This window comes from Takifugu rubripes, chromosome 22 (genome assembly GCF_901000725.2).
Source record: "Takifugu rubripes chromosome 22, fTakRub1.2, whole genome shotgun sequence".
In the NCBI taxonomy this organism is placed as follows: Eukaryota; Metazoa; Chordata; class Actinopteri; order Tetraodontiformes; family Tetraodontidae; genus Takifugu; species Takifugu rubripes.
This window is the reverse complement of record NC_042306.1, coordinates 15,610,366-15,895,941: the sequence shown is the minus strand read 5'-3', so window position 1 is coordinate 15,895,941 and position 285,576 is coordinate 15,610,366. Positions and strand designations below refer to the sequence as shown.

The following is a 285,576-nucleotide window of genomic DNA, read 5'->3' as shown; positions in this document are numbered from 1 at the left end:
CCAGCGGCTCCTGGTGATGCGTTCAGGGCCACTAACGTTTGCTGCTGGCCTCCGTCACGTGATCCATCTGACACTATGCAACTTTGTACATTTGATCTGATACACTGGTGCTAATAATTATTTCAAATGTTCTATTTTTGTGAGAATGTTTTTTATTGAGACGTAGTGAGAAATTTATGTGTGTAAATATCTGAAAATGATTCAGGACCGGCTGAAGAAACACGCAGACAGCCACGTTACGTTCTGTCAGAACCAATCAACTGAAACCTCCAGTTAAATATCTATTTGTGTATCGCTATGGTAACGTCTGTGGTATATTATCATGTGCTTGCTCGGAAACGGCTCGCAGCAAAGCCAACACTACACTTTTGTTGATTTCTCGCACATTGATTAACTTTTTCTTTTTGTTTTAATCAATCGGAATGTTTTAAGTCACATGTTGCTGCATTAGTAACTATTTTAGTGTTTTGTGCCTTTAATTATTCAGTTTGGTTGTAATCGCTGTCCGTGGTATATCTCACTCGTTGGTACTGAAACGGGCTCGTTTGAAAATCAGAGCAACCATCTGGGTGGTCGTCATGTGACCTGTGACCTCAGGAGCTCTGACCTTTCATCACACCAACAGTATTTGAAGTTGTGCTGGGAACACGCCATCCTCACGCTGGCGGTCCCGACCCGATGCCTTGTTGACCCTGAAGTGCCTGTACAGCCAAACGTAACATTTGAATAATAAAACTTTACTCCAGAAGTGGACGTGTGACGTTTCAGTGATGCCAGGCCCGACCCAGACCCGCCGCCCCAGACCCGCCGCCCCAGAGCCGCCGACCCAGAGCCGCCGACCCAGAGCCGCCGGCCCAGACCCAGGCTCGGGGGCTCGGCTTTGTTGGAGAGCGTTTGGATCCAGATGAGCTCGTTTAATCAGAACCAGAGTCGTTTCATTCTCTGCACAGATTAGAGAAACAAAGGCTGGTGCGAACCCTTTATTGGGAGTTTTTTTGGAACTTTTCATCATGAATTATGAACACCACCTTTGAAACTTTAAAAAAGACACAAAATAATAATCAGACCTTATTCGAGTTATGGAGATCGGTCCCTAACCCGGTCTCTAAGAAACACTGAAACATTTGGATTCAGTGGAACTGACAGAAGACCAGTTTGAACTGTTTCATAATATAAATCCCCCCCGTGGTCCCTCCTCCAGACTCGGGTCCTCGACCAGAGGCCGGGAACTCTGAGGGTTCAGCCCAGATCTGAGCGGTTCCGAGGACTCTTCTGGACAGAGATCTGATGATTACTTCATAATCTGTCTCCTACCTTGTAGACAGGAAGTGCAACCAACTGTTGTGCAATTTAGACAAGCCTGTAAAGGCAAAATAACATGTTTATTCCAGAGTAATAGACCTTTCACACACATTAAGGTTCGAGCCTTAATTTGTCACATTTTAGAATATGTGGGACATTTCTAGTCCAGCTTTTCTTTCTGCTGTCACATTCAAAACATATGTGACTGAAAGGGAGTTCTCATCTCCAGAGGCCCTGAGATAAAAACGTTTTATTGCACTAGAAGCTAAAAATACTTTATATTTCTCCAACCAGACGCGTGCCCTAACCCCGCGGGTGCGCGCCTGACCCACGGGGCTCGCTCCCGGCTCAGCAGGAAGGCAGCGTGCACGTTGGCAGCCGGTCAAACTGTGACCACGCCGGGAGTCCGGTCACTTCCAGACCCCCGCAGACCCCCGCAGACCCCCGCACCGCCCCGCAGCACCGGGACGCAGGAGACGGAGTTTCTGCGGAAGTTTGGCCGGCGGGCAAACACCAGAGAGCGGAACCATGCGGGAGGGAGAGCCGGGCTGCCGGACCGACGCCGGCTGCTCAGCTAACTGCTAAATTAGCCAAGTGAAAGGCGGCCAAGTGCCCCAGCAGGCGGATTAAAACCGAACTTTCACCACTTCGGTGACCGGGACAACCGACGCCGACACCCTCCAGAGAACTTCCCCTCGACACAACACGTTCCACCTGAACCGAACATGGACTCTGACTCGGTGTCTGGCGACGTGGACTCAGTTCACGGCGGACGGAACCTCCTGGGTCCCCTGGTGGAGCAGCTCTTGGTGGACGCCGTGACCCAGCAGCAGGGCTGGCTCCGAGTTTACGGTAAGACCAGGCAGGTGGGCCGCATAGACCCCCGAGCATGACTCGGTGCTCCCAGAGTCCTGGTCCCGGTCCTGGTCCAGGTCCTGGTCCAGGTCCCGGTCCAGGTCCCGGTCCTGGTCCAGGTTAATGGCGAGGTCGTGGCGGCCCCACGTCCTCTTCCTGGACAGTTTGATGTCTCCGTCAGTTGCGTTGGTGACTTTATTCCCCCCCCCAAACTTTAGAACTTCAGAACTTCTGATGAGTTGGTGCAGGGTCGCTTTTTGGTCAACATTGTTTGGAAAGGGTTAAAAACCCGAACTTAATCATGAACGGGTTGTTTTAGCGCGACTGAAAAGGTCCAAATGAAGCGTTTAGACGATACGTTCAGAATTTTATAGAATTGCGGAACTGTCCCGTGTTACGAGATGGGCGGGGAGTTCATGACGTAGCTCTGACGTCATAGGCCAGCAACAAGAGTGACCCACGTGGCTCCGTTTGACGAGAGGTGGGTAGAGTACCGAAAAGTACTCATCCCAAAAAATTACTCCGGAAAGTCTGTGAACGAGCGACTCGCGCTGAGTGACTGACGCTAATGTCTGTGGCGCAGTTGTAGATCCCTTCCTGTCCGGTGGATCACAGACCAGCGATCCGCTGAGAGGAAAAACACGGGGGGCGGAGATATGCTACAAGTACGATCTAACCCATCCATAACATCTAACCCATCCATAACTACCCAAGTGTGTCTTTAACGTCTAAACCATCCATAACTACCCAAGTGTGTCTTTAACGTTTAAACCATCCATAACTACCCAAGTGTGTCTTTAACGTTTAAACCATCCATAACTACCCAAGTGTGTCTTTAACGTCTAAACCATCCATAACTACCCAAGTGTGTCTTTAACGTCTAAACCATCCATAACTACCCAAGTGTGTCTTTAACGTTTAAACCATCCATAACTACCCAAGTGTGTCTTTAACGTCTAAACCATCCATAACTACCCAAGTGTGTCTTTAACGTTTAACCCATCCATAACTACCCAAGTGTGTCTTTAACGTTTAACCCATCCATAACTACCCAAGTGTGTCTTTAACGTTTAAACCCATCCATAACTACCCAAGTGTGTCTTTAACGTTTAAACCATCCATAACTACCCAAGTGTGTCTTTAACGTTTAAACCATCCATAACTACCCAAGTGTGTCTTTAACGTTTAAACCATCCATAACTACCCAAGTGTGTCTTTAACGTCTAAACCATCCATAACTACCCAAGTGTGTCTTTAACGTCTAAACCATCCATAACTACCCAAGTGTGACTTATGCATCAGCTCAGGTCCAAATCATTCAGCCACAATAATTGTTTAATGTTTATCTTTCTTATTTCTATATTATTCTATATTTATGTAAATATGCTTATAATTTATTCTCGTTTTTCTCTCTATGCCTACGTTTTAATCTTATTTGTATTATATTTATTCTATTTCTATACTTTGTAAATACACCTGCTGCTCTTTGTGTCTATACACTATAGTTATTATATAGTTATTCCTCCATGTCTAGGCTGCTATTACAATTCAATTTGAATAAGCTATTAAGTTCAGGTCAGAGGTCAGCAGGCCCGTGCCCAGCTATGAAGTGAGTGATACCTGATGAACATAGAGGGGACGGGGGGGGCAGTAACCTGTCAGGTGATCATGTTTTGGTACCCAGCCGTTTCACCTGTAGTAGCAGAACCAGATGTGTTAGCAACGGAGCAGCTGCAGCGTTCTCCTGAACTGGCTCAAAATTAGAAGTTAGTAGGTTGATTATTGTTGTCATGGGCTGGTGCTGAGGTCATCGGCTGGTGGTGAGGTCATCAGCTGGTGGTGAGGTCATCGGCTGGTGGTGAGGTCATCGGCTGGTGCTGAGGTCATCGGCTGGTGGTGAGGTCATTCTCTGGTGGTGAGGTCATCAGCTGGTGCTGAGGTCATCGGCTGGTGGTGAGGTCATTCTCTGGTGGTGAGGTCATCAGCTGGTGCTGAGGTCATCGGCTGGTGCTGAGGTCATCGGCTGGTGGTGAGGTCATCGGCTGGTGGTGAGGTCATTCTCTGGTGGTGAGGTCATCAGCTGGTGGTGAGGTCATTCGCTGGTGGTGAGGTCATTCTCTGGTGCTGAGGTCATCAGCTGGTGCTGAGGTCATCGGCTGGTGCTGAGGTCATCGGCTGGTGGTGAGGTCATTCTCTGGTGGTGAGGTCATCGGCTGGTGCTGAGGTCATCGGCTGGTGGTGAGGTCATTCTCTGGTGGTGAGGTCATCAGCTGGTGCTGAGGTCATCGGCTGGTGCTGAGGTCATCGGCTGGTGCTGAGGTCATCGGCTGGTGGTGAGGTCATTCTCTGGTGGTGAGGTCATCAGCTGGTGGTGAGGTCATTCGCTGGTGGTGAGGTCATTCTCTGGTGCTGAGGTCATCAGCTGGTGCTGAGGTCATCGGCTGGTGCTGAGGTCATCGGCTGGTGGTGAGGTCATTCTCTGGTGGTGAGGTCATCGGCTGGTGGTGAGGTCATCGGCTGGGGGTGAGGTCATTCTCTGGTGGTGAGGTCATTCTCTGGTGGTGAGGTCATCGGCTGGTGGTGAGGTCATTCTCTGGTGGTGAGGTCATTCTCTGGTGGTGAGGTCATCGGCTGGTGGTGAGGTCATCAGCTGGTGGTGAGGTCATTCTCTGGTGGTGAGGTCATCAGCTGGTGGTGAGGTCATTCTCTGGTGGTGAGGTCATCGGCTGGTGGTGAGGTCATCGGCTCTTATGGGCCACCCGGTCTGCCGTTGTGCCGATGGTGCCTTCAGGACCACCGCACCATGAGAAATCAAGGAGACGAGAAGGTTCAGAGTATGAACATAAACGGTCACAACCGGTCACTTCCTGGTGATAAGTCCTGCTGAGCAGGTGGCGCTCCACGTGGCTGCGGCCGTCACCAGTGTGCGGTTGGTACGTGCACACTAGTCCCGTCAACGGTTGCATTAGCGCTAGCTGTTGCAGCAGCTATGTTGTCATGTCTGTCTTCGCCCTGACGTCTTCCATCCTTCTGATGAGTATGAAACTTTCTCCTGTAAATATTTCCTCTTCTCTCAGATCCTTGACCTTTGACCTTCGTCATGATTACCTGATACTGTTTATAGCATTATATATACAGTTTTATCAACCTTGAGTTAGTTTCCAGTTCATATGCCCTTTTAGGGCGTCCCCTTTGAAAGGGGGTGTCTTGTTGGAGCAGGGCTGGTGGGTGGGACAGCGGACGCTGATCACAGGAGGAAATGGAAAGTTCCTCTGAGGGCCGGCTGTTGTCAGCGTGATGGTGTGTGGTGAGGCAGGATTTCCCCTCTGGAACAAAGCAAGTGTGGAGCTTCTGTGGACTAAAATAGCCTGCAGGCTGCTGGAGACCTCTGCTTGGAGAAATTGAGGCCCAGGCTGTCGTGCTAAAGACAGGCGCTACTGAAGACCAAGCTAATGTGCAGCGACGCTCGCTCTCTTTCTACTAGCATCGCCCTGTCTCCTGCTAACGAATGTTGCGCTCTCATTAGCGTTTCCCTCACGACCAGTTGCACAGACAGGTGCACTTAAGTTACAGATGGGAGAGTACTCAGAGTACTGCGGTGTTTCCCCCAGGATCACTGGGCCGACCCCTGACCCCTGACCCCTGACCCCAGAATGGTGTGCCCCTCCCTCTCTTGGCTATTTATAGCTGGTGTCACTCAGACTGGGTGGCGTCTAAATATCAGTTATTCTAATGACTGATTGCTTTAGTCTTTCTTTTATTTATTTATTTCTATTTACAATGATTCTCTCCGTTAGTGTAACGATTGATAAGATGAATTAAGATAATTGATAAATAAGTTGTTTGCTGTAGAAAACTCTAAAAAATAGAAAATTGAACATGAAATGCCTCCATCATCTTCATCAACCCACATTCTCCTCCTCATCACAGTTACACCTGTCAGGAGTCAGGTGGGGCTACACCTGCCATACACCTGTCAGGGGTAAGGTGGGGCTACACCTGCCATACACCTGTCAGGGGTAAGGTGGGGCTACACCTGCCATACACCTGTCAGGGGTAAGGTGGGGCTACACCTGCCATACTCCTGTCAGGGGTAAGGTGGGGCTACACCTGCCATACACCTGTCAGGGGTAAGGTGGGGCTACACCTGCCATACACCTGTCAGGGGTAAGGTGGGGCTACACCTGCCATACTCCTGTCAGGGGTAAGGTGGGGCTACACCTGCCATACTCCTGTCAGGAGTAAGGTGGGGCTACACCTGCCATACTCCTGTCAGGGGTAAGGTGGGGCTACACCTGCCATACACCTGTCAGGAGTAAGGTGGGGCTACACCTGCCATACTCCTGTCAGGGGTAAGGTGGGCTACACCTGCCATACACCTGTCAGGGGTAAGGTGGGGCTACACCTGCCATACTTCTGTCAGGGGTAAGGTGGGGCTACACCTGTCAGGAGTAAGGTGGGGCTACACCTGCCATACTCCTGTCAGGGGTAAGGTGGGGCTACACCTGCCATACACCTGTCAGGAGTAAGGTGGGGCTACACCTGCCATACTCCTGTCAGGGGTAAGGTGGGGCTACACCTGCCATACACCTGTCAGGGGTAAGGTGGGGCTACACCTGCCATACACCTGTCAGGAGTAAGGTGGGGCTACACCTGTCAGGGGTAAGGTGGGGCTACACCTGCCATACTCCTGTCAGGGGTAAGGTGGGGCTACACCTGCCATATTCCTGTCAGGGGTAAGGTGGGGCTACACCTGCCATACTCCTGTCAGGGGTAAGGTGGGGCTACACCTGCCATACTCCTGTCAGGGGTAAGGTGGGGCTACACCTGCCATACACCTGTCAGGTGGAGGAGGTGATCACAGAGCCAGTTGACCCGTGAATGTCCACTTCACCCCGATCTGGTCCTCATGGTGCAGCCCAGCCCAGTTCGTGGTGCAACAGACGCCATTCAGGTGTCACGGGGGTTGTTTTCACCTGGATGAGCGTGGCTCAGGTAAGCTCTAACAAGGCTCCTGTGTGTGTTTCAGATGTCCACGGTCCTCCAGCTTATCACTTCTCCTGTGGTCAAAGGTCATACAGCAACTCTGGAAGCTGGGAGAGGAAGTTCTGCATCCTGACTGACAGTCAGCTGATCCTGGTCAGCAAGGACGAAGAGGTCATTTCATCTCTGACCTCATCAGTGATCAGAAGTAGCTTTAGTCAAAGATGCACACCTCTAATTTTCAGAATAACAACATAAATTTTAAAGGTGTAGATTATCAGTCATCCTTATTTTTACACTTTATGTGTAATTATTCACGTAACAACATTTACATTTCTGACCTTTATCGTTCAGCGTTTCTGATACATTCATGAACAGAAATCCTGAAGAGTGTGTGCTACGCGCTCGCTTGCTAACGGAGAAGAGAAAGCCAGGATGTCACATATTACAGTCACTCTACAAAGGGAAGAGGAGGCCGAATGCTTCTAACGCCCTTCTGCCCCCCCCCCCCCCCCCCCCAGGTTGGCAGTGAGGCTCTGGACAGTCCCTCTAAGGCTCGAAGTCTCCGCAGGACCGTCAGCGTCCCATCTGATGGCCAGTTCCCAGAGTTGCCAGCAGAGAGCGCTGCAGTGCTTGGTAAGCTGCTGGAGAAGGGCATCTACTTCCTGGTCTGGACCGCCCCCTGCTGGGGCCCCACCTCACTGTGGCGGAGCACCTAAACACCTAAACCCCCACAGCAGACCACACCTGGGAGGTTCAGGCTGTTCACTCAGATATGGGCCATCCCATCCTTTTCTGTTCCAGCTGAGATTCTGGTCCTTCTGGGCCCTGGGTAGGGAGCAGGAAGGAAGGAGGGAAGGAAGGAAGGAGGGAAGGAAAGGTGGAGGGAGGGAAAGGTGGGAAGGAGGGAGGGAGGGAAGGAAGAATGGAGGGAAGGGTGGGGAAGGGTGAGGGAGGAACAAAGACCCCCTCTAACCTTCCTAACCCAGCTGGGGGGCGGCCCCTCTCCTGGCCGAGCCCATGCAGGCGAGGACCTTCTCTGGGTCATGTGACTTCCTGTAGCACCTCTGGAAGCTGAAGATCAAAGACTTCTGTGGTATCGTAGTGGTCCAAAGTTGGTCAGCGGAAACAGTTTATGTCCTGCTGAGTTTCGTCACAGCGCTGTTGCTAATGCTAAGCTAATGCTAACGTCATCTGTCCACAGCTTTCTGATGCATCTTGAAGAATAACTGGAATCATAAACATCGTGTTTTTACCTGAATACGATAAAAGAGGAGCAAGGTGCCAGAAAGGAAAGTGTTTTATTTTATGAAAGCAGGATGCCTCATCAGTAATGGTCAGGAGCACTGAGCAGGTAGGGTCACCTAGGGGCTCTGGCCCCTGCTCCTCCCCCTACTGGTCCTTCTCACTGAGCAGGTAGGGTCACCGAGGGGCTCTGGCCCCTGCTCCTCCCCCTACTGGTCCTTCTCACTGAGCAGGTAGGGTCACCTAGGGGCTCTGGCCCCTGCTCCTCCCCCTGCTGGTCCTTCTCACTGAGCAGGTAGGGTCACCTAGGGGCTCTGGCCCCTGCTCCTCCCCCTGCTGGTCCTTCTCACTGAGCAGGTAGGGTCACCTAGGGGCTCTGGCCCCTGCTCCTCCCCCTGCTGGTCCTTCTCACTGAGCAGGTAGGGTCACCTAGGGGCTCTGGCCCCTGCTCCTCCCCCTGCTGGTCCTTCTCACTGAGCAGGTAGGGTCACCTAGGGGCTCTGGCCCCTGCTCCTCCCCCTGCTGGTCTTCTCACTGAGCAGGTAGGGTCACCGAGGGGCTCTGGCCCTGCTCCTCCCCCTACTGGTCCTTCTCACTGAGCAGGTAGGGTCACCGAGGGGCTCTGGCCCCTGCTCCTCCCCCTGCTGGTCCTTCTCACTGAGCAGGTAGGGTCACCTAGGGGCTCTGGCCCCTGCTCCTCCCCCTGCTGGTCCTTCTCACTGAGCAGGTAGGGTCACCTAGGGGCTCTGGCCCCTGCTCCTCCCCCTGCTGGTCCTACTCACTGAGCAGGTAGGGTCACCGAGGGGCTCTGGCCCCTGCTCCTCCCCCTGCTGGTCCTTCTCACTGAGCAGGTAGGGTCACCTAGGGGCTCTGGCCCCTGCTCCTCCCCCTGCTGGTCCTTCTCACTGAGCAGGTAGGGTCACCTAGGGGCTCTGGCCCCTGCTCCTCCCCCTGCTGGTCCTTCTCACTGAGCAGGTAGGGTCACCGAGGGGCTCTGGCCCCTGCTCCTCCCCCTGCTGGTCCTTCTCACTGAGCAGGTAGGGTCACCGAGGGGCTCTGGCCCCTGCTCCTCCCCCTGCTGGTCCTTCTCACTGAGCAGGTAGGGTCACCGAGGGGCTCTGGCCCCTGCTCCTCCCCCTGCTGGTCCTTCTCACTGAGCAGGTAGGGTCACCTAGGGGCTCTGGCCCCTGCTCCTCCCCCTGCTGGTCCTTCTCACTGAGCAGGTAGGGTCACCGAGGGGCTCTGGCCCCTGCTCCTCCCCCTGCTGGTCCTTCTCACCACCCCTGGACCCTGATTCTTTGTTTTACTGACCTGATCACCTCTGCAGACATAAGAGATCTTAGATGGTCCTTCTAAATGCTTCTAAAGCTGCTCATCGACAATGTGCAACCACAAGAGGATGAGCCCTGAATCAGGCTCTGGTGGTCCTGGTGGTACTGGTGGTCCTGGTGGTACTGGTGGTCCTGGGACAGCAGACCAACTGATGCCCCTCTTCTGCTTCTCTCTAGATGTGTCTTCAGGCCGATCGCCCAGGAGGCGGAGCCTTTCTAGTGCGCTCGCTTCTGAGAAAAGTGGGATTGTGGGAAATACCAATTTGTCTCCTTTTAAAGTTTCGGTGAGTAACTCGACATCTACCTGCTCCTGTGCCAGTTGGGGGCTATCGGGGCAAATCACCGGCACTCGTGGCCACGGGCCCGCTCTGCCTGATGCCAGCGTTGCTTCACATCCATTGGCGACGTGAAGCTAGCTAAAGCTAGCGCACCGTAAAAACGGGACGTTTGTGTCACATGAGACAGGAAATAAGAGTCTAACCTGCTAGGTGTTTGGCCGGCATAGACGACCGCTGGACCTCGGTATCGCCGAACCTGGCTCACTTCCTGTGGGCGGAGCTCCCTGGGTCCACCTCTGATCGGGTTCTGCCTCCATCTTTCAGGGTTTCTTCAGCAAACGATTCAAAGGTTCCATCAAAAGAAAAAAGAATCAAATCAAACTGGACAGAAACACCAGCGTCAGACTGATGGGACCTGGGACGGAAAGGTGCCTGTCTGTCTGCCTGCCTGTCTGTCTGCCTGCCTGTCTGTCTGCCTGTCTCCCTGTCTGCCTGTCTCCCTGCCTGTCTCCCTGCCTGTCTCCCTGCCTGCCTGTCTCCCTGCCTGTCTCCCTGCCTGTCTCCCTGCCTGTCTCCCTGCCTGCCTGTCTCCCTGCCTGTCTCCCTGCCTGTCTCCCTGCCTGTCTCCCTGCCTGCCTGTCTCCCTGCCTGTCTCCCTGCCTGTCTCCCTCCCTGCCTGTCTCCCTGCCTGTCTCCCTCCCTGCCTGTCTCCCTGCCTGCCTGTCTCCCTGCCTGTCTCCCTGCCTGTCTGCCTGTCTCCCTGCCTGCCTGTCTCCCTGCCTGTCTCCCTGCCTGTCTGCCTGTCTCCCTGCCTGCCTGTCTCCCCTGCCTGTCTCCCTGCCTGCCTGTCTCCCTGCCTGCCTGTCTCCCTGCCTGTCTCCCTGCCTGTCTCCCTGCCTGCCTGCCTGTCTCCCTGCCTGCCTGTCTCCCTGCCTGTCTGCCTGTCTCCCTGCCTGCCTGTCTCCCTGCCTGTCTCCCTGTCTGCCTGTCTCCCTGTCTGCCTGTCTCCCTGCCTGCCTGCCTGTCTCCCTGCCTGTCTCCCTGTCTCCCTGCCTGTCTCCCTGCCTGCCTGTCTCCCTGCCTGTCTCCCTGCCTGTCTGCCTGCCTGTCTGCCTGCCTGTCTGCCTGTCTCCCTGCCTGTCTCCCTGCCTGCCTGTCTCCCTGCCTGCCTGTCTCCCTGCCTGTCTGCCTGCCTGTCTGCCTGTCTCCCTGCCTGTCTCCCTGCCTGCCTGCCTGCCTGTCTCCCTGCCTGTCTCCCTGCCTGCCTGCCTGTCTCCCTGCCTGTCTCCCTGCCTGCCTGCCTGTCTCCCTGCCTGCCTGCCTGTCTCCCTGCCTGTCTCCCTGCCTGCCTGCCTGTCTCCCTGCCTGCCTGCCTGTCTCCCTGCCTGTCTCCCTGCCTGCCTGCCTGTCTGACTGCCTGTCTGTCTGCTCCGTGCTCCACGTCACACCTGGATTTTCCCTCTCAGGTGTGCAGAGCCCCCCCAGCTGAAGGAGACGAGCTCCCGTGAGTCTCTGAGTCCTGGCAGCACCGTGGAGGCTGTGGACCTGCACCTGGAGGAGGAGGTCTCCACCAAGTCGCTGCACAGCAGCATCCTGGGGCGGGACTTTTGCTTCCAGGTGCGTTGATCTGCTGTCACGTGATCATGTGACCTCACAGTCGTGGTTATGGTCCGGTTATCACAATGTACTGTCACCTGTCTGTGGGTCACCTGACTGTGGGTCACCTGTCTCCATGTCACCTGTCTGTGGGTCACCTGTCTCCATGTCACCTGTCTCCATGTCACCTGTCTCCATGTCACCTGACTGTGGGTCACCTGACTGTGGGTCACCTGTCTCCATGTCACCTGTCTGTGGGTCACCTGACTGTGGGTCACCTGTCTCCATGTCACCTGTCTGTGGGTCACCTGACTGTGGGTCACCTGTCTCCATGTCACCTGTCTGTGGGTCACCTGACTGTGGGTCACCTGTCTGTGGGTCACCTGTCTCCATGTCACCTGTCTGTGGGTCACCCGACTGTGGGTCACCTGTCTCCATGTCACCTGACTGTGGGTCACCTGACTGTGGGTCACCTGTCTCCATGTCACCTGTCTGTGGGTCACCTGACTGTGGGTCACCTGTCTCCATGTCACCTGTCTGTGGGTCACCTGACTGTGGGTCACCTGTCTCCATGTCACCTGTCAGATGACCTATTCTGGTGGAACCAAGTGTTTCAGCTGCTCCTCAGCCTCAGAAAGAGACAAGTGGATGGAGAACCTGAGGAGAACCCTTCAGCCCAACAAGGTAGAAGGATGGTGGACTCTTGTGTGCTGTCCAGTGGTCACATGACCACTGTTCCCTGACCACTGTTCCCTGACGGTCTTTTCCCATTTGACCAGGAAAACTGTCGGCGGGCAGAGAACCTGCTGAGACTGTGGGTCATCGAAGCCAAAGATCTGCCTCCAAAGAAGAGCTACTTCTGTGAGCTGTGTCTGGATGACGTTCTGTACGCCAGGACCACCAGCAAGATGCGTCACGACAGCCTGTTTTGGGGGGAGTTCTTTGAGTTCTGCAGCCTGCCCCCCACACAGAACATCACTGTGCACATCTACCGCGACGTGGACCGGAAGAAGAAGGACAAGAGCAACTACGTGGGCCTGGTCAACATCACGGTGGCAGATGTGAGGGGCCGGCACTTCGTGGAGAGGTGGTACCCTGTCAGCACCCCCACCGTCAGCAAGACTAAAGGGGGGGGGCCGTCCATCCGCATCAAGTCCCGCTTCCAGACCGTCTCCATCCTTCCCATGGAGCGGTACAAGGAGTTCGCCGAGTTCACCACCACCAACTACAGCGTGCTGTGCTCGGTGCTGGAGCCTGTCATCAGCGTGAGGAACAAGGAGGAGGTGGCCCGTGCGCTGGTTCACATCCTGCACAGCACCGGCAGAGCAAAGGTCAGACACCAGCACGCGACCCTGACCCTGACCCTGACCCTAACCCTGACCCTGACCCTGACCCTAACCCTGACCCTGACCCTGACCCTGACCCTAACCCTGACCCTGACCCTGACCCTGACCCTGACCCTAACCCTGACCCTAACCCTAACCCTGACCCTAACCCTGACCCTGACCCTGACCCTGACCCTGACCCTAACCCTAACCCTGACCCTGACCCTGACCCGGCGCCCTCGGGCCGGGACGGCTGCTGCCACAACCCGAAAGTCTTGAGCGTCACCTGTTGACCTGTCCTGTCAGGACTTCCTCACAGACCTGGTGATGTCAGAGGTGGACCGCTGTGCTGACCACGACGTCCTGATCTTTCGGGAGAACACGCTAGCTACCAAAGCTATTGAGGAGTACCTGAAGCTGGTGGGACAGAAGTACCTGCAGGACGCTCTGGGTGAGCACCTGGACACCAGCGTCTGTCAGGCTAACGTATTGAGTCCATGCTGTGCCCCAACCCCCCCACCCTAACCCTAACCCCCCCATCCTAACCCTAACCCCAACCCCCCCCACCCTAACCCCCCCATCCTAACCCTAACCCTAACCCCCCCATCCTAACCCTAACCCCAACCCCCCCCACCCTAACCCCCCCATCCTAACCCTAACCCTAACCCCCCCATCCTAACCCTAACCCCCCCATCCTAACCCCCCCCCCACCCTAACCCCCCCATCCTAACCCTAACCCCAACCCCCCCCACCCTAACCCTAACCCCAACCCCCCCCACCCTAACCCCCCCATCCTAACCCTAACCCCAACCCACCCTAACCCTAACCCTAACCCCCCCACCCTAACCCTAACCCCCCCATCCTAACCCCCCCCACCCTAACCCTAACCCCCCCATCCTAACCCATCCTAACCCTAACCCCAACCCCCCCCACCCTAACCCTAACCCCAACCCCCCCCACCCTAACCCCCCCATCCTAACCCCAACCCCCCCCATCCTAACCCTAACCCCAACCCCCCCCACCCTAACCCTAACCCTCCCAGCCCAACCGAGTCTCTTTGACCAGTCGTGTTGCTGGTTTCAGAACCCCTAACCCCAACCCCCCCCACCCTAACCCCCCCATCCTAACCCTAACCCTAACCCTAACCCCCCCCACCCTAACCCTAACCCTAACCCCAACCCCCCCCACCCTAACCCTAACCCCAACCCCCCCCACCCTAACCCTAATGTGGCCATATTCCGGCTTCCTTTCATATCGGCGCCGCTCAGCAGGGTGGTCCAAAAGGATCCCGATGAAACATTCACAACGCTCGTGATCCACGTTGTCTTGTGTCCCCAGGTGAGTTCATCAAAGCTCTTTACGAGTCTGAGGAGAACTGCGAGGTGGACCCCAGCCGCTGTTCAGCCGCCAAGCTTCCGGAACATCAGAGTAACCTGAAGATGTGCTGTGAGCTGGCGTTCTGCAAGATCATCAACTCCTACTGGTACCACAGAACTCCTGACGGGCTCGGTGCACCGTGCCGGTGGCGCCACCTGCTGGGTGATGCCGGTGACAAGTGTCGTCAGTTAATTTATTCCATTAAATCAAATCTCAGCTCGTGCCTTCATGTGGATCTGGTCCCGACAGAACCGAACACTGAAGGTCCGACACTCACACACCTTGTTGCTTCCTGTCTGTCAGCGTCTTTCCTCGGGAGCTGAAGGAGGTGTTTGCGTCGTGGAAGCAGCAGTGTTCGCTTGGCGGACACCCGCAGGACATCGGCAGGCGCCTGATCAGCTCCTCCCTCTTCCTGCGCTTCCTGTGTCCTGCCATCATGTCTCCGTCACTCTTCCGCCTGATGCAGGAGTATCCGGACGATCGGACCTCGCGCACGCTTACCCTCATCGCCAAGGTCATCCAGAACCTGGCCAACTTCACCAGGTGAGGGACGTGTTGGTGCTGCAGCTGCTGCCGCTCAGTCTGGTTTCCATCCCACCTCTGAATGTCCCTCTTTCCAGGTTTGGCACTAAAGAGGAGTACATGACATTTATGAATGACTTCCTGGAGCACGAGTGGGCCGGGATGCTGCGTTTCCTCACGGAGATCTCGGATCCAGACGCGCTCTCCTCCAGCCCGGGCTTTGAGGGTTACGTGGACCTCGGCCATGAGCTGTCGGTCCTGCACCATCTTTTGTGGGAGGTGGTCTCACAACTCGATAAGGTAACGGCTCGATCAGGCCCTCCGGCTATGTGTGCGTTTTCTGATGCTTTAAATCACACGAAATGATTAAAGACGTTAAAGACGCCGTTTAGTGAGGTGGCCAGCAGGGGGCGTTACACCGCGGCAGGAGGAGCGCGTTTGCTCCATTTAACTTGATGCTGAGGTTTCCCTCAGCTAGGGCTGTTCCCTCCGTGGATGCCTCCCCCCCTCCGCTGCTGCCTCTTATTCATACTGTCTGAGCCCCGCGCCATCACGTGCACAGACACAACGTGCACATGCGAAGCACAACGCCTTCGTTCGTACTGTTGTTTATACGTGATCACACCAGCAGAAAAACATGGAAACACTCTGGATGACCTTGTTCTTTACCTGGCCAAACCCAAACCCACTGATTGGCAGGGTTCATAGGTCACGACTGCTTAGGAAACGTGCCGTGCGCATGTGTGAAGAGCTGAACTGTGCTCGCGTGAGCGTGCCCTCATGACCCAGAATGAATGTGTGTGTTGGCATGTGTGTGTCACATCACACACCACACCTTCTGCCCTCAGCTCCACCCCCAGTTTCTCATGTTTTCAGTTTCATTTCCATTTTCCTCATGAGTTTTCTCCTTTCTCCCATTCCTTCCTGGATGCCTGTACCCTTTGCACCATCATCGCCCCCCACCCCCAAACACGCACACACACACACACACACACACGCACACACACACACACACACACACACACACACACACACACACACACAACCGCAGGGTGAAAATTCCTTCCTGCAGGCCACTTTGGCAAAACTGGGACCTCTTCCAAGGATACTGGGAGAAATATCTCGTTGTCTGGCCACACCCACAGCCACAGCCATCCAGCAGCAGGACAATAGCTCCGCCCACAGCATCAGTACCAGCCTATCGTCGGGTTTACAGCGAATCTTCGAGGATCCCGTTGACAGGTGAGCAGCCGGGGAGGGTGCAGGGAGGGTCACTATGGGCAAGGCCAGCTTGATTATAACGGCACTATCATAATAATAAAAGCATGCGCGTCATCCCATCCAGTCAGGTGCCCCGTGGGCAGTCTCCAGTCAGCCACGTGGTGGAGCGCCCCAGTCAGAGGCAAATCCCCCAACTGACTCAGCCGCCCCCCCTTCACAACCTGCTGACAAATCCAGCGGGCCCCCGCCTGCCTCATGGACGCAGCATCTCTCTGCTGGACCTGCAGGATCCCGACAACCATGGCCCCGTGGGGCCACCTCTCCAGGGGGCCACAGCCTGTCTCGGTGGGGTGGGCCCCCCCCCACTCATCCCTGAGCCAGTCTTGCACTCGGATCAAGTTCCCCCCAGAGACAATCAGCCACAGAGCGCGCCGCAGGTGAGGCGGCTGCGTGCAGCGGTCGGCCAGCAACACCCCCTGCAGCCGCTGTCCTTCCAAAACCCAGTGTACCACCTCAGTACCCCCCCCCACTGCACAGCCACCAGTACCCCCCCCCACTGCACAGCCACCAGTACCCCCCCCCACTGCACAGCCACACGCTCCAGCTCTGAGAACCTGAGCTCGGAGAGCTCACAGGCCAGCCACAGCACCTCTGAGGAACTCAGTATCCAGGTGGGGGCCACAGACGGTGCGGCACCATGCAGTATCCAGGTGGGGGCCACAGACGGTGCGGCACCATGCAGTATCCAGGTGGGGGCCACAGACGGTGCGGCACCATGCAGGAGCCCACATGGTCTGGGTGGCAGATGGAGCAACCAGAAGGTGGATTGTTCCAGCCCCGCACGGTGCACACTGGGAGGGGGTAAACTACCCGCTGCCACAGCCGTCGCAATCCTCTGTCAGAACTCAGCAGCGGGTACCGCCCACGTCATCAAGGTGGAACAGCAGAGCAGGGCAGGGGGCGGGGCCACAGCGCCCCAGTCCCTCGCTCAGAGTGCTTTGCCCCACAACGGTGACGGCAGCGTCAACGTGGAGGTCATGACCTCTGGCCCCACAGCCCAGCAACCCCTGACCTACGCTGTGGAGAACACATCTCTGCCCCCGATGAACCCTTCACAACTGCCACAGCAGGTACAGCCGGAGCCTCGTCGCCTCCTGGGCAGGCCACAGGCCACATGACACAGGTGTAATGTCACATGTCTGCTCAGGTGGGCTCTCCTGTGGAGGTGGGGGATGTCGTGATGTCCCCAGTGGAGAGGACGGCAGCCTGGGTGCTCAACAACAGCCAGTATAAGGGAGAGGAGAGAGTGGACAGGAGCAGAGGAGATGGGCGGAGCCCTGAGAAGGTGCACGCACACACGCACGCACACACACACTCTCACACTCTCACACACACGCACACACTCACACACACACTCTCACACACACGCACACGCACGCACGCACGCACACACACTCTCACACACACACTCACACACACACGCACACCATTTGTGTACACACACCTTCATTTGACAGCTGCTTGATGATGATCTCCTGCTTCTGCCAGTACGAGTCAGAGATCGTCCGCCTGAAGGAGCGTCTGCACTCCTCTGGGCGGCGTCTACAGGAGTACGAACGCCGTCTCCTGGCTCAGGAGCAACACATGCAGAAGCTCCTGCAGGAGTACGAACGGCGTCTGGAGGACAGCGAGGAGCGTCTGAGGAGGCAACAGGAGGAGAAGGACGGCCAAATGAAGAGCATCATCTGCAGGTATCCAGACTCTGGCCCCAGAGAACGGGGATGAAGGAAAACACACTGACGTGCACGTGTGGCTGTGTTTGTACGTGCACGCAGGCTGATGGCGGTGGAGGAGGAGCTTAAGCGAGATCATGCAGAGATGCAGCTGGTGATTGAAGCCAAAGAGAAGATCATTGATGCTCAGGTGAAGGTGGCTGACTGGAGAACAAGCATGCTGCCAGATGATGGAACCGGGTCAGAAAATTCACCAGGGTTTAGAAAACGGCAGTAAAAAGGCTTCACGGGCCACAGACGTTTCACACCTGGGGGCGGAGCTTTGTGCACCCCCCCTTCTGCTCTCATTGGCTGCAGCTCTGACATCGTTAGCACCCAGCTGAATATTAATTACGCGTCCAGTTTTTGACTATCAGGCCATCGGCGTGTTTGAGGTCTTAACGATCTGGTGGTCGTTCGTGAGAAGTGGTGCAGCTTTTGTGCTAATGAGACCGAGCGCCGGCCGGTCGCTGCTAATGAGACCGAGCGCCGGCCGGTCGCTGCTAATGAGACCGAGCGCCGGCCGGTCGCTGCTAATGAGACCGAGCGCCGGCCGGTCGCTGCTAATCGGACCGAGCGCCGGCCGGTCGCTGCTAATGAGACCGAGCGCCGGCCGGTCGCTGCTAATGAGACCGAGCGCCGGCCGGTCGCTGCTAATCGGACCGAGCGCCGGCCGGTCGCTGCTAATGGGACCGAGCGCCGGCCGGTCGCTGCTAATCGGACCGAGCGCCGGCCGGTCGCTGCTAATCGGACCGAGCGCCGGCCGGTCGCTGCTAATGAGACCGAGCGCCGGCCGGTCGCTGCTAATGAGACCGAGCGCCGGCCGGTCGCTGCTAATGAGACCGAGCGCCGGCCGGTCGCTGCTAATCGGACCGAGCGCCGGCCGGTCGCTGCGCCCCTCCCACGTGTGACCCTGTAATTCATGCTCCATGCTAAATCACTAGCCTGACGTAGCCGTCCTCCTCACACTCGTACTCACTTCCTGTCTGTCCAATCAGGAGCGACGGATCGGCTCCCTGGATGCAGCAAACTCGAGGCTGATGGCGGCGCTGACGCAGGTGAAGGAGCGCTACAGTTCGCCGCACCTGCGCAACGGCCTGTCAACGTGCCCCCCCCCCCAAACTGTCCATCACTGAGACGGGAGAGTTTAAAAACAGCAGCTGCTGATTGGCTGAACCCGACCCGCCAGACAACAAGTGGGACTTTTGAAATGATTGTAAACACTGAAGTGTGAGCGCACGTGTGAGCGCACGTGTGAGCGCACGTGTGAGCGCACGTGTGCGGCTGTAGCATTAAAAGCACCAGAGAAAGGACGTGTTTTTTATTTTTAATTAATGTCTTTGGTTTCTATTTATTCATCACTCACTTGTTGAGCAACTGAAAAACTGGAGTCGTTCACCTGTCTGTCGTTCACCTGTCTGTCGTTCACCTGTCTGTCGTTCACCTGTCTGCCGTTCACCTGTCTGCCGTTCACCTGTCTGCTTCATCTGTCCGTCTGTCGTTCACCTGTCTGTCGTTCACCTGTGTGCTTCATCTGTCCGTCTGTCGTTCACCTGTCTGCCGTTCACCTGTCTGCCGTTCACCTGTCTGTCGTTCACCTGTCTGCCGTTCACCTGTCTGCTTCATCTGTCCGTCTGTCGTTCACCTGTCTGTCGTTCACCTGTCTGCTTCATCTGTCCGTCTGTCGTTCACCTGTCTGTCGTTCACCTGTCTGCTTCATCTGTCCGTCTGTCGTTCACCTGTCTGTCGTTCACCTGTCTGCTTCATCTGTCCGTCTGTCGTTCACCTGTGCTTCATCTGTCCGTCTGTTCTTCACCTGTCTGTTCACCTGTCTGTCGTTCACCTGTCTTCCAGTAAAGCTGCCTGATTTTCAGCTCCTTCCTGTTCATCAATAAAACTCATTTCAAAATTGCTCTGCTTTTGCTTCTAAACAGTCAAAATATTTATAATATGACCAGTAGGACCTGAACTGGTGGGGACCAGAGTTCATATGTCCTCTGGTCCCCGGTGGGACCAGGACATATGTCCTCTGGTCCCCGGTGGGACCAGTTCATATGTCCTCTGGTCCCCGGTAGGACCAGGACATATGTCCTCTGGTCCCCGGTAGGACCAGGACATATGTCCTCTGGTCCCCGGTGGGACCAGTTCATATGTCCTCTGGTCCCCGGTGGGACCAGTTCATATGTCCTCTGGTCCCCGGTAGGACCAGGACATATGTCCTCTGGTCCCCGGTAGGACCAGGAAATATGTCCTCTGGTCCCCGGTGGGACCAGTTCATATGTCCTCTGGTCCCCGGTAGGACCAGGACATATGTCCTCTGGTCCCCGGTGGGACCAGTTCATATGTCCTCTGGTCCCCGGTAGGACCAGGACATATGTCCTCTGGTCCCCGGTGGGACCAGTTCATATGTCCTCTGGTCCCCGGTAGGACCAGGACATATGTCCTCTGGTCCCCGGTAGGACCAGGACATATGTCCTCTGGTCCCCAGTAGGACCCAGCAACACCCAGACCGTGGTGAAACCAAACACAGCTTGCAGGATTATTATGGTCTGTTGTTTAAGGAGGAGGGAGGGACCTTAGCTAACAGCAGGAGGACAAAACGAGGACTGAAGATGAAAGGGAGACGTTCCAAGAACATTGGTGGATTCGGATCACCGCTGAAGAGATCCAGAACATCTTTAGAACATCCAGAACATCTTTACGGTGTCCGAAATGACTCGTGTTCTTATTCCGGGATTCAAAACCAGTCCTTCATTAAACCGGATGTCGGGCTTCGATACTCTGGACAAGCTCGGAAACTTTGGGTCAGTGTGCTACAATCACAATGTGTGACCAGATCCAGACGATCCAGCATCGGCTGTGATTTGCGCCGTTCCGGTACTCGAGTTTCAGGCGGAGAAGAAGAACGTCTTCCTGTAGCCTTCCTCTTCTCTTCCGGTCGTCGTCGTCTTCCTCGGGTCCAACAGGAACAATATGGCGGCGGAAGTAGCGTTATCTTCGGGACCAGTCGTTGATTGAGAGACTGGTGATTCAACAGTATGAACCTCTGTGCACAATATCTCCGGTAGGTTAGACTGGTTATAGGGTGGTAGTTCTGCCGGCGGCTCCGAGTTTTCCAGAATCAACCTTTTAACTAAGCAGACGGGTTGTTTTGTTTAGTTGCTAACGCTAAAGCTAATTGTTTCGGTGACCACCCTTCGGTGAAACGTTGTCGTTAGCTAGCTGCGGACCGCTAACATCAACGTTTGCTGTCTGGCGCTGCTGTCAACTGTCAGCACGGACCCGTTTTAAACTGGACACGTGTTCTTCTGTGCGTATATCACAGATGGATTAACAGTGTGTCAGTGATGTGGACGCATTTCCATATCCTGTCATTAGCCTTAGCTTATGTTAGCGTCTATATGCGTTTGTAGGCGCATAGATTATTCCGTGTTTTTTAGTGAGTATATTAATTTATTTTTGAGGCCGGTATATTTTATATTATATTTTGTCTTAATTTATTTGAGGAGGTTTTAACACTTCGAGGTTTAATTTTGTGTTAAATGATCTTCGCATGTGGTGAATTAAAAACGCGGGTGTTTTATTTGGAGCTCGTTTTATCCTACAGTGGATGATCTGGGGACTTTAGTGTATCTGTGTCAGGATTCAGAAGAGGAAATACTGCATGTTGCGGAATAGAAAGCGATGCTGAGGATTTCCATGCTCAGTGTGATGCACCTGTGTCTCACCTCTTTGTTTCCTCTGAGCAGGCAGGCCGAGGCCCTGAAGGTTGATATGACAGGTAGGTGAGATCCACACAGCTCCTGTCCAGCAGAACCACAAACACACATCACTGCACAGAAGGAGCAGCAGCACTTTAGTTGCCGTTAGACTTTAGTCTACATCCGTCTGGTTTAATGCGACCAGCAGGAACTGCAACCAGATGATCTCCAAACACCGCAGAGTAGCGATAGCCTTGCTATCATCATCAGCAAGAACAGTTGTGGACAATAACGAACCTTCGTGTCACCAGAAAAGAAGGATTTCATGAGAGAAGTGAAGACATTTGGTCCACGCGTTGAGACCAACCTCAGGTCCCTCTGATAATTCTCCAGGCTCTCGTGCTTCAGCAGGCTGGTGACCAGCTGAACGCCTGTTCTTTTCATATGGAAGTTATGGAAGCAGCTCACTTGGTTTCTTGTGTTATGAGAATTAAAGTAAAAACACGTCAAGTTCTTAGTCCACTCGTGAAGTTTGAGGTTTTTTATTAGCAGGTGGTCTGAAGGTGGCATCGACCACCTGCCTCGCGTCCTTTCTTGGATTACTTTGAAATAATCCGATTTATTCTTGATCCCTCACAAAACGCCGTGTCCACACAGTCGATGCAACATTACATTTAAAAATGAGCAGTGGCAGCTATTAGATGAGTTTGTCTTTGAAGCTGAAACAGACACGTGTGTGTGTGTCTCCGTGTGTGTGTGTGTGTGTGTGTGTGTCTCTGTGTGTGTGTGTCTCTGTGTGTGTGTGTCTCCGTGTGTGTGTGTCTCCGTGTGTCAGACTCTCAGCTGGGAACAGCAGAGGTGTGGACGTCCCGTCAGGCCCTCCAGGACCTGTACCAGAAGATGCTGGTGACGGACCTGGAGTACGCTCTGGACAAGAAGGTGGAGCAAGACCTGTAAGCTGCAGCCCCTCGCTGACGGACGACCCGCACCTGTTGGCTTTGGCCCATCGCCGTGACAATGGGTTCTGTGTCCCTGCAGTTGGAACCATGCTTTCAAGAATCAGATCACCATGTTGCAGAGTCAGGCAAAGAACCGAGCCAACCCCAACCGCGGCGAGGTCCAGGCCAACTTGTCACTCTTCCTGGAGGCTGCCAGCGGGTTCTACACCCAGGTGAGACCCAGAGCCATGATGGTGACGTTCCCAGAGATGGTGACGTTCCCAGAGATGGTGACGTTCCCAGAGTTCACTTCACCGTCTGATTGTGCGGTGGCTCCACCAGACGGCAGCATAGCTTTTAGCATGAGCAGCGACGCTAATGGCAGCAGAACTCCACGTACAGGTGTGAGCTCAACATCTACCTGTGTGTGCAGCTGCTGCAGGAGCTGTGCACCGTCTTCAACGTGGACCTGCCCTGTCGCGTGAAGTCCTCACAGCTCGGCATCCTCAGCAATCAGCAGAGTGGGGGGGGCGGCGCCATCATCACTCCCCAGCCCAGCTCCTGCTCCTACATCTGCCAGCACTGCCTCGTCCACCTGGGAGACATCGGTGAGGGATCGCTGCTCGCCGTCCTCTGGACGCAGGTCAAAGTCCAGCTCACCTTTTCTTGCCTCTCAGCTCGTTACAGAAACCAGACGAGTCAGGCGGAGTCGTACTACCGCCACGCCGCTCAGCTCGTCCCCTCCAACGGTGAGTGGCCAAGAAACCAAACTGTTACTTGGTGTGAACGCACACCACACGTGGAACGTTGAAGCAACAAAGATCACGAACATGTGAAACATTGATCTGGATTTAGTTGGGGTCCGGGGAGAATGTGGGGCTGTACAGGTGGACGAGGTCTAAGCTCCTCCCACTTTCCCCCCTCCCTCACCAGCCAGCACTTGTGTCTCCTGTAGGTCAGCCGTACAACCAGCTGGCCATCCTGGCCTCCTCCAAAGGAGACCACCTGACCACCATCTTCTACTACTGCCGGAGCATCGCCGTCAAGTTCCCGTTCCCGGCCGCCTCCACCAACCTGCAGAAGGCTCTGTCCAAAGCTCTGGAGAGGTGGGGCCGCTGGGGGGGGGGGGGGGGGGGGGGCGCTGGGAGGGGGGGGGGCGCTGGGTGGGGGCCGCTGGGAGGGGGTGGGGGCCGCTGGGGGGGGGGGCGCTGGAGGGAGTGGTGGGGGCCGCTGGGTGGGGGCCGCTGGGTGGGGGGGGCGCTGGGAGGGAGTGGTGGGGGCCGCTGGGGGGGGGGCCAGTGGGTGGGTCGGGTGGGGGCTCTCGCTGCTTTTCCTCATCCTTTTCTCTGTTTCTGCAGCCGCGATGAGGTCCGGTCCAAGTGGAGCATCTCAGACTTCATCAGAGCTTTCATCAAGTTCCACGGTCACGTTTACCTGAGCAGGAGTCTGGAGAGGCTGGACAGTCTGAGGGAGAAGCTAGAGGAGCAGTTCCAGGCAGGTCCACGGGGGGCATGTGTGAGGGGGGGGGGCATGTGTGAGGGGGGGGGCATGTGTGAGGGGGGGGGCATGTGTGAGGGGGGGGCATGTGTGAGGGGGGGGCATGTGTGGGGGGGGGCATGTGTGTGGGGGGGGGGGGGGCATGTGTGAGGGGGGGCATGTGTGGGGGGGGGGCATGTGTGAGGGGGGGGCATGTGTGAGGGGGGGGGCATGTGTGGGGGGGGGGCATGTGTGTGGGGGGGCATGTGTGAGGGGGGGGCATGTGTGAGGGGGGGCATCAGGGCTTATATTCTCGTCTCCTGTGCAGAGGCTGATCCTGCAGAAAGCCTTCAGCACTCAGCAGCTGCTCCACATCACTGTCATCAATCTGTTTGAGCTTCATCACCTCCGGGACCTGACGGCAGACGGCACCCAACAGAACCAGGACCAGGACCAGAAGCAGAACCAGAGCAGCGAGCAGGAGATCAGCTGGTTCCAGCTGCTCGGCCTCTTCAGTGAGGAAACGCCCTGATCACATTGTCACCTCCTCTTTTCTCCCACGTTTGATCTGCTTGACTGGAACTTGTGTTTGGGTGGAACTGGGCCAATGTGCTGAACTCTCCTCTCCTCAGTGTCCTTCCTGGGGGTGATGTGCAGTTGTGAGCTGCTCAACAAGAAGCGTGGGGGGGGGCTCACGGGGGTGTGCCCCCTGCCCGCCATCAAAGTGTCTCTGGATTGGCTGAAGCTGAGGCCCAGTGTGTTCCAGGAAGCGGCCCTGGACACCAGACAGCAGTAAGTGGTGTGAAGCTGTGTGCTGGTCTCTCCTGATCCAGGTCTAATGACTCCCTGTTCCTCAGCGTGTGGCCCTGGCTGGTCTCCATCCTCAACAGCTTCCAGCCCACGGGGGAAAAGATCACCTGTTCTGCAGGTATGACCCCCCCTACAGCTCCTGCATGGGTGTGTTGTGCATGCAGAGTCAGGACGGTTCAGACAAGGAGGTGGGGAGCCGGGGGCATCTTCACAAAGACAGTAAACATTTCTCCCCCCCCCCCCCGTAGTGTCGCCCCTACCGGAGGAGTTTGAGCTGCAGGGTTTCTTGGCTCTTCGACCCGCTCTGAGGTACGACTCATGATTTACACAAGTGAAGATGTCCGGTCTGAAGGGGGCTTCTTTTTCAGGTCTCTAGACTTTACTAAAGGTCATCAGGGCATCCTGGTGGACCAGGGAGACCTCCGGGTAAATATCCGACACCACCGCCTCGTCAGCCTGGGCAAGTGGGTTGCTGACAACCAGCCAGGGTGAGAGTGCTGGATTCAGCAGAGAAGCTTGGAAAGGCTGCAGCGTTAGCAATAGCAGACTGTGTGTGTGCAGGCTGATCCAGTACAGGGAGAACGAGGAAGGTCTCCTCTTCATCACCCACATCCCGGAGACGGCCATCGAGGAGCCCAAAGAGAAGGAGGCGCCGGTGCTGCAGGAGTCATCAAATAGTGAGCAGACGTCCAGCGAAGGTGGGAACGTCGGGCTGAAGTCGGTGCTGTCTGTGGGCAAAGGCCAGGGTCCGGCCCCTGACGGCGGCGAGCGCCCGGTGGTCACCTTCAAAGAGAACATCAGGCCACGGGAGCAGAGCCGCGACCCCACGCGCAGCCAACCCCTGAAGGACGGCAGCAAGGAGCGGCGGGACTTCAGCCGGGGCGCCGCCGCCGGGAAGTCTGAGCTGAAGAGGGACGGGAAGAGGAAGGGCGAGCTGAAGAAAGCTGCTCCGGACAGGAGCGGCGAGTCAGGGAAACAGGTGACGCACCTTCAGCCCTCCACACTCACCTGTGTCCACGCTGCTCCACACTCACCTGTGTCCGCGCTGCTCCACACTCACCTGTGTCCGCGCTGCTCCACACTCACCTGTGTCCGCGCTGCTCCACACTCACCTGTGTCCGCGCTGCTCCACACTCACCTGTGTCCGCGCTGCTCCACACTCACCTGTGTCCGCGCTGCTCCACACTCACCTGTGTCCGCGCTGCTCCACACTCACCTGTGTCCGCGCTGCTCCACACTCACCTGTGTCTGCTGTTGCTCAGGTGAAGGCTCAGACGGAGCTGAGGAAGACTCCGGTGTCGGAGGTGAAGAAGACTCCTGGCACCCAGACTCAGACCACCTGCTCTTCCCAGTTCATCCCCATCCACCACCCTGGAGCCTTCCCTCCCCTACCCAGCCGACCAGGTACACACTCAGACCCTGTCCTGACCTCAGGCCCCCCCACTCTAACCTGGACCTGCACAGGGTTAGGGTTAGGGTCAGGGTCAGGGTCAGGGTCAGGGTCAGGGTCAAGGTCAGGGTCAGGGTCAGGGTCAGGGTTAGGGTTAGAGGGTCAGGGTTAGGGTCAGAGTTAGGGTTAGGGTCAGGGTCAGGGTTAGGGTCAGGGTCAGGGTTAGGGTCAGGGTCAGGGTTAGGGTCAGGGTCAGGGTCAGGGTTAGGGTCAGGGTTAGGGTCAGGGTCAGGGTTAGGGTCAGGGTCAGGGTTAGGGTCAGGGTCAGGGTTAGGGTTAGGGTCAGGGTTAGGGTCAGGGTCAGGGTTAGGGTTAGGGTCAGGGTCAGGGTTAGGGTCAGGGTCAGGGTCAGGGTTAGGGTCAGGGTCAGGGTTAGGGTTAGGGTCAGGGTTAGGGTCAGGGTTAGGGTCAGGGTCAGGGTCAGGGTCAGAGTTAGGGTCAGGGTCAGGGTTAGGGTCAGGGTCAGGGTCAGGGTTAGGGTCAGGGTCAGGGTTAGGGTTAGGGTCAGGGTCAGGGTCAGGGTTAGGGTCAGGGTCAGGGTTAGGGTTACCACCCCTCCAGACGTGCTCACACCGCTCCTGAACTGTTCCTCTGCAGGTTTCCCGCCCTCGGCCTACGTGATGCCAGCTCCAGTTGCATTTCCAGGCCTCCAGGTGAACCCAGGCTTCACCTTCTCCACTGGGGTGTCTGTGTCTGGACCTTTCCTTCAGCCAGGCATCCACACCCAGGCCGGATCCCAGGCCAGCAAGCAGACCCACATTCCCTACAGTCAGCAGAGACCTTCTGGGCCCAGTCCTGCCCCGGTGCTCAGTCAGGGCTCGTGTGGAGGAACCATGAACCAAGGCCAGCCTTCACAGGCCCAGCCGCCATCCCAGCAGAACCTGCAACAATCGGTCCAGCTACAGGTGCACGGGCTGAACCAGCAGCAGTCGCCCACCAAACTGGTGCAGCAGGCCCCCATAGGGAAGAGCCCCCCCCACCACCCGGGCCTGCAGCAGGTCAGTAAACCGGAACTGGAATTGCTCCCGTTTGCAGTAGAAATATGAAGCTAGAGATTAAAATCCAAATCCAAACGTGCTCCCTGGTTGAAGGGGGCAGGAAGGTTTGAGGTGTCAGGTTCCCCATCAGAGGGGAGGCGGCTGGTGCAGTGCATCATGGGATTTGTAGTCTGAGCGCTGTGAGGAGCAGCTGTGTGGGACCACGGTACCAGCAGTCTGACCTCTGAGAGTGATCCGTGTCATCAACAGTTTGTGCAGGTTCAGGACCAGCCCGCTCAGATGTGGAACCAGGCTCAGGCTGCCCTGTCAAAGGCCCCCCCCCCTTCAGATGTCCCTGAAGCAGACGCAGCATCCACAGCAGACCTACTTCATGGCGCCCCAGGATCCTCTGAAGTTGTACGAGCCCCCGATGGGGTCACCTGGCCAGACGCCGCTCTCCAACATTGACAAGAAGACCAAGTTCCCCAACGTGACCATGCAAGACTTCTACTGGGAGCCCTCGTACCAGATGGGTGACGGCCACTCGGTTCTGTCCGAGAGGATGAAGAGCCCCGTGGCGGTCTGCCCTGAGCCCTCTCCAGGGCCCCGAGGACCCTTTGAGGTGAGCTGGGCCCAAGGTCCAGGTGGTGAGGCTGTCCTGCTCGTTCTGTCGGTCTGCTGCTCCTGCACTGATAACGTTCCAGACCTGATGTTCTGCATGGATGGCATGAAGCAAACGGTGGTTGTCATGGTAACGGTGTCAACGGTGTAGGGAAGGTGTGCTTCTGATGGAGTCAGGTGACCTTCGTGCTTTAGTCCAGTCAGCTTCAGCTTCACTGTTACAATCTGATCATATTGATCCATCTATCAGATATGATCATGGTGAGGAGATGAATCCTCATGATCAATATCTGGAACAGACCTGAGCTGCCCCTCGCAGCTGCCCCTCGCAGCTGCCCCTCGCAGCTGCCCCTCGCAGCTGCCCCTTGACCTGTGTATTGATGGGTTATTGAGTAGGTGTTGATGTGGTATTGAATAGGTATTAACTGGGTATTGGTGGGGTATTTAATAGGTATTGGTGGGGTATTTAATAGGTATTGGTGGGTATTTAATAGGTATTAACTGGGTATTGGTGGGTATTTAATAGGTATTGGTGGGGTATTTAATAGGTATTAACTGGGTATTGGTGGGTATTTAATAGGTATTGGTGGGGTATTTAATAGGTGTTGACGGGGTATTGAATAGGTATTAACTGGGTATTGGTGGGGTATTTAATAGGTATTGGTGGGGTATTTAATAGGTATTGGTGGGGTATTTAATAGGTATTAACTGGGTATTGGTGGGGTATTTAATAGGTGTTGATGGGGGTATTGGTGGGGTATTTAATAGGTGTTGACGGGGTATTGGTGGGGTATTTAATAGGTGTTGACGGGGTATTGGTGGGGTATTTAATAGTTGTTGACGGGGTATTGGTGGGGTATTTAATAGGTGTTGACTGGGTATTGGTGGGGTATTTAATAGGTATTGGTGGGGTATTTAATAGGTGTTGACGGGTATTGGTGGGGTATTTAATAGGTATTGGTGGGGTATTTAATAGGTGTTGACGGGGTATTGGTGGGGTATTTAATAGGTGTTGACGGGGTATTGGTGGGGTATTTAATAGGTGTTGATGGGGTATTTGGTGGGGTATTTAATAGGTGTTGACGGGGTATTGTGGGGTATTTAATAGGTGTTGACGGGGTATTGGTGGGGTATTTAATAGGTGTTGACGGGGTATTGGTGGGGTATTTAATAGTGTTGACGGGGTATTGGTGGGGTATTTAATAGTTGTTGACTGGGTAGTGGTGGGGTATTTAATAGTTGTTGACGGGGTATTGGTGGGGTATTTAATAGGTGTTGACGGGGTATTGGTGGGGTATTTAATAGTGTTTGACTGGGGGTATTGGTGGGGTATTTATAGGTATTGTGGGGGTATTTAATAGGTGTTGACGGGGTATTGTGGGGTATTTAATAGGTATTGGTGGGGTATTTAATAGGTGTTGACGGGGTATTGGTGGGGTATTTAATAGGTGTTGACGGGGTATTGGTGGGGTATTTAATAGGTGTTGACGGGGTATTGGTGGGGTATTTAATAGGTGTTGGTGGGTATTGGTGGGGTATTTAATAGGTATTGGTGGGGTATTTAATAGGTGTTGACGGGGTATTGGTGGGGTATTTAATAGGTATTGGTGGGGTATTTAATAGGTGTTGACGGGTATTGGGTGGGGTATTTAATAGGTATTGGTGGGGTATTTAATAGGTGTTGACGGGGTATTGGTGGGGTATTTAATAGGTATTGGTGGGGTATTTAATAGGTGTTGATGGGGTATTGGTGGGGTATTTAATAGGTGTTGACGGGGTATTGGTGGGGTATTTAATAGGTATTGGTGGGGTATTTAATAGGTGTTGACGGGGTATTGGTGGGGTATTTAATAGGTGTTGACGGGGTATTGGTGGGGTATTTAATAGGTGTTGACGGGGTATTGGTGGGGTATTTAATAGGTGTTGACGGGGTATTGGTGGGGTATTTAATAGTTGTTGACTGGGTATTGGTGGGGTATTTAATAGGTGTTGACGGGGTATTGGTGGGGTATTTAATAGGTGTTGACGGGGTATTGGTGGGGTATTTAATAGGTGTTGACTGGGGTATTGGTGGGGTATTTAATAGGTATTGGTGGGGTATTTAATAGGTGTTGACGGGGTATTGGTGGGGTATTTAATAGGTGTTGACGGGGTATTGGTGGGGTATTTAATAGGTATTGGTGGGGTATTTAATAGGTGTTGACGGGGTATTGGTGGGGTATTTAATAGGTGTTGACGGGGTATTGGTGGGGTATTTAATAGGTATTGGTGGGGTATTTAATAGGTATTGGTGGGGTATTTAATAGGTGTTGACGGGGTATTGGTGGGGTATTTAATAGGTGTTGACGGGTATTGGTGGGGTATTTAATAGGTGTTGACTGGGTATTGGTGGGTATTTAATAGGTGTTGACTGGGGTATTGGTGGGGTATTTAATAGGTATTGGTGGGGTATTTAATAGGTGTTGACGGGGTATTGGTGGGGTATTTAATAGGTGTTGACGGGGTATTGGTGGGGTATTTAATAGGTGTTGACGGGGTATTGGTGGGTATTTAATAGGTGTTGGTGGGGTATTGGTGGGGTATTTAATAGGTATTGGTGGGGTATTTAATAGGTGTTGACGGGGTATTGGTGGGGTATTTAATAGGTATTGGTGGGGTATTTAATAGGTGTTGACGGGTATTGGTGGGGTATTTAATAGGTATTGGTGGGGTATTTAATAGGTGTTGACGGGGTATTGGTGGGGTATTTAATAGGTGTTGACGGGGTATTGGTGGGTATTTAATAGTTGTTGACTGGGTATTGGTGGGGTATTTAATAGGTGTTGACGGGGTATTGGTGGGGTATTTAATAGGTGTTGACGGGGTATTGGTGGGGTATTTAATAGGTGTTGACTGGGGTATTGGTGGGGTATTTAATAGGTATTGGTGGGGTATTTAATAGGTATTGGTGGGGTATTTAATAGGTGTTGACGGGGTATTGGTGGGGTATTTAATAGGTGTTGACGGGGTATTGGTGGGGTATTTAATAGGTGTTGACGGGGTATTGGTGGGGTATTTAATAGGTGTTGACGGGGTATTGGTGGGGTATTTAATAGGTATTGGTGGGGTATTTAATAGGTATTGGTGGGGTATTTAATAGGTATTGGTGGGGTATTTAATAGGTGTTGACGGGGTATTGGTGGGGTATTTAATAGGTGTTGACGGGGTATTGGTGGGGTATTTAATAGGTGTTGACGGGGTATTGGTGGGGTATTTAATAGGTATTGGTGGGGTATTTAATAGGTGTTGACGGGGTATTGGTGGGTATTTAATAGGTGTTGACGGGTATTGGTGGGTATTTAATAGGTGTTGACGGGGTATTGGTGGGGTATTTAATAGGTGTTGACTGGGGTGTTGGTGGGGTATTTAATAGGGATTGGTGGGGTATTTAATAGGTGTTGACGGGGTATTGGTGGGGTATTAATAGGTGTTGACGGGGTATTGGTGGGGTATTTAATAGGTATTGGTGGGGTATTTAATAGGTGTTGACGGGTATTGGTGGGGTATTTAATAGGTGTTGACGGGGTATTGGTGGGGTATTTAATAGGTGTTGGTGGGGTATTTAATAGGTGTTGACAGGGTATTGGTGGGGTATTTAATAGGTGTTGGTGGGGTATTTAATAGGTGTTGACGGGGTATTGGTGGGGTATTTAATAGGTGTTGACGGGGTATTGGTGGGGTATTTAATAGGTGTTGACGGGGTATTGGTGGGGTATTTAATAGGTGTTGACTGGGGTATTGGTGGGGTATTTAATAGGTGTTGACGGGGTATTGGTGGGGTATTTAATAGGTGTTGACTGGGGTATTGGTGGGGTATTTAATAGGTATTGGTGGGGTATTTAATAGGTGTTGACTGGGGTATTGGTGGGGTATTTAATAGGTATTGGTGGGGTATTTAATAGGTGTTGACTGGGCCTTGTCCCTGTCATGGGTTGCTAGGCAACAGACGCTGATGTCCAGACTTTTCTTTGACCCAGGGGGGGGGTTAGGGTTGGGGGGGGGCGGGGGCGGGGGCGGGGGCTGGTTCAGTGTTCTGGCTCGATCTGTCACCTGTCTGCTGTAGCTCCGCCTCTACCTGTCTCACAGCTTCCCTTTTTCTGTTTTTCCTCTTCCCTCCTCCTTTGTCCTCCTCCTCCTCCCGCTCCTCCTGCTCTTCCTCCTCCTCCTGCTCCTCCTCCTCCCACTCCTCCTCCTCCTGCTCCTCCCGCTCCTCCTCCTGCTCTTCCTCCTCCTCCTGCTCCTCCTCCTCCCGCTCTTCCTCCCGCTCTTCCTCCTTCTCCTGCTCCTCCTCCTCCCACTCCTCCTCCTCCTGCTCCTCCCGCTCCTCCTCCTGCTCTTCCTCCTCCTCCCGCTCCTCTTCCTCCTCCTCCCACTCCTGCCACTCCTCTTCCTCCTCCTTCCGCTCCTCCCGCTCTTCCTCCTACTCCTACTCCTCCTCCTGCTCCTCCCACTCCTGCTCCTCCCGCTCCTCCTCCTCCTCCTGCTCTTCCTCCTGCTCCTCCCACTCCTGCTCCTCCCACTCCTGCTCCTCCTCCTCCCACTCCTCCCGCTCTTCCTCCTGCTCCTCCTCCCACTCCTCCTCCTGCTCCTCCCACTCCTGCTCCTCCTCCTGCTCCTCCTACTCCTCCTCCCGCTCCTCCTCCCGCTCTTCCTCCTGCTCCTCCTCCTGCTCCTCCTGTTCCTCCAACTCCTCCCTCTCCTCCTCCTCCTCCCGCTCTTCCTCCTGCTCCTCCCACTCCTCCTCCCGCTCCTCCCACTCCTGCTTCTCCTGCTCCTCCCACTCCTGCTTCTCCTGCTCCTCCCACTCCTCCCGCTCTTCCTCCTGCTCCTCCTCCCACTCCTCCTCCTGCTTCTCCCGCTCCTCCTCCCGCTCTTCCTTCCGCTCTTCCTCCTGCTCCTCCCGCTCTTCCTCCCGCTCCTACTCTTCCTCCTGCTCCTCCTCCTGCTCCTCCTGCTCCTCCTCCTGCTCCTCCTCCTGCTCTTCCTCCTACTCTTCCTCCTGCTCCTCCTCCTGCTCCTCCTCCTCCTCCCGCTCTTCCTCCTGCTCCTCCCGCTCTTCCTCCTGCTCCTCCCGCTCCTCCTACTCCTCCTCCCGCTCTTCCTCCTGCTCCTCCCGCTCCTCCTACTCCTCCTCCCGCTCCTCCTCCTGCTCCTCCCTCTCCTCCTCCCGCTCCTCCTCCTCCTGCTCCTCCTCCCGCTCCTCCTCCTGCTCCTCCTCCTGTCAGCAGGACACCAAGAGCTCACCTCTCCTGCCTCCAGACCTGTTAAAGACTCTGGCAGACTTTGAGGAGGAGGAGGAGCTGGGGGAGGAGCTAACCTTCTCTAAGCCTCCTGATCTCTTCCAGGTGTCGGCCGGCCCCCTTAGCTCCGCCCCTGGACCCAGCATGTTTGTATGTACCCCGACGCCGTCACATGTTCCTCAGCGCTCAGGACTCTGATCCGGCCCAACCATCAGATTAGAGGTCGTGGCAGAACACGAAGGGTTGCAGGTTCTAGGCCCATGTAGAACAGCTGCATTTGTCTTCAGACGGCAGCTTGCAAACAATACTCATCCCAGAATTCCTGAAGTCCAGCTTTGCTGTCGGTACCAGTCACGTGTCACCTGTCGTTCATCTCTGCAGCTTCCCGCTCAGAACCGCCTGGACAGCAGCGCTGAGGCCGCCGCCCAGTCCTCCCTCCTGCCCCTTTCTGGGTTCCCAGTGCAGGTCAGGACTCGTGCATGTGTCTGTGTCAGGGTCACGCTGGCCCACAGAGACCTCTGGCCTGAACCGGGCCTGAACCGGGCCTGAACCGGGCCTGAAAGGAGCCAGAGCTCTCTGGGTCCCACTATGGTGTCGCAGCTCTTCACCAGCAGGTGGCAGCGCAGCCTGCTGGTGAAGAGCTGCCATGAAAGACTGAAATATTAGGATTGTTTTATGATTATCTAATTATTATTGAGAAGAAACCCAGAGGAGGCTGGGGGGTTTGACCCCCCCCCAGGGCTGGTGGGTTTGACCCCCCCCCAGGGCTGGGGGGTTTGACCCCCCCCCCCCCCCGGCCCTGGTGGGTTTGACCTTGAGCTGCTCCCTGACCAGCTGCTCTCATGTGTCCAGGAGTTCAGCCAGAGCAGCATCTTCCGCCAGGCTTACGGGAAGAACCAGAGCGCCACTTCCAAGCCCAGCACTCCCATGATGCACCAGGAGCCGTCCCTCTACTCCCTGTTTCCATGGTCACCCTCCCTTCCTGCCAGCTCAGGTAGGTCTCAGCTGGAAGCGTTCTCACTGCCACAGCTGCTTCTAAGCTCCCTTCTGATTGGCAGATCACTCCACCCCAGCGAGCCAATCGCCTCACTCATCCAACCCCAGTAGCCTCCCGTCCTCACCCCCCACACACAACCACGGAGCTCCGCCCTTCTCCAGTTTTGGACCCATCGGAACACCGGACAGCCGGGACCGCAGGCTCGTGGACCGCTGGAAGCCCGATAAGAGCGGTGAGGGGGGTGTAGGATGGGGGGAGCATCTCTAAGAGTTCCGAGGTGGGGTTCTGTCACAGGATCTGCCCCCTGGACCTCATTGCTCTCTCTGTGTGGTGTCCCAGGGTCCGTAAGCACTTTGGGTCTGGACTACCTGCCGACCTCTGCACCCTCAGACAGCAGTTGGCATCAGATGGGTCCCAGCAGCAGCTCGTGGGCCAATCAGGAGTCTCCCATGGAGGAGTCGTCGGTGTTGCTGGACAGCCTGAAGGTGGGTTGGCCCGGCCCAGACGGTCCGTGGTCCGGTTCTGACTCTGTTCACATGTGCCACTCTGGTTGCTCCCTGCAGTCCATCTGGTCCAGCTCCATGATGCAGCCCGGCCCGTCGGCGCTGGAGCAGCTCCTCCTCCAGCAGAAGCAGAAGCAGCAGCGAGGTCACGGCGCCATGAACCCGCCTCACTGAACGGGTCCAACCAGCGTTAGAGTCAGCACCCGATTTTAATGAGCAGCTCCAACTAACCTGGAAATGAGACCGCGAGGAGAGGTGGGGGCTGGGCGGCGACGACCCCCAGGAAGGCTCAAACACCCCCCCTGTGCCCGTGGAGGAGCAGTGGAGCCCCTTCTGGACCACCTTCTGGACCACCTTCTGGACCCCCGCGTGGGATCGGCACCCTGCAGAACCACACTGGCTGGATTAGGAGGCAGAAACCCGTCCTCTTCTTCTTGGGAAGCAAACGAGCGTGGAACCACTGGAAGGATGACGTTCCTGTGGTCAGCTGACCTGGCGGAGTCACTTTTTAATCACTGATTTCATGACTGGGGGAGGAGCTGCGGGTGGGCGTCGCCACGGCGACGTTGACTGAGCTCTTGCTCGTCCTTTGTGAAGCATCAGGAAGAACGGTGGTGGACGGTCACGGCGCGGCAGCGGTGGGCGGAGCCAAGCCTCGCCTGGTGTAATGTTTCCTCTTTAGTTCTCCTGCATCTTTGGCGCTTGCTGCCGTTTCATGTCTGGGGTGATTATGGGATGTTCCGGCGTCGCTACCTGGGACGAATGCTTCACCTCTCGTTTCACCACTGATCAATAATCACTGAGCTCTGAGCTGGCAGCCCTTCTCCACCGTCCCCACGGCAACCTGGACCTGCTGCACACGCAGGACTCGGACCGCTCCGGGGAGTGGGACGCTCCTGGGCCGTGGCTCCGCCTCCTCCTGCCAGCAGGGGGCGATCACCACGCTCCAGTTTGAGAGTTGAGCTTGTTTTACCTGTTTTAGTTTCCCCATTTTATTGCAGCAGACTTTAAAGGAAGAGCTGGTTTAGTGTTGCTATCATGACTAAAGTGTGTGAGGCTCAAGTGTGTGAGGCTCAAGTGTGTGAGGCTCAAGTGTGTGAGGCTCAAGTGTGTGAGGCTCAGCCTGGAGCGTCTGTGCAGACCTCTGCTACACCTGTAGAACCCATCACACCCGTTGTTCAATAAAGTTGTTCCTCCATCTCGTCTCCATGTGCTCAGCCCGGAATATCTGGAATACCCGGAATATCTGGAAGAATCTCCTGTCAAACACACCTGTGAATCAGCCGTTGGTGACAGTGACAGGCCTGGAGAGTGTGTGTGTGTGTGTGTGTGCGCCTGTGTGTCTGTGTATGTCTGTGTGCGCCTGTGTGTCTGTGTATGTCTGTGTGAGCCTGTGTGTCTGTGTATGTCTGTGTGCGCCTGTGTGTCTGTGTATGTCTGTGTGAGCCTGTGTGTCTGTGTATGTCTGTGTGAGCCTGTGTGTCTGTGTGTGTGCCCGTGTGTGCCTGTGTGTGTCTGTGTGCACCTGTGTCTGTGTGTGTGTGTGTGTGTGCCTGTGTATGCGTGTATATGTCTGTGTGAGTCTGTGTGTGTGTGTGTATGTCTGTGTGTGCCTGTGTATGCGTGTATATGTCTGTGTGAGTCTGTGTGTGTGCCTGTGTGTGTCTGTGTGTGCCTGTGTGTGTCTGTGTGTGCACCTGTGTATGTGTGTGTGTGTGCCTGTGTACGGCTGTGTATGTCTGTGTGTGCATCTGTGTATGTCTGTGTGTGTGTGCCTGTGTGTGTCTGTGTGTGCCTGTGTATGTCTGTGTGTGCCCGTGTATGTCTGTGTGTGTCTTTCTGTCTCTGTGCGTGTGCCTGTGTGTGTCTGTCTCTGTGTGTGCCTGTGTATGTCTGTGTGTGCCTGTGTATGTCTGTTTGTGTCTGTGTGTGCCCGTGTACGTCTGTGTGTGTGCCTGTGTGAGCCTGTGTGTGTCTGTGTATGTCTGTGTGTGTGCGCCTGTGTATGTCTGTGTGTGCCTGTGTATGTCTGTGTGCACCTGTGTGTGTGTGTGTGCCTGTGTACGGCTGTGTGTGCATCTGTGTATGTCTCTGTGTGTGTGCCCGTGTATGTCTGTGTGTGCCCGTTTGTGTCTGTGTGTGCCTGTGTGAGCCTGTGTGCGTCTGTGTGTGTGTGTCTCTGTCTGTCTCTGTCTGTGTGTGCCTGTGTACGGTTGTGTATGTCTGTGTGTGCCTGTGTGTGTGCCTGTGTATGTCTGCTAACGTGAGCCTTGAACGGCCTTGAATGGTGCTAACGTGATCCTTGAATGGTGCTAACGTGATCCTTGAACGGCCTTGAATGGTGCTAACGTGAGCCTTGAACGGCCTTGAATGGTGCTAACGTGATCCTTGAACGGCCTTGAATGGTGCTAACGTGATCCTTGAACGGCCTTGAATGGTGCTAACGTGAGCCTTGAACGGCCTTGAATGGTGCTAACGTGATCCTTGAACGGTGCTGGGGCTGCGGTGATGGGCGAGTCACGTGACCCAGCTGGGAGAACCCTCGCCATCAGATAAGACTCGTGGGGGTTTGGGGGATCAACCTCAGACCACCTTCAGCTGCTGCTCAGTTTCTGCTCCACAGAAACTGAGCAGCAGTTTTTGTTCTGTAGTTTCTCACCGTGTTTACGTCCACGGTGACAAAGTTCAGGCTCAAACCTCGACAAGATCCTTCCAGCCTCGTGTGTAGTGTTGCCACGGCGACCACCCTTTTCTTGGCCCATCAGAACTTCGTGTCCCAGGCCTGACGCTGCGTCCCGCTCCAGCTCCGGTCCAGCTCCGCTCCAGCTCCGGTCCCGCTCCAGTCCCGCTCCGCTCCGCTCCAGCTCCGGTCCCGCTCCGCTCCAGCTCCAGTCCCGCTCCAGCTCCGGTCCCGCTCCAGCTCCGCTCCAGCTCCAGTCCCGCTCCGCTCCGCTCCAGCTCCGCTCCAGCTCTGGTCCCGCTCCGGTCCCGCTCCGCTCCAGCTCCAGTCCCGCTCCAGCTCCGGTCCCGCTCCAGCTCCGCTCCAGCTCCAGTCCCGCTCCGCTCCAGCTCCAGTCCCGCTCTGCTCCGCTCCAGCTCTGGTCCCGCTCCAGCTCCAGTCCCGCTCCGGTCCCGGTCCCGCTCCGCACCAGCTCTGGTCCAGTTGGTGTTTTCAGATGCTCCTGATCCGATTTTAAGACCAGTTGAAAAGTTGCTTCTAGAAGAAACGACGGCTCACCTGAGATGCTCACCTGAGATGCTCACCTGAGATGGCCCACCTGAGATGGCCCACCTGAGATGCTCACCTGAGATGCTCACCTGAGATGGCCCACCTGAGATGGCCCACCTGAGATGCTCACCTGAGATGCTCACCTGAGATGGCCCACCTGAGATGCTCACCTGAGATGCCCACCTGAGATGGCCCACCTGAGATGGCCCACCTGAGATGGCCCACCTGAGATGGCTCACCTGAGATGCCCACCTGAGATGGCCCACCTGAGATGGCCCACCTGAGATGCTCACCTGAGATGCCCACCTGAGATGGCCCACCTGAGATGGCCCACCTGAGATGGCCCACCTGAGATGGCTCACCTGAGATGCTCACCTGAGATGGCTCACCTGAGATGGCTCACCTGAGATGGCCCACCTGAGATGCTCACCTGAGATGGCCCACCTGAGATGGCCCACCTGAGATGGCCCACCTGAGATGCTCACCTGAGATGGCCCACCTGAGATGGCCCACCTGAGATGGCCCACCTGAGATGGCTCACCTGAGATGGCCCACCTGAGATGGCCCACCTGAGATGGCCCACCTGAGATGGCTCACCTGAGATGGCCCACCTGAGATGGCCCACCTGAGATGGCCCACCTGAGATGCTCACCTGAGATGGCTCACCTGAGATGCTCACCTGAGGGTCCCCTGTTTGGTGCCCTGCAAACTCCTGCCAAGATTTGGGCTTTTAAGGGCTTTGATCTCCAGCCTTTGATCAGCTGATGAACAGTTTGGTTTTTGTCGAGCTGCCATTTCTTCTTCTTGCATTTTGAAGCACAACCTCAGCGTCGGTGAGACGGGCTCAGGTGTAGCAGAGGTTCAGTCCTGTCGCCCCTCGGGTAGTCCTGAGGGCTAAGCTAGTCTTAGCATCTGGCAACACATACAGCTGTAACCATGACGACAGCATACTCTTGGTATGTGTCTTCGGACCTGATGCTAGGACCTGATGCTAGGAGCTGATGCTAGGAGCTGATGCTAGGACCTGATGCTAGGACCTGATGCTAGGAGCTGATGCTAGGACCTGATGCTAGGAGCTGATGCTAGGACCTGATGCTAGGAGCTGATGCTAGGAGCTGATGCACCCCCCCTGAGCGCTGACAGGAACTGCGTTTGTGGTTTGAGAAGAATGTTCAAGTTGTGTTTTAACGTTTGTCACCATGAAACCAGTGGAACTTCCTGTAGCTGCTCGCAGGTTTTTGTCGCATCATTTTTCACCGTGTGGGGGTGGTTGGATACCACAGTGAGTGATGAAGCCTCGCAGCTGAACACAAACCTCCCGGTCCTGAACACAGGCGGCCAACGGCCCCGTCTACAGGTGACCCACTCTAACACGGTTTTCCAGCTTCAGGTTTCCACCGAGCGGCTCCTCAAACGTCTCTTTCATCTTTTTATTTGTGAAAATCAAAGATCCAGCGTGACCGGGATCCAGCGTAGACCGGGATCCAGCGTGACCGGGATCCAGCGTAGACCGGGATCCAGCGTGACCGGGATCCAGCGTAGACCAGGATCCAGCGTGACCGGGATCCAGCGTAGACCGGGATCCAGCGTGACCGGGATCCAGCGTGACCGGGATCTGGATCTTCTCAAGGGAACGTGTTTTTGTATGAGGCTGAAACACTGTGAGAGTTAGTATTTGGAGACGGCATCGAGGTCAACGTCCAGCTAAAAGGTACCAAAACTCCCACCTTTATTGTTATTATTGCTGTTATTATTATGGTTATTACGGTCGTTAGTCGTAGTTTAGTCGGCAGCTTTATTGTTATTATTGCTGTTATTATCGTTATTACGGTCGTTAGTCGTAGTTTAGTCGGCAGCTTTATTGTTATTATTGCTGTTATTATTATCGTTATTACGGTCGTTAGTCGTAGTTTAGTCGGCAGCTTTATTGTTGTTATTGCTGTTATTATTATCGTTATTACGGTCGTTAGTCGTAGTTTAGTCGGCAGCTTTATTGTAATTATTGCTGTTATTATCGTTAGTCGTAGTTTAGTCGGCAGCTTTATTGTAATTATTGCTGTTATTATCGTTATTACGGTCGTTAGTCGTAGTTTAGTCGGCAGCTTTATTGTAATTATTGCTGTTATTATCGTTAGTCGTAGTTTAGTCGGCAGCTTTATTGTAATTATTGCTGTTATTATCGTTAGTCGTAGTTTAGTCGGCAGCTTTATTGTTATTATTGCTGTTATTATTATCGTTATTACGGTCGTTAGTCGTAGTTTAGTCGGCAGCTTTATTGTAATTATTGCTGTTATTATTATCGTTATTACGGTCGTTAGTCGTAGTTTAGTCGGCAGCTTTATTGTTATTATTGCTGTTATTATTATGTTATTACGGTTGTTAGTCGTAGTTTAGTCGGCAGCTCTATTGTTATTATTGCTGTTATTATTATGGTTATTACGGTTGTTAGTCGTAGTTTAGTCGGCAGCTCTATTGTTATTATTGCTGTTATTATTATGGTTATTACGGTCGTTAGTCGTAGTTTAGTCGGCAGCTTTGGTAGTAATGTGCATTAAATTCAGTAAACTAAACTCTCATTCAAGATTTATTATTATTGCTATTTTCTTAATAGTAATATTTTATTCATAGAATAACAAATATATATCCATATATATGTATGTGTGTTTTATATGTGTGCAAATATGTGTGTGTGTGCGTGCATATATACATATATATATATATGTGTGTGTGTGCGCATATATACATATGTGTGTGTGTGTGTGTGTGTGCATATATACATATATATATGTGTGTGTGCATATATACATATATGTGTGTGTGTGTGCATCTATACATATATATGTGTGTGTGTGCATATATACATATATATGTGTGTGTGTGTGTGTGCATATATACATATATGTGTGTGTGTGTGTGTGTGCATCTATACATATATGTGTGTGTGTGTGCATATATACATATATATATGTGTGTGTGCATATACACATATATGTGTGTGTGTGTGTGCATATATACATATATGTGTGTGTGTGTGTGTGCATATATACATATATATATGTGTGTGTGCATATACACATATATGTGTGTGTGTGTGTGCATATATACACATATATGTGTGTGTGTGTGTGCATATACTGTATACACATACAGTATATGTGTGTGTGTGTGTGTGTGTGCATATATACACATATATACTCTATGTATATATGTGTATATATGCACACACACACACACACATATATGGTCTGTAGACAACTGAACTTCTTGCCGGTGGTCTGAAGTCTCTGTTTCTAGTTATTGTTGTTATTGTTGTTTTTTATTATTACTAAAAATTAGTTTCTGATTCTCATCAACAATCAGAGCTAAAAACCAAAAGTCATTTTAGAGAAAATAATTTGTAAAAGTGTGAAAATCATTTTTCGCCAGAATTATTGTTGCTCATGAGCCGTCCAACCTCCAACCAAAGGCGTGTCCTGGTTCCTCCTCAGATCCGACAGTCCTGAGTCCGACCCTCTTCATCCTGACGCCGCTCTTGTCTGAGGCGCCGCCGGCCGACGTCTGTCTGGCCGCAGACTTCCGTCCAAAAGAGGGTGAGATGGTCGTGAATGGACGCGTGCAGAAAACCAGCAACGCGGTTCTGTCCCTCGGACACAAGAGCTTCTTCTTCGCTGGATTCAACAGAACCATCGAAAGCTGCCGGCTGCACAACTCCTCCGTCCCCGTGGACCGAGGTACCGGTGCCCTCTTCCCTCTTCTGAACACCTGGTTGTCCTCAAATCCACCCTTCATCTTCCTCAACTATCTCTCCTCCACCAAGCAGAGCAGGACACGGACCAGGACACGGACCAGGACACAGGCCAGGACACGGACCAGGACACGGACCAGGACACAGACCAGGACACGGTCCAGGACACGGACCAGGACACGGACCAGGAGTGGACACGCAGCAGGGAGAACCTGCTCCTGCTGCGGATGGACATGTTGAGGGTGGTCCTCACCAAGACGGTGAGCCTCAGCACCATCGTCACCATCAGGGCGCTGCTGCTCTGAGACAGGAAGAACTTCTTCTTCTTCCTTCTCCTCAAACATCAATAAAAGAAACATTTTCAATAAAAGCCTCTTAACCTGGTGTTCAGGGTGATTATTATTCGTATTTCGGTCGTGGTTCTGGCGTTCGCTCCGCAGACGTTAGCTTGCGCAGGTTTGGGGGCGTGGCCAAGCAGACATGAACTTCCTGTTTCCTGCAGTGTGAAGGATAAAAAGAATCTTCTTCAAAGATTCCATTCAGTCAGGCTCATGCACCACATCTGCCCTCAGCTGGAGATGATAAACCAAAACCAACTGATCTGGTTTCCATGGCAACATGCCCTTAGGAACAAAGGTGAGAGTAGCTACAGCAACTTTTAATTTCCTGTTCTCTCCTCTGTCGTTCTTCTTTTTCCTTCCATCCTTCATCCATCCATCAGGTGGGTCTGGACTCACCCCTTCACCTCCAGCCAGGGTTTTGGACCCACCACCCTGTTGCTGTGAGGGGAGATGTTGGGGTGTCAGGCGCCCCCTGACGGACACAGCTTGAATTACACCCACCTGCCTCTGCGAGTGCCCGTAAGACCAGTTGGTGATACTGGGAATAAAAACCAGTGGAAGAGCTGGAGTCCTGACTGGTGCTTCCTGATCACCTGGATGGATCCTCTCATCAGTGATCAACTGATTCAGGCCCAGAATGTTCTGCTGCTGGGATCATTATTAGGAGACATGTTTCTATGTCAAATATTAAGATTTTAGTATTTTATTACAAAGGAAAAGTCTCGTTATTGTTGTTATTACAAGATCAGTAACAGCTGTAATTACATGCTGTCGTCCTCAGAGTCCAGCTGTTTGTTTTCAATCAGCTGTCAATCACAGTGTGACCATGGCAACGGGCAGAATCCTGTTTGGACCCGGAACCAGAACCATCAGCCAAACTGGTGAGAAATCCCATTAAATCAGTTCAACCACAGGGATGTAAAGATCTGATTGGCTGAGTGACTGTGTGACTGAGTGACTGTGTGACTGAGTGAGTGGCTGAGTGACTGTGTGACTGAGTGAGTGGCTGAGTGACTGTGTGACTGACTGTGTGACTGAGTGAGTGAGTGACTGTGTGACTGAGTGAGTGACTGTGTGACTGAGTGACTGCGTGAGTGACTGTGTGACTGAGTGAGTGGCTGAGTGACTGTGTGACTGAGTGAGTGGCTGAGTGACTGTGTGACTGACTGTGTGACTGAGTGAGTGAGTGACTGTGTGACTGAGTGAGTGACTGTGTGACTGAGTGACTGTGTGACTGAGTGAGTGGCTGAGTGACTGTGTGACTGAGTGAGTGACTGTGTGACTGAGTGAGTGACTGTGTGACTGACTGTGTGACTGAGTGAGTGAGTGACTGTGTGACTGAGTGAGTGACTGTGTGACTGAGTGACTGCGTGAGTGACTGTGTGACTGAGTGAGTGGCTGAGTGACTGTGTGACTGAGTGAGTGACTGTGTGACTGAGTGACTGTGTGACTGACTGTGTGACTGACTGTGTGACTGAGTGAGTGACTGTGTGACTGAGTGACTGCGTGAGTGACTGTGTGACTGAGTGAGTGACTGTGTGACTGAGTGAGTGGCTGAGTGACTGTGACTGAGTGAGTGACTGCGTGAGTGACTGTGTGACTGAGTGAGTGACTGTGTGACTGACTGTGACTGTGTGAGTGACTGTGTGAGTGACTATGTGACTGAGTGAGTGACTGTGTGACTAACTGTGACTGAGTGAGTGACTGAGTGAGTGACTGTGTGACTGACTGTGACTGAGTGAGTGACTGTGTGACTGACTGTGACTGAGTGAGTGACTGTGTGACTGAGTGAGTGACTGAGTGAGTGACTGCGTGAGTGACTGTGTGACTGAGTGAGTGACTGTGTGAGTGAGTGACTGTGTGACTGAGTGAGTGACTGTGTGACTGACTGTGTGACTGACTGAGTGACTGACTGAGTGACTGGCTGAGTGAGTGAGTGACTGAGTGAGTGACTGTGTGACTGAGTGAGTGACTGAGTGACTGTGTGACTGACTGTGTGACTGAGTTAGTGACTGTGTGACTGAGTGACTGACTGAGTAACTGACTGAGTGAGTGACTGTTTTAATTTGCGTGTTAATCTCTGCTTTATTATTAATTACTGTTTAACACATTATTGATTGATTATTGATCAGTATTTGTGCTTGTTTTTAATTGTTTGACATGAGTCGTTGGTTGTGGTCTGATGACCACTGGGAACACTGGGATTAGACAGTTTTTTCATGAGAAAACCAACCAAAACGCAACCTGTGTAAATTTAATCAACATGTTTGCACACGCGTGACTCCAGCAGCAGCAGGCGTTTATGTGGTTTTTGTCAGGCTGCTTCGCATCGTGTGAATAGTGGAACAGGAACTAAACTGGTGTTTGGACGTGGAACCAGATTAACCAGTGAAACCAGTAAGTTGTGACTCCAGGGTCAGTCACATTTTAAATATTTGACCCGTGGAACATTTTGTTTCCTTCTGCTAACATTTTTGAAAACAGGCCGATTAAAAACAGGTTCATATAATTTACCTCTGACGTTTCGGTATTTTGCTGTCAGAACTTTCTGCTCGTTCTGAGATCAAAGCTGCTGTAGCGGGTTTTTGCTCACGTTGAATTCACTGTGTGACTTCTGGAAATTATAAATTTGTGTTTGGAGGTGGAACCAGAGTCCAAATCCAGAGCAGTAAGTACAAAAATCAGATCTGACAACCTTCTGCTTTTAAAATCCAAACTATCGATGAAGAAAATGAAAAATCAACTTATTATTGTTGCTCCGAGAAAAAAGAGACTAAAACATAAAAGACGTATATTCTAAACAGCTAAATATTCCAGCATTTCTGCAAAGACTAAATCAGTTTTTACGTTAAACTGGGATTTTTCTGCAGACCTTGTGATTGTATTAATCATGATGGTTATTTCAGATAACTGGAAGACAAAAGTAAATTTGTCTTCAAAGTAAATTAGAAAACTTATTTTATAACTTTGTAAGTGTATGTCTTAAAAGTCTTAGGTGACTGATAAGACAGTATAACATATAAAAACCAAAGTTATACTCCATAAAAAGCCAGTTCACATCTTTCCACCTGTAATTGTTTGACAGTTCTTGTTCAGAGCTGAACAATTGTGTGATTCATCTGGAATCAATACAATCCTGTTTGGAAATGGAATCAGACTTTCCGTTAACAACAGTGAGTTTTCCCTCATATAATCGGTTTCTGTCACACTGTCGTTAACGAGCTTTGGCAGAAACAAAGTGTCCTGTTCTCTGTCCTCACAAATGGATGGAGGGACAGATGGTTGAGTGTTGGTTAATGAAGAGCAGCAGTGAAATGAGCAGCAGACTTGTTCAGTTTGTGTCAAAGGAAGAATGAATGTGTGTCTGGCTCAGGAGGGTGGAAGTTCTTGTTTGGGAAGGGGGTCAAAGTGATGGTCCGAGACAGTAAGTCCACTTATTGTTCAGAAGATTATGATTACAATGATTATTATTTGGATTTCAATGAGGCCGTGACTCCACACGCTCCTCTGCATGAATATTTGTAGTCATAAAGATGGAGACATGGTGTGTTTTCATATTTGTTCTGGTTCAGACTTCAGCACAGGAACTGATTTTGTACTCAAGTGGTTTGTTGTGTGTCTTCATACGGAGGAGATAAACTCAGTTTTGCTTCTGGGACTAAAGTGTTGGTGGAACCAAGTAAGTCTGTAATATTCTGAGAGGTTTTAAAGTGCGTTAACGGTGATTCACATGCCAACGAACATCAGACAGAAACGATTTTACATCTGAGCTTCATCAAAAATCATGACTAAATGTAAAAACAAGTGAAGTAACTTCAGATACATGAAGTAACGTAACATTCTCAACAAAATGGCAGATGATGGGAAAAGACAAATGTATTAATGTGACAGTATAATTTATACAAAACCTGACTTTATTAATGTAAAAGTTACAAAACCTGACTTTATCAATGTAAAACACATTTTTACTAATGTTAAACATGACTTTATTAATGCACAGTATCACTATTAAGGTGAAACAAAACTTAAACAATGGAATTTAAAACATGACTTTATTCATGAAAAAGATGACTTTAATAATGTAAAACAGAACTTTAATAATGTTAGACCTGACTTTGTTTATGCAAAATATCACATTAACTATGGAAAAGGCAATTTTAACAAAGTAAAACAATGCAATTAATGTAAAACCGGACATTAGAAATGTAAAATATGACTGTGAACATGGAATATGACTTTATTGATGGAAAATATGAATTAACAAATGGTAAAACTTGACTTTATAAATGTAAAAGAGAACTTTAACTTTTATGTTAGACATTGAACTATGGATAAGTAGAACAATGCAAAGTAGAACAATGCAATTAATGTAAAACATGACTTTAGTAATGTAAAATATGACTGCGAATGTGAAATATGACTTTTTTGATGGAAAATATGATTTAACAAATATAAAAACTGATTATTAGTGTAAAGCATAACTTAATTTATGCAAAATATGACTTCTTCGCTGAAAAACATAAACAGAAAAAACTGTTCAACTGAAGGAATGTTTGATAGAAAAACCTTTAATAGTTCAAACATTGTTTCATTAATGTGAAGATGCGGTTATCAATCAATAATTTCAGATCAGTTTTTGTTTTCAACCATAAATGTGGGGAGTTTTTCTACTCTCTTCTCAAACTGTGTGACTCAATCTGGGTTGCAGAAGCTCCAATTTGGATCAGGAACCAAACTGGTTATCAGTGATGGTCAGTAAAACAGACTTTTTAAAATCAATTTAACTAACTGACTGACTGAGTGACTGTTTTAATTTGCGTGTTAATCTCTGCTTTATTATTAATTACTGTTTAACACATTATTGATTGATTATTGATCAGTATTTGTGCTTGTTTTGAATTGTTTGACATGAGTCGTTGGTTGTGGTCTGATGACCACTGGGAACACTGGGATTAGACAGTTTTTTCATGACAAAACCAACCAAAACGCAACCTGTGTAAATTTAATCAACATGTTTGCACACGCGTGACTCCAGCAGCAGCAGGCGTTTATGTGGTTTTTGTCAGGCTCCGTCACGTCGTGTGAATAGTGGAGGAACTAAACTGGTGTTTGGACGTGGAACCAGATTAACCAGTGAAACCAGTAAGTTGAGAAGCCCGATTCCTCTCATTTTAAATCTTCTTTATTTGATCTCTTCAAAGAAAAATCATATCAGTTCAGATGATGTTATGATCTGAACCCAATCAGCAATAATCCAACCAGTGAAACCAGTGGCGATTTCAACCTTTTCCAGATATTTGATCCAACCAGTTCACCAATGATCAAAGAAAACTGGTCTCAAGGTGAATAAAGCAGAAAGATGAAAGCGAAAAGAAAGCGGATCGCTCAGAAGCCGATAATCCGATGTCCTGATCGATACGGTGATCAAAGTTCCTCTCTGACAGGAAAAGGCAGTTTGTTCGGCTCTTTTGGGATGTGCGAACGGTTTAAGTCGTCTTTGGCAGCGGCACCAGGATCACCTGTGATCCCAGTATGTGATCCAGATCTGCTTCATTGATCCAGATGATGTGAGAGAAACCGTTTTTATCGGGTTTCTGGCCGTGTGAACAGCCAGCGCTGGATGATGCAACATTTCTCTGGAATGGTGATTGTTATTGATGAATTGATCCGTGATTCATGTGATGTTTTCAATCAGAACCTTCTAGATCAACACAACTTTACAGTGTTTGAGATTAGGCTGCAGCTCAGGGCTCCCAGGAAGGTCCAGTCCCAGACCCTGGTGGAACAAAGACCACCAGAAACAATTGGTGTGCCTCAAACACGCGTGACTCCAGCAGCAGCAGGCGTTTATGTGGTTTTCATCATGCTGCTTCGCATCGTGTGAATAGTGGAGGAACTTATAAGCTGGTGTTTGGACGTGGAACCAGATTAACCAGTGAAACCAGTAAGTTGTGACTCCAGGGTCAGTCACATTTTAAATAATTGACCCGGGGAACATTTTGTTTCCTTCTGCTAAAATTTTTGAAAACAGGCCGATTAAAAACAGGTTCATATAATTTACCTCTGACGTTTCGGTATTTTGCTGTCAGAACTTTCTGCTCGTTCTGAGATCAAAGCTGCTGTAGCGGGTTTTTGCTCACGTTGAATTCACTGTGTGACTTCTGGAAATTATAAATTTGTGTTTGGAGGTGGAACCAGAGTCCAAATCCAGAGCAGTAAGTACAAAAATCAGATCTGACAACCTTCTGCTTTTAAAATCCAAACTATCGATGAAGAAAATGAAAAATCAACTTATTATTGTTGCTGCGAGAAAAAAGAGACTAAAACATAAAAGACGTATATTCTAAACAGCTAAATATTCCAGCATTTCTGCAAAGACTAAATCAGTTTTTACGTTAAACTGGGATTTTTCTGCAGACCTTGTGATTGTATTAATCATGATGGTTATTTCAGATAACTGGAAGACAAAAGTAAATTTGTCTTCAAAGTAAATTAGAAAACTTATTTTATAACTTTGTAAGTGTATGTCTTAAAAGTCTTAGGTGACTGATAAGACAGTATAACATATAAAAACCAAAGTTATACTCCATAAAAAGCCAGTTCACATCTTTCCACCTGTAATTGTTTGACAGTTCTTGTTCAGAGCTGAACAATTGTGTGATTCATCTGGAATCAATACAATCCTGTTTGGAAATGGAATCAGACTTTCCGTTAACAACAGTGAGTTTTCCCTCATATAATCGGTTTCTGTCACACTGTCGTTAACGAGCTTTGGCAGAAACAAAGTGTCCTGTTCTCTGTCCTCACAAATGGATGGAGGGACAGATGGACAGATGGTTGAGTGTTGGTTAATGAAGAGCAGCAGTGAAATGAGCAGCAGACTTGTTCAGTTTGTGTCAAAGGAAGAATGAATGTGTGTCTGGCTCAGGAGGGTGGAAGTTCTTGTTTGGGAAGGGGGTCAAAGTGATGGTCCGAGACAGTAAGTCCACTTATTGTTCAGAAGATTATGATTACAATGATTATTATTTGGATTTCAATGAGGCCGTGACTCCACACGCTCCTCTGCATGAATATTTGTAGTCATAAAGATGGAGACATGGTGTGTTTTCATATTTGTTCTGGTTCAGACTTCAGCACAGGAACTGATTTTGTACTCAAGTGGTTTGTTGTGTGTCTTCATACGGAGCTAAACTCAGTTTTGCTTCTGGGACTAAAGTGTTGGTGGAATCAAGTAAGTCTGTAATATTCTGAGAGGTTTTAAAGTGCGTTAACGGTGATTCACATGCCAACGAACATCAGACAGAAACGATTTTACATCTGAGCTTCATCAAAAATCATGACTAAATGTAAAAACAAGTAAAGTAACTTCAGATACATGAAGTAACGTAACATTCTCAACAAAATGGCAGATGATGGGAAAAGACAAATTTATTAATGTGACAGTATAATTTATACAAAACCTGACTTTATTAATGTAAAACACATTTTTACTAATGTTAAACGTGACTTTATTACTGCACAGTATCACTATTAAGGTGAAACAAAACTTAAACAATGGAATTCAAAACAGACTTTAATTATGAAAAAGACGAAAAAGACTTTAATAAAGTAAAATAATGCAATTAATGTAAAACATGACTTTAGTCATGGAAAATATGACTGTGAACCTGAAATATGACTTTTTGATGAAAATATGATTTAACAAATGTAAAACTTGATTTTATTAATGTAAAGAGTGACTTAATTTGTGCAAAATAGGTCTTATTCACTGAAAAACAGAAAAAACTGTTCAACTGAAGGAATGTTTGCTAGACAAACCTTTAATAGTTCAAACATTGTTTCATTAATGTGAAGATGCTGTTGTCAATCAATAATTTCAGGTCAGTTTTTGTTTTCAACCATAAATGTGGGGAGTTTTTCTACTCTCTTCTCAAACTGTGTGACTCAATCTGGGTTGCAGAAGCTCCAATTTGGACCAGGAACCAAACTGGTTATCAGTGATGGTCAGTAAAACAGACTTTTTAAAATCAATTTAACTAACTGACTGACTGAGTGACTGTTTTAATTTGCGTGTTAATCTCTGCTTTATTATTAATTACTGTTTAACACATTATTGATTGATTATTGATCAGTATTTGTGCATGTTTTGAATTGTTTGACATGAGTCGTTGGTTGTGGTCTGATGACCACTGGGAACACTGGGATTAGACAGTTTTTTCATGAGAAAACCAACCAAAACGCAACCTGTGTAAATTTAATCAACATGTTTGCACACGCGTGACTCCAGCAGCAGCAGGCGTTTATGTGGTTTTCGTCAGGCTGCTTCGCATCGTGTGAATAGTGGAGGAGGAAATAAACTGGTGTTTGGACCTGGAAACAGATTAACCATTGAAACCAGTAAGTTGTGACTCCAGGGTCAGTCACATTTTAAATATTTGACCCGGGGAACATTTTGTTTCCTTCTGCTAAAATTTTTGAAAACAGGCCGATTAAAAACAGGTTCATATAATTTACCTCTGACGTTTCGGTATTTTGCTGTCAGAACTTTCTGCTCGTTCTGAGATCAAAGCTGCTGTAGCGGGTTTTTGCTCACGTTGAATTCACTGTGTGACTTCTGGAAATTATAAACTTGTGTTTGGAGGTGGAACCAGAGTCCAAATCCAGAGCAGTAAGTACAAAAATCAGATCTGACAACCTTCTGCTTTTAAAATCCAAACTATCGATGAAGAAAATGAAAAATCAACTTATTATTGTTGCTGCGAGAAAAAAGAGACTAAAACATAAAAGACGTATATTCTAAACAGCTAAATATTCCAGCATTTCTGCAAAGACTAAATCAGTTTTTACGTTAAACTGGGATTTTTCTGCAGACCTTGTGATTGTATTAATCATGATGGTTATTTCAGATACTCAAAGACAAATTTATTAATGTAAACAGTATAATTGATACAAAACCTGACTTTATTAATGTAAAAGTTACAAAACCTGACTTTATTAATGTAAAACACATTTTTACTAATGTTAAACATGACTTTATTAATGCACAGTATCACTATTAAGGTGAAACAAAACTTAAACAATGGAATTCAAAACATGACTTTATTCATGAAAAGATGACTTTAATAATGTAAAACAGAACTTTAATAATGTTAGACCTGACTTTGTTTATGCAAAATATCACATTAACTATGGAAAAGGCAATTTTAACAAAGTAAAACAATGCAATTAATGTAAAACCGGACATTAGAAATGTAAAATATGACTGTGAACATGGAATATGACTTTATTGATGGAAAATATGAATTAACAAATGGTGAAACTTGACTTTATAAATGTAAAAGAGAACTTTAACTTTTATGTTAGACATTGAACTATGGATAAGTAGAACAATGCAAAGTAGAACAATGCAATTAATGTAAAACATGACTTTAGTAATGTAAAATATGACTGCGAATGTGAAATATGACTTTTTTGATGGAAAATATGATTTAACAAATATAAAAACTGATTATTAGTGTAAAGCATAACTTAATTTATGCAAAATATGACTTCTTCGCTGAAAAACATAAACAGAAAAAACTGTTCAACTGAAGGAATGTTTGATAGAAAAAACCTTTAATAGTTCAAACATTGTTTCATTAATGTGAAGATGCTGTTGTCAATCAGTAATTTCAGATCAGTTTTTGTTTTCAACCATAAATGTGGGGAGTTTTTCTACTCTCTTCTCAAACTGTGTGACTCAATCTGGAACCCAGAAGCTCCAATTTGGATCAGGAACCAAACTGGTTATCGGTGATGGTCAGTAAAACAGACTTTTTAAAATCAATTCAACTGACTGACTGACTGAGTGACTGTTTTAATTTGCGTGTTAATCTCTGCTTTATTATTAATTACTGTTTAACACATTATTGATTGATTATTGATCAGTATTTGTGCATGTTTTGAATTGTTTGGCATGAGTCGTTGGTTGTGGTCTGATGACCACTGGGAACACTGGGAACACTGGGATTAGACAGTTTTTTCATGAGAAAACCAACCAAAACGCAACCTGTGTAAATTTAATCAACATGTTTGCACACGCGTGACTCCAGCAGCAGCAGGCGTTTATGTGGTTTTTGTCAGGCTCCGTCACGTCGTGTGAATACTGGAGCAACTAAACTGGTGTTTGGAAGTGGAACCAGATTAACCAGTGAAACCAGTAAGTTGAGAAGCCCGATTCCTCTCATTTTAAATCTTCTTTATTTGATCTCTTCAAAGAAAAATCATATCAGTTCAGATGATGTTATGATCTGAACCCAATCAGCAATAATCCAACCAGTGAAACCAGTGGCGATTTCAACCTTTTCCAGATATTTGATCCAACCAGTTCACCAATGATCAAAGAAAACTGGTCTCAAGGTGAATAAAGCAGAAAGATGAAAGCGGATCGCTCAGAAGCCGATAATCCGATGTCCTGATCGATACGGTGATCAAAGTTCCTCTCTGACAGGAAAAGGCAGTTTTGTTCGGCTCTTTTGGGATGTGCGAACGGTTTAAGTCGTCTTTGGCAGCGGCACCAGGATCACCTGTGATCCCAGTATGTGATCCAGATCTGCTTCATTGATCCAGATGATGTGAGAGAAACCGTTTTTATCGGGTTTCTGGCCGTGTGAACAGCCAGCGCTGGATGATGCAACATTTCTCTGGAATGGTGATTGTTATTGATGAATTGATCCGTGATTCATGTGATGTTTTCAATCAGAACCTTCTAGATCAACACAACTTTACAGTGTTTGAGATTAGGCTGCAGCTCAGGGCTCCCAGGAAGGTCCAGTCCCAGACCCTGGTGGAACAAAGACCACCAGAAACAACTGGTGTGCCTCAAACACGCGTGACTCCAGCAGCAGCAGGCGTTTATGTGGTTTTCGTCATGCTGCTTCGCATTGTGTGAATAGTGGAGGAATTTATAAGCTGGTGTTTGGACGTGGAACCAGATTAACCAGTGAAACCAGTAAGTTGTGACTCCAGGGTCAGTCACATTTTAAATATTTGACCCGTGGAACATTTTGTTTCCTTCTGCTAACATTTTTGAAAACAGGCCGATTAAAAACAGGTTCATATAATTTACCTCTGACGTTTCGGTATTTTGCTGTCAGAACTTTCTGCTCGTTCTGAGATCAAAGCTGCTGTAGCGGGTTTTTGCTCACGTTGAATTCACTGTGTGACTTCTGGAAATGATAAACTTGTGTTTGGAGATGGAACCAGAGTCCAAATCCAGAGCAGTAAGTACAAAAATCAGATCTGACAAACTTCTGCTTTTAAAATCCAAACTATCGATGAAGAAAATGAAAAATCAACTTATTATTGTTGCGCCGAGAAAAAAGAGACTAAAACATAAAAGACGTATATTCTAAACAGCTAAATATTCCAGCATTTCTGAAAAGACTAAATCAGTTTTTACGTTAAACTGGGATTTTTCTTCAGACCTTGTGATTGTATTAATCATGATGGTTATTTCAGATACTCAAAGACAAATTTATTAATGTAAACAGTATAATTGATACAAAACCTGACTTTATTAATGTAAAAGTTACAAAACCTGACTTTATTAATGTAAAACACATTTTTACTAATGTTAAACATGACTTTATTAATGCACAGTATCACTATTAAGGTGAAACAAAACTTAAACAATGGAATTCAAAACATGACTTTATTCATGAAAAAGATGACTTTAATAATGTAAAACAGATCTTTAATAATGTTAGACCTGACTTTGTTTATGCAAAATATCACATTAACTATGGAAAAGGCAATTTTAACAAAGTAAAACAATGCAATTAATGTAAAACCGAACATTAGAAATGTAAAATATGACTGTGAACATGGAATATGACTTTATTGATGGAAAATATGAATTAACAAATGGTGAAACTTGACTTTATAAATGTAAAAGAGAACTTTAACTTTTATGTTAGACATTGAACTATGGATAAGTAGAACAATGCAAAGTAGAACAATGCAATTAATGTAAAACATGACTTTAGTAATGTAAAATATGACTGCGAATGTGAAATATGACTTTTTGATGGAAAATATGATTTAACAAATATAAAAACTGATTATTAGTGTAAAGCATAACTTAATTTATGCAAAATAGGACTTCGCTGAAAAACATAAACAGAAAAAACTGTTCAACTGAAGGAATGTTTGATAGAAAAACCTTTAATAGTTCAAACATTGTTTCATTAATGTGAAGATGCTGTTGTCAATCAATAATTTCAGATCAGTTTTTGTTTTCAACCATAAATGTGGGGAGTTTTTCTACTCTCTTCTCAAACTGTGTGACTCAATCTGGGTTGCAGAAGCTCCAATTTGGACCAGGAACCAAACTGGTTATCAGTGATGGTCAGTAAAACAGACTTTTTAAAATCAATTCAACTGACTGACTGACTGAGTGACTGTTTTAATTTGCGTGTTAATCTCTGCTTTATTATTAATTACTGTTTAACACATTATTGATTGATTATTGATCAGTATTTGTGCATGTTTTTAATTGTTTGACATGAGTCGTTGGTTGTGGTCTGATGACCACTGGGAACACTGGGATTAGACAGTTTTTTCATGACAAAACCAACCAAAACGCAACCTGTGTAAATTTAATCAACATGTTTGCACACGCGTGACTCCAGCAGCAGCAGGCGTTTATGTGGTTTTTGTCAGGCTCCGTCACGTCGTGTGAATAGTGGAGGAACTAAACTGGTGTTTGGACGTGGAACCAGATTAACCAGTGAAACCAGTAAGTTGAGAAGCCCGATTCCTCTCATTTTAAATCTTCTTTATTTGATCTCTTCAAAGAAAAATCATATCAGTTCAGATGATGTTATGATCTGAACCCAATCAGCAATAATCCAACCAGTGAAACCAGTGGCGATTTCAACCTTTTCCAGATATTTGATCCAACCAGTTCACCAATGATCAAAGAAAACTGGTCTCAAGGTGAATAAAGCAGAAAGATGAAAGCGGATCGCTCAGAAGCCGATAATCCGATGTCCTGATCGATACGGTGATCAAAGTTCCTCTCTGACAGGAAAAGGCAGTTTTGTTCGGCTCTTTTGGGATGTGCGAACGGTTTAAGTCGTCTTTGGCAGCGGCACCAGGATCACCTGTGATCCCAGTATGTGATCCAGATCTGCTTCATTGATCCAGATGATGTGAGAGAAACCGTTTTTATCGGGTTTCTGGCCGTGTGAACAGCTAGCGCTGGATGATGCAACATTTCTCTGGAATGGTGATTGTTATTGATGAATTGATCCGTGATTCATGTGATGTTTTCAATCAGAACCTTCTAGATCAACACAACTTTACAGTGTTTGAGATTAGGCTGCAGCTCAGGGCTCCCAGGAAGGTCCAGTCCCAGACCCTGGTGGAACAAAGACCACCAGAAACAACTGGTGTGCCTCAAACACGCGTGACTCCAGCAGCAGCAGGCGTTTATGTGGTTTTCGTCATGCTGCTTCGCATTGTGTGAATACTAAAGCAAGAGATAAGCTGGTGTTTGGACCTGGAACCAGATTAACCAGTGAATCCAGTAAGTTGTGACTCCAGGGTCAGTCACATTTGAAATATTTGACCCGTGGAACATTTTGTTTCCTTCTGCTAACATTTTTGAAAACAGGCCGATTAAAAACAGGTTCATATAATTTACCTCTGACGTTTCGGTATTTTGCTGTCAGAACTTTCTGCTCGTTCTGAGATCAAAGCTGCTGTAGCGGGTTTTTGCTCACGTTGAATTCACTGTGTGACTTCTGGAAATGATAAATTTGTGTTTGGAGGTGGAACCAGAGTCCAAATCCAGAGCAGTAAGTACAAAAATCAGATCTGACAATCTTCTGCTTTTAAAATCCAAACTATCGATGAAGAAAATGAAAAATCAACTTATTATTGTTGCTCTGAGAAAAAAGAGACTAAAACATAAAAGACGTATATTCTAAACAGCTAAATATTCCAGCATTTCTGCAAAGACTAAATCAGTTTTTACGTTAAACTGGGATTTTTCTGCAGACCTTGTGATTGTATTAATCATGATGGTTATTTCAGATAACTGGAAGACAAAAGTAAAGTTGTCTTCAAAGTAAATTAGAAAACTTATTTTATAACTTTGTAAGTGTATGTCTTAAAAGTCTTAGGTGACTGATAAGACAGTATAACATATAAAAACCAAAGTTATACTCCATAAAAAGCCAGTTCACATCTTTCCACCTGTAATTGTTTGACAGTTCTTGTTCAGAGCTGAACAATTGTGTGATTCATCTGGAATCAATACAATCCTGTTTGGAAATGGAATCAGACTTTCCGTTAACAACAGTGAGTTTTCCCTCATATAATCGGTTTCTGTCACACTGTCGTTAACGAGCTTTGGCAGAAACAAAGTGTCCTGTTCTCTGTCCTCACAAATGGATCGAGGGACAGATGGACAGATGGTTGAGTGTTGGTTAATGAAGAGCAGCAGTGAAATGAGCAGCAGACTTGTTCAGTTTGTGTCAAAGGAAGAATGAATGTGTGTCTGGCTCAGGAGGGTGGAAGTTCTTGTTTGGGAAGGGGGTCAAAGTGATGGTCCGAGACAGTAAGTCCACTTATTGTTCAGAAGATTATGATTACAATGATTATTATTTGGATTTCAATGAGGCCGTGACTCCACACGCTCCTCTGCATGAATATTTGTAGTCATAAAGATGGAGACATGGTGTGTTTTCATATTTGTTCTGGTTCAGACTTCAGCACAGGAACTGATTTTGTACTCAAGTGGTTTGTTGTGTGTCTTCATACGGAGGAGATAAACTCAGTTTTGCTTCTGGGACTAAAGTGTTGGTGGAATCAAGTAAGTCTGTAATATTCTGAGAGGTTTTAAAGTGCATTAACGGTGATTCACATGCCAACGAACATCAGACAGAAACGATTTTACATCTGAGCTTCATCAAAAATCATGACTAAATGTAAAACCAAGTGAAGTAACTTCAGATACATGAAGTAACGTAACATTCTCACCAAAATGGCAGATGATGGGAAAAGACAAATTTATTAATGTGACAGTATAATTTATACAAAACCTGACTTTATTAATGTAAAAGTTACAAAACCTGACTTTATCAATGTAAAACACATTTTTACTAATGTTAAACATGACTTTATTAATGTAAAACACATTTTTACTAATGTTAAACGTGACTTTATTAATGCACAGTATCACTATTAAGGTGAAACAAAACTTAAACAATGGAATTCAAAACAGACTTTAATTATGAAAAAGGCGAAAAAGACTTTAATAAAGTAAAATAATGCAATTAATGTAAAACATGACTTTAGTCATGGAAAATATGACTGTGAACCTGAAATATGACTTTTTGATGAAAATATGATTTAACAAATGTAAAACTTGATTTTATTAATGTAAAGAGTGACTTAATTTGTGCAAAATAGGTCTTATTCACTGAAAAACAGAAAAAACTGTTCAACTGAAGGAATGTTTGCTAGAAAAACCTTTAATAGTTCAAACATTGTTTCATTAATGTGAAGATGCTGTTGTCAACCAATAATTTCAGATCAGTTTTTGTTTTCAACCATAAATGTGGGGAGTTTTTCTACTCTCTTCTCAAACTGTGTGACTCAATCTGGAACCCAGAAACTCCAATTTGGACCAGGAACCAAACTGGTTATCAGTGATGGTCAGTAAAACAGACTTTTTTAAATCAATTTAACTAACTGACTGACTGTTTTAATTTGCGTGTTAATCTCTGCTTTATTATTAATTACTGTTTAACACATTATTGATTGATTATTGATCAGTATTTGTGCTTGTTTTGAATTGTTTGACATGAGTCGTTGGTTGTGGTCTGATGACCACTGGGAACACTGGGATTAGACAGTTTTTTCATGACAAAACCAACCATGTTTGGCACATGCGTGACTCCAGCAGCAGCAGGCGTTTATGTGGTTTTTGTCAGGCTCCGTCACGTCATGTGAACACTGGAACAGGATATAAACTGGTGTTTGGACGTGGAACCAGATTAACCAGTGAAACCAGTAAGTTGTGACTCCAGGGTCAGTCACATTTTAAATATTTGACCCGGGGAACATTTTGTTTCCTTCTGCTAAAATTTTAGAAAACAGGCCGATTAAAAACAGGTTCATATAATTTACCTCTGACGTTTCGGTATTTTGCTGTCAGAACTTTCTGCTCGTTCTGAGATCAAAGCTGCTGTAGCGGGTTTTTGCTCACGTTGAATTCACTGTGTGACTTCTGGAAATATTAAACTTGTGTTTGGAGATGGAACCAGAGTCCAAATCCAGAGCAGTAAGTACAAAAATCAGATCTGACAACCTTCTGCTTTTAAAATCCAAACTATTGATGAAGAAAATGAAAAATCAACTTATTATTGTTGCTCCAAGAAAAAAGAGACTAAAACATAAAAGACGTATATTCTAAACAGCTAAATATTCCAGCATTTCTGCAAAGACTAAATCAGTTTTTACGTTAAACTGGGATTTTTCTTCAGACCTTGTGATTGTATTAATCATGATGGTTATTTCAGATAACTGGAAGACAAAAGTAAAGTTGTCTTCAAAGTAAATTAGAAAACTTATTTTATAACTTTGTAAGTGTATGTCTTAAAAGTCTTAGGTGACTGATAAGACAGTATAACATATAAAAACCAAAGTTATACTCCATAAAAAGCCAGTTCACATCTTTCCACCTGTAATTGTTTGACAGTTCTTGTTCAGAGCTGAACAATTGTGTGATTCATCTGGAATCAATACAATCCTGTTTGGAAATGGAATCAGACTTTCCGTTAACAACAGTGAGTTTTCCCTCATATAATCGGTTTCTGTCACACTGTCGTTAACGAGCTTTGGCAGAAACAAAGTGTCCTGTTCTCTGTCCTCACAAATGGATGGAGGGACAGATGGACAGATGGTTGAGTGTTGGTTAATGAAGAGCAGCAGTGAAATGAGCAGCAGACTTGTTCAGTTTGTGTCAAAGGAAGAATGAATGTGTGTCTGGCTCAGGAGTTTGGAAGTTCTTGTTTGGGAAGGGGGTCAAAGTGATGGTCCGAGACAGTAAGTCCACTTATTGTTCAGAAGATTATGATTACAATGATTATTATTTGGATTTCAATGAGGCCGTGACTCCACACGCTCCTCTGCATGAATATTTGTAGTCATAAAGATGGAGACATGGTGTGTTTTCATATTTGTTCTGGTTCAGACTTCAGCACAGGAACTGATTTTGTACTCAAGTGGTTTGTTGTGTGTCTTCATACGGAGGAGCTAAACTCAGTTTTGCTTCTGGGACTAAAGTGTTGGTGGAATCAAGTAAGTCTGTAATATTCTGAGAGGTTTTAAAGTGCGTTAACGGTGATTCACATGCCAACGAACATCAGACAGAAACGATTTTACATCTGAGCTTCATCAAAAATCATGACTAAATGTAAAAACAAGTGAAGTAACTTCAGATACATGAAGTAACGTAACATTCTCAACAAAATGGCAGATGATGGGAAAAGACAAATTTATTAATGTGACAGTATAATTTATACAAAACCTGACTTTATTAATGTAAAATACATTTTTACTAATGTTAAACATGACTTTATTAATGCACAGTATCACTATTAAGGTGAAACAAAACTTAAACAATGGAATTCAAAAGACTTTAATTATGAAAAAGAAGAAAAAGACTTTAACAATGTAAAATAAAGCAATTAATATAAAACATGACTTTATAAATGTAAAACAGGGCTTTATCTTTAATAATGTTAGACATGGCACGATAAAAACTATGGAAAAGGCAATTTTAACAAAGTAGAACAATGCAATTAATGTAAAACATGACTTTAGTCATGGAAAATATGACTGTGAACCTGAAATATGACTTTGATGAAAATATGATTTAACAAATGTAAAACTTGATTTTATTAATGTAAAGAGTGACTTAATTTGTGCAAAATAGGTCTTATTCACTGAAAAACAAAAACAGAAAAAACTGTTTACCTGAAGGAATATTTAATAGAAAAACCTTTCATACCGGTAGTTCAAACATTATTTCATTAATGTGAAGATGCGGTTATCAATCAATAATTTCAGGTCAGTTTTTGTTTTCAACCATAAATGTGGGGAGTTTTTCTACTCTCTTCTCAAACTGTGTGACTCAATCTGGAACCCAGAAGCTCCAATTTGGATCAGGAACCAAACTGGTTATCAGTGATGGTCAGTAAAACAGACTTTTTTTAATCAATTCAAATATTAACAATTGATCAGAGAAAAAAAACCAAAAAGATGTATGAGTTAATGTTTGGACGTCAAGGTTTTATCACCATATGAAAAACTATTGATGAATATCCAGTTTATTGTGAAAGTAAAATACTTGATTTTTGATTCAAGAAACTGAAAAAAAGAAGCAAAAATATTTCTTTACATATGAAAAAGTAAGAAGGTTCATGAGTTCACGTTCTGACGTGTGTCAGTGTGTGAATGTTGGAACCAGACAAATAACGTTTGGACAAGGAACACGACTGAAAATACATGACCGTGAGTGTTTTTCTGAACATTTGGAGTTAAGAATACACAAGATGACTTTAATAATGCAAACAATGTAAATGATGTAAAACATGAATTTATGAATGTAAAACACAACTTTAGTAATTTTAAAGCTTACTGTTGATGCAAAAACTGACATTTATTATGGAAAAGATACCTTTAGCAATGTAGAACAAAATAACTAATGTAAAACATGACATGAATTTGTTAATGGACAGTAACTCTATTAAGGTGAAAGTAAACGTAAGCAATGTAATTAAAAACATGACTTTATTCATGAAAAAGATGACTTTAATAATGTAAAACATGACTATAAACGTAAAACAGAACTTTAATAATGGTAGACCTGACTTTGTTTATACAATATATTACATTAACTATGGAAAAGGCAATTTTAACAAAGTAAAACAGTGCAATTAATGTAAAACCTGACATTAGAAATGTAAAATATGACTGTGAACATGAAATATGACTTTATTGATGGAAAATATGAATTAACAAATATAAAAACTGATTATTAGTGGAAAGCGTAACTTAATTTATGCAAAATAGGACTTCTTCGCTGAAAAACATAAACAGAAAAAAATTTTCATCTGAAGGAATGTTTGATAGAAAAACCTTTAATAGTTAAAACATTATTTCATTAATGTGAAGATGCTGTTGTCAATCAATAATTTCAGATCAGTTTTTGTTTTCAACCATAAATGTGGGGAGTTTTTCTACTCTCTTCTCAAACTGTGTGACTCGATCTGGGTTGCAGAAGCTCCAATTTGGATCAGGAACCAAACTGGTTATCAGTGATGGTCAGTAAAACAGACTTTTTTTAATCAATTCAAATATTAACCATTGATCAGAGAAAAAAACAAAAAGATTTAGATGAGTTGGACGGTCAAGGTTTTATCACCATATGAAAAACTATTGATGAATATCCAGTTTATTGTGAAAGTAAAATACTTGATTTTTGATTCAAGAAACTGAAAAAAAGAAGCAAAAATATTTCTTTACATATGAAAAAGTAAGAAGGTTCATGAGTTCACGTTCTGACGTGTGTCAGTGTGTGAATGTTGGAATCGGACAATTAACGTTTGGACAAGGAACACGACTGAAAATACATGACCGTGAGTGTTTTTCTGAACATTTGGAGTTAAGAATACACAAGATGACTTTAATAATGCAAACAATGTAAATGATGTAAAACATGAATTTATAAATGTAAAACACAACTTTGGTCATTTTAAAGCGTACTATTAATACAAAAACTGACATTAATTATGGAAAAGACACCTTTAACAAAGTAAAATGAACTAATGTAAGACATAACTTAAATTCACAAAATATTACTATCAATTTAAAATTTGACTGTAAATGTAAAATATGACTTTATTGATGTAAAATAGAACTTTATTAGTGTAAAGAGTGACTTAATTTTTGCAAAATAGGTCTTATTCACTGAAAAACAGAAAAAACTGTTCATCTGAAGGAATGTTTGATAGAAAAACCTTTAATAGTTAAAACATTATCTCATTAATGTAAAGATGCTGTTGTCAATCAATAATTTCAGATCAGTTTTTGTTTTCAACCATAAATGTGGGGAGTTTTTCTACTCTCTTCTCAAACTGTGTGACTCAATCTGGAATCCAGAAGCTCCAATTTGGATCAGGAACCAAACTGGTTATCGGTGATGGTCAGTAAAACAGACTTTTTAATCAATTCAAACATTCACAATTGATCAAGGGAAAAAAAACAAAACAAGAAGATTTCTTAGTTAATTATGTTTGGACTCCAAAGGGTTAATAAAATGTAAGTTTTTACATTTGAAAAACTTTAGAGATCAACTTCCATTTTGATGTAAAAGTAAAGTATTTGGAATTTAAAACATAGAAAGGGTAAAATACTTCAAGTGTGTGAATGTCAGAACCGGATGATTCATGTTTAGACAGGTGTGAGCATTTCTCTCACATTTGGATTTATTATTGCAAAACATAAATTTAATAATATAAAACACGGCACTTGATGCAAAACATGGCTTGGTTGATGTAAAAAAATGACTATATTTAAATTTATATTTTCCGAACATTACATTGTTAATGTAAAAAAAAACTAGTCATGTAAAAAATAAATAAATCTATAAAATGGGACAATTTATGTAAAACATTAATTTTGTATAGCAAAGTTTCATTATAAATATAAAACATTAATTCAGTCATGAAAAATATGACTTTACTCATGCAACATACCTAATAATGGAAAACAATTTCAAACATGACTTAAATAATACAAAATATGACTTTTTAATGTAAAACAGTTGCATTTATGCAAAATACTTAATTCATGCAAAATTTGAGTTATATAAAGCAATAATGGTTTTAAAATGTGACTTATTTACTGCAAATAGCGACTTTTTAATATAAAACATAATTAATTTAATGTACAATATTGCTTGGTTCTTTGAACTGATTGTTCCCAGTACTGGTTCTGGGTTCTGTCGTCCAGCTGATGGTTTTCATATGTTCTGTTGTGTTTTTGTGGTTTCCAGGGGACCAGTACCAACCGTCCTTTTACAAGCTGAAACATGGAAACACCAGCGCATGTCTGGCCACAGGTTTCAGCAGATTCCACCAACTTCAGAACAACGCATTGTTCAGCCAATCTGAAGCAGTCCTGATCTCTCAGGACTCGCTCTTTAACCAGGTGGCCTTCATGGACCAGGACGCGGATGGGGAAACCAGCTGTCCTGAAGGTGCGCACAAATAATTTGTAGCTGCAAAGTCAATCTCTTGAATTCTGTCGATAACAATAGTCGCCGTGTGTTTCAGATGAGAATGAAGGAGCTGTTCGCTGCGACGATGCTCTGCAGCCCGGTTCGTAGAACTCTGACTGCTCTAAGTGTGCGGATCCCCGTCTTCAGGACAGTCAATCTTTTCAATGTTGTTGTCCACAGACCCGCTGGTGAACTTGGTGTCTCTGATGGTCACAGGACTTCGTGTGCTCCTCCTGAAGACAATGATCTTCAATATCCTGATGACTCTTCGTCTGCGTATCAGTCAGTGTGAGTAGAAGATCAGCAGATAACCCGAACCCAACGTGTCATCAATGTTCTCGGTGTCTCATCAGCTGAAAATGGTCTCCTTTATCTTGTAGAACATCAGCCGAACCTCAGAGCTGGGTCTGACGGTCACACGTGATGTGTATAATTCCTTCTCTTACTGCTGATGTAAATATTTCAGTTGTGATGGTAAAATTTGAGCTTTATTCAGTAAAAATGTGATGAAATAAAACCAGTTACACATCTCATATCTCCACGCTCGTTCTTTTAACATCACCATTATCAGAATTCTGACCTGAAGGAACTTATGAAATGATGCATTTTTCCACATTATGTTGAGAAATCTTGACTTCTCAACATAATGACATCAAATGATTATCTCTCTCCCATCTTTCTTGTTGTTCTTTTGAATCTAGACCAGGACCTGGACAAGGACCAGCAGCATCTGATCTTTTTGTAATAAAATTAAAACAAAAACTATGACATCAGGTTAGGATGTTTTGGAAACATTATGTCAAGTTTAAAAGTTATTAATCATGTAAAACTGGGTTTAAAATGGAGAAAGACTTGCATCATGTGACCAGAGGAGGAGACATCAGATCCAGTCTTAATGTGGATCTTCAGATACTTGTCTGCTGACTTTGACCAAAATTCATGTCATAATGCTGAACGCTGCCTTGCCAAGCTAGCCTAGCCAAACATAGCCCAACCAGCATGTGTCACACAGAAGCAGCTGTCATCAGAAAAGAGACAAAAGGATATGCAGAGCTGACCAAAGAGGAAGTAAAGAAACCCACTAATTAAAAGATGTGACACCATGAAGGAAGTAAAACAGGTGGCAGGTTACTACATTAATGCTGTGGTTGTTGCTAACTGCTAGCTGGCCTCTGTTTTTGTTTATGTGTATTGCAGTTGAGTGATAATGGAATAAAAATGTTTCTTCTGTGGCTGGTCAAAAATTGAAAATATAACAATAGAAAAGGGTTTCAAGAGCCAGCAAGGCAGGGAAAAGTGCCCTGTTGAGCTCAGCAAGGGCCTCGCATTGACCAGTAGAGCAGGCAAGGTCAGCATCAGCCCCTGGGCTTAATGGTCACCAGTACACGTACTTTAAAAACACTCCTGAAGTCCTCAGATACCTGTGGAAGCTGATGTAGATGGCATAGCAGAGAGGTTCCATACCTAAGACAGGACCCTAAACCAAAGGGGTGTGACTAGAGTTTAAACCTGCCAAATGAAGCATTTAATGAAGCAGATTCCAGCAGTTCTAAAGCGGATCACTACGAAGCTGTGGTGTTTCCAGCTGGGGTTGTTGCCTCGAATAATGCGGCCAATAACCATGTACGAGGTTTCGCTGTCTCATGCCTGGAAAGGTCAGTGACCTCGTGTGAGGAAATGGCTCGGCTACCAAAAATGCTTGAGCAGCATTGATGATGGAGCGCTTTCGCTGCCACTCTCAAGCTTGGTGGAAGAATTCAAAAGTGCCACTGAGGCTGGTCGTGACCCTCACAGATTCACAGCCCCCATGGTGTGAAGAGTTGCTCCTGGTCTTAACACCGGGATAAAATGGACTCCACTGGCAGCTGTGACAGGTTAAATGTACCCTCCGCCCGCCAGCCATGTCCACCACCACAGAGGAGCAAGCTCAACATCAAAGCTACTTTGGGAAATTGGATTTAAGGGGAAAAACAGGAGAACAATAAAACACCTGACTGAGACCGATGAAAGGAGCAGTTGTGGCCTGTGGCTGGAACGGAAGGAAGCTAGTTGGCTTCCAAGTTGTCCGCTAATCACAAAACAGACACCCAGTCTTGATCAAGCTGTCATGGGCCTGCCTCAGCTGAGGGTGCCTTGTGATAAGTGGCCAAAACGGCTTATGATACATCTTTACCCAGTAGATGTCACCAAGGAACCCTCCCCCATTCTTCCTAAGGAACCTTTGTTAATGAGACAAATCATCTGTCTGTGCAGCAAACGATCTGGCTGATTGATCACATCAATGCAGCTAAATGTTTCGTTTATATGGGCAGTTTGTAGTTGGTGGGACCAAATCACGATATGATATGAAAGAGAAAAAAAAAGCTAAATGGAAAAACAGCCGATCCTTCTATCTGGCTTGTTTTAAGTTCTACTAAACTTTATTTGAACCCTGGACGAGCGATTCAAGTTTCAAACTGAATATAAGAATCAAATAAAGAACGAAATAAAAGGGAGCCCCAAAATAGAGTATGACAATTTATGCCTTGGTGACACTAGAACAGCTAATCGCTAGTGTTAGCCACCATGGACGGCCAGCGTTTCCCTCAGTGCTCAGTGTTTCCTGTCCGTCACCCTGTCCATGTCAGTAACGTCTTGAAGAGTGCTAGGTAGCGGAGGCGTCTTTAGCCAAGGTTTTCCCTTCGGATTGTTGGCGGCAGCAGATGTGTGTTGTTGCTCCCACAGGTCAGCAGAGGAAGTGTGTGTGCACCAAACACTGGTGTACGGGGACCCTGACCCCTGGTGTACGGGGACCCTGAACACTGGTGTACGGGGACCCTGAACACTGGTGTACGGGGACCCTGAGCGCTGGTGTACGGGGACCCTGACCCCTGGTGTACGGGGACCCTGACCCCTGGTGTACGGGGACCCTGAACGCTGGTGTACGGGGACGCTGAACGCTGGTGTACGGGGACGCTGACCCCTGGTGTACGGGGACCCTGACCCCTGGTGTACGGGGGGACCCTGAACACTGGTGTACGGGGACCCTGACCCCTGGTGTACGGGGACGCTGACCCCTGGTGTACGGGGACCCTGACCCCTGGTGTACGGGGACCCTGAACACTGGTGTACGGGGACCCTGAACACTGGTGTACGGGGACCCTGACCCCTGGTGTACGGGGACCCTGACCCCTGGTGTACGGGGACGCTGAACGCTGGTGTACGGGGACCCTGACCCCTGGTGTACGGGGACCCTGAGCGCTGGTGTACGGGGACCCTGACCCCTGGTGTACGGGGACCCTGACCCCTGGTGTACGGGGACCCTGAACGCTGGTGTACGGGGACCCTGAACGCTGGTGTACGGGGACGCTGAACGCTGGTGTACGGGGACGCTGACCCCTGGTGTACGGGGACCCTGACCCCTGGTGTACGGGGGGACCCTGAACACTGGTGTACGGGGACCCTGACCCCTGGTGTACGGGGACCCTGAACGCTGGTGTACGGGGACCCTGACCCCTGGTGTACGGGGACCCTGAACGCTGGTGTACGGGGATGCTGAACGCTGGTGTACGGGGACCCTGACCACTGGTGTACGGGGACCCTGACCCCTGGTGTACGGGGACCCTGAACGCTGGTGTACGGGGACGCTGACCCCTGGTGTACGGGGACCCTGAACGCTGGTGTACGGGGACCCTGACCCCTGGTGTACGGGGGGACCCTGAACACTGGTGTACGGGGACGCTGACCCCTGGTGTACGGGGACCCTGAACACTGGTGTACGGGGACGCTGACCCCTGGTGTACGGGGACCCTGACCCCTGGTGTACGGGGACCCTGACCACTGGTGTACGGGGACCCTGAACACTGGTGTACGAGGACCCTGACCCCTGGTGTACGGGGACGCTGACCCCTGGTGTACGGGGACGCTGACCCCTGGTGTACGGGGACCCTGACCACTGGTGTACGGGGACCCTGAACACTGGTGTACGAGGACCCTGAACACTGGTGTACGGGGACCCTGACCGCTGGTGTACGGGGACCCTGAACGCTGGTGTACGGGGACCCTGAACGCTGGTGTACGGGGACGCTGAACGCTGGTGTACGGGGACCCTGACCCCTGGTGTACGGGGACCCTGACCCCTGGTGTACGGGGGGACCCTGAACACTGGTGTACGGGGACCCTGACCCCTGGTGTACGGGGACCCTGAACGCCGGTGTACGGGGACCCTGAACGCCGGTGTACGGGGACCCTGACCGCCGGTGTACGGGGACCCTGACCCCTGGTGTACGGGGACCCTGAACGCTGGTGTACGGGGACGCTGAACGCTGGTGTACGGGGACCCTGACCCCTGGTGTACGGGGACCCTGACCCCTGGTGTACGGGGGGACCCTGAACACTGGTGTACGGGGACCCTGACCCCTGGTGTACGGGGACGCTGACCCCTGGTGTACGGGGACCCTGAACACTGGTGTACGGGGACGCTGACCCCTGGTGTACGGGGACCCTGACCACTGGTGTACGGGGACCCTGAACACTGGTGTACGGGGACCCTGACCGCTGGTGTACGGGGACCCTGAACGCTGGTGTACGGGGACCCTGAACGCTGGTGTACGGGGACCCTGAACGCTGGTGTACGGGGACGCTGAACGCTGGTGTACGGGGACCCTGACCCCTGGTGTACGGGGACCCTGACCCCTGGTGTACGGGGGGACCCTGAACACTGGTGTACGGGGACCCTGACCCCTGGTGTACGGGGACCCTGAACGCTGGTGTACGGGGACCCTGAACGCTGGTGTACGGGGACGCTGACCCCTGGTGTACGGGGACCCTGAACGCTGGTGTACGGGGACCCTGAACGCTGGTGTACGGGGGGACCCTGAACACTGGTGTACGGGGACCCTGACCCCTGGTGTACGGGGGGACCCTGAACACTGGTGTACGGGGACCCTGACCCCTGGTGTACGGGGACCCTGAACGCTGGTGTACGGGGACCCTGACCCCTGGTGTACGGGGACCCTGAACGCTGGTGTACGGGGACCCTGACCCCTGGTGTACGGGGACGCTGAACGCTGGTGTACGGGGACCCTGAACGCTGGTGTACGGGGACCCTGACCCCTGGTGTACGGGGACCCTGAACGCTGGTGTACGGGGACTCTGACCGCTGGTGTACGGGGACCCTGAACGCTGGTGTACGGGGACCCTGAACGCTGGTGTACGGGGACGCTGAACGCTGGTGTACGGGGACGCTGAACGCTGGTGTACGGGGACCCTGACCCCTGGTGTACGGGGGGACCCTGAACACTGGTGTACGGGGACCCTGACCCCTGGTGTACGGGGGGACCCTGAACACTGGTGTACGGGGACCCTGACCCCTGGTGTACGGGGACCCTGAACGCTGGTGTACGGGGACCCTGACCCCTGGTGTACGGGGACCCTGACCCCTGGTGTACGGGGACCCTGACCGCTGGTGTACGGGGACCCTGAACGCTGGTGTACGGGGACCCTGACCCCTGGTGTACGGGGACCCTGACCGCTGGTGTACGGGGACCCTGAACGCTGGTGTACGGGGACCCTGAACGCTGGTGTACGGGGACGGGGGACCCTGAGAAAACTGTAGAACGACCAGATTTCACAACTCCATTTCTTCTAAAAGGTCACATGACCGTGCGGATGTAACCACTTTCACTCATGCACCTGAAGGGTCAGAAGTGGGTCAGAAGTGGGTCAGAAGCGTCCAGAACTAAGCTGGCATTGAACCCTAACAATGAATTTGATTGCAAGTGCTGTGAAATCTGGCTTTATCTTGTTCTGAATCGTGGGTCTCTGGAGGCGTTTGTTGCTCTCACCTGATTGGCTGCTGCTACTGGAAAAATCTTCTGTCTCGCCGTTTCCACAGGAAGTGGTCACTCGATGATGACGTCACAAGCGAAGGTTGGTGTGGTTTCTGCCTCAATGCCTGCTGGGACAGGATGTGTGTGTGTGTGTGTGTGTGTGTGTGTGTGAGTGTGAGTGTGTGTGTGTGTGTATGTGTGTGTGTGTGTGTGTGTGAGAGAGAGAAAATGGAGGTCAGGAGAAGATCGTCAGGTGTGTAAAATAGATCAGAGGTCTGAACGTAGCTCGGATGTGGGTGACGACAGGTGGACCAGCAGGCACCTGCTCAGCTCCCAGAACCTCAGGATCCTGGTTCCTGGTCCAACACAAGGCTCCAGAATCCTTATCGAGTCGAAGACAGTTTGGAAAACTGTAAAGATGTTTCTCCAACAAAAATGTGAAGGTTTGGTTGATAACCTCAGATTGTTTCAACTTTAGGTTTAAAAGGGGAAAACTGTGACCTTGTGTGACCTTCTGAGCAGCTTCACTGCTGATGGAAAATGTCGGTCTGCTTGTTTGTGCAGCTTCAGTATTGACAGGAAGTCAGACGGTTGCAAAGAAAGCTTTGAGGTTAGAAGTCGACAAACATCCTTTTAAAACCACAGAAACTTTCCAACCAGCACGTAAAAAACGAGCGAAGGTTCGATGCTTGTGACATTTACTGCAGAAGATCAGAGACACAAAAGTTGCTGTCAAATGTAAAGTTTAATCAGAAGCTAACTGGGCTCAAACGCTAACGCTAACACTAACGCTAACACTAACGCTAACGCTAACGCTCAACAACCCAGGAAAAATGAAGCAAATGAAAAGATTTCTTTGGTACAAATGAGAAGATCACACGAGACATTCACCAGCTCATCACATGAATGAATGAATAGATGGATGGATGAATGACTGGATGGAAGGAGGGAGGGAGGGAGGGATGAATGATTGGATGGATGGATGGATGGATGAATGACTGGATGGAAGGAGGGAGGGAGGGAGGGATGAATGATTGGATGGATGGATGGATGGATGAATGACTGGATGGAAGGAGGGAGGGATGAATGAATGATTGGATGGAAGGAGGGAGGGAGGGATGAATGAATGAATGAATGATTGGATGGATGGATGAATAAATGACTGGATGGAAGGAGGGAGGGATGAATGAATGAATGATTGGATGGATGGATGGAAGAATGAATGACTGGATGGAAGGCGGGAGGGATGGATGGATGAATAAATGACTGGATGGATGGATGGATGGATGAATGAATGACTGGATGGAAGGAGGAAAGGAGGGAGGGATGGATGGATGAATAAATGACTGGATGGAAGGAGGGAGGGAGGGAGGGATGAATGGATGAATAAATGACTGGATGGAAGGAGGGAGGGATGGATGGATGAATAAATGACTGGATGGAAGGAGGGAGGGAGGGATGGATGGATAAATGAATGAATGAATGACTGGATGGATGGATGGATGGATGAATGACTGGATGGATGGATGGATGAATGAATGAATGACTGGATGACTGGATGGATGGATGGATGAATGAATGAATGAATGACTGGATGGATGGATGGATGGATGAATGACTGGATGGATGGATGGATGAATGACTGGATGGATGGTGGGTGAATATGAGACCAGTAACAAAATAAAAACCTCTAGAAATCCAAAAATATAGATTGAAATAATTAAACTAATGAAACCTGAAACCCTGACAAATACTATACAGACATTATCCACTCCCAGCTCCTCCCCCTGACCCCTGACCCTTGACCCCAGAACAGGACAAAAAGACAAGGTCCTCACTTTTATTGCAAAATACATATTTAAATTCTATTTTTCTGATGATTAACATTTTAATTAAATGACAAATTCATTTTAGATTTAAAATTCTCTGATTATTACTTTACAAGTAAAGTAATTTTACACACGAAGAGAGTCGTGTCACCTGGAGGCAGCGCAATCGCTGGATCACTGTTACAACAGCGCCACCACGTGGCCATCATGAACTTTACAAAAGACTATTTTTAAAAACATTTGGCATGTTATTTTAATTAGGTGCAATATTAAAATTGTATATCTATGACAATACAGCTGATAGTATTGTCATAGACCCTAACCCTAACATAGTTTATGTTTGGAGGTGTGTCTGCAGGTCTGCTCCCGCTTCCCCATCGGAAACTGCTGCAAGACAAATAAATAATTGTTGATTCCATTTACGATGTTTGTGCAGGTATGTGTCGCCCTCTAGTGTAAAAGAGTCTCTCATCAGTTCTCAAGATGAAGAAAACTTTGTCATCACGTCTCCTGACAGGAAGAGACGCTGTGTGTCGCCCTCTAGCGGCCGCTGCTCGGTGTGGCCTTACTGTGGAGGTTTTAGTGCGCACTTCTGCTGCTTCCTGTCACTGTGGGCCTCAGAGCACAGTAGTACACTGCAGAGTCTGACAGCTGAAGCTCCTGGATCTTCAGAGGAGCTGATTTCATGGTGGAGTTCAGTGTGGAGGAAAATCTCTCCTTAAACTCATCTTCTGTTTTCCCCTTATCACCTTTGACCCTGCTCAGGATGAACTGGGGTCTGCTGGTCCCATCCTGTTTGTACCAGAACAAATATGGGGATGGGTCGGAGGTCTGAAAAGTACAGTCCAGTGTAACAGTGTCTCCTTCAGCAGCAACAACATCTTCTGGTGGCTGCATCACTTTGTCTTCTCCTCTACACTCTGATGAAGAAGAACATGCAGGAATCACTCAAGATGATCCACTGAGTGGCTCAAAGAGTTTCCACATCTGACACACACAGTTCTGGCCTCTAATGTGAGGCAGTGGCAGCGTGTGGTTGTCTGGTACCTACCAAAGCAAAGAGCAGCCAGAAGAATCCACAGCCAAGGTTCCATCTCTGCAAGAAGCTCCAAAGCAGCAGGAGAAACTGTCTGATGTTCAACATTCGGTGGTGGCCTTGTTCTCTTCTGGCAGCTCTTTCTGCTCTCAGCATGGTTAGACACAGAGGAGCACACCTCCTCCTGGGTCATGTGGCCCTCTAGTGTGACGAAGGCTTCCAGGAGCTGGGTGCTGTGTTGTTGTAGACAGGTTGTGGGTTTCCTGTCACTCTGGGCCTCACAGCACAGTCGTACACAGCAGAATCTGGAACTGCAGCAGAGGACACCTGCAGATCCACTCGGTCTCTGGACTCGTTGGAGGAGAACTTTGGCCGTGATCTTAGAGCCTCTGACCATGTGATAAGGTTACTTCCTGAGATATACAGGAGGAACTCTGGTGCTTCTCCTGGATATTGGAGATACCAGAAGAAATGATCAGGGCCAGATGCTTGATTGGAGTATTTGTAGGACAGAGTCAAGATTCAAGATTCAAGATTCAAGATTCAAGATTCAAGATGTACTTTTTTCATCCCCGTAGGGAAATTGAATTGTAGCAGCCTAACATGGATGAATATAACTGTAGTCTCGGTTTTGTATTTACAAAGTATAGAAATAGAATAAATAAAATACAAATAAGATTAGAATGTTATAGCATTATGAGCATATATACAGCATATATTATTAGCATATATATAATATAATATATACATATTATAGGCATATATATAAATATCGAATAAAATAGAATTAAAATGACAACATAAACCATAAACAGTTATTGTTATTGGCTGGGTTAGGATGAGTTATACAGTCTGATGGTGGACGGCAGGAAGGACTTCCTGTAGCGTTCCTTAGAGCAGCGAGGCTGCAGGAGTCTGCTGCTGAAGCTGCTCCTCAGTTTGTCCCCTGTGTTATGGAGGGGGGGGGGACTGTCCATGATTGTCCACAGTTTCAACACCATCCTGTCCCTCACCACCTCGTCCAAGTTATCAAGTCTACAGCCAACAACAGACCTGCCTTTTTAATGAGTTTGTGGAGTCTGTTAGCATCCTTAGCTTAGCCTGCTCCCCAGCACACTACAGCACAGAAGATGGTGCTAGCCATGATAGACTGGTAGAACATGTGGAGCATCCTGCTGCAGACACTGAAGGACCTGAGTCTCCTGAGGAAGTAGAGGCTGCTCATGGCCTTCTTGTAGACAGCATCGGTGTTTGTGGACCTCAGAGCGGCGTCTTCGAAACTGACCACTTCTGCCTGGACTGCAGTCAGTTGTTCTCCACTGACACCTACAGGAAGAGTTTGATCCGTTACCATGGTGCCAAGAGGAACGAGCAGAGCGACAGTTGCTGCTGACTAATCATCCATACCTGTTAGAACGCTGAGCAACATCAGACAGAGAGCAGCGTAGAGCAGAGGCAGCATGGTGAACTAAAGGAACCTGTCTGCTCTGTGCTGGATCCAGCTCTGCTCAATGTTGCCCTTCTTCTCTCCTCTCCAGCTCAGTTACAAGTGAGCTCCTCCCTCAGTCTCTCCAGCTCCTCTCTCATCTGCCTTTTCCCTGTTGCTGCAGGTCAGCACACTGGCAGCAGCTTCTTGTAGCAGCTGGACTCTCTAAGTTTTGGGAGTTTTTCCATCTCAACAGGAGAGATTTTAGATGTCTGTGATGAGATGATTCATGTCAAAGAATGGTGAAAATGTGAGGACCGAGATTTCAGCCCTGTGGTGCCCCAGAAGAACTCACAACCTGAGGAAACAACACATGAATTCTTTTCTTATTGCCAGAAAAAAAGCTGAAGAAGTGAGGACAGGCTCATCTTCATCATGAAGTCTTCACGTTGGTGCCTCCGTGGAAGCTAATGGAGCTACAGGAAATGACTGGTTCTCTGGTGTCTCATTCATGCATCAATAGTTCTACCACCAACCTTGTTTTGTCTTAACATCATTGCTCTTTCTTCTCTGATTTTAGTTGTTCATCTTTGTCAATATTGGGGATTGTTTTCACTCCTCTTCTTCACCACAATTGGAGACAATATCATTTCTTTACTGCATTAACTTGGTTTTTATACTTTGCGTGAAAAAGCCATAAAATATTTATAATGAAATAGAAACAACATAGTTCCTCTTCCTGTCTTGGAGGCCTCTTCATCTGTGCTCCAAGTTTGATTTCTCTCATCAGTTCTCAAGATGAAGAAAACTTTGTCATCACATCTCCTGACAGGAAGAGACGCTGTGTGTCGCCCTCTAGCGGCCGCTGCTCAGTGTGGCCTTACTGTGGAGGTTTTAGTGCGCACTTCTGCTGCTTCCTGTCACTGTGGGCCTCAGAGCACAGTAGTACACTGCAGAGTCTGACAGCTGAAGCTCCTGGATCTTCAGAGGAACTGATTTCATGGTGGAGTTCAGTGTGGAGGAAAATCTCTCCTTAAACTCATCTTCTGTTTTCCCCTTACCGAAGGTGACCCTGCTCAGGATGAACTGGGGTCTGCTGGTCCCCTCCTGTTTGTACCAGAACAAGTTCGGGGATGTGTCGGTGGTCTGAAAAGTACAGTCCAGTGTAACAGTGTCTCCTTCAGCAGCAACAACATCTTCTGGTGGCTGCATCACTTTGTCTTCTCCTCTACACTCTGATGAAGAAGAACATGCAGGAATCACTCAAGATGATCCACTGAGTGGCTCAAAGAGTTTCCACATCTGACGCACACAGTTCTGGCCTCTAATGTGAGGCAGTGGCAGCGTGTGGTTGTCTGGTACCTACCAAAGCAAAGAGCAGCCAGAAGAATCCACAGCCAAGGTTCCATCTCTGCAAGAAGCTCCAAAGCAGCAGGAGAAACTGTCTGATGTTCAACATTCGGTGGTGGCCTTGTTCTCTTCCTGCAGCTCTTTCTGCTCTCAGCATGGTTAGACACAGAGGAGCACACCTCCTCTTGGGTCATGTGGCCCTCTACTATAAAAGAGTCTCTCATCAGGTCTCAAGATGAAGAAAACTTTGTCATCACATCTCCTGACAGGAAGAGACGCTGTGTGTCGCCCTCTAGCGGCCGCTGCTCAGTGTGGCCTTACTGTGGAGGTTTTAGTGCGCACTTCTGCTGCTTCCTGTCACTGTGGGCCTCAGAGCACAGTAGTACACTGCAGAGTCTGACAGCTGAAGCTCCTGGATCTTCAGAGGAGCTGATTTCATGGTGGAGTTCAGTGTGGAGGAAAATCTCTCCTTAAACTCATCTTCTGTTTTCCCCTGACCAAAGGTGAACTTGCTCAGGATGAACTGGGGTCTGCTGGTCCCATCCTGTTTGTACCAGAACAAGTTTGGGGATGGGTCGGTGGTCTGAAAAGTACAGTCCAGTGTAACAGTGTCTCCTTCAGCAGCAACAACATCTTCTGGTGGCTGCATCACTTTGTCTTCTCCTCTACACTCTGATGAAGAAGAACATGCAGGAATCACTCAAGATGATCCACTGAGTGGCTCAAAGAGTTTCCACATCTGACACACACAGTTCTGGCCTCTAATGTGAGGCAGTGGCAGCGTGTGGTTGTCTGGTACCTACCAAAGCAAAGAGCAGCCAGAAGAATCCACAGCCAAGGTTCCATCTCTGCAAGAAGCTCCAAAGCAGCAGGAGAAACTGTCTGATGTTCAACATTCGGTGGTGGCCTTGTTCTCTTCTGGCAGCTCTTTCTGCTCTCACCATGGTTAGACACAGAGGAGCACACCTCCTCCTGGGTCATGTGGCCCTCTAGTGTAAAAGAGTCTATCATCAGTTCTCAAGATGAAGAAAACTTTGTCATCACATCTCCTGACAGGAAGAGACGCTGTGTGTCGCCCTCTAGCGGCCGCTGCTCAGTGTGGCCTTACTGTGGAGGTTTTAGTGCGCACTTCTGCTGCTTCCTGTCACTGTGGGCCTCAGAGCACAGTAGTACACTGCAGAGTCTGACAGCTGAAGCTCCTGGATCTTCAGAGGAGCTGATTTCATGGTGGGGTTCAGTGTGGAGGAAAATCTCTCCTCAAACTCATCTTCTGTTTTCCCCTTACCGATGGTGAACCTGCTCAGGATGAATTGGGGTCTGCTGGTCCCATCCTGTTTGTACCAGAAGATGTTGACGTCTGTGACTGTGCTGGTGTAGTGACAGTCCAGTGTGACTGTTTGGTCTTCTGCTGCCATCTCCTCTGCTTTTGGTTGCAGCACAGTGTCTTTTTGGGTTCTGCACTCTGGAAAACAGACAGCATGAAGGTGCTCTCAGGGAATCGTACTCACATCCCTCTGGTGGGACAGACAGAGTTGTGTTCATACCAGCCCACAGAGTTGCCATCCACAGTGAGACGAACAGAGGAGTCATGTTGAGGAACGGTGAACTCCAGCCACAATGAAGAGCTCTGTGATGTCTCCGTGTAGTCTTCTTCAGACCTCAGGCGGGTTTGAGAAGGAGGAGCCTGACCAGAGGAACTGAGCTCCATCACAAGCTTCTACTGACAGCTTCACATCCTCCAACTCACTCATTATTTCTACTGTCTCTAGATGGAGACCTCGACTGTAAAAACAAGGACTACCTGAGAGTTACCAGCACAGGAGCATCAAAACGTCACAACGAAACACAGATGAAATCCCTTTCCTGATCTGATTCAGAAGGTCTGTTTGCATCTCACAGCTCTGGTGCCTGTGAGGAAGCAGCTGGTGGCGCTCTTCAGAACAGAGGAGCTCAGCAGGAAGAAGCACAGCTGTAGAACCAGAGCACTGAGGACTACAAGTGGAGCAAGGGGGAGTAGATGGAAGAATCCTGTCCCACAGATCATCAACAGGAGGCCTGGAGGCCCCAACGGCAGCAACAGTGACCAGTGTGGTGTGTTTTGAAGACGCGTGGCTGCCCTCGGACTGCCTGCACCACAGTGTTTCCTTGCCAAGCTTCAGGACAGAGATGTTCTGAGGGTGAGAAGGCAGGAGGGCCTCGGCCAACATGTGAATGAAGGAAGCTTCATTTGTGGACACGGCACATCTGCTGCACGCCTGAGCTTCAGCCTTTAGCCTTGCTCATGTGCTGCCATTGAACCAGAATCACAACCAGAACCAACTTCATTGCCAGGTAAGTTTGCACACACAAGAACTCTGTCTTGGGCTTTTGGTGCTTTGCATGGATTAAGAAATAAAATAATTCTAAGAACAAACCTGAGATAAATATGACCAGAGGACTGTTTCTGGAGTGCACGTGTGCAGCCTTAACGTGCAACAATCAGAAGAGTGGCTGTTGAGTCACTCCCAGTTATTCACTGACTGTAGGTACCATCGTCCAGAGGCTCCTAACCAACGCCTGTTTACACATGTGAGTAGAACATGAAGCACCAGATGAGGGATCCCTCTCCCTGGGGGTTAGGGAAACCGTGGTCTACAGGTCCTGGAGGCCTACGGATCCTGGAGGAGTACAGATCCTGGAGGAGTACAGGTCCTGGAGGAGTACAGGTCCTGGAGGAGTACATATCCTGGAGGCCTAAGGGTCCTGGAGGAGTACAGGTCCTGGAGGAGTACAAGTCCTGGAGGTCTACATATCCTGGAGGCCTAAGGGTCCTGGAGGAGTACAGGTCCTGGAGTTCTACAGGTCCTGGAGGTCAAAGAGTCCTGCAGGTGTACAGGTTCAATAACTAAAAGGAATGAGCAGAAGCTGATTTATTATTTTTTCTTTACGTTTTTAAAAAAAAGTGAATTTAAAGGACTCCTCTGTGAACCATCACCTTATCATGGTGGAGGAGTTTGCGTACCCTAATGAGCCTGGGAGCTATGCTGTCCGGGGCAGTTTGCCCCTGGTAGGGTCTCCCAAGGTAGATTGGTCCTAGGTGAAGGGTCAGACAAAAAATGGTTCATAAGACCCATCATGGTACATCCAAAAGGGAAGCAGCGTACCCGGCCCGGAGGGTTACCGGGGCCCCATCCTGGAGCCAGGCCTGGGGCTGGGGCTCGATGGCGAGCGCCTGGTGGCCGGGCCTACGTCCATGGGGCCTGGCTGGGCCCAGCCCGAACCAGCTACGTGGATACTCCTGTCTCCAGTGGACCCACCAACCCGCAGGATGAGCATGAAGGGTCCGGTGCAGTGTGGACTGGGCGGCAGACCAAGGCGGAGGCCTTGGCAGTCTTATCCTCGGTGATGGAAATTGGCTTTTGGAACATGGAACGTCACCCCTCTGGCGTGGAAAGAGCTGGAGCTTGTGACGGAGGTTGAGCGCTACCGACTAGATATGGACGGTCTCACCTCCACACATAGCGTCGGCTCAGGAACCCAAGTCCTTGAGGGGGGTTGGACACTTTTCTACGCTGGAGTTGCTCAGGGTGAGAGACAGAGAGCGTGGGTGGACTTTTTCCTTGCCCCCAGACTCTCTAGTTCGACGTTGGGGTTCTCGCGATCGAGCGAAACGGTTGCTTCCCTGCGCCTTCGGGTCGGGGAACGGGTTCTGACAGTTGTTTGTGCGTATGCGCCAAACAATAGTTCAGAGTACCCGCCCTTTTTGGAGGATCTAGGACGGACGCTGGGCGCTTAACCGATCTGTCATGGTGAAGAAGGAGCTGAGCCGGAAGGCAAAGCTCTTGATTTACCGGTCGATCTACGTCCCAGTCCTCACCTATGGCCGTCAACGCTGGGTTATGACTGAAAGAACGAGATTGCGGATACAAGCGGCTGAAATGAGTTTCCTCCCCAGGGTGGCCGGGCTCAGCCTAAGAGATAGGGTGAGAAGCTCGGACATCCGGGAGGAGCTCGGAGTAGAACCGCTGCTTCTCCACATTGAGAGGAGTCAGTTGGGGTCAGCTCGGGCATCTGGCTAGGATGCCTTCCAGACGCCTCCCTTTAGAGGTGCTTCAGACATGTCCCACTGAGAGGCGGCCTCGTGGCCGGCCCAGGACTAAGTGGAGAGATTACATCTCTCACCTGGCTTCGGAGCGGTTGGGGGTTCCCCCGGAGGAGCTGATGGAAGTGGCCGGGGAGAGGGCTGTCTGGGCACCCTCCTGAAGCTGCTGCCCCCACGATCCGGATCCGGATAAGCCGGAGAAAGCGAAACGAAACCAAATTTAATGGAATCAATAATACAGAATGATACAATTATTGTTTTGTGTTTTTTGAAATGAATCTAATAATTCGGATCTTTCAATCAAATCTGAGTCATCATCGTTCTCTTTACATTTTTCAAGTTTTATTCAACATTACCAGAGAAAGAGACACTTCCAACTCATCACTAAATCGTCCCATAATTTGACACCCAAAAGTCAGACACATCCATGTTCAACATTTGTTCCTCCATTACACGTCTTAAAAAGAAATCATTTTTATTCATCGTTTCTGTTCGGTGCTTTCTAGTTGTGGCTTCCAACTCATTTTACGATCAATAACCTTTCCTAGAAACTAGAAACTTTCTGTCTTAAACTTGCTCAATTTCAACTTCATTCAAGTTCAGCTTAACGTGACAATTTTCCAAACACCACCAAAGCCCAGAAACGTTATTTTTATTTAGCGATAACTTATTGAGATCAAACCATGTTTTGAACGCCATCACGTCTCTTTGCCCTGGATTCAATCCCTGTTTCACATCACACCCAGAACAACTTGGCTTTGAATCATCTGCAAACACAACAACCAACTGCCAACCCACCAACACCCTCCCAACCTAATTTATGGCACTTGTTCTTACAGATGCAGATCTTCTGTCAGTGCCAAGGAACCTCTGACCTCTGGATGACCTCTGTTCCACCTGTGCTCCATAAGGAATCACTGTTATGCTGTTGGACTACTCTCTGCTTGATGATCTCCCATGAGCCACCAGAGACCAGCAGGTCTCTGTCTCTGCAGGAACCCGGGCAGATGCGGTGAGGAAATGTTGGAAGACAAGTCGAGTTCGGTGGGCGGAAGATCTAGTCGCTGCTTTCTGCGGATGACGTAGTTCTTCTGGCGCCATCGAACAGGGACCTCCAACAAATGCTGGGACGGTTCACGACCGAGTGTGAAGCGGCAGGGATGCGGATCAGCACCTCCAAGTCAGAGTCCTTGTTCCTCGCTCGGAAAAAGGTAGAGTGCCTTCTCCAGGTTGGGGAGGAGGTCCTGCCCCAGGTGGAGGAGTTCAAGTATCTCGGGATCTTGTTCACGAGTGAGGGTAGGATGGAACGGGAGATCGACAGGCGGATCGGAGCGGCGTCAGCAGTGATGCGGGCGCTTAACCAATCCATCGTGGTGAAGAAGGAGCTGAGCCGGAAGGCAAAGCTCTCGATTTCCCGGTCGATCTACGTCCCAGTCCTCACCTATGGCCATCAACGCTGGGTGATGACCGAAAGAACGAGATCGCGGATACAAGCGGCTGAAATGAGTTTCCTCCCCAGGGAGGCCGGGCTCAGCCTTAGAGACAGGGTGAGAAGCTTGGACATCCGGGAGGGGCTCGGAGTAGAACCGCTGCTCCTCCACATCGAGAAGAGTCAGTTGGGGTGGCTCAGGCATCTGGCTAGGATGCCTTCCAGACGCCTCCCTTTAGAGGTGTTCCGGACATGTCCCACTGGGAGGCGGCCTCGTGGCCAGCCCAGGACTAAGTGGAGAGATTACATCTCTCACCTGGCTTCGGAGCGGCTGGGGGTTCCCCCAGAAGAGCTGATGGAAGTGGCCGGGGAGAGGGCTGTCTGGGCACCCTCCTGAAGCTGCTGCCCCCGCGATCCGGATCCGGATAAGTGGCAGAAAACGAAATGAAAACACAAACTGCCCTGGAGAGTTTCACACTCTCAAGATTCACCCAAACCACCATTTTCCTTGTAGATCCAAAATCCATCTGAAAACACACAGCTGAAAGTTGACAAATGTGAAGCAGCTTTATAACGGCATAAAAGACTGAAATATTTTTGGATCAAACTGAAAGAATTTCATTTATGGTCCTTTTAGTGCTTTCAGATGTCTAAAATGTGAGCGGAACCTGCGTGAGGGTTCAGGTCCCACCAAACCAGCGTGGTGGTGGTAGATTGTGGGTCTGAAGCACGGTTCAGGTGGCTGCTCGCTGATGTGGAATTGTTGGCTGATCATGTGATCAGCACCTGTAACCAGTGTCTGATAAGGAACAGTGAACTTGTCTGTGATCGGTCAGATAGCTCTTGTCAGGTTTTTGTACAGCGTCTTCGTCTCTTTGTGTCTCCGTGGCCCTCAGAGCGCAGTAGTACACAGCCGAGTCTGCCAGCGTCACATCTGTAATGGTCAGTTCACTTTCTTGTTGCCCTGTGTTGCATCTGTATCTCTGATCAGGGATGTATTGGCCTGTGTTGCTTCTTGCTCCTTTCCAGAGAATAAACTGGGGTGCCTCATAGTCAGACTGGTGTTTGTACCAGACCAGATAAACATCAGAATGTGAAGTCTCATAGTTACATCTGAGCGTTACATCTTCTCCTTCTCTGCTGCTGATTCCATTTTTCATCCCTGGAACAGGGGAAATTTTCTGCCCCCATGTTGTTTCTGGAAAACACAGAAGACATGATGTCCGTCTGACGGTATGTTGGAAGAGCCACCGATATACGGAGCAATCTGGACAAAACACCTACCAAAGCAAAGAGCAGCCAGAAGAATCCACAGCCAAGGTTCCATCTCTGCAAGAAGCTCCAAAGCAGCAGGAGAAACTGTCTGATGTTCAACATTCGGTGGTGGCCTTGTTCTCTTCTGGCAGCTCTTTCTGCTCTCACCATGGTTAGACACAGAGGAGCACACCTCCTCCTGGGTCATGTGGCCCTCTGGTGTGACGAAGGCTTCCAGGAGCTGGGTGCTGTGTTGTTGTAGACAGGTTGTGGGTTTCCTGTCACTCTGGGCCTCACAGCACAGTCGTACACAGCAGAATCTGGAACTGCAGCAGAGGACACCTGCAGATCCACTCGGTCTCTGGACTCGTTGGAGGAGAACTTTGGCCGTGATCTTAGAGTTGCTGCAGGTCAGCACACTGGCAGCAGCTTGTTGTAGCAGCTGGACTCTCTAAGTTTTGGGAGTTTTTTCATCTCAACAGGAGAGATTTTAGATGTCTGTGATGAGATGATTCATGTCAAAGAATGGTGAAAATGTGAGGACCGAGATTTCAGCCCTGTGGTGCCCCAGAAGAACTCACAACCTGAGGAAACAACACATGAATTCTTTTCTTATTGCCAGAAAAAAAGCTGAGACAAGCTGAAGAAGTGAGGACAGGCTCATCTTCATCATGAAGTCTTCACGTTGGTGCCTCCGTGGAAGCTAATGGAGCTACAGGAAATGACTGGTTCTCTGGTGTCTCATTCATGCATCAATAGTTCTACCACCAACCTTGTTTTGTCTTAACATCATTGCTGTTTCTTCTCTGATTTTAGTTGTTCATCTTTGTCAATATTGGGGATTGTTTTCACTCCTCTTCTTCACCAGAATTGGAGACAATATAATTTCTTTACTGCATTAACTTGGTTTTTATTATTTGCGTGAAAAAAGCCATAAAATATTTATAATGAAAGACAAACAACATAGTTCCTCTTCCTGTCTTGGAGGCCTCTTCATCTGTGCTCCAGGTTTGATTTCTCTCATGATTTTTAAAGATGAAGAAAACTTTGTCCTCAGATCTCCTGACAGGAAGAGACGCTGTGTGTCGCCCTCTAGCGGCCGCTGCTCGGTGTGGCCTTACTGTGGAGGTTTTAGTGCGCACTTCTGCTGCTTCCTGTCACTGTGGGCCTCAGAGCACAGTAGTACACTGCAGAGTCTGACAGCTGAAGCTCCTGGATCTTCAGAGGAGCTGATTTCATGGTGGAGTTCAGTGTGGAGGAAAATCTCTCCTTAAACTCATCTTCTGTTTTCCCCTTACCGAAGGTGAACTTGCTCAGGATGAACTGGGGTCTGCTGGTCCCATCCTGTTTGTACCAGAACAAATACGGGTTTGTGTAGGAGGTCTGAAAAGTGCAGTCCAGTGTAACAGTGTCTCCTTCAGCAGCAACAACATCTTCTGGTGGCTGCATCACTTTGTCTTCTCCTCGACACTCTGATGAAGAAGAACATGCAGGAATCACTCAAGATGATCCACTGAGTGGCTCAAAGAGTTTCCACATCTGACACACACAGTTCTGGCCTCTAATGTGAGGCAGTGGCAGCGTGTGGTTGTCTGGTACCTACCAAAGCAAAGAGCAGCCAGAAGAATCCACAGCCAAGGTTCCATCTCTGCAAGAAGCTCCAAAGCAGCAGGAGAAACTGTCTGATGTTCAACATTCGGTGGTGGCCTTGTTCTCTTCTGGCAGCTCTTTCTGCTCTCAGCATGGTTAGACACAGAGGAGCACACCTCCTCCTGGGTCATGTGGCCCTCTAGTGTGACGAAGGCTTCCAGGAGCTGGGTGCTGTGTTGTTGTAGACAGGTTGTGGGTTTCCTGTCACTCTGGGCCTCACAGCACAGTCGTACACAGCAGAATCTGGAACTGCAGCAGAGGACACCTGCAGATCCACTCGGTCTCTGGACTCTTTGGTGGAGAACTTTGGCCGTGATCTTAGAGCCTCTGACCATGTGATAAGGTTACTTCCTGAGATATACAGGAGGAACTCTGGTGCTTCTCCTGGATATTGGTGATACCAGAAGAAATGATCAGGGCCAGATGCTTGATTGGAGTATTTGTAGGACAGAGTCAAGATTCAAGATTCAAGATTCAAGATTCAAGATGTACTTTTTTCATCCCCGTAGGGAAATTGAATTGTAGCAGCCTAACATGGATGAATATAACTGTAGTCTCGGTTTTGTATTTGCAAAGTATAGAAATAGAATAAATAAAATACAAATAAGATTAGAATATTATAGTATTATGAGCATATATTCAGCATACATTATTAGCATATATATAATATAATATATACATATTATAGGCATATATATAAGTATCAAATAAAATAGAATTAAAATGACAACATAAACCATAAACAGTTATTGTTATTGGCTGGGTTAGGATGAGTTATACAGTCTGATGGTGGACGGCAGGAAGGACTTCCTGTAGCGTTCCTTAGAGCAGCGAGGCTGCAGGAGTCTGCTGCTGAAGCTGCTCCTCAGTTTGTCCACTGTGTTATGGAGGGGGGGGGACTGTCCATGATTGTCCACAGTTTCAACACCATCCTGTCCCTCACCACCTCGTCCACGTTTGCAAGTCTACAGCCAACAACAGACCAGCCTTTTTAATGAGTTTGTGGAGTCTGTTAGCATCCTTAGCTTAGCCTGCTCCCCAGCACACTACAGCACAGAAGATGGTGCTAGCCATGATAGGCTGGTAGAACATGTGGAGCATCCTGCTGCAGACACTGAAGGACCTGAGTCTCCTGAGGAAGTAGAGGCTGCTCATGGCCTTCTGGTAGACAGCATCGGTGTTTGTGGACCTCAGAGCGGCGTCTTCGAAACTGACCACTTCTGTCTGGACTGCAGTCAGTTGTTCTCCACTGACACCTACAGGAAGAGTTTGATCCGTTACCATGGTGCCAAGAGGAACGAGCAGAGCGACAGTTGCTGCTGACTAATCATCCATACCTGTTAGAACGCTGAGCAACATCAGACAGAGAGCAGCGTAGAGCAGAGGCAGCATGGTGAACTAAAGGAACCTGTCTGCTGAAGAGAATTGTCTTTATTTTATTAACATGTGTTGTACCATATGTTTCTGTTTTCTGTTATAAGCACTTTAGAAGTTAGGAATAGTAGAATGTTTAATCAGTGGAATAAAGATAAGCAGTCAGTTGACCCTTCCTTGACATGAATGTTGTTTAGACAGTTGGAGCCAGGAGGAGACAGTCAGAAGGAAAGTGGTAGACCCCCATTGTAAAACGTGACAGAATAGTTTACTGGTGTGGATAAGTTCCTCGGCAGGAATGACCTCTGACCTAGCTATCTGGGAAGAAAATGGAGAAGGACTGCACCAACTAGTTAGGTGGTCAGACTTCATGCCCTGACAATTGACTCTGTTGTTTGTAGGGTTATGAACTGCCCCAGGGTTCTGTAATATTTGTATCTTGAATTCATTCTATTGTAAATACATTTTGAAATTGGCATTTGTTTACTTGAAGTCTTCATTTAAAGAACACGCGGATTGGCAGTGACACACGAGAGGTATTGCAATCCAACAATTTGGTGACCCCGACGTGATGAAGACAGAAAAGACATCTGAAGCAAAGAATTCAACAACGGTCACTTCGGAGGACAACTGACGACAAAGGGATCCCTAATAAAAGGTAAGCAGACACCTGTTTAATCAAAAGTTCTGCACATTGGCAATTTCCAAATTTGTCGTCACTGTCAATTGAAGTGTCCTAGTTATAAATTCCAGATACAAATATAGAAAATAGAAACGACTGCAGGAATTATGGTTAGAGTCCGGAAAATAACGGTTAGAGTCCGTTAGTAAATACGGTTAGAGTCCGGAAAATAAACGGTTAGAGTCCGGAAAATAGACGGTCAGAGGCCGGAAGTACTATAGGATTTTAATAACTGGTGATTTTAATCTACACCTCAACAACGCCTCGGACCCAGTGTCCAGAGAATTTTTAAACCTCCTTCACAGTCTGGATTTTAAACAACATGTCACACAGCCGACCCACAACAGAGGGCGTACCCTGGACCTGGTCATAACCTATGGCCTGTCCGTGGGTGGGTCCTCTGTTGTGGATCTGGCTGTGTCTGACCACTTTTGCGTGTTTTTTAACATCACCAGTTTTAACCAGCGGGGGGCCCCTGTGGGAACGGTGGGGAGACGCTACCTGACTCCTGAAGTGGCTGCAAATTTTATCCAGATTTTACAGAGCACTCCTGCAGAAATTTTACCAGCACCGTGTGATTTTATTGTTGACACTTTTAACAATAAATTAAAGTCAACGCTGGACTCTGTGGCTCCACTTGTCACAAAAACTGTACGAACAAAACGTGCACCACCGTGGAGAAATGAAGAAACTAGAATACTGAAAAGAACCTGCAGGAGTGCTGAGAGGAGGTGGAGGAAATCCAAACTGACCATCCATAAAGAAATATTTTATCAACACCTCAAAACCTACAATAACACAATCAAGCAGGCAAGAACCTCTCATTTCAAAAAACTAATCTCCAACAATAAAAACAACCCCAAATTTCTATTCCACACCATTGAGCTTTTAACCACTGGTAATTTTAACAGGTGTCCCACAACAACGACTGACACCCTCTGCGAGGCCTTTGCAGACCACTTCAGGAGTAAAATCGATAATATTAGATCCAGTCTTTTATCACAGCAAATTTTAATCAACAACACTCCTGGATCATTGCTTCCACCTGAGGAGACACTGGAGAGTTTTGTCCTGGTTGATGCGAGGACACTTGGTCGAGTTTTCTCCCAAGTTAGGCCCACAACCTGCCTTTTAGACCCAATTCCCACACCGTTTTTCAAAACATTTTATGGATTCTTTGAGGAACATCTCTTATATATGGTGAATTGCTCTCTTCAGACGGGTGTCTTCCCCACCTCCTTTAAAACAGCGGTGGTGAAGCCCCTTCTGAAGAAGAGCAATCTAGACCCCAGCGTTTTAAATAACTATCGGCCAGTATCCAACCTACCATTTTTAAGTAAAATCTTAGAAAAACTTGTTTTTAACCAAGTAAATGATTTTTTAAACTCAAAGGACATTTTAGAGAGGCATCAGTCTGGTTTTAGGATGAACCACAGTACAGAGACAGCCCTTTTAAAGATTTTAAATGACATCAGGTGTAACCTAGACAACAAAAAGCTCACGGTGTTGGTTCTACTGGATCTGACCGCCGCTTTTGATACAGTAGACCACCATATTTTATTGAATAGACTGAAGAACCTGGTCGGCCTCTCTGGTACTGTTCTTAACTGGTTCACCTCCTACCTTAGTGATCGAAGCTTCTTTGTAAGTATGGATACATGTTCCTCGAGAATCCATGAGACAAAGTGTGGGGTTCCCCAAGGGTCAATTTTAGGTCCAACCCTTTTTAATCTTTACATGCTTACTCTTGGGGACGTCATCAGGAGCCACGGCATCAGCTTCCACAGCTATGCTGACGATACGCAACTGTACATCGCCGTGGCTCCTGGTGACACAGGGCCAGTCGATGCCCTTTTTAACTGTATTCTAGATATCCAGTCATGGATGGCAGAAAACTTCCTACAGCTCAACCAGGACAAAACAGAAGTCTTAGTTATTGGTCCTGAAGGTCAGAGAGAGAAACCTTTTCCAAAATTGAAGGATTTTAAACCATCTCAATCTGTAAAAAATCTGGGTGTGATCCTTGACTCTGAGCTTAGTTTTATTCCACACATCAAAAACATAACAAAGGTGGGTTTTTACCACCTGAAAAATATAGCCAGAGTCCGCCCGTTTCTCTCTCAGGCCAGCACGGAGGTGCTGATGCACGCTTTTATCTCTTGTCGTTTAGATTATTGTAATGCCCTGCTCTCTGGTCTTCCAAAAAAGAGCATCTCTAACCTACAATTATTACAAAACTCAGCTGCACGGGTGCTGACGAGGACCAGAGGGCGGGAGCACATCACACCGGTTTTAGAATCGCTGCATTGGCTACCCGTGCGTTTCAGGATCGATTTTAAGGTTCTTTTACTAGTTTTTAAATGTCTTAATGGTCTTGGCCCGACTTATTTATCTGACCTGCTTTTATTCTATCATCCCTCGCGGACTCTGAGGTCTTCCGGCACCGGCCTTTTAACCATCCCACATGTAAGCACTAAAACGCACGGGGAAGCGGCCTTCAGTTATTATGGTCCCCGACTGTGGAACAGCCTGCCGGAGAACCTCAGGGCCGCAGAGACTGTTGAGATTTTTAAAAAGAGGCTCAAGACACACCTTTTTAATCAGGCCTTTAATTGATTTTCTGATTATTTTAAATTTATTTTATGTCTTATCCTTATTTTACTTGACACTTTTACTGTTTTACTCCCTCAGTTTTTAGTCTTTACACCTTTCATCTCATTTACTGTTTTAGTCTGTTTTAGTCTTAGTACTGTTTTACTCCCTCAGTTCTTATTCCCAGTTTTTAGTCTTTACACCTTTTATCCCATTTACTGTTTCAGTCCTTCCGTTTTTAGCTCCAGTGTCTCCTCATGGTGTTTCCTCATGGGGGCCTGCCAGGCTGGGAGATGTTTCCGGTCTACCGCTGGAGGTGCTGTCCCATTGTCGACCCTGGACTGGGTGGTTAGGGGGCTCTGTGCTTTGGTGTGGAGCCTCCGGTCTGTCCGGGTCGGGGTGGTCTTTGTGGCGGTACCACCTGTGGTCACGGACCGTGACCTCCCTCGGCCTGGTGGGCCTCCAAAGGTGGCGTCTCCTTCGCCTCAGGTCTCGGTGCCCAGCCATGTCTCAGCTTGCCTCAGCTTGTTTATGTGTGTGGGTGTGTGTGTAAGTGTGTTGTATGCATGTGTGTGTCTCTGTCCTTTTCTTAATTCTGTTGTTCTCTTTGCTGTTTTTATCCTTTGTGAGGCACTTTGTGCTACCTAGCGTATGAAAAGTGCCATATAAATAAAGATTGATTTGATTTGATTTGATTTGTTGAAAAAACAGGGAATAGACGGTTAGAGTAAACCGGAACTAGTACTAGACTCCGAGTCCCAACCCAAATCTTTTTGATATACAGTGCTGTGCATACAGCAATACAGCACTGTATATGAAAAAGATTTGGGTTGGGACTCGGAGCGCAGTTGACGGGACGGACACTCCCGACGCCCGAGATTTGTGTTTTTGTGTGGGTTGGAAAAGTGCCAGAGTGAACGTGAATTAAAAGGCTCTTTGTCCTTGGGAATTAACCCCTAGAGTGAAACCGGACCAACGAAGTTTGGTCTAGAAGCTTGTTTCACTGAGGCATTGAGTTGACCGTTGGAGTCATTCACATTCAATCTCACTTGGGAGCATAGTTAAAGATGAAACTAGAATGTGGTAAATCGTGTTGGGATCAGGGAGAATGTTCTCCCTATCCTCGGTCTGTGGAAGAACAGTGGAAGTGGACTCTTGATCAGGTGGTGAGTGGCATGAAAGAAGAGGACAGGGAAAGAGAATTGGATGCAATAAAAAAGTTGTGGAAGAAAGCTCCAGAGGTGAAGGTTAATTTAGCTGAAGCATTGTGTAAGTGGGAGTTAGAAATTCATACTATATTACAGGATCATCTTGATTATCCAAAATTAGGTTTTATAGCAGGAAAATCATGGAAAAAACAGGGTAAGGAGTTAGAAGATAAGCGTAGAAGGATACATGTTGTGGCTGTGGCAGGTGCAGCGGTGCACTATTGCAGATCTGGGGGAGTCACACGAGTGCCCAATGTAGAGAAGCTTTCATTAGAAGATCCAAACCAGACACTGACACTTAACACCACTCTTTACCCAGCATTACCTACTACCACTTCCCCACCCCCATATCAATTGCCAGTTTTGACTACTAATAGTGGTCAGTTAGATGTGGACAGAAATGAACAAATACAGGAGTTACGTGAGACAGTGGGTGAACTTTGGAGACAGGTTACCAGGATCAAACAGGGACAGGAAGAGGTTGAGGATAGCTTGGGAAAATTTGAATTTAGACAGGAATGCCAGGTGGTTCGCCCTAAAATATCCCAACAAACTTCATTTAAAAAACAGGACAGTCAAAAATCTGCATTAAACGTCTTCAAAACACTTTGCAATCAAACAAAACCAGTGAAAAGAGCTGATCTCTCAGGAGGATTTGCCAGGGCTGAATGCAGGGAGGAGAAGGCAAGACTGATTTATGGCAGTGATAAAGAGGAGAGCGAGAGTAAGACAGACACCCTCAAACTTCCAGCTACATTTATTGGGGAATTGGAACTTCAAGAGCCTGTTGAATCTCAGACAGAATTATATGAAGAAGATCCAGGTTCAAGTATGGAAAATTATGAATCAGAATCAAGGGAAGAGAGTGAGTGTGAGTATAGAGGTGAACCGTTGACAGGGGCCATAAACAATGAGGAGGTTGGTCAAACAGGAATACACACAAGGAGTAAGGGGCCCGCTTCAGGAAGACCGCAGCTACAGGCCCCTCTGATACAGAAAAGAGGAGGACAGGAACCAGTATATGTTCCGTTTGCTATCACAGACATTAATTGTTTGGTGGATAAGATGCCCCCCACCCGCAGACGGAGGCGGCAAGTGGATGTCCAGCCTGTTTAGTTTAACACAGAGCATGCAGCTGGCGATGGGAGACTTTAGAGGAATTTTAGGGAGACAAGTGTCTCTTTGGGATTTGGATAAGGTCGAGGTAGCAGCAGATATTAAAGACAGACCTAATGCTGCACGTTTTGGCCCTTGTGCAACCAGGGTTGCTGAAGCTATGAGACAGATATTTCCAGTATCTCCAGGAGCAATGCAGAACTTAAGATTTAAGTGGGAGGAAAGTGAGTCAGCACATGGGTTCCTTGCGAGGTGTAAAGAGGAATGGATGTGTGCCACAGGGTGCCATCCTGGCTCAGATAATTTACACACCACTTTTTTCCGTCAGGCCATAATTTTAGGACTTCCACAGTCAGTGAAAGAAGCCATGGAAGGAAATCCTGACCTTCCAGGGAGTACGGCGGATGTCTGGGAGAGACATCTCTCTCACCACATCAACACATTTAAAGTTAAACAACAGGGAAAGAAAGAGGAGGTGATGACAGCGCAGGAACAGCTCCTGAAAATGCAGTTAGATGAGGCACGGAAAAAGCTTAATGATAAACGAAAGGAAGAGAAACAGATGGTTCAGCAGTTTCCTCAGCAGGTGCAGCCAGATCTTTTAGGTCCGCAGCAAGATTTTGCTCTGATAAACCCGTATTGGGTCAGTCCAAGGGGAGGCATGTGTGGGAGACATGGCGGGCAGGGATACGGCTTGATAGGCGGGTACTTAGGCCGAGATCAGTGTCACGCCTGAAAAGGGTACGATCATTGGCGAAGGGACGGTCCATATCACAACTACCCGGAGGTACCAGGCAGTGTTCCACCATCTCATGGAATTTATCACCGGAGCCGATCTCATCTGACACCGTCGAGCTTGTGGGGTTCTCAGGGAGACCGGAGAGACTGCCGTTTTCTGGGCCATTAGTGACTCATTTTGCCGGACAGACTGTGTTGCACCCTTTTTTGATTTCACCACATTGCCATATCAACCTGTTGGGACGAGATCTCCTTGTGAGGACAGGAGCAGCTATTCTGTGTGGAGACAAAGGTCTTTTGGTGCAATTTCCTAATGGACTGAAACTGAACTGCTGTATTTCACACCAAGGTGTGAAGGGACAGATGCTGATGAGTCCGACATCCTCTCCAGAACAGGGGGGGGTGGGCAGATATTTATTGGGGAGAACTTGAGCCTGAGACCTCACCTGGTGTCGGTGTTGTGGCATTGTTTCAGAGCTGGAGGCCCTGGTTGTCGATGCTGGGTCCCTTTGCCCCGCCAGTTGATCCCTATCATGTCACCCTATTTTACGACCGTGAGAACAATGAGGTGTATCAGGATGCGTTTAGAGAAAAGTTATAGGGAAATTTCTGGATGATTACATCACCGTGTTTGTGTGTTGGGCCTGAAGGTGTGGCTGCGCAGGTCGACTTTGCTGAACAGAATGATTGGTATGAGAGACTGTAAAGGAAATGTTGTCATTTCTGGGTCTCGCAAGCTATAGTAGACATTTTATTCCTACATATTCAGAAAAGACTACGCTCCTACGTGCAATGGTGAATGAACAGGGAATGCGTAATTTGACAGCTCGGTTAACATGGACAACTGAGGGAGAGAAAGCATTCATTGCTCTTAAACAGGCACTCACGACAGCTGCACATTTGGCAGTTCCAGATTATAAGGATACTTTCTTTTTGGACGTTTCTGAAGGAGAACATACAGTAAATGGTGTTCTCTTTCAGAAAAAAGGGGGTGAAAGGAAAGTATTAATGTATGCAAGGATAATACAGTGTAAGGCATGTAGCAGGGGTAGTGACACACGAGAGGTATTGCAATCCAACACTGCTCTGTGCTGGATCCAGCTCTGCTCAATGTTGCCCTTCTTCTCTCCTCTCCAGCTCAGTTACAAGTGAGCTCCTCCCTCAGTCTCTCCAGCTCCTCTCTCATCTGCCTTTTCCCTGTTGCTGCAGGTCAGCACACTGGCAGCAGCTTCTTGTAGCAGCTGGACTCTCCAAGTTTTGGGAGTTTTTCCATCTCAACAGGAGAAAATTTAGATGTCTGATGAGATGATTCATGTCAAAGAATGGTGAAAATGTGAGGACCGAGATTTCAGCCCTGTGGTGCCCCAGAAGAACTCACAACCTGAGGAAACAACACATGAATTCTTTTCTTATTGCCAGAAAAAGAGCTGAAGAAGTGAGGACAGGCTCATCTTCATCATGAAGTCTTCACGTTGGTGCCTCCGTGGAAGCTAATGGAGCTACAGGAAATGACTGGTTCTCTGGTGTCTCATTCATGCATCAATAGTTCTACCACCAACCTTGTTTTGTCTTAACATCATTGCTCTTTCTTCTCTGATTTTAGTTGTTCGTCTTTGTCAATATTGGGGATTGTTTTCACTCCTCTTCTTCACCACAATTGGAGACAATATAATTTCTTTACTGCATTAACTTGGTTTTTAGACTTTGTGTGAAAAAAGCCATTAAACATTTATAATGAAAGAGAATCAACATAGTTCCTCTTCCTGTCTTGGAGGCCTCTTCATCTTTGCTGCAGGTTTGATTTCTCTCATCATTTTTAAAGATGAAGAAAACTTTGTCCTCACATCTCCTGACAGGAAGAGACGCTGTGTGTCGCCCTCTAGCGGCCGCTGCTCGGTGTGGCCTTACTGTGGAGGTTTTAGTGCGCACTTCTGCTGCTTCCTGTCACTGTGGGCCTCAGAGCACAGTAGTACACTGCAGAGTCTGACAGCTGAAGCTCCTGGATCTTCAGAGGAGCTGACGTCTTATTGATTAAAGCAGAAATTCTCTGTGGATCTGAAGCTTTCTGCTTGGCCCGAAGAAGCAATTTAGGAAAGTTGTTGTTTTCCTGTTTGTACCAGAACAAAGTCGAGTATGTGTCGGAGGTCTGAAAAGTACAGTCCAGTGTAACAGTGTCTCCTTCAGCAGCAACAACATCTTCTGGTGGCTGCATCACTTTGTCTTCTCCTCTACACTCTGATGAAGAAGAACATGCAGGAATCACTCAAGATGATCCACTGAGTGGCTCAAAGAGTTTCCACATCTGACGCACACAGTTCTGGCCTCTAATGTGAGGCAGTGGCAGCGTGTGGTTGTCTGGTACCTACCAAAGCAAAGAGCAGCCAGAAGAATCCACAGCCAAGGTTCCATCTCTGCAAGAAGCTCCAAAGCAGCAGGAGAAACTGTCTGATGTTCAACATTCGGTGGTGGCCTTGTTCTCTTCTGGCAGCTCTTTCTGCTCTCAGCATGGTTAGACACAGAGGAGCACACCTCCTCCTGGGTCATGTGGCCCTCTAGTGTGACGAAGGCTTCCAGGAGCTGGGTGCTGTGTTGTTGTAGACAGGTTGTGGGTTTCCTGTCACTCTGGGCCTCACAGCACAGTCGTACACAGCAGAATCTGGAACTGCAGCAGAGGACACCTGCAGATCCACTCGGTCTCTGGACTCTTTGGTGGAGAACTTTGGCCGTGATCTTAGAGCCTCTGACCATGTGATAAGGTTACTTCCTGAGATATACAGGAGGAACTCTGGTGCTTCTCCTGGATATTGGTGATACCAGAAGAAATGATCAGGGCCAGATGCTTGATTGGAGTATTTGTAGGACAGAGTCAAGATTCAAGATTCAAGATTCAAGATTCAAGATTCAAGATGTACTTTTTTCATCCCCGTAGGGAAATTGAATTGTAGCAGCCTAACATGGATGAATATAACTGTAGTCTCGGTTTTGTATTTACAAAGTATAGAAATAGAATAAATAAAATACAAATAAGATTAGAATATTATAGCATTATGAGCATATATACAGCATATATTATTAGCATATATATAATATAATATATACATATTATAGGCATATATATAAGTATCAAATAAAATAGAATTAAAATGACAACATAAACCTTAAACAGTTATTGTTATTGGCTGGGTTAGGATGAGTTATACAGTCTGATGGTGGACGGCAGGAAGGACTTCCTGTAGCGTTCCTTAGAGCAGCGAGGCTGCAGGAGTCTGCTGCTGAAGCTGCTCCTCAGTTTGTCCACTGTGTTATGGAGGGGGGGGGGACTGTCCATGATTGTCCACAGTTTCAACACCATCCTGTCCCTCACCACCTCGTCCACGTTTGCAAGTCTACAGCCAACAACAGACCAGCCTTTTTAATGAGTTTGTGGAGTCTGTTAGCATCCTTAGCTTAGCCTGCTCCCCAGCACACTACAGCACAGAAGATGGTGCTAGCCATGATAGGCTGGTAGAACATGTGGAGCATCCTGCTGCAGACACTGAAGGACCTGAGTCTCCTGAGGAAGTAGAGGCTGCTCATGGCCTTCTGGTAGACAGCATCGGTGTTTGTGGACCTCAGAGCGGCGTCTTCGAAACTGACCACTTCTGTCTGGACTGCAGTCAGTTGTTCTCCACTGACACCTACAGGAAGAGTTTGATCCGTTACCATGGTGCCAAGAGGAACGAGCAGAGCGACAGTTGCTGCTGACTAATCATCCATACCTGTTAGAACGCTGAGCAACATCAGACAGAGAGCAGCGTAGAGCAGAGGCAGCATGGTGAACTAAAGGAACCTGTCTGCTGAAGAGAATTGTCTTTATTTTATTAACATGTGTTGTACCATATGTTTCTGTTTTCTGTTATAAGCACTTTAGAAGTTAGGAATAGTAGAATGTTTAATCAGTGGAATAAAGATAAGCAGTCAGTTGACCCTTCCTTGACATGAATGTTGTTTAGACAGTTGGAGCCAGGAGGAGACAGTCAGAAGGAAAGTGGTAGACCCCCATTGTAAAACGTGACAGAATAGTTTACTGGTGTGGATAAGTTCCTCGGCAGGAATGACCTCTGACCTAGCTATCTGGGAAGAAAATGGAGAAGGACTGCACCAACTAGTTAGGTGGTCAGACTTCATGCCCTGACAATTGACTCTGTTGTTTGTAGGGTTATGAACTGCCCCAGGGTTCTGTAATATTTGTATCTTGAATTCATTCTATTGTAAATACATTTTGAAATTGGCATTTGTTTACTTGAAGTCTTCATTTAAAGAACACGCGGATTGGCAGTGACACACGAGAGGTATTGCAATCCAACAATTTGGTGACCCCGACGTGATGAAGACAGAAAAGACATCTGAAGCAAAGAATTCAACAACGGTCACTTCGGAGGACAACTGACGACAAAGGGATCCCTAATAAAAGGTAAGCAGACACCTGTTTAATCAAAAGTTCTGCACATTGGCAATTTCCAAATTTGTCGTCACTGTCAATTGAAGTGTCCTAGTTATAAATTCCAGATACAAATATAGAAAATAGAAACGACTGCAGGAATTATGGTTAGAGTCCGGAAAATAAACGGTTAGAGTCCGTTAGTAAATACGGTTAGAGTCCGGAAAATAAACGGTTAGAGTCCGGAAAATAGACGGTCAGAGGCCGGAAGTACTATAGGATTTTAATAACTGGTGATTTTAATCTACACCTCAACAACGCCTCGGACCCAGTGTCCAGAGAATTTTTAAACCTCCTTCACAGTCTGGATTTTAAACAACATGTCACACAGCCGACCCACAACAGAGGGCGTACCCTGGACCTGGTCATAACCTATGGCCTGTCCGTGGGTGGGTCCTCTGTTGTGGATCTGGCTGTGTCTGACCACTTTTGCGTGTTTTTTAACATCACCAGTTTTAACCAGCGGGGGGCCCCTGTGAGAGCGATGAGGAGACGCTACCTGACTCCTGAAGTGGCTGCAAATTTTATCCAGATTTTACAGAGCACTCCTGCAGAAATTTTACCAGCACCGTGTGATTTTATTGTTGACACTTTTAACAATAAATTAAAGTCAACGCTGGACTCTGTGGCTCCACTTGTCACAAAAACTGTACGAACAAAACGTGCACCACCGTGGAGAAATGAAGAAACTAGAATACTGAAAAGAACCTGCAGGAGTGCTGAGAGGAGGTGGAGGAAATCCAAACTGACCATCCATAAAGAAATATTTTATCAACACCTCAAAACCTACAATAACACAATCAAGCAGGCAAGAACCTCTCATTTCAAAAAACTAATCTCCAACAATAAAAACAACCCCAAATTTCTATTCCACACCATTGAGCTTTTAACCACTGGTAATTTTAACAGGTGTCCCACAACAACGACTGACACCCTCTGCGAGGCCTTTGCAGACCACTTCAGGAGTAAAATCGATAATATTAGATCCAGTCTTTTATCACAGCAAATTTTAATCAACAACACTCCTGGATCATTGCTTCCACCTGAGGAGACACTGGAGAGTTTTGTCCTGGTTGATGCGAGGACACTTGGTCGAGTTTTCTCCCAAGTTAGGCCCACAACCTGCCTTTTAGACCCAATTCCCACACCGTTTTTCAAAACATTTTATGGATTCTTTGAGGAACATCTCTTATATATGGTGAATTGCTCTCTTCAGACGGGTGTCTTCCCCACCTCCTTTAAAACAGCGGTGGTGAAGCCCCTTCTGAAGAAGAGCAATCTAGACCCCAGCGTTTTAAATAACTATCGGCCAGTATCCAACCTACCATTTTTAAGTAAAATCTTAGAAAAACTTGTTTTTAACCAAGTAAATGATTTTTTAAACTCAAAGGACATTTTAGAGAGGCATCAGTCTGGTTTTAGGATGAACCACAGTACAGAGACAGCCCTTTTAAAGATTTTAAATGACATCAGGTGTAACCTAGACAACAAAAAGCTCACGGTGTTGGTTCTACTGGATCTGACCGCCGCTTTTGATACAGTAGACCACCATATTTTATTGAATAGACTGAAGAACCTGGTCGGCCTGTCTGGTACTGTTCTTAACTGGTTCACCTCCTACCTTAGTGATCGAAGCTTCTTTGTAAGTATGGATACATGTTCCTCGAGAATCCATGAGACAAAGTGTGGGGTTCCCCAAGGGTCAATTTTAGGTCCAACCCTTTTTAATCTTTACATGCTTCCTCTTGGGGACGTCATCAGGAGCCACGGCATCAGCTTCCACAGCTATGCTGACGATACGCAACTGTACATCGCCGTGGCTCCTGGTGACACAGGGCCAGTCGATGCCCTTTTTAACTGTATTCTAGATATCCAGTCATGGATGGCAGAAAACTTCCTACAGCTCAACCAGGACAAAACAGAAGTCTTAGTTATTGGTCCTGAAGGTCAGAGAGAGAAACCTTTTCCAAAATTGAAGGATTTTAAACCATCTCAATCTGTAAAAAATCTGGGTGTGATCCTTGACTCTGAGCTTAGTTTTATTCCACACATCAAAAACATAACAAAGGTGGGTTTTTACCACCTGAAAAATATAGCCAGAGTCCGCCCGTTTCTCTCTCAGGCCAGCACGGAGGTGCTGATGCACGCTTTTATCTCTTGTCGTTTAGATTATTGTAATGCCCTGCTCTCTGGTCTTCCAAAAAAGAGCATCTCTAACCTACAATTATTACAAAACTCAGCTGCACGGGTGCTGACGAGGACCAGAGGGCGGGAGCACATCACACCGGTTTTAGAATCGCTGCATTGGCTACCCGTGCGTTTCAGGATCGATTTTAAGGTTCTTTTACTAGTTTTTAAATGTCTTAATGGTCTTGGCCCGACTTATTTATCTGACCTGCTTTTATTCTATCATCCCTCGCGGACTCTGAGGTCTTCCGGCACCGGCCTTTTAACCATCCCACATGTAAGCACTAAAACGCACGGGGAAGCGGCCTTCAGTTATTATGGTCCCCGACTGTGGAACAGCCTGCCGGAGAACCTCAGGGCCGCAGAGACTGTTGAGATTTTTAAAAAGAGGCTCAAGACACACCTTTTTAATCAGGCCTTTAATTGATTTTCTGATTATTTTAAATTTATTTTATGTCTTATCCTTATTTTACTTGACACTTTTACTGTTTTACTCCCTCAGTTTTTAGTCTTTACACCTTTCATCTCATTTACTGTTTTAGTCTGTTTTAGTCTTAGTACTGTTTTACTCCCTCAGTTCTTATTCCCAGTTTTTAGTCTTTACACCTTTTATCCCATTTACTGTTTCAGTCCTTCCGTTTTTAGCTCCAGTGTCTCCTCATGGTGTTTCCTCATGGGGGCCTGCCAGGCTGGGAGATGTTTCCGGTCTACCGCTGGAGGTGCTGTCCCATTGTCGACCCTGGACTGGGTGGTTAGGGGGCTCTGTGCTTTGGTGTGGAGCCTCCGGTCTGTCCGGGTCGGGGTGGTCTTTGTGGCGGTACCACCTGTGGTCACGGACCGTGACCTCCCTCGGCCTGGTGGGCCTCCAAAGGTGGCGTCTCCTTCGCCTCAGGTCTCGGTGCCCAGCCATGTCTCAGCTTGCCTCAGCTTGTTTATGTGTGTGGGTGTGTGTGTAAGTGTGTTGTATGCATGTGTGTGTCTCTGTCCTTTTCTTAATTCTGTTGTTCTCTTTGCTGTTTTTATCCTTTGTGAGGCACTTTGTGCTACCTAGCGTATGAAAAGTGCCATATAAATAAAGATTGATTTGATTTGATTTGATTTGTTGAAAAAACAGGGAATAGACGGTTAGAGTAAACCGGAACTAGTACTAGACTCTGAGTCCCAACCCAAATCTTTTTCATATACAGTGCTGTGCATACAGCAATACAGCACTGTATATGAAAAAGATTTGGGTTGGGACTCGGAGCGCAGTTGACGGGACGGACACTCCCGACGCCCGAGATTTGTGTTTTTGTGTGGGTTGGAAAAGTGCCAGAGTGAACGTGAATTAAAAGGCTCTTTGTCCTTGGGAATTAACCCCTAGAGTGAAACCGGACCAACGAAGTTTGGTCTAGAAGCTTGTTTCACTGAGGCATTGAGTTGACCGTTGGAGTCATTCACATTCAATCTCACTTGGGAGCATAGTTAAAGATGAAACTAGAATGTGGTAAATCGTGTTGGGATCAGGGAGAATGTTCTCCCTATCCTCGGTCTGTGGAAGAACAGTGGAAGTGGACTCTTGATCAGGTGGTGAGTGGCATGAAAGAAGAGGACAGGGAAAGAGAATTGGATGCAATAAAAAGTTGTGGAAGAAAGCTCCAGAGGTGAAGGTTAATTTAGCTGAAGCATTGTGTAAGTGGGAGTTAGAAATTCATACTATATTACAGGATCATCTTGATTATCCAAAATTAGGTTTTATAGCAGGAAAATCATGGAAAAAACAGGGTAAGGAGTTAGAAGATAAGCGTAGAAGGATACATGTTGTGGCTGTGGCAGGTGCAGCGGTGCACTATTGCAGATCTGGGGGAGTCACACGAGTGCCCAATGTAGAGAAGCTTTCATTAGAAGATCCAAACCAGACACTGACACTTAACACCACTCTTTACCCAGCATTACCTACTACCACTTCCCCACCCCCATATCAATTGCCAGTTTTGACTACTAATAGTGGTCAGTTAGATGTGGACAGAAATGAACAAATACAGGAGTTACGTGAGACAGTGGGTGAACTTTGGAGACAGGTTACCAGGATCAAACAGGGACAGGAAGAGGTTGAGGATAGCTTGGGAAAATTTGAATTTAGACAGGAATGCCAGGTGGTTCGCCCTAAAATATCCCAACAAACTTCATTTAAAAAACAGGACAGTCAAAAATCTGCATTAAACGTCTTCAAAACACTTTGCAATCAAACAAAACCAGTGAAAAGAGCTGATCTCTCAGGAGGATTTGCCAGGGCTGAATGCAGGGAGGAGAAGGCAAGACTGATTTATGGCAGTGATAAAGAGGAGAGCGAGAGTAAGACAGACACCCTCAAACTTCCAGCTACATTTATTGGGGAATTGGAACTTCAAGAGCCTGTTGAATCTCAGACAGAATTATATGAAGAAGATCCAGGTTCAAGTATGGAAAATTATGAATCAGAATCAAGGGAAGAGAGTGAGTGTGAGTATAGAGGTGAACCGTTGACAGGGGCCATAAACAATGAGGAGGTTGGTCAAACAGGAATACACACAAGGAGTAAGGGGCCCGCTTCAGGAAGACCGCAGCTACAGGCCCCTCTGATACAGAAAAGAGGAGGACAGGAACCAGTATATGTTCCGTTTGCTATCACAGACATTAATTGTTTGGTGGATAAGATGCCCCCCACCCGCAGACGGAGGCGGCAAGTGGATGTCCAGCCTGTTTAGTTTAACACAGAGCATGCAGCTGGCGATGGGAGACTTTAGAGGAATTTTAGGGAGACAAGTGTCTCTTTGGGATTTGGATAAGGTCGAGGTAGCAGCAGATATTAAAGACAGACCTAATGCTGCACGTTTTGGCCCTTGTGCAACCAGGGTTGCTGAAGCTATGAGACAGATATTTCCAGTATCTCCAGGAGCAATGCAGAACTTAAGATTTAAGTGGGAGGAAAGTGAGTCAGCACATGGGTTCCTTGCGAGGTGTAAAGAGGAATGGATGTGTGCCACAGGGTGCCATCCTGGCTCAGATAATTTACACACCACTTTTTTCCGTCAGGCCATAATTTTAGGACTTCCACAGTCAGTGAAAGAAGCCATGGAAGGAAATCCTGACCTTCCAGGGAGTACGGCGGATGTCTGGGAGAGACATCTCTCTCACCACATCAACACATTTAAAGTTAAACAACAGGGAAAGAAAGAGGAGGTGATGACAGCGCAGGAACAGCTCCTGAAAATGCAGTTAGATGAGGCACGGAAAAAGCTTAATGATAAACGAAAGGAAGAGAAACAGATGGTTCAGCAGTTTCCTCAGCAGGTGCAGCCAGATCTTTTAGGTCCGCAGCAAGATTTTGCTCTGATAAACCCGTATTGGGTCAGTCCAAGGGGAGGCATGTGTGGGAGACATGGCGGGCAGGGATACGGCTTGATAGGCGGGTACTTAGGCCGAGATCAGTGTCACGCCTGAAAAGGGTACGATCATTGGCGAAGGGACGGTCCATATCACAACTACCCGGAGGTACCAGGCAGTGTTCCACCATCTCATGGAATTTATCACCGGAGCCGATCTCATCTGACACCGTCGAGCTTGTGGGGTTCTCAGGGAGACCGGAGAGACTGCCGTTTTCTGGGCCATTAGTGACTCATTTTGCCGGACAGACTGTGTTGCACCCTTTTTTGATTTCACCACATTGCCATATCAACCTGTTGGGACGAGATCTCCTTGTGAGGACAGGAGCAGCTATTCTGTGTGGAGACAAAGGTCTTTTGGTGCAATTTCCTAATGGACTGAAACTGAACTGCTGTATTTCACACCAAGGTGTGAAGGGACAGATGCTGATGAGTCCGACATCCTCTCCAGAACAGGGGGGGGTGGGCAGATATTTATTGGGGAGAACTTGAGCCTGAGACCTCACCTGGTGTCGGTGTTGTGGCATTGTTTCAGAGCTGGAGGCCCTGGTTGTCGATGCTGGGTCCCTTTGCCCCGCCAGTTGATCCCTATCATGTCACCCTATTTTACGACCGTGAGAACAATGAGGTGTATCAGGATGCGTTTAGAGAAAAGTTATAGGGAAATTTCTGGATGATTACATCACCGTGTTTGTGTGTTGGGCCTGAAGGTGTGGCTGCGCAGGTCGACTTTGCTGAACAGAATGATTGGTATGAGAGACTGTAAAGGAAATGTTGTCATTTCTGGGTCTCGCAAGCTATAGTAGACATTTTATTCCTACATATTCAGAAAAGACTACGCTCCTACGTGCAATGGTGAATGAACAGGGAATGCGTAATTTGACAGCTCGGTTAACATGGACAACTGAGGGAGAGAAAGCATTCATTGCTCTTAAACAGGCACTCACGACAGCTGCACATTTGGCAGTTCCAGATTATAAGGATACTTTCTTTTTGGACGTTTCTGAAGGAGAACATACAGTAAATGGTGTTCTCTTTCAGAAAAAAGGGGGTGAAAGGAAAGTATTAATGTATGCAAGGATAATACAGTGTAAGGCATGTAGCAGGGGTAGTGACACACGAGAGGTATTGCAATCCAACACTGCTCTGTGCTGGATCCAGCTCTGCTCAATGTTGCCCTTCTTCTCTCCTCTCCAGCTCAGTTACAAGTGAGCTCCTCCCTCAGTCTCTCCAGCTCCTCTCTCATCTGCCTTTTCCCTGTTGCTGCAGGTCAGCACACTGGCAGCAGCTTCTTGTAGCAGCTGGACTCTCCAAGTTTTGGGAGTTTTTCCATCTCAACAGGAGAAAATTTAGATGTCTGATGAGATGATTCATGTCAAAGAATGGTGAAAATGTGAGGACCGAGATTTCAGCCCTGTGGTGCCCCAGAAGAACTCACAACCTGAGGAAACAACACATGAATTCTTTTCTTATTGCCAGAAAAAGAGCTGAAGAAGTGAGGACAGGCTCATCTTCATCATGAAGTCTTCACGTTGGTGCCTCCGTGGAAGCTAATGGAGCTACAGGAAATGACTGGTTCTCTGGTGTCTCATTCATGCATCAATAGTTCTACCACCAACCTTGTTTTGTCTTAACATCATTGCTCTTTCTTCTCTGATTTTAGTTGTTCGTCTTTGTCAATATTGGGGATTGTTTTCACTCCTCTTCTTCACCACAATTGGAGACAATATAATTTCTTTACTGCATTAACTTGGTTTTTAGACTTTGTGTGAAAAAAGCCATTAAACATTTATAATGAAAGAGAATCAACATAGTTCCTCTTCCTGTCTTGGAGGCCTCTTCATCTTTGCTGCAGGTTTGATTTCTCTCATCATTTTTAAAGATGAAGAAAACTTTGTCCTCACATCTCCTGACAGGAAGAGACGCTGTGTGTCGCCCTCTAGCGGCCGCTGCTCGGTGTGGCCTTACTGTGGAGGTTTTAGTGCGCACTTCTGCTGCTTCCTGTCACTGTGGGCCTCAGAGCACAGTAGTACACTGCAGAGTCTGACAGCTGAAGCTCCTGGATCTTCAGAGGAGCTGACGTCTTATTGATTAAAGCAGAAATTCTCTGTGGATCTGAAGCTTTCTGCTTGGCCCGAAGAAGCAATTTAGGAAAGTTGTTGTTTTCCTGTTTGTACCAGAACAAAGTCGAGTATGTGTCGGAGGTCTGAAAAGTACAGTCCAGTGTAACAGTGTCTCCTTCAGCAGCAACAACATCTTCTGGTGGCTGCATCACTTTGTCTTCTCCTCTACACTCTGATGAAGAAGAACATGCAGGAATCACTCAAGATGATCCACTGAGTGGCTCAAAGAGTTTCCACATCTGACACACACAGTTCTGGCCTCTAATGTGAGGCAGTGGCAGCGTGTGGTTGTCTGGTACCTACCAAAGCAAAGAGCAGCCAGAAGAATCCACAGCCAAGGTTCCATCTCTGCAAGAAGCTCCAAAGCAGCAGGAGAAACTGTCTGATGTTCAACATTCGGTGGTGGCCTTGTTCTCTTCTGGCAGCTCTTTCTGCTCTCAGCAGGGTTAGACACAGAGGAGCACACCTCCTCCTGGGTCATGTGGCCCTCTGGTGTGACGAAGGCTTCCAGGAGCTGGGTGCTGTGTTGTTGTAGACAGGTTGTGGGTTTCCTGTCACTCTGGGCCTCACAGCACAGTCGTACACAGCAGAATCTGGAACTGCAGCAGAGGACACCTGCAGATCCACTCGGTCTCTGGACTCTTTGGTGGAGAACTTTGGCCGTGATCTTAGAGCCTCTGACCATGTGATAAGGTTACTTCCTGAGATATACAGGAGGAACTCTGGTGCTTCTCCTGGATATTGGTGATACCAGAAGAAATGATCAGGGCCAGATGCTTGATTGGAGTATTTGTAGGACAGAGTCAAGATTCAAGATTCAAGATTCAAGATTCAAGATTCAAGATGTACTTTTTTCATCCCCGTAGGGAAATTGAATTGTAGCAGCCTAACATGGATGAATATAACTGTAGTCTCGGTTTTGTATTTACAAAGTATAGAAATAGAATAAATAAAATACAAATAAGATTAGAATATTATAGCATTATGAGCATATATACAGCATATATTATTAGCATATATATAATATAATATATACATATTATAGGCATATATATAAGTATCAAATAAAATAGAATTAAAATGACAACATAAACCATAAACAGTTATTGTTATTGGCTGGGTTAGGATGAGTTATACAGTCTGATGGTGGACGGCAGGAAGGACTTCCTGTAGCGTTCCTTAGAGCAGCGAGGCTGCAGGAGTCTGCTGCTGAAGCTGCTCCTCAGTTTGTCCCCTGTGTTATGGAGGGGGGGGGACTGTCCATGATTGTCCACAGTTTCAACACCATCCTGTCCCTCACCACCTCGTCCAAGTTATCAAGTCTACAGCCAACAACAGACCAGCCTTTTTAATGAGTTTGTTGAGTCTGTTAGCATCCTTAGCTTAGCCTGCTCCCCAGCACACTACAGCACAGAAGATGGTGCTAGCCATGACAGACTGGTAGAACATGTGGAGCATCCTGCTGCAGACACTGAAGGACCTGAGTCTCCTGAGGAAGTAGAGGCTGCTCATGGCCTTCTGGTAGACAGCATCGGTGTTTGTGGACCTCAGAGCGGCGTCTTCGAAACTGACCACTTCTGTCTGGACTGCAGTCAGTTGTTCTCCACTGACACCTACAGGAAGAGTTTGATCCGTTACCATGGTGCCAAGAGGAACGAGCAGAGCGACAGTTGCTGCTGACTAATCATCCATACCTGTTAGAACGCTGAGCAACATCAGACAGAGAGCAGCGTAGAGCAGAGGCAGCATGGTGAACTAAAGGAACCTGTCTGCTCTGTGCTGGATCCAGCTCTGCTCAATGTTGCCCTTCTTCTCTCCTCTCCAGCTCAGTTACAAGTGAGCTCCTCCCTCAGTCTCTCCAGCTCCTCTCTCATCTGCCTTTTCCCTGTTGCTGCAGGTCAGCACACTGGCAGCAGCTTCTTGTAGCAGCTGGACTCTCCAAGTTTTGGGAGTTTTTCCATCTCAACAGGAGAGATTTTAGATGTCTGTGATGAGATGATTCATGTCAAAGAATGGTGAAAATGTGAGGACCGAGATTTCAGCCCTGTGGTGCCCCAGAAGAACTCACAACCTGAGGAAACAACACATGAATTCTTTTCTTATTGCCAGAAAAAAAGCTGAAGAAGTGAGGACAGGCTCATCTTCATCATGAAGTCTTCACGTTAGTGCCTCCGTGGAAGCTAATGGAGCTACAGGAAATGACTGGTTCTCTGGTGTCTCATTCATGCATCAATAGTTCTACCACCAACCTTGTTTTGTCTTAACATCATTGCTCTTTCTTCTCTGATTTTAGTTGTTCATCTTTGTCAATATTGGGGATTGTTTTCACTCCTCTTCTTCACCACAATTGGAGACAATATAATTTCTTTACTGCATTAACTTGGTTTTTATACTTTATGTGAAAAAAGCCATTAAATATTTATAGTGAAAGAGAATCAACATACTTCCTCTTCCTGTCTTGGAGGCCTCTTCATCTGTGCTCCAGGTTTGATTTCTCTCATCATTTTTAAAGATGAAGAAAACTTTGTCCTCACATCTCCTGACAGGAAGAGACGCTGTGTGTCGCCCTCTAGCGGCCGCTGCTCAGTGTGGCCTTACTGTGGAGGATTTAGTGCGCACTTCTGCTGCTTCCTGTCACTGTGGGCCTCAGAGCACAGTAGTACACTGCAGAGTCTGACAGCTGAAGCTCCTGGATCTTCAGAGGAGCTGATTTCATGGTTGAGTTCAGTGTGGAGGAAAATCTCTCCTTAAACTCATCTTCTGTTTTCCCCTTACCGATGGTGAACTTGCTCAGGATGAACTGGGGTCTGCTGGTCCCATCCTGTTTGTACCAGAACAAATACGGGTTTGTGTCGGAGGTCTGAAAAGTACAGTCCAGTGTAACAGTGTCTCCTTCAGCAGCAACAACATCTTCTGGTGGCTGCATCACTTTGTCTTCTCCTCTACACTCTGATGAAGAAGAACATGCAGGAATCACTCAAGATGATCCACTGAGTGGCTCAAAGAGTTTCCACATCTGACGCACACAGTTCTGGCCTCTAATGTGAGGCAGTGGCAGCGTGTGGTTGTCTGGTACCTACCAAAGCAAAGAGCAGCCAGAAGAATCCACAGCCAAGGTTCCATCTCTGCAAGAAGCTCCAAAGCAGCAGGAGAAACTGTCTGATGTTCAACATTCGGTGGTGGCCTTGTTCTCTTCTGGCAGCTCTTTCTGCTCTCACCATGGTTAGACACAGAGGAGCACACCTCCTCCTGGGTCATGTGGCCCTCTAGTGTAAAAGAGTCTCTCATCAGGTCTCAAGATGAAGAAAACTTTGTCATCACGTCTCCTGACAGGAAGAGACGCTGTGTGTCGCCCTCTAGCGGCCGCTGCTCAGTGTGGCCTTACTGTGGAGGTTTTAGTGCGCACTTCTGCTGCTTCCTGTCACTGTGGGCCTCAGAGCACAGTAGTACACTGCAGAGTCTGACAGCTGAAGCTCCTGGATCTTCAGAGGAGCTGATTTCATGGTGGAGTTCAGTGTGGAGGAAAATCTCTCCTTAAACTCATCTTCTGTTTTCCCCTTATCACCTTTGACCCTGCTCAGGATGAACTGGGGTCTGCTGGTCCCATCCTGTTTGTACCAGAAGATGTTGACGTCTGTGGCTGTGCTGGTGTAGTGACAGTCCAGTGTGACTGTCTGGTCTTCTGCTGCCATCTCCTCTGCTTTCGGTTGCAGCACAGTGTCTTTTTGGGTTCTGCACTCTGGAAAACAGACAGCATGAAGGTGCTCTCAGGGAATCGTACTCACATCCCTCTGGTGGGACAGACAGAGTTGTGTTCATACCAGCCCACAGAGTTGCCATCCACAGTGAGACGAACAGAGGAGTCATGTTGAGGAACGGTGAACTCCAGCCACAATGAAGAGCTCTGTGATGTCTCCGTGTAGTCTTCTTCAGACCTCAGACGGGTTTGAGAAGGAGGAGCCTGACCAGAGGAACTGAGCTCCATCACAAGCTTCTACTGGCAGCTTCACATCCTCCAACTCACTCATTATTTCTACTGTCTCTAGATGGAGACCTCGACTGTAAAAACAAGGACTACCTGAGAGTTACCAGCACAGGAGCATCAAAACGTCACAACGAAACTCAGATGAAATCCCTTTCCTGATCTGATTCAGAAGGTCTGTTTGCATCTCACAGCTCTGGTGCCTGTGAGGAAGCAGCTGGTGGCGCTCTTCAGAACAGAGGAGCTCAGCAGGAAGAAGCACAGCTGTAGAACCAGAGCATTGAGGACTACAAGTGGAGCAAGGGGGAGTAGATGGAAGAATCCTGTCCCACAGATCATCAACAGGAGGCCTGGAGGCCCCAACGGCAGCAACAGTGACCAGTGTGGTGTGTTTTGAAGACGCGTGGCTGCCCTCGGACTGCCTGCACCACAGTGTGTCCTTGCCAAGCTTCAGGACAGAGATGTTCTGAGGCTGAGAAGGCAGGAGGGCCTCGGCCAACATGTGAATGAAGGAAGCTTCATTTGTGGACACGGCACATCTGCTGCACGCCTGAGCTTCAGCCTTTAGCCTTGCTCATGTGCTGCCATTGAACCAGAATCACAACCAGAACCAACTTCATTGCCAGGTAAGTTTGCACACACAAGAACTCTGTCTTGGGCTTTTGGTGCTTTGCATGGATTAAGAAATAAAATAATTCTAAGAACAAACCTGAGATAAATATGACCAGAGGACTGTTTCTGGAGTGCACGTGTGCAGCCTTAACGTGCAACAATCAGAAGAGTGGCTGTTGAGTCACTCCCAGTTATTCACTGACTGTAGGTACCATCGTCCAGAGGCTCCTAACCAACGCCTGTTTACACATGTGAGTAGAACATGAAGCACCAGATGAGGGATCCCTCTCCCTGGGGGTTAGGGAGACCGTGGTCTACAGGTCCTGGAGGCCTACGTGTCTTGGAGGAGTACCGGTCCTGGATGTCTACAGGTCCTGGAGATCCACAGGTCCTGGAGGCCTATGGGTCCTGGAGGCCTATGGGTCCTGGAGGAGTACAAGTCCAGGAGGTCTACAGGTCCTGGAGGCCTTCGGGTCCTGGAGGAGTACAGGTCCTGGAGGTCTATATGTCTTGGAGGAGTACCGGTCCTGGATTCCTACAGGTCCTGGAGGCCTATGAGTCCTGGAGGTCGACAGGTCCTGGAGGTCTATGGATCCTGGAGGCCTATGGGTCTTGGAGGAGTATAGGTCCTGGATGCCTACAGGTCCTGGAGGTCTACAGGTCCTGGAGGCCTATGGGTCCTGGAGGCCTATGGGTCCTGGAGGAGTACAAGTCCAGGAGGTCTACAGGTCCTGGAGGCCTACGGGTCCTGGAGGAGTACAGGTCCTGGAGGTCTATATGTCTTGGAGGAGTACCGGTCCTGGATGCCTACAGGTCCTGGAAGTCGACAGGTTCAATCACCAAAAGGAATAAGCAGAAGCTCAAGTCAATGAAGAGATTGTAGTTGCAGTTTTCTTTGATGTGGAGAAAGTGTTTGACATGATGTGGAGGGAGGGGCTGCTGGTAACTTTGCAGTTCATGGTGATAGCGGGGAATATATTTAACTGGCGAAGGGATTTTTTTAAGTGATGGGTGCATCCAGGTGAGGATAGGAGCAGAATTATCAAGACAATACATCGTTGAAAATGGTCCACCACAGGGGAGTGTGGTCGGTCCAACTGTTTATTGAATAATAAACGATATATTCTCAGATATTCCAGAAGGTCTGGGGAGGTCTCTGTGTGCAGATGATGGAGCCCTTTGGAAAAGAGGAAGGACCTACCAGTAAATTGCAAAGAGGATGCAGGAGGGAATAGGTAACGTTGAAAGATGGGGAATTAAATGGGGCCTGTTGGATCGCAATACTTCTCATGTGTCACTGCTCATCTGCGTGTTCTTTGAATGAAGACCTCAAGAAGAAAAATGCCAATTTCAAAATGTATTTAGCAATAGAACCAATTCAAGATACAAATATTACAGCGCTCCGGGCCAGTTCCCAACCCTACAATAACAGAGTCAATTGCCAGGGCATGAAGTCTGACAACCTGACTATCCCTTGGCCCAGTCTTTTATAGAAACACAGATGCAAATTATCGATGCTCATACAGTCCAATCCAGTTCTTCTGCTTGGATGACCTCGTCCTCTTCTTCCAGTCCCATTGGATGTTGGTACAGTCCTTGTTCTCCGTTGTCTTCCCAGATGGCCAGGTCAAAGTTCACATTCTTCCTGCAGACAAGCTTATCAACACCACCATGCTGTCCCGTTTTACGATGTATGTTTAACCCCTTCAGCCTGACTGGTTCCTGCGATTACAAGTGTCTAAACAACAATCCTGTCAAGGGAAGGTCACTGATCTTTATTTACACTTGCTAATGATTCTACCATGCCTAACTTCTAAACTACTTCTAAGAGAACAGGAACATATGGTAGAACACATGATAACAAGGTAAACACAACTCTTCAGGCTTTAGGTTTTCATCTGAAAAGACAAAGGTGATGTTTTTTACAGAAAGAGGGCAGTAGAGAGCAATCTGAGGCTGTATGGGAGTGTGTTAGAGAGCGTGGAGAACTTCCACTTCCTTGGTGTTGACTTTGGTCAGAGGCTGAACTGGACGGAACAGATCAATCAGGTAGTGGAGAAATGTGAAGTTGAATATAATGAGATGTCTTGTGGGACAGCAATGAGGAGCTGATTTCATATCAAGGATTTCTGTTTATGTGGCTTTGATCACATCTTGAATAGACGATGGGTTTATGGATCAGCAGCAAAGTCAGCATGAACTGTGCTGCATATGATCCAGGCACAAGCACTTCCACTGTGTCTGGGGGCGTCAAAACCTCACCTGTCTGCCCACTCCAGGTAGAGGCAGGGGGGGGGGATGCCACTGTGGCTGAGGAGGAAACAGTTGGCCGCTAATTACTGGAGAATTTCTGCTCTCAGCATGGTTAGACACAGAGGAGCACACCTCCTCCTGGGTCATGTGGCCCTCTAGTGTAAAAGAGTCTCTCATCAGTTCTCAAGATGAAGAAAACTTTGTCATCAGATCTCCTGACAGGAAGAGACGCTGTGTGTCGCCCTCTAGCGGCCGCTGCTCAGTGTGGCCTTACTGTGGAGGTTTTAGTGCGCACTTCTGCTGCTTCCTGTCACTGTGGGCCTCAGAGCACAGTAGTACACTGCAGAGTCTGACAGCTGAAGCTCCTGGATCTTCAGAGGAGCTGATTTCATGGTGGAGTTCAGTGTGGAGGAAAATCTCTCCTTAAACTCATCTTCTGTTTTCCCCTTATCACCTTTGACCCTGCTCAGGATGAACTGGGGTCTGCTGGTCCCATCCTGTTTGTACCAGAACAAATACGGGGATGGGTCGGTGGTCTGAAAAGTACAGTCCAGTGTAACAGTGTCTCCTTCAGCAGCAACAACATCTTCTGGTGGCTGCATCACTTTGTCTTCTCCTCGACACTCTGATGAAGAAGAACATGCAGGAATCACTCAAGATGATCCACTGAGTGGCTCAAAGAGTTTCCACATCTGACACACACAGTTCTGGCCTCTAATGTGAGGCAGTGGCAGCGTGTGGTTGTCTGGTACCTACCAAAGCAAAGAGCAGCCAGAAGAATCCACAGCCAAGGTTCCATCTCTGCAAGAAGCTCCAAAGCAGCAGGAGAAACTGTCTGATGTTCAACATTCGGTGGTGGCCTTGTTCTCTTCTGGCAGCTCTTTCTGCTCTCACCATGGTTAGACACAGAGGAGCACACCTCCTCCTGGGTCATGTCGCCCTCTAGTGTGACGAAGGCTTCCAGGAGCTGGGTGCTGTGTTGTTGTAGACAGGTTGTGGGTTTCCTGTCACTCTGGGCCTCACAGCACAGTCGTACACAGCAGAATCTGGAACTGCAGCAGAGGACACCTGCAGATCCACTTGGTCTCTGGACTCGTTGGAGGAGAACTTTGGCCGTGATCTTAGAGTTGCTGCAGGTCAGCACACTGGCAGCAGCTTCTTGTAGCAGCTGGACTCTCCAAGTTTTGGGAGTTTTTCCATCTCAACAGGAGAGATTTTAGATGTCTGTGATGAGATGATTCATGTCAAAGAATGGTGAAAATGTGAGGACCGAGATTTCAGCCCTGTGGTGCCCCAGAAGAACTCACAACCTGAGGAAACAACACATGAATTCTTTTCTTATTGCCAGAAAAAGAGCTGAAGAAGTGAGGACAGGCTCATCTTCATCATGAAGTCTTCACGTTGGTGCCTCCGTGGAAGCTAATGGAGCTACAGGAAATGACTGGTTCTCTGGTGTCTCATTCATGCATCAATAGTTCTACCACCAACCTTGTTTTGTCTTAATATCATTGCTCTTTCTTCTCTGATTTTAGTTGTTCATCTTTGTCAATATTGGGGATTGTTTTCACTCCTCTTCTTCACAACAATTGGAGACAATATAATTTCTTTACTGCATTAACTTGGTTTTTATTATTTGTGTGAAAAAAGCCATTAAACATTTATAATGAAAGAGAATCAACATAGTTCCTCTTCCTGTCTTGGAGGCCTCTTCATCTGTGCTGCAGGCTTGATTTCTCTCATCAGTTCTCAAGATGAAGAAAACTTTGTCATCACGTCTCCTGACAGGAAGAGACACTGTGTGTCGCCCTCTAGCGGCCGCTGCTCAGTGTGGCCTTACTGTGGAGGTTTTAGTGCGCACTTCTGCTGCTTCCTGTCACTGTGGGCCTCAGAGCACAGTAGTACACTGCAGAGTCTGACAGCTGAAGCTCCTGGATCTTCAGAGGAACTGACGTCTTATTGATGAAAGCAGAAATTCTCTGTGGATCTGAAGCTTTCTGCTTGGCCCGAAGAAGCAATTTAGGAAATTTGTTGTTTTCCTGTTTGTACCAGAACAAATACGGGTTTGTGTCGGTGGTCTGAAAAGTACAGTCCAGTGTAACAGTGTCTCCTTCAGCAGCAACAACATCTTCTGGTGGCTGCATCACTTTGTCTTCTCCTCTACACTCTGATGAAGAAGAACATGCAGGAATCACTCAAGATGATCCACTGAGTGGCTCAAAGAGTTTCCACATCTGACACACACAGTTCTGGCCTCTAATGTGAGGCAGTGGCAGCGTGTGGTTGTCTGGTACCTACCAAAGCAAAGAGCAGCCAGAAGAATCCACAGCCAAGGTTCCATCTCTGCAAGAAGCTCCAAAGCAGCAGGAGAAACTGTCTGATGTTCAGCATTCGGTGGTGGCCTTGTTCTCTTCTGGCAGCTCTTTCTGCTCTCAGCATGGTTAGACACAGAGGAGCACACCTCCTCCTGGGTCATGTGGCCCTCTAGTGTGACGAAGGCTTCCAGGAGCTGGGTGCTGTGTTGTTGTAGACAGGTTGTGGGTTTCCTGTCACTCTGGGCCTCACAGCACAGTCGTACACAGCAGAATCTGGAACTGCAGCAGAGGACACCTGCAGATCCACTCGGTCTCTGGACTCGTTGGAGGAGAACTTTGGCCGTGATCTTAGAGCCTCTGACCATGTGATAAGGTTACTTCCTGAGATATACAGGAGGAACTCTGGCGCTTCTCCTGGATATTGGTGATACCAGAAGAAATGATCAGGGCCAGATGCTTGATTGGAGTATTTGTAGGACAGAGTCAAGATTCAAGATTCAAGATTCAAGATGTACTTTTTTCATCCCCGTAGGGAAATTGAATTGTAGCAGCCTAACATGGATGAATATAACTGTAGTCTCGGTTTTGTATTTGCAAAGTATAAAAATAGAATAAATAAAATATAAATAAGATACAAATATAGCATTATGAGCATATATATAGCATATATTATTAGCATATATATAATATAATATATACATATTATAGGCATATATATAAGTATCGAATAAAATAGAATTAAAATGACAACATAAACCTTAAACAGTTATTGTTATTGGCTGGGTTAGGATGAGTTATACAGTCTGATGGTGGACGGCAGGAAGGACTTCCTGTAGCGTTCCTTAGAGCAGCGAGGCTGCAGGAGTCTGCTGCTGAAGCTGCTCCTCAGTTTGTCCCCTGTGTTATGGAGGGGGGGGGACTGTCCATGATTGTCCACAGTTTCAACACCATCCTGTCCCTCACCACCTCGTCCAAGTTATCAAGTCTACAGCCAACAACAGACCTGCCTTTTTAATGAGTTTGTGGAGTCTGTTAGCATCCTTAGCATAGCCTGCTCCCCAGCACACTACAGCACAGAAGATGGTGCTAGCCATGACAGGCTGGTAGAACATGTGGAGCATCCTGCTGCAGACACTGAAGGACCTGAGTCTCCTGAGGAAGTAGAGGCTGCTCATGGCCTTCTTGTAGACAGCATCGGTGTTTGTGGACCTCAGAGCGGCGTCTTCGAAACTGAGCACTTCTGTCTGGACTGCAGTCAAGTGTTCTCCACTGACACCTACAGGAAGAGTTTGATCCGTTACCATGGTGCCAAGAGGAACGAGCAGAGCGACAGTTGCTGCTGACTAATCATCCATACCTGTTAGAACGCTGAGCAACATCAGACAGAGAGCAGCGTAGAGCAGAGGCAGCATGGTGAACTAAAGGAACCTGTCTGCTCTGTGCTGGATCCAGCTCTGCTCAATGTTGCCCTTCTTCTCTCCTCTCCAGCTCAGTTACAAGTGAGCTCCTCCCTCAGTCTCTCCAGCTCCTCTCTCATCTGCCTTTTCCCTGTTGCTGCAGGTCAGCACACTGGCAGCAGCTTCTTGTAGCAGCTGGACTCTCCAAGTTTTGGGAGTTTTTCCATCTCAACAGGAGAGATTTTAGATGTCTGTGATGAGATGATTCATGTCAAAGAATGGTGAAAATGTGAGGACCGAGATTTCAGCCCTGTGGTGCCCCAGAAGAACTCACAACCTGAGGAAACAACACGTGAATTCTTTTCTTATTGCCAGAAAAAAAAGCTGAAGAAGTGAGGACAGGCTCATCTTCATCATGAAGTCTTCACGTTGGTGCCTCCGTGGAAGCTAATGGAGCTACAGGAAATGACTGGTTCTCTGGTGTCTCATTCATGCATCAATAGTTCTACCACCAACCTTGTTTTGTCTTAACATCATTGCTTTTTCTTCTGATTTTAGTTGTTCATCTTTGTCAATATTGGGGATTGTTTTCACTCCTCTTCTTCACCACAATTGGAGACAATATAATTTCTTTACTGCATTAACTTGGTTTTTATTATTTGTGTGAAAAAAGCCATAAAACATTTATAATGAAAGAGAAACAACATAGTTCCTCTTCCTGTCTTGGAGGCCTCTTCATCTGTGCTGCAGGCTTGATTTCTCTCATCAGTTCTCAAGATGAAGAAAACTTTGTCATCACATCTCCTGACAGGAAGAGACGCTGTGTGTCGCCCTCTAGCGGCCGCTGCTCGGTGTGGCCTTACTGTGGAGGTTTTAGTGCGCACTTCTGCTGCTTCCTGTCACTGTGGGCCTCAGAGCACAGTAGTACACTGCAGAGTCTGACAGCTGAAGCTCCTGGATCTTCAGAGGAGCTGATTTCATGGTGGAGTTCACTGTGGAGGAAAATCTCTCCTTGAACTCATCTTCTGTTTTCCCCTTACCGAAGGTGACCCTGCTCAGGATGAACTGGGGTCTGCTGGTCCCATCCTGTTTGTACCAGAACAAATACAGGTTTGTGTCAGTGGTCTGAAAAGTACAGTCCAGTGTAACAGTGTCTCCTTCAGCAGCAACAACATCTTCTGGTGGCTGCATCACTTTGTCTTCTCCTCTACACTCTGATGAAGAAGAACATGCAGGAATCACTCAAGATGATCCACTAAGTGGCTCAAAGAGTTTCCACATCTGACGCACACAGTTCTGGCCTCTAATGTGAGGCAGTGGCAGCGTGTGGTTGTCTGGTACCTACCAAAGCAAAGAGCAGCCAGAAGAATCCACAGCCAAGGTTCCATCTCTGCAAGAAGCTCCAAAGCAGCAGGAGAAACTGTCTGATGTTCAACATTCGGTGGTGGCCTTGTTCTCTTCTGGCAGCTCTTTCTGCTCTCACCATGGTTAGACACAGAGGAGCACACCTCCTCCTGGGTCATGTGGCCCTCTAGTGTAAAAGAGTCTCTAATCAGGTCTCAAGATGAAGAAAACTTTGTCATCACGTCTCCTGACAGGAAGAGACGCTGTGTGTCGCCCTCTAGCGGCCGCTGCTCAGTGTGGCCTTACTGTGGAGGTTTTAGTGCGCACTTCTGCTGCTTCCTGTCACTGTGGGCCTCAGAGCACAGTAGTACACTGCAGAGTCTGACAGCTGAAGCTCCTGGATCTTCAGAGGAACTGATTTCATGGTGGAGTTCAGTGCGGAGGAAAATCTCTCCTTAAACTCATCTTCTGTTTTCCCCTTACCGAAGGTGACCCTGCTCAGGATGAACTGGGGTCTGCTGGTCCCATCCTGTTTGTACCAGAAGATGTTGACGTCTGTGACTGTGCTGGTGTAGTGACAGTCCAGTGTGACTGTCTGGTCTTCTGCTGCCATCTCCTCTGCTTTTGGTTGCAGCACAGTGTCTTTTTGGGTTCTGCACTCTGGAAAACAGACAGCATGAAGGTGCTCTCAGGGAATCGTACTCACATCCCTCTGGTGGGACAGACAGAGTTGTGTTCATACCAGCCCACAGAGCTGCCATCCACAGTGAGACGAACAGAGGAGTCATGTTGAGGAACTGTGAGCTCCAGCCACAATGAAGAGCTCTGTGATGTCTCCGTGTAGTCTTCTTCAGACCTCAGACGGGTTTGAGAAGGAGGAGCCTGACCAGAGGAACTGAGCTCCATCACAAGCTTCTACTGACAGCTTCACATCCTCCAACTCACTCATTATTTCTACTGTCTCTAGATGGAGACCTCTACTGTAAAAACAAGGACTACCTGAGAGTTACCAGCACAGGAGCATCAAAACGTCACAACGAAACACAGATGAAATCCCTTTCCTGATCTGATTCAGAAGGTCTGTTTGCATCTCACAGCTCTGGTGCCAGATGAGGGATCCCTCTACCTGGGGGTTAGGGAGACGGTGGTCTACAGGTCCTGGAGGCCTATGGATCCTGGAGGAGTAAAATTCCTGGAGGTCTAAATATCCTGGAGGCCTAACGGGACTGGAGGGGTACCGGTCCTGGATGGCTACAGGTCCTGGAGGTCTACGGGTCCTGGAGGCCTATGGGTCCTGGAGGAGTACAAGTCCAGGAGGTCTACAGGTCCTAGAGGTCTACAGGTCCTGGAGGCCTACATGTCTTGGAGGACACTGGTCCTGGATGGCTACGAGTCCTGGAGGCCTACGGATCCTGGTTGAGTACAGGTCCTGGAGTTCTTCAGGTCCTGGAGGTCTACATATCCTGGAGGCCTAAGGGTCCTGGAGGAGTACAAGTCCTGGAGTTCTACAGGTCCTGGAGGTCTTCGGGTCTCGGAGGTCAAAGAGTCCTGCAGGTGTACAGGTTCAATAACTAAAAGGAATGAGCAGAAGGTGATTGATTATTTTTTCTTAACGTTTTTTAAAAAAAGTGAATTTAAAGGACTCCTCTGTGAACCATCGCCTTATCGTGGTGGAGGAGTTTGCATACCCGAATGAGCCTGGGAGCTATGCTGTCCGGGGCAGTTTGCCCCTGGTAGGGTCTCCCAAGGCAGATTGGTCCTAGGTGAAGGGTCAGACAAAAAATGGTTCATAAGACCCATCATGGTACATCCAAAAGGGAAGCAGCGTACCCGGTCCGGAGAGTTACCGGGGCCCCACCCTGGAGCCAGTCCTGGGGCTGGGGCTCAATGGCGAGCGCTTGGTGGCCGGGGCTACGTCCATGGGGCCCGGCTGGGCCCAGCCCGAACCAGGTACGTGGATACTCCTCTCTCCAGTGGACCCACCAACCGCAGGATGAGCATGAAGGGTCCGGTGCAGTGTGGACTGGGCGGCAGACCAAGGCGGAGGCCTTGGCGGTCTGATCCTCGATGATGGAAATTGGCTTTTGGAACATGGAACGTCACCCCTCTGGCGTGGAAAGAGCTGGAGCTTGTGGGGGAGGTTGAGCGCTACCGACTAGATATGGACGGTCTCACCTCCACACATAGCGTCGGCTCAGGAACCCAAGTCCTTGAGGGGGGTTGGACACTTTTCTACGCTGGAGTTGCTCAGGGTGAGAGATGGAGAGCGGGGGTGGACTTTTTCCTTGCCCCCAGACTCTCTAGTTCGACGTTGGGGTCCTCGCAGTCGAGCGAAAGGGTTGCTTCCCTGCGCCTTCGGGTCGGGGAACAGGTTCTGACAGTTGTTTGTGCGAATGCACCAAACAATAGTTCAGAGTACCCACCCTTTTTGGAGGATCTAGGACGGACGCTGGGCGCTTAACCGATCTGTCATGGTGAAGAAGGAGCTGAGCCGGAAGGCAAAGCTCTTGATTTACTGGTCGATCTACGTCCCAGTCCTCACCTATGGCCATCAACGTTGGGTTATGACTGAAAGAACGAGATCGCGGATACAAGCGGCTGAAATGAGTTTCCTCCCCAGGGTGGCCGGGCTCAGTCTTAGAGACAGGGTGAGAAGCTCGGACATCCGGGAGGAGCTTGGAGTAGAACCGCTGCTTCTCCACATCGAGAGGAGTCAGTTGGGGTCAGCTCGGGCATCTGGCTAGGATGCCTTCCGGACGCCTCCCTTTAGAGGTGTTTCAGACATGTCCCACTGGGAGGCGGCCTCGTGGCCGGCCCAGGACTAAGTGGAGAGATTACATCTCTCACCTGGCTTGGGAGCGGCTGGGGGTTCCCCCGGAGGAGCTGATGGAAGTGGCCGGGGAGAGGGCTGTCTGGGCATCCCTCCTGAAGCTGCTGCCCCCGCAACGCGGATCCGGATAAGCCGGAGAAAATGAAAGGAAACTAAACTAAATTTCATGGAATCCATAATACAGAATAATACAATTAATGTTTTGTGTTTTTTCAAATGAATCTAATAATTTGGATCTTTCAATCAAATCAAATCTGAGTCAAAATATTTCTCTTTACATTTTTAAAGTTTTATTCAACATTACCAGAGAAAGAGACACTTCCAACTCATCACTAAATCGTCCCATAATTTGACACCCAAAAGTCAGACACATCCGTGTTCAACGTTTGTTCCTCCATTAAAAATAAATCATTTTTATTCATCGTTTCTGTTCGGTGCTTTCTAGTTGTGGCTTCCAACTCATTTTACGATCAATAACCTTTCCTAGAAACTAGAAACTTTCTGTCTTAAACTTGCTCAATTTCAACTTCATTCAAGTTCAGCTTAACGTGACAATTTTCCAAACACCACCAGAACCCAGAAACGTTATTTTTATTTAGCAATAACTTATTGAGATCAAACCATGTTTTGAACGCCATCACGTCTCTTTGCCCTGGATTCAATCCCTGTTTCACATCACACCCAGAACAACTTGGCTTTGAATCATCTGCAAACACAACAACCAACTGCCAACCCACCAACACCCTCCCAACCTATTTTATGGCACTTGTTCTTACAGATGCAGATCTTCTGTCAGTGCCAAGGAACCTCTGACCTCTGGATGACCTCTGTTCCACCTGTGCACCATAAGGAATCACTGTTATGCTGTTGGACTACTCTCTGCTTGATGATCTCCCATGAGCCACCAGAGACCAGCAGGTCTCTGTCTCTGCAGGAACCCGGGCAGATGTGGTGAGGAAATGTTGGAAGACAGGTGGTTGTCATGGCATTGTTGACGCCCCCCTTCAACTCTGTCACCACCGTCCAATAAGAAATACACACAAACTGCCCTGGAGAGTTTCACACTCTCAAGATTCACCCAAACCACCATTTTCCTTGTAGATCCAAAATCCATCTGAAAACACACAGCTGAAAGTTGACAAATGTGAAGCAGCTTTATAACGGCATAAAAGACTGAAATATTTTTGGATCAAACTGAAAGAATTTTATTTATGGTCCTTTTAGTGCTTTCAGATGTCTAAAATGTGAGCGGAACCTGCGTGAGGGTTCAGGTCCCACCAAACCAGCATGGTGGTGGTGGATTGTGGGTCTGAAGCACGGTTCAGGTGGCTGCTCGCTGATGTGGAATTGTTGGCTGATCATGTGATCAGCACCTGTAACCAGTGTCTGATAAGGAACAGTGAACTTGTCTGTGATCGGTCAGATAGCTCTTGTCAGGTTTTTGTACAGCGTCTTCGTCTCTTTGTGTCTCCGTGGAACTCAAGAGCGCAGTAGTACACAGCCGAGTCTGCCAGCGTCACATCTGTAATGGTCAGTTCACTTTCTGATTGCCCTGTGTTGCATCTGTATCTCTGATCAGGGATGTTTTCCCGGCCTGTGCGGCTTCTTGCTCCTTTCCAGAGAATAAACTGGGGTGCCTCATAGTCAGACTGGTGTTTGTACCAGTGCAGATAAACATAAGAATCTGAAGTCTCATAGTTACATCTGAGCGTTACATCTTCTCCTTCTCTGCTGCTGATTCCATTTTCCATCCCTGGAACAGGGGAAATTTTCTGCCCCCATGTTGTTTCTGGAAAACACAGAAGACATGATGTCCGTCTGACGGTATGTTGGAAGAGCCACCGATATACGGAGCAATCTGGACAAAACACCTACCAAAGCAAAGAGCAGCCAGAAGAATCCACAGCCAAGGTTCCATCTCTGCAAGAAGCTCCAAAGCAGCAGGAGAAACTGTCTGATGTTCAACATTCGGTGGTTGCCTTGTTCTCTTCTGGCAGCTCTTTCTGCTCTCAGCATGGTTAGACACAGAGGAGCACACCTCCTCCTGGGTCATGTGGCCCTCTAGTGTGACGAAGGCTTCCAGGAGCTGGGTGCTGTGTTGTTGTAGACAGGTTGTGGGTTTCCTGTCACTCTGGGCCTCACAGCACAGTCGTACACAGCAGAATCTGGAACTGCAGCAGAGGACACCTGCAGATCCACTCGGTCTCTGGACTCTTTGGTGGAGAACTTTGGCCGTGATCTTAGAGCCTCTGACCATGTGATAAGGTTACTTCCTGAGATATACAGGAGGAACTCTGGTGCTTCTCCTGGATATTGGTGATACCAGAAGAAATGATCAGGGCCAGATGCTTGATTGGAGTATTTGTAGGACAGAGTCAAGATTCAAGATTCAAGATTCAAGATTCAAGATGTACTTTTTTCATCCCCGTAGGGAAATTGAATTGTAGCAGCCTAACATGGATGAATATAACTGTAGTCTCGGTTTTGTATTTGCAAAGTATAGAAATAGAATAAATAAAATACAAATAAGATTAGAATATTATAGTATTATGAGCATATATTCAGCATACATTATTAGCATATATATAATATAATATATACATATTATAGGCATATATATAAGTATCAAATAAAATAGAATTAAAATGACAACATAAACCATAAACAGTTATTGTTATTGGCTGGGTTAGGATGAGTTATACAGTCTGATGGTGGACGGCAGGAAGGACTTCCTGTAGCGTTCCTTAGAGCAGCGAGGCTGCAGGAGTCTGCTGCTGAAGCTGCTCCTCAGTTTGTCCACTGTGTTATGGAGGGGGGGGGGACTGTCCATGATTGTCCACAGTTTCAACACCATCCTGTCCCTCACCACCTCGTCCACGTTTGCAAGTCTACAGCCAACAACAGACCAGCCTTTTTAATGAGTTTGTGGAGTCTGTTAGCATCCTTAGCTTAGCCTGCTCCCCAGCACACTACAGCACAGAAGATGGTGCTAGCCATGATAGGCTGGTAGAACATGTGGAGCATCCTGCTGCAGACACTGAAGGACCTGAGTCTCCTGAGGAACTAGAGGCTGCTCATGGCCTTCTTGTAGACAGCATCGGTGTTTGTGGACCTCAGAGCGGCGTCTTCGAAACTGACCACTTCTGTCTGGACTGCAGTCAGTTGTTCTCCACTGACTCCTACAGGAAGAGTTTGATCCGTTACCATGGTGCCAAGAGGAACGAGCAGAGCGACAGTTGCTGCTGACTAATCATCCATACCTGTTAGAAACGCTGAGCAACATCAGACAGAGAGCAGCGTAGAGCAGAGGCAGCATGGTGAACTAAAGGAACCTGTCTGCTGAAGAGAATTGTCTTTATTTTATTAACATGTGTTGTACCATATGTTTCTGTTTTCTGTTATAAGCACTTTAGAAGTTAGGAATAGTAGAATGTTTAATCAGTGGAATAAAGATAAGCAGTCAGTTGACCCTTCCTTGACATGAATGTTGTTTAGACAGTTGGAGCCAGGAGGAGACAGTCAGAAGGAAAGTGGTAGACCCCCATTGTAAAACGTGACAGAATAGTTTACTGGTGTGGATAAGTTCCTCGGCAGGAATGACCTCTGACCTAGCTATCTGGGAAGAAAATGGAGAAGGACTGCACCAACTAGTTAGGTGGTCAGACTTCATGCCCTGACAATTGACTCTGTTGTTTGTAGGGTTATGAACTGCCCCAGGGTTCTGTAATATTTGTATCTTGAATTCATTCTATTGTAAATACATTTTGAAATTGGCATTTGTTTACTTGAAGTCTTCATTTAAAGAACACGCGGATTGGCAGTGACACACGAGAGGTATTGCAATCCAACAATTTGGTGACCCCGACGTGATGAAGACAGAAAAGACATCTGAAGCAAAGAATTCAACAACGGTCACTTCGGAGGACAACTGACGACAAAGGGATCCCTAATAAAAGGTAAGCAGACACCTGTTTAATCAAAAGTTCTGCACATTGGCAATTTCCAAATTTGTCGTCACTGTCAATTGAAGTGTCCTAGTTATAAATTCCAGATACAAATATAGAAAATAGAAACGACTGCAGGAATTATGGTTAGAGTCCGGAAAATAAACGGTTAGAGTCCGTTAGTAAATACGGTTAGAGTCCGGAAAATAAACGGTTAGAGTCCGGAAAATAGACGGTTAGAGGCCGGAAGTACTATAGGATTTTAATAACTGGTGATTTTAATCTACACCTCAACAACGCCTCGGACCCAGTGTCCAGAGAATTTTTAAACCTCCTTCACAGTCTGGATTTTAAACAACATGTCACACAGCCGACCCACAACAGAGGGCGTACCCTGGACCTGGTCATAACCTATGGCCTGTCCGTGGGTGGGTCCTCTGTTGTGGATCTGGCTGTGTCTGACCACTTTTGCGTGTTTTTTAACATCACCAGTTTTAACCAGCGGGGGGCCCCTGTGAGAGCGATGAGGAGACGCTACCTGACTCCTGAAGTGGCTGCAAATTTTATCCAGATTTTACAGAGCACTCCTGCAGAAATTTTTACCAGCACCGTGTGATTTTATTGTTGACACTTTTAACAATAAATTAAAGTCAACGCTGGACTCTGTGGCTCCACTTGTCACAAAAACTGTACGAACAAAACGTGCACCACCGTGGAGAAATGAAGAAACTAGAATACTGAAAAGAACCTGCAGGAGTGCTGAGAGGAGGTGGAGGAAATCCAAACTGACCATCCATAAAGAAATATTTTATCAACACCTCAAAACCTACAATAACACAATCAAGCAGGCAAGAACCTCTCATTTCAAAAAACTAATCTCCAGCAATAAAAACAACCCCAAATTTCTATTCCACACCATTGAGCTTTTAACCACTGGTAATTTTAACAGGTGTCCCACAACAACGACTGACACCCTCTGCGAGGCCTTTGCAGACCACTTCAGGAGTAAAATCGATAATATTAGATCCAGTCTTTTATCACAGCAAATTTTAATCAACAACACTCCTGGATCATTGCTTCCACCTGAGGAGACACTGGAGAGTTTTGTCCTGGTTGATGCGAGGACACTTGGTCGAGTTTTCTCCCAAGTTAGGCCCACAACCGGCCTTTTAGACCCAATTCCCACACCGTTTTTCAAAACATTTTATGGATTCTTTGAGGAACATCTCTTATATATGGTGAATTGCTCTCTTCAGACGGGTGTCTTCCCCACCTCCTTTAAAACAGCGGTGGTGAAGCCCCTTCTGAAGAAGAGCAATCTAGACCCCAGCGTTTTAAATAACTATCGGCCAGTATCCAACCTACCATTTTTAAGTAAAATCTTAGAAAAACTTGTTTTTAACCAAGTAAATGATTTTTTAAACTCAAAGGACATTTTAGAGAGGCATCAGTCTGGTTTTAGGATGAACCACAGTACAGAGACAGCCCTTTTAAAGATTTTAAATGACATCAGGTGTAACCTAGACAACAAAAAGCTCACGGTGTTGGTTCTACTGGATCTGACCGCCGCTTTTGATACAGTAGACCACCATATTTTATTGAATAGACTGAAGAACCTGGTCGGCCTCTCTGGTACTGTTCTTAACTGGTTCACCTCCTACCTTAGTGATCGAAGCTTCTTTGTAAGTATGGATACATGTTCCTCGAGAATCCATGAGACAAAGTGTGGGGTTCCCCAAGGGTCAATTTTAGGTCCAACCCTTTTTAATCTTTACATGCTTCCTCTTGGGGACGTCATCAGGAGCCACGGCATCAGCTTCCACAGCTATGCTGACGATACGCAGCTGTACATCGCCGTGGCTCCTGATGACACAGGGCCAGTTGATGCCCTTTTTAACTGTATTCTAGATATCCAGTCATGGATGGCAGAAAACTTCCTACAGCTCAACCAGGACAAAACAGAAGTCTTAGTTATTGGTCCTGAAGGTCAGAGAGAGAAACTTTTTCCAAAATTGAAGGATTTTAAACCATCTCAATCTGTAAAAAATCTGGGTGTGATCCTTGACTCTGAGCTTAGTTTTATTCCACACATCAAAAACATAACAAAGGTGGGTTTTTACCACCTGAAAAATATAGCCAGAGTCCGCCCGTTTCTCTCTCAGGCCAGCACGGAGGTGCTGATGCACGCTTTTATCTCTTGTCGTTTAGATTATTGTAATGCCCTGCTCTCTGGTCTTCCAAAAAAGAGCATCACTAACCTACAATTATTACAAAACTCAGCTGCACGGGTGCTGACGAGGACCAGAGGGCGGGAGCACATCACACCGGTTTTAGAATCGCTGCATTGGCTACCCATGCGTTTCAGGATCGATTTTAAGGTTCTTTTACTAGTTTTTAAATGTCTTAATGGTCTTGGCCCGACTTATTTATCTGACCTGCTTTTATTCTATCATCCCTCGCGGACTCTGAGGTCTTCCGGCACCGGCCTTTTAACCATTCCACATGTAAGCACTAAAACGCACGGGGAAGCGGCCTTCAGTTATTATGGTCCCCGACTGTGGAACAGCCTGCCGGAGAACCTCAGGGCCGCAGAGACTGTTGAGATTTTTAAAAAGAGGCTCAAGACACACCTTTTTAATCAAGCCTTTAATTGATTTTCTGATTATTTTAAATTTATTTTATGTCTTATCCTTATTTTACTTGACACTTTTACTGTTTTACTCCCTCAGTTTTTAGTCTTTACACCTTTCATCTCATTTACTGTTTTAGTCTGTTTTAGTCTTAGTACTGTTTTACTCCCTCAGTTCTTATTCCCAGTTTTTAGTCTTTACACCTTTTATCCCATTTACTGTTTCAGTCCTTCCGTTTTTAGCTCCAGTGTCTCCTCATGGTGTTTCCTCATGGGGGCCTGCCAGGCTGGGAGATGTTTCCGGACTACCGCTGGAGGTGCTGTCCCATTGTCGATGGTGGACGGCAGGAAGGACTTCCTGTAGCGTTCCTTAGAGCAGCGAGGCTGCAGGAGTCTGCTGCTGAAGCTGCTCCTCAGTTTGTCCACTGTGTTATGGAGGGGGGGGGACTGTCCATGATTGTCCACAGTTTCAACACCATCCTGTCCCTCACCACCTCGTCCACGTTATCAAGTCTACAGCCAACAACAGACCTGCCTTTTTAATGAGTTTGTTGAGTCTGTTAGCATCCTTAGCTTAGCCTGCTCCCCAGCACACTACAGCACAGAAGATGGTGCTAGCCATGACAGGCTGGTAGAACATGTGGAGCATCCTGCTGCAGACACTGAAGGACCTGAGTCTCCTGAGGAACTAGAGGCTGCTCATGGCCTTCTTGTAGACAGCATCGGTGTTTGTGGACCTCAGAGCGGCGTCTTCGAAACTGACCACTTCTGTCTGGACTGCAGTCAGTTGTTCTCCACTGACACCTACAGGAAGAGTTTGATCCGTTACCATGGTGCCAAGAGGAACGAGCAGAGCGACAGTTGCTGCTGACTAATCATCCATACCTGTTAGAACGCTGAGCAACATCAGACAGAGAGCAGCGTAGAGCAGAGGCAGCATGGTGAACTAAAGGAACCTGTCTGCTCTGTGCTGGATCCAGCTCTGCTCAATGTTGCCCTTCTTCTCTCCTCTCCAGCTCAGTTACAAGTGAGCTCCTCCCTCAGTCTCTCCAGCTCCTCTCTCATCTGCCTTTTCCCTGTTGCTACAGGTCAGCACACTGGCAGCAGCTTCTTGTAGCAGCTGGACTCTCCAAGTTTTGGGAGTTTTTCCATCTCAACAGGAGAAAATTTAGATGTCTGATGAGATGATTCATGTCAAAGAATGGTGAAAATGTGAGGACCGAGATTTCAGCCCTGTGGTGCCCCAGAAGAACTCACAACCTGAGGAAACAACACATGAATTCTTTTCTTATTGCCAGAAAAAGAGCTGAAGAAGTGAGGACAGGCTCATCTTCATCATGAAGTCTTCACATTAGTGCCTCCGTGGAAGCTAATGGAGCTACAGGAAATGACTGGTTCTCTGGTGTCTCATTCATGCATCAATAGTTCTACCACCAACCTTGTTTTGTCTTAACATCATTGCTCTTTCTTCTCTGATTTTAGTTGTTCATCTTTGTCAATATTGGGGATTGTTTTCACTCCTCTTCTTCACCACAATTGGAGACAATATAATTTCTTTACTGCATTAACTTGGTTTTTATACTTTATGTGAAAAAAGCCATTAAATATTTATAGTGAAAGAGAATCAACATAGTTCCTCTTCCTGTCTTGGAGGCCTCTTCATCTGTGCTCCAGGTTTGATTTCTCTCATCATTTTTAAAGATGAAGAAAACTTTGTCCTCACATCTCCTGACAGGAAGAGACGCTGTGTGTCGCCCTCTAGCGGCCGCTGCTCGGTGTGGCCTTACTGTGGAGGTTTTAGTGCGCACTTCTGCTGCTTCCTGTCACTGTGGGCCTCAGAGCACAGTAGTACACTGCAGAGTCTGACAGCTGAAGCTCCTGGATCTTCAGAGGAGCTGATTTCATGGTGGAGTTCAGTGTGGAGGAAAATCTCTCCTTAAACTCATCTTCTGTTTTCCCCTTACCGATGGTGAACTTGCTCAGGATGAACTGGGGTCTGCTGGTCCCATCCTGTTTGTACCAGAACAAATACAGGTTTGTGTCGGTGGTCTGAAAAGTACAGTCCAGTGTAACAGTGTCTCCTTCAGCAGCAACAACATCTTCTGGTGGCTGCATCACTTTGTCTTCTCCTCGACACTCTGATGAAGAAGAACATGCAGGAATCACTCAAGATGATCCACTGAGTGGCTCAAAGAGTTTCCACATCTGACACACACAGTTCTGGCCTCTAATGTGAGGCAGTGGCAGCGTGTGGTTGTCTGGTACCTACCAAAGCAAAGAGCAGCCAGAAGAATCCACAGCCAAGGTTCCATCTCTGCAAGAAGCTCCAAAGCAGCAGGAGAAACTGTCTGATGTTCAACATTCGGTGGTGGCCTTGTTCTCTTCTGGCAGCTCTTTCTGCTCTCAGCATGGTTAGACACAGAGGAGCACACCTCCTCCTGGGTCATGTGGCCCTCTAGTGTAAAAGAGGCTCTCATCAGGTCTCAAGATGAAGAAAACTTTGTCATCACGTCTCCTGACAGGAAGAGACGCTGTGTGTCGCCCTCTAGCGGCCGCTGCTCGGTGTGGCCTTACTGTGGAGGTTTTAGTGCGCACTTCTGCTGCTTCCTGTCACTGTGGGCCTCAGAGCACAGTAGTACACTGCAGAGTCTGACAGCTGAAGCTCCTGGATCTTCAGAGGAGCTGATTTCATGGTGGAGTTCAGTGTGGAGGAAAATCTCTCCTTAAACTCATCTTCTGTTTTCCCCTTATCACCTTTGACCCTGCTCAGGATGAACTGGGCTCTGCTGGTCCCATCCTGTTTGTACCAGAAGATGTTGACGTCTGTGGCTGTGCTGGTGTAGTGACAGTCCAGTGTGACTGTCTGGTCTTCTGCTGCCATCTCCTCTGCTTTCGGTTGCAGCACAGTGTCTTTTTGGGTTCTGCACTCTGGAAAACAGACAGCATGAAGGTGCTCTCAGGGAATCGTACTCACATCCCTCTGGTGGGACAGACAGAGTTGTGTTCATACCAGCCCACAGAGTTGCCATCCACAGTGAGACGAACAGAGGAGTCATGTTGAGGAACGGTGAGCTCCAGCCACAATGAAGAGCTCTGTGATGTCTCCGTGTAGTCTTCTTCAGACCTCAGACGGGTTTGAGAAGGAGGAGCCTGACCAGAGGAACTGAGCTCCATCACAAGCTTCTACTGACAGCTTCACATCCTCCAACTCACTCATTATTTCTCCTGTCTCTAGATGGAGACCTCTACTGTAAAAACAAGGACTACCTGAGAGTTACCAGCACAGGAGCATCAAAACGTCACAACGAAACACAGATGAAATCCCTTTCCTGATCTGATTCAGAAGGTCTGTTTGCATCTCACAGCTCTGGTGCCAGATGAGGGATCCCTCTACCTGGGGGTTAGGGAGACGGTGGTCTACAGGTCCTGGAGGCCTATGGATCCTGGAGGAGTAAAATTCCTGGAGGTCTAAATATCCTGGAGGCCTAACGGGACTGGAGGGGTACCGGTCCTGGATGGCTACAGGTCCTGGAGGTCTACGGGTCCTGGAGGCCTATGGGTCCTGGAGGAGTACAAGTCCAGGAGGTCTACAGGTCCTAGAGGTCTACAGGTCCTGGAGGCCTACGTGTCTTGGAGGACACTGGTCCTGGATGGCTACGAGTCCTGGAGGCCTACGGATCCTGGTTGAGTACAGGTCCTGGAGTTCTTCAGGTCCTGGAGGTCTACATATCCTGGAGGCCTAAGGGTCCTGGAGGAGTACAAGTCCTGGAGTTCTACAGGTCCTGGAGGTCTTCGGGTCTCGGAGGTCAAAGAGTCCTGCAGGTGTACAGGTTCAATAACTAAAAGGAATGAGCAGAAGGTGATTGATTATTTTTTCTTAACGTTTTTAAAAAAAAGTGAATTTAAAGGACTCCTCTGTGAACCATCGCCTTATCGTGGTGGAGGAGTTTGCATACCCGAATGAGCCTGGGAGCTATGCTGTCCGGGGCAGTTTGCCCCTGGTAGGGTCTCCCAAGGCAGATTGGTCCTAGGTGAAGGGTCAGACAAAAAATGGTTCATAAGACCCATCATGGTACATCCAAAAGGGAAGCCGTGTACCCGGCCCGGAGGGTTACCGGGGCCCTGACCTGGAGCCAGGCCTGGGGCTGGGGCTCGATGGCGAGCGCTTGGTGGTCGGGGCTACGTCCATGGGGCCCGGCTGGGCCCAGCCCGAACCAGGTACGTGGATACTCCTCTCTCCAGTGGACCCACCAACCGCAGGATGAGCATGAAGGGTCCGGTGCAGTGTGGACTGGGCGGCAGACCAAGGCGGAGGCCTTGGCGGTCTGATCCTCGATGATGGAAATTGGCTTTTGGAACATGGAACGTCACCCCTCTGGCGTGGAAAGAGCTGGAGCTTGTGGGGGAGGTTGAGCGCTACCGACTAGATATGGACGGTCTCACCTCCACACATAGCGTCGGCTCAGGAACCCAAGTCCTTGAGGGGGGTTGGACACTTTTCTACGCTGGAGTTGCTCACGGTGAGAGATGGAGAGCGGGGGGTGGACTTTTTCCTTGCCCCCAGACTCTCTAGTTCGACGTTGGGGTCCTCGCAGTCGAGCGAAAGGGTTGCTTCCCTGCGCCTTCGGGTCGGGGAACAGGTTCTGACAGTTGTTTGTGCGAATGCACCAAACAATAGTTCAGAGTACCCACCCTTTTTGGAGGATCTAGGACGGACGCTGGGCGCTTAACCGATCTGTCATGGTGAAGAAGGAGCTGAGCCGGAAGGCAAAGCTCTTGATTTACTGGTCGATCTACGTCCCAGTCCTCACCTATGGCCATCAACGTTGGGTTATGACTGAAAGAACGAGATCGCGGATACAAGCGGCTGAAATGAGTTTCCTCCCCAGGGTGGCCGGGCTCAGTCTTAGAGACAGGGTGAGAAGCTCGGACATCCGGGAGGAGCTTGGAGTAGAACCGCTGCTTCTCCACATCGAGAGGAGTCAGTTGGGGTCAGCTCGGGCATCTGGCTAGGATGCCTTCCGGACGCCTCCCTTTAGAGGTGTTTCAGACATGTCCCACTGGGAGGCGGCCTCGTGGCCGGCCCAGGACTAAGTGGAGAGATTACATCTCTCACCTGGCTTGGGAGCAGCTGGGGGTTCCCCCGGAGGAGCTGATGGAAGTGGCCGGGGAGAGGGCTGTCTGGGCATCCCTCCTGAAGCTGCTGCCCCCGCAACGCGGATCCGGATAAGCCGGAGAAAATGAAAGGAAACTAAACTAAATTTCATGGAATCCATAATACAGAATAATACAATTAATGTTTTGTGTTTTTTCAAATGAATCTAATAATTTGGATCTTTCAATCAAATCTGAGTCAAAATATTTCTCTTTACATTTTTAAAGTTTTATTCAACATTACCAGAGAAAGAGACACTTCCAACTCATCACTAAATCGTCCCATAATTTGACACCCAAAAGTCAGACACATCCGTGTTCAACATTTGTTCCTCCATTACACGTCTTAAAAAGAAATCATTTTTATTCATCATTACGTTCAGTGCTTTCTAGTTGTGGCTTCGAACTCATTTTACGATCAATAACCTTTCCTAGAAACTAGAAACTTTCTGTCTTAAACTTGCTCAATTTCAACTTCATTCAAGTTCAGCTTAACGTGACAATTTTCCAAACACCACCAAAGCCCAGAAACGTTATTTTTATTTAGCGATAACTTATTGAGATCAAACCATGTTTTGAACGCCATCACGTCTCTTTGCCCTGGATTCAATCCCTGTTTCACATCATACCCAGAACAACTTGGCTTTGAATCATCTGCAAACACAACAACCAACTGCCAACCCACCAACACCCTCCCAACCTAATTTATGGCACTTGTTCTTACAGATGCAGATCTTCTGTCAGTGCCAAGGAACCTCTGACCTCTGGATGACCTCTGTTCCACCTGTGCTCCATAAGGAATCACTGTTATGCTGTTGGACTACTCTCTGCTTGATGATCTCCCATGAGCCACCAGAGACCAGCAGGTCTCTGTCTCTGCAGGAACCCGGGCAGATGTGGTGAGGAAATGTTGGAAGACAGGTGGTTGTCATGGCATTGTTGACGCCCCCCTTCAACTCTGTCACCACCGTCCAATAAGAAATACACACAAACTGCCCTGGAGAGTTTCACACTCTCAAGATTCACCCAAACCACCATTTTCCTTGTAGATCCAAAATCCATCTGAAAACACACAGCTGAAAGTTGACAAATGTGAAGCAGCTTTATAACGGCATAAAAGACTGAAATATTTTTGGATCAAACTGAAAGAATTTCATTTATGGTCCTTTTAGTGCTTTCAGATGTCTAAAATGTGAGCGGAACCTGCGTGAGGGTTCAGGTCCCACCAAACCAGCGTGGTGGTGGTGGATTGTGGGTCTGAAGCACGGTTCAGGTGGCTGCTCGCTGATGTGGAATTGTTGGCTGATCATGTGATCAGCACCTGTAACCAGTGTCTGATAAGGAACAGTGAACTTGTCTGTGATCGGTCAGATAGCTCTTGTCAGGTTTTTGTACAGCGTCTTCGTCTCTTTGTGTCTCCGTGGAACTCAAGAGCGCAGTAGTACACAGCCGAGTCTGCCAGCGTCACATCTGTAATGGTCAGTTCACTTTCTGATTGCCCTGTGTTGCATCTGTATCTCTGATCAGGGATGTTTTCCCGGCCTGTGCGGCTTCTTGCTCCTTTCCAGAGAATAAACTGGGGTGCCTCATAGTCAGACTGGTGTTTGTACCAGTGCAGATAAACATAAGAATCTGAAGTCTCATAGTTACATCTGAGCGTTACATCTTCTCCTTCTCTGCTGCTGATTCCATTTTCCATCCCTGGAACAGGGGAAATTTTCTGCCCCCATGTTGTTTCTGGAAAACACAGAAGACATGATGTCCGTCTGACTGTATGTTGGAAGAGCCACCGATATACGGAGCAATCTGGACAAAACACCTACCAAAGCAAAGAGCAGCCAGAAGAATCCACAGCCAAGGTTCCATCTCTGCAAGAAGCTCCAAAGCAGCAGGAGAAACTGTCTGATGTTCAACATTCGGTGGTGGCCTTGTTCTCTTCTGGCAGCTCTTTCTGCTCTCAGCATGGTTAGACACAGAGGAGCACACCTCCTCCTGGGTCATGTGGCCCTCTAGTGTGACGAAGGCTTCCAGGAGCTGGGTGCTGTGTTGTTGTAGACAGGTTGTGGGTTTCCTGTCACTCTGGGCCTCACAGCACAGTCGTACACAGCAGAATCTGGAACTGCAGCAGAGGACACCTGCAGATCCGCTCGGTCTCTGGACTCTTTGGTGGAGAACTTTGGCCGTGATCTTAGAGTTGCTGCAGGTCAGCACACTGGCAGCAGCTTCTTGTAGCAGCTGGACTCTCCAAGTTTTGGGAGTTTTTCCATCTCAACAGGAGAGATTTTAGATGTCTGTGATGAGATGATTCATGTCAAAGAATGGTGAAAATGTGAGGACCGAGATTTCAGCCCTGTGGTGCCCCAGAAGAACTCACAACCTGAGGAAACAACACATGAATTCTTTTCTTATTGCCAGAAAAAGAGCTGAAGAAGTGAGGACAGGCTCATCTTCATCATGAAGTCTTCACGTTAGTGCCTCCGTGGAAGCTAATGGAGCTACAGGAAATGACTGGTTCTCTGGTGTCTCATTCATGCATCAATAGTTCTACCACCAACCTTGTTTTGTCTTAATATCATTGCTCTTTCTTCTCTGATTTTAGTTGTTCATCTTTGTCAATATTGGGGATTGTTTTCACTCCTCTTCTTCACAACAATTGGAGACAATATAATTTCTTTACTGCATTAACTTGGTTTTTATTATTTGTGTGAAAAAAGCCATTAAACATTTATAATGAAAGAGAATCAACATAGTTCCTCTTCCTGTCTTGGAGGCCTCTTCATCTGTGCTGCAGGCTTGATTTCTCTCATCAGTTCTCAAGATGAAGAAAACTTTGTCATCACGTCTCCTGACAGGAAGAGACGCTGTGTGTCGCCCTCTAGCGGCCGCTGCTCAGTGTGGCCTTACTGTGGAGGTTTTAGTGCGCACTTCTGCTGCTTCCTGTCACTGTGGGCCTCAGAGCACAGTAGTACACTGCAGAGTCTGACAGCTGAAGCTCCTGGATCTTCAGAGGAACTGACGTCTTATTGATGAAAGCAGAAATTCTCTGTGGATCTGAAGGTTTCTGCTTGGCCCGAAGAAGCAATTTAGGAAATTTGTTGTTTTCCTGTTTGTACCAGAACAAATACGGGGATGTGTCGGTGGTCTGAAAAGTACAGTCCAGTGTAACAGTGTCTCCTTCAGCAGCAACAACATCTTCTGGTGGCTGCATCACTTTGTCTTCTCCTCTACACTCTGATGAAGAAGAACATGCAGGAATCACTCAAGATGATCCACTGAGTGGCTCAAAGAGTTTCCACATCTGACACACACAGTTCTGGCCTCTAATGTGAGGCAGTGGCAGCGTGTGGTTGTCTGGTACCTACCAAAGCAAAGAGCAGCCAGAAGAATCCACAGCCAAGGTTCCATCTCTGCAAGAAGCTCCAAAGCAGCAGGAGAAACTGTCTGATGTTCAGCATTCGGTGGTGGCCTTGTTCTCTTCTGGCAGCTCTTTCTGCTCTCAGCATGGTTAGACACAGAGGAGCACACCTCCTCCTGGGTCATGTGGCCCTCTAGTGTGACGAAGGCTTCCAGGAGCTGGGTGCTGTGTTGTTGTAGACAGGTTGTGGGTTTCCTGTCACTCTGGGCCTCACAGCACAGTCGTACACAGCAGAATCTGGAACTGCAGCAGAGGACACCTGCAGATCCACTCGGTCTCTGGACTCGTTGGAGGAGAACTTTGGCCGTGATCTTAGAGCCTCTGACCATGTGATAAGGTTACTTCCTGAGATATACAGGAGGAACTCTGGCGCTTCTCCTGGATATTGGTGATACCAGAAGAAATGATCAGGGCCAGATGCTTGATTGGAGTATTTGTAGGACAGAGTCAAGATTCAAGATTCAAGATTCAAGATTCAAGATGTACTTTTTTCATCCCCGTAGGGAAATTGAATTGTAGCAGCCTAACATGGATGAATATAACTGTAGTCTCGGTTTTGTATTTGCAAAGTATAGAAATAGAATAAATAAAATACAAATAAGATTAGAATATTATAGTATTATGAGCATATATTCAGCATACATTATTAGCATATATATAATATAATATATACATATTATAGGCATATATATAAGTATCAAATAAAATAGAATTAAAATGACAACATAAACCATAAACAGTTATTGTTATTGGCTGGGTTAGGATGAGTTATACAGTCTGATGGTGGACGGCAGGAAGGACTTCCTGTAGCGTTCCTTAGAGCAGCGAGGCTGCAGGAGTCTGCTGCTGGAGCTGCTCCTCAGTTTGTCCACTGTGTTATGGAGGGGGGGGGACTGTCCATGATTGTCCACAGTTTCAACACCATCCTGTCCCTCACCACCTCGTCCACGTTTGCAAGTCTACAGCCAACAACAGACCAGCCTTTTTAATGAGTTTGTGGAGTCTGTTAGCATCCTTAGCTTAGCCTGCTCCCCAGCACACTACAGCACAGAAGATGGTGCTAGCCATGATAGGCTGGTAGAACATGTGGAGCATCCTGCTGCAGACACTGAAGGACCTGAGTCTCCTGAGGAAGTAGAGGCTGCTCATGGCCTTCTGGTAGACAGCATTGGTGTTTGTGGACCTCAGAGCGGCGTCTTCGAAACTGACCACTTCTGTCTGGACTGCAGTCAGTTGTTCTCCACTGACACCTACAGGAAGAGTTTGATCCGTTACCATGGTGCCAAGAGGAACGAGCAGAGCGACAGTTGCTGCTGACTAATCATCCATACCTGTTAGAACGCTGAGCAACATCAGACAGAGAGCAGCGTAGAGCAGAGGCAGCATGGTGAACTAAAGGAACCTGTCTGCTGAAGAGAATTGTCTTTATTTTATTAACATGTGTTGTACCATATGTTTCTGTTTTCTGTTATAAGCACTTTAGAAGTTAGGAATAGTAGAATGTTTAATCAGTGGAATAAAGATAAGCAGTCAGTTGACCCTTCCTTGACATGAATGTTGTTTAGACAGTTGGAGCCAGGAGGAGACAGTCAGAAGGAAAGTGGTAGACCCCCATTGTAAAACGTGACAGAATAGTTTACTGGTGTGGATAAGTTCCTCGGCAGGAATGACCTCTGACCTAGCTATCTGGGAAGAAAATGGAGAAGGACTGCACCAACTAGTTAGGTGGTCAGACTTCATGCCCTGACAATTGACTCTGTTGTTTGTAGGGTTATGAACTGCCCCAGGGTTCTGTAATATTTGTATCTTGAATTCATTCTATTGTAAATACATTTTGAAATTGGCATTTGTTTACTTGAAGTCTTCATTTAAAGAACACGCGGATTGGCAGTGACACACGAGAGGTATTGCAATCCAACAATTTGGTGACCCCGACGTGATGAAGACAGAAAAGACATCTGAAGCAAAGAATTCAACAACGGTCACTTCGGAGGACAACTGACGACAAAGGGATCCCTAATAAAAGGTAAGCAGACACCTGTTTAATCAAAAGTTCTGCACATTGGCAATTTCCAAATTTGTCGTCACTGTCAATTGAAGTGTCCTAGTTATAAATTCCAGATACAAATATAGAAAATAGAAACGACTGCAGGAATTATGGTTAGAGTCCGGAAAATAAACGGTTAGAGTCCGTTAGTAAATACGGTTAGAGTCCGGAAAATAAACGGTTAGAGTCCGGAAAATAGACGGTTAGAGGCCGGAAGTACTATAGGATTTTAATAACTGGTGATTTTAATCTACACCTCAACAACGCCTCGGACCCAGTGTCCAGAGAATTTTTAAACCTCCTTCACAGTCTGGATTTTAAACAACATGTCACACAGCCGACCCACAACAGAGGGCGTACCCTGGACCTGGTCATAACCTATGGCCTGTCCGTGGGTGGGTCCTCTGTTGTGGATCTGGCCGTGTCTGACCACTTTTGCGTGTTTTTTAACATCACCAGTTTTAACCAGCGGGGGGCCCCTGTGAGAGCGATGAGGAGACGCTACCTGACTCCTGAAGTGGCTGCAAATTTTATCCAGATTTTACAGAGCACTCCTGCAGAAATTTTACCAGCACCGTGTGATTTTATTGTTGACACTTTTAACAATAAATTAAAGTCAACGCTGGACTCTGTGGCTCCACTTGTCACAAAAACTGTACGAACAAAACGTGCACCACCGTGGAGAAATGAAGAAACTAGAATACTGAAAAGAACCTGCAGGAGTGCTGAGAGGAGGTGGAGGAAATCCAAACTGACCATCCATAAAGAAATATTTTATCAACACCTCAAAACCTACAATAACACAATCAAGCAGGCAAGAACCTCTCATTTCAAAAAACTAATCTCCAGCAATAAAAACAACCCCAAATTTCTATTCCACACCATTGAGCTTTTAACCACTGGTAATTTTAACAGGTGTCCCACAACAACGACTGACACCCTCTGCGAGGCCTTTGCAGACCACTTCAGGAGTAAAATCGATAATATTAGATCCAGTCTTTTATCACAGCAAATTTTAATCAACAACACTCCTGGATCATTGCTTCCACCTGAGGAGACACTGGAGAGTTTTGTCCTGGTTGATGCGAGGACACTTGGTCGAGTTTTCTCCCAAGTTAGGCCCACAACCGGCCTTTTAGACCCAATTCCCCAAGGGTCAATTTTAGGTCCAACCCTTTTTAATCTTTACATGCTTCCTCTTGGGGATGTCATCAGGAGCCACGGCATCAGCTTCCACAGCTATGCTGACGATACGCAACTGTACATCGCCGTGGCTCCTGATGACACAGGGCCAGTTGATGCCCTTTTTAACTGTATTCTAGATATCCAGTCATGGATGGCAGAAAACTTCCTACAGCTCAACCAGGACAAAACAGAAGCCTTAGTTATTGGTCCTGAAGGTCAGAGAGAGAAACTTTTTCCAAAATTGAAGGATTTTAAACCATCTCAATCTGTAAAAAATCTGGGTGTGATCCTTGACTCTGAGCTTAGTTTTATTCCACACATCAAAAACATAACAAAGGTGGGTTTTTACCACCTGAAAAATATAGCCAGAGTCCGCCCGTTTCTCTCTCAGGCCAGCACGGAGGTGCTGATGCACGCTTTTATCTCTTGTCGTTTAGATTATTGTAATGCCCTGCTCTCTGGTCTTCCAAAAAAGAGCATCACAAACCTACAATTATTACAAAACTCAGCTGCACGGGTGCTGACGAGGACCAGAGGGCGGGAGCACATCACACCGGTTTTAGAATCGCTGCATTGGCTACCCGTGCGTTTCAGGATCGATTTTAAGGTTCTTTTACTAGTTTTTAAATGTCTTAATGGTCTTGGCCCGACTTATTTATCTGACCTGCTTTTATTCTATCATCCCTCGCGGACTCTGAGGTCTTCCGGCACCGGCCTTTTAACCATTCCACATGTAAGCACTAAAACGCACGGGGAAGCGGCCTTCAGTTATTATGGTCCCCGACTGTAATTTTAACAGGTGTCCCACAACAACGACTGACACCCTCTGCGAGGCCTTTGCAGACCACTTCAGGAGTAAAATCGATAATATTAGATCCAGTCTTTTATCACAGCAAATTTTAATCAACAACACTCCTGGATCATTGCTTCCACCTGAGGAGACACTGGAGAGTTTTGTCCTGGTTGATGCGAGGACACTTGGTCGAGTTTTCTCCCAAGTTAGGCCCACAACCGGCCTTTTAGACCCAATTCCCACACCGTTTTTCAAAACATTTTATGGATTCTTTGAGGAACATCTCTTATATATGGTGAATTGCTCTCTTCAGACGGGTGTCTTCCCCACCTCCTTTAAAACAGCGGTGGTGAAGCCCCTTCTGAAGAAGAGCAATCTAGACCCCAGCGTTTTAAATAACTATCGGCCAGTATCCAACCTACCATTTTTAAGTAAAATCTTAGAAAAACTTGTTTTTAACCAAGTAAATGATTTTTTAAACTCAAAGGACATTTTAGAGAGGCATCAGTCTGGTTTTAGGATGAACCACAGTACAGAGACAGCCCTTTTAAAGATTTTAAATGACATCAGGTGTAACCTAGACAACAAAAAGCTCACGGTGTTGGTTCTACTGGATCTGACCGCCGCTTTTGATACAGTAGACCACCATATTTTATTGAATAGACTGAAGAACCTGGTCGGCCTCTCTGGTACTGTTCTTAACTGGTTCACCTCCTACCTTAGTGATCGAAGCTTCTTTGTAAGTATGGATACATGTTCCTCGAGAATCCATGAGACAAAGTGTGGGGTTCCCCAAGGGTCAATTTTAGGTCCAACCCTTTTTAATCTTTACATGCTTCCTCTTGGGGATGTCATCAGGAGCCACGGCATCAGCTTCCACAGCTATGCTGACGATACGCAACTGTACATCGCCGTGGCTCCTGGTGACACAGGGCCAGTTGATGCCCTTTTTAACTGTATTCTAGATATCCAGTCATGGATGGCAGAAAACTTCCTACAGCTCAACCAGGACAAAACAGAAGCCTTAGTTATTGGTCCTGAAGGTCAGAGAGAGAAACTTTTTCCAAAATTGAAGGATTTTAAACCATCTCAATCTGTAAGAAATCTGGGTGTGATCCTTGACTCTGAGCTTAGTTTTATTCCACACATCAAAAACATAACAAAGGTGGGTTTTTACCACCTGAAAAATATAGCCAGAGTCCGCCCGTTTCTCTCTCAGGCCAGCACGGAGGTGCTGATGCACGCTTTGATCTCTTGTCGTTTAGATTATTGTAATGCCCTGCTCTCTGGTCTTCCAAAAAAGAGCATCTCTAACCTACAATTATTACAAAACTCAGCTGCACGGGTGCTGACGAGGACCAGAGGGCGGGAGCACATCACACCGGTTTTAGAATCGCTGCATTGGCTACCCGTGCGTTTCAGGATCGATTTTAAGGTTCTTTTACTAGTTTTTAAATGTCTTAATGGTCTTGGCCCGACTTATTTATCTGACCTGCTTTTATTCTATCATCCCTCGCGGACTCTGAGGTCTTCCGGCACCGGCCTTTTAACCATCCCACATGTAAGCACTAAAACGCACGGGGAAGCGGCCTTCAGTTATTATGGTCCCCGACTGTGGAACAGCCTGCCGGAGAACCTCAGGGCCGCAGAGACTGTTGAGATTTTTAAAAAGAGGCTCAAGACACACCTTTTTAATCAGGCCTTTAATTGATTTTCTGATTATTTTAAATTTATTTTATGTCTTATCCTTATTTTACTTGACACTTTTACTGTTTTACTCCCTCAGTTTTTAGTCTTTACACCTTTCATCTCATTTACTGTTTTAGTCTGTTTTAGTCTTAGTACTGTTTTACTCCCTCAGTTCTTATTCCCAGTTTTTAGTCTTTACACCTTTTATCCCATTTACTGTTTCAGTCCTTCCGTTTTTAGCTCCAGTGTCTCCTCATGGTGTTTCCTCATGGGGGCCTGCCAGGCTGGGAGATGTTTCCGGTCTACCGCTGGAGGTGCTGTCCCATTGTCGACCCTGGACTGGGTGGTTAGGGGGCTCTGTGCTTTGGTGTGGAGCCTCCGGTCTGTCCGGGTCGGGGTGGTCTTTGTGGCGGTACCACCTGTGGTCACGGACCGTGACCTCCCTCGGCCTGGTGGGCCTCCAAAGGTGGCGTCTCCTTCGCCTCAGGTCTCGGTGCCCAGCCATGTCTCAGCTTGCCTCAGCTTGTTTATGTGTGTGGGTGTGTGTGTAAGTGTGTTGTATGCATGTGTGCGTCTCTGTCCTTTTCTTAATTCTGTTGTTCTCTTTGCTGTTTTTATCCTTTGTGAGGCACTTTGTGCTACCTAGCGTATGAAAAGTGCCATATAAATAAAGATTGATTTGATTTGATTTGATTTGTTGAAAAAACAGGGAATAGACGGTTAGAGTAAACCGGAACTAGTACTAGACTCTGAGTCCCAACCCAAATCTTTTTCATATACAGTGCTGTGCATACAGCAATACAGCACTGTATATGAAAAAGATTTGGGTTGGGACTCGGAGCGCAGTTGACGGGACGGACACTCCCGACGCCCGAGATTTGTGTTTTTGTGTGGGGTGGAAAAGTGCCAGAGTGAACGTGAATTAAAAGGCTCTTTGTCCTTGGGAATTAACCCCTAGAGTGAAACCGGACCAACGAAGTTTGGTCTAGAAGCTTGTTTCACTGAGGCATTGAGTTGACCGTTGGAGTCATTCACATTCAATCTCACTTGGGAGCATAGTTAAAGATGAAACTAGAATGTGGTAAATCGTGTTGGGATCAGGGAGAATGTTCTCCCTATCCTCGGTCTGTGGAAGAACAGTGGAAGTGGACTCTTGATCAGGTGGTGAGTGGCATGAAAGAAGAGGACAGGGAAAGAGAATTGGATGCAATAAAAAAGTTGTGGAAGAAAGCTCCAGAGGTGAAGGTTAATTTAGCTGAAGCATTGTGTAAGTGGGAGTTAGAAATTCATACTATATTACAGGATCATCTTGATTATCCAAAATTAGGTTTTATAGCAGGAAAATCATGGAAAAAACAGGGTAAGGAGTTAGAAGATAAGCGTAGAAGGATACATGTTGTGGCTGTGGCAGGTGCAGCGGTGCACTATTGCAGATCTGGGGGAGTCACACGAGTGCCCAATGTAGAGAAGCTTTCATTAGAAGATCCAAACCAGACACTGACACTTAACACCACTCTTTACCCAGCATTACCTACTACCACTTCCCCACCCCCATATCAATTGCCAGTTTTGACTACTAATAGTGGTCAGTTAGATGTGGACAGAAATGAACAAATACAGGAGTTACGTGAGACAGTGGGTGAACTTTGGAGACAGGTTACCAGGATCAAACAGGGACAGGAAGAGGTTGAGGATAGCTTGGGAAAATTTGAATTTAGACAGGAATGCCAGGTGGTTCGCCCTAAAATATCCCAACAAACTTCATTTAAAAAACAGGACAGTCAAAAATCTGCATTAAACGTCTTCAAAACACTTTGCAATCAAACAAAACCAGTGAAAAGAGCTGATCTCTCAGGAGGATTTGCCAGGGCTGAATGCAGGGAGGAGAAGGCAAGACTGATTTATGGCAGTGATAAAGAGGAGAGCGAGAGTAAGACAGACACCCTCAAACTTCCAGCTACATTTATTGGGGAATTGGAACTTCAAGAGCCTGTTGAATCTCAGACAGAATTATATGAAGAAGATCCAGGTTCAAGTATGGAAAATTATGAATCAGAATCAAGGGAAGAGAGTGAGTGTGAGTATAGAGGTGAACCGTTGACAGGGGCCATAAACAATGAGGAGGTTGGTCAAACAGGAATACACACAAGGAGTAAGGGGCCCGCTTCAGGAAGACCGCAGCTACAGGCCCCTCTGATACAGAAAAGAGGAGGACAGGAACCAGTATATGTTCCGTTTGCTATCACAGACATTAATTGTTTGGTGGATAAGATGCCCCCCACCCGCAGACGGAGGCGGCAAGTGGATGTCCAGCCTGTTTAGTTTAACACAGAGCATGCAGCTGGCGATGGGAGACTTTAGAGGAATTTTAGGGAGACAAGTGTCTCTTTGGGATTTGGATAAGGTCGAGGTAGCAGCAGATATTAAAGACAGACCTAATGCTGCACGTTTTGGCCCTTGTGCAACCAGGGTTGCTGAAGCTATGAGACAGATATTTCCAGTATCTCCAGGAGCAATGCAGAACTTAAGATTTAAGTGGGAGGAAAGTGAGTCAGCACATGGGTTCCTTGCGAGGTGTAAAGAGGAATGGATGTGTGCCACAGGGTGCCATCCTGGCTCAGATAATTTACACACCACTTTTTTCCGTCAGGCCATAATTTTAGGACTTCCACAGTCAGTGAAAGAAGCCATGGAAGGAAATCCTGACCTTCCAGGGAGTACGGCGGATGTCTGGGAGAGACATCTCTCTCACCACATCAACACATTTAAAGTTAAACAACAGGGAAAGAAAGAGGAGGTGATGACAGCGCAGGAACAGCTCCTGAAAATGCAGTTAGATGAGGCACGGAAAAAGCTTAATGATAAACGAAAGGAAGAGAAACAGATGGTTCAGCAGTTTCCTCAGCAGGTGCAGCCAGATCTTTTAGGTCCGCAGCAAGATTTTGCTCTGATAAACCCGTATTGGGTCAGTCCAAGGGGAGGCATGTGTGGGAGACATGGCGGGCAGGGATACGGCTTGATAGGCGGGTACTTAGGCCGAGATCAGTGTCACGCCTGAAAAGGGTACGATCATTGGCGAAGGGACGGTCCATATCACAACTACCCGGAGGTACCAGGCAGTGTTCCACCATCTCATGGAATTTATCACCGGAGCCGATCTCATCTGACACCGTCGAGCTTGTGGGGTTCTCAGGGAGACCGGAGAGACTGCCGTTTTCTGGGCCATTAGTGACTCATTTTGCCGGACAGACTGTGTTGCACCCTTTTTTGATTTCACCACATTGCCATATCAACCTGTTGGGACGAGATCTCCTTGTGAGGACAGGAGCAGCTATTCTGTGTGGAGACAAAGGTCTTTTGGTGCAATTTCCTAATGGACTGAAACTGAACTGCTGTATTTCACACCAAGGTGTGAAGGGACAGATGCTGATGAGTCCGACATCCTCTCCAGAACAGGGGGGGGTGGGCAGATATTTATTGGGGAGAACTTGAGCCTGAGACCTCACCTGGTGTCGGTGTTGTGGCATTGTTTCAGAGCTGGAGGCCCTGGTTGTCGATGCTGGGTCCCTTTGCCCCGCCAGTTGATCCCTATCATGTCACCCTATTTTACGACCGTGAGAACAATGAGGTGTATCAGGATGCGTTTAGAGAAAAGTTATAGGGAAATTTCTGGATGATTACATCACCGTGTTTGTGTGTTGGGCCTGAAGGTGTGGCTGCGCAGGTCGACTTTGCTGAACAGAATGATTGGTATGAGAGACTGTAAAGGAAATGTTGTCATTTCTGGGTCTCGCAAGCTATAGTAGACATTTTATTCCTACATATTCAGAAAAGACTACGCTCCTACGTGCAATGGTGAATGAACAGGGAATGCGTAATTTGACAGCTCGGTTAACATGGACAACTGAGGGAGAGAAAGCATTCATTGCTCTTAAACAGGCACTCACGACAGCTGCACATTTGGCAGTTCCAGATTATAAGGATACTTTCTTTTTGGACGTTTCTGAAGGAGAACATACAGTAAATGGTGTTCTCTTTCAGAAAAAAGGGGGTGAAAGGAAAGTATTAATGTATGCAAGGATAATACAGTGTAAGGCATGTAGCAGGGGTAGTGACACACGAGAGGTATTGCAATCCAACACTGCTCTGTGCTGGATCCAGCTCTGCTCAATGTTGCCCTTCTTCTCTCCTCTCCAGCTCAGTTACAAGTGAGCTCCTCCCTCAGTCTCTCCAGCTCCTCTCTCATCTGCCTTTTCCCTGTTGCTGCAGGTCAGCACACTGGCAGCAGCTTCTTGTAGCAGCTGGACTCTCCAAGTTTTGGGAGTTTTTCCATCTCAACAGGAGAAAATTTAGATGTCTGATGAGATGATTCATGTCAAAGAATGGTGAAAATGTGAGGACCGAGATTTCAGCCCTGTGGTGCCCCAGAAGAACTCACAACCTGAGGAAACAACACATGAATTCTTTTCTTATTGCCAGAAAAAGAGCTGAAGAAGTGAGGACAGGCTCATCTTCATCATGAAGTCTTCACGTTGGTGCCTCCGTGGAAGCTAATGGAGCTACAGGAAATGACTGGTTCTCTGGTGTCTCATTCATGCATCAATAGTTCTACCACCAACCTTGTTTTGTCTTAACATCATTGCTCTTTCTTCTCTGATTTTAGTTGTTCGTCTTTGTCAATATTGGGGATTGTTTTCACTCCTCTTCTTCACCACAATTGGAGACAATATAATTTCTTTACTGCATTAACTTGGTTTTTAGACTTTGTGTGAAAAAAGCCATTAAACATTTATAATGAAAGAGAATCAACATAGTTCCTCTTCCTGTCTTGGAGGCCTCTTCATCTTTGCTGCAGGTTTGATTTCTCTCATCATTTTTAAAGATGAAGAAAACTTTGTCCTCACATCTCCTGACAGGAAGAGACGCTGTGTGTCGCCCTCTAGCGGCCGCTGCTCGGTGTGGCCTTACTGTGGAGGTTTTAGTGCGCACTTCTGCTGCTTCCTGTCACTGTGGGCCTCAGAGCACAGTAGTACACTGCAGAGTCTGACAGCTGAAGCTCCTGGATCTTCAGAGGAGCTGACGTCTTATTGATTAAAGCAGAAATTCTCTGTGGATCTGAAGCTTTCTGCTTGGCCCGAAGAAGCAATTTAGGAAAGTTGTTGTTTTCCTGTTTGTACCAGAACAAAGTCGAGTATGTGTCGGAGGTCTGAAAAGTACAGTCCAGTGTAACAGTGTCTCCTTCAGCAGCAACAACATCTTCTGGTGGCTGCATCACTTTGTCTTCTCCTCTACACTCTGATGAAGAAGAACATGCAGGAATCACTCAAGATGATCCACTGAGTGGCTCAAAGAGTTTCCACATCTGACACACACAGTTCTGGCCTCTAATGTGAGGCAGTGGCAGCGTGTGGTTGTCTGGTACCTACCAAAGCAAAGAGCAGCCAGAAGAATCCACAGCCAAGGTTCCATCTCTGCAAGAAGCTCCAAAGCAGCAGGAGAAACTGTCTGATGTTCAGCATTCGGTGGTGGCCTTGTTCTCTTCTGGCAGCTCTTTCTGCTCTCACCATGGTTAGACACAGAGGAGCACACCTCCTCCTGGGTCATGTGGCCCTCTAGTGTGACGAAGGCTTCCAGGAGCTGGGTGCTGTGTTGTTGTAGACAGGTTGTGGGTTTCCTGTCACTCTGGGCCTCACAGCACAGTCGTACACAGCAGAATCTGGAACTGCAGCAGAGGACACCTGCAGATCCACTCGGTCTCTGGACTCGTTGGAGGAGAACTTTGGCCGTGATCTTAGAGCCTCTGACCATGTGATAAGGTTACTTCCTGAGATATACAGGAGGAACTCTGGTGCTTCTCCTGGATATTGGTGATACCAGAAGAAATGATCAGGGCCAGATGCTTGATTGGAGTATTTGTAGGACAGAGTCAAGATTCAAGATTCAAGATTCAAGATTCAAGATTCAAGATTCAAGATGTACTTTTTTCATCCCCGTAGGGAAATTGAATTGTAGCAGCCTAACATGGATGAATATAACTGTAGTCTCGGTTTTGTATTTACAAAGTATAGAAATAGAATAAATAAAATACAAATAAGATTAGAATATTATAGCATTATGAGCATATATACAGCATATATTATTAGCATATATATAATATAATATATACATATTATAGGCATATATATAAGTATCAAATAAAATAGAATTAAAATGACAACATAAACCATAAACAGTTATTGTTATTGGCTGGGTTAGGATGAGTTATACAGTCTGATGGTGGACGGCAGGAAGGACTTCCTGTAGCGTTCCTTAGAGCAGCGAGGCTGCAGGAGTCTGCTGCTGAAGCTGCTCCTCAGTTTGTCCCCTGTGTTATGGAGGGGGGGGGGAGGACTGTCCATGATTGTCCACAGTTTCAACACCATCCTGTCCCTCACCACCTCGTCCAAGTTATCAAGTCTACAGCCAACAACAGACCAGCCTTTTTAATGAGTTTGTGGAGTCTGTTAGCATCCTTAGCTTAGCCTGCTCCCCAGCACACTACAGCACAGAAGATGGTGCTAGCCATGATAGGCTGGTAGAACATGTGGAGCATCCTGCTGCAGACACTGAAGGACCTGAGTCTCCTGAGGAAGTAGAGGCTGCTCATGGCCTTCTGGTAGACAGCATCGGTGTTTGTGGACCTCAGAGCGGCGTCTTCGAAACTGACCACTTCTGTCTGGACTGCAGTCAGTTGTTCTCCACTGACACCTACAGGAAGAGTTTGATCCATTACCATGGTGCCAAGAGGAACGAGCAGAGCGACAGTTGCTGCTGACTAATCATCCATACCTGTTAGAACGCTGAGCAACATCAGACAGAGAGCAGCGTAGAGCAGAGGCAGCATGGTGAACTAAAGGAACCTGTCTGCTCTGTGCTGGATCCAGCTCTGCTCAATGTTGCCCTTCTTCTCTCCTCTCCAGCTCAGTTACAAGTGAGCTCCTCCCTCAGTCTCTCCAGCTCCTCTCTCATCTGCCTTTTCCCTGTTGCTGCAGGTCAGCACACTGGCAGCAGCTTCTTGTAGCAGCTGGACTCTCCAAGTTTTGGGAGTTTTTCCATCTCAACAGGAGAAAATTTAGATGTCTGATGAGATGATTCATGTCAAAGAATGGTGAAAATGTGAGGACCGAGATTTCAGCCCTGTGGTGCCCCAGAAGAACTCACAACCTGAGGAAACAACACATGAATTCTTTTCTTATTGCCAGAAAAAGAGCTGAAGAAGTGAGGACAGGCTCATCTTCATCATGAAGTCTTCACGTTAGTGCCTCCGTGGAAGCTAATGGAGCTACAGGAAATGACTGGTTCTCTGGTGTCTCATTCATGCATCAATAGTTCTACCACCAACCTTGTTTTGTCTTAACATCATTGCTCTTTCTTCTCTGATTTTAGTTGTTCATCTTTGTCAATATTGGGGATTGTTTTCACTCCTCTTCTTCACCACAATTGGAGACAATATAATTTCTTTACTGCATTAACTTGGTTTTTATACTTTATGTGAAAAAAGCCATTAAATATTTATAGTGAAAGAGAATCAACATACTTCCTCTTCCTGTCTTGGAGGCCTCTTCATCTGTGCTCCAGGTTTGATTTCTCTCATCATTTTTAAAGATGAAGAAAACTTTGTCCTCACATCTCCTGACAGGAAGAGACGCTGTGTGTCGCCCTCTAGCGGCCGCTGCTCGGTGTGGCCTTACTGTGGAGGATTTAGTGCGCACTTCTGCTGCTTCCTGTCACTGTGGGCCTCAGAGCACAGTAGTACACTGCAGAGTCTGACAGCTGAAGCTCCTGGATCTTCAGAGGAGCTGATTTCATGGTTGAGTTCAGTGTGGAGGAAAATCTCTCCTTAAACTCATCTTCTGTTTTCCCCTTACCGATGGTGAACTTGCTCAGGATGAACTGGGGTCTGCTGGTCCCATCCTGTTTGTACCAGAACAAATACGGGTTTGTGTCGGAGGTCTGAAAAGTACAGTCCAGTGTAACAGTGTCTCCTTCAGCAGCAACAACATCTTCTGGTGGCTGCATCACTTTGTCTTCTCCTCTACACTCTGATGAAGAAGAACATGCAGGAATCACTCAAGATGATCCACTGAGTGGCTCAAAGAGTTTCCACATCTGACACACACAGTTCTGGCCTCTAATGTGAGGCAGTGGCAGCGTGTGGTTGTCTGGTACCTACCAAAGCAAAGAGCAGCCAGAAGAATCCACAGCCAAGGTTCCATCTCTGCAAGAAGCTCCAAAGCAGCAGGAGAAACTGTCTGATGTTCAACATTCGGTGGTGGCCTTGTTCTCTTCTGGCAGCTCTTTCTGCTCTCACCATGGTTAGACACAGAGGAGCACACCTCCTCCTGGGTCATGTGGCCCTCTAGTGTAAAAGAGTCTCTCATCAGGTCTCAAGATGAAGAAAACTTTGTCATCACGTCTCCTGACAGGAAGAGACGCTGTGTGTCGCCCTCTAGCGGCCGCTGCTCGGTGTGGCCTTACTGTGGAGGTTTTAGTGCGCACTTCTGCTGCTTCCTGTCACTGTGGGCCTCAGAGCACAGTAGTACACTGCAGAGTCTGACAGCTGAAGCTCCTGGATCTTCAGAGGAGCTGATTTCATGGTGGAGTTCAGTGTGGAGGAAAATCTCTCCTTAAACTCATCTTCTGTTTTCCCCTTATCACCTTTGACCCTGCTCAGGATGAACTGGGGTCTGCTGGTCCCATCCTGTTTGTACCAGAAGATGTTGACGTCTGTGGCTGTGCTGGTGTAGTGACAGTCCAGTGTGACTGTCTGGTCTTCTGCTGCCATCTCCTCTGCTTTCGGTTGCAGCACAGTGTCTTTTTGGGTTCTGCACTCTGGAAAACAGACAGCATGAAGGTGCTCTCAGGGAATCGTACTCACATCCCTCTGGTGGGACAGACAGAGTTGTGTTCATACCAGCCCACAGAGTTGCCATCCACAGTGAGACGAACAGAGGAGTCATGTTGAGGAACAGTGAGCTCCAGCCACAATGAAGAGCTCTGTGATGTCTCCGTGTAGTCTTCTTCAGACCTCAGACGGGTTTGAGAAGGAGGAGCCTGACCAGAGGAACTGAGCTCCATCACAAGCTTCTACTGGCAGCTTCACATCCTCCAACTCACTCATTATTTCTACTGTCTCTAGATGGAGACCTCGACTGTAAAAACAAGGACTACCTGAGAGTTACCAGCACAGGAGCATCAAAACGTCACAACGAAACTCAGATGAAATCCCTTTCCTGATCTGATTCAGAAGGTCTGTTTGCATCTCACAGCTCTGGTGCCAGATGAGGGATCCCTCTACCTGGGGGTTAGGGAGACGGTGGTCTACAGGTCCTGGAGGCCTATGGATCCTGGAGGAGTAAAATTCCTGGAGGTCTAAATATCCTGGAGGCCTAACGGGACTGGAGGGGTACCGGTCCTGGATGGCTACAGGTCCTGGAGGTCTACGGGTCCTGGAGGCCTATGGGTCCTGGAGGAGTACAAGTCCAGGAGGTCTACAGGTCCTAGAGGTCTACAGGTCCTGGAGGCCTACGTGTCTTGGAGGACACTGGTCCTGGATGGCTACGAGTCCTGGAGGCCTACGGATCCTGGTTGAGTACAGGTCCTGGAGTTCTTAAGGTCCTGGAGGTCTACATATCCTGGAGGCCTAAGGGTCCTGGAGGAGTACAAGTCCTGGAGTTCTACAGGTCCTGGAGGTCTTCGGGTCTCGGAGGTCAAAGAGTCCTGCAGGTGTACAGGTTCAATAACTAAAAGGAATGAGCAGAAGGTGATTGATTATTTTTTCTTTACGTTTTTTAAAAAAAGTGAATTTAATGGATTCCTCCGTGAACCATCACCTTATCGTGGTGGAGGAGTTTGCATACCCTAATGAGCCTGGGAGCTATGCTGTCCGGGGCGGCTTGCCCCTGGTAGGGTCTCCCAAGGCAGATTGGTCCTAGGTGAAGGGTCAGACAAATAATGGTTCATAAGACCCATCATGGTACATCCAAAAGGGAAGCCGTGTACCCGGCCCGGAGGGTTACCCCACCCTGGAGCCAGGCCTGGGGCTGGGGCTCGATGGCGAGCGCTTGGTGGTCGGTTCTACGTCCATGGGGCCCGGCCGGGCCCAGCCTGAGCTACCTACGTGGATACTCCTGTCTCCAGTGGACCCACCAACCGCAGGACGAGCAAGAAGGGTCCGGTGCAGTGTGGACTGGGCGGTAGACCAAGGCGGAGGCCGAGGATTTCCATAACCAATCCTCGGTTATGGAAATTGGCTTTTGGAACATGGAACGTCACCCCTCTGGCGTGGAAAGAGCTGGAGCTTGTGGGGGAGGTTGAGCGCTACTGACTATATATGGTCGGCCTCACCTCCACACATAGACTCGGCTCAGGAACCCGAGTCCTTGAGGGGGGTTGGACACTCTTCTACGCTGGAGTTGCTCAGGGTGAGAGACGGAGAGCGGGGGTGGGCTTTTTCCTTGCCCCCAGACTCTCTAGTTCGACGTTGGGGTTCTCGCGGTCGAGCAAAAGGGTTGCTTCCCTGCGCCTTCGGGTCGGGGAACGGGTTCTGACTGTTGTTTGTGCGTATGCACCAAACAATAGTTCAGAGTACCCGCCCTTTTTGGAGGATCTAGGACGGGCGCTGGGCGCTTAACCGATCTTTCATGGTGAAGAAGGAGCTGAGCCGGAAGGCAAAGCTCTCGATTTACCGGTCGATCTACATCCCAGTCCTCACCTATGGCCATCAACGTTGGGTTATGACTGAAAGAACGAGATTGCGGATACAAGCGGCTGAAATGAGTTTCCTCCCCAGGGAGGCCGGGCTCAGCCTAAGAGATAGGGTGAGAAGCTCAGACATCCGGGAGGAGCTCGGAGTAGAACCGCTGCTTCTCCACATCGAGAGGAGTCAGTTGGGGTCAGCTCGGGCATCTGGCTAGGATGCCTTCCGGACGCCTCCCTTTAGAGGTGTTTCAGACATGTCCCACTGGGAGGCGGCCTCGTGGCCGGCCCAGGACTAAGTGGAGAGATTACATCTCTCACCTGGCTTGGGAGCGGCTGGGGGTTCCCCCGGAGGAGCTGATGGAAGTGGCCGGGGAGAGGGCTGTCTGGGCACCCTCCTGAAGCTGCTGCCCCCGCAACGCGGATCCGGATAAGCCGGAGAAAATGAAAGGAAACTAAACTAAATTTCATGGAATCCATAATACAGAATAATACAATTAATGTTTTGTGTTTTTTCAAATGAATCTAATAATTCGGATCTTTCAATAAAATCAAATCTGAGTCAAAATATTTCTCTTTACATTTTTAAAGTTTTATTCAAAATTACCAGAGAAAGAGACACTTCCAACTCATCACTAAATCGTCCCATAATTTGACACCCAAAAGTCAGACACATCCGTGTTCAACATTTGTTCCTCCATTACACGTCTTAAAAAGAAATCATTTTTATTCATCGTTTCTGTTCGGTGCTTTCTAGTTGTGGCTTCCAACTCGTTTTACGATCAATAACCTTTCCTAGAAACTAGAAAATTTCTGTATTAAACTTGCTCAATTTCAACTTCATTCAAGTTCAGCTTAACCTGACAATTTTCCAAACACCACCAAAGCCCAGAAACGTTATTTTTATTTAGCGATAACTTATTGAGATCAAACCATGTTTTGAACGCCATCACGTCTCTTTGCCCTGGATTCAATCCCTGTTTCACATCATACCCAGAACAACTTGGCTTTGAATCATCTGCAAACACAACAAACAACTGCCAACCCACCAACACCCTCCCAACCTAATTAATGGCACTTGTTCTTACAGATGCAGATCTTCTGTCAGTGCCAAGGAACCTCTGACCTCTGGATGACCTCTGTTCCACCTGTGCACCATAAGGAATCACTGTTATGCTGTTGGACTACTCTCTGCTTGATGATCTCCCATGAGCCACCAGAGACCAGCAGGTCTCTGTCTCTGCAGGAACCCGGGCAGATGTGGTGAGGAAATGTTGGAAGACAGGTCGAGTTCGGTGGGTGGAAGATCTAGTCGCTGCTTTCTGCGGATGACGTAGTTCTTCTGGCGCCATCGAACAGGGACCTCCAACAAATGCTGGGACGGTTCGCGACCGAGTGTGAAGCGGCAGGGATGCGGATCAGCACCTCCAAGTCAGAGTCCTTGTTCCTCGCTCGGAAAAAGGTAGAGTGCCTTCTCCAGGTTGGGGAGGAAGTCCTGCCCCAGGTGGAGGAGTTCAAGTATCTCGGGATCTTATTCACGAGTGAGGGTGGGATGGAACGGGAGATTGACAGGGGGATTGGAGCGGCGTCAGCAGTGATGCGGGCGTTTAACCAATCCATCGTGGTGAAGAAGGAGCTGAGCCGGAAGGCAAAGCTCTTGATTTACCGGTCGATCTACGTCCCAGTCCTCACCTATGGCCATCAACGCTGGGTGATGACCGAAAGAACGAGATCGCGGATACAAGCGGCTGAAATGAGTTTCCTCCCCAGGGAGGCCGGGCTCAGCCTTAGAGACAGGGTGAGAAGCTCGGACATCTGGGAGGAGCTCGGAGTAGAACCGCTGCTCCTCCACATCGAGAGGAGTCAGTTGGGGTCAGCTCGGGCATCTGGCTAGGATGCCTTCCGGACGCCTCCCTTTAGAGGTGTTCCGGACATGTCTCACTGGGAGGCGGCCTCGTGGCCAGCCCAGGACTAAGTGGAGAGATTACATCTCTCACCTGGCTTCGGAGCGGCTGGGGGTTCCCCCGGAGGAGCTGATGGAAGTGGCTGGGGAGAGGGCTGTCTGGGCACCCTCCTGAAGCTGCTGCCCCCGCGATCCGGATCCGGATCCGGATAAGTGGCAGAAAACGAAATGAAAACACAAACTACCCTGGAGAGTTTCACACTCTCAAGATTCACCCAAACCACCATTTTCCTTGTAGATCCAAAATCCATCCGAAAACACACAGCTGAAAGTTGACAAATGTGAAGCAGCTTTATAACGGCATAAAAGACTGAAATATTTTTGGATCAAACTGAAAGAATTTTATTTATGGTCCTTTTAGTGTTTTCAGATGTCTAAAATGTGAGCGGAACCTGCGTGAGGGTTCAGGTCCCACCAAACCAGCGTGGTGGTGGTGGATTGTGGGTCTGAAGCACGGTTCAGGTGGCTGCTCGCTGATGTGGAATTGTTGGCTGATCATGTGATCAGCACCTGTAACCAGTGTCTGATAAGGAACAGTGAACTTGTCTGTGATCGGTCAGATAGCTCTTGTCAGGTTTTTGTACAGCGTCTTCATCTCTTTGTGTCTCCGTGGCCCTCAGAGCGCAGTAGTACACAGCCGAGTCTGCCAGCGTCACATCTGTAATGGTCAGTTCACTTTCTTGTTGCCCTGTGTTGCATCTGTATCTCTTATCAGGGATGTATTGGCCTGTGTTGCTTCTTGCTCCTTTCCAGAGAATAAACTGGGGTGCCTCATAGTCAGACTGGTGTTTGTACCAGTACAGAAGAACATTAGAATTTGAAGTCTCATAGTTACATCTGAGCGTTACATCTTCTCCTTCTCTGCTGCTGATTCCATTTTTCATCCCTGGAACGGGGGAAATTTTCTGCCCCCATGTTGTTTCTGGAAAACACAGAAGACATGATGTCGGTCTGACGGTATGTTGGAAGAGCCACCGATATACGGAGCAATCTGGACAAAACACCTACCAAAGCAAAGAGCAGCCAGAAGAATCCACAGCCAAGGTTCCATCTCTGCAAGAAGCTCCAAAGCAGCAGGAGAAACTGTCTGATGTTCAACATTCGGTGGTGGCCTTGTTCTCTTCTGGCAGCTCTTTCTGCTCTCAGCATGGTTAGACACAGAGGAGCACACCTCCTCCTGGGTCATGTGGCCCTCTAGTGTAAAAGAGGCTCTCATCAGGTCTCAAGATGAAGAAAACTTTGTCATCACGTCTCCTGACAGGAAGAGACGCTGTGTGTCGCCCTCTAGCGGCCGCTGCTCGGTGTGGCCTTACTGTGGAGGTTTTAGTGCGCACTTCTGCTGCTTCCTGTCACTGTGGGCCTCAGAGCACAGTAGTACACTGCAGAGTCTGACAGCTGAAGCTCCTGGATCTTCAGAGGAGCTGATTTCATGGTGGAGTTCAGTGTGGAGGAAAATCTCTCCTTAAACTCATCTTCTGTTTTCCCCTTATCACCTTTGACCCTGCTCAGGATGAACTGGGCTCTGCTGGTCCCATCCTGTTTGTACCAGAAGATGTTGACGTCTGTGGCTGTGCTGGTGTAGTGACAGTCCAGTGTGACTGTCTGGTCTTCTGCTGCCATCTCCTCTGCTTTCGGTTGCAGCACAGTGTCTTTTTGGGTTCTGCACTCTGGAAAACAGACAGCATGAAGGTGCTCTCAGGGAATCGTACTCACATCCCTCTGGTGGGACAGACAGAGTTGTGTTCATACCAGCCCACAGAGTTGCCATCCACAGTGAGACGAACAGAGGAGTCATGTTGAGGAACGGTGAGCTCCAGCCACAATGAAGAGCTCTGTGATGTCTCCGTGTAGTCTTCTTCAGACCTCAGACGGGTTTGAGAAGGAGGAGCCTGACCAGAGGAACTGAGCTCCATCACAAGCTTCTACTGGCAGCTTCACATCCTCCAACTCACTCATTATTTCTACTGTCTCTAGATGGAGACCTCGACTGTAAAAACAAGGACTACCTGAGAGTTACCAGCACAGGAGCATCAAAACGTCACAACGAAACTCAGATGAAATCCCTTTCCTGATCTGATTCAGAAGGTCTGTTTGCATCTCACAGCTCTGGTGCCAGATGAGGGATCCCTCTACCTGGGGGTTAGGGAGACGGTGGTCTACAGGTCCTGGAGGCCTATGGATCCTGGAGGAGTAAAATTCCTGGAGGTCTAAATATCCTGGAGGCCTAACGGGACTGGAGGGGTACCGGTCCTGGATGGCTACAGGTCCTGGAGGTCTACGGGTCCTGGAGGCCTATGGGTCCTGGAGGAGTACAAGTCCAGGAGGTCTACAGGTCCTAGAGGTCTACAGGTCCTGGAGGCCTACGTGTCTTGGAGGACACTGGTCCTGGATGGCTACGAGTCCTGGAGGCCTACGGATCCTGGTTGAGTACAGGTCCTGGAGTTCTTCAGGTCCTGGAGGTCTACATATCCTGGAGGCCTAAGGGTCCTGGAGGAGTACAAGTCCTGGAGTTCTACAGGTCCTGGAGGTCTTCGGGTCTCGGAGGTCAAAGAGTCCTGCAGGTGTACAGGTTCAATAACTAAAAGGAATGAGCAGAAGGTGATTGATTATTTTTTCTTAACGTTTTTAAAAAAAAGTGAATTTAAAGGACTCCTCTGTGAACCATCGCCTTATCGTGGTGGAGGAGTTTGCATACCCGAATGAGCCTGGGAGCTATGCTGTCCGGGGCAGTTTGCCCCTGGTAGGGTCTCCCAAGGCAGATTGGTCCTAGGTGAAGGGTCAGACAAAAAATGGTTCATAAGACCCATCATGGTACATCCAAAAGGGAAGCCGTGTACCCGGCCCGGAGGGTTACCGGGGCCCTGACCTGGAGCCAGGCCTGGGGCTGGGGCTCGATGGCGAGCGCTTGGTGGTCGGGGCTACGTCCATGGGGCCCGGCTGGGCCCAGCCCGAACCAGGTACGTGGATACTCCTCTCTCCAGTGGACCCACCAACCGCAGGATGAGCATGAAGGGTCCGGTGCAGTGTGGACTGGGCGGCAGACCAAGGCGGAGGCCTTGGCGGTCTGATCCTCGATGATGGAAATTGGCTTTTGGAACATGGAACGTCACCCCTCTGGCGTGGAAAGAGCTGGAGCTTGTGGGGGAGGTTGAGCGCTACCGACTAGATATGGACGGTCTCACCTCCACACATAGCGTCGGCTCAGGAACCCAAGTCCTTGAGGGGGGTTGGACACTTTTCTACGCTGGAGTTGCTCAGGGTGAGAGATGGAGAGCGGGGGTGGACTTTTTCCTTGCCCCCAGACTCTCTAGTTCGACGTTGGGGTCCTCGCAGTCGAGCGAAAGGGTTGCTTCCCTGCGCCTTCGGGTCGGGGAACAGGTTCTGACAGTTGTTTGTGCGAATGCACCAAACAATAGTTCAGAGTACCCACCCTTTTTGGAGGATCTAGGACGGACGCTGGGCGCTTAACCGATCTGTCATGGTGAAGAAGGAGCTGAGCCGGAAGGCAAAGCTCTTGATTTACTGGTCGATCTACGTCCCAGTCCTCACCTATGGCCATCAACGTTGGGTTATGACTGAAAGAACGAGATCGCGGATACAAGCGGCTGAAATGAGTTTCCTCCCCAGGGTGGCCGGGCTCAGTCTTAGAGACAGGGTGAGAAGCTCGGACATCCGGGAGGAGCTTGGAGTAGAACCGCTGCTTCTCCACATCGAGAGGAGTCAGTTGGGGTCAGCTCGGGCATCTGGCTAGGATGCCTTCCGGACGCCTCCCTTTAGAGGTGTTTCAGACATGTCCCACTGGGAGGCGGCCTCGTGGCCGGCCCAGGACTAAGTGGAGAGATTACATCTCTCACCTGGCTTGGGAGCGGCTGGGGGTTCCCCCGGAGGAGCTGATGGAAGTGGCCGGGGAGAGGGCTGTCTGGGCATCCCTCCTGAAGCTGCTGCCCCCGCAACGCGGATCCGGATAAGCCGGAGAAAATGAAAGGAAACTAAACTAAATTTCATGGAATCCATAATACAGAATAATACAATTAATGTTTTGTGTTTTTTCAAATGAATCTAATAATTTGGATCTTTCAATCAAATCTGAGTCAAAATATTTCTCTTTACATTTTTAAAGTTTTATTCAACATTACCAGAGAAAGAGACACTTCCAACTCATCACTAAATCGTCCCATAATTTGACACCCAAAAGTCAGACACATCCGTGTTCAACATTTGTTCCTCCATTACACGTCTTAAAAAGAAATCATTTTTATTCATCATTACGTTCAGTGCTTTCTAGTTGTGGCTTCGAACTCATTTTACGATCAATAACCTTTCCTAGAAACTAGAAACTTTCTGTCTTAAACTTGCTCAATTTCAACTTCATTCAAGTTCAGCTTAACGTGACAATTTTCCAAACACCACCAAAGCCCAGAAACGTTATTTTTATTTAGCGATAACTTATTGAGATCAAACCATGTTTTGAACGCCATCACGTCTCTTTGCCCTGGATTCAATCCCTGTTTCACATCATACCCAGAACAACTTGGCTTTGAATCATCTGCAAACACAACAACCAACTGCCAACCCACCAACACCCTCCCAACCTAATTTATGGCACTTGTTCTTACAGATGCAGATCTTCTGTCAGTGCCAAGGAACCTCTGACCTCTGGATGACCTCTGTTCCACCTGTGCTCCATAAGGAATCACTGTTATGCTGTTGGACTACTCTCTGCTTGATGATCTCCCATGAGCCACCAGAGACCAGCAGGTCTCTGTCTCTGCAGGAACCCGGGCAGATGTGGTGAGGAAATGTTGGAAGACAGGTGGTTGTCATGGCATTGTTGACGCCCCCCTTCAACTCTGTCACCACCGTCCAATAAGAAATACACACAAACTGCCCTGGAGAGTTTCACACTCTCAAGATTCACCCAAACCACCATTTTCCTTGTAGATCCAAAATCCATCTGAAAACACACAGCTGAAAGTTGACAAATGTGAAGCAGCTTTATAACGGCATAAAAGACTGAAATATTTTTGGATCAAACTGAAAGAATTTTATTTATGGTCCTTTTAGTGCTTTCAGATGTCTAAAATGTGAGCGGAACCTGCGTGAGGGTTCAGGTCCCACCAAACCAGCGTGGTGGTGGTGGATTGTGGGTCTGAAGCACGGTTCAGGTGGCTGCTCGCTGATGTGGAATTGTTGGCTGATCATGTGATCAGCACCTGTAACCAGTGTCTGATAAGGAACAGTGAACTTGTCTGTGATCGGTCAGATAGCTCTTGTCAGGTTTTTGTACAGCGTCTTCGTCTCTTTGTGTCTCCGTGGAACTCAAGAGCGCAGTAGTACACAGCCGAGTCTGCCAGCGTCACATCTGTAATGGTCAGTTCACTTTCTGATTGCCCTGTGTTGCATCTGTATCTCTGATCAGGGATGTTTTCCCGGCCTGTGCGGCTTCTTGCTCCTTTCCAGAGAATAAACTGGGGTGCCTCATAGTCAGACTGGTGTTTGTACCAGTGCAGATAAACATAAGAATCTGAAGTCTCATAGTTACATCTGAGCGTTACATCTTCTCCTTCTCTGCTGCTGATTCCATTTTCCATCCCTGGAACAGGGGAAATTTTCTGCCCCCATGTTGTTTCTGGAAAACACAGAAGACATGATGTCCGTCTGACTGTATGTTGGAAGAGCCACCGATATACGGAGCAATCTGGACAAAACACCTACCAAAGCAAAGAGCAGCCAGAAGAATCCACAGCCAAGGTTCCATCTCTGCAAGAAGCTCCAAAGCAGCAGGAGAAACTGTCTGATGTTCAACATTCGGTGGTGGCCTTGTTCTCTTCTGGCAGCTCTTTCTGCTCTCAGCATGGTTAGACACAGAGGAGCACACCTCCTCCTGGGTCATGTGGCCCTCTAGTGTGACGAAGGCTTCCAGGAGCTGGGTGCTGTGTTGTTGTAGACAGGTTGTGGGTTTCCTGTCACTCTGGGCCTCACAGCACAGTCGTACACAGCAGAATCTGGAACTGCAGCAGAGGACACCTGCAGATCCACTTGGTCTCTGGACTCGTTGGAGGAGAACTTTGGCCGTGATCTTAGAGTTGCTGCAGGTCAGCACACTGGCAGCAGCTTCTTGTAGCAGCTGGACTCTCCAAGTTTTGGGAGTTTTTCCATCTCAACAGGAGAGATTTTAGATGTCTGTGATGAGATGATTCATGTCAAAGAATGGTGAAAATGTGAGGACCGAGATTTCAGCCCTGTGGTGCCCCAGAAGAACTCACAACCTGAGGAAACAACACATGAATTCTTTTCTTATTGCCAGAAAAAGAGCTGAAGAAGTGAGGACAGGCTCATCTTCATCATGAAGTCTTCACGTTGGTGCCTCCGTGGAAGCTAATGGAGCTACAGGAAATGACTGGTTCTCTGGTGTCTCATTCATGCATCAATAGTTCTACCACCAACCTTGTTTTGTCTTAATATCATTGCTCTTTCTTCTCTGATTTTAGTTGTTCATCTTTGTCAATATTGGGGATTGTTTTCACTCCTCTTCTTCACAACAATTGGAGACAATATAATTTCTTTACTGCATTAACTTGGTTTTTATTATTTGTGTGAAAAAAGCCATTAAACATTTATAATGAAAGAGAATCAACATAGTTCCTCTTCCTGTCTTGGAGGCCTCTTCATCTGTGCTGCAGGCTTGATTTCTCTCATCAGTTCTCAAGATGAAGAAAACTTTGTCATCACGTCTCCTGACAGGAAGAGACGCTGTGTGTCGCCCTCTAGCGGCCGCTGCTCAGTGTGGCCTTACTGTGGAGGTTTTAGTGCGCACTTCTGCTGCTTCCTGTCACTGTGGGCCTCAGAGCACAGTAGTACACTGCAGAGTCTGACAGCTGAAGCTCCTGGATCTTCAGAGGAACTGACGTCTTATTGATGAAAGCAGAAATTCTCTGTGGATCTGAAGCTTTCTGCTTGGCCCGAAGAAGCAATTTAGGAAATTTGTTGTTTTCCTGTTTGTACCAGAACAAATACGGGGATGTGTCGGTGGTCTGAAAAGTACAGTCCAGTGTAACAGTGTCTCCTTCAGCAGCAACAACATCTTCTGGTGGCTGCATCACTTTGTCTTCTCCTCTACACTCTGATGAAGAAGAACATGCAGGAATCACTCAAGATGATCCACTGAGTGGCTCAAAGAGTTTCCACATCTGACACACACAGTTCTGGCCTCTAATGTGAGGCAGTGGCAGCGTGTGGTTGTCTGGTACCTACCAAAGCAAAGAGCAGCCAGAAGAATCCACAGCCAAGGTTCCATCTCTGCAAGAAGCTCCAAAGCAGCAGGAGAAACTGTCTGATGTTCAGCATTCGGTGGTGGCCTTGTTCTCTTCTGGCAGCTCTTTCTGCTCTCAGCATGGTTAGACACAGAGGAGCACACCTCCTCCTGGGTCATGTGGCCCTCTAGTGTGACGAAGGCTTCCAGGAGCTGGGTGCTGTGTTGTTGTAGACAGGTTGTGGGTTTCCTGTCACTCTGGGCCTCACAGCACAGTCGTACACAGCAGAATCTGGAACTGCAGCAGAGGACACCTGCAGATCCACTCGGTCTCTGGACTCGTTGGAGGAGAACTTTGGCCGTGATCTTAGAGCCTCTGACCATGTGATAAGGTTACTTCCTGAGATATACAGGAGGAACTCTGGCGCTTCTCCTGGATATTGGTGATACCAGAAGAAATGATCAGGGCCAGATGCTTGATTGGAGTATTTGTAGGACAGAGTCAAGATTCAAGATTCAAGATTCAAGATTCAAGATGTACTTTTTTCATCCCCGTAGGGAAATTGAATTGTAGCAGCCTAACATGGATGAATATAACTGTAGTCTCGGTTTTGTATTTGCAAAGTATAGAAATAGAATAAATAAAATACAAATAAGATTAGAATATTATAGTATTATGAGCATATATTCAGCATACATTATTAGCATATATATAATATAATATATACATATTATAGGCATATATATAAGTATCAAATAAAATAGAATTAAAATGACAACATAAACCATAAACAGTTATTGTTATTGGCTGGGTTAGGATGAGTTATACAGTCTGATGGTGGACGGCAGGAAGGACTTCCTGTAGCGTTCCTTAGAGCAGCGAGGCTGCAGGAGTCTGCTGCTGGAGCTGCTCCTCAGTTTGTCCACTGTGTTATGGAGGGGGGGGGACTGTCCATGATTGTCCACAGTTTCAACACCATCCTGTCCCTCACCACCTCGTCCACGTTTGCAAGTCTACAGCCAACAACAGACCAGCCTTTTTAATGAGTTTGTGGAGTCTGTTAGCATCCTTAGCTTAGCCTGCTCCCCAGCACACTACAGCACAGAAGATGGTGCTAGCCATGATAGGCTGGTAGAACATGTGGAGCATCCTGCTGCAGACACTGAAGGACCTGAGTCTCCTGAGGAAGTAGAGGCTGCTCATGGCCTTCTGGTAGACAGCATTGGTGTTTGTGGACCTCAGAGCGGCGTCTTCGAAACTGACCACTTCTGTCTGGACTGCAGTCAGTTGTTCTCCACTGACACCTACAGGAAGAGTTTGATCCGTTACCATGGTGCCAAGAGGAACGAGCAGAGCGACAGTTGCTGCTGACTAATCATCCATACCTGTTAGAACGCTGAGCAACATCAGACAGAGAGCAGCGTAGAGCAGAGGCAGCATGGTGAACTAAAGGAACCTGTCTGCTGAAGAGAATTGTCTTTATTTTATTAACATGTGTTGTACCATATGTTTCTGTTTTCTGTTATAAGCACTTTAGAAGTTAGGAATAGTAGAATGTTTAATCAGTGGAATAAAGATAAGCAGTCAGTTGACCCTTCCTTGACATGAATGTTGTTTAGACAGTTGGAGCCAGGAGGAGACAGTCAGAAGGAAAGTGGTAGACCCCCATTGTAAAACGTGACAGAATAGTTTACTGGTGTGGATAAGTTCCTCGGCAGGAATGACCTCTGACCTAGCTATCTGGGAAGAAAATGGAGAAGGACTGCACCAACTAGTTAGGTGGTCAGACTTCATGCCCTGACAATTGACTCTGTTGTTTGTAGGGTTATGAACTGCCCCAGGGTTCTGTAATATTTGTATCTTGAATTCATTCTATTGTAAATACATTTTGAAATTGGCATTTGTTTACTTGAAGTCTTCATTTAAAGAACACGCGGATTGGCAGTGACACACGAGAGGTATTGCAATCCAACAATTTGGTGACCCCGACGTGATGAAGACAGAAAAGACATCTGAAGCAAAGAATTCAACAACGGTCACTTCGGAGGACAACTGACGACAAAGGGATCCCTAATAAAAGGTAAGCAGACACCTGTTTAATCAAAAGTTCTGCACATTGGCAATTTCCAAATTTGTCGTCACTGTCAATTGAAGTGTCCTAGTTATAAATTCCAGATACAAATATAGAAAATAGAAACGACTGCAGGAATTATGGTTAGAGTCCGGAAAATAAACGGTTAGAGTCCGTTAGTAAATACGGTTAGAGTCCGGAAAATAAACGGTTAGAGTCCGGAAAATAGACGGTTAGAGGCCGGAAGTACTATAGGATTTTAATAACTGGTGATTTTAATCTACACCTCAACAACGCCTCGGACCCAGTGTCCAGAGAATTTTTAAACCTCCTTCACAGTCTGGATTTTAAACAACATGTCACACAGCCGACCCACAACAGAGGGCGTACCCTGGACCTGGTCATAACCTATGGCCTGTCCGTGGGTGGGTCCTCTGTTGTGGATCTGGCCGTGTCTGACCACTTTTGCGTGTTTTTTAACATCACCAGTTTTAACCAGCGGGGGGCCCCTGTGAGAGCGATGAGGAGACGCTACCTGACTCCTGAAGTGGCTGCAAATTTTATCCAGATTTTACAGAGCACTCCTGCAGAAATTTTACCAGCACCGTGTGATTTTATTGTTGACACTTTTAACAATAAATTAAAGTCAACGCTGGACTCTGTGGCTCCACTTGTCACAAAAACTGTACGAACAAAACGTGCACCACCGTGGAGAAATGAAGAAACTAGAATACTGAAAAGAACCTGCAGGAGTGCTGAGAGGAGGTGGAGGAAATCCAAACTGACCATCCATAAAGAAATATTTTATCAACACCTCAAAACCTACAATAACACAATCAAGCAGGCAAGAACCTCTCATTTCAAAAAACTAATCTCCAGCAATAAAAACAACCCCAAATTTCTATTCCACACCATTGAGCTTTTAACCACTGGTAATTTTAACAGGTGTCCCACAACAACGACTGACACCCTCTGCGAGGCCTTTGCAGACCACTTCAGGAGTAAAATCGATAATATTAGATCCAGTCTTTTATCACAGCAAATTTTAATCAACAACACTCCTGGATCATTGCTTCCACCTGAGGAGACACTGGAGAGTTTTGTCCTGGTTGATGCGAGGACACTTGGTCGAGTTTTCTCCCAAGTTAGGCCCACAACCGGCCTTTTAGACCCAATTCCCCAAGGGTCAATTTTAGGTCCAACCCTTTTTAATCTTTACATGCTTCCTCTTGGGGATGTCATCAGGAGCCACGGCATCAGCTTCCACAGCTATGCTGACGATACGCAACTGTACATCGCCGTGGCTCCTGATGACACAGGGCCAGTTGATGCCCTTTTTAACTGTATTCTAGATATCCAGTCATGGATGGCAGAAAACTTCCTACAGCTCAACCAGGACAAAACAGAAGCCTTAGTTATTGGTCCTGAAGGTCAGAGAGAGAAACTTTTTCCAAAATTGAAGGATTTTAAACCATCTCAATCTGTAAAAAATCTGGGTGTGATCCTTGACTCTGAGCTTAGTTTTATTCCACACATCAAAAACATAACAAAGGTGGGTTTTTACCACCTGAAAAATATAGCCAGAGTCCGCCCGTTTCTCTCTCAGGCCAGCACGGAGGTGCTGATGCACGCTTTTATCTCTTGTCGTTTAGATTATTGTAATGCCCTGCTCTCTGGTCTTCCAAAAAAGAGCATCACAAACCTACAATTATTACAAAACTCAGCTGCACGGGTGCTGACGAGGACCAGAGGGCGGGAGCACATCACACCGGTTTTAGAATCGCTGCATTGGCTACCCGTGCGTTTCAGGATCGATTTTAAGGTTCTTTTACTAGTTTTTAAATGTCTTAATGGTCTTGGCCCGACTTATTTATCTGACCTGCTTTTATTCTATCATCCCTCGCGGACTCTGAGGTCTTCCGGCACCGGCCTTTTAACCATTCCACATGTAAGCACTAAAACGCACGGGGAAGCGGCCTTCAGTTATTATGGTCCCCGACTGTAATTTTAACAGGTGTCCCACAACAACGACTGACACCCTCTGCGAGGCCTTTGCAGACCACTTCAGGAGTAAAATCGATAATATTAGATCCAGTCTTTTATCACAGCAAATTTTAATCAACAACACTCCTGGATCATTGCTTCCACCTGAGGAGACACTGGAGAGTTTTGTCCTGGTTGATGCGAGGACACTTGGTCGAGTTTTCTCCCAAGTTAGGCCCACAACCGGCCTTTTAGACCCAATTCCCACACCGTTTTTCAAAACATTTTATGGATTCTTTGAGGAACATCTCTTATATATGGTGAATTGCTCTCTTCAGACGGGTGTCTTCCCCACCTCCTTTAAAACAGCGGTGGTGAAGCCCCTTCTGAAGAAGAGCAATCTAGACCCCAGCGTTTTAAATAACTATCGGCCAGTATCCAACCTACCATTTTTAAGTAAAATCTTAGAAAAACTTGTTTTTAACCAAGTAAATGATTTTTTAAACTCAAAGGACATTTTAGAGAGGCATCAGTCTGGTTTTAGGATGAACCACAGTACAGAGACAGCCCTTTTAAAGATTTTAAATGACATCAGGTGTAACCTAGACAACAAAAAGCTCACGGTGTTGGTTCTACTGGATCTGACCGCCGCTTTTGATACAGTAGACCACCATATTTTATTGAATAGACTGAAGAACCTGGTCGGCCTCTCTGGTACTGTTCTTAACTGGTTCACCTCCTACCTTAGTGATCGAAGCTTCTTTGTAAGTATGGATACATGTTCCTCGAGAATCCATGAGACAAAGTGTGGGGTTCCCCAAGGGTCAATTTTAGGTCCAACCCTTTTTAATCTTTACATGCTTCCTCTTGGGGATGTCATCAGGAGCCACGGCATCAGCTTCCACAGCTATGCTGACGATACGCAACTGTACATCGCCGTGGCTCCTGGTGACACAGGGCCAGTTGATGCCCTTTTTAACTGTATTCTAGATATCCAGTCATGGATGGCAGAAAACTTCCTACAGCTCAACCAGGACAAAACAGAAGCCTTAGTTATTGGTCCTGAAGGTCAGAGAGAGAAACTTTTTCCAAAATTGAAGGATTTTAAACCATCTCAATCTGTAAGAAATCTGGGTGTGATCCTTGACTCTGAGCTTAGTTTTATTCCACACATCAAAAACATAACAAAGGTGGGTTTTTACCACCTGAAAAATATAGCCAGAGTCCGCCCGTTTCTCTCTCAGGCCAGCACGGAGGTGCTGATGCACGCTTTGATCTCTTGTCGTTTAGATTATTGTAATGCCCTGCTCTCTGGTCTTCCAAAAAAGAGCATCTCTAACCTACAATTATTACAAAACTCAGCTGCACGGGTGCTGACGAGGACCAGAGGGCGGGAGCACATCACACCGGTTTTAGAATCGCTGCATTGGCTACCCGTGCGTTTCAGGATCGATTTTAAGGTTCTTTTACTAGTTTTTAAATGTCTTAATGGTCTTGGCCCGACTTATTTATCTGACCTGCTTTTATTCTATCATCCCTCGCGGACTCTGAGGTCTTCCGGCACCGGCCTTTTAACCATTCCACATGTAAGCACTAAAACGCACGGGGAAGCGGCCTTCAGTTATTATGGTCCCCGACTGTGGAACAGCCTGCCGGAGAACCTCAGGGCCGCAGAGACTGTTGAGATTTTTAAAAAGAGGCTCAAGACACACCTTTTTAATCAAGCCTTTAATTGATTTTCTGATTATTTTAAATTTATTTTATGTCTTATCCTTATTTTACTTGACACTTTTACTGTTTTACTCCCTCAGTTTTTAGTCTTTACACCTTTCATCTCATTTACTGTTTTAGTCTGTTTTAGTCTTAGTACTGTTTTACTCCCTCAGTTCTTATTCCCAGTTTTTAGTCTTTACACCTTTTATCCCATTTACTGTTTCAGTCCTTCCGTTTTTAGCTCCAGTGTCTCCTCATGGTGTTTCCTCATGGGGGCCTGCCAGGCTGGGAGATGTTTCCGGTCTACCGCTGGAGGTGCTGTCCCATTGTCGACCCTGGACTGGGTGGTTAGGGGGCTCTGTGCTTTGGTGTGGAGCCTCCGGTCTGTCCGGGTCGGGGTGGTCTTTGTGGCGGTACCACCTGTGGTCACGGACCGTGACCTCCCTCGGCCTGGTGGGCCTCCAAAGGTGGCGTCTCCTTCGCCTCAGGTCTCGGTGCCCAGCCATGTCTCAGCTTGCCTCAGCTTGTTTATGTGTGTGGGTGTGTGTGTAAGTGTGTTGTATGCATGTGTGCGTCTCTGTCCTTTTCTTAATTCTGTTGTTCTCTTTGCTGTTTTTATCCTTTGTGAGGCACTTTGTGCTACCTAGCGTATGAAAAGTGCCATATAAATAAAGATTGATTTGATTTGATTTGATTTGTTGAAAAAACAGGGAATAGACGGTTAGAGTAAACCGGAACTAGTACTAGACTCTGAGTCCCAACCCAAATCTTTTTCATATACAGTGCTGTGCATACAGCAATACAGCACTGTATATGAAAAAGATTTGGGTTGGGACTCGGAGCGCAGTTGATGGGACGGACACTACCGACGCCCGAGATTTGTGTTTTTGTGTGGGTTGGAAAAGTGCCAGAGTGAACGTGAATTAAAAGGCTCTTTGTCCTTGGGAATTAACCCCTAGAGTGAAACCGGACCAACGAAGTTTGGTCTAGAAGCTTGTTTCACTGAGGCATTGAGTTGACCGTTGGAGTCATTCACATTCAATCTCACTTGGGAGCATAGTTAAAGATGAAACTAGAATGTGGTAAATCGTGTTGGGATCAGGGAGAATGTTCTCCCTATCCTCGGTCTGTGGAAGAACAGTGGAAGTGGACTCTTGATCAGGTGGTGAGTGGCATGAAAGAAGAGGACAGGGAAAGAGAATTGGATGCAATAAAAAAGTTGTGGAAGAAAGCTCCAGAGGTGAAGGTTAATTTAGCTGAAGCATTGTGTAAGTGGGAGTTAGAAATTCATACTATATTACAGGATCATCTTGATTATCCAAAATTAGGTTTTATAGCAGGAAAATCATGGAAAAAACAGGGTAAGGAGTTAGAAGATAAGCGTAGAAGGATACATGTTGTGGCTGTGGCAGGTGCAGCGGTGCACTATTGCAGATCTGGGGGAGTCACACCAGTGCCCAATGTAGAGAAGCTTTCATTAGAAGATCCAAACCAGACACTGACACTTAACACCACTCTTTACCCAGCATTACCTACTACCACTTCCCCACCCCCATATCAATTGCCAGTTTTGACTACTAATAGTGGTCAGTTAGATGTGGACAGAAATGAACAAATACAGGAGTTACGTGAGACAGTGGGTGAACTTTGGAGACAGGTTAGAAGGATCAAACAGAGACAGGAAGAGGTTGAGGATAGCTTGGGAAAATTTGAATTTAGACAGGAATGCCAGGTGGTTCGCCCTAAAATATCCCAACAAACTTCATTTAAAAAACAGGACAGTCAAAAATCTGCATTAAACGTCTTCAAAACACTTTGCAATCAAACAAAACCAGTGAAAAGAGCTGATCTCTCAGGAGGATTTGCCAGGGCTGAATGCAGGGAGGAGAAGGCAAGACTGATTTATGGCAGTGATAAAGAGGAGAGCGAGAGTAAGACAGACACCCTCAAACTTCCAGCTACATTTATTGGGGAATTGGAACTTCAAGAGCCTGTTGAATCTCAGACAGAATTATATGAAGAAGATCCAGGTTCAAGTATGGAAAATTATGAATCAGAATCAAGGGAAGAGAGTGAGTGTGAGTATAGAGGTGAACCGTTGACAGGGGCCATAAACAATGAGGAGGTTGGTCAAACAGGAATACACACAAGGAGTAAGGGGCCCGCTTCAGGAAGACCGCAGCTACAGGCCCCTCTGATACAGAAAAGAGGAGGACAGGAACCAGTATATGTTCCGTTTGCTATCACAGACATTAATTGTTTGGTGGATAAGATGCCCCCCACCCGCAGACGGAGGCGGCAAGTGGATGTCCAGCCTGTTTAGTTTAACACAGAGCATGCAGCTGGCGATGGGAGACTTTAGAGGAATTTTAGGGAGACAAGTGTCTCTTTGGGATTTGGATAAGGTCGAGGTAGCAGCAGATATTAAAGACAGACCTAATGCTGCACGTTTTGGCCCTTGTGCAACCAGGGTTGCTGAAGCTATGAGACAGATATTTCCAGTATCTCCAGGAGCAATGCAGAACTTAAGATTTAAGTGGGAGGAAAGTGAGTCAGCACATGGGTTCCTTGCGAGGTGTAAAGAGGAATGGATGTGTGCCACAGGGTGCCATCCTGGCTCAGATAATTTACACACCACTTTTTTCCGTCAGGCCATAATTTTAGGACTTCCACAGTCAGTGAAAGAAGCCATGGAAGGAAATCCTGACCTTCCAGGGAGTACGGCGGATGTCTGGGAGAGACATCTCTCTCACCACATCAACACATTTAAAGTTAAACAACAGGGAAAGAAAGAGGAGGTGATGACAGCGCAGGAACAGCTCCTGAAAATGCAGTTAGATGAGGCACGGAAAAAGCTTAATGATAAACGAAAGGAAGAGAAACAGATGGTTCAGCAGTTTCCTCAGCAGGTGCAGCCAGATCTTTTAGGTCCGCAGCAAGATTTTGCTCTGATAAACCCGTATTGGGTCAGTCCAAGGGGAGGCATGTGTGGGAGACATGGCGGGCAGGGATACGGCTTGATAGGCGGGTACTTAGGCCGAGATCAGTGTCACGCCTGAAAAGGGTACGATCATTGGCGAAGGGACGGTCCATATCACAACTACCCGGAGGTACCAGGCAGTGTTCCACCATCTCATGGAATTTATCACCGGAGCCGATCTCATCTGACACCGTCGAGCTTGTGGGGTTCTCAGGGAGACCGGAGAGACTGCCGTTTTCTGGGCCATTAGTGACTCATTTTGCCGGACAGACTGTGTTGCACCCTTTTTTGATTTCACCACATTGCCATATCAACCTGTTGGGACGAGATCTCCTTGTGAGGACAGGAGCAGCTATTCTGTGTGGAGACAAAGATCTTTTGGTGCAATTTCCTAATGGACTGAAACTGAACTGCTGTATTTCACACCAAGGTGTGAAGGGACAGATGCTGATGAGTCCGACATCCTCTCCAGAACAGGGGGGGGTGGGCAGATATTTATTGGGGAGAACTTGAGCCTGAGACCTCACCTGGTGTCGGTGTTGTGGCATTGTTTCAGAGCTGGAGGCCCTGGTTGTCGATGCTGGGTCCCTTTGCCCCGCCAGTTGATCCCTATCATGTCACCCTATTTTACGACCGTGAGAACAATGAGGTGTATCAGGATGCGTTTAGAGAAAAGTTATAGGGAAATTTCTGGATGATTACATCACCGTGTTTGTGTGTTGGGCCTGAAGGTGTGGCTGCGCAGGTCGACTTTGCTGAACAGAATGATTGGTATGAGAGACTGTAAAGGAAATGTTGTCATTTCTGGGTCTCGCAAGCTATAGTAGACATTTTATTCCTACATATTCAGAAAAGACTACGCTCCTACGTGCAATGGTGAATGAACAGGGAATGCGTAATTTGACAGCTCGGTTAACATGGACAACTGAGGGAGAGAAAGCATTCATTGCTCTTAAACAGGCACTCACGACAGCTGCACATTTGGCAGTTCCAGATTATAAGGATACTTTCTTTTTGGACGTTTCTGAAGGAGAACATACAGTAAATGGTGTTCTCTTTCAGAATAAAGGGGGTGAAAGGAAAGTATTAATGTATGCAAGGATAATACAGTGTAAGGCATGTAGCAGGGGTAGTGACACACGAGAGGTATTGCAATCCAACACTGCTCTGTGCTGGATCCAGCTCTGCTCAATGTTGCCCTTCTTCTCTCCTCTCCAGCTCAGTTACAAGTGAGCTCCTCCCTCAGTCTCTCCAGCTCCTCTCTCATCTGCCTTTTCCCTGTTGCTGCAGGTCAGCACACTGGCAGCAGCTTCTTGTAGCAGCTGGACTCTCCAAGTTTTGGGAGTTTTTCCATCTCAACAGGAGAAAATTTAGATGTCTGATGAGATGATTCATGTCAAAGAATGGTGAAAATGTGAGGACCGAGATTTCAGCCCTGTGGTGCCCCAGAAGAACTCACAACCTGAGGAAACAACACATGAATTCTTTTCTTATTGCCAGAAAAAGAGCTGAAGAAGTGAGGACAGGCTCATCTTCATCATGAAGTCTTCACGTTGGTGCCTCCGTGGAAGCTAATGGAGCTACAGGAAATGACTGGTTCTCTGGTGTCTCATTCATGCATCAATAGTTCTACCACCAACCTTGTTTTGTCTTAACATCATTGCTCTTTCTTCTCTGATTTTAGTTGTTCGTCTTTGTCAATATTGGGGATTGTTTTCACTCCTCTTCTTCACCACAATTGGAGACAATATAATTTCTTTACTGCATTAACTTGGTTTTTAGACTTTGTGTGAAAAAAGCCATTAAACATTTATAATGAAAGAGAATCAACATAGTTCCTCTTCCTGTCTTGGAGGCCTCTTCATCTTTGCTGCAGGTTTGATTTCTCTCATCATTTTTAAAGATGAAGAAAACTTTGTCCTCACATCTCCTGACAGGAAGAGACGCTGTGTGTCGCCCTCTAGCGGCCGCTGCTCGGTGTGGCCTTACTGTGGAGGTTTTAGTGCGCACTTCTGCTGCTTCCTGTCACTGTGGGCCTCAGAGCACAGTAGTACACTGCAGAGTCTGACAGCTGAAGCTCCTGGATCTTCAGAGGAGCTGACGTCTTATTGATTAAAGCAGAAATTCTCTGTGGATCTGAAGCTTTCTGCTTGGCCCGAAGAAGCAATTTAGGAAAGTTGTTGTTTTCCTGTTTGTACCAGAACAAAGTCGAGTATGTGTCGGAGGTCTGAAAAGTACAGTCCAGTGTAACAGTGTCTCCTTCAGCAGCAACAACATCTTCTGGTGGCTGCATCACTTTGTCTTCTCCTCTACACTCTGATGAAGAAGAACATGCAGGAATCACTCAAGATGATCCACTGAGTGGCTCAAAGAGTTTCCACATCTGACACACACAGTTCTGGCCTCTAATGTGAGGCAGTGGCAGCGTGTGGTTGTCTGGTACCTACCAAAGCAAAGAGCAGCCAGAAGAATCCACAGCCAAGGTTCCATCTCTGCAAGAAGCTCCAAAGCAGCAGGAGAAACTGTCTGATGTTCAACATTCGGTGGTGGCCTTGTTCTCTTCTGGCAGCTCTTTCTGCTCTCACCATGGTTAGACACAGAGGAGCACACCTCCTCCTGGGTCATGTGGCCCTCTAGTGTGACGAAGGCTTCCAGGAGCTGGGTGCTGTGTTGTTGTAGACAGGTTGTGGGTTTCCTGTCACTCTGGGCCTCACAGCACAGTCGTACACAGCAGAATCTGGAACTGCAGCAGAGGACACCTGCAGATCCACTCGGTCTCTGGACTCGTTGGAGGAGAACTTTGGCCGTGATCTTAGAGCCTCTGACCATGTGATAAGGTTACTTCCTGAGATATACAGGAGGAACTCTGGTGCTTCTCCTGGATATTGGTGATACCAGAAGAAATGATCAGGGCCAGATGCTTGATTGGAGTATTTGTAGGACAGAGTCAAGATTCAAGATTCAAGATTCAAGATTCAAGATTCAAGATTCAAGATGTACTTTTTTCATCCCCGTAGGGAAATTGAATTGTAGCAGCCTAACATGGATGAATATAACTGTAGTCTCGGTTTTGTATTTACAAAGTATAGAAATAGAATAAATAAAATACAAATAAGATTAGAATATTATAGCATTATGAGCATATATACAGCATATATTATTAGCATATATATAATATAATATATACATATTATAGGCATATATATAAGTATCAAATAAAATAGAATTAAAATGACAACATAAACCATAAACAGTTATTGTTATTGGCTGGGTTAGGATGAGTTATACAGTCTGATGGTGGACGGCAGGAAGGACTTCCTGTAGCGTTCCTTAGAGCAGCGAGGCTGCAGGAGTCTGCTGCTGGAGCTGCTCCTCAGTTTGTCCCCTGTGTTATGGAGGGGGGGGGGAGGACTGTCCATGATTGTCCACAGTTTCAACACCATCCTGTCCCTCACCACCTCGTCCAAGTTATCAAGTCTACAGCCAACAACAGACCAGCCTTTTTAATGAGTTTGTTGAGTCTGTTAGCATCCTTAGCTTAGCCTGCTCCCCAGCACACTACAGCACAGAAGATGGTGCTAGCCATGATAGGCTGGTAGAACATGTGGAGCATCCTGCTGCAGACACTGAAGGACCTGAGTCTCCTGAGGAAGTAGAGGCTGCTCATGGCCTTCTTGTAGACAGCATCGGTGTTTGTGGACCTCAGAGCGGCGTCTTCGAAACTGACCACTTCTGCCTGGACTGCAGTCAGTTGTTCTCCACTGACACCTACAGGAAGAGTTTGATCCGTTACCATGGTGCCAAGAGGAACGAGCAGAGCGACAGTTGCTGCTGACTAATCATCCATACCTGTTAGAACGCTGAGCAACATCAGACAGAGAGCAGCGTAGAGCAGAGGCAGCATGGTGAACTAAAGGAACCTGTCTGCTCTGTGCTGGATCCAGCTCTGCTCAATGTTGCCCTTCTTCTCTCCTCTCCAGCTCAGTTACAAGTGAGCTCCTCCCTCAGTCTCTCCAGCTCCTCTCTCATCTGCCTTTTCCCTGTTGCTGCAGGTCAGCACACTGGCAGCAGCTTCTTGTAGCAGCTGGACTCTCCAAGTTTTGGGAGTTTTTCCATCTCAACAGGAGAAAATTTAGATGTCTGATGAGATGATTCATGTCAAAGAATGGTGAAAATGTGAGGACCGAGATTTCAGCCCTGTGGTGCCCCAGAAGAACTCACAACCTGAGGAAACAACACATGAATTATTTTCTTATTGCCAGAAAAAGAGCTGAAGAAGTGAGGACAGGCTCATCTTCATCATGAAGTCTTCACGTTAGTGCCTCCGTGGAAGCTAATGGAGCTACAGGAAATGACTGGTTCTCTGGTGTCTCATTCATGCATCAATAGTTCTACCACCAACCTTGTTTTGTCTTAACATCATTGCTCTTTCTTCTCTGATTTTAGTTGTTCATCTTTGTCAATATTGGGGATTGTTTTCACTCCTCTTCTTCACCACAATTGGAGACAATATAATTTCTTTACTGCATTAACTTGGTTTTTATACTTTATGTGAAAAAAGCCATTAAATATTTATAGTGAAAGAGAATCAACATACTTCCTCTTCCTGTCTTGGAGGCCTCTTCATCTGTGCTCCAGGTTTGATTTCTCTCATCATTTTTAAAGATGAAGAAAACTTTGTCCTCACATCTCCTGACAGGAAGAGACGCTGTGTGTCGCCCTCTAGCGGCCGCTGCTCGGTGTGGCCTTACTGTGGAGGATTTAGTGCGCACTTCTGCTGCTTCCTGTCACTGTGGGCCTCAGAGCACAGTAGTACACTGCAGAGTCTGACAGCTGAAGCTCCTGGATCTTCAGAGGAGCTGATTTCATGGTTGAGTTCAGTGTGGAGGAAAATCTCTCCTTAAACTCATCTTCTGTTTTCCCCTTACCGATGGTGAACTTGCTCAGGATGAACTGGGGTCTGCTGGTCCCATCCTGTTTGTACCAGAACAAATACGGGTTTGTGTCGGAGGTCTGAAAAGTACAGTCCAGTGTAACAGTGTCTCCTTCAGCAGCAACAACATCTTCTGGTGGCTGCATCACTTTGTCTTCTCCTCTACACTCTGATGAAGAAGAACATGCAGGAATCACTCAAGATGATCCACTGAGTGGCTCAAAGAGTTTCCACATCTGACGCACACAGTTCTGGCCTCTAATGTGAGGCAGTGGCAGCGTGTGGTTGTCTGGTACCTACCAAAGCAAAGAGCAGCCAGAAGAATCCACAGCCAAGGTTCCATCTCTGCAAGAAGCTCCAAAGCAGCAGGAGAAACTGTCTGATGTTCAACATTCGGTGGTGGCCTTGTTCTCTTCTGGCAGCTCTTTCTGCTCTCACCATGGTTAGACACAGAGGAGCACACCTCCTCCTGGGTCATGTGGCCCTCTAGTGTAAAAGAGTCTCTCATCAGGTCTCAAGATGAAGAAAACTTTGTCATCACGTCTCCTGACAGGAAGAGACGCTGTGTGTCGCCCTCTAGCGGCCGCTGCTCGGTGTGGCCTTACTGTGGAGGTTTTAGTGCGCACTTCTGCTGCTTCCTGTCACTGTGGGCCTCAGAGCACAGTAGTACACTGCAGAGTCTGACAGCTGAAGCTCCTGGATCTTCAGAGGAGCTGATTTCATGGTGGAGTTCAGTGTGGAGGAAAATCTCTCCTTAAACTCATCTTCTGTTTTCCCCTTATCACCTTTGACCCTGCTCAGGATGAACTGGGGTCTGCTGGTCCCATCCTGTTTGTACCAGAAGATGTTGACGTCTGTGGCTGTGCTGGTGTAGTGACAGTCCAGTGTGACTGTCTGGTCTTCTGCTGCCATCTCCTCTGCTTTCGGTTGCAGCACAGTGTCTTTTTGGGTTCTGCACTCTGGAAAACAGACAGCATGAAGGTGCTCTCAGGGAATCGTACTCACATCCCTCTGGTGGGACAGACAGAGTTGTGTTCATACCAGCCCACAGAGTTGCCATCCACAGTGAGACGAACAGAGGAGTCATGTTGAGGAACAGTGAGCTCCAGCCACAATGAAGAGCTCTGTGATGTCTCCGTGTAGTCTTCTTCAGACCTCAGACGGGTTTGAGAAGGAGGAGCCTGACCAGAGGAACTGAGCTCCATCACAAGCTTCTACTGGCAGCTTCACATCCTCCAACTCACTCATTATTTCTACTGTCTCTAGATGGAGACCTCGACTGTAAAAACAAGGACTACCTGAGAGTTACCAGCACAGGAGCATCAAAACGTCACAACGAAACTCAGATGAAATCCCTTTCCTGATCTGATTCAGAAGGTCTGTTTGCATCTCACAGCTCTGGTGCCAGATGAGGGATCCCTCTACCTGGGGGTTAGGGAGACGGTGGTCTACAGGTCCTGGAGGCCTATGGATCCTGGAGGAGTAAAATTCCTGGAGGTCTAAATATCCTGGAGGCCTAACGGGACTGGAGGGGTACCGGTCCTGGATGGCTACAGGTCCTGGAGGTCTACGGGTCCTGGAGGCCTATGGGTCCTGGAGGAGTACAAGTCCAGGAGGTCTACAGGTCCTAGAGGTCTACAGGTCCTGGAGGCCTACGTGTCTTGGAGGACACTGGTCCTGGATGGCTACGAGTCCTGGAGGCCTACGGATCCTGGTTGAGTACAGGTCCTGGAGTTCTTAAGGTCCTGGAGGTCTACATATCCTGGAGGCCTAAGGGTCCTGGAGGAGTACAAGTCCTGGAGTTCTACAGGTCCTGGAGGTCTTCGGGTCTCGGAGGTCAAAGAGTCCTGCAGGTGTACAGGTTCAATAACTAAAAGGAATGAGCAGAAGGTGATTGATTATTTTTTCTTTACGTTTTTTAAAAAAAGTGAATTTAATGGATTCCTCCGTGAACCATCACCTTATCGTGGTGGAGGAGTTTGCATACCCTAATGAGCCTGGGAGCTATGCTGTCCGGGGCGGCTTGCCCCTGGTAGGGTCTCCCAAGGCAGATTGGTCCTAGGTGAAGGGTCAGACAAATAATGGTTCATAAGACCCATCATGGTACATCCAAAAGGGAAGCCGTGTACCCGGCCCGGAGGGTTACCCCACCCTGGAGCCAGGCCTGGGGCTGGGGCTCGATGGCGAGCGCTTGGTGGTCGGTTCTACGTCCATGGGGCCCGGCCGGGCCCAGCCTGAGCTACCTACGTGGATACTCCTGTCTCCAGTGGACCCACCAACCGCAGGACGAGCAAGAAGGGTCCGGTGCAGTGTGGACTGGGCGGTAGACCAAGGCGGAGGCCGAGGATTTCCATAACCAATCCTCGGTTATGGAAATTGGCTTTTGGAACATGGAACGTCACCCCTCTGGCGTGGAAAGAGCTGGAGCTTGTGGGGGAGGTTGAGCGCTACTGACTATATATGGTCGGCCTCACCTCCACACATAGACTCGGCTCAGGAACCCGAGTCCTTGAGGGGGGTTGGACACTCTTCTACGCTGGAGTTGCTCAGGGTGAGAGACGGAGAGCGGGGGTGGGCTTTTTCCTTGCCCCCAGACTCTCTAGTTCGACGTTGGGGTTCTCGCGGTCGAGCAAAAGGGTTGCTTCCCTGCGCCTTCGGGTCGGGGAACGGGTTCTGACTGTTGTTTGTGCGTATGCACCAAACAATAGTTCAGAGTACCCGCCCTTTTTGGAGGATCTAGGACGGGCGCTGGGCGCTTAACCGATCTTTCATGGTGAAGAAGGAGCTGAGCCGGAAGGCAAAGCTCTCGATTTACCGGTCGATCTACATCCCAGTCCTCACCTATGGCCATCAACGTTGGGTTATGACTGAAAGAACGAGATTGCGGATACAAGCGGCTGAAATGAGTTTCCTCCCCAGGGAGGCCGGGCTCAGCCTAAGAGATAGGGTGAGAAGCTCAGACATCCGGGAGGAGCTCGGAGTAGAACCGCTGCTTCTCCACATCGAGAGGAGTCAGTTGGGGTCAGCTCGGGCATCTGGCTAGGATGCCTTCCGGACGCCTCCCTTTAGAGGTGTTTCAGACATGTCCCACTGGGAGGCGGCCTCGTGGCCGGCCCAGGACTAAGTGGAGAGATTACATCTCTCACCTGGCTTGGGAGCGGCTGGGGGTTCCCCCGGAGGAGCTGATGGAAGTGGCCGGGGAGAGGGCTGTCTGGGCACCCTCCTGAAGCTGCTGCCCCCGCAACGCGGATCCGGATAAGCCGGAGAAAATGAAAGGAAACTAAACTAAATTTCATGGAATCCATAATACAGAATAATACAATTAATGTTTTGTGTTTTTTCAAATGAATCTAATAATTCGGATCTTTCAATAAAATCAAATCTGAGTCAAAATATTTCTCTTTACATTTTTAAAGTTTTATTCAAAATTACCAGAGAAAGAGACACTTCCAACTCATCACTAAATCGTCCCATAATTTGACACCCAAAAGTCAGACACATCCGTGTTCAACATTTGTTCCTCCATTACACGTCTTAAAAAGAAATCATTTTTATTCATCGTTTCTGTTCGGTGCTTTCTAGTTGTGGCTTCCAACTCGTTTTACGATCAATAACCTTTCCTAGAAACTAGAAAATTTCTGTATTAAACTTGCTCAATTTCAACTTCATTCAAGTTCAGCTTAACCTGACAATTTTCCAAACACCACCAAAGCCCAGAAACGTTATTTTTATTTAGCGATAACTTATTGAGATCAAACCATGTTTTGAACGCCATCACGTCTCTTTGCCCTGGATTCAATCCCTGTTTCACATCATACCCAGAACAACTTGGCTTTGAATCATCTGCAAACACAACAAACAACTGCCAACCCACCAACACCCTCCCAACCTAATTAATGGCACTTGTTCTTACAGATGCAGATCTTCTGTCAGTGCCAAGGAACCTCTGACCTCTGGATGACCTCTGTTCCACCTGTGCACCATAAGGAATCACTGTTATGCTGTTGGACTACTCTCTGCTTGATGATCTCCCATGAGCCACCAGAGACCAGCAGGTCTCTGTCTCTGCAGGAACCCGGGCAGATGTGGTGAGGAAATGTTGGAAGACAGGTCGAGTTCGGTGGGTGGAAGATCTAGTCGCTGCTTTCTGCGGATGACGTAGTTCTTCTGGCGCCATCGAACAGGGACCTCCAACAAATGCTGGGACGGTTCGCGACCGAGTGTGAAGCGGCAGGGATGCGGATCAGCACCTCCAAGTCAGAGTCCTTGTTCCTCGCTCGGAAAAAGGTAGAGTGCCTTCTCCAGGTTGGGGAGGAAGTCCTGCCCCAGGTGGAGGAGTTCAAGTATCTCGGGATCTTATTCACGAGTGAGGGTGGGATGGAACGGGAGATTGACAGGGGGATTGGAGCGGCGTCAGCAGTGATGCGGGCGTTTAACCAATCCATCGTGGTGAAGAAGGAGCTGAGCCGGAAGGCAAAGCTCTTGATTTACCGGTCGATCTACGTCCCAGTCCTCACCTATGGCCATCAACGCTGGGTGATGACCGAAAGAACGAGATCGCGGATACAAGCGGCTGAAATGAGTTTCCTCCCCAGGGAGGCCGGGCTCAGCCTTAGAGACAGGGTGAGAAGCTCGGACATCTGGGAGGAGCTCGGAGTAGAACCGCTGCTCCTCCACATCGAGAGGAGTCAGTTGGGGTCAGCTCGGGCATCTGGCTAGGATGCCTTCCGGACGCCTCCCTTTAGAGGTGTTCCGGACATGTCTCACTGGGAGGCGGCCTCGTGGCCAGCCCAGGACTAAGTGGAGAGATTACATCTCTCACCTGGCTTCGGAGCGGCTGGGGGTTCCCCCGGAGGAGCTGATGGAAGTGGCTGGGGAGAGGGCTGTCTGGGCACCCTCCTGAAGCTGCTGCCCCCGCGATCCGGATCCGGATCCGGATAAGTGGCAGAAAACGAAATGAAAACACAAACTACCCTGGAGAGTTTCACACTCTCAAGATTCACCCAAACCACCATTTTCCTTGTAGATCCAAAATCCATCCGAAAACACACAGCTGAAAGTTGACAAATGTGAAGCAGCTTTATAACGGCATAAAAGACTGAAATATTTTTGGATCAAACTGAAAGAATTTTATTTATGGTCCTTTTAGTGTTTTCAGATGTCTAAAATGTGAGCGGAACCTGCGTGAGGGTTCAGGTCCCACCAAACCAGCGTGGTGGTGGTGGATTGTGGGTCTGAAGCACGGTTCAGGTGGCTGCTCGCTGATGTGGAATTGTTGGCTGATCATGTGATCAGCACCTGTAACCAGTGTCTGATAAGGAACAGTGAACTTGTCTGTGATCGGTCAGATAGCTCTTGTCAGGTTTTTGTACAGCGTCTTCATCTCTTTGTGTCTCCGTGGCCCTCAGAGCGCAGTAGTACACAGCCGAGTCTGCCAGCGTCACATCTGTAATGGTCAGTTCACTTTCTTGTTGCCCTGTGTTGCATCTGTATCTCTTATCAGGGATGTTTTCCCGGCCTGTGTTGCTTCTTGCTCCTTTCCAGAGAATAAACTGGGGTGCCTCATAGTCAGACTGGTGTTTGTACCAGTACAGAAGAACATTAGAATTTGAAGTCTCATAGTTACATCTGAGCGTTACATCTTCTCCTTCTCTGCTGCTGATTCCATTTTTCATCCCTGGAACGGGGGAAATTTTCTGCCCCCATGTTGTTTCTGGAAAACACAGAAGACATGATGTCCGTCTGACGGTATGTTGGAAGAGCCACCGATATACGGAGCAATCTGGACAAAACACCTACCAAAGCAAAGAGCAGCCAGAAGAATCCACAGCCAAGGTTCCATCTCTGCAAGAAGCTCCAAAGCAGCAGGAGAAACTGTCTGATGTTCAACATTCGGTGGTGGCCTTGTTCTCTTCTGGCAGCTCTTTCTGCTCTCAGCATGGTTAGACACAGAGGAGCACACCTCCTCCTGGGTCATGTGGCCCTCTAGTGTAAAAGAGTCTCTCATCAGGTCTCAAGATGAAGAAAACTTTGTCATCACATCTCCTGACAGGAAGAGACGCTGTGTGTCGCCCTCTAGCGGCCGCTGCTCGGTGTGGCCTGACTGTGGAGGTTTTAGTGCGCACTTCTGCTGCTTCCTGTCACTGTGGGCCTCAGAGCACAGTAGTACACTGCAGAGTCTGACAGCTGAAGCTCCTGGATCTTCAGAGGAGCTGATTTCATGGTGGAGTTCAGTGTGGAGGAAAATCTCTCCTTAAACTCATCTTCTGTTTTCCCCGTATCACCTTTGAACCTGCTCAGGATGAACTGGGGTCTGCTGGTCCCATCCTGTTTGTACCAGAACAAGTTCGGGTTTGTGTAGGTGGTCTGAAAAGTACAGTCCAGTGTAACAGTGTCTCCTTCAGCAGCAACAACATCTTCTGGTGGCTGCATCACTTTGTCTTCTCCTCTACACTCTGATGAAGAAGAACATGCAGGAATCACTCAAGATGATCCACTGAGTGGCTCAAAGAGTTTCCACATCTGACACACACAGTTCTGGCCTCTAATGTGAGGCAGTGGCAGCGTGTGGTTGTCTGGTACCTACCAAAGCAAAGAGCAGCCAGAAGAATCCACAGCCAAGGTTCCATCTCTGCAAGAAGCTCCAAAGCAGCAGGAGAAACTGTCTGATGTTCAACATTCGGTGGTGGCCTTGTTCTCTTCTGGCAGCTCTTTCTGCTCTCAGCATGGTTAGACACAGAGGAGCACACCTCCTCCTGGGTCATGTGGCCCTCTAGTGTGACGAAGGCTTCCAGGAGCTGGGTGCTGTGTTGTTGTAGACAGGTTGTGGGTTTCCTGTCACTCTGGGCCTCACAGCACAGTCGTACACAGCAGAATCTGGAACTGCAGCAGAGGACACCTGCAGATCCACTTGGTCTCTGGACTCGTTGGAGGAGAACTTTGGCCGTGATCTTAGAGTTGCTGCAGGTCAGCACACTGGCAGCAGCTTCTTGTAGCAGCTGGACTCTCCAAGTTTTGGGAGTTTTTCCATCTCAACAGGAGAGATTTTAGATGTCTGTGATGAGATGATTCATGTCAAAGAATGGTGAAAATGTGAGGACCGAGATTTCAGCCCTGTGGTGCCCCAGAAGAACTCACAACCTGAGGAAACAACACATGAATTCTTTTCTTATTGCCAGAAAAAGAGCTGAAGAAGTGAGGACAGGCTCATCTTCATCATGAAGTCTTCACGTTGGTGCCTCCGTGGAAGCTAATGGAGCTACAGGAAATGACTGGTTCTCTGGTGTCTCATTCATGCATCAATAGTTCTACCACCAACCTTGTTTTGTCTTAATATCATTGCTCTTTCTTCTCTGATTTTAGTTGTTCATCTTTGTCAATATTGGGGATTGTTTTCACTCCTCTTCTTCACAACAATTGGAGACAATATAATTTCTTTACTGCATTAACTTGGTTTTTATTATTTGTGTGAAAAAAGCCATTAAACATTTATAATGAAAGAGAATCAACATAGTTCCTCTTCCTGTCTTGGAGGCCTCTTCATCTGTGCTGCAGGCTTGATTTCTCTCATCAGTTCTCAAGATGAAGAAAACTTTGTCCTCAGATCTCCTGACAGGAAGAGACGCTGTGTGTCGCCCTCTAGCGGCCGCTGCTCAGTGTGGCCTTACTGTGGAGGTTTTAGTGCGCACTTCTGCTGCTTCCTGTCACTGTGGGCCTCAGAGCACAGTAGTACACTGCAGAGTCTGACAGCTGAAGCTCCTGGATCTTCAGAGGAACTGACGTCTTATTGATGAAAGCAGAAATTCTCTGTGGATCTGAAGCTTTCTGCTTGGCCCGAAGAAGCAATTTAGGAAATTTGTTGTTTTCCTGTTTGTACCAGAACAAATACGGGGATGTGTCGGTGGTCTGAAAAGTACAGTCCAGTGTAACAGTGTCTCCTTCAGCAGCAACAACATCTTCTGGTGGCTGCATCACTTTGTCTTCTCCTCTACACTCTGATGAAGAAGAACATGCAGGAATCACTCAAGATGATCCACTGAGTGGCTCAAAGAGTTTCCACATCTGACACACACAGTTCTGGCCTCTAATGTGAGGCAGTGGCAGCGTGTGGTTGTCTGGTACCTACCAAAGCAAAGAGCAGCCAGAAGAATCCACAGCCAAGGTTCCATCTCTGCAAGAAGCTCCAAAGCAGCAGGAGAAACTGTCTGATGTTCAGCATTCGGTGGTGGCCTTGCTCTCTTCTGGCAGCTCTTTCTGCTCTCAGCATGGTTAGACACAGAGGAGCACACCTCCTCCTGGGTCATGTGGCCCTCTAGTGTGACGAAGGCTTCCAGGAGCTGGGTGCTGTGTTGTTGTAGACAGGTTGTGGGTTTCCTGTCACTCTGGGCCTCACAGCACAGTCGTACACAGCAGAATCTGGAACTGCAGCAGAGGACACCTGCAGATCCACTCGGTCTCTGGACTCGTTGGAGGAGAACTTTGGCCGTGATCTTAGAGCCTCTGACCATGTGATAAGGTTACTTCCTGAGATATACAGGAGGAACTCTGGCGCTTCTCCTGGATATTGGTGATACCAGAAGAAATGATCAGGGCCAGATGCTTGATTGGAGTATTTGTAGGACAGAGTCAAGATTCAAGATTCAAGATTCAAGATGTACTTTTTTCATCCCCGTAGGGAAATTGAATTGTAGCAGCCTAACATGGATGAATATAACTGTAGTCTCGGTTTTGTATTTGCAAAGTATAAAAATAGAATAAATAAAATATAAATAAGATACAAATATAGCATTATGAGCATATATATAGCATATATTATTAGCATATATATAATATAATATATACATATTATAGGCATATATATAAGTATCGAATAAAATAGAATTAAAATGACAACATAAACCTTAAACAGTTATTGTTATTGGCTGGGTTAGGATGAGTTATACAGTCTGATGGTGGACGGCAGGAAGGACTTCCTGTAGCGTTCCTTAGAGCAGCGAGGCTGCAGGAGTCTGCTGCTGAAGCTGCTCCTCAGTTTGTCCCCTGTGTTATGGAGGGGGGGGGACTGTCCATGATTGTCCACAGTTTCAACACCATCCTGTCCCTCACCACCTCGTCCAAGTTATCAAGTCTACAGCCAACAACAGACCTGCCTTTTTAATGAGTTTGTGGAGTCTGTTAGCATCCTTAGCATAGCCTGCTCCCCAGCACACTACAGCACAGAAGATGGTGCTAGCCATGATAGGCTGGTAGAACATCTGGAGCATCCTGCTGCAGACACTGAAGGACCTGAGTCTCCTGAGGAAGTAGAGGCTGCTCATGGCCTTCTTGTAGACAGCATCGGTGTTTGTGGACCTCAGAGCGGCGTCTTCGAAACTGAGCACTTCTGTCTGGACTGCAGTCAAGTGTTCTCCACTGACACCTACAGGAAGAGTTTGATCCGTTACCATGGTGCCAAGAGGAACGAGCAGAGCGACAGTTGCTGCTGACTAATCATCCATACCTGTTAGAACGCTGAGCAACATCAGACAGAGAGCAGCGTAGAGCAGAGGCAGCATGGTGAACTAAAGGAACCTGTCTGCTCTGTGCTGGATCCAGCTCTGCTCAATGTTGCCCTTCTTCTCTCCTCTCCAGCTCAGTTACAAGTGAGCTCCTCCCTCAGTCTCTCCAGCTCCTCTCTCATCTGCCTTTTCCCTGTTGCTGCAGGTCAGCACACTGGCAGCAGCTTCTTGTAGCAGCTGGACTCTCCAAGTTTTGGGAGTTTTTCCATCTCAACAGGAGAGATTTTAGATGTCTGTGATGAGATGATTCATGTCAAAGAATGGTGAAAATGTGAGGACCGAGATTTCAGCCCTGTGGTGCCCCAGAAGAACTCACAACCTGAGGAAACAACACGTGAATTCTTTTCTTATTGCCAGAAAAAAAGCTGAAGAAGTGAGGACAGGCTCATCTTCATCATGAAGTCTTCACGTTGGTGCCTCCGTGGAAGCTAATGGAGCTACAGGAAATGACTGGTTCTCTGGTGTCTCATTCATGCATCAATAGTTCTACCACCAACCTTGTTTTGTCTTAACATCATTGCTTTTTCTTCTGATTTTAGTTGTTCATCTTTGTCAATATTGGGGATTGTTTTCACTCCTCTTCTTCACCACAATTGGAGACAATATAATTTCTTTACTGCATTAACTTGGTTTTTATTATTTGTGTGAAAAAAGCCATAAAACATTTATAATGAAAGAGAAACAACATAGTTCCTCTTCCTGTCTTGGAGGCCTCTTCATCTGTGCTGCAGGCTTGATTTCTCTCATCAGTTCTCAAGATGAAGAAAACTTTGTCATCACATCTCCTGACAGGAAGAGACGCTGTGTGTCGCCCTCTAGCGGCCGCTGCTCGGTGTGGCCTTACTGTGGAGGTTTTAGTGCGCACTTCTGCTGCTTCCTGTCACTGTGGGCCTCAGAGCACAGTAGTACACTGCAGAGTCTGACAGCTGAAGCTCCTGGATCTTCAGAGGAGCTGATTTCATGGTGGAGTTCACTGTGGAGGAAAATCTCTCCTTGAACTCATCTTCTGTTTTCCCCTTACCGAAGGTGACCCTGCTCAGGATGAACTGGGGTCTGCTGGTCCCATCCTGTTTGTACCAGAACAAATACAGGTTTGTGTCGGTGGTCTGAAAAGTACAGTCCAGTGTAACAGTGTCTCCTTCAGCAGCAACAACATCTTCTGGTGGCTGCATCACTTTGTCTTCTCCTCTACACTCTGATGAAGAAGAACATGCAGGAATCACTCAAGATGATCCACTGAGTGGCTCAAAGAGTTTCCACATCTGACGCACACAGTTCTGGCCTCTAATGTGAGGCAGTGGCAGCGTGTGGTTGTCTGGTACCTACCAAAGCAAAGAGCAGCCAGAAGAATCCACAGCCAAGGTTCCATCTCTGCAAGAAGCTCCAAAGCAGCAGGAGAAACTGTCTGATGTTCAACATTCGGTGGTGGCCTTGTTCTCTTCTGGCAGCTCTTTCTGCTCTCACCATGGTTAGACACAGAGGAGCACACCTCCTCCTGGGTCATGTGGCCCTCTAGTGTAAAAGAGTCTCTCATCAGGTCTCAAGATGAAGAAAACTTTGTCATCACGTCTCCTGACAGGAAGAGACGCTGTGTGTCGCCCTCTAGCGGCCGCTGCTCAGTGTGGCCTTACTGTGGAGGTTTTAGTGCGCACTTCTGCTGCTTCCTGTCACTGTGGGCCTCAGAGCACAGTAGTACACTGCAGAGTCTGACAGCTGAAGCTCCTGGATCTTCAGAGGAACTGATTTCATGGTGGAGTTCAGTGCGGAGGAAAATCTCTCCTTAAACTCATCTTCTGTTTTCCCCTTACCGAAGGTGAACCTGCTCAGGATGAACTGGGGTCTGCTGGTCCCATCCTGTTTGTACCAGAAGATGTTGACGTCTGTGACTGTGCTGGTGTAGTGACAGTCCAGTGTGACTGTCTGGTCTTCTGCTGCCATCTCCTCTGCTTTTGGTTGCAGCACAGTGTCTTTTTGGGTTCTGCACTCTGGAAAACAGACAGCATGAAGGTGCTCTCAGGGAATCGTACTCACGTCCCTCTGGTGGGACAGACAGAGTTGTGTTCATACCAGCCCACAGAGCTGCCATCCACAGTGAGACGAACAGAGGAGTCATGTTGAGGAACGGTGAGCTCCAGCCACAATGAAGAGCTCTGTGATGTCTCCGTGTAGTCTTCTTCAGACCTCAGACGGGTTTGAGAAGGAGGAGCCTGACCAGAGGAACTGAGCTCCATCACAAGCTTCTACTGACAGCTTCACATCCTCCAACTCACTCATTATTTCTCCTGTCTCTAGATGGAGACCTCTACTGTAAAAACAAGGACTACCTGAGAGTTACCAGCACAGGAGCATCAAAACGTCACAACGAAACTCAGATGAAATCCCTTTCCTGATCTGATTCAGAAGGTCTGTTTGCATCTCACAGCTCTGGTGCCTGTGAGGAAGCAGCTGGTGGCGCTCTTCAGAACAGAGGAGCTCAGCAGGAAGAAGCACAGCTGTAGAACCAGAGCATTGAGGACTACAAGTGGAGCAAGGGGGAGTAGATGGAAGAAACCTGTCCCACAGATCATCAACAGGAGGCCCCAACGGCAGCAACAGTGACCAGTGTGGTGTGTTTTGAAGACGCGTGGCTGCCCTCGGACTGCCTGCACCACAGTGTGTCCTTGCCAAGCTTCAGGACAGAGATGTTCTGAGGGTGAGAAGGCAGGAGGGCCTCGGCCAACATGTGAATGAAGGAAGCTTCATTTGTGGACACGGCAAGGAAGGACCTACCAGTAAATTGCAAAGAGGATGCAGGAGGGAATAGGTAACGTTGAAAGATGGGGAATTAAATGGGGCCTGTTGGATCGCAATACTTCTCATGTGTCACTGCTCATCTGCGTGTTCTTTGAATGAAGACCTCAAGAAGAAAAATGCCAATTTCAAAATGTATTTAGCAATAGAACCAATTCAAGATACAAATATTACAGAGCTCCGGGCCAGTTCCTAACCCTACAATAACAGAGTCAATTGCCAGGGCATGAAGTCTGACAACCTGACTATCCCTTGGCCCAGTCTTTTATAGAAACACTGTCAAGTTATTTTTGGCGGTAAAGGTTTTCCTTTCCTCTTTTATTTGCCCTTATTTTCCCACTTGAAGGGAATTGCAAGACTGAAGGTTTAGTAGGGTTTCACGCAGAGCCAACAGTCTGGGTTTCCGTTTTCTTTTTCCCTTTATTATAACATTTTCATCAGGGTGACTTTTAGTTTACAGACAGCCCAAGACCACAGCAGGTAGCCCAGTGGCCAATAGGTAAAAAACCTTGAAATAGAAAAGAAAAATATAAACATATGAAATTGCTTAAAGAAATGAACATATTTAAGAAATTTAGACATATTACACATAAAACCCAATAGTTACAAATATAAATGTGCAAAGTCGCAATAATGTAACCAACATCCTAATTGTAGACAGTGCCGTTTGTGAAAGTGAACGTTCTTAACACAACAATCAGCGCAGTCACAATACAGTATCACGTCTTCCTTCCGACACACTGAAATTTAAGGCTTAAAACAAATTAAAATGGTGCTTACCAACTGTCCCTCCCGATCTTGCGAGCAAACACCTCGAGAATTGTCTCACTGCTTTTCTAACTTGGGAATTAGGACAATTGGAAACACCTTGCAAGTGAGGAAGGCACGCCTCTGCGTGGTGACGTCACGAACCTTTCCCTATCATACCTGCAATTACACTTACCCACCACCAGGAACCACTAAAGTGCCAAGCAGGTAACCAGGGGTTTGGCTTTACACCTCCCACTCGATCACACAAACTACTGTTGTGATGATCGCCATGTACAAAAGACAAACTAATTTTTTTCTGTTACAGAGATCTTACCCTTACCTTCCTCAACAGGCAATAGAACCACCAACCGCCTCACATCTCTATGGAGAACTGTGGAATGCAACTTGTCATTTTTAGCTGTCTTACAGTTAACAGAATCATTTACATGCTTAAACATTGGAATGCAATCACTTTGGACCACTTTTACGTCAACATCTCTGACAATGCCTCTTGCATCAGGGTTGGCCTTGACCACTTTGCCCAGTTTGTACTGTCCCCGGAGAGAATTCTGGTCACACACCCAAACAATGTCCCCTTCTGAGACATTTCGATGCAAGGTGTGCCACTTGTTTCGAATGAACAGGTTTGGGCCGACCAGTTGACTCCAGCTTTTCCAGAAGTTGTTTACCTCACATTGGATCACCTGGAGTCTTTTGTAAGAGTAACTCTTAAAGTCGAAGCTGTTAAAGTCTCCGCTGTTAGAAGCGCGGCCAAGCAGGAGAGAATTTGGTGAGACGTACCGGATACAGTCTTCCTTGCTCTGCACTCTGGCTTCAATTGGTCTTTCATTAGCCAAGTTTGCAGCTGTGAAAAGGACCGTCTGGAACTCACTGTAGCTCAACATGGTGTTCTTGTCAAGGGCTTGGAGAGCTCTTTTAGCAACACGTACAGCAGCCTCCGCAGCGCCGTTCCGGTGTGGCGAGTCAGCTGGATGGATCTGCCACCTCCACTCAGTGCCTCTACTCACTGCATACTCCGCCAAAGCTGCTTTATTTTGGGATTCCAGAAACTGGTATAGGTCTTGTAGTACCGGCTTTGCTCCGATGAAATTAGTACCAGGATCTGACCAAAGCTTACTGGGATGCCCTCTTATGGCTGTGAATCGTTGATATGCCATCAAGAAGCTTTCACTTGACACAGAATTCACTAGGTCTAGATGGATTGCTCTACAAGCCATGCAGGAAAACACAACACCCCAGGTTTTCAGTGTCACCCTTCTCTTGACATCATCCTTCACAAGGTAAGGACCAAAGAGATCCACAGTGGTAAATTGGAATGGTGCTGCAGGCCGAGTCCTTTCAGGGGGTAGGTCAGCCATCACCTGCTGGCACCGTCTTGCCCGTATCTTCCTACACAACACACAGCCGTCAACGACCCTTTGAGCAACCCTTCTGCCTTTGATGACCCACGCTTTGCACCTCATCTTAAGCAATGTCCCTGCCACTCCATCATGACTCCAACCGTGAGCTTCACGAGCCAGCAGCGTGGACACCCAGGCATCATAAGGTAATAGAGGAACTCCTCTGTTATCATTTCTAAAGCTCTGAACACGCCCACTAGCGACTAGCAGTCCAGTGCTTGGATCTTTATAGACCACCAGACGATTTCGAGTAGAGTCCTGAAATTTTACACCTTGCTGCGTGGCAAGAAAGATGTCCCTCAGGGCGTCCTCTCTCTCTTTAACAGAAATGGGTCCCTTTGAAGAAACTGCCTCCCACTTAGACACACTGGAGTATTTGTTTTCAACATCTTTTAAAAAGCTCAAGAAGTTCTTAGCAGCCCTCCAGACTAGCGCTACCGTCTTGATGAATTTTGCGAGAGTGCTGAATCGCTTGGCATCAACAAGGTGTTTGATTTCAGACCCTGCCGATGGTCTTCTTGATTCCGCTTTAGACGTCACCATCTTTTGCTTTGGGTCATTTGCCATGGACCTGGTTATGGCAGCTACAAAAGCTTTTCTTTGCAGTTTGCTTATGTTTTCTCTGGCATTGGTTGCTATGTCTTTGGCAGACTTGACTGGCCAAGTGTCTATTGGATCTTTCAGGAAATCGGGCCCTCTCTGCCAAATGGAATGCTCCGTCAGACTCTCAGGGCTCGCACCCCTTGTGATCATGTCAGCGACATTTTGTGGGCCGGGGACCCACCACCAGTCCTCAGCTCTGGAGTTGGTTTGGATCTCACCAATCCGATTGGAAAAGAATGTTTGAAACCCATAACATTCTCGCTGAATGGCTCCAAGGACGGTTTGACTATCCACGAAGTGGAACCATCTGTCAACTTGAATTGGACTGTGGGACTGAAAATACTTTAGCCGTGAAGCGATGACAGCGCCGCACACCTCTGCCTTCACAGCTTCGCCCTTTTGGTCAAGGGGTGACAGTTTAGCTTTGGCCGCCACAAGTCTGATGATTGGGCTCTCATCCGTCTCCCATCTTAGGTACATCACTGCCCCATAGGAGTGCTCACTTCCATCAGAGAACGTGAGCGCCCATGGCTTTCCGATGAAGTTTGATGGTGTTAGAGCTCTGTCAAATTTCACATCTCTGAGCCTGACATATTCCTCGAAGAGCTTGATAGCATCCTCTCTTAGCTCCGCTGAGAGGGCCTTGTCCCACGTATCCTTTGCAGGATGCTGCTCACTTCTAGCCTCCTGAAACGCCCGCCGCACGAGAATGGCACCCTTTTGCTTGACTGGTGCCACTAAGCCAACTGGGTCATAAAGGCCGGAAACTTGACTGAGGAGCTCCCTGCGTGTTAGGGGACTTGGTGTACAAAACCTGACCTGCTGAGGCTCCAAGTCTTTCCCAAGACGCATTTTTTTCCTTCTTTTTGAGAAGTTGATAGCCACCATAACATGAAGTTTGTCTTCCTTGACAATATATCCGAGGCCAAGTGCTTTGTTGTCATCATCACTCATTTGGTTGGGCAACACAAAGGCATCTTTTTGCACGGTCTCTTGTCTGTCGATGTGGTCTCCCCTCCCACTTTGGCCAGAAAAAACCCATGGCTTAAGGGCAAACCCTCCTGCTTTAAGAATGTCCTCCACCCCTTTTGTAGTAGCCTGCAATTGCTTCAGATCATCATGTGATGTGAGTATATCATCCACATACGCATTGCGATGAAGAACTTCACGCTCAGCTGTCAGGTGACTAAACTGGGGAAGACTGGCAGTCTCCCGCATAGCCAGTTGCGCAATGCATCCTGCTGGCTTGTCACCAATGTTGACCCTGGTAACTGCGTATTCTTGAATTTCCTCCTCAGCACTGTTTCGCCAGAGGAACCTATGCAGATGTACTTCACGGTCCTCGAGCCAAACAGAGTTGTACATTTTTCTCACATCTCCAATGGCTGCATAAACTCCGGACCGGAATCTAAGGAGAACAGCTCTGATTTGGTTAAGCACGTCGGGACCCTTCAGCAATAAGTCATTCAGGCTGACACCTTTAAATCTTTGACTACTGTTCCACACAAGTCTCACAGGGGTAGTGACAGAATGTGGATTAGGGGCTATGAGGTGGCTTATGTACCAAATTGGGCCTGTCCACTCTGCAATTGTGCTATCGGACAGCTTCGCAGCAGCACCTCTGCTTAACATCTCATGCACCTGAGCAGCATAGGCAACTTTCCAATTGGGTTCTTTGGCCAACTTCCTCTCCATCCTCAGAAACGTAGCTTGAACAGCATTCCTGTTGTTTGGCAGGGACTGAAGATCGTCCACCCACGGATACTTGGCATGCCAGTGAGGTTCTGTACTATGGTCATCACTCATTACATGTGTGAGGCCTGCTCGCACCACCTCAAGCTCCCTCTCTTCTGCAAGAGTCATTTCTTTTCCGCCGGGCTGGCAGTTGCCACAACGGCAGCCTCCACATTTGGGCTCACATGCTGTTCCGATGCTGTCCCACCTCCACCACTTTAAAAACTCTTGATGGGCTGAGTTGGTCTTGCCTATGTAATGAGAGTTAAGTGGTGGCTTGGGTGGGGTGCCAGCCATCTCCACGTACCTGACAGCGGCCGTTCTCATTGAGCGAGCAAAGTGAGTTCTAGATGCATGAGCTGACAAGACAAGCTTCTCAAACAGATGAGGATGGGCTCCACCGAGTTTTCCCTAGTGGTCCATCCCACAGCACCAGGTCGCCCACAGCTTGAACTCTTTGGGGGGCCAGTCGTCCTTCTCTGTGGCTAATTAATAAATCCACCTCCTTAGGCCTTTCAAGTTCAGCTTGCGCAATTCTGGGGAAGAATCTTTGAAGCTGCCCTGCAGTGACACTTTGATGAACTTCGGCTATCCTGTCCAATCCATAGCAAACCATCTGGTGGGACTTGAGTGTGCCTTGAGACGTCTTGACTCGGATTCTCAGTAGATATCGCTTAGTCTCCACACATACCTCCATGCCACCAACACCATGAACAACCAGGGTGATCTCCTCACTTCTGAGATTTAATCTGCTGGCAGCTGAGTGAGTGATGTAGTTTGTGTCAGATGCCAGGTCTATTAGTGTCCCAAGTCTCTGACCTGCATTTGCAGTGACCTCTAGTAACACCATAATAACTGGCAGTTCCTGCAGCCCACTTTCGGCAAGGAGGCTAGAATGATTACTCACAGCATTGAAGGTTTTTGAGGCACTATTGGAAAACACATCCCGACACTGTTTGGCAAGCTCTGGTAACAATCTACTAAAGAACTTTTCTTGGTCCTCGGTGAATGCCTTCGCTGCCGGCCCCTCCTTACTATGTCTGTCTCTTCTTGGGTCATTCTTCTTCTCTTTTGCATAAGGGCACAAGATATAATGATGTTCTGCTCGTCCATCAATACAGCGCTGGCCTTTGCACAAGAAGCCGGGTTTGCAGCACAACTCGTCTCCATGAATTTCGAGACACTTTGGACATGCACGGATTCTCCTTACAGCGGCCTGCTTATCCTCCAACTTAGATGAACGGAACTGCCTGCAGAAATAAAGCTTCCTCTTGTGCTTAACATCACCACAGACCACACACCCAGCTTGGTCACCATCTGACTTTGTCACTTTGGTTCGTGCATGCCGTAGCTCAGCTCTGGCCTCTTTTCTGACCGGCTCCTCCTCCAAAAGCAGCTCTAATTGCTCATAAATGGGTTCCTGCCCCTTCAGGAATGCAAGTAAGCAATCAAATCTTTTCTCCGGCTGCACCGCGTTCCTAGTGTCTGTAGCATAAATCAGCCATTCTTTTTTAAGTGAATCAGGTAGCTTACTCTCGATCGATTTAGTCACCAAGGGGTTTTTAATCGCACCAGTGTCTCCCAATTCACATAAGTCTTGTAAAGCCTTCTCCACGGTTCGAATCAACTCCACTATCTTACGTGGTTGGTTCCTCCTGACTGATGGTGTCCGCTGGAGTTCTTCAACTATCTCTAGTGCAATAGAGGTTTTGTTTCCATAACGACTCTCCAGAACCCTGAAGATTTCATCAGCTGTACTGTACATGGACAAGCGCAAGTCTTTGATAATTTTCTCGTCAATACAATCCAACAACTGGGCCTTTTTGACTTCTCTTGAACCCGTTGGCTCACCTTGACTTTGAAGCGCTTCCCAGTCTTTTCTCCATCTGAAAAACTCCCGTTGGCAGCCATTGAATCTTGGCAGCGCTGTTGGCTTTAGCCTAATTGCTGGAGTAGAGTAATTTACAGTCGCTGCTGCCTGTGGCATCGGATCCTTCTTTACAGTCACCTTTATGAAGTCCGCCTTTCGTGTAATGAGCGCAGGAATGGAAAACTCAAGCTCCCTTAGTTGATCCTGGATCTCTCTCCGATTGTGTCCTGGAATCCACGACGTCCACTTGTTGTATTCCTCCTTTGCTCTCTTAAACAGCTCCTGTAGTTGACTGATGACATGGTCGTACACCCCTGGGCCATCTTCAGGTCTCATGGTTTGAGCATGGTCATATACGGTCTCTGTCGTCCTGACAGCAATGGACAAGTCAGCTTGTGCAAAGTTGGACCATAGGCTCTGCTGAATGAGGTTTCTACCTTCGGCCAATCTCCTTTTACAATCTGATGTTGTTTTCTCAAGATCAGTCCTTACTTGCTCATCTAGTACAGCTTCCTCACCAGTCTTCTTCTGCTTCCTGATCCGCAATTATCCCAGCTTGTAGGTCATCATTGGCTTCCATGAGTTTTTCCGCTTCACTTTTGAGTTTACTTAAAATGTCCTTAAGTTCCTCCTCATTCATGTCCTCATGATTTCGGGATATTGTGTTGCAAACTTTTGTAAAGAGCCTTTTTGCAGTTACTCTGTCTTTTCTTAGCTCTTCCACTGTTTTTCCAGTAGCTGCGACTGCCATTTTCAGGTAGTTCTCCAGACAGTGGTTTTTTACTGTCAAGTTATTTTGGGGGGTAAAGGTTTTCCTTTCCTCTTTTATTTGCCCTTATTTTCCCACTTGAAGGGAATTGCAAGATTGAAGGTTTAGTAGGGTTTCACTCAGAGCCAACAGTCTGGGTTTCCGTTTTCTTTTTCCCTTTATTATAACATTTTCATCAGGGTGACTTTTAGTTTACAGACAGCCCAAGACCACAGCAGGTAGCCCAGTGGCCAATAGGTAAAAAACCTTGAAATAGAAAAGAAAAATATAAACATATGAAATTGCTTAATAAAGAAATGAACATATTTAAGAAATTTAGACATATTACACATAAAACCCAATAGTTACAAATATAAATGTGCAAAGTTGCAATAATGTAACCAACATCCTAATTGTAGACAGTGCCGTTTGTGAAAGTGAACGTTCTTAACACAACAATCAGCGCAGTCACAATACAGTATCACGTCTTCCTTCCGACACACTGAAATTTAAGGCTTAAAACAAATTAAAATGGTGCTTGCCAACTGTCCCTCCCGATCTTGCGAGCAAACACCTCGAGAATTGTCTCACTGCTTTTCTAACTTGGGAATTAGGACAATTGGAAACACCTTGCAAGTGAGGAAGGCACGCCTCTGCGTGGTGACGTCACGAACCTTTCCCTATCATACCTGCAATTACACTTACCCACCACCAGGAACCACTAAAGTGCCAAGCAGGTAACCAGGGGTTTGGCTTTACAAACACAGATGCAAATTATCGATGCTCATACAGTCCAATCCAGTTCTTCTGCTTGGATGACCTCGTCCTCTTCTTCCAGTCCCATTGGATGTTGGTACAGTCCTTGTTCTCCGTTGTCTACCCAGATGGCCAGGTCAAAGTTCACATTCTTCCTGCAGACAAGCTTATCAACACCACCATGCTGTCCCGTTTTACGATGTATGTTTAACCCCTTCAGCCTGACTGGTTCCTGCGATTACAAGTGTCTAAACAACAATCCTGTCAAGGGAGGGTCACTGATCTTTATTTACACTTGCTAATGATTCTACCATGCCTAACTTCTAAACTACTTCTAAGAGAACAGGAACATATGGTAGAACACATAATAACAAGGTAAACACAACTCTTCAGGCTTTAGGTTTTCATCTGAAAAGACAAAGGTGATGTTTTTTACAGAAAGAGGGCAGTAGAGAGCAATCTGAGGCTGTATGGGAGTGTGTTAGAGAGCGTGGAGAACTTCCACTTCCTTGGTGTTGACTTTGGTCAGAGGCTGAACTGGACGGAACAGATCAATCAGGTAGGGAAGAAATGTGAAGTTGAATATAATGAGATGTCTTGTGGGACAGCAATGAGGAGCTGATTTCATATCAAGGATTTCTGTTTATGTGGCTTTGATCACATCTTGAATAGACGATGGGTTTATGGATCAGCAGCAAAGTTAGCATGAACTGTGCTGCATATGATCCAGGCACAAGCACTTCCACTGTGTCTGGGGGCGTCAAAACCTCACCTGTCTGCCCACTCCAGGTAGAGGCGGGGGGGGGGGGGGGGGGGGGGTGCCACTGTGGCTGAGGAGGAAACAGTTGGCCGCTAATTACTGGATAATTTCTGCTCTCACCATGGTTAGACACAGAGGAGCACACCTCCTCCTGGGTCATGTGGCCCTCTAGTGTAAAAGAGTCTCTCATCAGTTCTCAAGATGAAGAAAACTTTGTCCTCAGATCTCCTGACAGGAAGAGACGCTGTGTGTCGCCCTCTAGCGGCCGCTGCTCAGTGTGGCCTTACTGTGGAGGTTTTAGTGCGCACTTCTGCTGCTTCCTGTCACTGTGGGCCTCAGAGCACAGTAGTACACTGCAGAGTCTGACAGCTGAAGCTCCTGGATCTTCAGAGGAGCTGATTTCATGGTGGAGTTCAGTGTGGAGGAAAATCTCTCCTTAAACTCATCTTCTGTTTTCCCCTTATCAGCTTTGACCCTGCTCAGGATGAACTGGGGTCTGCTGGTCCCATCCTGTTTGTACCAGAACAAGTTCGGGGATGTGTCGGAGGTCTGAAAAGTACAGTCCAGTGTAACAGTGTCTCCTTCAGCAGCAACAACATCTTCTGGTGGCTGCATCACTTTGTCTTCTCCTCTACACTCTGATGAAGAAGAACATGCAGGAATCACTCAAGATGATCCACTGAGTGGCTCAAAGAGTTTCCACATCTGACACACACAGTTCTGGCCTCTAATGTGAGGCAGTGGCAGCGTGTGGTTGTCTGGTACCTACCAAAGCAAAGAGCAGCCAGAAGAATCCACAGCCAAGGTTCCATCTCTGCAAGAAGCTCCAAAGCAGCAGGAGAAACTGTCTGATGTTCAACATTCGGTGGTGGCCTTGTTCTCTTCTGGCAGCTCTTTCTGCTCTCACCATGGTTAGACACAGAGGAGCACACCTCCTCCTGGGTCATGTGGCCCTCTAGTGTGACGAAGGCTTCCAGGAGCTGGGTGCTGTGTTGTTGTAGACAGGTTGTGGGTTTCCTGTCACTCTGGGCCTCACAGCACAGTCGTACACAGCAGAATCTGGAACTGCAGCAGAGGACACCTGCAGATCCACTCGGTCTCTGGACTCTTTGGAGGAGAACTTTGGCCGTGATCTTAGAGTTGCTGCAGGTCAGCACACTGGCAGCAGCTTGTTGTAGCAGCTGGACTCTCCAAGTTTTGGGAGTTTTTCCATCTCAACAGGAGAGATTTTAGATGTCTGTGATGAGATGATTCATGTCAAAGAATGGTGAAAATGTGAGGAGCGAGATTTCAGCCCTGTGGTGCCCCAGAAGAACTCACAACCTGAGGAAACAACACATGAATTCTTTTCTTATTGCCAGAAAAAAAGCTGAAGAAGTGAGGACAGGCTCATCTTCATCATGAAGTCTTCACGTTGGTGCCTCCGTGGAAGCTAATGGAGCTACAGGAAATGACTGGTTCTCTGGTGTCTCATTCATGCATCAATAGTTCTACCACCAACCTTGTTTTGTCTTAATATCATTGCTCTTTCTTCTCTGATTTTAGTTGTTCATCTTTGTCAATATTGGGGATTGTTTTCACTCCTCTTCTTCACCACAATTGGAGACAATATAATTTCTTTACTGCATTAACTTGGTTTTTATTATTTGTGTGAAAAAAGCCATTAAACATTTATAATGAAAGAGAATCAACATAGTTCCTCTTCCTGTCTTGGAGGCCTCTTCATCTGTGCTGCAGGCTTGATTTCTCTCATCAGTTCTCAAGATGAAGAAAACTTTGTCATCACGTCTCCTGACAGGAAGAGACGCTGTGTGTCGCCCTCTAGCGGCCGCTGCTCAGTGTGGCCTTACTGTGGAGGTTTTAGTGCGCACTTCTGCTGCTTCCTGTCACTGTGGGCCTCAGAGCACAGTAGTACACTGCAGAGTCTGACAGCTGAAGCTCCTGGATCTTCAGAGGAACTGACGTCTTATTGATGAAAGCAGAAATTCTCTGTGGATCTGAAGGTTTCTGCTTGGCCCGAAGAAGCAATTTAGGAAATTTGTTGTTTTCCTGTTTGTACCAGAACAAGTTCGGGGATGGGTCGGTGGTCTGAAAAGTACAGTCCAGTGTAACAGTGTCTCCTTCAGCAGCAACAACATCTTCTGGTGGCTGCATCACTTTGTCTTCTCCTCGACACTCTGATGAAGAAGAACATGCAGGAATCACTCAAGATGATCCACTGAGTGGCTCAAAGAGTTTCCACATCTGACACACACAGTTCTGGCCTCTAATGTGAGGCAGTGGCAGCGTGTGGTTGTCTGGTACCTACCAAAGCAAAGAGCAGCCAGAAGAATCCACAGCCAAGGTTCCATCTCTGCAAGAAGCTCCAAAGCAGCAGGAGAAACTGTCTGATGTTCAACATTCGGTGGTGGCCTTGTTCTCTTCTGGCAGCTCTTTCTGCTCTCACCATGGTTAGACACAGAGGAGCACACCTCCTCCTGGGTCATGTGGCCCTCTAGTGTGACGAAGGCTTCCAGGAGCTGGGTGCTGTGTTGTTGTAGACAGGTTGTGGGTTTCCTGTCACTCTGGGCCTCACAGCACAGTCGTACACAGCAGAATCTGGAACTGCAGCAGAGGACACCTGCAGATCCACTCGGTCTCTGGACTCTTTGGTGGAGAACTTTGGCCGTGATCTTAGAGCCTCTGACCATGTGATAAGGTTACTTCCTGAGATATACAGGAGGAACTCTGGTGCTTCTCCTGGATATTGGTGATACCAGAAGAAATGATCAGGGCCAGATGCTTGATTGGAGTATTTGTAGGACAGAGTCAAGATTCAAGATTCAAGATTCAAGATGTACTTTTTTCATCCCCGTAGGGAAATTGAATTGTAGCAGCCTAACATGGATGAATATAACTGTAGTCTCGGTTTTGTATTTACAAAGTATAGAAATAGAATAAATAAAATACAAATAAGATTAGAATATTATAGCATTATGAGCATATATACAGCATATATTATTAGCATATATATAATATAATATATACATATTATAGGCATATATATAAGTATCAAATAAAATAGAATTAAAATGACAACATAAACCTTAAACAGTTGTTGTTATTGGCTGGGTTAGGATGAGTTATACAGTCTGATGGTGGACGGCAGGAAGGACTTCCTGTAGCGTTCCTTAGAGCAGCGAGGCTGCAGGAGTCTGCTGCTGAAGCTGCTCCTCAGTTTGTCCACTGTGTTATGGAGGGGGGGGGGACTGTCCATGATTGTCCACAGTTTCAACACCATCCTGTCCCTCACCACCTCGTCCACGTTATCAAGTCTACAGCCAACAACAGACCTGCCTTTTTAATGAGTTTGTTGAGTCTGTTAGCATCCTTAGCTTAGCCTGCTCCCCAGCACACTACAGCACAGAAGATGGTGCTAGCCATGACAGACTGGTAGAACATCTGGAGCATCCTGCTGCAGACACTGAAGGACCTGAGTCTCCTGAGGAACTAGAGGCTGCTCATGGCCTTCTTGTAGACAGCATCGGTGTTTGTGGACCTCAGAGCGGCGTCTTCGAAACTGACCACTTCTGTCTGGACTGCAGTCAGTTGTTCTCCACTGACACCTACAGGAAGAGTTTGATCCGTTACCATGGTGCCAAGAGGAACGAGCAGAGCGACAGTTGCTGCTGACTAATCATCCATACCTGTTAGAACGCTGAGCAACATCAGACAGAGAGCAGCGTAGAGCAGAGGCAGCATGGTGAACTAAAGGAACCTGTCTGCTCTGTGCTGGATCCAGCTCTGCTCAATGTTGCCCTTCTTCTCTCCTCTCCAGCTCAGTTACAAGTGAGCTCCTCCCTCAGTCTCTCCAGCTCCTCTCTCATCTGCCTTTTCCCTGTTGCTGCAGGTCAGCACACTGGCAGCAGCTTCTTGTAGCAGCTGGACTCTCCAAGTTTTGGGAGTTTTTCCATCTCAACAGGAGAAAATTTAGATGTCTGATGAGATGATTCATGTCAAAGAATGGTGAAAATGTGAGGACCGAGATTTCAGCCCTGTGGTGCCCCAGAAGAACTCACAACCTGAGGAAACAACACATGAATTCTTTTCTTATTGCCAGAAAAAGAGCTGAAGAAGTGAGGACAGGCTCATCTTCATCATGAAGTCTTCACGTTGGTGCCTCCGTGGAAGCTAATGGAGCTACAGGAAATGACTGGTTCTCTGGTGTCTCATTCATGCATCAATAGTTCTACCACCAACCTTGTTTTGTCTTAACATCATTGCTCTTTCTTCTCTGATTTTAGTTGTTCATCTTTGTCAATATTGGGGATTGTTTTCACTCCTCTTCTTCACCACAATTGGAGACAATATAATTTCTTTACTGCATTAACTTGGTTTTTATACTTTATGTGAAAAAAGCCATTAAATATTTATAGTGAAAGAGAATCAACATAGTTCCTCTTCCTGTCTTGGAGGCCTCTTCATCTGTGCTGCAGGCTTGATTTCTCTCATCAGTTCTCAAGATGAAGAAAACTTTGTCATCAGATCTCCTGACAGGAAGAGACGCTGTGTGTCGCCCTCTAGCGGCCGCTGCTCGGTGTGGCCTTACTGTGGAGGTTTTAGTGCGCACTTCTGCTGCTTCCTGTCACTGTGGGCCTCAGAGCACAGTAGTACACTGCAGAGTCTGACAGCTGAAGCTCCTGGATCTTCAGAGGAGCTGATTTCATGGTGGAGTTCAGTGTGGAGGAAAATCTCTCCTTAAACTCATCTTCTGTTTTCCCCTTATCACCTTTGACCCTGCTCAGGATGAACTGGGGTCTGCTGGTCCCATCCTGTTTGTACCAGAAGATGTAGACGTCTGTGGCTGTGCTGGTGTAGTGACAGTCCAGTGTGACTGTCTGGTCTTCTGCTGCCATCTCCTCTGCTTTCGGTTGCAGCACAGTGTCTTTTTGGGTTCTGCACTCTGGAAAACAGACAGCATGAAGGTGCTCTCAGGGAATCGTACTCACATCCCTCTGGTGGGACAGACAGAGTTGTGTTCATACCAGCCCACAGAGTTGCCATCCACAGTGAGACGAACAGAGGAGTCATGTTGAGGAACGGTGAGCTCCAGCCACAATGAAGAGCTCTGTGATGTCTCCGTGTAGTCTTCTTCAGACCTCAGGCGGGTTTGAGAAGGAGGAGCCTGACCAGAGGAACTGAGCTCCATCACAAGCTTCTACTGACAGCTTCACATCCTCCAACTCACTCATTATTTCTACTGTCTCTAGATGGAGACCTCGACTGTAAAAACAAGGACTACCTGAGAGTTACCAGCACAGGAGCATCAAAACGTCACAACGAAACTCAGATGAAATCCCTTTCCTGATCTGATTCAGAAGGTCTGTTTGCATCTCACAGCTCTGGTGCCAGATGAGGGATCCCTCTACCTGGGGGTTAGGGAGACGGTGGTCTACAGGTCCTGGAGGCCTATGGATCCTGGAGGAGTAAAATTCCTGGAGGTCTAAATATCCTGGAGGCCTAACGGGACTGGAGGGGTACCGGTCCTGGATGGCTACAGGTCCTGGAGGTCTACGGGTCCTGGAGGCCTATGGGTCCTGGAGGAGTACAAGTCCAGGAGGTCTACAGGTCCTAGAGGTCTACAGGTCCTGGAGGCCTACGTGTCTTGGAGGACACTGGTCCTGGATGGCTACGAGTCCTGGAGGCCTACGGATCCTGGTTGAGTACAGGTCCTGGAGTTCTTCAGGTCCTGGAGGTCTACATATCCTGGAGGCCTAAGGGTCCTGGAGGAGTACAAGTCCTGGAGTTCTACAGGTCCTGGAGGTCTTCGGGTCTCGGAGGTCAAAGAGTCCTGCAGGTGTACAGGTTCAATAACTAAAAGGAATGAGCAGAAGGTGATTGATTATTTTTTCTTAACGTTTTTAAAAAAAAGTGAATTTAAAGGACTCCTCTGTGAACCATCGCCTTATCGTGGTGGAGGAGTTTGCATACCCGAATGAGCCTGGGAGCTATGCTGTCCGGGGCAGTTTGCCCCTGGTAGGGTCTCCCAAGGCAGATTGGTCCTAGGTGAAGGGTCAGACAAAAAATGGTTCATAAGACCCATCATGGTACATCCAAAAGGGAAGCAGCGTACCCGGTCCGGAGAGTTACCGGGGCCCCACCCTGGAGCCAGTCCTGGGGCTGGGGCTCAATGGCGAGCGCTTGGTGGCCGGGGCTACGTCCATGGGGCCCGGCTGGGCCCAGCCCGAACCAGGTACGTGGATACTCCTCTCTCCAGTGGACCCACCAACCGCAGGATGAGCATGAAGGGTCCGGTGCAGTGTGGACTGGGCGGCAGACCAAGGCGGAGGCCTTGGCGGTCTGATCCTCGATGATGGAAATTGGCTTTTGGAACATGGAACGTCACCCCTCTGGCGTGGAAAGAGCTGGAGCTTGTGGGGGAGGTTGAGCGCTACCGACTAGATATGGACGGTCTCACCTCCACACATAGCGTCGGCTCAGGAACCCAAGTCCTTGAGGGGGGTTGGACACTTTTCTACGCTGGAGTTGCTCACGGTGAGAGATGGAGAGCGGGGGTGGACTTTTTCCTTGCCCCCAGACTCTCTAGTTCGACGTTGGGGTCCTCGCAGTCGAGCGAAAGGGTTGCTTCCCTGCGCCTTCGGGTCGGGGAACAGGTTCTGACAGTTGTTTGTGCGAATGCACCAAACAATAGTTCAGAGTACCCACCCTTTTTGGAGGATCTAGGACGGACGCTGGGTGCTTAACCGATCTGTCATGGTGAAGAAGGAGCTGAGCCGGAAGGCAAAGCTCTTGATTTACTGGTCGATCTACGTCCCAGTCCTCACCTATGGCCATCAACGCTGGGTTATGACTGAAAGAACGAGATCGCGGATACAAGCGGCTGAAATGAGTTTCCTCCCCAGGGTGGCCGGGCTCAGTCTTAGAGACAGGGTGAGAAGCTCGGACATCCGGGAGGAGCTTGGAGTAGAACCGCTGCTTCTCCACATCGAGAGGAGTCAGTTGGGGTCAGCTCGGGCATCTGGCTAGGATGCCTTCCGGACGCCTCCCTTTAGAGGTGTTTCAGACATGTCCCACTGGGAGGCGGCCTCGTGGCCGGCCCAGGACTAAGTGGAGAGATTACATCTCTCACCTGGCTTGGGAGCGGCTGGGGGTTCCCCCGGAGGAGCTGATGGAAGTGGCCGGGGAGAGGGCTGTCTGGGCATCCCTCCTGAAGCTGCTGCCCCCGCAACGCGGATCCGGATAAGCCGGAGAAAATGAAAGGAAACTAAACTAAATTTCATGGAATCCATAATACAGAATAATACAATTAATGTTTTGTGTTTTTTCAAATGAATCTAATAATTTGGATCTTTCAATCAAATCAAATCTGAGTCAAAATATTTCTCTTTACATTTTTAAAGTTTTATTCAACATTACCAGAGAAAGAGACACTTCCAACTCATCACTAAATCGTCCCATAATTTGACACCCAAAAGTCAGACACATCCGTGTTCAACGTTTGTTCCTCCATTAAAAAGAAATCATTTTTATTCATCGTTTCTGTTCGGTGCTTTCTAGTTGTGGCTTCCAACTCATTTTACGATCAATAACCTTTCCTAGAAACTAGAAACTTTCTGTCTTAAACTTGCTCAATTTCAACTTCATTCAAGTTCAGCTTAACGTGACAATTTTCCAAACACCACCAGAACCCAGAAACGTTATTTTTATTTAGCAATAACTTATTGAGATCAAACCATGTTTTGAACGCCATCACGTCTCTTTGCCCTGGATTCAATCCCTGTTTCACATCACACCCAGAACAACTTGGCTTTGAATCATCTGCAAACACAACAACCAACTGCCAACCCACCAACACCCTCCCAACCTATTTTATGGCACTTGTTCTTACAGATGCAGATCTTCTGTCAGTGCCAAGGAACCTCTGACCTCTGGATGACCTCTGTTCCACCTGTGCACCATAAGGAATCACTGTTATGCTGTTGGACTACTCTCTGCTTGATGATCTCCCATGAGCCACCAGAGACCAGCAGGTCTCTGTCTCTGCAGGAACCCGGGCAGATGTGGTGAGGAAATGTTGGAAGACAGGTGGTTGTCATGGCATTGTTGACGCCCCCCTTCAACTCTGTCACCACCGTCCAATAAGAAATACACACAAACTGCCCTGGAGAGTTTCACACTCTCAAGATTCACCCAAACCACCATTTTCCTTGTAGATCCAAAATCCATCTGAAAACACACAGCTGAAAGTTGACAAATGTGAAGCAGCTTTATAACGGCATAAAAGACTGAAATATTTTTGGATCAAACTGAAAGAATTTCATTTATGGTCCTTTTAGTGCTTTCAGATGTCTAAAATGTGAGCGGAACCTGCGTGAGGGTTCAGGTCCCACCAAACCAGCGTGGTGGTGGTGGATTGTGGGTCTGAAGCACGGTTCAGGTGGCTGCTCGCTGATGTGGAATTGTTGGCTGATCATGTGATCAGCACCTGTAACCAGTGTCTGATAAGGAACAGTGAACTTGTCTGTGATCGGTCAGATAGCTCTTGTCCGGTTTTTGTACAGCGTCTTCGTCTCTTTGTGTCTCCGTGGAACTCAAGAGCGCAGTAGTACACAGCCGAGTCTGCCAGCGTCACATCTGTAATGGTCAGTTCACTTTCTTGTTGCCCTGTGTTGCATCTGTATCTCTCATCAGGGATGTTTTCCCGGCCTGTGCGGCTTCTTGCTCCTTTCCAGAGAATAAACTGGGGTGCCTCATAGTCAGACTGGTGTTTGTACCAGTACAGATAAACATAAGAATCTGAAGTCTCATAGTTACATCTGAGCGTTACATCTTCTCCTTCTCTGCTGCTGATTCCATTTTCCATCCCTGGAACAGGGGAAATTTTCTGCCCCCATGTTGTTTCTGGAAAACACAGAAGACATGATGTCGGTCTGACGGTATGTTGGAAGAGCCACCGATATACGGAGCAATCTGGACAAAACACCTACCAAAGCAAAGCTGCATCACTTTGTCTTCTCCTCTACACTCTGATGAAGAAGAACATGCAGGAATCACTCAAGATGATCCACTGAGTGGCTCAAAGAGTTTCCACATCTGACACACACAGTTCTGGCCTCTAATGTGAGGCAGTGGCAGCGTGTGGTTGTCTGGTACCTACCAAAGCAAAGAGCAGCCAGAAGAATCCACAGCCAAGGTTCCATCTCTGCAAGAAGCTCCAAAGCAGCAGGAGAAACTGTCTGATGTTCAACATTCGGTGGTGGCCTTGTTCTCTTCTGGCAGCTCTTTCTGCTCTCAGCATGGTTAGACACAGAGGAGCACACCTCCTCCTGGGTCATGTGGCCCTCTAGTGTAAAAGAGTCTCTCATCAGTTCTCAACTTTGTCATCCCATCTCCTGACAGGAAGAGACGCTGTGTGTCGCCCTCTAGCGGCCGCTGCTCGGTGTGGCCTTACTGTGGAGGTTTTAGTGCGCACTTCTGCTGCTTCCTGTCACTGTGGGCCTCAGAGCACAGTAGTACACTGCAGAGTCTGACAGCTGAAGCTCCTGGATCTTCAGAGGAACTGATCTCATGGTGGAGTTCAGTGTGGAGGAAAATCTCTCCTTAAACTCATCTTCTGTTTTCCCCTTACCGAAGGTGAACTTGCTCAAGATGAACTGGGGTCTGCTGGTCCCCTCCTGTTTGTACCAGAACAAGTTCGGGGATGTGTCGGTGGTCTGAAAAGTACAGTCCAGTGTAACAGTGTCTCCTTCAGCAGCAACAACATCTTCTGGTGGCTGCATCACTTTGTCTTCTCCTCTACACTCTGATGAAGAAGAACATGCAGGAATCACTCAAGATGATCCACTGAGTGGCTCAAAGAGTTTCCACATCTGACACACACAGTTCTGGCCTCTAATGTGAGGCAGTGGCAGCGTGTGGTTGTCTGGTACCTACCAAAGCAAAGAGCAGCCAGAAGAATCCACAGCCAAGGTTCCATCTCTGCAAGAAGCTCCAAAGCAGCAGGAGAAACTGTCTGATGTTCAACATTCGGTGGTGGCCTTGTTCTCTTCCTGCAGCTCTTTCTGCTCTCACCATGGTTAGACACAGAGGAGCACACCTCCTCCTGGGTCATGTGGCCCTCTAGTGTAAAAGAGTCTCTCATCAGTTCTCAACTTTGTCATCCCATCTCCTGACAGGAAGAGACGCTGTGTGTCGCCCTCTAGCGGCCGCTGCTCAGTGTGGCCTTACTGTGGAGGTTTTAGTGCGCACTTCTGCTGCTTCCTGTCACTGTGGGCCTCAGAGCACAGTAGCACACTGCAGAGTCTGACGGCTGAAGCTCCTGGATCTTCAGAGGAGCTGATTTCATGGTGGAGTTCAGTGTGGAGGAAAATCTCTCCTTAAACTCATCTTCTGTTTTCCCCTTATCACCTTTGAACCTCCTCAGGATGAACTGGGGTCTGCTGGTCCCCTCCTGTTTGTACCAGGAGATGTTGACGTCTGTGACTGTGCTGGTGTAGTGACAGTCCAGTGTGACTGTCTGGTCTTCTGCTGCCATCTCCTCTGCTTTTGGTTGCAGCACAGTGTCTTTTTGGGTTCTGCACTCTGGAAAACAGACAGCATGAAGGTGCTCTCAGGGAATCGTACTCACATCCCTCTGGTGGGACAGACAGAGTTGTGTTCATACCAGCCCACAGAGTTGCCATCCACAGTGAGACGAACAGAGGAGTCATGTTGAGGAACGGTGAGCTCCAGCCACAATGAAGAGCTCTGTGATGTCTCCGTGTAGTCTTCTTCAGACCTCAGGCGGGTTTGAGAAGGAGGAGCCTGACCAGAGGAACTGAGCTCCATCACAAGCTTCTACTGGCAGCTTCACATCCTCCAACTCACTCATTATTTCTACTGTCTCTAGATGGAGACCTCGACTGTAAAAACAAGGACTACCTGAGAGTTACCAGCACAGGAGCATCAAAACGTCACAACCAAACACAGATGAAATCCCTTTCCTGATCTGATTCAGAAGGTCTGTTTGCATCTCACAGCTCTGGTGCCTGTGAGGAAGCAGCTGGTGGCGCTCTTCAGAACAGAGGAGCTCAGCAGGAAGAAGCACGGCTGTAGAACCAGAGCACTGAGGACTACAAGTGGAGCAAGGGAGAGTAGATGGAAGAATCCTGTCCCACAGATCATCAACAGGAGGCCTGGAGGCCCCAACGGCAGCAACAGTGACCAGTGTGGTGTGTTTTGAAGACGCGTGGCTGCCCTCGGACTGCCTGCACCACAGTGTGTCCTTGCCAAGCTTCAGGACAGAGATGTTCTGAGGGTGAGAAGGCAGGAGGGCCTCGGCCAACATGTGAATGAAGGAAGCTTCATTTGTGGACACGGCACATCTGCTGCACGCCTGAGCTTCAGCCTTTAGCCTTGCTCATGTGCTGCCATTGAACCAGAATCACAACCAGAACCAACTTCATTGGCAGGTAAGTTTGCACACACAAGAACTCTGTCTTGGGCTTTTGGTGCTTTGCATGGATTAAGAAAAAAAATAATTCTAAGAACAAACCTGAGATAAATATGACCAGAGGACTGTTTCTGGAGTGCACGTGTGCAGCCTTAACGTGCAACAATCAGAAGAGTGGCTGTTGAGTCACTCCCAGTTATTCACTGACTGTAGGTACCATCGTCCAGAGGTTCCTAACCAACGCCTGTTTACACATGTGAGTAGAACATGAAGCACCAGATGAGGGTTCCCTCTCCCTGGGGGTTAGGGAGACCGTGGTCTACAGGTCCTGGAGGCCTACGGGTCTTGGAGGAGTACCGGTCCTGGATGCCTACAGGTCCTGGAGGTCCACAGGTCCTGGAGGCCTATGGGTCCTGGAGGCCTATGGGTCCTGGAGGAGTACAAGTCCAGGAGGTCTGCAGGTCCTGGAGGTCTACAGGTCCCGGAGGCCTATGGGTCCTGGAGGAGTGCAAGTCCAGGAGGTCTACAGGTCCTGAAGGCCTACGGGTCCTGGAGGAGTACAGGTCCTGGAGGTCTATATGTCTTGGAGGAGTACCGGTCCTGGATTCCTACAGGTCCTGGAGGCCTACGAGTCCTGGAGGTCGACAGGTCCTGGAGGTCTATGGATCCTGGAGGCCTATGGGTCTTGGAGGAGTACCGGTCCTGGATGCCTACAGGTCCTGGAGGTCTACAGGTCCTGGAGGCCTATGGGTCCTGGAGGAGTACAAGTCCAGGAGGTCTACAGGTCCTGGAGGCCTATGGGTCCTGGAGGAGTACAGGTCCTGGAGGTCTATATGTCTTGGAGGAGTACCGGTCCTGGATTCCTACAGGTCCTGGAGGCCTACGAGTCTTGGAGGTCGACAGGTCCTGGAGGTCTATGGATCCTGGAGGCCTATGGGTCTTGGAGGAGTACCGGTCCTGCATGCCTACAGGTCCTGGATGTCAAACAGCCCTGGAAGTCGACAGGTTCAATCACCAAAAGGAATAAGCAGAAGCTCAAGTCAATGAAGAGATTGTAGTTGCAGTTTTCTTTGATGTGGAGAAAGTGTTTGACATGATGTGGAGGGAGGGGCTGCTGGTAACATTGCAGTTCATGGTGATAGCGGGGAATATATTTAACTGGCTAAGGGATTTTTTTAAGTGATGGGTGCATCCAGGTGAGGATAGGAGCAGAATTATCAAGACAATACATCGTTGAAAATGGTCCACCACAGGGGAGTGTGGTCGGTCCAACTATTTTTTGAATAATAAACGATATATTCTCAGATATTCCAGAAGGTCTGGGGAGGTCTCTGTGTGCAGATGATGGAGCCCTTTGGAAAAGAGGAAGGACCTACCAGTAAATTGCAAAGAGGATGCAGGAGGGAATAGGTAACGTTGAAAGATGGGGAATTAAATGGGGCTTGTTGGATCGCAATACTTCTCATGTGTCACTGCTCATCTGCGTGTTCTTTGAATGAAGACCTCAAGAAGAAAAATGCCAATTTCAAAATGTATTTAGCAATAGAACCAATTCAAGATACAAATATTACAGCGCTCCGGGCCAGTTCCTAACCCTACAATAACAGAGTCAATTGCCAGGGCATGAAGTCTGACAACCTGACTATCCCTTGGCCCAGTCTTTTATAGAAACACAGATGCAAATTATCGATGCTCATACAGTCCAATCCAGTTCTTCTGCTTGGATGACCTCGTCCTCTTCTTCCAGTCCCATTGGATGTTGGTACAGTCCTTGTTCTCCGTTGTCTTCCCAGCTGGCCAGGTCAAAGTTCACATTCTTCCTGCAGACAAGCTTATCAACACCACCATGCTGTCCCGTTTTACGATGTATGTTTAACCCCTTCAGCCTGACTGGTTCCTGCGATTACAAGTGTCTAAACAACAATCCTGTCAAGGGAGGGTCACTGATCTTTATTTACACTTGCTAATGATTCTACCATGCCTAACTTCTAAACTACTTCTAAGAGAAGAGGAACATATGGTAGAACACATAATAACAAGGTAAACACAACTCTTCAGGCTTTAGGTTTTCATCTGAAAAGACAAAGGTGATGTTTTTTACAGAAAGAGGGCAGTAGAGAGCAATCTGAGGCTGTATGGGAGTGTGTTAGAGAGCGTGGAGAACTTCCACTTCCTTGGTGTTGACTTTGGTCAGAGGCTGAACTGGACGGAACAGATCAATCAGGTAGTGGAGAAATGTGAAGTTGAATATAATGAGATGTCTTGTGGGACAGCAATGAGGAGCTGATTTCATATCAAGGATTTCTGTTTATGTGGCTTTGATCACATCTTGAATAGACGATGGGTTTATGGATCAGCAGCAAAGTTAGCATGAACTGTGCTGCATATGATCCAGGCACAAGCACTTCCACTGTGTCTGGGGGCGTCAAAACCTCACCTGTCTGCCCACTCCAGGTAGAGGCAGGGGGGGGGGGGGTGCCACTGTGGCTGAGGAGGAAACAGTTGGCCGCTAATTACTGGATAATTTCTGCTCTCAGCATGGTTAGACACAGAGGAGCACACCTCCTCCTGGGTCATGTGGCCCTCTAGTGTAAAAGAGTCTCTCATCAGTTCTCAAGATGAAGAAAACTTTGTCATCAGATCTCCTGACAGGAAGAGACGCTGTGTGTCGCCCTCTAGCGGCCGCTGCTCAGTGTGGCCTTACTGTGGAGGTTTTAGTGCGCACTTCTGCTGCTTCCTGTCACTGTGGGCCTCAGAGCACAGTAGTACACTGCAGAGTCTGACAGCTGAAGCTCCTGGATCTTCAGAGGAGCTGATTTCATGGTGGAGTTCAGTGTGGAGGAAAATCTCTCCTTAAACTCATCTTCTGTTTTCCCCTTATCACCTTTGACCCTGCTCAGGATGAACTGGGGTCTGCTGGTCCCATCCTGTTTGTACCAGAATAAATACGGGTTTGTGTCGGTGGTCTGAAAAGTACAGTCCAGTTTAACAGTGTCTCCTTCAGCAGCAACAACATCTTCTGGTGGCTGCATCACTTTGTCTTCTCCTCGACACTCTGATGAAGAAGAACATGCAGGAATCACTCAAGATGATCCACTGAGTGGCTCAAAGAGTTTCCACATCTGACACACACAGTTCTGGCCTCTAATGTGAGGCAGTGGCAGCGTGTGGTTGTCTGGTACCTACCAAAGCAAAGAGCAGCCAGAAGAATCCACAGCCAAGGTTCCATCTCTGCAAGAAGCTCCAAAGCAGCAGGAGAAACTGTCTGATGTTCAACATTCGGTGGTGGCCTTGTTCTCTTCTGGCAGCTCTTTCTGCTCTCACCATGGTTAGACACAGAGGAGCACACCTCCTCCTGGGTCATGTGGCCCTCTAGTGTGACGAAGGCTTCCAGGAGCTGGGTGCTGTGTTGTTGTAGACAGGTTGTGGGTTTCCTGTCACTCTGGGCCTCACAGCACAGTCGTACACAGCAGAATCTGGAACTGCAGCAGAGGACACCTGCAGATCCACTCGGTCTCTGGACTCGTTGGAGGAGAACTTTGGCCGTGATCTTAGAGCCTCTGACCATGTGATAAGGTTACTTCCTGAGATATACAGGAGGAACTCTGGTGCTTCTCCTGGATATTGGTGATACCAGAAGAAATGATCAGGGCCAGATGCTTGATTGGAGTATTTGTAGGACAGAGTCAAGATTCAAGATTCAAGATTCAAGATGTACTTTTTTCATCCCCGTAGGGAAATTGAATTGTAGCAGCCTAACATGGATGAATATGACTGTAGTCTCGGTTTTGTATTTGCAAAGTATAGAAATAGAATAAATAAAATATAAATAAGATACAAATATAGCATTATGAGCATATATACAGCATATATTATTAGCATATATATAATATAATATATACATATTATAGGCATATATATAAATATCGAATAAAATAAAATTAAAATGACAACATAAACCTTAAACAGTTGTTGTTATTGGCTGGGTTAGGATGAGTTATACAGTCTGATGGTGGACGGCAGGAAGGACTTCCTGTAGCGTTCCTTAGAGCAGCGAGGCTGCAGGAGTCTGCTGCTGAAGCTGCTCCTCAGTTTGTCCACTGTGTTATGGAGGGGGGGGGACTGTCCATGATTGTCCACAGTTTCAACACCATCCTGTCCCTCACCACCTCGTCCAAGTTATCAAGTCTACAGCCAACAACAGACCTGCCTTTTTAATGAGTTTGTGGAGTCTGTTAGCATCCTTAGCTTAGCCTGCTCCCCAGCACACTACAGCACAGAAGATGGTGCTAGCCATGATAGGCTGGTAGAACATGTGGAGCATCCTGCTGCAGACACTGAAGGACCTGAGTCTCCTGAGGAACTAGAGGCTGCTCATGGCCTTCTTGTAGACAGCATCGGTGTTTGTGGACCTCAGAGCGGCGTCTTCGAAACTGAGCACTTCTGTCTGGACTGCAGTCAGTTGTTCTCCACTGACACCTACAGGAAGAGTTTGATCCGTTACCATGGTGCCAAGAGGAACGAGCAGAGCGACAGTTGCTGCTGACTAATCATCCATACCTGTTAGAACGCTGAGCAACATCAGACAGAGAGCAGCGTAGAGCAGAGGCAGCATGGTGAACTAAAGGAACCTGTCTGCTCTGTGCTGGATCCAGCTCTGCTCAATGTTGCCCTTCTTCTCTCCTCTCCAGCTCAGTTACAAGTGAGCTCCTCCCTCAGTCTCTCCAGCTCCTCTCTCATCTGCCGTTTCCCTGTTGCTGCAGGTCAGCACACTGGCAGCAGCTTCTTGTAGCAGCTGGACTCTCCAAGTTTTGGGAGTTTTTCCATCTCAACAGGAGAGATTTTAGATGTCTGTGATGAGATGATTCATGTCAAAGAATGGTGAAAATGTGAGGACCGAGATTTCAGCCCTGTGGTGCCCCAGAAGAACTCACAACCTGAGGAAACAACACATGAATTCTTTTCTTATTGCCAGAAAAAAAGCTGAAGAAGTGAGGACAGGCTCATCTTCATCATGAAGTCTTCACGTTGGTGCCTCCGTGGAAGCTAATGGAGCTACAGGAAATGACTGGTTCTCTGGTGTCTCATTCATGCATCAATAGTTCTACCACCAACCTTGTTTTGTCTTAACATCATTGCTTTTTCTTCTCTGATTTTAGTTGTTCATCTTTGTCAATATTGGGGATTGTTTTCACTCCTCTTCTTCACCACAATTGGAGACAATATAATTTCTTTACTGCATTAACTTGGTTTTTATTATTTGTGTGAAAAAAGCCATTAAACATTTATAATGAAAGAGAATCAACATAGTTCCTCTTCCTGTCTTGGAGGCCTCTTCATCTGTGCTGCAGGCTTGATTTCTCTCATCAGTTCTCAAGATGAAGAAAACTTTGTCATCACGTCTCCTGACAGGAAGAGACGCTGTGTGTCGCCCTCTAGCGGCCGCTGCTCAGTGTGGCCTTACTGTGGAGGTTTTAGTGCGCACTTCTGCTGCTTCCTGTCACTGTGGGCCTCAGAGCACAGTAGTACACTGCAGAGTCTGACAGCTGAAGCTCCTGGATCTTCAGAGGAGCTGATTTCATGGTGGAGTTCACTGTGGAGGAAAATCTCTCCTTGAACTCATCTTCTGTTTTCCCCTTACCGATGGTGAACTTGCTCAGGATGAACTGGGGTCTGCTGGTCCCATCCTGTTTGTACCAGAACAAATACAGGTTTGTGTCGGTGGTCTGAAAAGTACAGTCCAGTGTAACAGTGTCTCCTTCAGCAGCAACAACATCTTCTGGTGGCTGCATCACTTTGTCTTCTCCTCTACACTCTGATGAAGAAGAACATGCAGGAATCACTCAAGATGATCCACTGAGTGGCTCAAAGAGTTTCCACATCTGACACACACAGTTCTGGCCTCTAATGTGAGGCAGTGGCAGCGTGTGGTTGTCTGGTACCTACCAAAGCAAAGAGCAGCCAGAAGAATCCACAGCCAAGGTTCCATCTCTGCAAGAAGCTCCAAAGCAGCAGGAGAAACTGTCTGATGTTCAGCATTCGGTGGTGGCCTTGTTCTCTTCTGGCAGCTCTTTCTGCTCTCAGCATGGTTAGACACAGAGGAGCACACCTCCTCCTGGGTCATGTGGCCCTCTAGTGTAAAAGAGTCTCTCATCAGTTCTCAAGATGAAGAAAACTTTGTCATCACATCTCCTGACAGGAAGAGACGCTGTGTGTCGCCCTCTAGCGGCCGCTGCTCAGTGTGGCCTTACTGTGGAGGTTTTAGTGCGCACTTCTGCTGCTTCCTGTCACTGTGGGCCTCAGAGCACAGTAGTACACTGCAGAGTCTGACAGCTGAAGCTCCTGGATCTTCAGAGGAACTGATTTCATGGTGGAGTTCAGTGTGGAGGAAAATCTCTCCTTAAACTCATCTTCTGTTTTCCCCTCATCACCTTTGAATCTGCTCAGGATGAACTGGGGTCTGCTGGTCCCATCCTGTTTGTACCAGAAGATGTAATCACTTGTGGCTGTGCTGGTGTAGTGACAGTCCAGTGTGACTGTCTGGTCTTCTGCTGCCATCTCCTCTGCTTTTGGTTGCAGCACAGTGTCTTTTTGGGTTCTGCACTCTGGAAAACAGACAGCATGAAGGTGCTCTCAGGGAATCGTACTCACATCCCTCTGGTGTGACAGACAGAGTTGTGTTCATACCAGCCCACAGAGATGCCATCCACAGTGAGACGAACAGAGGAGTCATGTTGAGGAACGGTGAGCTCCAGCCACAATGAAGAGCTCTGTGATGTCTCCGTGTAGTCTTCTTCAGACCTCAGGCGGGTTTGAGAAGGAGGAGCCTGACCAGAGGAACTGAGCTCCATCACAAGCTTCTACTGACAGCTTCACATCCTCCAACTCACTCATTATTTCTACTGTCTCTAGATGGAGACCTCGACTGTAAAAACAAGGACTACCTGAGAGTTACCAGCACAGGAGCATCAAAACGTCACAACCAAACACAGATGAAATCCCTTTCCTGATCTGATTCAGAAGGCCTGTTTGCATCTCAAAGCTGTGGTGCCAGATGAGGGATCCCTCTACCTGGGGGTTAAGGAGACGGTGGTCTACAGGTCCCAGAGATCTACAGGTCCCAGAGGTCTACAGGTCCCAGAGGTCTACAGGTCCTGGAGGTCTACAGGTCCCAGAGGTCAACAGGTCCCAGAGCTCTACAGGTCCTAGAGGTGTACAGGTCCTGGAGGTCTACAGTTCTCAGAGGTGTACAGGTCCTGAAGGTCTACAGGTCCCAGAGGTCTACAGGTCCTGGAGGTCTACAGGTCCCGGAGGTCTACAGGTCCCAGAGTTCTACAGGTCCCAGAGGTCTACAGGTCCTGGAGGTCTACAGGTCCCTGAGGTCTACAGGTCCTGGAGGTCTACAGGTCCTGGAGGTCTTCAGGTCTCAGAGGTCAAAGAGTCCTGCAGGTGTACAGGTTTAATCACTAAAAGGAATGAGCAGAAGCTGATTGATTATCTTTTTTTTTTAAGTGAATTTAATGGAATCCATAATACAGAATAATACAATTAATGTTTTGTGTTTTTTCAAATGAATCTGATAATTCGGATCTTTCAATCAAATCAAACCTCAGTCATAATCGTTCTCTTTAAGATAAGATAAAACTTTATTGATCCCACATCGGGGAAAATCACATGTTACAGAAGTAGCCAGTGATATACAACAGTAAAAGAAAAAAAACTATTTTCTTATGTACATTATACATCATATACAGAGGGGGAAATTATATACAGAAGGGAATATTAGACTATATGAAGAAAAATGAATGTGCAAATAAGAGATTCCAGAGGTAGAATGATTAAGTAGTGTGGAGAAAATATGCCAACCCTGGGTTATTGGTGCTGCATTAAGAGTTGTGCATGTTGAACAATCTGACAGCAGTTGGGATGAATGACCTGCGGTAACGTTCCCTTTTACACCGTGGGTGTAACAGTCTGCTGCTGAAGGAGCTGCTCAAGGCCCCCACAGTCTCCTGTAGGGGGTGAGAGGGGGTGTCCAGGATTGATGTCAGCTTGGCCAACATCCTCCTCTCACCCACCTCCTTGATGGAGTCCAGAGAACAGTCCAGGACTGAGCCAGCCCTTCTGACCAGCTTGTTGAGTCTCTTCCTGTCCCTCTCTGAGCTTCCACAGCTCCAGCAGACCACAGCGTAGAAGATCACCGATGCCACCACAGAGTCATAAAAAGTCCTAAGCAGTGACCTGCACCCTCCAAAGGACCTCAGTCTCCTCAGCAGATGGAGACAGCTTTGGCCCTTCTTGTACAGGGCGTCTGTGTTATGAGTCCAGTCCAGTTTATTGTTGAGATGAACACCCAGGTATTTGTTCTCCTCCACGATCTCAATGTCCAGACCCTGGATGTTGACGGGTGCAGTGTGAGGAGCCTTCCTACTGAAGTCGATCACCACCTCCTTTGTCTTGCTGGCATTGATGTGCAGATGGTTCAGTTCACACCAGGCGACAAACTTGGTGATGACCTCCCGGTACTCCAGTTCGTTCCCCTCAGACACACGTCCAACGATGGCTGTATCATCTGAGAACTTCTGGAGGTGGCAGCTGTCAGAGTTGTGGCTGAAGTCCGATGTGTAGAGAGTGAAGAGGAAGGGAGAGAGAACTGTACCCTGCGGTGCCCCCGTGCTGCAGACTACCACCTCGGACTCACAGTCGCGGAGCCTCACGTACTGCGGTCTGTTGGTGAGGTAGTCGGTGGTCCAGGCAGCTAGGTGACCGTCGACTCCGGCTCCCCCCAGCTTGCCTCTCAGCAATGATGGCTGGATTGTGTTGAAGGCACTGGAGAAGTCAAAGAACATGACTCTCACAGTGCTCCCGGTGCCCTCTAGGTGTGAAAGTGACCGGTGCAGCAGGTTACATTTTTAAAGTTTTATTAAACATTACCAGAGAAGGAGACACTTCCAACTCATCACTAAATCGTCCCATAATTTGACACTCAAAAGTCAGACACATCCGTGTTCAACATTTTGTTCATCACGTCTCCTGACAGGAAGAGACGCTGTGTGTCGCCCTCTAGCGGCCGCTGCTCAGTGTGGCCTGACTGTGGAGGTTTTAGTGCGCACTTCTGCTGCTTCCTGTCACTGTGGGCCTCAGAGCACAGTAGTACACTGCAGAGTCTGACAGCTGAAGCTCCTGGATCTTCAGAGGAGCTGACGTCTTATTGATTAAAGCAGAAATTCTCTGTGGATCTGAAGGTTTCTGCTTGGCCCGAAGAAGCAATTTAGGAAATTTGTTGTTTTCCTGTTTGTACCAGAACAAATACGGGGATGTGCTGGAGGTCTGAAAAGTACAGTCCAGTTTAACAGTGTCTCCTTCAGCAGCAACAACATCTTCTGGTGGCTGCATCACTTTGTCTTCTCCTCTACACTCTGATGAAGAAGAACATGCAGGAATCACTCAAGATGATCCACTGAGTGGCTCAAAGAGTTTCCACATCTGACACACACAGTTCTGGCCTCTAATGTGAGGCAGTGGCAGCGTGTGGTTGTCTGGTACCTACCAAAGCAAAGAGCAGCCAGAAGAATCCACAGCCAAGGTTCCATCTCTGCAAGAAGCTCCAAAGCAGCAGGAGAAACTGTCTGATGTTCAACATTCGGTGGTGGCCTTGTTCTCTTCTGGCAGCTCTTTCTGCTCTCACCATGGTTAGACACAGAGGAGCACACCTCCTCCTGGGTCATGTGGCCCTCTAGTGTAAAAGAGTCTCTCATCAGTTCTCAAGATGAAGAAAACTTTGTCATCACGTCTCCTGACAGGAAGAGACGCTGTGTGTCGCCCTCTAGCGGCCGCTGCTCAGTGTGGCCTTACTGTGGAGGTTTTAGTGCGCACTTCTGCTGCTTCCTGTCACTGTGGGCCTCAGAGCACAGTAGTACACTGCAGAGTCTGACAGCTGAAGCTCCTGGATCTTCAGAGGAGCTGATTTCATGGTGGAGTTCAGTGTGGAGGAAAATCTCTCCTTAAACTCATCTTCTGTTTTCCCCTTACCGAAGGTGAACCTGCTCAGGATGAACTGGGGTCTGCTGGTCCCATCCTGTTTGTACCAGAAGATGCAATCATTTGTGGCTGTGCTGGTGTAGTGACAGTCCAGTGTGACTGTCTGGTCTTCTGCTGCCATCTCCTCTGCTTTTGGTTGCAGCACAGTGTCTTTTTGGGTTCTGCACTCTGGAAAACAGACAGCATGAAGGTGCTCTCAGGGAATCGTACTCACATCCCTCTGGTGGGACAGACAGAGTTGTGTTCATACCAGCCCACAGAGTTGCCATCCACAGTGAGACGAACAGAGGAGTCATGTTGAGGAACTGTGAGCTCCAGCCACAATGAAGAGCTCTGTGATGTCTCCGTGTAGTCTTCTTCAGACCTCAGACGGGTTTGAGAAGGAGGAGCCTGACCAGAGGAACTGAGCTCCATCACAAGCTTCTACTGACAGCTTCACATCCTCCAACTCACTCATTATTTCTACTGTCTCTAGATGGAGACCTCGACTGTAAAAACAAGGACTACCTGAGAGTTACCAGCACAGGAGCATCAAAACGTCACAACCAAACACAGATGAAATCCCTTTCCTGATCTGATTCAGAAGGTCTGTTTGCATCTCACAGCAGTGGTGCCAGATGAGGGATCCCTCTACCTCAGGGTTAGGGAGACGGTGGTCTACAAGTCCTGGAGGTCTAAATATCCTGTAGGCCTAACGGGACTGGAGGAGTACTGGTCCTGGATGGCTACAGGTCCTGGAGGTCTACGGGTCCTGGAGGCCTATGGGTCCTGGAGGAGTACAAGTCCAGGAGGTCTACAGGTCCTGGAGGTCTACAGGTCCTGGAGGCCTATGGGTCCTGGAGGAGTACAAGTCCTGGGGGTCTACATGTCCTGTAGGCCTACGGGTCCTGGAGGCCTACGTGTCTTGGAAGAGCACCGGTCCTGGATGGCTACGGGTCCTGGAGGCCTACGGATCCTGGATGAGTACAGGTCCTGGAGTTCTACAGGTCCTGGAGGTCTACAGGTCCTGGAGGTCTTCAGGTCTCGGAGGTCAACGAGTCCTGCAGGTGTACAGGTTCAACAACTAAAAGGAATGAGCAGAAGCTGACTGGATTTTTTTTTTTTGCGTTTTTAAAAAAAAGTGAATTTAATGGATTCCTCTGTGAACCATCACCTTATTGTGGTGGAGGAGTTTGCGTACCCTAATGAGCCTGGGAGCTATGCTGTCAGGGGCGGCTTGCCCCTGGTAGGGTCTCCCAAGGCAGATTGATCCTAGGTGAAGGGTCAGACAAAGAATGGTTCATAAGACCCATCATGGTACATCCAAAACGGAAGCCGTGTACCCGGCTCGGAGGGTTACCGGGGCCCTGACCTGGAGCCAGGCCTGGGGCTGGGGCTCGATGGTGAGCGCTTGGTGGTCGGTTCTACGTCCATGGGGCCCGGCCGGGCCCAGCCTGAGCTACCTACGTGGATACTCCTGTCTCCAGTGGACCCACCACCCGCAGGACAAGCATGAAGGGTCCGGGGCAGTGTGGATTGGGCGGTAGACCAAGGCGGAGGCCTTGGCGGTCCGATCCTCGGTTATGGAAATTGGCTTTTGAAACATGGAACATCACCTCTCTGGCTTGGAAAGAGCTGGAGCTTGTGGGGGAGGTTGAGCGCTACTGACTATATATGGACGGTCTCACCTCCACACATAGTGTCGGCTCAGGAACCCAAGTCCTTGAGGGGGGTTGGACACTCTTCTACACTGGAGTTGCTCAGGGTGAGAGACGGAGAGCGGGGGTGGGCTTTTTCCTTGCCCCCAGACTCTCTAGTTCGACGTTGGGGTTCTCGCAGTTGAGCGAAAGGGTTGCTTCCCTGCGCCTTCGGGTCGGGGAACGGGTTCTGACTGTTGTTTGTGCATATGCACCAAACAATAGTTCATAGTACCCGCCCTTTTTGGAGGATCTAGGTTGGACGCTGGGCGCTTAACCGATCTGTCATGGTGAAGAAGGAGCTGAGCCGGAAGGCAAAGCTCTCGATTTACCAGTCGATTTACGTCCCAGTCCTCACCTATGGCCATCAACGTTGGGTTATGACTGAAAGAACGAGATTGCGGATACAAGCGGCTGAAATGAGTTTCCTCCCCAGGGAGGCCGGGCTCAGCCTTAGAGACAGGGTGAGAAGCTCGGACATCCGGGAGGGGCTCGGAGTAGAACCGCTGCTTCTCCACATTGAGAGGAGTCAGTTGGGGTCAGCCCGGGCATCTGGCTAGGATGCCTTCCAGACGCCTCCCTTTAGAGGTGCTTCAGACATGTACCACCGGGAGGCGGCCTCGTGGCCGGCCCAGGACTAAGTGGAGAGATTACATCTCTCACCTGGCTTGGGAGCGGTTGGGGGTTCCCCCGGAGGAGCTGAGGAAAGTGGCCGGGGAGAGGGCTGTCTGGGCACCCTCCTGAAGCTGCTGCCCCCGCAACGCGGATCCGGATAAGCTGGAGAAAATGAAAGGAAACTAAACTAAATTTCATGGAATCCATAATACAGAATAATGCAATTATTGTTTTGTGTTTTTTCAAATGAATCTATTAATTCGGATCTTTCAATCAAATTAAATCTGAGTCACCATCGTTCTCTTTACATTTTTAAAGTTTTATTCAACATTACCAGAGAAAGAGACACTTCCAACTCATCACTACATCGTCCCATAATTTGACACCCAAAAGTCAGACACATCCGTGTTCAACATTTGTTCCTCCATTACACGTCTTAAAAAGAAATCATTTTTATTCATCGTTTCTGTTCGGTGCTTTCTAGTTGTGGCTTCCAACTCATTTTACGATCAATAACCTTTCCTAGAAACTAGAAACTTTCTGTCTTAAACTTGCTCAATTTCAACTTCATTCAAGTTCAGCTTAACCTGACAATTTTCCAAACACCACCAAAGCCCAGAAACGTTATTTTTATTTAGCGATAACTTATTGAGATCAAACCATGTTTTGAACGCCATCACGTCTCTTTGCCCTGGATTCAATCCCTGTTTCGCATCACACCCAGAACAACTTGGCCTTGAAACATCTGCAAACACAACAAACAACTGCCAACCCACCAACACCCTCCCAACCTAATTTATGGCACTTGTTCTTACAGATGCAGATCTTCTGTCAGTGCCAAGGAACCTCTGACCTCTGGATGACCTCTGTTCCACCTGTGCACCATAAGGAATCACTGTTATGCTGTTGGACTACTCTCTGCTTGATGATCTCCCATGAGCCACCAGAGACCAGCAGGTCTCTGTCTCTGCAGGAACCCGGGCAGATGTGGTGAGGAAATGTTGGAAGACAGGTCGAGTTCGGTGGGCGGAAGATCTTGTCGCTGCTTTCTGCGGATGACGTAGTTCTTCTGGTGCCATCGAACAGGGACCTCCAACAAATGCTGGGACGGTTCGCGACCGAGTGTGAAGCGGCAGGGATGCGGATCAGCATCTCCAAGTCAGAGTCCTTGTTCCTTGCTCGGAAAAAGGTAGAGTGCCTTCTCCGGGTTGGGGAGGAGGTCCTGCCCCAGGTGGAGTTCAAGTATCTCGGGATCTTATTCACGAGTGAGGGTAGGATGGAACGGGAGATCGACAGGCGGATCGGAGCGGCGTCAGCAGTGATGCGGGCGCTTAACCAATCCATCGTGGTGAAGAAGGAGCTGAGCCGGAAGGCAAAGCTCTCGATTTACCGGTCGATCTACGTCCCAGTCCTCACCTATGGCCGTCAACGCTGGGTGATGACCGAAAGAACGAGATCGCGGATACAAGCGGCTGAAATGAGTTTCCTCCCCAGGGAGGCCGGGCTCAGCCTTAGAGACAGGGTGAGAAGCTTGGACATCCGGGAGGAGCTCGGAGTAGAACCGCTGCTTCTCCACATCGAGAGGAGTCAGTTGGGGTCAGCTCGGGCATCTGGCTAGGATGCCTTCCAGACGCCTCCCTTTAGAGGTGTTCCGGACATGTCCCACTGGGAGGCGGCCTCGTGGCCAGCCCAGGACTAAGTTGAGAGATTACATCTCTCACCTGGCTTTGGAGCGGCTGGGGGTTCCCCCGGAGGAGCTGATGGAAGTGGCCGGGGAGAGGGCTGTCTGGGCACCCCTCCTGAAGCTGCTGCCCCCGCGATCCGGATCCGGATAAGTGGCAGAAAACGAAATGAAAACACAAACTGCCCTGGAGAGTTTCACACTCTCAAGATTCACCCAAACCACCATTTTCCTTGTAGATCCAAAATCCATCTGAAAACACACAGCTGAAAGTTGACAAATGTGAAGCAGCTTTATAACGGCATAAAAGACTGAAATATTTTTGGATCAAACTGAAAGAATTTTATTTATGGTCCTTTTAGTGCTTTCAGATGTCTAAAATGTGAGCGGAACCTGCGTGAGGGTTCAGGTCCCACCAAACCAGCGTGGTGGTGGTGGATTGTGGGTCTGAAGCACGGTTCAGGTGGCTGCTCGCTGATGTGGAATTGTTGGCTGATCATGTGATCAGCACCTGTAACCAGTGTCTGATAAGGAACAGTGAACTTGTCTGTGATCGGTCAGATAGCTCTTGTCAGGTTTTTGTACAGCGTCTTCGTCTCTTTGTGTCTCCGTGGAACTCAAGAGCGCAGTAGTACACAGCCGAGTCTGCCAGCGTCACATCTGTAATGGTCAGTTCACTTTCTTGTTGCCCTGTGTTGCATCTGTATCTCTTATCAGGGATGTTTTCGTTGCCTCTGAAGCTTCCTTCTCCTTTCCAGAGAATAAACTGGGGTGCCTCATAGTCAGACTGGTGTTTGTACCAGAACAGATAAACATCAGAATCTGAAGTCTCATAGTTACATCTGAGCGTTACATCTTCTCCTTCTCTGCTGCTGATTCCATTTTTCATCCCTGGAACAGGGAAAATTTTCTGCCCCCATGTTGTTTCTGGAAAACACAGAAGACATGATGTCCGTCTGACGGTATGTTGGAAGAGCCACCGATATACGGAGCAATCTGGACAAAACACCTACCAAAGCAAAGAGCAGCCAGAAGAATCCACAGCCAAGGTTCCATCTCTGCAAGAAGCTCCAAAGCAGCAGGAGAAACTGTCTGATGTTCAACATTCGGTGGTGGCCTTGTTCTCTTCTGGCAGCTCTTTCTGCTCTCAGCATGGTTAGACACAGAGGAGCACACCTCCTCCTGGGTCATGTGGCCCTCTAGTGTGACGAAGGCTTCCAGGAGCTGGGTGCTGTGTTGTTGTAGACAGGTTGTGGGTTTCCTGTCACTCTGGGCCTCACAGCACAGTCGTACACAGCAGAATCTGGAACTGCAGCAGAGGACACCTGCAGATCCACTCGGTCTCTGGACTCGTTGGAGGAGAACTTTGGCCGTGATCTTAGAGCCTCTGACCATGTGATAAGGTTACTTCCTGAGATATACAGGAGGAACTCTGGTGCTTCTCCTGGATATTGGTCCCTCAGTCTCTCCAGCTCCTCTCTCATCTGCCTTTTCACTGTTGCTGCAGGTCAGCACACTGGCAGCAGCTTCTTGTAGCAGCTGGACTCTCCAAGTTTTGGGAGTTTTTCCATCTCAACAGGAGAGATTTTAGATGTCCGTGATGAGATGATTCATGTCAAAGAATGGTGAAAATGTGAGGACCGAGATTTCAGCCCTGTGGTGCCCCAGAAGAACTCACAACCTGAGGAAACAACACATGAATTCTTTTCTTATTGCCAGAAAAAAAGCTGAAGAAGTGAGGACAGGCTCATCTTCATCATGAAGTCTTCACGTTGGTGCCTCCGTGGAAGCTAATGGAGCTACAGGAAATGACTGGTTCTCTGGTGTCTCATTCATGCATCAATAGTTCTACCACCAACCTTGTTTTGTCTTAATATCATTGCTCTTTCTTCTCTGATTTTAGTTGTTCATCTTTGTCAATATTGGGGATTGTTTACACTCCTCTTCTTCACCACAATTGGAGACAATATAATGTCTTTACTGCATTAACTTGGTTTTTATTATTTGCGTGAAAAAAGCCATAAAATATTTATAATGAAAGAGAATCAACATAGTTCCTCTTCCTGTCTTGGAGGCCTCTTCATCTGTGCTCCAGGTTTGATTTCTCTCATCATTTTTAAAGATGAAGAAAACTTTGTCATCACATCTCCTGACAGGAAGAGACGCTGTGTGTCGCCCTCTAGCGGCCGCTGCTCGGTGTGGCCTTACTGTGGAGGTTTTAGTGCGCACTTCTGCTGCTTCCTGTCACTGTGGGCCTCAGAGCACAGTAGTACACTGCAGAGTCTGACAGCTGAAGCTCCTGGATCTTCAGAGGAGCTGATTTCATGGTGGAGTTCACTGTGGAGGAAAATCTCTCCTTAAACTCATCTTCTGTTTTCCCCTTATCACCTTTGAACCTGCTCAGGATGAACTGGGGTCTGCTGGTCCCCTCCTGTTTGTACCAGAAGATGTTGACGTCTGTGGCTGTGCTGGTGTAGTGACAGTCCAGTGTGACTGTCTGGTCTTCTGCTGCCATCTCCTCTGCTTTTGGTTGCAGCACAGTGTCTTTTTGGGTTCTGCACTCTGGAAAACAGACAGCATGAAGGTGCTCTCAGGGAATCGTACTCACATCCCTCTGGTGGGACAGACAGAGTTGTGTTCATACCAGCCCACAGAGTTGCCATCCACAGTGAGACGAACAGAGGAGTCATGTTGAGGAACTGTGAGCTCCAGCCACAATGAAGAGCTCTGTGATGTCTCCGTGTAGTCTTCTTCAGACCTCAGACGGGTTTGAGAAGGAGGAGCCTGACCAGAGGAACTGAGCTCCATCACAAGCTTCTACTGACAGCTTCACATCCTCCAACTCACTCATTATTTCTACTGTCTCTAGATGGAGACCTCGACTGTAAAAACAAGGACTACCTGAGAGTTACCAGCACAGGAGCATCAAAACGTCACAACCAAACACAGATGAAATCCCTTTCCTGATCTGATTCAGAAGGTCTGTTTGCATCTCACAGCTGTGGTGCCAGATGAGGGTTCCCTCTACCTGGGGGTTAAGGAGACGGTGGTCTACAGGTCCTGGAGGTCTACGGGTCCAGGAGGAGTACAAGTCCTGGAGGTCTAAATATCCTGGAGGCCTAACAGGACTGGAGGTCTACAGGTCCCAGAGGTCTTCAGGTCTTGGAGGAGTCCAGGTCCTTGAAATCTTCATGTCCTGGAGGTGTTCGGGTCCTGGAGGTCTTCAGGTCTTGGAGGTCAAAGAGTCCTGCAGGTGTACAGGTTTAATCACTAAAAGGAATGAGCAGAAGCTGATTGATTATCTTTTTTTTTAAAGTGAATTTAATGGAATCCATAATACAGAATAATACAATTAATGTTTGTGTTTTTTCAAATGAATCTAATAATTTGGATCTTTCAATCAAATCGAATCTCAGTCATAATCGTTCTCTTTAAGATAAGATAAAACTTTATTGATCCCACATCGGGGAAAATCACATGTTACAGTACTAGCAGTGATATACAACAGTAAAAGAAAAAAAACTATTTTCTTATGTACATTATACATCATATACAGAGGGGGAAATTATATACAGAAGGGAATATTAGACTATATGAAGAAAAATGAATGTGCAAATAAGAGATTCCAGAGGTAGAATGATTAAGTAGTGTGGAGAAAATATGCCAACCCTGGGTTATTGGTGCTGCATTAAGAGTTGTGCATGTTGAACAATCTGACAGCAGTTGGGATGAATGACCTGCGGTAACGTTCCCTTTTACACCGTGGGTGTAACAGTCTGCTGCTGAAGGAGCTGCTCAAGGCCCCCACAGTCTCCTGTAGGGGGTGAGAGGGGGTGTCCAGGATTGATGTCAGCTTGGCCAACATCCTCCTCTCACCCACCTCCTTGATGGAGTCCAGAGAACAGTCCAGGACTGAGCCAGCCCTTCTGACCAGCTTGTTGAGTCTCTTCCTGTCCCTCTCTGAGCTTCCACAGCTCCAGCAGACCACAGCGTAGAAGATCACCGATGCCACCACAGAGTCATAAAAAGTCCTAAGCAGTGACCTGCACCCTCCAAAGGACCTCAGTCTCCTCAGCAGATGGAGACAGCTTTGGCCCTTCTTGTACAGGGCGTCTGTGTTATGAGTCCAGTCCAGTTTATTGTTGAGATGAACACCCAGGTATTTGTTCTCCTCCACGATCTCAATGTCCAGACCCTGGATGTTGACGGGTGCAGTGTGAGGAGCCTTCCTACTGAAGTCGATCACCACCTCCTTTGTCTTGCTGGTGTTGATGCGCAGATGGTTCAGTTCACACCAGGCGACAAACTTGGTGATGACCTCCCGGTACTCCAGTTCGTTCCCCTCAGACACACGTCCAACGATGGCTGTATCATCTGAGAACTTCTGGAGGTGGCAGCTGTCAGAGTTGTGGCTGAAGTCCGATGTGTAGAGAGTGAAGAGGAAGGGAGAGAGAACTGTACCCTGCGGTGCCCCCGTGCTGCAGACTACCACCTCGGACTCACAGTCGCGGAGCCTCACGTACTGCGGTCTGTTGGTGAGGTAGTCGGTGGTCCAGGCAGCTAGGTGACCGTCGACTCCGGCTCCCCCCAGCTTGCCTCTCAGCAATGATGGCTGGATTGTGTTGAAGGCACTGGAGAAGTCAAAGAACATGACTCTCACAGTGCTCCCGGTGCCCTCTAGGTGTGAAAGTGACCGGTGCAGCAGGTTACATTTTTAAAGTTTTATTAAACATTACCAGAGAAAGAGACACTTCCAACTCATCACTAAATCGTCCCATAATTTGACACTCAAAAGTCAGACACATCCGTGTTCAACATGTTGTTCATCACGTCTCCTGACAGGAAGAGACGCTGTGTGTCGCCCTCTAGCGGCCGCTGCTCAGTGTGGCCTTACTGTGGAGGTTTTAGTGCGCACTTTTGCTGCTTCCTGTCACTGTGGGCCTCAGAGCACAGTAGTACACTGCAGAGTCTGACAGCTGAAGCTCCTGGATCTTCAGAGGAGCTGATTTCATGGTGGAGTTCACTGTGGAGGAAAATCTCTCCTTAAACTCATCTTCTGTTTTCCCCTTATCACCTTTGACCCTGCTCAGGATGAACTGGGGTCTGCTGGTCCCATCCTGTTTGTACCAGAACAAATACGGGGATGGGTCGGTGGTCTGAAAAGTACAGTCCAGTGTAACAGTGTCTCTTTCAGCAGCAACAACATCTTCTGGTGGCTGCATCACTTTGTCTTCTCCTCGACACTCTGATGAAGAAGAACATGCAGGAATCACTCAAGATGATCCACTGAGTGGCTCAAAGAGTTTCCACATCTGACACACACAGTTCTGGCCTCTAATGTGAGGCAGTGGCAGCGTGTGGTTGTCTGGTACCTACCAAAGCAAAGAGCAGCTAGAAGAATCCACAGCCAAGGTTCCATCTCTGCAAGAAGCTCCAAAGCAGCAGGAGAAACTGTCTGATGTTCAACATTCGGTGGTGGCCTTGTTCTCTTCTGGCAGCTCTTTCTGCTCTCAGCATGGTTAGACACAGAGGAGCACACCTCCTCCTGGGTCATGTGGCCCTCTAGTGTGACGAAGGCTTCCAGGAGCTGGGTGCTGTGTTGTTGTAGACAGGTTGTGGGTTTCCTGTCACTCTGGGCCTCACAGCACAGTCGTACACAGCAGAATCTGGAACTGCAGCAGAGGACACCTGCAGATCCACTCGGTCTCTGGACTCGTTGGAGGAGAACTTTGGCCGTGATCTTAGAGCCTCTGACCATGTGATAAGGTTACTTCCTGAGATATACAGGAGGAACTCTGGTGCTTCTCCTGGATATTGGTGATACCAGAAGAAATGATCAGGGCCAGATGCTTGATTGGAGTATTTGTAGGACAGAGTCAAGATTCAAGATTCAAGATTCAAGATTCAAGATGTACTTTTTTCATCCCCGTAGGGAAATTGAATTGTAGCAGCCTAACATGGATGAATATAACTGTAGTCTCGGTTTTGTATTTACAAAGTATAGAAATAGAATAAATAAAATACAAATAAGATTAGAATGTTATAGCATTATGAGCATATATACAGCATATATTATTAGCATATATATAATATAATATATACATATTATAGGCATATATATAAATATCGAATAAAATAGAATTAAAATGACAACATAAACCTTAAACAGTTATTGTTATTGGCTGGGTTAGGATGAGTTATACAGTCTGATGGTGGACGGCAGGAAGGACTTCCTGTAGCGTTCCTTAGAGCAGCGAGGCTGCAGGAGTCTGCTGCTGGAGCTGCTCCTCAGTTTGTCCACTGTGTTATGGAGGGGGGGGGGACTGTCCATGATTGTCCACAGTTTCAACACCATCCTGTCCCTCACCACCTCGTCCACGTTTGCAAGTCTACAGCCAACAACAGACCAGCCTTTTTAATGAGTTTGTGGAGTCTGTTAGCATCCTTAGCTTAGCCTGCTCCCCAGCACACTACAGCACAGAAGATGGTGCTAGCCATGATAGGCTGGTAGAACATGTGGAGCATCCTGCTGCAGACACTGAAGGACCTGAGTCTCCTGAGGAAATAGAGTCTGCTCATGGCCTTCTGGTAGACAGCATCGGTGTTTGTGGACCTCAGAGCGGCGTCTTCGAAACTGACCACTTCTGCCTGGACTGCAGTCAGTTGTTCTCCACTGACACCTACAGGAAGAGTTTGATCCGTTACCATGGTGCCAAGAGGAACGAGCAGAGCGACAGTTGCTGCTGACTAATCATCCATACCTGTTAGAACGCTGAGCAACATCAGACAGAGAGCAGCGTAGAGCAGAGGCAGCATGGTGAACTAAAGGAACCTGTCTGCTCTGTGCTGGATCCAGCTCTGCTCAATGTTGCCCTTCTTCTCTCCTCTCCAGCTCAGTTACAAGTGAGCTCCTCCCTCAGTCTCTCCAGCTCCTCTCTCATCTGCCTTTTCCCTGTTGCTGCAGGTCAGCACACTGGCAGCAGCTTCTTGTAGCAGCTGGACTCTCCAAGTTTTGGGAGTTTTTCCATCTCAACAGGAGAGATTTTAGATGTCCGTGATGAGATGATTCATGTCAAAGAATGGTGAAAATGTGAGGACCGAGATTTCAGCAAATATTTATAATGAAAGAGAATCAACATAGTTCCTCTTCCTGTCTTGGAGGCCTCTTCATCTGTGCTCCAGGTTTGATTTCTCTCATCAGTTCTCAAGATGAAGAAAACTTTGTCCTCAGATCTCCTGACAGGAAGAGACGCTGTGTGTCGCCCTCTAGCGGCCGCTGCTCAGTGTGGCCTTACTGTGGAGGTTTTAGTGCGCACTTCTGCTGCTTCCTGTCACTGTGGGCCTCAGAGCACAGTAGTACACTGCAGAGTCTGACAGCTGAAGCTCCTGGATCTTCAGAGGAGCTGATTTCATGGTGGAGTTCAGTGTGGAGGAAAATCTCTCCTTAAACTCATCTTCTGTTTTCCCCTTACCGATGGTGAACTTGCTCAGGATGAACTGGGGTCTGCTGGTCCCATCCTGTTTGTACCAGAACAAATACAGGTTTGTGTCGGTGGTCTGAAAAGTACAGTCCAGTGTAACAGTGTCTCCTTCAGCAGCAACAACATCTTCTGGTGGCTGCATCACTTTGTCTTCTCCTCTACACTCTGATGAAGAAGAACATGCAGGAATCACTCAAGATGATCCACTGAGTGGCTCAAAGAGTTTCCACATCTGACACACACAATTCTGGCCTCTAATGTGAGGCAGTGGCAGCGTGTGGTTGTCTGGTACCTACCAAAGCAAAGAGCAGCCAGAAGAATCCACAGCCAAGGTTCCATCTCTGCAAGAAGCTCCAAAGCAGCAGGAGAAACTGTCTGGTGTTCAACATTCGGTGGTGGCCTTGTTCTCTTCTGGCAGCTCTTTCTACTCTCAGCATGGTTAGACACAGAGGAGCACACCTCCTCCTGGGTCATGTGGCCCTCTAGTGTAAAAGAGTCTCTCATCAGTTCTCAAGATGAAGAAAACTTTGTCATCACGTCTCCTGACAGGAAGAGACGCTGTGTGTCGCCCTCTAGCGGCCGCTGCTCAGTGTGGCCTTACTGTGGAGGTTTTAGTGCGCACTTCTGCTGCTTCCTGTCACTGTGGGCCTCAGAGCACAGTAGTACACTGCAGAGTCTGACAGCTGAAGCTCCTGGATCTTCAGAGGAGCTGATTTCATGGTGGAGTTCAGTGTGGAGGAAAATCTCTCCTTAAACTCATCTTCTGTTTTCCCCTTATCACCTTTGACCCTGCTCAGGATGAACTGGGGTCTGCTGGTCCCATCCTGTTTGTACCAGAAGATGTAGACCTCCTCTGTGGCTGTGCTGGTGTAGTGACAGTCCAGTGTGACTGTCTGGTCTTCTGCTGCCATCTCCTCTGCTTTTGGTTGCAGCACAGTGTCTTTTTGGGTTCTGCACTCTGGAAAACAGACAGCATGAAGGTGCTCTCAGGGAATCGTACTCACGTCCCTCTGGTGTGACAGACAGAGTTGTGTTCATACCAGCCCACAGAGTTGCCATCCACAGTGAGACGAACAGAGGAGTCATGTTGAGGAACTGTGAGCTCCAGCCACAATGAAGAGCTCTGTGATGTCTCCGTGTAGTCTTCTTCAGACCTCAGGCGGGTTTGAGAAGGAGGAGCCTGACCAGAGGAACTGAGCTCCATCACAAGCTTCTACTGACAGCTTCACATCCTCCAACTCACTCATTATTTCTACTGTCTCTAGATGGAGACCTCGACTGTAAAAACAAGGACTACCTGAGAGTTACCAGCACAGGAGCATCAAAACGTCACAACCAAACACAGATGAAATCCCTTTCCTGATCTGATTCAGAAGGTCTGTTTGCATCTCACAGCAGTGGTGCCAGATGAGGGTTCCCTCTACCTGAGGGTTAGGGAGACGGTGGTCTACAAGTCCTGGAGGTCTAAATATCCTGGAGGCCTAACGGGACTGGAGGAGTACCGGTCCTGGATGGCTACAGGTCCTGGAGGCCTATGGGTCCTGGAGGAGTACAAGTCCAGGAGGTCTACAGGTCCTGGAGGTCTACAGGTCCTGGAGGCCTATGGGTCCTGGAGGAGTACAAGTCCTAGGGGTCTACATGTCCTGTAGGCCTACGGGTCCTGGAGGCCTACGTGTCTTGGAAGAGCACCGGTCCTGGATGGCTACGGGTCCTGGAGGCCTACGGATCCTGGATGAGTACAGGTCCTGGAGTTCTACAGGTCCTGGAGGTCTACAGGTCCTGGAGGTCTTCAGGTCTCGGAGGTCAAAGAGTCCTGCAGGTGTACAGGTTCAATAACTAAAAGGAATGAGCAGAAGCTGACTGGATTTTTTTTTTTTACGTTTTTAAAAAAAAGTGAATTTAATGGATTCCTCTGTGAACCATCACCTTATTGTGGTGGAGGAGTTTGCGTACCCTAATGAGCCTGGGAGCTATGCTGTCAGGGGCGGCTTGCCCCTTGTAGGGTCTCCCAAGGCAGATTGGTCCTAGGTGAAGGGTCAGACAAAGAATGGTTCATAAGACCCATCATGGTACATCCAAAACGGAAGCCGTGTACCCGGCTCGGAGGGTTACCGGGGCCCTGACCTGGAGCCAGGCCTGGGGCTGGGGCTCGATGGTGAGTGCTTGGTGGTCGGTTCTACGTCCATGGGGCCCGGCCGGGCCCAGCCTGAGCTACCTACGTGGATACTCCTGTCTCCAGTGGACCCACCACCCGCAGGACAAGCATGAAGGGTCCGGGGCAGTGTGGATTGGGCGGTAGACCAAGGCGGAGGCCTTGGCGGTCCGATCCTCGGTTATGGAAATTGGCTTTTGAAACATGGAACATCACCTCTCTGGCTTGGAAAGAGCTGGAGCTTGTGGGGGAGGTTGAGCGCTACTGACTATATATGGTCGGCCTCACCTCCACACATAGCGTCGGCTCAGGAACCCAAGTCCTTGAGGGGGGTTGGACACTCTTCTACACTGGAGTTGCTCAGGGTGAGAGACGGAGAGCGGGGGTGGGCTTTTTCCTTGCCCCCAGACTCTCTAGTTCGACGTTGGGGTTCTCGCAGTTGAGCGAAAGGGTTGCTTCCCTGCGCCTTCGGGCCAGGGAACGGGTTCTGACTGTTGTTTGTGCGTATGCACCAAACAATAGTTCAGAGTACCCACCCTTTTTGGAGGATCTAGGACGGACGCTGGGCGCTTAACCGATCTGTCATGGTGAAGAAGGAGCTGAGCCGGAAGGCAAAGCTCTTGATTTACCGGTCGATCTACGTCCCAGTCCTCACCTATGGCCATCAACGCTGGGTTATGACTGAAAGAACGAGATTGCGGATACAAGCGGCTGAAATGAGTTTCCTCCCCAGGGAGGCCGGGCTCAGCCTTAGAGATAGGGTGAGAAGCTCGGACATCCGGGAGGGGCTCGGAGTAGAACCGCTGCTTCTCCACATCGAGAGGAGTCAGTTGGGGTGGCTCAGGCATCTGGCTAGGATGCCTTCCAGACGCCTCCCTTTAGAGGTGCTTCAGACATGTCCCACTGGGAGGCGGCCTCGTGGCCGGCCCAGGACTAAGTGGAGAGATTACATCTCTCACCTGGCTTCGGAGCGGCTGGGGGTTCCCCCGGAGGAGCTGATGGAAGTGGCCGGGGAGAGGGCTGTCTGGGCACCCCTCCTGAGGCTGCTGCCCCCGCAACGCGGATCCAGATAAGCGGGAGAAAACGAAACGAAACGAAATTTAATGGAATCAATAATACAGAATGATACAATTTTGTGTTTTTTCAAATGAATCTAATAATTCAGATCTTTCAATCAAATCAAATCTGAGTCATCATCGTTCTCTTTACATTTTTCAAGTTTTATTCAACATTACCAGAGAAAGAGACACTTCCAACTCATCACTACATCGTCCCATAATTTGACACCCAAAAGTCAGACACATCCGTGTTCAACATTTGTTCCTCCATTACACGTCTTAAAAAGAAATCATTTTTATTCATCATTCCGTTCGGTGCTTTCTAGTTGTGGCTTCCAACTCATTTTACGATCAATAACCTTTCCTAGAAACTAGAAACTTTCTGTCTTAAACTTGCTCAATTTCAACTTCATTCAAGTTCAGCTTAACGTGACAATTTTCCAAACACCACCAAAGCCCAGAAACGTTATTTTTATTTAGCGATAACTTATTGAGATCAAACCATGTTTTGAACGCCATCACGTCTCTTTGCCCTGGATTCAATCCCTGTTTCACATCATACCCAGAACAACTTGGCTTTGAATCATCTGCAAACACAACAAACAACTGCCAACCCACCAACACCCTCCCAACCTATTTTATGGCACTTGTTCTTACAGATGCAGATCTTCTGTCAGTGCCAAGGAACCTCTGACCTCTGGATGACCTCTGTTCCACCTGTGCACCATAAGGAATCACTGTTATGCTGTTGGACTACTCTCTGCTTGATGATCTCCCATGAGCCACCAGAGACCAGCAGGTCTCTGTCTCTGCAGGAACCCGGGCAGATGTGGTGAGGAAATGTTGGAAGACAGGTGGTTGTCATGGCATTGTTGACGCCCCCCTTCAACTCTGTCACCACCCTCCGATAAGAAATACACACAAACTGCCCTACCAACACGTATCCTCAAGGTAGAACAGAGTCGGATGACCAGGAGGTGGACCATCCAATTTCCAGAGCGGAAGTTGCCGAGGTAGTGAAACAGCTGCCCGGCGGAGGAGCTCAGGGAGCGGATGAGATCCGCCCGGGGTATCTTAAGGCTCTGGATGTTGTAGGGCTGTCCTGGTTGACACGCCTCTGCAACATTACGTGGACATCAGGGGCAGTGCCCTTGGACTGGCAGACCGGGGTGGTGGTCCCTATTTTTAAGAGTGGGGACCAGAGGGTGTGTTCCAACTATAGGGGGATCACACTCCACAGCCTCCCTGGGAAAGTCTATGCCAGGGAGCTGGAAAAGAGGATTAGATCGATAGTCGAACCTCTGATCGAGGAGGAACAATGCGGGTTTCGTCCCGGTCGTGGAACCACGGATCACCTCTTTACCCTGCTGGGGTGCTTGAGGGGAGTTGGGAGTTTGCCCAACCAGTCCACATGTGCTTTGTGGACTTGGAAAAGGCCTATGACCAGGTCCCCAGGAGCATCCTGTGGGGGGTGCTCCGGGAGTATGGGTTGGAAGGTCCCTTGATAAGGGCCGTCCAGTCCCTGTACCAAAGGAGCAGGAGCTTGGTCCGGATAGCCGGTTGTAAGTCGGACTCGTTCCCAGTGAGGGTTGGACTCTGCCAGGGCTGCCCTTTGTCACCGGTTCTGTTCATAACTTTTATGGACAGAATTTCTAGGCGCAGCCGGGGAGTGGAGGGTGTCGAGTTCGGTGGGCGGAAGATCTCGTCGCTGCTTTCTGCGGATGACGTAGTTCTTCTGGCACCATCAAACAGGGACCTCCAACAAATGCTGGGACGGTTCGCGACCGAGTGTGAAGCGGCAGGGATGCGGATCAGCACCTCCAAGTCAGAGTCCTTGTTCCTTGCTCGGAAAAAGGTAGAGTGCCTTCTCCGGGTTGGGGAGGAGGTCCTGCCCCAGGTGGAGGAGTTCAAGTATCTCGGGATCTTGTTCACGAGTGAGGGTAGGATGGAACGGGAGATTGACAGGCGGATCGGAGCGGCGTCAGCAGTGATGCGGGCGCTTAACCAATCCATCGTGGTGAAGAAGGAGCTGAGCCGGAAGGCAAAGCTCTCGATTTACCGGTCGATCTACGTCCCAGTCCTCACCTATGGCCATCAACGCTGGGTGATGACCGAAAGAACGAGATCGCGGATACAAGCGGCTGAAATGAGTTTCCTCCCCAGGGAGGCCAGGCTCAGCCTTAGAGACAGGGTGAGAAGCTTGGACATCCGGGAGGGGCTCGGAGTAGAACCGCTGCTTCTCCACATCGAGAAGAGTCAGTTGGGGTGGCTCGGGCGTCTGGCTAGGATGCCTTCCAGACGCCTCCCTTTAGAGGTGTTCCGGACATGTCCCACTGGGAGGCGGCCACGTGGCCGGCCCAGGACTAAGTGGAGAGATTACATCTCTCACCTGGCTTCGGAGCGGCTGGGGGTTCCCCCGGAGGAGCTGATGGAAGTGGCCGGGGAGAGGGCTGTCTGGGCACCCTCCTGAAGCTGCTGCCCCCGCGATCCGGATCCGGATAAGTGGCAGAAAACGAAATGAAAACACAAACTGCCCTGGAGAGTTTCACACTCTCAAGATTCACCCAAACCACCATTTTCCTTGTAGATCCAAAATCCATCTGAAAACACACAGCTGAAAGTTGACAAATGTGAAGCAGCTTTATAACGGCATAAAAGACTGAAATATTTTTGGATCAAACTGAAAGAATTTCATTTATGGTCCTTTTAGTGCTTTCAGATGTCTAAAATGTGAGCGGAACCTGCGTGAGGGTTCAGGTCCCACCAAACCAGCGTGGTGGTGGTGGATTGTGGGTCTGAAGCACGGTTCAGGTGGCTGCTCGCTGATGTGGAATTGTTGGCTGATCATGTGATCAGCACCTGTAACCAGTGTCTGATAAGGAACAGTGAACTTGTCTGTGATCGGTCAGATAGCTCTTGTCAGGTTTTTGTACAGCGTCTTCGTCTCTTTGTGTCTCCGTGGCCCTCAGAGCGCAGTAGTACACAGCCGAGTCTGCCAGCGTCACATCTGTAATGGTCAGTTCACTTTCTTGTTGCCCTGTGTTGCATCTGTATCTCTCATCAGGGATGTTTTCCCGGCCTGTGCGGCTTCTTGCTCCTTTCCAGAGAATAAACTGGGGTGCCTCATAGTCAGACTGGTGTTTGTACCAGAACAGATAAACATCAGAATTTGAAGTCTCATAGTTACATCTGAGCGTTACATCTTCTCCTTCTCTGCTGCTGATTCCATTTTTCATCCCTGGAACAGGGGAAATTTTCTGCCCCCATGTTGTTTCTGGAAAACACAGAAGACATGATGTCCGTCTGACGGTATGTTGGAAGAGCCACCGATATACGGAGCAATCTGGACAAAACACCTACCAAAGCAAAGAGCAGCCAGAAGAATCCACAGCCAAGGTTCCATCTCTGCAAGAAGCTCCAAAGCAGCAGGAGAAACTGTCTGATGTTCAACATTCGGTGGTGGCCTTGTTCTCTTCTGGCAGCTCTTTCTGCTCTCACCATGGTTAGACACAGAGGAGCACACCTCCTCCTGGGTCATGTGGCCCTCTAGTGTAAAAGAGTCTCTCATCAGTTCTCAAGATGAAGAAAACTTTGTCATCACATCTCCTGACAGGAAGAGACGCTGTGTGTCGCCCTCTAGCGGCCGCTGCTCAGTGTGGCCTTACTGTGGAGGTTTTAGTGCGCACTTCTGCTGCTTCCTGTCACTGTGGGCCTCAGAGCACAGTAGTACACTGCAGAGTCTGACAGCTGAAGCTCCTGGATCTTCAGAGGAGCTGATTTCATGGTGGAGTTCAGTGTGGAGGAAAATCTCTCCTTGAACTCATCTTCTGTTTTCCCCTTACCGAAGGTGACCCTGCTCAGGATGAACTGGGGTCTGCTGGTCCCATCCTGTTTGTACCAGAACAAGTTCGGGGATGAGCCGGTGGTCTGAAAAGTACAGTCCAGTGTAACAGTGTCTCCTTCAGCAGCAACAACATCTTCTGGTGGCTGCATCACTTTGTCTTCTCCTCTACACTCTGATGAAGAAGAACATGCAGGAATCACTCAAGATGATCCACTGAGTGGCTCAAAGAGTTTCCACATCTGACACACACAGTTCTGGCCTCTAATGTGAGGCAGTGGCAGCGTGTGGTTGTCTGGTACCTACCAAAGCAAAGAGCAGCCAGAAGAATCCACAGCCAAGGTTCCATCTCTGCAAGAAGCTCCAAAGCAGCAGGAGAAACTGTCTGATGTTCAACATTCGGTGGTGGCCTTGTTCTCTTCTGGCAGCTCTTTCTGCTCTCACCATGGTTAGACACAGAGGAGCACACCTCCTCCTGGGTCATGTGGCCCTCTAGTGTGACGAAGGCTTCCAGGAGCTGGGTGCTGTGTTGTTGTAGACAGGTTGTGGGTTTCCTGTCACTCTGGGCCTCACAGCACAGTCGTACACAGCAGAATCTGGAACTGCAGCAGAGGACACCTGCAGATCCGCTCGGTCTCTGGACTCTTTGGTGGAGAACTTTGGCCGTGATCTTAGAGCCTCTGACCATGTGATAAGGTTACTTCCTGAGATATACAGGAGGAACTCTGGTGCTTCTCCTGGATATTGGTGATACCAGAAGAAATGATCAGGGCCAGATGCTTGATTGGAGTATTTGTAGGACAGAGTCAAGATTCAAGATTCAAGATTCAAGATGTACTTTTTTCATCCCCGTAGGGAAATTGAATTGTAGCAGCCTAACATGGATGAATATAACTGTAGTCTCGGTTTTGTATTTACAAAGTATAGAAATAGAATAAATAAAATACAAATAAGATTAGAATATTATAGCATTATGAGCATATATACAGCATATATTATTAGCATATATATAATATAATATATACATATTATAGGCATATATATAAGTATCAAATAAAATAGAATTAAAATGACAACATAAACCTTAAACAGTTGTTGTTATTGGCTGGGTTAGGATGAGTTATACAGTCTGATGGTGGACGGCAGGAAGGACTTCCTGTAGCGTTCCTTAGAGCAGCGAGGCTGCAGGAGTCTGCTGCTGGAGCTGCTCCTCAGTTTGTCCACTGTGTTATGGAGGGGGGGGGGACTGTCCATGATTGTCCACAGTTTCAACACCATCCTGTCCCTCACCACCTCGTCCACGTTATCAAGTCTACAGCCAACAACAGACCTGCCTTTTTAATGAGTTTGTGGAGTCTGTTAGCATCCTTAGCTTAGCCTGCTCCCCAGCACACTACAGCACAGAAGATGGTGCTAGCCATGACAGGCTGGTAGAACATCTGGAGCATCCTGCTGCAGACACTGAAGGACCTGAGTCTCCTGAGGAACTAGAGGCTGCTCATGGCCTTCTTGTAGACAGCATCGGTGTTTGTGGACCTCAGAGCGGCGTCTTCGAAACTGACCACTTCTGTCTGGACTGCAGTCAGTTGTTCTCCACTGACACCTACAGGAAGAGTTTGATCCGTTACCATGGTGCCAAGAGGAACGAGCAGAGCGACAGTTGCTGCTGACTAATCATCCATACCTGTTAGAACGCTGAGCAACATCAGACAGAGAGCAGCGTAGAGCAGAGGCAGCATGGTGAACTAAAGGAACCTGTCTGCTCTGTGCTGGATCCAGCTCTGCTCAATGTTGCCCTTCTTCTCTCCTCTCCAGCTCAGTTACAAGTGAGCTCCTCCCTCAGTCTCTCCAGCTCCTCTCTCATCTGCCTTTTCCCTGTTGCTGCAGGTCAGCACACTGGCAGCAGCTTCTTGTAGCAGCTGGACTCTCCAAGTTTTGGGAGTTTTTCCATCTCAACAGGAGAGATTTTAGATGTCTGTGATGAGATGATTCATGTCAAAGAATGGTGAAAATGTGAGGACCGAGATTTCAGCCCTGTGGTGCCCCAGAAGAACTCACAACCTGAGGAAACAACACATGAATTATTTTCTTATTGCCAGAAAAAAAGCTGAAGAAGTGAGGACAGGCTCATCTTCATCATGAAGTCTTCACGTTGGTGCCTCCGTGGAAGCTAATGGAGCTACAGGAAATGACTGGTTCTCTGGTGTCTCATTCATGCATCAATAGTTCTACCACCAACCTTGTTTTGTCTTAACATCATTGCTCTTTCTTCTCTGATTTTACTTGTTCATCTTTGTCAATATTGGGGATTGTTTTCACTCCTCTTCTTCACCACAATTGGAGACAATATAATTTCTTTACTGCATTAACTTGGTTTTTATACTTTGCGTGAAAAAAGCCATAAAATATTTATAATGAAAGAGACACAACATAGTTCCTCTTCCTGTCTTGGAGGCCTCTTCATCTGTGCTCCAAGTTTGATTTCTCTCATCAGTTCTCAAGATGAAGAAAACTTTGTCCTCAGATCTCCTGACAGGAAGAGACGCTGTGTGTCGCCCTCTAGCGGCCGCTGCTCAGTGTGGCCTTACTGTGGAGGTTTTAGTGCGCACTTCTGCTGCTTCCTGTCACTGTGGGCCTCAGAGCACAGTAGTACACTGCAGAGTCTGACAGCTGAAGCTCCTGGATCTTCAGAGGAGCTGATTTCATGGTGGAGTTCAGTGTGGAGGAAAATCTCTCCTTAAACTCATCTTCTGTTTTCCCCGTATACCGATGGTGAAACTTGCTCAGGATGAACTGGGGTCTGCTGGTCCCCTCCTGTTTGTACCAGAACAAGTTCGGGGATGTGTCGGTGGTCTGAAAAGTACAGTCCAGTGTAACAGTGTCTCCTTCAGCAGCAACAACATCTTCTGGTGGCTGCATCACTTTGTCTTCTCCTCTACACTCTGATGAAGAAGAACATGCAGGAATCACTCAAGATGATCCACTGAGTGGCTCAAAGAGTTTCCACATCTGACACACACAGTTCTGGCCTCTAATGTGAGGCAGTGGCAGCGTGTGGTTGTCTGGTACCTACCAAAGCAAAGAGCAGCCAGAAGAATCCACAGCCAAGGTTCCATCTCTGCAAGAAGCTCCAAAGCAGCAGGAGAAACTGTCTGATGTTCAACATTCGGTGGTGGCCTTGTTCTCTTCTGGCAGCTCTTTCTGCTCTCACCATGGTTAGACACAGAGGAGCACACCTCCTCCTGGGTCATGTGGCCCTCTAGTGTGACGAAGGCTTCCAGGAGCTGGGTGCTGTGTTGTTGTAGACAGGTTGTGGGTTTCCTGTCACTCTGGGCCTCACAGCACAGTCGTACACAGCAGAATCTGGAACTGCAGCAGAGGACACCTGCAGATCCACTCGGTCTCTGGACTCTTTGGTGGAGAACTTTGGCCGTGATCTTAGAGCCTCTGACCATGTGATAAGGTTACTTCCTGAGATATACAGGAGGAACTCTGGTGCTTCTCCTGGATATTGGTGATACCAGAAGAAATGATCAGGGCCAGATGCTTGATTGGAGTATTTGTAGGACAGAGTCAAGATTCAAGATTCAAGATTCAAGATTCAAGATTCAAGATGTACTTTTTTCATCCCCGTAGGGAAATTGAATTGTAGCAGCCTAACATGGATGAATATAACTGTAGTCTCGGTTTTGTATTTACAAAGTATAGAAATAGAATAAATAAAATACAAATAAGATTAGAATGTTATAGCATTATGAGCATATATACAGCATATATTATTAGCATATATATAATATAATATATACATATTATAGGCATATATATAAATATCGAATAAAATAGAATTAAAATGACAACATAAACCTTAAACAGTTATTGTTATTGGCTGGGTTAGGATGAGTTATACAGTCTGATGGTGGACGGCAGGAAGGACTTCCTGTAGCGTTCCTTAGAGCAGCGAGGCTGCAGGAGTCTGCTGCTGAAGCTGCTCCTCAGTTTGTCCCCTGTGTTATGGAGGGGGGGGGACTGTCCATGATTGTCCACAGTTTCAACACCATCCTGTCCCTCACCACCTCGTCCACGTTTGCAAGTCTACAGCCAACAACAGACCAGCCTTTTTAATGAGTTTGTGGAGTCTGTTAGCATCCTTAGCTTAGCCTGCTCCCCAGCACACTACAGCACAGAAGATGGTGCTAGCCATGATAGGCTGGTAGAACATGTGGAGCATCCTGCTGCAGACACTGAAGGACCTGAGTCTCCTGAGGAAGTAGAGGCTGCTCATGGCCTTCTTGTAGACAGCATCGGTGTTTGTGGACCTCAGAGCGGCGTCTTCGAAACTGAGCACTTCTGTCTGGACTGCAGTCAGTTGTTCTCCACTGACTCCTACAGGAAGAGTTTGATCCGTTACCATGGTGCCAAGAGGAACGAGCAGAGCGACAGTTGCTGCTGACTAATCATCCATACCTGTTAGAACGCTGAGCAACATCAGACAGAGAGCAGCGTAGAGCAGAGGCAGCATGGTGAACTAAAGGAACCTGTCTGCTCTGTGCTGGATCCAGCTCTGCTCAATGTTGCCCTTCTTCTCTCCTCTCCAGCTCAGTTACAAGTGAGCTCCTCCCTCAGTCTCTCCAGCTCCTCTCTCATCTGCCTTTTCCCTGTTGCTGCAGGTCAGCACACTGGCAGCAGCTTCTTGTAGCAGCTGGACTCTCCAAGTTTTGGGAGTTTTTCCATCTCAACAGGAGAGATTTTAGATGTCTGTGATGAGATGATTCATGTCAAAGAATGGTGAAAATGTGAGGACCGAGATTTCAGCCCTGTGGTGCCCCAGAAGAACTCACAACCTGAGGAAACAACACATGAATTCTTTTCTTATTGCCAGAAAAAAAGCTGAAGAAGTGAGGACAGGCTCATCTTCATCATGAAGTCTTCACGTTAGTGCCTCCGTGGAAGCTAATGGAGCTACAGGAAATGACTGGTTCTCTGGTGTCTCATTCATGCATCAATAGTTCTACCACCAACCTTGTTTTGTCTTAACATCATTGCTCTTTCTTCTCTGATTTTACTTGTTCATCTTTGTCAATATTGGGGATTGTTTTCACTCCTCTTCTTCACCACAATTGGAGACAATATCATTTCTTTACTGCATTAACTTGGTTTTTATACTTTGCGTGAAAAAAGCCATAAAATATTTATAATGAAAGAGAATCAACATAGCTCCTCTTCCTGTCTTGGAGGCCTCTTCATCTGTGCTCCAGGTTTGATTTCTCTCATCAGTTCTCAAGATGAAGAAAACTTTGTCCTCAGATCTCCTGACAGGAAGAGACGCTGTGTGTCGCCCTCTAGCGGCCGCTGCTCAGTGTGGCCTTACTGTGGAGGTTTTAGTGCGCACTTCTGCTGCTTCCTGTCACTGTGGGCCTCAGAGCACAGTAGTACACTGCAGAGTCTGACAGCTGAAGCTCCTGGATCTTCAGAGGAGCTGACGTCTTATTGATTAAAGCAGAAATTCTCTGTGGATCTGAAGGTTTCTGCTTGGCCCGAAGAAGCAATTTAGGAAATTTGTTGTTTTCCTGTTTGTACCAGAACAAGTTCGGGGATGAGCCGGTGGTCTGAAAAGTACAGTCCAGTGTAACAATGTCTCCTTCAGCAGCAACAACATCTTCTGGTGGCTGCATCACTTTGTCTTCTCCTCTACACTCTGATGAAGAAGAACATGCGGGAATCACTCAAGATGATCCACTGAGTGGCTCAAAGAGTTTCCACATCTGACACACACAGTTCTGGCCTCTAATGTGAGGCAGTGGCAGCGTGTGGTTGTCTGGTACCTACCAAAGCAAAGAGCAGCCAGAAGAATCCACAGCCAAGGTTCCATCTCTGCAAGAAGCTCCAAAGCAGCAGGAGAAACTGTCTGATGTTCAACATTCGGTGGTGGCCTTGTTCTCTTCTGGCAGCTCTTTCTGCTCTCAGCATGGTTAGACACAGAGGAGCACACCTCCTCCTGGGTCATGTGGCCCTCTAGTGTGACGAAGGCTTCCAGGAGCTGGGTGCTGTGTTGTTGTAGACAGGTTGTGGGTTTCCTGTCACTCTGGGCCTCACAGCACAGTCGTACACAGCAGAATCTGGAACTGCAGCAGAGGACACCTGCAGATCCACTCGATCTCTGGACTCGTTGGAGGAGAACTTTGGCCGTGATCTTAGAGTTGCTGCAGGTCAGCACACTGGCAGCAGCTTCTTGTAGCAGCTGGACTCTCCAAGTTTTGGGAGTTTTTTCCATCTCAACAGGAGAGATTTTAGATGTCTGTGATGAGATGATTCATGTCAAAGAATGGTGAAAATGTGAGGACCGAGATTTCAGCCCTGTGGTGCCCCAGAAGAACTCACAACCTGAGGAAACAACACATGAATTATTTTCTTATTGCCAGAAAAAGAGCTGAAGAAGTGAGGACAGGCTCATCTTCATCATGAAGTCTTCACGTTGGTGCCTCCGTGGAAGCTAATGGAGCTACAGGAAATGACTGGTTCTCTGGTGTCTCATTCATGCATCAATAGTTCTACCACCAACCTTGTTTTGTCTTAATATCATTGCTCTTTCTTCTCTGATTTTAGTTGTTCATCTTTGTCAATATTGGGGATTGTTTTCACTCCTCTTCTTCACCACAATTGGAGACAATATAATTTCTTTACTGCATTAACTTGGTTTTTATTATTTGTGTGAAAAAAGCCATTAAACATTTATAATGAAAGAGAATCAACATAGTTCCTCTTCCTGTCTTGGAGGCCTCTTCATCTGTGCTCCAGGTTTGATTTCTCTCATCATTTTCAAAGATGAAGAAAACTTTGTCATCACGTCTCCTGACAGGAAGAGACGCTGTGTGTCGCCCTCTAGCGGCCGCTGCTCAGTGTGGCCTTACTGTGGAGGATTTAGTGCGCACTTCTGCTGCTTCCTGTCACTGTGGGCCTCAGAGCACAGTAGCACACTGCAGAGTCTGACAGCTGAAGCTCCTGGATCTTCAGAGGAGCTGATTTCATGGTGGAGTTCAGTGTGGAGGAAAATCTCTCCTTAAACTCATCTTCTGTTTTTCCCCTTATCACCTTTGACCCTGCTCAGGATGAACTGGGGTCTGCTGGTCCCATCCTGTTTGTACCAGAACAAATACGGGGATGGGTCGGTGGTCTGAAAAGTACAGTCCAGTGTAACAGTGTCTCCTTCAGCAGCAACAACATCTTCTGGTGGCTGCATCACTTTGTCTTCTCCTCGACACTCTGATGAAGAAGAACATGCAGGAATCACTCAAGATGATCCACTGAGTGGCTCAAAGAGTTTCCACATCTGACACACACAGTTCTGGCCTCTAATGTGAGGCAGTGGCAGCGTGTGGTTGTCTGGTACCTACCAAAGCAAAGAGCAGCCAGAAGAATCCACAGCCAAGGTTCCATCTCTGCAAGAAGCTCCAAAGCAGCAGGAGAAACTGTCTGATGTTCAACATTCGGTGGTGGCCTTGTTCTCTTCTGGCAGCTCTTTCTGCTCTCAGCATGGTTAGACACAGAGGAGCACACCTCCTCCTGGGTCATGTGGCCCTCTAGTGTGACGAAGGCTTCCAGGAGCTGGGTGCTGTGTTGTTGTAGACAGGTTGTGGGTTTCCTGTCACTCTGGGCCTCACAGCACAGTCGTACACAGCAGAATCTGGAACTGCAGCAGAGGACACCTGCAGATCCACTCGGTCTCTGGACTCGTTGGTGGAGAACTTTGGCCGTGATCTTAGAGCCTCTGACCATGTGATAAGGTTACTTCCTGAGATATACAGGAGGAACTCTGGTGCTTCTCCTGGATATTGGTGATACCAGAAGAAATGATCAGGGCCAGATGCTTGATTGGAGTATTTGTAGGACAGAGTCAAGATTCAAGATTCAAGATTCAAGATTCAAGATTCAAGATGTACTTTTTTCATCCCCGTAGGGAAATTGAATTGTAGCAGCCTAACATGGATGAATATAACTGTAGTCTCGGTTTTGTATTTACAAAGTATAGAAATAGAATAAATAAAATACAAATAAGATTAGAATGTTATAGCATTATGAGCATATATACAGCATATATTATTAGCATATATATAATATAATATATACATATTATAGGCATATATATAAATATCGAATAAAATAGAATTAAAATGACAACATAAACCATAAACAGTTATTGTTATTGGCTGGGTTAGGATGAGTTATACAGTCTGATGGTGGACGGCAGGAAGGACTTCCTGTAGCGTTCCTTAGAGCAGCGAGGCTGCAGGAGTCTGCTGCTGGAGCTGCTCCTCAGTTTGTCCCCTGTGTTATGGAGGGGGGGGGACTGTCCATGATTGTCCACAGTTTCAACACCATCCTGTCCCTCACCACCTCGTCCAAGTTATCAAGTCTACAGCCAACAACAGACCTGCCTTTTTAATGAGTTTGTGGAGTCTGTTAGCATCCTTAGCATAGCCTGCTCCCCAGCACACTACAGCACAGAAGATGGTGCTAGCCATGATAGGCTGGTAGAACATGTGGAGCATCCTGCTGCAGACACTGAAGGACCTGAGTCTCCTGAGGAAGTAGAGGCTGCTCATGGCCTTCTGGTAGACAGCATCGGTGTTTGTGGACCTCAGAGCGGCGTCTTCGAAACTGACCACTTCTGCCTGGACTGCAGTCAGTTGTTCTCCACTGACACCTACAGGAAGAGTTTGATCCGTTACCATGGTGCCAAGAGGAACGAGCAGAGCGACAGTTGCTGCTGACTAATCATCCATACCTGTTAGAACGCTGAGCAACATCAGACAGAGAGCAGCGTAGAGCAGAGGCAGCATGGTGAACTAAAGGAACCTGTCTGCTCTGTGCTGGATCCAGCTCTGCTCAATGTTGCCCTTCTTCTCTCCTCTCCAGCTCAGTTACAAGTGAGCTCCTCCCTCAGTCTCTCCAGCTCCTCTCTCATCTGCCTTTTCCCTGTTGCTGCAGGTCAGCACACTGGCAGCAGCTTCTTGTAGCAGCTGGACTCTCCAAGTTTTGGGAGTTTTTCCATCTCAACAGGAGAGATTTTAGATGTCTGTGATGAGATGATTCATGTCAAAGAATGGTGAAAATGTGAGGACCGAGATTTCAGCCCTGTGGTGCCCCAGAAGAACTCACAACCTGAGGAAACAACACATGAATTCTTTTCTTATTGCCAGAAAAAAAGCTGAAGAAGTGAGGACAGGCTCATCTTCATCATGAAGTCTTCACGTTGGTGCCTCCGTGGAAGCTAATGGAGCTACAGGAAATGACTGGTTCTCTGGTGTCTCATTCATGCATCAATAGTTCTACCACCAACCTTGTTTTGTCTTAACATCATTGCTCTTTCTTCTCTGATTTTAGTTGTTCATCTTTGTCAATATTGGGGATTGTTTTCACTCCTCTTCTTCACCAGAATTGGAGACAATATAATTTCTTTACTGCATTAACTTGGTTTTTATACTTTGCGTGAAAAAAGCCATAAAATATTTATAATGAAATAGAAACAACATAGTTCCTCTTCCTGTCTTGGAGGCCTCTTCATCTGTGCTCCAGGTTTGATTTCTCTCATCAGTTCTCAAGATGAAGAAAACTTTGTCATCACATCTCCTGACAGGAAGAGACGCTGTGTGTCGCCCTCTAGCGGCCGCTGCTCAGTGTGGCCTTACTGTGGAGGTTTTAGTGCGCACTTCTGCTGCTTCCTGTCACTGTGGGCCTCAGAGCACAGTAGTACACTGCAGAGTCTGACAGCTGAAGCTCCTGGATCTTCAGAGGAGCTGATTTCATGGTGGAGTTCACTGTGGAGGAAAATCTCTCCTTAAACTCATCTTCTGTTTTCCCCTTACCGAAGGTGACCCTGCTCAGGATGAACTGGGGTCTGCTGGTCCCCTCCTGTTTGTACCAGAAGATGTTGACGTCTGTGGCTGTGCTGGTGTAGTGACAGTCCAGTGTGACTGTCTGGTCTTCTGCTGCCATCTCCTCTGCTTTTGGTTGCAGCACAGTGTCTTTTTGGGTTCTGCACTACTGTCTCTAGATGGAGACCTCGACTGTAAAAACAAGGACTACCTGAGAGTTACCAGCACAGGAGCATCAAAACGTCACAACCAAACACAGATGAAATCCCTTTCCTGATCTGATTCAGAAGGTCTGTTTGCATCTCACAGCTCTGGTGCCTGTGAGGAAGCAGCTGGTGGCGCTCTTCAGAACAGAGGAGCTCAGCAGGAAGAAGCACAGCTGTAGAACCAGAGCATTGAGGACTACAAGTGGAGCAAGGGGGAGTAGATGGAAGAATCCTGTCCCACAGATCATCAACAGGAGGCCTGGAGGCCCCAACGGCAGCAACAGTGACCAGTGTGGTGTGTTTTGAAGACGCGTGGCTGCCCTCGGACTGCCTGCACCACAGTGTGTCCTTGCCAAGCTTCAGGACAGAGATGTTCTGAGGGTGAGAAGGCAGGAGGGCCTCGGCCAACATGTGAATGAAGGAAGCTTCATTTGTGGACACGGCACATCTGCTGCACGCCTGAGCTTCAGCCTTTAGCCTTGCTCATGTGCTGCCATTGAACCAGAATCACAACCAGAACCAACTTCATTGCCAGGTAAGTTTGCACACACAAGAACTCTGTCTTGGGCTTTTGGTGCTTTGCATGGATTAAGAAATAAAATAATTCTAAGAACAAACCTGAGATAAATATGACCAGAGGACTGTTTCTGGAGTGCACGTGTGCAGCCTTAACGTGCAACAATCAGAAGAGTGGCTGTTGAGTCACTCCCAGTTATTCACTGACTGTAGGTACCATCGTCCAGAGGTTCCTAACCAACGCCTGTTTACACATGTGAGTAGAACATGAAGCACCAGATGAGGGATCCCTCTCCCTGGGGGTTAGGGAGACCGTGGTCTACAGGTCCTGGAGGCCTACGTGTCTTGGAGGAGTACCGGTCCTGGATGCCTACAGGTCCTGGAGGTCCACAGGTCCTGGAGGCCTATGGGTCCTGGAGGCCTATGGGTCCTGGAGGAGTACAGGTCCTGGAGGTCTACTTATCCTGGAAGTCTACGGGTCCTGGAGGCCTACGGATCCTGGAGGAGTACAGGTCCTGGAGTTCTACAGGTCCTGGAGGTCTTCAGGTCTCGGAGGTCAAAGAGTCCTGCAGGTGTACAGGTTCAATAACTAAAAGGAATGAGCAGAAGGTGATTGATTATTTTTTCTTTACGTTTGTTTTAAAAAGTGAATTTAAAGGATTCTTCTGTGAACCATCGCCTTATCGTGGTGGAGGAGTTTGCGTACCCGAATGAGCCTGGGAGCTATGCTGTCCGGGGCGGCTTGCCCCTGGTAGGGTCTCCCAAGGCAGATTGGTCCTAGGTGAAGGGTCAGACAAAAAATGGTTCATAAGACCCATCATGGTACATCCAGAAGGGAAGCAGCGTACCCGGCCCGGAGGGTTACCGGGGCCTCACCCTGGAGCCAGGCCTGGGGCTGGGGCTCGATGGCGAGCGCCTGGTGGCCGGGCCTACGTCCATGGGGCCTGGCTGGGCCCAGCCCGAACCAGCTACGTGGATACTCCTGTCTCCAGTGGACCCACCAACCGCAGGATGAGCATGAAGGGTCCGGTGCAGTGTGGACTGGGCGGCAGACAAGGCGGAGGCCTTGGCAGTCTTATCCTCGGTGATGGAAATTGGCTTTTGGAACATGGAACGTCACCTCTCTTGCTTGGAAAGAGCTGGAGCTTGTTAAGGAGGTTGAGCGCTACCGACTAGATATGGACGGTCTCACCTCCACACACAGCGTCGGCTCAGGAACCCAAGTCCTTGAGGGGGGTTGGACACTTTTCTACGGTGGAGTTGCTCAGGGTGAGAGATGGAGAGCGGGGGTGGACCTTTTCCTTGCCCCCAGACTCTCTAATTCGACGTTGGGGTTCTCGCGGTCGAGCGAAAGGGTTGCTTCCCTGCGCCTTCGGGTCGGGGAACGGGTTCTGACAGTTATTTGTGCGTATGCACCAAACAATAGTTCAGAGAACCCGCCCTTTTTGGAGGATCTAGGACGGACGCTGGGCGCTTAACCGATCTGTCATGGTGAAGAAGGAGCTGAGCCGGAAGGCAAAGCTCTTGATTTACCGGTCGATTTACGTCCCAGTCCTCACCTATGGCCATCAACGTTGGGTTATGACTGAAAGAACGAGATTGCGGATACAAGCGGCTGAAATGAGTTTCCTCCCCAGGGTGGCCGGGCTCAGCCTAAGAGACAGGGTGAGAAGCTCGGACATCCGGGAGGAGCTCGGAGTAGAACCGCTGCTTCTCCACATTGAGAGGAGTCAGTTGGGGTCAGCTCGGGCATCTGGCTAGGATGCCTTCCGGACGCCTCCCTTTAGAGGTGTTCAGACATGTCCCACTGAGAGGCGGCCTCGTGGCCGGCCCAGGACTAAGTGGAGATTACATCTCTCACCTGGCTTGGAGCGGCTGGGGGTTCCCCCAGAAGAGCTGATGGAAGTGGCCGGGAGAGGGCTGCCTGGGCACCCCTCCTGAAGCTGCTGCCCCCCGCAACGCGGATCCAGATAAGTGGCAGAAAATGAAAGGAAACTAAACTAAATTTAATGGAATCCATAATACAGAATAATGCAATTATTGTTTTGTGTTTTTTCAAATGAATCTAATAATTTGGATCTTTCAATCAAATCAAATCCGAGTCATTATCGTTCTCTTTACATTTTTAAAGTTTTATTAAACATTACCAGAGAAAGAGACACTTCCAACTCATCACTAAATCGTCCCATAATTTGACACCCTAAAGTCAGACACATCCGTGTTCAACATCAACGTCTAGGGGCGTCAAATCCTCACCTGTCTGCCCACTCCAGGTAGAGGCAGGGGGGGGATGCCACTCTGGCTCAGGAGGAAACAGTTGGCCGCTAATTACTGGATAGTTTCTGCTCTCAGCATGGTTAGACACAGAGGGGCACACCTCCTCCTGGGTCATGTGGCCCTCTAGTGTAAAAGAGTCTCTCATCAGTTCTCAAGATGAAGAAAACTTTGTCCTCACGTCTCCTGACAGGAAGAGACGCTGTGTGTCGCCCTCTAGCGGCCGCTGCTCAGTGTGGCCTTACTGTGGAGGTTTTAGTGCGCACTTCTGCTGCTTCCTGTCACTGTGGGCCTCAGAGCACAGTAGTACACTGCAGAGTCTGACAGCTGAAGCTCCTGGATCTTCAGAGGAGCTGACGTCTTATTGATTAAAGCAGAAATTCTCTGTGGATCTGAAGGTTTCTGCTTGGCCCGAAGAAGCAATTTAGGAAATTTGTTGTTTTCCTGTTTGTACCAGAACAAGTTCGGGGATGTGTAGGAGGTCTGAAAAGTACAGTCCAGTGTAACAGTGTCTCCTTCAGCAGCAACAACATCTTCTGGTGGCTGCATCACTTTGTCTTCTCCTCGACACTCTGATGAAGAAGAACATGCAGGAATCACTCAAGATGATCCAGTGAAACAGATCAGTGAGCAGGCTTACCTGTAAGGACCATCAGAACCAGGATGTGTCTCAGCCAGTTGTTCATGTTGGCACAAGAAGGGAGGAGGAAGACAAATATTAATATTCTGATGGATCTTTTAGGTGGTTCCTCCTCTTCATGTGATGAACAATTCTAAACATGTGACCAATGACGTCACTATGAGTCTCACCCACTGGTGAGCTCAGATGCCTTCAGCTATGGTTGTCACACACACACACACACACACACACACACACACACACACACACACACACACACGTGCTTTGATTGATTGATTCAACGTCGGTTTCCTCCCCTCTTAATCTGGTGTCAGACCAGGTGAGACGTCGCTCCAAAAAATTTGGATTTATTCATTTGATCTGGATCGAATGGGAAATGCGTCAATTTAAACGTAAATAATACGACAGGCACGATTTTAAATAAAGTCTTCTTCTGTGCACTGCAGTGGCGATACGGTGGTACTTGAATTGCTTCACAGCTGCCTGTCGGAACCGCACCTGGAGCGGACATCGGTGAAGCCGGTCCAGATTCTGGACCGCATTATAATTGTTGGGGGGATCTGGGTGGGACGTGGACGCGTGCGCGAGCATTTAGCCGCCTCCCGGGACGAGGCGCGGATACTCGAGTATCAAACACCACATTAACACATTGCTATTGTTGAAAATTGTGGACGTGTAAAACGGAAATGTGGACTTTGATTAAATGTGTTGAAATAAACAGTTGCGTGACGGCTACAGGCACCGTTAGCATACTGCCTGTTGGCCAGCAGGTCACGTGGTCTACAAGTGTCCAATCACAGGCCTTAATGTTAGCTCCTCCCCCTCCGGTACGTCTACAGCAGGAAGAATCGCTGCTTTGTGTAACCAGAACCTTAAACCGATTTATTGTCATTTGAGTGCGAATTACCTCCGTAAATATCCGTGATCTGTTCTCAGTTATCGGTCTGGAATCAACCGGTGTCGGTGTAGCTTCGTTGCGGAGCTCGTAGCCGAAGCTAACTGATGGTTAACAGCTAACATTAGCGGTTAGCCTCGTTTTCGCTGCCTGGACCACCAGGTGAGTACCGTTACACCCTCCAGAGGTTCGCTGATGAAACACAGCTGGTACTGACCCGGAACACTCCGTCCAGTGTGTCCAGAATATATCCGAGCCGGTAATTAGGTGGGCCAGAACCAGCACACATGTAGGCGACATGTTCAAACACTACAAGATGGTGCAGATTTAAAAAAGAAAATGGTTTTATTGAACTTTCCAAACATATGGTGTGTTTGGCCCGAGGGGGTCTCCAAGGAGACAGTCCTCGGGAAACAGACTGATGTCCAGAGGACGTCCCCGAGGGTTCAGGTGAGACCAGACATGGAGAAAGGTGAAGTGGTGCTGCTGACCCAGGTCACCCATGCAGATGACCCGTGTGTCTCTATCAAACTCACGTCCCAACCGACGGAACCGGTTCTGTCTCTGCTGCTTTGATGTGTCAATTTCTGTGTTCTTTCATCCTGTGACGGAGAGAGCAGTTGTTACGCTGTGTCAGCTCCAGTCAGCCTCAGTCCCCTGATTGTGTTTGGGTAGCAAGGAGGTAACGTTGCCACCAATCCTTTACTCCTTACCATATTAGCCCCTCATTATGGGATGGAATATCAGTCCGGGTCTTTCTAGTCCTGCGGGGTTAGGGTTGACATCACTGGCAACAGGTGAATCTGAAGCCACCTGTGTCCGCAGAAGCGCTACGGCTAGCTGGCTGCTCTTGTACCATTAGCCGTAGCATGTGTCCTCCTGTGCCAGTTACATGCATGTGTATACGTATGCGTGCCAACGCGCCAGCTGTTCGTGCACGATGTTCGTGCATGTGAGCGTGTTGATTTGTGTTGTTTTGTGTTGCAATCCTCAGTTGGACTTGAATGGGTGAGTAATCATCCGCCATGAGTGCGGAGCTGGACGCCCTCGCTGTGGTCAACCAGCTGCGGGGACCTGGCCCGCCGACCCCATGAACCGCAGGGGCTATAGTCCAGGATCAGGGCTGTCTGCCAGGACTCATCCTGTTCCTAGACCACACCAACCCACAGGTGGTCTACTCTGCTCTGCTGGTGAGTTGCTCCCTGATTCGGGGTTCCTTCCTGTTGGGGGTGTGGCGTGTTTTCATCATATGACTGACTGTCGTTTGAAGGCCATTCGGTACCTGGCTGAATGTCGAGTGAACAAAGAGAAGCTGAAGGGGGAGCTGGGGATGATGCTGAGCCTTCAGAACGTCATGCAGAAGTGAGTGTGTCTCTGGGGCAGGAACTTTACGGGGACCCTCCTCCCGCTTGGCCCTCTGGGTGGTCGTGTCTCCACTGGGGGGTCGGACCCCGTCACCTGGGCGAGACGCAAAAGCAAAAATAGCAACAACCAGGACGGAGGTAAAGATGGAGGAGTGTGTTAAGTATTATTATAATGATTCTACACCAGACAGGCTCCTCTTCTGCTGGGTCACTTCCTGCTCTAGCTTTAGCCAATCAGCGCCCAGTAAACCGAAAGCCCCTCCCATCTAAGTTCCTACCCTTACAGGCACAGGAACTCTGTTGGGTCCCATCAACAAGTTCCTGTAATTGGACATTCTGGGGTAGGCTCCTGCAGTGGAGACCACACACGTTTCACTCCGTGTTAGAGGCAGGTTGTTCCTATTCATCACTGCCTTGAAATAATCTCTTCATTTTTGCTCGGACAGGACGTGAGCGCAGCAAACTAGCTTGAAACATCATTTTAGGCCCGACACGCTGCCGCTGCTCAGATGGACCTCGGTGTCTCTGTCTTCAGCAATATCTGCTGTGCAACAACTCCATCAGGTCCACCACGCCCGGGGAGACCAAGCTCCTGGCTGCTGGCGTCTACCAGCTCCTGCAGGCCTCCGGCGGGGCCGAGAGCGGAGCGTCCGGGGAGCCGGCCGCCGGCCGCCGTAAAGCCCAGTTCTTCTTAGGCTGCAGCAACAAGAGGGCCAAGACCGTCGTGCTCCACGTCCAAGGCCTGGACGACCCGGTAGGTGGCCTTCAGCCCTCCGCTGGCCTTTCCCTCCACATCAGGGAAATAAATCCGTGTGGGTTTGGGGTGTTTCAGAGTCGCAGGCGTCTGTGTGAGGAGGTGCTGCTGAAGATCAGAGGAGTCATCAGCTTCACCTTCCAGATGACCGTGAGGAGGTGCATCGTCAGAGTCCGCCTCAGACCTGAAGGCCCAGGTGGAGTCCTCCTCCTCCTGCTCCTCCCCCTCTCCTGCTCCTGCTCCTCCTCCCCTCCTCCTGCTCCTCCTCCCTCTCCTGCTCCTCTCCCCCCCTCCCCCTCCTCCTCCCTCTCCTCCTCCTCCTGCTCCTCCTCCTCCCCCTCCTCCTCCTGTGGCTCCTCCTCATCCCTGAATCTTGATGCTGCTCCTCAGGCTCTGGCTTCTGCGATCGCGTCCACTCAGGTGATGAGGGCTCAGCAGGTGGTGAGAGGAGAGACTGGAGACGAGGTCAGCTGATCCCAATCATTCTACATCCAGTTCTCATCAGGACATAAATCCAGCCTCCACAGTGGTGATCAGCACCTCTGAACGGTGCCTCAGTATACCCGTTTCCATGACAGCCAGTTTGCTGTGATTTCCGTCCAATGCTGCTTTCACACCAAAAGAGTTCTGTTCATCTTTAGTGAACGCCGGCCCAGCTGGGCTCTGACAGCCAATCACAGCCCAGCTGGGCTCTGAGCAGCCAATCACAGCCCAGCTGGGCTGAGCAGCGATGTGACAGCCAATCACAGCCCAGCTGGGCTGAGCAGCGCTGTGACAGCCAATCACAGCCCAGCTGGGCCCATCATGGAGCTTCATGCCTCCAGTCTCTATCTATAGAGGAGGAAGGTGGGAACCTTGAACCTGGGAAACGGTGGGCCGCTCTCGCTCCATGTCAACAAGCACAGGACACACGGGACACCACTTTAGCCAGGTGACCCCCAGGTGACCTACAGGTGACCTACAGGTGACCTACAGGTGACCACCTGTGTGATGGTGATGATTGCTGGAGGGGATGGAGACATTGATTGACACCAAACAGGAAGGTTTTCATCTTCCTCTTAAAGTAGAGGGGGACTCGTCCTCCCGTACCTGGACAGGGAGGTGTGTCCCCAGCAGGGGGGCCGCTAGCTAAAGGAGTGTTCGGGGTTCCACACTGTCAGTCAGCCCAGTCAGCCCAGTCAGCCCAGCACGGTGGTGCCGTTTGAAGAAGATATTCTAGTAATACCCAAGCTCACGCTCCTGCCTCTCAGGTGCTGATTCCCTTTGACGAGGACAGATCGCTGCAGGACCGAGCCCAACGTGGACCTGCCCGACTACTTGCCAGAGGATTGAAAGCCCGTCTCAGGAGCCCGACAAGGCGGGTGTGAGCCGGGTCGGGTCAAGCCAGGCTGGGAACAGTTGGCTGGGTGCTGCCACCAACTTCATTGTCCCGCTCCTTCTACTGGTGACTCCGCCCCCACCTGGCCCTCGATGGCCTGCCAGAGACTCACTCCCCCCGAGCCAGAGGATGAGCTGAAACGTACAGGAAGGATGCTTCACTTCCTGTTTGTGTATACGACTTCCTGCTGGTCGGTCCAGCTCTGCCTTCAGTCCGTCACCACCTGGTTTACCGTGATCCCGGCGCTGGCCTGGAGCTAGCAGGGTCAGGCTGGTTGTCTGGGGGCTTTGCTGCCCTCTGGTGGCTGACTGCTTTATGGTGGAGGAAATCAGACAGGTGAGCTGATGTTGGAGGTTCTGAGTTTACCTTAACAGGAGCCTCAGAGGATGTGGACCTTCACAGCTTTATGTTTTTCAGCAGGAAGTTAAATGTGGAGCAGAGGGACTGATGGGGCTGCAGGACTAACGGATCAGTGCCCCCCCCCCCCCCGGCATGTTGCTGCTCACTTTCTCCTCTCGTGACCTCATTCAGACGCTCTCTGTCCTCATCTGGTGCTGTTCCAGGTCATAGCCCCCCAGGTCATAGCCCCCCAGGTCATAGCCCCGCCCACATCATCCTGGCCCATCGTGTTTCGGAGGAGTTGAGGTTCCTGTGGCCTGCAGCAGGACTGGAACATTTGGGATGTTGGTGTGTTCATACCTGCATTCTCTCCTCTCGTCTTCTGTATCTTTTGCATTTCTGCTGCCCCCTTCTGTCAGTCAGTGGTACAACATTAAAGCTTCAAAGAATTTAGAGTTTTGTTTTTCCTCGATTGATTTCTACATTAATGAAGAGAACCTGGTGAGGACGAAGACGGGGGACAATTTGAGTTTCCTGGTTTTGTCATCATGTTTCAGAATAAGAATATGCTAGATTTGATTTGGTAAAGCTTAAAGAAGGTGTGATTTTATTTACAAGAAGGACAAATTTCTCTGTTGATGTATCCTTTGATGATGCTTTTTTTTCTAGAGGACATTTTACAGAGACACCACTTTATGAAACCTGTTTTTCCCGCTGTTTTCTCTAGTTTCATCAAGTGGGTGGGATGGAGGGAAGGTGCGGACGGATCCGGCTGGGTTTTATTTTTATTCCCAGCTGAGGTCGGTTAGGAAGCTTCAGCGTTAGACGTTACGGAGATGATGAAATTATAGCTGCTAAGGTTGCTAACACACACGGGCACATGAGACAGTCGTAGGCCAACATATTGTGAGTAGGAAGTAGAGGACAATTATACCAAAGTTTGGTAAAAATTGTAAACAATAATGATCAAATCATTATCGGAGGGGGGGCTTCTGGATGGATGGATGAGGATGGATGGATAAATGCGTAAAAATGAGAAAATGTAAAGGTACCGACTGTTCAGCCCGAGTGCAGTGACACATAAGGGTTTTAATAGGAACCATGATTGTAGATAGAATTATACTAAACAGTTTCATTTATTTTGGCCTTTTCATGATGAGGGCTTCACAAAAGTAACAAAGGCACCCGGGAAACAGGATGCCAGCACCTAAATCGTCTCATGTTTTCATTTATTACTTTCTGAGCAGGAATTTATTCAATACTGTTCCAGGTCACGTTATAGATAATGTACAAGTAGTTTCATAACAACAGAGACCATTATATCAGCACTTTTGTTCCGAAACGTCACAAGGCGGGACCGGATGCGACGTGTCTCGTCTACACTCGGCTCCGCTCGGCCCCGGTCGTCTCCACTCGGCTCCGCTCGGCTCTAGTGAAAGATGTCCGGGTTGCTGCTGCTCCTCGTCGGCGTCCTGTCGCTGCTCGTCTGCGTCCTCCGCCGCAGAATCAGGTCAGTTTAACGACCAATCAACGATCTTCTACTTCGATCTGTTATTGATCATCGATTAGTCCCTAATTAGCCGATGTTGCTAACACGTACAATAACACTAGTAGTAACTTTAAAAAACAACAAAAGTTCTCTCTGCGGTGTAAACTAGTATAGAAGTAGTACTGTAGTGTTATTACTGTAGTATAGCAGCATTATTACAGTAGTATAGCAGCATTATTACAGTAGTATAGCAGCATTATTACAGTAGTATTGCAGCATTATTACAGTAGTATAGCAGCATTATTACAGGAGTATAGCAGCATTATTACCGTGTTGTTGTATGATGATTGCAGTATTTACATGAGCATCTGTTTTTCATCTCATTTTTTAAATAATTGTTTTTGTTCAGATACAAATAAATATCCCAAATGACTTTATTGTATTGTGAATCTAACTGGCAAAAACTGAGCTAAGACCATTTAAGGAAGAACTTTGGATTAAACGTCAGTCTTTGGTTGATGTAGTTGCTCTGTAACGAAGGTTCATGACCGAAGGCGAGCGCAGCGGTCGATCAGTAACCTCCCCGATAACGGTGCGTGGGTCCACGCACCATCCTGCCCTCAGTCACTGCACAAGACCGGGACAGTTGGACTCCTCCAGGCCTGTTCTGGTCAAGGACCATGGCCTTAAACTGGGAGGTGCCGATTCACTTGGCTGCCCAGAACCTGCTGAAGGTCAGGACCTTCTTCGTGTCATGATGAAGCCAACAGGACATCGTCTGCAAAAGCAGAGATGAAATCCTGTAGTTCCCAACTGGACCCCCCTGGCCCCTGGACGCACCGAGAGATTTTGTCCTTAAAAATTCTGAATAGAACCGGTGACAAAGGGCAGCCCAGCCAGAGTCCAACAAGCACTGGAAGCAGGTCTGACTTACTGCCGCAATGAGACCGTTCAGCCCTCAGCAGGGGGCCTCAGACCCCCCCCACAGAAGCACAGGACACCAGGAGGGACATGATGGACTGGTCGGGTAAACTCCCATCAACCCTCCTGGCGAGGGTATAGGGCTGGTCCAGCGTTCCTCGACCAGCGTCCCCCCAGCGTCCGAGGTTCCTTGATCCTCTCCAGAACCCTGGTGCAGGCCTTCCCGGGGAGGCTGAGGCGTGTGATCCACCTGTATTTGGAACACAACCTCTGCTCCCCCTTTGAGGGCAGCAGCCCAGGCTGCCAGACCAGACACTGTCCCGACCACGCGACGCTGCAGAGGCCAAAACTCACCAAAGACATGGAGCTAAGACCATTTAAGGAACAACTCGTACTTCTAAAAACAGAAATAAAGATCTATATTGAGCCGGTTGTGCAGCGGAGCGGCACTGCCAATGATGGATGACGTTGTTGTTTGTTGGTGTTGCAGACGTGACAACGAGCCGCCGCTGGTCATTGGCTGGATTCCGTTTGTTGGAAAAGCTGTTGAGTTTGGCAGAGACGCTCAGGGGTTCCTGCTACAGCAGAAGAAGAAGTTTGGAGATGTTTTCACAGTCCTCATTGCAGGTTTGGAGAGTAATCAAGGAGACTGCAGGGGTGTGAAGGTTATTGGCTCCATAGATATGATCTAAACCAGTCTAGTGCTGTCCCTTTAATCCCAATCACATGTTCCAGTCTCTGTAACAGGATGCTGTGATCAACTGGATCAAAAGCAGCACTGAGGTCCAGCAGAACCAGCATAGAAACCAGTCCATGATCGGAAGCTATGAGAAGATCATTAGTGACTTTAAGAAGTGCTGTTTCTGTGCTGTGATGAGCTCTAAAGCCTGACTGAAACATCTCAAACAGGCTGTTCCTCTGCAGGTGCTCCAGTAACTGAGTCACCACCATCTTCTCTAGAACTTTAGACACATCTGATAACACCAGCAGGGGGGAAGGGCTGTTCTGGGCTGGTGGACCAATCAAAGGCCAGCTAGCCAATTAGCAGCTATCCTGTAAACAATGGCATCACAAATATACACATAAAGACACCAGGGTCAAATATTGAGAACCAGAAGAGGACCAGTGTAGACCCCCACCTGGTTCCTCTCCTGATTCCTCTCCTGGTTCCTCTCCTGGTTCCTCACTGTTGGCCCCTCAGACTGAGCTCATGTCAGTTGTTTCAGGAGGGTCCTCAAGCAGCTGTGGGCCTCAAGCTTGCTAGGACGTCTGTGCTGCTCACACACAACCAAAGGCCCAGGAGCCAGTAGCAGCACCTCTGTCACCTGTATCACCTCTGTCACCTCTGACACCTGTGTCACCTCTCACCTGTGTCACCTCTCACCTGTGTCACCTCTCACCTGTGTCACCTCTCACCTGTATCACCTCTGTCACCTGTGTCACCTCTGTCACCTGTGTCACCTCTCACCTGTGTCACCTCTCACCTGTGTCACCTGTCACCTGTATCACCTCTGTCACCTCTGTCACCTCTGACACCTGTGTCACCTGTGTCACCTGTGTCACCTCTCACCTGTGTCACCTCTCACCTCTGTCACCTCTGACACCTGTGTCACCTCTCACCTGTGTCACCTCTGTCACCTGTGTCACCTCTGTCACCTCTGTCACCTGTGTCACCTGTGTCACCTGTGTCACCTCTGACACCTCTCACCTGTGTCACCTGTGTCACCTGTATCACCTCTGACACCTCTCACCTGTGTCACCTGTGTCACCTCTGACACCTGTATCACCTCTGACACCTCTCACCTGTGTCACCTGTGTCACCTCTGTCACCTGTGTCACCTCTGTCACCTCTGTCACCTCTGTCACCTGTGTCACCTGTATCACCTCTGACACCTCTCACCTGTGTCACCTGTGTCACCTCTGTCACCTGTGTCACCTGTGTCACCTCTGTCACCTCTGTCACCTGTGTCACCTGTATCACCTCTGATACCTCTCACCTGTGTCACCTGTGTCACCTCTGTCACCTGTGTCAACACCTCTGGGAAGCAACAAAACCAATGAATTCAGCCGCTGGGACCTACTGAGGCCTCTCCTGTGCTCCTGCAGGTAAATACATGACCTTCATCATGGACCCTCTCATGTATCCAAACATCATCAAACATGGACGGCAGCTGGACTTTCACTCCTTCTCGGACTCAATGGCGCCGGTCGTCTTCGGCTACCCTCCCGTCAGGTCCTGGAAGACCCCCAGCCTGCATGAGGACATCCAGCGTGCCTTTAAGCTCCTCCAAGGAGACCACCTCTGTGCCCTCACAGAGGGAATGATGGGAAATCTCATGATGTTGTTACGTCAGGACCATCTGGGGCGGAGACCAGGAGCAGGACCGGGATGGAAGTCCGGTGACATGTACGAGTTCTGCAGCAGGGTCATGTTCGAAGCCACATTCCTCACGCTGTACGGGATCCCCCAGGAAGGGGGGCGCCATGACGGGATGGATGAGCTGAGGAAGGACTTGTTCCAGTTTGATGGTTGGTTCCCATGGCTCGTTGCTGGAGTCCCAATTGGACTCCTGAGGCAAGCCAAGACCAGCCGGAACAAACTGACGAGATCCTTGTTGCCAATGAGGATTTCCAGTTGGTCTAACAGGTCCCAGTTCATCAGGCGGAGACAGGAGCTGGTTGAGAAGGTGGATGCGTTAAAAGACGTGGACAGAGCAGGTTAGTCTCACCTCACTGGTTCCCATGACTGTGCTGACCCGTTAGCACCTTATTTTAGGGCGCTAAATCTCTGACAACCTCTCAAATACTCACAAACCAACAAGGTTCTGGTTCCGATGCCAAACATTCTTCTGGTCTTGGAAATATCAACCTCCAGCTTGTTCACAGATCTGACAGAGTGAGACAGCAGAATAAACCTGGACAGGTGTGGGCGGGGCCTGTGCCCGTGTGGGCGGGGCCTGGGCCAGTGTGGGCGGGGCCTCCAGTGTCACGCCACCTCCTTATCTGAGAACGCTAACCTGCTCTAACCTGCTCATTTTATACCTGAAGCTAAAACGATTCCTGTCACAAAAACCTTGTGTTTCGGTGCCAGTGCAGAATTGATTAGTGATCAGAGGATGTCACGTTTCCGTGGTTACCTCTGTCTGTTGGCAGCTCATCACTTCGCCATGCTGTGTGGCATCGGTGGCAACACCATCCCGGCCTGTTTCTGGTCCATGTACAACCTGGTGAGTCACCCGGATGCCCTGCAAGTGGTCCGTCAGCAGATCCTCGATGAGCTGAAGCTCAGCGGCGTCCAGTTCAGCACAGACACAGACGTGACCCTCAGCAGGGACCTCCTGGACAAGCTCCTGTATCTGGGTAAGGCTCCGGATCGAAAGTTAGCGGCTAAACTGTGGTGACACAGGAGTGTTGCGTTTGTCTCAGAGAGCTCCGTCAACGAGAGCCTGCGCCTGTCATCGGCCTCCATGAACATCCGAGTGGCTCAGGAGGACTTCAGTCTGCATCTGAAGAACGAGCGCTCGGCGAACGTCAGGAAGGGCGACATCATCGTTCTGTACCCACAGAGTCTGCACATGGACCCGGAGGTCTACGAGGACCCACAGTGTGACCACAAAGGGGTGCTAACGCCTCCATCGTTAGCTCGTCCTTCTAGCAGACCCCAGAACCCATCACCGATCTCTCATGTTTTCTGGTCATCAATCTTCTCTTTTCTCCTGACAGACGTTCCAGTTCGACCGTTACGTCCAGGACAGCAAAGGGGGCTTCTTTAAGGGCGGCCAGAGGCTGAAATATTACCTGATGCCTTTCGGCTCCGGTTCGTCCATGTCCCGGCCGCCACTTCGCCGTCAATGAGATCAAACAGTTTCTTGTGTCCTGCTGCTCTACTTCAACCTGGACTGGAGCCGGGTCAGACCAGGGCCACTGTGGACTCCAGCCGGGCTGGACTTGGAATTCTGTTCCCATCTGCCAAGGTCCACTTCCGCTACAGGTTACGCTGTGTCTAACGGCACATTCATCTGAGCACGCTTTCATGCTAACGTGCGACATGAAGAATGAAGAATTTCTCTGAAGGAATGTTTTGATTTGAATCTTTTTAAGTGATGCCAAATTTTTGCTGATGACATTTCAAGATTCTTTTCACACTTTTCATGTTTCAGAAAGGTTAGCTTAGCTTAGCACAAGGTACAAGAAGAGAATACGAAGAATAATTTGATTCCAGTTTTCTTTTAATTGCATTTATCCTGCATGTGGGATCAGCCAGTTGAGCTGAACATTAAACATTCCCACACACGATGTTCATGTTTATGAGTGATTCTATATAAATGATCATATGCACGTTTCATTTTTCACAGGAAATGTTTGAATAAATCTTTCTACTTCTGAAAAGACTGGTGCGGTTGCTCTTCCTGTCCGGTCAGCTGGGTCTTAGCAACGATCACAGTGCCTAGTGGTGGATTATTAGAGCCCCTAAAAAGCTACAAATGCTGCTGCAAGTTGTGCTAATGTTCCCAAACCTGACTCAGGATCAGGATGACCCCAGTCAGGAGACAGAACCCTGTCAGCTGATCATGGCTCGGAACCCCAGCAGCCTCGGCCGATAGCAGCAGAGCTAACACGTTGCTGAAGGTTCGCTGCTCCTGTTCAGGTTGTGAGAATTAGTTTAGCTAGCATAAGTACTAGCTACAGAATGAGTGATGCTGAACGTTCTCACAGAAGAATATTTTAGCTCATCATCCTCCTTTACCTGGACAGGGACCTGGATCCACAGCAGGGGGCTGGTAGCTAAAGGCTGGACCCCCATTCTACTGTTAAAGGTTCTGGAACCAGCAGTAGACCAGCGAGACTGGAGCGCTCTACGAGATGATCTGGTGCCGTTGATTCGTTTTTCAGGACCAGCAGTGGAAAGAGCACCGTCATCAATGCCTTGCTCAGAGGTCGGGTGCTGCCAGCCAGCCTCACTCACACCACCAACCGTTGCCTGCGGGTGGAGGGCATGAATGGAGGTGGTCAGTGATCACTCGTGTCCCTCAGTGGTCCTCGTGGTCCTCAGTGGTCCTCCTGCCCCTCAGTGGTCCTCCTGCCCCTCAGTGATCACTCGTGTCCCTCAGTGGTCCTCGTGGTCCTCAGTGGTCCTCCTGCCCCTCAGTGGTCCTCATGCCCGTCAGTGGTCCTCCTGTCCCTCAGTGATCACTCGTGTCCCTCAGTGGTCCTCCTGTCCCTCAGTGATCACTCGTGTCCCTCAGTGGTCCTCCTGTCCCTCAGTGGTCCTCCTGCCCCTCAGTGGTCCTCCTGCCCCTCAGTGATCACTCGTGTCCCTCAGTGGTCCTCGTGGTCCTCAGTGGTCCTCCTGCCCCTCAGTGGTCCTCGTGGTCCTCAGTGGTCCTCCTGTCCCTCAGTGGTCCTCCTGCCCCTCAGTGGTCCTCCTGCCCCTCAGTGGTCCTCATGCCCGTCAGTGTTCCTCCTGCCCCTCAGTGGTCCTCCTGTCCCTCAGTGGTCCTCCTGCCCCTCAGTGGTCCTCCTGCCCCTCAGTGGTCCTCATGCCCGTCAGTGTTCCTCCTGCCCCTCAGTGGTCCTCCTGCCCCTCAGTGGTCCTCCTGCCCCTCAGTGGTCCTCATGCCCGTCAGTGGTCCTCCTGCCCCTCAGTGGTCCTCCTGAACCCACCACCAAGTCCCAACACCGTGACGGTTCCACCTCGATGGGACAAACTTTATCTAAAGTGTCTCCCAAAAGGCCCCAGGCATCTCAAGTTTTGGGGCTTTTGTCTGTGAAACCAGTTCCCATATTTATCCCCTTAAGTCTTGGCTTTGATGGATACTGTGTAAGGCACTGAATGGCTTTCAAGTGTACAAAGCTTTGAAGAATACCAGAAAGAGTTGGTGCTTGGATAAATCAGCCCTAAACCCAAATAATAACATAAAGCAAACCAATATTACAACACATTTGAAACACAACTGAGGACTTATTGTTAGCCAACTAAACAAGCACTCCAACAAATATGAGCAAAATGCCACACATAAGGGAATTTGTCCTGGACAACATTCACCCACTCGTTCAGTCATTCCTGGAAAGAACAACCGTAGAACAGTGGGAGTCCTTTGTTCTTGGTCGTCCTGACGATGCCACAACAATTTTAGTGGCAGAGTTGGTTCTAGAAATCATCGCAGCTCTGTCCACCTCCGTTTTAACAACTTTGAGGTCTGAGACACATACGTCTGAGGAGCGCGTCCTGACTAAGCTGAAAACTCTTCCTGGGGTATTATCAGAAGCTTTGGGAATTCAAGAGGAAGAAGACAATGATGGATTAAAGATCTTGACGGACACAATTCAGAAGGAGGTCAGAGAAAACCTGAGCTCTTCACGTGCCAGCAGTGAAAAAGGTACCTCCAACCAGAGAATCACCCCGACCTCCAGAATCAATGTCATGATTGTCCAATTTGTGGAGCTTTTCAAACGTTTTTCAGAAAAGATCACGACTTTTATTGGCCCTCGTCCACATAAAACCAATATTGAGCGTATTCCAAGTTCAGGAGAAGGCTTCCTTCTCAAGAACATAAAATCACCCATTGCAGCGGGGATCAAGGAGGAAATGGACTATGAGTTTAAGGACGTCTTCAGTCCTCTGATGGCAGATCTTCCAGAAGCTGAATTTAAGGAGTTACATCATGAAATATCGGGGGAGATTGAGATCGTGGCCGTAGAAATAAGCACCTTGTCTAAGAAGAGCCCAGAAACATTAGCCGTCAAACCAGCTGGGAAAAAAATCAAATCGTTTTTCGCCAAGTGTTTTGCCAAAGTTTGCTTAATGCGAATATTTGACAAGCTGGAGAAGAAACATCCCACGCAGACTGAAGACAAGAGTGAGTCAGTGGAGACGATACTGGAGAAACTTTCAACCCAGTTTCTGGATCAGGAAGATGACAAGGCTCAACGTGAGGATGCCTTAGTCCAGGTGTTCACGGACTTGTCTGGGAACAAGGTCTTGGAATTCAACCAAGAACTGAGTAATGAAATTTACCGCCACTCGGTACCAGAAGCTGCTCCTCCCTCAGTTGAGAGGGAGGTTCAGAGTGAAGTCCATGCAGACATTAGGAGCAAAGCTTGGGTCTTTATGTCTTTAATGAACTGGTACCTGAAGACTCAGGTAAACTGGGTCATTGACAGGGTGACGGTGCCTTATGTGGACCAATCTGGGATGAACATGTTGCCAGCACCAGTCAAAGCGATGAAGACGTACCTCGCCAGGAGGCACAGCGAGCTACAAACAGATCGTACGTAAAGTTTCTCATTGAGAAGGTCGTTTACACGGTGTGCTCGGATGTGAAGATGCTGCCAGCAACAATCTCTGATTTAATCAGCAACCTGGTAGAAATCATCTGGGATAAAGTCAAAGATAAGCAGTTTTACACAGACTCTGACGTCTTTAAGAATCTGGAGAAGAACATTAAGAAGCTGCTCTACAAAGTGTTGGGCTGCCCTGAAAAGGTTGTGTTTTTAATCATATGTGAAGATCCAGTTATTGTTGAACAAATCATGTTGATCATCAACAAACGGTTGTTAATGCCAAAGAAAAGGAAAAATGTGATCGTCCAGTTCTTCCTCTCACTGGGCAATGCCCTTTCCAAAGCATTCAGGCCCGCTAACGACACCTTCGTGTTATATGCAAAGCATCACTGACAAAAGGACGTGGCTCCCTTTAAATCAGCAGCTGGAGAAACCATCAGAAGCCATATGGACACAAAAAAGTCATGAATATCAGTCTACTGCAGTTTTCCAGGTTGGAACACTGGTTGGCTGTTTACTAAGAGTCTACAAAAGCATCACAATACCTCCTTCATCAGGAAGCTGATTTTCTAAAAAAGAAATAAAATGATACCAAAAAGATCCAGTTTTTATTCAAGGATTCTTCTTTTCGCTGCAATTTTGTATCAGGTTTGACCTGAAATATAAGAATATATGTCTTCTGATGCCTTTACTTATTAAATACAAAGCATTTTGAATTGAACTTGCAGCATTTTATTTGTTGTCATCTTGCTTCATTCATGACCAAAACTTGTGGAGGGATTTGCCTATTTAGAGATGTTTAAATATAGAATGTTAGATGTTTGGATGCATAAATTTGCATTCATGCGGAATTTAGGAGAGTCAATTAGCCAAATCCATCAACGAGCGCTCGTTTGCTACAGAAAACTTGTCTTTCATGTGATTGGAAAGGACAATGGAGCATGTGATTGGGATTAAAGGGACTAGACTGGTTTAGATCATGTTTATCTGATAGATACCAGTTTGCTCATGTCCATGGTGCTCCCTCCTCATACAGTAGGGTTAGCCATGGGGAATGAGAATAGAATGGGGGGCCGAGCATTTAGCTACCAGGCCCCCCTGCTGTGGAACCAGCTCCCTGTCCAGGCCCCCCTGCTATGGAACCAGCTCCCTGTCCAGGTCCCCCTGCTATGGAACCAGCTCCCTGTCCAGGCCCCCTGCTATGGAACCAGCTCCCTGTCCAGACCCCCCTGCTATGGAACCAGCTCCCTGTCCAGGCCCCCCTGCTGTGGAACCAGCTCCCTGTCCAGGTACGGGAGGCTGACTCCATCGCTACTTTAAGATCAGACTTAAAACCTCCTCTTTGATGAAGCTGATAGTCAGTAATTCTGTAGTTATTATCCTAGACATAATGATCATACTTAAAGGGTCGTCTAATCATTAGGTTATCCATCCATCCATCCATCCACTACCCTTATCTGGGGTCGGGTCGTGGGGGCAGCAGCCTAAGGAGAGAAGCCCAGACTTCCCTCTCCCCAGGTACTTCCTCTAGCTCATCCGGGGGGGGGTCCCTGGGCGTTCCCAGACCAGTCGAGAGACATAGTCTCTCCAACGTGTCCTGGGTCTTCCCAGGGGTCTCCTACCGGAGGGACATGCCTGAACACCTCCCCTCCCCCTCCCCTCCTCCCTCTCCCTCTCCTCTCTCCTCCTCTCCTCCCTCCTCCTTCCTCTCCTCTCCTCTCCTCCTCTCCTCCCTCCTCTCCTCCCTCTCCTACCCAGCCCACCAGACCGGAGAGGGACGACAGGACACCTGTCGTGAGCAGCTCATCAGAAAGCTGTGGTATGTGAACAGGCCCTCATTAGAAGCTACAAATCAGCTGCACCAGGTGTGGTTAAGGGGCGTGCCACACACCTGCACCTTGGCACACCAGCTTTTTATTAAACTAATAACCCCCAAACTATCAGTTACATTAGAATAGAAAACCCACTGCATCCGATTATGTTAAACATGTTGAGGTCTGAAAATTACAGAATAATAATGAAACTATGGCATTAAAATGCAGCCGTCGTTCATTCGCGGGTGTAGTTCCTCTGCTGTCCGGGGGGGCAGCAGAGGGATTTACAGGAACGGCGCGAAAACCAGAAGAAGAAGCGCGGCTAGTTTAGCCCAGTTAGCTTCCGATGTTATGGCGGAACTAAACCGACAGCTTCAGGAGTACTTGGCCCAGTCTAAAAGTGGCGGAGCGAAGACCATTTCCCAGTCCAGTTCCTGCACGACTCTGGAGCTGGGCGACCCAGAGCCGGTTCCTGGGAGTTGGTTTGGTCGATGGTCGAGCCCCTGGGCGAGTGACCGGGTCAGCAACCCCCCAGGCCAGAGTTCCAGCAGTATTTCGTGGCCATGGTCAACTGAACCAGACCCGTGTCTGCCGGGACTGAGCCGCCGCCAGCGGCTGGTGGCCTTCGCCGTCTGCGTGTCGTTTTCTGCGCTGTGCTTCGGACTGTCGGCCCTGTACGCCCCGCTTCTCTTACTCTACGCCCGCAAGTTTGCGCTGCTGTGGTCTCTCGGCTCCGTGTTCGCCATCGCCGCGGTGGCGGTCTTACGCGGACCCAGCAGGCTGGTGGCCGGACTGCCTACTTCTCCCGGGGCTGTAGTCTATGTGTGTGCGCTTGGAGGGACCCTGTACGCGGCTCTGAGCCTCCACAGCACCGTGTTGACCGCGCTGGGAGCCGCCCTGCAGGTCGCCGTCATCGTCATGTTTGTGGTGTCACTGCTGCCCGGAGGCAGCGCAGGAATCCGCTTCATGGGTGGGATGGCGGCGTCCGCCATCAGAAGAACCGTCACCGGCAAAACCATGCCCATCTGAGCGAGCCCGGGACCACGGGCCGGCCGGGACCACGGGTCGGCCGGGACCACATTCCGGAAGCACATTCCTCTGCAGGGTCAGTGACCCTGACCTGCAGTTTCCCCTGAACTCTGACCTGCATTAGCATTGCTAATCGCATTGCTAATCGCCAGCTTTAGTAAATAAAGACTTTAGGTACCATTTACTGCGTATGACTGCTATCACTACCGATGACCCCCCCCCCCCCCCACACACACACACACACACACACACTGATCAATAAAGCTGAAGTGTGAATCTTTATTGTCCACCTCAGTGAAAAGACAAAAACATAGAAATCTTTTACAAAAAGCAACACACTGCAGACAAAGTGTTCACTGTGAAATAAAATGTCTCTTACATTAAAATGAGCCAGAGACTTGCTGTCCACTTGGACCAGTCAGAGACCACCTTCTCTGGACTGGCAGCAGTTCTTATCCAGGAGCTTCCTGGTCCCGGGTCTGTTCACAGACCAGCTGGAAGGGAGGACGATGGAAGGTTACCACTATCTTCTCACTACCGCCCTCTTATGCCCCCCCTCGGTGGTCCCCTGGGTGCAGGTCCTCCTCTCCGGGGGCCCAATCCTGGACCCCAGCCACCTCGTCCACTGCGACCGGACGGCGTGTATCCGCCGTCGTCCCTCTGGGGGGGGCGCGCTGCAGGGAGAGAGCAGAGCTTGAAGCCTTTTCACACCAGTGGCGGTCGTCGTCATCAGTACATCCCAGCAGTGATCACCGAGGGCGACGCCTCTCACCTCCGTCACTACATGGGGGGTCCAGCTCTCGGGGGTCTCCGGTTCCGGGCCCATCCTGCCACGGGCGTTTCCTGGGAGGCAGAGATGCCATGTCCATGCCTTGCATAGAGGAGGGGCGCTCTCGCCCGGCGGAGGACGACCCATCGTGGTTATCCCTGTACGCCTCGTGACCTGTGGGAGGAACGGCTGGAATAAACCGGCTGTTTCCTGCCTGGACCATCAAAGGTTTCCAGGTAAAACTGGGTCAGACCATCCGAGCAGCTCCTCTCACCTCTGGGCGGACCTCCTCCTCGATGTGGCCTGAGTCTTCCTCCGCTGTCCCAGGCTCGGCCCATGTCCTCGTGCCCGTCGAAGCCTTCCTCCTGGCCTGCGTAGTCCTCAAAGTAAGCCCGAGCGCCGGGCCGGCCGGGCCCCCCGGGCCCCCCGCCTCTGAACCTGAAGAAGGCAGTATTTCTACCTGAGTGCAGTTCCAGACGCCCGCTGGATTCTGGCTCATCACCTGGACTCACCTGTCGTCTCGGCGTCCTCTGAAGTCTGCACTACTATATCTCTCTTCAGGAACCCAGTTCCCTCCATTCCCCCCGACCCCTCTGTGCCCACCCCCCCTGTGCCCCCCCATCGCCCCCCCTTGGTACCCTTGCCCAGGTCTCCAGCCCTCCTCGGATCGGCCGTGGAAATCTTGCCCTCCATCAAAGTCCTGTGGGCCATGCTGGTTCTGCTGGCTGTCAGCCCAGTAAGGCCCTGAGCCCTGCTCCAGTCCTCCAGGGCCCTGCCTGTCAGAGGGGCCCATGTGGTGGTTAGATGGCCCCCGATGGTCACCTGACAAGAGGAGAGGCAGCCATTACCTGCCTGCTCTCACTGGAAATGACCTTTTGACCTGTAAAGTGTGCAGCTTGTCCAGGTGTCTGTGGTGCTCCCGCTTGGCTCTCACCTTTATTTCCGGGCCCCATGCCGTGCATCGCCGGCCCCGAGTTCTGACCCTGCAAAGAAGAAGTGACAGTCGTGTTGAAACTAGTCCCAGGTGAGACAGGACACACACACACACACACACACCTGGTGCTGCATATATGGAGGCCCCTGCAGGCTCTCGGGGGGGCCCTGCACACTTCCTTGTGACACATGCATCCCGTAGTTATTTGACATGCTGCCATGTGTCCTGGTTGGGGGCCCCATCATCCCACCTTGAACATGTTGAATCATGTTCCCCTGATGTGCCATCATGCCCCCCTGAGGTAGAGGCCCCTGTGGATCTCTTGGACCTATCCCTCGTTGAGGTGGGGGTCCCTGCATCCCTCTAGGGGCCATGCCATGAGGTCCTTGTGGACCCATGCTCCGGGGAGGGCCAGAATGTCTCTGCATACCTTGAAGTCCCTGCATGTCTGGTGGACCCATCATACCCTGTGGAGGACCGGAGTGAGGCCCCATCTGCCCGGGGGGCATGAAAGGAGGTTGCATATTCCCAGGGGCCATGGGGGGACCCATCTGTTGAGGTGGCATGTTTAGAGAATACCCCTGTTGACCAGGAGGACCTGGGCCCCCGGGACCGGCAGCAGAGAAGGAGGATGGCGGGGCCTGTCCCTGAGGGTGGCCCCCGCTCCCATCGGAGTTCATCTGGCTCATCCGATCCATCTTCATTTGCTGGAAAAGCAAGCAGGAACAAACAGAGGTCAGAACGGACACCAGATGTTCCCAGTGTGACTGTGCTGGACCCCCCCAGCAGGGGTGGGGGGTCTGGGTCCGTCAGCAGCTCAGCTCTGACCTCCAGCAGCATGGGGTTGGTGTACTGCAGAGCCGCCATCTCCTGCTCGATCTCCGCCTGCGTCTTCTTCTTCATGTCCACCTTCTGCTCCGCCTTCCTGTCCTTGGCCAGATCTCCCCCAGGAGGCATCATGGGTACTTTATTCTCTGCCCAGGCCTGCACACAGAGGGGACGGTGATGTTGATCCAGCCGAGAGCTCCAGAGTGACTCACAATGGTGGGAGAGCTGCCGCTCGTCCTCTGGCACCTGCTGGAACTGTGCCGGGATGGGTTTAGCATACGGGACTTTCTTCTGCGGGACCTTCTTCATTTCTTTCCCCATGACCTCGTCCACACCCCAGTCCAGGCCAGGGATGGACATCTCCACCTCAGGAGGAAGCTCTTTACCTGCAGACAGCAGCCGCAGCTGTTTAGATATTCCTCAAGCTCGGTGACGTTACTCTGCCTCCTCAATACCCTCGGACACTCGATCTAAAGGTCAGCTCAGGTAAATAGAGCAGGTTACTGTTTCCAGTCAATCTGAAGCCTCCAAGCTTTTTAAAATAAAGACGCTTGTCTTCTCAGAACCCACAGGAACCCGAACCCAGGTGGTTGGAGAGTGGACCTACTGCTCTGCTCCTGCTCCATGGCTGCCTTCAGCTGGTCGGGGATGCCCATCCCAGGGATGGACGCCACACTGTTCAGGTCCACATCATCTGGAACACACAACCCCCACATCAGGATTCTGAGGCCACGCCTCACGTGTCCCCACGTGCGCTGCAGCTCACCGTACTCCAGCCCATCTTCAGACATCCCAGGCAGCAGATTCAGGTTGTAGCGGTCCCTCATTTTGTCGCCCGGGCGATTCCTCGTCCAGAATTTACTGAAACAGAAACAGTCGTGAGGTCGGAAGCTTGGCGAGTGTCCCGGCCGACCACCGCCTCGACACGCCTGTGTCACGTATGTGCTGGGCCACACTCTAAAGGAACCACGGAACCATGTTCCCCTGGTCAAAATAAGAACCAGCGTGTGTCCAACCTGGTGTGGTCATTGGAGCCCGAGCACAGGATGTGACCCAGCGGGTGCCAGGCCAAGCTCCAGATCATCCCTTCATGAGCCATCTCCATCCCTCCAACTTCCTTCTCCACCCTGAAAAGCACAAGTGTGAACGCTGGAACCAGTAAACCAGCACAATGGACCAGTGAACCAGCACAATGGACCAGTGAACCAGCACAATGGACCAGTAAACCAGCACAATGGACCAGTAAACCAGCACAATGGACCAGTGAACCAGCACAATGGACCAGTGAACCAGCACACTGGACCAGTGAACCAGCACAATGGACCAGTGAACCAGCACACTGGACCAGTGAACCAGCACAATGGACCAGTGAACCAGCACAATGGACCAGTAAACCAGCACAATGGACCAGTGAACCAGCACAATGGACCAGTGAACCAGCACACTGGACCAGTGAACCAGCACAATGGACCAGTCCAGCTTCAGCATCATTACCCAGTGTGCCAGAAGAGCAGAGAACCATCAGAACCTCCACTAGCAAACAGACCTTCGTGGACAGGATGCCAGGCCACCGCTGTGGACAGAAGAACACGAGGTCACGCTGGAGGACGAGCAGAAGCTCCAGGACAGGAAACTCCTGCCGCTCACCTGTGGCCTCCTTCTTGTGTCCCCTGAAGACCTGCAGCTCCTCCTTCAGGTTCCTGATGTCAAACAGTTTACAGAGGTGGTCTCGGGAGGCAGTCAGCAGCCAGTTACCATTCAGGTTCCACTTCACCTCCATCACCGTGTTCTTGTGGGCGTGTCTGACACAAAAATCAAAGTTGCGTCACTTCAGGGTTCTGACGGCGGTTCGGGCCAGCAGAGCAGCTCCGGACTCACAGCGTCGCCAGACTCTGGCCGGTCTTGGGGTCCCAGAATTTGATGGGCTGCTGGCTGTCTTTGCTGCCAGAGACCACCAGACCTTTAGTGGGATGCCAGTCAACACACTTGACATCAGCACCGTGACCTGCGCACACACACACACACACACACACACACTTTTTCAGATGTATCCCCACACTTAGGGATTGTGATTATCGATGATGTGGACGGGGATTATGGACTACCTCGAAGGATTCGTTCCTCGTGGCAGCGGAGGAAGTCCCAGATTCTCACGGTTCCGTCATCCGAGCAGGTTGCAAATTTATTGTCTGTTGGAGAGAAACTACACAAGACAGAAGAGATGTGTGACCAACACTGAACGGTGTAAACCTGAGAACAGAAGCCTCCTCACAGGCGTCGTATCAGCGCTCCTGATGCAGACTCGGAATTCCTCTTTATGTTGTTACTTTTCTGTATTTTCTCCTCCATTTAAAGTGAAATATCTCGATGTAAAATACCCAAGTTCATCATAAAGACAATGTGGGTATCCGTTACGTTCATCTTCAGTTTTGAAAAGCTTCACTGACCAAGGAAGAGGGGCCACTGTCTCCATCTGCTGGACAAGCCTCAGAACAACCTCACCAACAGAACCAGAATCCATCAGAATAAATCAAAAAGCGTTTTAGGAGCCTCCCAATGTCAAGAATTGAGTTTGGATCAAGCTGGATATGAGTAAATCTTCAGCTCTGCTTCCTCCCATCTTCAGTTTTTACTCACCCGTCAAGCGTCATGTGGTTCTGGGCTAAAGGGGAACCGGGCCCTATGTGACAGAGCAGTTTTATGGTGTGGGACGGCCCGCGGGTCAGCGACAGTTAGGGTTAAACCCGCTGTTCTGGAGACGGTGCTGGTCAGCCTCGTCTCCTCTGGAGGACAGATGCTAAAGGTTAGCGTTACACAAGTGAAGGTCCAGCTCCTGCACAGCTCGGCCCGCAACAGAGGGAACCACAGCGGCAGAATGTCCAGTTCAGCTGTCCTGGATCTGAGTGGAACCACAAACTTCTGGGTTTGGGTCCCCAAAGGAACCACTCAGCCAGTGTCCACCAACACGATAAAACTGGTTCTGACCGTTTAAGACAGCACCACCACTTTTATAGCATCAGAGCAGTCCATCACAACAAACGCTACTCTCGGACCAGGACCTTCGGTTCTGAGGGGCTCAAACTTGAGCAGAGCTAGCTGTTGAGGTGTCACAGTTCAGGTCCCAGTCAGGGTACAGACGGGTTTCGGGTCAAAGTCTCAGCTGAGGCGGTCGGGTCAGAGCACTGTGCTGTAGCCATCTTTAATCGGACCGTGAAAACGGCCCGTTGAGTTATTGGATCGGATCGGGCCAAACTCCACTGTGCATCAACAATGAGCCACCAGGTGCATCTTGGGAACTGTAGTGTTTGCTTTGGGTATTTGGACCGTAAACATGTAGAACCCAGACTTTTGTCTACTTGTCTTTATTATTACTAAATATTTTGTACTTTATGTTAAACTTTATTGATCCCTGCTCAAATGTCATTGAGGGAAAGAAGATGGGCCTTTATTTCTTTATTCTAACAGTCTCCACCCACACCATCAGGCCAGGCCGGGCCACAGCACTTCAGAACCAATGAGATGACTTTATTTACAGTAAACAACTCATAAGCCATAAGGAACAACATTAACAACAGACCACTGCAGTGTTGCAACAGCACACACTTACATCTGTCATTAATCACCCACAACAGGAGGCCCAGGGCGAGGCAGCGCCCCCCGCAGGCTGACAGGGTGCAGCACACACTGGCCTTAACTACAGAAAGTGGTAGATTAGGTAGAAACCTGGCTTCTCTAATGGCCTCCTTGTGAGCCTGGAACATCTTGACGTTGTTCATGTTGGACTGCCAGTACTTGACGTAGCCAACCGTGATCTGCCGTCAGCATCCACATGTCATTGTGAGACCAGGTCATCGCACGGACCGGACTGTCGTGGGCCTGCAGGGGACAGAGGAACCGTCACCATCACCAGGTCCGACAACCTCTGTTCCATCCGAATTTCATTCATTTGTGAGGAGGTCACGCCTCCATGAGAACATTTGAATGAATGCTGAGCTTCTGATTTCCCTCCAGTCCGTATGTGAACAGCCATCAGCAGGCAGGTGTGTGTTTACCTGTAAGATGGTCTCAAAGTTGAATGTCAGTCCATTCCAAAGAGTGAACTCTCCACTTGAGGCTCCGGTGACCAGACGGCGGCCTTCAGGAGTCCACTGGAGGAAACAGATCAAGAGTTGAAAGATGCAGAACACCCCCCCCCCACCGGCCCGGTGCAGACTCTTACCCTGATCACAAACACAGGACACTTGACTTTGTTGGTGGAGGTCCGGACAAACTTGGTGGTTACAGCATTCATCGGGTTGTTCAACATCCCCAAAGGAGGAACCAGCTGAAAGAAGCAGCGGGGATCTTCAGGAGCGCCTCAGGACTTCGCTGAAGCACAATCAGCTCATGCTTTCCAGAGAAGCTAAGCAAAGCTAAGCTAAGCTAAGCTAAGCACAGCTAAGCACAGCTAAGCTAAGCTAAGCACAGCTAAGCTAAGCTAAGCTAGCGGTGGGTCAGCACTCACGTCATTGTAGCACCCTGCGTCGGGCTGGATGGCTCGGAAGTCTCGGTGATCTCGCTGCCACAAGCGGTTCTGCAGTGAGCACAGAAACAAGCACTTTGGTTCTACCTGCCTGGTCCCAGGTGCCAGGCGACAGTTAGCACGCCTCAGTTGTGGTTACCCCCAAATGCCTGATGACTGAAGGGTTGTAGTCGATGGTTTTGCGATTGACGGCCTTCCTCATGCGTTTCCCATCGAAGGTGAGCTGCTGCATGGCCTGCTGCTGGGCGAAGTCCGGCCTCTTGTAGAACACCTGCCGCGGCGCCTGGTGCTGGAAGCGCGGCATGTGGAAGAAACGCTGCGGCGAGCCGATGTCAGTCGCCATGGTGCTCGCGCTGTACCTGCAGGAGGGGATGGGGAGGGTGTACCCGTGCACGTGGAGGGGATGGAAGGGTCACACGATGCTAACGAAGGGGAACCATGATGTGGACTTCAGCTTCCTCTGAGCACCTTCACACAGCAAAGACTTGGACTTTTTAGCACTCTGCACATTAAAGAGCAACAAGCACGAAACAAGGATAATCGAGCCCTTCATGTTTTCATATTATGCTCAATATTAGTGAGTATTCACTCAAATATGAGGATTGTTTAACAGTGTAACTAAGAAAGCTCCTATTTTAGATGTACGCAGCTAGCCACAGATACTGCCTTCGCTTCCATGTATGATCGAGACCTTAATTATCCTTAATTATCCTGTTAAAGCAACAGCAAGAGAGTATACTCTTTATTTACATTATTTCTCCCACGTGAGAACAGGAAATCTGTGTCAGTTGATCCCAAACTCTCTGACAGTAAAACTGAAGCGTCAAACATAGTCTGACTGCAGGAACCCTCACCCTCAACATTTTACGCTTTAGTCCCTCAGCTGTTGTCCAGAGTGGCGTCCAGTCCTAAACCCCCTGGAACAACTACCAACTACCGGAGCAGCGCTGCGAAGGGGACCGGAGGATAAACACGGGCCGGTAGGAGACACAAGAGTCAGTCTTCAAGAGCTTCTTGAAGGAAGAGAAGGTCCTACTCTGACGCAGCTCTGAAGGTTGTTCCACCATCGGGGAACGAGGGACGAGTCCGGATTGTTGTGCCAGAACTGACGCGTTGCCAGGCGACGCTCATGTGAGGACATTAGCAGACAGGGGCAGATGGGCTCCAACAAGACTGTTCAAGTAAGAGGAGCAGGTCCAGCTCTGTAGGTCTGAACCTGAAGTGAATGTGGCAGCTGCAGGTGGCCAGGGGAGCTCCATCAGCCGTGGGCTGACGTGGACCCATCCAGCATGAACCAGCAGCTGGGGGAAGTGTTGGGCCAGGAACAGTCTGGTGATTCGGATGGTAAATGAGGCAAATCATGACACCAAGGCCACCCATCAGAAAACGTCTGTTAATCATGAGTCCAAGGTTTCATCAGACTTGGTCGGAGCCAGAAGAGACAGAATAGAGCTTTACACTGCATCAAGTTGAGCCTCAGAATCTTCAGAGGTTCAAAAAAGTGCTAAAAAGTGGACAAAAGAGTGAGAACAGAGAAAAGTGGGCAGCACACAGCGATGAGCTGGTAGACAACGTACGGGAGAGGTGGAATAATTCATCCTCACCACCAGAACTGGGGAAGAAAGGATTCAAAAATTGAGATTATGTCACAATATTTTACCCTGGAACAATAACCACCGGCTCCTCCGCGGAGGTGAGCACAATAAGAGACAAGTGCGCTGGATGTGGAGCCCCCGGCGTCCTCCGGTGGAGCCACATTGGCCCAAACTCCTTCCTCATTAGGTACCTTTGTAACACGAGTCCCCGTTAATTGCTTCCAAAGCAGCGAGCAGCTGACCATCTGAACAATTAGGTTCTATAGAGTTGGAGCTGGTAGCATCGCTAGCATGATCGCCTAACTGCTAAAAGCTAACTGTGCACCAGCAGCATAGCATGCAAAATAAAAGGCAGTTTCAACTCCCACGGCCATTAAACGAGCCACACGCACCCAAACATCAACGTCGGCAGCGTCTGGGTTTGTTCTCAGGGGCATTTTGTTACGTTCTGATGTTCCGTGATAAAGTGCGACGGCCCGGAGGAGCGACAACAAGCTGCCCGGGCTAAAGGGAACTCACCGACAATCTCCACGGCTGAGCTAGCAGCTAGCTAGCGCTCGGAAACAGACCAGGTTCTTCTGTTGGGCTCTCCCCGGACAAACATAAGCCTCGCGAACTTTATTCAACGCAAAGTAACACGATTTTGTCACTTCAACCACCAAGAACTGTATCATGGCGAGTCTTCTCGTCCCCGCCGAAGAGCATTCTGGGTAATCTTCGCGAGGGCGGGAGAACGGCCGATAGATGGGAAATGGAGTTCTTGAATGCAGGCGCGCGCGCACGCACGCACGCCGCTCACACACCAACAATAAAAGTGCCGTACACTACTGTTGCTACTGTGGGGTATTTATTACGGCTGCGTCCGAACCCGCACACTCGCCCCCTGTCCACTACCCACTACATAGGGCGAATTATGTATCCTGGACATTAATAGCTTCTTGTCTTGGCGTGACAGTGGATGTTGCGAAATCACCTGTGAGTGACGTCATTGTCGCTTCCTCCAATCAGACGGTTACCTGTAATTAGCCGAAGAGCAGCGCGCGCTCAGCTGGACCGCCTTAAACTGTCGCCTCGTCCTCCGTAAAGTTCCGCAAATTTTCGCCGAAACTTCGGTTAATCCCGACGGATCTCGTTCCCACAGCCGGTAACCAGAGCAACAGACGCTTTTTAACCGGAGCAACAGACGCTTTTCTTCCGGGTCACGGACACGGCCGCCGCTGCTTTAAACACTTTCTTGCGTCGCTTTTTTCGGCTAACGGCGGCTAGCTCGGCTAAAGCCGCTTCAGTTGGTGTCGCTTCTGTTGCGGTTTGGCGCAAATTCAGCCTTTTGGCTCTTAAACAGAAGCTAAAAGGCTGCTATTTTCCTGCATTTCTGAGTTATTTATGAGAAAGACTGACAAAGCTACATTTTGAAAGTAGGATTGTGGCGTTTATAGCAGTGTAATTGATGTCTTATTTTTTCTGTTATCAGACGTAGTTTGTGTGTACTTGACCAGTCTCTCTCTCTCCCTCTCTCTCTCTCTCTCTCTCTCTCTCTCGTGTGTGTGTGTGTGTGTGTGTGAGCAGCAGTAATGAGCAGCAGGAGCCGCAGGTCCTAGTAAGAGCAGAAGCAGCTTATCTCCTGATATGTTTACATGTCTAAAACAAACCTGAAGCGATTTAACTGATATTTTAAATGGAAACGTCTCATCAGATCCTGATCACACAGCAGATGATGAACCAGCTGGTTTTATTTGTTGTTGCAGCCGTTTGGGACATGAACGATGCAATGGAAGGGCGTCCAGACGCACACTACAGAAGCCTAAATGGGCCAAATCCAAGGTAAAGTTGTGATTACAGGTGGTTTTGGTGTCAGCATGGCTGCTGTGGTTCTGCTACAGTTCTCATCTAAGCTGGTCTGTGTCAGGCCCAGCAACGATGGCAGCAGATCATCAACGAGGAGCTGATCAAAGGTCCCTGGACTGCAGAGGAGGACCAGAAGGTGCCGCTCCACCCAAACACTGTAGTACACAGCAAGATGGAGGCAGAAAGGAAGAGAAGATCTTTTCCTCTTCAAAATGATCATATCGGAGTAAAAAAAATAAATGTCCTCTTGGAGGACGTGATGTTCCTGATGGAGCATCGTATTCCGTTTCATAAATCCATGTAGTTCTTTGTATAACTGAGCCAAATACATTCTCCCATAATAGTTCCCATCTCACGTTCCTGTCTTCAGCCATTTGGTCAGTGGTTCCTGAGGGTTCCTCGAGTGTCAAGAACATCAGAGGCTGAACCCTGATGTGATGGAGCTGACACCATTTCTCACCTGAGCACTTCCTCTGCAGGTTATTGACCTGGTGGAGAAGTTTGGCACCAAGCGTTGGTCGCTCATCGCCAAACACGTGCACAGTCGTAACGGGAAGCAGATCCGCGAGCGATGGCACAACCACCTGAACCCGGCGGTGAAGAAAAGCAGCTGGACACCTGAAGAAGACCGCGTCATCTGTCAGGCCCAGAGAATGCTGGGAAACCGCTGGGCAGATATCTCCAAGCTGCTGCCGGGGAGGTCTGGCTCGCTGTCTCATGGACACTCTGTCTCTCATGGACTCTCTCTGTCTCATGGACACTCTGTCTCTCATGGACTCTCTCATGGACTCTCTCTGTCTCTCTGTCTCATGGACACTCTGTCTCTCATGGACTCTCTCTGTCTCTCATGGGCTCTCTCTGTCTCTCATGGACTCTCTGTCTCTCATGGACACTTTCTGTCTCTCATGGACTCTCTCTGTCTCATGGACACTCTGTCTCTCATGGACTCTCATGGGCTCTCTCTGTCTCTCATGGACTCTCTCTGTCTCATGGACTCTCTCTGTCTCTCATGGACTCTCTGTCTCATGGACACTCTGTCTCTCATGGACTCTCATGGGCTCTCTCTGTCTCTCATGGACTCTCTGTCTCTCATGGACTCTCTGTCTCTCATGGGCTCTCTCTGTCTCTCATGGACTCTCTCTGTCTCATGGACACTCTGTCTCTCATGGGCTCTCTCTGTCTCTCATGGACTCTCTGTCTCTCATGGACACTTTCTGTCTCTCATGGACTCTCTCTGTCTCATGGACACTCTGTCTCTCATGGACTCTCTCTGTCTCTCATGGGCTCTCTCTGTCTCTCATGGACTCTCTCTGTCTCATGGACTCTCTCTGTCTCTCATGGACTCTCTCTGTCTCATGGACTCTCTCTGTCTCTCATGGACTCTCTGTCTCTCATGGACTCTCTGTCTCTCATGGACTCTCTGTCTCTCATGGGCTCTCTCTGTCTCTCATGGACTCTCTCTGTCTCATGGACACTCTGTCTCTCATGGACTCTCTCTGTCTCTCATGGACTCTCTCTGTCTCTCATGGACTCTCTCTGTCTCTCATGGGCTCTCTCTGTCTCTCATGGACTCTCTCTGTCTCATGGACACTCTGTCTCTCATGGACTCTCTCTGTCTCTCATGGGCTCTCTCTGTCTCACATGGACTCTCTGTCTCTCATGGGCTCTCTCTGTCTCTCATGGACTCTCTCTGTCTCATGGACTCTCTCTGTCTCTCATGGACTCTCTCTGTCTCATGGACACTCTGTCTCTCATGGGCTCTCTCTGTCTCTCATGGGCTCTCTCTGTCTCATGGGCTCTCTCTGTCTCATGGACTCTCTCTGTCTCTCATGGGCTCTCTCTGTCTCTCATGGACTCTCTCTGTCTCATGGACACTCTGTCTCTCATGGGCTCTCTCTGTCTCTCATGGACACTCTGTCTCTCATGGACTCTCTCTGTCTCTCATGGGCTCTCTCTGTCTCTCATGGACTCTCTCTGTCTCTCATGGACTCTCTCTGTCTCATGGACACTCTGTCTCTCATGGGCTCTCTCTGTCTCTCATGGACACTCTGTCTCTCATGGACTCTCTCTGTCTCTCATGGACTCTCTCTGTCTCATGGACTCTCTCTGTCTCTCATGGACTCTCTCTGTCTCATGGACACTCTGTCTCTCATGGGCTCTCTCTGTCTCTCATGGACACTCTGTCTCTCATGGACTCTCTCTGTCTCTCATGGGCTCTCGCTGTCTCTCATGGACTCTCTCTGTCTCTCATGGGCTCTCTCTGTCTCTCATGGACACTCTCTGTCTCTCATGGACTCTCACTGTCTCTCATGGACTCTCTCATGGACTCTCTCTGTCTCTCATGGCCTCTCTCTGTCTCTCATGGACTCTCTCTGTCTCTCATGGACTCTCTCTGTCTCTCATGGACTCTCTCTGTCTCTCATGGACTCTCTCTGTCTCTCATGGGCTCTCTCTGTCTCTCATGGACTCTCTCTGTCTCTCATGGACTCTCTCTGTCTCTCATGGACACTCTCTGTCTCTCATGGACTCTCTCATGGACTCTCTCTGTCTCTCATGGACTCTCTCTGTCTCTCATGGACACTTTCTGTCTCTCATGGACTCTCTCTGTCTCATGGACACTCTGTCTCTCATGGACTCTCTCTGTCTCTCATGGGCTCTCTCTGTCTCTCATGGACTCTCTCTGTCTCATGGACTCTCTCTGTCTCTCATGGACTCTCTCTGTCTCTCATGGACTCTCTCTGTCGCTCATGGACACTCTCTGTCTCTCATGGACTCTCTCTGTCTCTCATGGACTCTCTCTGTCTCATGGACTCTCTCTGTCTCTCATGGACTCTCTCTGTCTCTCATGGACACTCTCTGTCTCTCATGGACTCTCTCTGTCTCTCATGGACTCTCTCTGTCTCTCATGGACTCTCTCTGTCTCTCATGGACTCTCTCATGGACTCTCTCTGTCTCTCATGGACTCTCTCATGGACTCTTTCTGTCTCTCATGGACTCTCTCTGTGTCTCATGGACTCTTTCTGTCTCTCATGGACTCTCTCTGTCTCTCATGGACTCTCTCTGTCTCTCATGGACTCTCTCTGTGTCTCATGGACTCTCTCTGTCTCTCATGGACTCTCTCATGGACTCTCTCTGTCTCTCATGGACTCTTTCTGTCTCTCATGGACTCTCTCTGTCTCTCATGGACTCTCTCTGTCTCTCATGGACTCTCTCTGTCTCTCATGGACTCTCTCTGTGTCTCATGGACTCTCTCTGTCTCTCATGGACTCTCTCATGGACTCTCTCTGTCTCTCATGGACTCTTTCTGTCTCTCATGGACTCTCTCTGTCTCTCATGGACTCTCTCTGTCTCTCATGGACTCTCTCTGTCTCTCATGGACTCTCTCTGTCTCTCATGGACTCTCTCATGGACTCTCTCTGTGTCTCATGGACTCTCTCTGTCTCTCATGGACTCTCTCTGTGTCTCATGGACTCTCTCTGTCTCTCATGGACTCTCTCTGTGTCTCATGGACTCTCTCTGTCTCTCATGGACTCTCTCTGTGTCTCATGGACTCTCTCTGTCTCTCATGGACTCTCTCTGTGTCTCATGGACTCTCTCTGTCTCTCATGGACTCTCTCTGTGTCTCATGGACTCTCTCTGTCTCTCATGGACTCTCTCTGTGTCTCATGGACTCTCTCTGTGTCTCATGGACTCTCTCTGTCTCTCATGGACTCTCTCTGTCTCTCATGGACTCTCTCTGTGTCTCATGGACTCTCTCTGTCTCTCATGGACTCTCTCATGGACTCTCTCTGTCTCTCATGGACTCTTTCTGTCTCTCATGGACTCTCTCTGTGTCTCATGGACTCTCTCTGTCTCTCATGGACTCTCTCTGTGTCTCATGGACTCTCTCTGTCTCTCATGGACTCTCTCTGTCTCTCATGGACTCTCTCTGTCTCTCATGGACTCTCTCTGTGTCTCATGGACTCTCTCTGTCTCTCATGGACTCTCTCTGTCTCTCATGGACTCTCTCTGTGTCTCATGGACTCTCTCTGTCTCTCATGGACACTCTCTGTCCTCAGGACTGACAACGCCATCAAGAACCACTGGAATTCCACCCTAAAGAGGAAAGTCCATGACGATGGATACCTGCAGGCATTACACCTTGACAGCCGGCCCTCCTCCTCCTCCTCCTCTTCCTCCTCGTCCACAGTACTGGGCTACCGGCGTTGTCCTCCCCCTCACACACCCAGTGTCCCCCTCCAGGTCCTTGTCTGATCCTCCACTGTAGCTGTGGCCCCCAGCATCACCATGATGACATGTTCACATGTCTCCTTACAGGACAGAAATGTTTCCAGGTACACCTGTAAACCCCAGGGTGGCCACGCCCACCAGGCGTGCCCTGTCTGCATCCCTGCCTCCTTGCCAGGTTCCAGCTGTGCACCGAGTCTGTACAGCCTGAAGGCACCTATGAAGGTGAGAAGTGTGCAGATGTTCCCACCCAGAGCAGCGGTGTTGAGGAGCATGGTGGAGGTGTTGGCTCAGCAGCCTTAAAGATGAGTGACGTAATGAGCCGCAGCGTAGGTACCCAGCAGGCTAGCCTGGCTCCTGCTAGCTTGGCTCCTGCTAGCCTGGCTCCTGCTAGCTTGGCTCCTGCTAGCCTGGCTCCTGCTAGCCTGGCTCCTGCTAGCTTGGCTCCTGCTAGCCTGGCTCCTGCTAGCCTGGCTCCTGCTAGCTTGGCTCCTGCTAGCCTGGCTCCTGCTAGCTTGGCTCCTGCTAGCCTGGCTCCTGCTAGCTTGGCTCCTGCGCTCCTGCTAGCTTGGCTGTGCTAATCTCCATATGTCAGGGCCTCTTGTCGTGTTTGGCTCTAATAAAACTATCACCAACAACTTTAATAGTCAAGCAACCGACACAAGTTCAGGTTGTTTCTTCCAAATCAAAGAATTGCAATGTCACCTGAAGAGGAACCAAAAATGAGGAACTGCGTGGTCGTTCCAAGAACGTAAATGTGTCTGTTGTTGGCATTAATGTTGGGCTGTGGCTCCACCAAAGCTGTCGGTGTCTCTGGAGGCACCAGGAGCAGCTGGGTGAGACCCATGAAGATGCTGGGTCCATATAGTTCAGCCTTCCTGAGAGGACCGTCTCTGGGACGCCCTTGGAGTGCTGCGTGGACGTCGTCTCAGCGTCCACCCGCACAAACCAACCTACACGGAGCTTCATTTTCTGCCTCGTGAAGACTGTTAGCGTAGCAACACTTAAGCTAGTTGTAACATCGGGTACAGGTGTGATATACGGCCATTATAGCGCAGCTCAGAACCAAGCTGAGCGCCTGACGCCACTTTTCCGTTTAGCGTGATGCTAACGCGAGCGTCCGTGATGCTAACGCGAGCGTCCGCGCTGCCGTTGGACATCTGCAGATGTGGGATCTGAACCTCTTGTGCTTCTGGTTGGTGTCAGAACGAGTCCTGGAGCCACAGCCCACTCCCTGCGAGCGGCCCTTACGCTGACGATGACCCCCCATTAGTGATCGACATGTGCAGGAGTGATGACGTGAGACCCCCACCGTGTGCCTCAGCTTGTCCTCTTTAAAGGGGCGTGGCCTAACTCTGCTGTGCCTGCAGGAACCGCTGCTCGGTGCTGATGATATGGCCTCCAGCATGGACTTCACCTCTCCCTGGAGCAGGACCACAGGGGCCTTGAGCTGCTCCCCATCTCAGGTCAGGAGGCGTCTGGCATCATCTGAAACATGGTCTGACTGTCTGACTGTGACCCGTCTGTCCACCGTCTGCAGTTCTTCAACATACATGAGGTCAGCAGTCAGAATCTGGGTCAGAACGTCTGTTCTCACAAACAGATGCCACAGCACAGCAGCCAGTATGTGGGCGGGGCCACAGGTCACATGGCATCACATCACACATCTATTCGTAGTACCGCTACACCGGGTTAGGTTAGCTGGTCGGGTGCTGAAGACCCAGTTGTGGAGGCAGCACTGAGATGCAGATGTGTTTGTTTCAGGACGTCCACGGAGTTCAACGACTTCCTGCTGTCAGCGCCGGTGTCTCCGACACCTCTGATCAACAGCATGGATCAGGTGAAACACACTCTGCTGCGGCCACCAGGAGCTGCTAGCATGACGCTCGCCTGTGTGTGTGTGTGTGTGTGTCTCAGATCTACTGGAGTAAAGTGATGAACCTGTTGTGGGAGGAGCAAAGCTTTGATCACCAACAGTCCAGCATCAGCTCGCAGGTCAGTAAAGGACTGAGGAAGTCAAAGAACGTAGGGTTAGGGGCCGATGTGTGGGTCCATCAGCACTTCCAGCGAGTTTGGGACTGAGCGAGCTGAGCTCGAGCTTGCTGTGGCTCCGCCTCCTCGCCACTCAGCGTGTAGGCAGTGGGCGGAGCCACATGTGCGCAGTGTGTGACGCTCCTGGCTGTGCACAGGTGACGGGCCAGAGTCAGACGCAGAGCCTCAGGCAGCCCAGCTCTGCGTCTCCCTGCTACAGTGAGGCCCAGTCCAGGCCACAGAACCTCAGAGAGTCCAAGTCTCTGTCCAACCCGCTGCAGGAGAACCTGCTCCAGCAGGCCCCGCTCCAGGACCACCCGTTCCAGGAGAACCTGCTCCAGGAGAACCCACTACAGGAGATCTCGTCTCTTTTGGAGGTTTGTGGCGAGGCCTTGGATCAGGCCGGTGGGTGCTGGTGCCAGCCCACCGCGGGGCCGCTGCATCCTGCTGAGTTACTGTGTGAGGTGAAGTCCAGAACCAGCGCCACGCTCATGTCTGGGTCCCGTCCTGCTTCTGACTCTGGTCTGACCAGCAGATGAAGGCCAACTTGGAGACGGTGAAGACCGGAGACCATCTGAATGTGCTGGAGCAGGCCCGCCTGTACCTGGAGCCCTGATGGGCGGGGCCAGGGCCAGGGTGGGCGGGGCCAGGGCCGGGGGGGCTCGGTTCTGGATCTGATTTCAGTCATGTGATGGATCAAACCTGCGTGTTTCCATAGAAACATCTGGGAATCAGGTAAAAGGATTTTATTTGATGGTGAAATCTTTCAAAGGGATTAGTTACCATGGTAACAGACACGCCTGCCTTTCGTCCGACTGCTTCAGTTTGATTTATATCTGACTTGGGATCAGTTTTCTGGGCCCTCACTGGGACCTGTTGCTGTCTTGTTATGTTTCCATCTGGGTTTCAGGTTCCCCCCACCACCACCTCCTCCTGCTGCTCCTGGTCCTGGACCTGCTGGTCCTGGTCCTTCTGGTCCTCCTGCTCAGGCTGGTCCTGCTCCTGCTGCTCTTGGTCCTGCCGGTCCTGCTGCTCCTCCTGCCGGTCCTGCTCCTCCTGCTGGTCCTGCTCCTGCTCCTCGTCCTGGTCCTGGTCCTAAAGCTGGTCCTGGTCCTGCTCCTCGTCCTGGTCCTGCTCCTAAAGCTGGTCCTGGTCCTGCTCCTCGTCCTGGTCCTGCTCCTAAAGCTGGTCCTGGTCCTGCTCCTCCTGCTGGTCCTGCTCCTGCTCCTCGTCCTGGTCCTGCTCCTAAAGCTGGTCCTGGTCCTGCTCCTCCTCCTGGTCCTGGTCCTCCTGCCGGTCCTGGTCCTCCTGCCGGTCCTGGTCCTGGTCCTCCTGCCGGTCCTGGTCCTGGTCCTCCTGCTGGTCCTGGTCCTCCTGCCGGTCCTGGTCCTGGTCCTCCTGCCGGTCCTGGTCCTGGTCCTCCTCCTGGTCCTGGTCCTCCTGCCGGTCCTGGGTTAGTCGTCATCACTTCTGCTCTTTGTTCCCCATTTTCAGAAACTCTTTGATCCTTTGATGAAAGCTTGAAATCTTAATTTGAAGTGTGAAGATGTGAAGAATCCTTTTAAATGTTGATGTCATAGGTGACTTTGGTTTCCAGGTGTGATTCAGGTGAGGTGACTGGTCTAGAATATTTTAATGTTTTTAACCCTGTAGGTGCTGCACTCCCTCCATCAGTTGCTTATTGATGGCTTATTGATTTATTGAGCAGTTATCTAGAATCTATTTTATTCAGTTTTAAAAACTGCATTTTACCCAAACATTTTTAGGAGTACTTTGATGTAATGGGACCTTTTAAATGAAATAAATACAGATGTTTTTATGCAAATGAAACAATGTGGATTCTTTTATTTCCTGTTTGCTTTGTGTGAGCTGGACAATAACCTGTAAACTCCTTTAAGTTCTTTTCCTTATGTATCGATGTATTTACATGGACCTGTTCACTGATGTGCAATAAAACCTTGATTTTAAGATTCTTTTGCATCTCAACGGGGGGGGGGCAGGTTGGTGGCTTTGATGTTTAGGGGTAGTTACCTTGTGCAACCACATGGGGCAGCAGCTGCCCTCAGACGCAGGTGACCCTGCAGGACAGGAGCCGTCCGTTCCATTTGGGAGCTTCTGAACCACCAGGTGAACATCTTGAAACAGAACCTGGACCAGGTCTCCAGGGTTCAGCTCCAGCCCCTTCGGCCAACAAGCTCGGGGTTTCGCACCCACTTCAGACCAGGTGACTGTTACCAATAGTGGTCCGGTCTCGGTCCAGCTTTGGTCCATTTCCAGTTCTGATCTGGTACTAATGTGAGCCTGACCTGGTCCTGCTCCGGTTCTAATTTGGCTCTCCCCTACAGTGGTCCCACAATGGTGCCTTCTGGGGAACTTCTCAGCATGATCTGAAAATGCCACAAGTAGAGTTTAGGCCAGACTGGGAAGTTCTGAGGAAGAACGAGAACTACCTTCTCAGCTCCTGGTCCTGGATCTGCACACTGATGCACAGATGGCATTATTGATCACGTTGTGATTGGATCACAGTCCTGCTGGCTCCTTGCTCCAGATGTGCTGCTGGACTTGAAGCTCTGACCTTCCTATAACTCTGTTCCATCACCTGAGCAGCAGCATCTGATCAACAAATGTTCTTCTGAAACCCCTCCATCACATCCAGATGGGGCAGCTGCTGGATCAGATGGAGGAGGGTTAAAGTTCCTGGAAACACCCTTTAGGTTCAGAGATCCGTGGAATGATGGCGTGAGGTTCCACGAGCTCACAGATTAAAGGAGCTCCGTGTGTTCAGGTCTGATGATGCTGGAGACCACGTGGTTCCACCCTGGAACCCAGTCTGATCGGGATGCACAGCTCAGCCTGACTGGTTGTGATGAGCAGCCGTGCTCTCATGTGGGACGAGACCTGATCCCTGAGCCTGATGTGCGTCTCCATGGAAACGCGACAGGCCAGTTCAGTGACGTCAGCATCAACAAATATAAACACAAACAAATCGAAACTTGCTATCGTTTAATTAGTCATTTATAAAGAGTGTATTTGAAATAAAAATACTCTAATGTTCATTTGATTCATTTAGAAGAATACATTTCCATGAGATGAAAGTGATTTTTTATGTTTTGTTTATGTTTTTATGTTTTAACTCCACATTGAAGAATTTATGATTACACAGGAAAATACTGGAATCACATTTACCAACATCACTAATGAGGATTAAATGGTCACTTATTTCATACAATCCTGTAAACTCAACATCTTTCTGATCAAAACTTCAAAGATTGGCAGCAAGATCAAAGGGTGGATGAGGTCCCCACAAGGACAGAAGAATCGTGTGTGTGTGCTACATAGGGAGAGGACATGTTTGTGAGGTGAGGAACTTCTTTACGTCCCTCATAACTTCAAAGGTGTGTTTAAAAGTTCCGGTTAGAATTGGGTTGAGGTCAAGATCGAGATAAGGAAGATCAAGGTCGAGGAGCTGAGTATGTCCTCGCAAAGATAGAAAACACAAGGGAAAGTGTGTGTTCAGTAGATCTTCATAGAGGCTTCAAAGAGCTGGCTGAGATCTTCCTCGGTGTGTGGTCTTGGAGACAGTTTGGTCACTCGCTCCTGTGGGAGGGTGGAAGGGGAGAGAGAAGATCTCTTTAATCTCTTTCATCCCTTTAATCTCTATCATCTCTTTAATTTCTATCATATCTTTCAGCTCTTTAATCTCTATCATATCTTTAATTTCTATCATATCTTTCATCTCTTTAATCTCTATCATCTCCACTCCACTACACTCTGATCTGGTGAAACATCCAGGTGCTGGCGAAGTCCCGCCCAGCGTCTCCAGCACGGCGATCACCTGAGTGTCGGTGGCGGTGGTGTGAGGGGTCTCGCCCACTGAAACATGGCCGCTGACCTAAAATAACCCCCAGATTATTGAAGCCAGGCCAAAGGTCCTGAAGCCCCCAACACCTGATCAACACCAGATCAACACCTGATCAACACCTGCTCAACACCAGATCAACACCTGACCAACACCTGATCAACACCTGCTCAACACCTGGCTGAGGGAAACACCTCTGCTGATGATGGCATACATGTGACAGTCGGTCCAGAGTGTCCCTGAACACACCTGTGGGACGGTTCCCTTCACCAGAGCTGGGACGTCATCGCTGCCGTACCCCAAAGCCCCGAGCCCATCCTCCACCTGCAGCTCGAACAGGAAGTTCCGAAGGGTGTCTGCCAGAACCGGGCCTGCGTCCTCCCGCTTCACCTGGCGAACGTCTGCACCTGGAAGAAGACAGGTGATTCAGCCGCAGCAGGTGCAGGTAGCACACACCTGGTTAGCTGTTGTTAATCATTAAACTGGTTGAACAGCAGGGTACATCTGAAGGTCACACGGGAAACAGGTGAACAGGTGAACAGGTCAGCAAGAGAATGGGCGGCCCCCTGTTGGCCTTAGTGTGCTCAGCCTTAGCAGATAAAGTAAACAGGAAGTACCCAGGATTTCAGCAGCCTCCAGGTGGCGCTCTGGACACATGGGGGCCGTGAAGTTAAAGACAGCAGGAGCTGTGAGGACCACGGAGAGCCCGTGAGGCTGAGGACAGACATGGACACAGATTAGCAGCTGATCAGACGAGGGAACGGCTGAAAGCAGCTGGATGAAGGTGAGGAGGACCAGGTGGAGAAGTTTCCTCTGCAGGTTGGAGGTCTCTCTGGAGCTCCTCCACCTGATGCCGCCACAAACACTGACACAGGTAAGTGTCCGGGGTCCGGGTCCGGTTCCACAACCCCAGCAGGATCTTAAAGGTGATTTCGTCCTTCACAACTCACCACTAGAGGGTGCTCCACGCCATAACCCTTTGCCATATGAGTCTTCACATTGCCAGCGATCGGATACGACATTCCGT

General features: G+C 48.5%; 9 protein-coding genes, 3 long non-coding RNA genes, 1 pseudogene and 2 gene segments (V, D, J or C); 9 read left to right on the top strand and 6 right to left on the bottom strand.

Annotated features, from left to right (window-relative positions):
- The window catches only part of lamc1 (laminin, gamma 1), a 23,870-nt gene extending 23,122 nt beyond the window's left edge, over positions 1-748 (top strand). The window contains 1 exon segment of the mRNA XM_029830428.1: positions 1-748. This exon segment is cut by the window's left edge and continues 753 nt beyond it. The gene's annotated coding sequence lies outside the window, so the exon portion shown is untranslated.
- An 838-nt stretch (positions 749-1,586) lies between these two features.
- Positions 1,587-19,119, top strand: rasal2 (RAS protein activator like 2). Its single transcript, XM_029831292.1, is given in 19 exon segments — positions 1,587-2,154; positions 7,187-7,314; positions 7,662-7,776; positions 9,894-10,000; positions 10,319-10,422; positions 11,461-11,611; positions 12,176-12,274; positions 12,370-12,921; positions 13,222-13,366; positions 14,254-14,398; positions 14,596-14,835; positions 14,913-15,114; positions 15,866-16,056; positions 16,160-17,165; positions 17,243-17,380; positions 17,584-17,786; positions 17,871-17,958; positions 18,806-18,913; positions 18,915-19,119. Coding segments are annotated over 19 exon segments (3,909 nt in total). The 5' UTR covers positions 1,587-2,027; the 3' UTR covers positions 18,975-19,119.
- A 1,615-nt stretch (positions 19,120-20,734) lies between these two features.
- Positions 20,735-35,615, top strand: smg7 (SMG7 nonsense mediated mRNA decay factor). The gene is given in 24 exon segments (XM_029831291.1): positions 20,735-20,871; positions 21,557-21,588; positions 22,344-22,461; positions 22,547-22,679; positions 22,880-23,054; positions 23,124-23,195; positions 23,402-23,552; positions 23,805-23,940; positions 24,251-24,437; positions 24,555-24,714; positions 24,780-24,850; positions 24,981-25,041; positions 25,101-25,220; positions 25,294-25,711; positions 25,995-26,136; positions 26,780-27,180; positions 27,430-27,476; positions 27,478-27,781; positions 33,048-33,209; positions 33,441-33,524; positions 33,912-34,053; positions 34,118-34,288; positions 34,396-34,541; positions 34,620-35,615. Coding segments are annotated over 24 exon segments (3,573 nt in total). The 5' UTR covers positions 20,735-20,845; the 3' UTR covers positions 34,734-35,615.
- A 25,574-nt stretch (positions 35,616-61,189) lies between these two features.
- Positions 61,190-63,744, top strand: LOC101074543 (uncharacterized; the record flags this gene model as incomplete). Its single annotated transcript, NM_001305604.1, is given in 5 exon segments — positions 61,190-61,253; positions 62,987-63,190; positions 63,267-63,311; positions 63,392-63,499; positions 63,592-63,744. Coding segments are annotated over 5 exon segments (423 nt in total), but the record flags the coding sequence as incomplete, so codon positions are not given.
- Positions 63,745-75,819: 12,075 nt separating this feature from the next.
- LOC115247889 (T cell receptor alpha variable 38-2/delta variable 8-like) lies at positions 75,820-76,272 on the bottom strand (the record flags this gene model as incomplete). The annotated part of the segment is given in 2 exon segments: positions 75,820-76,124; positions 76,207-76,272. Coding segments are annotated over 2 exon segments (351 nt in total), but the record flags the coding sequence as incomplete, so codon positions are not given.
- Positions 76,273-81,279: 5,007 nt separating this feature from the next.
- Positions 81,280-246,849, bottom strand: LOC101068051 (T cell receptor alpha variable 20-like). The segment is given in 3 exon segments: positions 81,280-81,370; positions 82,673-82,898; positions 246,673-246,849. Coding segments are annotated over 3 exon segments (363 nt in total).
- LOC115247891 (uncharacterized) lies at positions 184,947-185,757 on the bottom strand. The gene is made up of 2 exons (XR_003886954.1): positions 185,327-185,757; positions 184,947-185,054 (listed from the first exon to the last, which is right to left on the bottom strand). It is a non-coding gene; the product is annotated as an uncharacterized lncRNA (long non-coding RNA).
- LOC115247890 (uncharacterized) lies at positions 203,561-214,210 on the bottom strand. Its single transcript, XR_003886953.1, has 3 exons — positions 214,170-214,210; positions 210,272-210,434; positions 203,561-203,603 (listed from the first exon to the last, which is right to left on the bottom strand). It is a non-coding gene; the product is annotated as an uncharacterized lncRNA (long non-coding RNA).
- A 656-nt stretch (positions 246,850-247,505) lies between the features above and the next one.
- LOC101063538 (armadillo repeat-containing protein 1-like) lies at positions 247,506-251,857 on the top strand (annotated as a pseudogene).
- Positions 251,858-252,799: 942 nt separating this feature from the next.
- On the top strand, positions 252,800-258,201 carry cyp7b1 (cytochrome P450, family 7, subfamily B, polypeptide 1). The gene is given in 9 exon segments (XM_029830811.1): positions 252,800-252,912; positions 254,303-254,439; positions 255,919-256,530; positions 256,966-257,172; positions 257,239-257,432; positions 257,536-257,636; positions 257,638-257,681; positions 257,684-257,707; positions 257,710-258,201. Coding segments are annotated over 9 exon segments (1,500 nt in total). The 5' UTR covers positions 252,800-252,841; the 3' UTR covers positions 257,820-258,201.
- Positions 258,202-263,175: 4,974 nt separating this feature from the next.
- sft2d3 (SFT2 domain containing 3) lies at positions 263,176-264,121 on the top strand. The gene has a single exon (XM_003976192.3). The coding sequence runs from the start codon at positions 263,262-263,264 to the stop codon at positions 263,937-263,939; it is 678 nt and encodes a 225-aa protein (XP_003976241.1). The 5' UTR covers positions 263,176-263,261; the 3' UTR covers positions 263,940-264,121.
- Positions 264,122-264,198: 77 nt separating this feature from the next.
- wdr33 (WD repeat domain 33) lies at positions 264,199-273,330 on the bottom strand. Its single transcript, XM_011617116.2, is given in 22 exon segments — positions 264,199-264,613; positions 264,712-264,882; positions 264,983-265,146; positions 265,221-265,530; positions 265,643-265,691; positions 265,765-266,349; positions 266,471-266,626; positions 266,717-266,856; positions 267,078-267,164; positions 267,237-267,331; positions 267,487-267,597; positions 267,965-268,043; positions 268,118-268,272; positions 268,349-268,475; positions 268,576-268,673; positions 270,194-270,273; positions 270,275-270,346; positions 270,523-270,618; positions 270,690-270,794; positions 270,975-271,043; positions 271,132-271,351; positions 273,107-273,330. Coding segments are annotated over 21 exon segments (3,093 nt in total). The 5' UTR covers positions 271,336-271,351; positions 273,107-273,330; the 3' UTR covers positions 264,199-264,473.
- A 288-nt stretch (positions 273,331-273,618) lies between these two features.
- Positions 273,619-281,662, top strand: LOC105416235 (myb-related protein A-like). 7 transcript variants are annotated; one of them, XM_029831654.1, is made up of 15 exons: positions 273,619-273,731; positions 274,154-274,184; positions 274,333-274,408; positions 274,494-274,568; positions 274,912-275,132; positions 278,491-278,674; positions 278,750-278,884; positions 279,866-279,958; positions 280,030-280,125; positions 280,200-280,282; positions 280,424-280,499; positions 280,577-280,654; positions 280,849-281,149; positions 281,223-281,425; positions 281,601-281,662. In XM_029831654.1, exons 2-14 carry the CDS (start codon positions 274,159-274,161, stop codon positions 281,366-281,368), a joined length of 1,590 nt encoding a protein of 529 aa, XP_029687514.1. In that variant the 5' UTR covers positions 273,619-273,731; positions 274,154-274,158; the 3' UTR covers positions 281,369-281,425; positions 281,601-281,662. The 7 variants fall into 7 exon arrangements, with proteins under 7 accessions (XP_029687514.1, XP_029687517.1, XP_029687513.1 ...); XM_029831657.1 differs by lacking the exon at positions 279,866-279,958; XM_029831653.1 differs by having other exon boundaries at positions 280,030-280,217; positions 281,226-281,425.
- Positions 281,663-282,057: 395 nt separating this feature from the next.
- Positions 282,058-283,744, top strand: LOC115248036 (uncharacterized). The gene is made up of 2 exons (XR_003887066.1): positions 282,058-282,914; positions 283,036-283,744. It is a non-coding gene; the product is annotated as an uncharacterized lncRNA (long non-coding RNA).
- Positions 283,680-285,576, bottom strand: part of adhfe1 (alcohol dehydrogenase iron containing 1) — a 6,661-nt gene continuing 4,764 nt past the window's right edge. Inside the window, exons 11-14 of the mRNA XM_029831476.1 lie at positions 285,500-285,576; positions 285,167-285,263; positions 284,799-284,956; positions 283,680-284,287 (exon numbers count right to left, since the gene is read on the bottom strand). The exon at positions 285,500-285,576 is cut by the window's right edge and continues 2 nt beyond it. Of these exons, the coding sequence (XP_029687336.1) occupies positions 284,204-284,287; positions 284,799-284,956; positions 285,167-285,263; positions 285,500-285,576 (416 nt within the window). The 3' untranslated portion in view covers positions 283,680-284,203. The remainder of the gene's footprint in view (positions 284,288-284,798; positions 284,957-285,166; positions 285,264-285,499) is intronic.

Bases quoted from the DNA above. Each gene is read 5' to 3' on its own strand.
- sft2d3 (XM_003976192.3), top strand. From the start codon at position 263,262: ATGGCGGAACTAAACCGACAGCTTCAGGAGTACTTGGCCCAGTCTAAA.
- LOC105416235 (XM_029831650.1), top strand. From the start codon at position 274,159: ATGAGCAGCAGGAGCCGCAGGTCCTA. The intron at 274,185-274,332 runs GTAAGAGCAGAA...TTGTTGTTGCAG, and splicing joins AGCAGGAGCCGCAGGTCCTA to CCGTTTGGGACATGAACGAT. The intron at 278,675-278,749 runs GTCCTTGTCTGA...GTCTCCTTACAG, and splicing joins CACCCAGTGTCCCCCTCCAG to GACAGAAATGTTTCCAGGTA.